Source organism: Myotis myotis, unplaced genomic scaffold, assembly GCF_014108235.1.
Source record: "Myotis myotis isolate mMyoMyo1 unplaced genomic scaffold, mMyoMyo1.p scaffold_m19_p_7, whole genome shotgun sequence".
Taxonomy (NCBI): domain Eukaryota; kingdom Metazoa; phylum Chordata; class Mammalia; order Chiroptera; family Vespertilionidae; genus Myotis; species Myotis myotis.
In genome coordinates, this window is record NW_023416379.1 from 7,106,847 (window position 1) to 7,395,204 (window position 288,358).

Consider the following 288,358-nt stretch of genomic DNA (forward strand, 5'->3'; position numbering starts at 1 on the left):
CAGAGTCCCTGCCGTTTTTCACAACCAGATATTATGTGGGCGCCTCTTCCCTGACCTGGTGCTCTGGGCTGGGGAGCCTGGCATGGGGTTGAGACCTCCCCACTACTCAGGGGGAACCTTTGCAGCTGAGATATCCCTTTAGATTCTCAGCTGCCGCATGGGGGTATGGAGCCAGCAGTCCTTTTCGTGTCTCTGCCCTTCTTGGCAGTCTTGATGTGGCTGCTTCTGTAAATCCTTTGTTCTAAGACTTCTGTTCAGCTAGTTTTCAGGTAATTATTCAGGTCGATTGTTCTATATTTTAGTTTTAATTCCAGTGTGGTTCTGGGAGGAGGTGAGTGTAACTTCCTCCTATTCCACCGCCATCTTGGATCTCTCCCCAAATTTCTTACTAATAGAAACAAGGTAAGGAAATAAATGTTTATTTATTAAATTTTAGAGGATTTGTTACATGACTGCTACTAATATACCAAGAGATGGTTATTAACTAGGAGTAAGAATTAGTCATTAAGAATGATCAGAATAGGATATGAGATGGGACTCAAGTTCAAAGAGTAAAGTGTTTCTTTACCTCATAATTTTCACTAGGATTTAGGAAATCAAGGCAATTCAAGGAGCCCGAGTTTGGGAAGGCTGATTTGTAAGCAGCTCATGAGTTACAGTAGAGTGCGAATGAATAAAGGATGAGATAAGAAATGGGGTAGGAAAAGAAAATGTTTGTTTTTAAAATTCCTACAACTTTATTAATGGCTAGGGCTCTGAACGTAGATGCAACGAATCCTTGAAGAGGAACATACCAAGGAATATACATTCATCTGAAAAAATGCAGAGGTTGGGTTTCAGGCTGTCAAGGCTAAATTCTTGGTGGGCTGTCACTCATCACATGCCCACTCATGGTAGAAATTGAGCGTGCATTCCTGAAGAATTCAGAAAAAAAGTCTCAACTCCTTCAAAACAGAATTTCAGGGAACCACTACAACTATTGGAAACTGTCATAGGGTAGAAGCACTTGAAATAGGATCTGTTGTAATCCTCCCTTAGAATATAGCAAGGAAGGGAGATGCTATTGCAAGACCAGAGGCAAGAATTAGGAAACCACAGACTTCTGCTCCCAGCAGTCTGAACTACTAGGTACAATGAAGAGCCCTCCTGCTACACTACAATGGAATCCCACATTAATCACAGTGAAGATGCTTTATAAGGCATTGCTGGATATCTTAGAATGTATGGAACTTCCGCCAGTGAGTCAAAAATGGACAGGCCCCTGGCTGGGTGGTTCAATTCATTGGAGCATCGTCCCACACACCAAACATTGTGGGGTAGATTCTCAAGTCAGGGCACATACTTAGGTTGCAGGGTTGATCCGGGAGGCAATTGATCAATGTTTCTGTCTCTCTCTCTCCTCTTTCTCTAAAATCCATAAAAACATATCCTGGGTGAGGATTTAAAAAAAAAAAAAAAAGGTAGGAAAGTGTTTCTGAGGGCAAAATTTTCCATCAGCCCTGGGATGTGGAGCCTAAGTCTTGCCCATACAAGACAAAGTCTCACTCATTAGACTCAAAGGAGGTGAAAGTGGCCTAAGTAGTCACCTAACTCTCAGCGAATGCAAACACACACCCTATTCGGAAGAGGCTTGGGGGAAAGGGAGGAGATGGGACCAGGAAGGAACTCCCAGGCAGCTTCAAGGATATTGCAGTATTCCAGTTCTTAAGTTGCAGGGTGGGTTGTGTTGATATCATTACTTACATGTAGTTCGCATCTATTTTTAGCAGTTTTATCTAAAGCACAATGGAATAATAGATAAGACAACGCAATCTGTTTTCCTTGCTGGGTGGATTCTTACTCATCCTTGAGACAGTACAAGCAATTGCCTTTTCAGGGAGAACTTTTCTTCCCATTCATTCTCCAGATGGATTAGGTGCCTCGCCCCTCTGCTATCAAAATACACCATGCATACCTCTGTCACCACACTCCCTGAATGGTGTACTAATGAGCTGTGTGTGTGTCTGTCAGCTGGTCCATGAGGCTGAGAATAGGGCCATCAACTTGTTCAGAGCATGCCCAACGGTGATAAATCCCCGTGGAATGAGGAATGATAAACAAAGAAAGCTAACTGAGGAATTAAAACTTTATTAAGGATCCAGTAGAGGTTTTTTTTTTTTTTTTCAAAAAAAGAGTAATGATTTCAACCTACTTTTGTAAGGTAACCAAGTGTTGATCAGAATAAAGATACAGAGGTACAAGCTGCCAAGGAGAGACTGTCTGGTCCATGGTCCAGCTCGGGGAGGAGTTGCTGGAGGTGAGACCGAGGATTCACTCATTTATTCAGTTATTCAAAACAGGGCCTACTGAGCACGTTCTATTTGATAGGCACTGTGGCAGGCAGAGACTAAGGGTATAGAGATAGACAGGTCTCTGAGTTAGGAATCCGATCGTGGGGGTGGGGAAGCATTCCGAGAGGGGAAGTGACCGAGTAGGCCGGGCTGTGAGAGAGCAAGGCTTTTGAGTGTGTAGCTAGTTATTCGGCATAGAAGTGGCACATGTTCAAAACGTAATATGTGATACTAGACTGAGGGAAGACATTCTGCATATTATTTATTCTGAGGCTGAAAACTGGCATGAAAAGAGCAGCTACATTCCCAGCATATTCAGCTTGTTGTGGGGAAAGGTACTTGCTGTAGGGAACACCCAGAGTTTTAGAAATTGTTTGTTTTTTTGTTAATCCTCACCTGAGGATATTTTCCCATTGGTTTTTAAATTTTAAAAAATTTTTAATTTTTTTTAGAGAGAGTGGAGGGGGATAGACAGAGAGAAACATCGATGTGAGAGAGACACATTGATTAGCTGCCTCCCACACACACCCCAACCAGGGCCGGGGATTGAGCCTGCAACCAAGGTACGGGTCCTTGACCAGAATCAAATCCAGGACCCTTCAGTCCCTGGGCCGATGCTCTATCCACAGAGCCAAACGAGCTAGGGCCAGAAATCATTTTTGAATTGCAGGTAATCCCAATGGGGTGGTTACTGAAAGTTTCCCTTATATGATCCCTGATAAAGAGGCATTCATCTGCATTTAGCAGTATGAATGTATGTGCTGCGCATGCCAAAGGGTGACGATGCTAGAACCATTCATTTTTATTCTTTTCAAGGGACACATGGCAATGGAAGGCGGGCAGGAGGTGAGGTGGTGTCACCTTGGGAATTTTCATTAAGAGCACACATATCAGGGCTTTGAGCAAAAAGTGGCCCAAACCCAGTGTAGGTGAAAAAGGGCTCTACCTCACAGGGGGATCTGATCATAAATTCCTAACTGGGCACATTGCGGTGGGTAGTCACGCCCCAGGCATATAACCTTTTTAGTAAAAGGTTTATCTTTGCCTTCGGCAAGCCCTCTCCATTGCTTCGGTGCCTCTAGGATAACACACCTTTGAACTAAGTGTAACCACCCTCATCAGAGCACAGGATCTTGTTAACTATCCTGTAATCCATCCCCGCCTTGCACATTCCCTCTTTAATTTCAAATGCAGAAAAGAAACTGCACAAAGATGAGTCGGAGAGCATTTGAGATCTTGCTTCCCAGTGACTGTCATCAGTTTCGGCTCAAATAAAATCTTATAAAAATTCTTTGCAGGTTTGGATGTGTCTCACGTCGACACCTGGAATTCATGTTCCCATTGAAAATAGAGTAGACAGTCCTCTCTTTGTTCATGTATGTGGCCATGTAAGCCGGCACTTTGTAAAGTGACCTTAATCAGTGGGGAAAGTTACCATCCTGTGAACTTAGAAAACTTTTGTCAAAACATCGAATGCTCTGTCAGATAAATGTAGAGGGAAAGAAAAACAATAGTAAAACTGATATATACGTAGCACCAGGGCTTTCTTAGGGTAAGTCAGCATCTCTGTGGGAAAAAGAACTCCGAGGCAGGGGCAGAGTGGAGCTTCTGTGCCTGCAAGGCTGGGCCTGGCCCTGGACGTGGTGGATTTACACGGGGATCCAGCATGAGCCAGTCTCTCGGCACCAAGACAAACATGCACATCCTTTCGTTCTAACGTCTACTGCATCTGTCCATGCCCATCACATATGGTTACATTGTAAAAATAAGTTTTAATCCTTAAGGACATAGGCTTGAGTTACCTTGAGAATCACCTTCCAGATTGTCATATTCCCTTTAATGTCAAGTAAACAAGGTCTCATTATGTTTTGCAAAGTTGAATATGGGAAGTAGAAGGGGGAAAAAATAGCAATTTCTATAGTGAAGCTCACAACTATTTTTCCCCTGCTTTATTAAAAATCCTGCAAAGTGCTGCTCTCCACCTTAGCTCCTCCCTGGGCCAAGGAAGGTTTGAGACCCATTTCATGGCCTTCCCTCTGCATCCGAGGCCCTAACACAGTGGTTCTCAACCTGTGGGTCGCGACCCCTTTGGGGGTCGAATGACCCTTTCACAGGGGTCGCCTAAGACCATCGGAAAACACATATATAATTACATATCGTTTTTGTGATTAATCACTATGCTTTCATTATGTTCCATTTGTAACAATGAAATTGGGGGTCACCACAACATGAGGAACTGTATTAAAGGGTCGTGCCTTAGGAAGGTTGAGAACCACTGATCTAACAGCAGGAATGAAGGAAGAGGCTGCGGTGTCATGTGCTTGCTGCTCCAATGACAGCATTCGCCACTTGGGGGCAGAGATCAGTTCAGTTGAGACTGAGAAGTCAGTGACAAACTCCTGTGATTTGCCTTCTGAATTGTGGCAATGTAATATCATGAACATGACTCGTGTGGATTACATGTGAACTAACTGACCAGAGAAATGGGCTTTCTTACAAAACTGACACATGTGGTGGAAGCAGGTGAAATCCAGTCAGCATAACGCCTGGCAAACAAGGACTGAGGTAGCAGATCCCAGATTTTAGAATGTGTTGTCTAAACATTTTTTTCTCTCCTCCAAATTCAATATCTATCATTACTGGTTCTTTTCAAAAAATATTTCAGCAAACTAGAGGCTCCCTGTGCAGGTCGCTTAGAATCTCAGAGGATCCACTCCGAGGTCAGGAGATTGGTCAGAGAGGTATCGCCACTCTGCTGAGGATGAGTTCTGAAGATGGAGGGAGCTGGCAGGGTTGGAAGGAGGACGTGGGTCTGAGGAATATTAGATGTAGGGTTAAAGCGATAAAATTCAGTGACTTACTTGTGAGGGTAGAGAAGGTTCTGGAAAATCTAATGTCCTCCCTCCCCCTACTTTGGCTCACTCAGCTGGTGTCCTTAACTGAACTAAGGATAAGGATGTGGAGGACATATCATAGCTTATCATAGCTCACATTCTGGATGAGGTCCAGCTACTCATGGGATATACAAGCAAGTGTATATTACACACACTAAGTCTCCCCCAGTAGATTGTCGGTAGGCTGAGTAATGGCCCCCCAAAGAAGTCCATGGTCGAATCCCTCGAACCTGTGACTATGTTATTTTACATGGCAGAGGGGCTTGGCAGATGTGATTAAGTTCAGGGTTTTGAAATGGGGAGATTATTTTGGATTATGCTGGTGGGCCCAATGAAATCACAAGGGTGCAACAGGAATGTAGAAAGTCAGAGTCAGGATCTTCAAAATGTCCCTTAGAGGGCGGTACAAGCTCAGGGAGAACCACTGAGCTGATCACCAACTGGCTGACCTCGTGAACCATCTCTCATTGTGTGGACTGTCATCCCCTGCCTCATCTCTCTTGTCAGGGCTGGAGCATATGCTATCTCCTCTGTGAAGCTGGTCCAGCCAGCTTCATCCCTTCCACCTCTGACCTCTCACAGCCCTGTTTGGCGTCAGTCCCACGTCATCTACCCTGTGCTGCCTCCTGTTCTCCTTGTCCCTTGAGTCTCGGAGCTCTCCTCCCATCCCAACTACACAGCCCTCAGGTTGTGGCCCAGTGTCCTGCCCATCACCACTCAGGAAATACATTCCATAAATACATGTAGAGAAGCAGGTAGGGGTTTTATATGGATTAGTGGACCAGGTGAAAAAAGTTTCAGGCATAAATTAGAGATGAGGGATGTTACATGTGTTGGAGACAATATATATTTTTCAAGAAAAAAATCTTGAGTATTGATATATTTTCATGTATAACATTAAAATGTTCCCTTTACTGATTTGCACTGGCTGGGGCTCAGGAAACGACTTGAGTTATTTGTATCCATGTTTTGCCGACATAGTCCCAAATCCGTAGCACAGCTGTGTGTTACATGTTCAGAGTATGAACGTAAAATGAATCTCTTGCTTCTGAGCGGGTTGGTTCTATCTGAGTTTAAGGGATCTGACAAATTCGCCTGAGCTAAGGTTCACTAGTGAAACTTAAAGTCTCTCTCTTAGAAGAAATGACAATACAAGAGAATAAAACACCTTAAAAACAGGAATAAAACTGTAATGATGGCATGACAGGTGTCGGAGAAAGAATCAGAGATGTCTTAGGGATGGTGTTGAGGGGCTCCTGGCATGCCCCAGATCATAGCTTTCCTGGAGATGAATTATGTTCCTGGATCTTAGAGCATAAAATTGTAGCCCTCACAAGTAACGTATATGTAAGTACCAGTTAGGCACAGGGTCGTTTCCTGAGGGCCTTGCACTAGTTCATCAGGGGACAAATTTAGAAAATGACCAGTCCCTGCTTTCCAAGAGCAGAGAGTCCAGTTAGGAGCCAAATGTACAAACAGGGCAGCTGCCTAAGATGCAGGGCCTAGTTCAAAATGCAAATGGGGCACTCCTCCACAGAGTAAACATTTCAAAAACGTAATATCAGAGTCTTAAACCAAGCAGGGATCCTTCTAAGGTCAGGACTTGAGAAGGCACAAGAGGCCTATGCTTATAATTACAACAGAAGTTGATCATGTTTGTATAGAGGTATGTACAGAAGACTGTGTGAGCACAGGGGGGAGTAGCTTAGCCTCTGCTAAGGAAGTGACTGGTGGGCTAACCCTTGAAGGATGGACAGCTGGGGGCTGGGTGATCCAGGCAGGGGAGCTAAGGGAAAGCAGCTCTCCTGGGCTACCCTCTGCACCCCAACCTGCTCACAGCTTCCCACTTAGTTCTTCTGTTTTGAATCCTTGTCATTTCCATGCACCGTGTTCACGCTCTTCTTTCTTTGTCAATTTCAGACATTATCTGTTGACGCCAGGAACAAGAGATGAGGCTGTGGCTCCCCTGAGAACTCCCTCATCTCCATCCTCCTCCCATTATCATTAAATCTTCAGTTTAGTGTGGTCAGTTACTTGGGTAACCTTGGAAACGATACGCTTACTCTTGGCTGCTTGGCCATACAGTATCTCCAGACTCCTCACCTTCAACCTCTCCTACTCCCAAATTTTCTAGTGCTCTCCAATGGAACTTTCTGGACAGTTTCCATTTATTTAGAGAATTCCCCATAAGGTTGCGTGGGGGCGAAATGGCTGTGAAGAGGCTGGACCAGGTTCTCCACCAAGGTGTCCTTCTCCCTGACGGAAGGCCGTGGCTCTCTGCTGTCCTTCATCTCTTACTCCTCTCCGTCATCCATCTTCCAGAAACCTGTCAATATCTCTCAAGCTCTAATTTTCTCTCTCCAACTTTACTCCTGTTATTGTGGGTTTATATATTTTTTATACTTTTCCTATCATTGAGATGATAGGAAAAGTATAAAAAAAACAATATGTGATCAGTTTATCTTGAACTGCAAGTTCAGACACCATGAAGATTATTCCGCTTCTATAAATCAGGTGATGATGCTTTGAGAATTTAAGTGACTCCAATCCTGGCCCCATCATTGTAAATAACATGCCCTCTGGGAATGTCTTTGAAGATGGCATCTAAAAGCCTGATGAGAAACAAGGCCCTGCGATTAATGGATTAATGTCACAGAATACCTTTGATACCATCTAGGACTTCGGGACGACTCAATGTGAAGACAAGAGGAGGCAGCCCTTCCCAGAGACAGAAGTTGATCCAATCAAGAAGCCACTGAGGGAACTTTCATCTTATTCCTCATCAAAATGCCTAGCACCTTCTTTTAACCCTTTCACTTGTCCACAGATTTATTTTAATTCTTATCTTCTCATGAAATGAATCTAAAGGAAATGAGAGGAAGTATGAGACCAGAGACTGAAATCGTTTTTAAACTATTATCTAGTCTCCAAAGGAAAGCTTTTACCAAACAGGAACTTCGTTATGTAGTCTCTTTCTCTGCTCCCCAGCAGCATTGCTTGTTTTTAGCACACTCGTCATTGACATGGGGATGGCGAGGTGTGGGGTATGCTGGGAGGCAGGCTATGTTTAATCTGTAAATTTAAAAACTTCTGGAAGAGCAGAGGCACAAAACAAGGCCTACAAAAGATGTTCCTGTTGCTTTTGAAAAATGCTGCCCTTACATCTATTGCCAGTTAAACTGCCAACCAAGTAACACTGGTTTCTGTCAGCTGTTGTCAGCACATCTTCAAATTAGGAAGATCTAAAGTCAACTGAGCTATTTCCTTCTCTACCCAGAGTGACCCTTTCTCTTTACCCCCAGTTGTTGGAGACCAGGAAACACACCTTCCATTTGCCCTGGTCCAAGCAGTTCACTTTACAAAGGAGGGATCTGCTTTTCTACCGTGTGGGGTTGGTGGGGGCTACAGGCAAGGAAGCCCTGTCTGGTCACTCTTAGGAAAGAGCGGATTCATTGAGCATCAAGAGGAAAAAGCCAGTGTTGGGAATTCTGATCCTAATGGGATAATGATGAATGTGACAAAACTCCTTGAGAAAAGTCTACCTCGGCTTGTTTTGAGATTTTCTCATGCTTTTCGTTAGGTGAAAAGTTGTTCTTTTTATTGAAATGGCTTCAGCCACCTTCCAGATTCTAGGCTTAAAAGAGGTTGATGATAAAAAGGTGGCATTTCAATGAAACACACCGAGAACAGCTTTGCAAATGACCTCACCCTCCGTGCCTGGGAGTGAACACCTTTGCCTGCAAGACAGGAAAGCAAAACCAGCAATGCTCCATACACGTGTCCTGGTAATGAACACACACTGGGTCATGTGTAGTGACCAAGGCAGTCAGACAGATAGGATGTGCCTGCTTTGCATGGATTACGTCCTGCATCTTGGAATCAAGGTCAGGTTCAGTGACAATAAGAAGGAAGAACAATACAATTGGGGAAGTGGAGATGACACTTCCCCTTCTTTCGAAAGAGCTTTACTCTCTGGTCAGCTTCTAATGGCAGTCCTGTGTACTCGGAGCCTCTAGAGGTGTGGCTGCTTCGAGTGGAACCCTCAACCTTTGCCTCAGAGGATTATGAGTTTTCTGACTTCAGGGAGAAAGAGCCAGCTCCTGGATTTACTGTCTTTCTATTGCATGTAAGTATAATCACTTCTTGGCCGATATATGAGAAGTCATTGCTTGGCATTTCCAGATGATAAGACAGTTGGTACCCTCGCACTCTGCAGAGCAGTGAGTTCTACAGTGTGACTCCTGGGATGTGATGCTTGTGCAGCTCTTTATAAACCTGCCGCTGTGGGGTCGAGGGCTAAGGGCGCGCTTACAATCTCTCAGAGGCCTGAAGGAGAGAGTTGTGTGCTCACTCTGCTTTCCTCTGGTTCTTAAATGGATGTTTTGTTGACAGCTGCTTGGACTGCAGACCCTGGGTTTGATTTAGAAAGAACAATGCAGCATCTGTTTGGGTCCCGAGGAGTTCATTTGGGGTGACACTCTGTGGCCGCCCTCCTTTGAGAAAGTGTCCTCTTTGGGGAGAATCCCCCTTTGTATGTAGGCAGCTGGAGGGGATTTTTACTTTTAGATAAAAGTCACAGGCTTGACAAAATATCTCTTTATGAAAATAAGACTTAGGTGATGTTGGTTTTTGTTTCCCTAGGGCACCTGGAGTGCTTGTTTATTTTGCTTGTGTACATGTGACAAAAATTTAACTGTGGGAGTCAGAGTTATAACCCATGAAGGCATGCATCCTTTACTATAGTAGTGGATTTTGTTAGTTTCTGAGTGCTCCTAATACTGTCCTAGGCATTGTACCATCATGCATAGTGTCTGATTCCTCTATAGCTATTTATTTTACATAGAAAACAAACGGAAAGAACACAGGTCCCCTCTTGCTCACATCATGCAAGTGACGAAGAAAAGGACTTCAGTTTGTGCATTTGTTGATGTACTCATTCTTTAACGTATTTTTAAGATCCTTTTTTTTCTTCCTTTATACATCAGTGTTTTTTCTGGAGAGGGTTCATGTACAAACTATTGCAGGCAAGCTGCATTAAGCAAATACTCATCATCTGAGTATGAAAAGAGGAAGCTCTTTCCTGTGGTGGCTCGCTGTGGCAATGAGCGATAAGAAATTACTTCATGACTATTGCCTGAGACTTTCTTTTTGACTCGCGTATCCTTCTTGAACAGCTCACTTCTGCTTTCCATCCATCGTGGAGGCTATGCAGTGGGAGCTGGCAACCCAAGCACAGACTGACAGTTTGCAAGCAGGTTAATATAGCAAGTGGTGTGTGAGAGCAAATCCTAAAAAATAAGTTTTGTGAGGTTGGAAAAGATCCTGCACATTGGGATTACTGTACTCTCAGCCCTCAGAACTGTGCCTGCCACAGAGTATGCTCTCAGTTGGTATTTGTTGAATGAGTGAATGATTGGGATTGTGCATGAAATGCGTGTGGTAGGGTAGCCTTTGCCTCATCTCTGGGGCCTAAAAACTTAAGGAAACGCAGGTTGGAGAAGATCAGAGTGAAGCAGGAGAGGAGGAGAATATGAAAGTGGGAAGAGATGAAAAAAGATGATGAGAATATGGTGGTGAAAGTGGAGGTGGAGGTTGTGGTCGAAGTGGTGATGATGGAGGTGGTGGTGCAGAGTTGGAACTGGTGGTGGAGGTGATAGTGAAGGTGATGGTGGTGGAGGTGGTGGAGATGGTGGCAGAGGTGATTGTGTTGGAAGTGGTGATGATAGAAATGGAGGTAGATATGATGGAGCTGGTGGTGAGGTGGTTGTGGTGGAGATGATGGTGGTGTGAAGGTAGTGGAGGTGGTGGAGGTGGTGGAGGTGGTGGAGATGGTGGCAGAGGCAATGGTGGAGGTGGTGTTGGAATTGTGATGACAGAAATGGTGATGGTGGTGGAAGAAGTGGTGGTGAAGTAGAGGTGATGATGAGGAGGGCAGTGTGATATAGTCAAGAGAAAACAAGCTTTGAGTTAAACACATCTACTCAAAATCTGCATTTACCATTGACTAGCTCTATGACCTTTGAACCTATAAAGTAGTGATTATAATAAGTTGACCTTTTTGTGTTGTTGAGAAGGGATTGGAAATATTAGAAATATGATTGATTGCATAGTGCCTGCCATCTCATGGATCTTCATTAAATGGCCGTTATCAATATATTTTCTTCAATTTTTAAATCACCACAGTCAGACTTAAGAATTTAACCTCCAATTTATCTTGTCTTCTTTGTGCTTTTTGGTATTTTCTAAATTTCCTGAAATGAGCATTATTTTTGAAAAGGATCATTTATTAAAAATAAATGTTATAAGAGATTGACCAAAGAACTTACATGCATATATACATAACCCATGGACACAGACAATAGTGTGGTAAAGGCCGGGGTGGGGGTGAAAGGGGGGTTGAGGGGGTCAATGGAGAGACAAAAAGGGAATATCTGTAATACTTTCATAAATAAAGATAATTTTAAAAAAATAAGAAAAAAAATTAATGTTATAAGCCTAATTGTCAGTATGGCTAAGCCCATGGTGGTATATTTATATAAAGGAATAGTATCAATAAAATTATGTTTATGGAAATATTATTAATATTAATACTAATTAAAAGAAGCAGAAACACATTTTCAACTATGTAAAAATATTGTAGAGAAGCAAGATTGAGATAAATATGTTAAAGTGTGAACATATGATCAGTGGGTTTATAGCTGATAGTTATATTGATCTTTGTATTTTCCTATTTTTTCCAGATTTTTTAAGTAATGGAGCATATCAGGACTATCTTAATAATATGAAAAAATGTTGAATTAAAATCAGGGAACCATCTTTTAATTTTCTACCAAAAATATAACAAAGGTAGCTTTTTAGTTATACGGTGCTAAAGTTTGTGGTTCATTTCAATCTAAAAGATGACACTTATGACTTATGCTATATTCTTTATGGGGGATACCCTTTGAAAGTAAGACAGGTGCAAAATCATGTGACAGCTCTAAAGTAAAGGGATGCAAACAAGGTCCCATCTGGGGCTGACTGGTCTAATTAGTTCCTAGAATCACACAAAAGTGGGTTATTTTCTCTGGACGATTTATAACTGTCTGTAAACCGGTATTGAATGACTTTATAGCAAGTTCAATAGTCAATTCAATAGTTAAGAGATCTAAATTAAATTTAGATTTGCCAGCATAAGAGTAATTAATTTTATAGGGAATTTTGACTTATCTTTATCATCTTGGTATAGATGGGGAGAGATGAGAGAAGCATTTTTCTGGAGTTGAGAAAGAATTCTTGTTGTTAGGACCTTGGCCATCCCGCCTCACCGTGCAGCTTGTCACTATGATAGAGTCCCTTATCAGACACTTAACCGATATAAAATATTTTGGCTTGTTGGTATTGAAACATATCTCCTATCTTTGTCTTAGATATGATCAAGTGGGAGATAGTTGATAGACAAAGAGGCAAAAAGATGTGAGCAAAAATCAGGACTCCTACACTGACACAGATGTTAACATAGAAGTAGTCAAAAGTGGAACATTAGCTAGTTTAAACTCACCCAAATTACTAGAGTAGATGAACTCTTTCAAAAAAATCTGAATAATAATAATAATACAATAATAATATATAATAATAAAAGCATAATATGCTAATTAGACCGGACGTCCTTCCAGACGACCTTCTGGACGAAGCCAGGGCTGCCTGGGTCTCGGGTGCCAGAGGGAAGCCAGTGCCAGCAGCCAGGGGAAGGAAGGCCTACTCTTGCATGAATTTCATGCATCAGGCCTCAAGTAATAATAATAAAAGACCAGATCTTCAGTGAAAATTAGTTAAGATTAGAAATGAAAGAATTAATTAAACAGATCCAATCTTATGCTCAGTGGTAAAAACCAAATAACCCAGTGTGGAATATGAATTAAAATAGAAATAGCAGTACAGTGGACTTTGAATAGATAATCCATAGCATTTTCTGAATATTTCATGTGTGGAGCACTGAGTAAAAACCAGTGATATTGTGAATACTTGCTATGTTCCAGGCACTGTAATCAGCACTTTTATTTTTACTTGAACAGTTCTCAAAGCCATCACGTCTCAAAACAGCCCTGGGAAATAGCACTGTTGTTATTTCCATGAAGCTAAAGCTAAGGGAGGTCAAGTACTCTGTCTGAAACCACCCTGCTAGGCAGACAGAGATGGGATTCAACCTGAGGTCTTTGTGTGTCTCCCAGCCTGGGGCCTTAACGACCATCATACACAACAGATTTTCTTATATAAACTAGGGATTTGAGGCCAAGGATTGGGAGACAAAGGGTGAGTATGAGCAGATTCGCTTTCTACTTGGAAGTCGTAAGTGACATTCCTTTCTATTGACTTATTGAGGAGGTAGTGGGAAGGAATTCTTCCTTCTTCTCAGGGAACTTTCTGTGTCCTCACATGATTGCACATATGTGGTTGTCAATGTGGCCAAGTTCTTAGGCGGCTCAGTGGCGTAATGTGGGGAGTGCTTCTCAACCAGCATGAACAAAGGGGTTGGGAGGGGCAGTGGCATTCATGTCTCTGAATCATCCCTGGAGAGTCCACAGCTCAGTCAAGATACGTAACAGCCCTGTCATCACAAGGATCCCTCCTAGTGTCCTTTTATAATAATGCCCTATTAAGTTTGAAGACGTCCAGGTTCTATGTTGAGTGTCAATGGACCCACACTGACACTATACAATAGGCTCTAGTGATTCGTGGGAGCAGCACAGATCTAGGTGTGTGGACCTGAGGGCTCCGTCCAGAACACATAACAGCTGTGTGTCACCAAGCAAGGCACTTACCTTCTCCACACTTAAGGTTTCTCATCTCTAGAAGAGGAGGTTAAATCTGCCTAACCAGTATGGTTTGTTGTTCGGACCAACTCAGATTAGGTGGGAATGCTTTGAAGAAGGTCAAAACAATACAAACCAATGGGGCCTTCTGTCTTTGCACCTGCTCCAGTTTCTTTCCAGGTAGAGACTCAATTGGCAAATAAGAGCTTTACTGGCAGAAGAGGATTAGATTAAAGGTAGTAGGGGGTGTTGTGGGTTGACTTGTCTCCCCGACACCCAAGTGCGGAAGTCCTAACCCCCAGTACTTCCGAATGTGACCTTGTTTGAAAACAGAGTACTTGTGGATGCAGTTAAATTAAGATGAGGTCACAATGGAGTGGGCCTTTAAACCAGTGACTGATGTCCCTATGAGAAGTCAGGCCTGTGCAGGCAGAAACACAGTTGGGAGAATACCAAGTGATGATGGAGACAGAGATTGGAGTTAGGCAGCTGTAGGCCAACAAATGCCAAGGAATTGGTGATGAGCACCAGACGCATAAGAAAAGGCAAGGAAGGATTCTCCCCTACAGGTTCCTGAGGGAGAACCCCACCCCCCAACACCTTGATTTCAGATCTCTAGTCTCCAGAACTGTGACAGAATAAATTTCTGTGGTTTTAAGCCACTAAGACACTAAGTTGGTGGCATTTTGTTACTACAGTCCAAGAAAACTAACACAGAGGCAAGAAAGATAAAAATAAAAAGTCATTTTAAAATGCTAGTGACAGACTCATCTCTATTGCTGGCAAGCACTTCTAGGGACCAAATCCAACATGACTCATTGCTCTCACTGTAACCTGTGACACTGCGCCGCCAACAGTAGAGTCACTTCATCATTGAATGGGGATGAATAATAACACTAAACAATGAAACACATTTACAAAATGAAAATCAGGCTATTGTGAAATCTATAAAAGGGCATCCTTTCATAAAATGAGTCTAGCTAGGGATTCCAGATTATTATACCAATGTGGTCATTTGCTAGATATGGAACATTAGTGTCTATGGGGGGGGGGGCGGTGTATAGTCTCCCTTAAATTGCATATTGAAAGAAAACTTTAAATATTCTGAATTGGAAAATGATGCACTGTGATGGCATTTGGTTCACACATAAAACCGAAAACTCCAATTGAAGCATACAGCAAATGGAAACTCCCCAGTTAATGGAAACGGGTCACTTTAGTGGTTTCAGTTATATAGTTGTTGATTCCTTTGATGCATAAAGTTAGCCTGGTACCTGCATAGCTATTTTAATGGCAGCATAAGTAGCTAGAATTTCAAGCACACTCTTAGGTTTCTCTGCAACAAAAGAGTCTCTTAAAACCCTCTTTTAGTGGAGTTTAAATTACCCTAATTCCTATCACCATAATTATCCCTCGCAGAACAACGTTCCTTTTACCAGGAGGACATCATTGTGGCAAAGACAATTCATTTACTCTGCTCAAAACTCAAAACATCTTTTTGCTCCCGCTCTTCATTTTAATTTTCTTTAAACTCGTTATTAATTTTATTTAATCTCTTTCAAAATCACAATAGAAATTTGTGACCAGATAGATTCTTTCAAATTTGAACAGGGTACAATTTCTTTTTTCCCAGACGGTCATGAAAGAAAATAATTTCTTAGGAGTCTTGTGCAATGCTCTTGAATATCAGAGAGGAGAGAGCATTTAACCATTTATAGGCAAATTTACATATTGATATCAAACTTTGGCCTAAAGTACAGACCTCTCAGAAGGAAAGAAACGGGCCTGACTCGACTTGTTCCCAGAAGTCTCTGTTTCACATTGTTCACTCCTGTAGAATACAGTTTGGTGTAAGGTGTCACGACTCACCCAGAAGCCATTGGACTGCACTTCCACTAAGTCACGTTTTAAGGAAGAAACCTTTAATTCTTTTCAAAACCAAGCCAATGGCTATGAACATGTAAACCATACTTTTTGGGCTTTTAGTTTATGATTATTCTGTTTGCAGAATTCAGAGCACAGCACAGGATGGGGGAGGTTTGCAATAGTCCTTATGGTCTGATGATCACATGGAGTGTCATTACTTTCATGAATATGTTTGAAGATTCCACTTTAGTAAATGAAAGGTTGCAACAGGAATATTTTCTGCATTCACTTACAGTGCAGCGCAGTTATAACAACCTTGTTCTTTACCACCTGCTCAAAGCCTGAAGCAAAATATGCTCAAGTTCCTTATTTTCTGGTTCCTTGTTAGACCACACATCCCTGCCTCGCTTACCATCCTAACAAAACAAGCGAAGGATTGCCCTCAGTCAGGAGGGGGAGTGAGTGTTAATCATATGACGAGTGCCCAGTTTTGAATATTTGAACATTCAACAAATGCCTACTGAATACCAAATATTTTCCAGGGATTTCGTTGCGAGAGAGCAGACGAGAGCATCCTTAAAGGTCCCTTGTAATCATGTGAACGAATAACACCTCTCCTGGGTTAGCCTCGGTTACAGCCATTCCCTCAGAGAGCAGGATCTGAACTGGAAATCTTGGTCAAATGTAGCCAAGGCTTTCCAGCTGGAGCTGGATTCCCCCTAGAACACAAGCTGCTGAGATAGCCTGCGCCTGGATTTTCAACTTGATTAATCAACTAGAGCTGCTTTTGCGTAGGCAACTGGGACTTGAGAGGGAATGGTCCAGCAAGGTTTGAGCGAGGCACTAGAGCACGGCTTAGTTTTATTTTGTGAACACTCACAGCATTCCACAGTTACGTACAAGTCAGTTAGTTGCCTTGACGGGCACGCCAGCTATTCTGAGCCCGGACGCCAGCGCAAGAAGACAGACAACCAGGGCCTTCGTCAAAGCAGGGTGAGTGAGCAGAGCACCAAGGCTCGGTGAGTCCCTCCAAGGTCACTCTGCTTTCAAGTTGCGGTGTCCCCGTCGTAGCAGAGTCCTAGACACAGGTGATAGTCATCTCCACTTTGCATGAAATATTTACTCCTGTGTGCTTTGTGTCGGGAGCAAATTAGCAAGCGATTTCTCTCTTGATCCTGGACTGAGTTCAGGCCTTGAGCACCACTGTCTACTCCCCACGGCCTCCTGTTTCTTACCATGTGGACGTGAGCCTCATGCCAATGGAGGGAGGCCCCTGGGCGGGGAGGAATCCTCAACAGTGCTTGGGACTTCCTAGGCAAGCCTTGGAGAGAAGGCAGAAAACAGGGCCCAAGAGGGCTCCTCGTTTCTGATTATAGTTTCTCAAACAGGCTGCACAGAGAAGTTTCACACGTTAGCATTTCAGTGTCTGCCTCTTAGGGATGGGCCAGAAGAAGGCTGTTTTCTCAGAAGTCTTTTTCTAGACTTTCTCTTCGTTTTGTTTTATTCTTTTGAGAAGGAGACCTCCTTCTAAATCCTGTTCACGTGGAACCTCTGAGCTATGATCGCTCTACAACCTACCAAGGGCGTTTGTGCATGTTTTCCTATATCGATGCAAAGATTCTGTGCTGTCTGTGGGGCCGGGGAAACTAAGGCTCGGAATGGGTAAGTGGCTTGTGCAAGGCCATGCTGCTAGTGAATGGCTGACTGAGGCTTGACTCTGGCTTACTGTTTCTTACAGAAGGTTTGCCCCCTTCGGAGTATTCTAGTTCCCGGCCTTTGTGAATAAATTGTCTCTACTGATTTATCACCTGGGTAAAGCGTGAATTCCAGTCTAATCATCTCAGTGTCTCACAGCCTGCTCCATCCCATCAGGCATGTGTTCTGAGCCTTACAATTGGGTGTTGGGAGGCCCCTGCTCACCTGTCATGGAGGCCTGATGCCGTAGCTTTCTCCATAGAACCCATTTTAGTGAGGAGGGCCTTTAGACTCCACTGACTCTAACCCTGCCACTTTCTGGATAGGGAAGTGAGGTCAAAGAGACTTTGTGATTGCCCAAATGTGTACGGCTTGTTAGAGGTGATGCTCGGTTCTCTGCCTAGACTTAATATCAGACTTCTAGACTCCCGCCACTGTAAAATCTGGGTTAAAAGAAATACATTCTTGGAAGGGAAAGGCCTTTTCAGTTGTTACGAACCACTAGCACCCGTGTGTGGTTTAGCCAATCAAATCTTTCCAGCAGAGAGCTAATTTGGATTCCCAAACCATCTGGCCTACTTGTCTCATCGCTTTGATTCGATTAGTACCTAATTTAGACCCTCTAAATGTTAATTGCCCAACAACAAAGCCTGCATCATATCTTTCTGAAGATTCTTTCAGCTTTTCTCCTGTAAAAGGTCCTTCTATATAATGAGATATTGTTCTCTGTGTATGAAGATGGTAGTAATTTACTTAATCTCATCCTTCTTCTCTCCTAATTAATACTCTCTTCTGTGAAGGCTGCATATACAGCATGCTGGGGTTGAGGGAGGTCTGTGACCGAGGACAAAACCTTAATGAATTGTGTTGTTTGAGGCTCCAACCCATGACTTAGTTTCCGTAACATTCTGAAGACCATCAGGAAACGAAGCTGATCTAGTTTTGGAGGCTCTGAATAAGAGAGAGGCCTGTCCTTCTACAAGACAGGAGTTCATGCTGGCTTTTCCATTAGATCAAATTTATTTCAAGTCTTTCTAACCACAGTTCCCTCCAGGGTTTCCATCAGGCCTTCTTCAAGGTCAGCTGAGCCTTGAGATGTTGTAAGACGTTTGGGGGACCTTCTGGTCACACAGAGCTTTCCTGACGACTTTTTATGACCCTATAATACACCTGTTTTACAACAGAGCCCCTACCCAGTCTCACTTTCTCCCTTGAGCCTCCCTCATTAAGTGACATCTTCTCCTGGGCTCAGAGGGCATTTGTACTGGCTTCCTGCCTGGTGGTTTCTCCAGGGATTTAAAAGTCTGTACAAGACCCAGGTAGGGAGGGCACTCCTAATTGGCATAGAAGACATGAACGTTCAAGCAGCACCTCTACAAAATGCTTGAGCCTCCAGTCCCATTGACCAGAGGAGAGAGTCTCCCCAGAGTTTTCCAAGATTTTTTAATCAAAAAGTTTTAAACGCACACTCACACAAACGACCAATTTTAGCTTCTTGATGTACTGCATTTAGACTGTCAGATAGAAAGTTGTCATTCATGGGCTTTCCCCAGATGGTGAATTTGCCTCAGAAAAAGTTATCAAGAGGATATGAAGCATGAACATGTCATGGTCCTCGAGTTTTCAATTGAATTGGACCTACATATGAATGAATGAATTTGTAGCAGGGTTGTCTTGGTGGGAACTGCATCCTTTACATATGGAAACTGTAGAAAATGTGGTGTCAAACTTCAGGACTAAACCAGGTCCTTGGTGACCCTGGGAGCCTTGGAAGTAGGGACAGTGATAAAAGCCAAGAGATCATCAGAACTTTGGAAGACCAGGCTCCATGGCAGAACATACTTAATGAGGGGCACTGGAGGAGAAAATTCTTGGGTTGCCTTTCAAGTTGCATCCAACCAAACTTCCTTGGACAGAGTGTTAGTTGAAAGAGAGGCTATCATTTTATTCTTTATATTTTTATTGTTTTGGGAGAGGGAGAAAGAGATAGAAACATCCATGATGAGAAAGAACCATTGATTGGCTGCCTTCTGCACGCCCCACATGGGGAATTGAGCCTGCAACTCAGGCATGTGCCCTGACTGGGAATCGAACTGTGGCCTCCTGGTTCATAGGTCAATGCTCAACCATTGAGCCACGCTGGCCGGGCCAGAGGCTATCATTTTAAAAGTCCTGTTGGTATTCTGTTAAAAGCAAGGTTGTTTCCTATCACATTTTGATTTGGGGGAGTGGTTTGAATTGGATCTCTTGTCCCATTCTTAAGACAACAACAGCCGGATTTTGCATTTGTTGTTATTGGGTATAGCTGAGCTCTATCACAGAGGATTATCCTTATGAGGGAGTAATTTGCTGGGTAGTATTGCATTTCAATTGTTCTAAACTCACACATACTTAGTCTTTTCACTTTCATCTTGCCAGAGGACCAAGAGTGTGCTCCTTGTGACAGAGGTATGTTGAGCTGTATGCTTGCATGTGGAAGCTTCATGTTAGCTGGTAGCTAATTAGAATTTTTACAGCACAAATTCCAGAATGGGGCCAGGAAGTCCTTTGGAGTTTAATGAGAGGAAAATAAAGATTCAAAACTGAGACATCCTGATTTGAGCTCAGATGATAATTTCCCCTGATGTCAGGAGAGTTGTTCTTTTTTGTCATTTGCTTCTTCAGTCTTTCTTAACACAAGACTGGCTATAGAACTTTCCTAACACATGTAGATACAGATGTTTGACAGTCAAATGAGGAGGGGCTCCATGAGAAAATAGTCCATTTTCTTACGTGCATGCCTGATATAGGAAGTCATGTCAGAGCCGTTAATGTGAACAATTACTTAAAAATATTACTCTTAGTTGATTTTTAAAATAGTAATTTTTAACCTTTTTCCCGTTTCCCAGAAAAATTAGAACCTAAACTTAGATGTGTGTGTGTGTGTGTGTGTGTGTGTGTCTAGTCTGGTGTCTAGGATTATTTCTTTGTGTCATCTTATGAGACTGATGCTCAGAGGCCTTGAAAAAGAATTAAAGATTTTTTCTTCCTATTCATACGGCACCAGTCAGTGTTTTAGGTTGAGTAGCACTTCATGTCACATTAATTAATCATAGAACATACACTGGAATTCAGTAATAGCTGATTATTATTTATTTGACTGTGTTTCAAAGCAATAACATTGAATGCTTCCATTGCTTAACTTTTCTAAAGTGAGACCAAGAATCTAGAATAATGAAGAAGAATGGAACTCATCTGGTCTCAACTCTTAGATTTTAGACATGAGAACGCTAAGGCTGAAGAGAAGCTAAGTCTTACGTGAAGTCACAGGCTAACCTGCATCAGAGGAACGAAAGAAACAGTTCTTCAAAAGTTAAGCAAACTTCTTCATCTAACATGCTAACGTAATGTGATATTGCAATATTGCATGCTAACATGCATTGTTCATCCCAAATGTGGGGAAGTTTTTAACTGTGGAGAAATTCAATAAGCAGCGTTTCCCAATTCACTGGCTAAGTAACCCCTTTCTGACAGAGCATTGGGCAAGCCTAGTGTTCACCAGCCATACTTGAGAAATATTGTTCTTTAGCTTACCCAATCCTTTAGCCCAACTATTGTATTTTTTATAAGCGAAACAGCTGTAATTTTACACTTTGTTGGCATAGTTCTAAAGCCACATAGAAATGAGAACTGAGGACACTGATGGAAATCATATGCATATGGATAACAGTAAAAGACTTTGGGATTGCTGTTCGTCCTGAATCTTCAGGACATAACTTAGATTTGAATCCTAAAATAATGAAATAAGTGGTAAGGGAGAGGCTTATTCAATAAGTAAACCATAAAATGAAGGCATAGAGATTACAAATATTTTGTTGCAAGGAGAAAAATATTCTTAAATTATATGGATACATATGGAGGCATGAACCACGGACCTCTTTTTGCTTCTTCTCACTCAACAAGGCACATCCAAATTATGATGAAGACAATTGTGTCAGTTCCAAAGAATGTGTTTCTATAGTTACCATTTTCTGTAAAACTAAATATATTCACTTATATATTTTTAAAAAATCACATCCAAAGAAAACATTGTTGTTACAGTCAAGACTGTGCAGACTGGTTTCATTTGAAACTTTTGTTTTTCCTCCCCCAGGGGCATGTTAGAGGACAGAGGTTTACCTTGGTCACCCAAACTGTATTCCCAGCACTCACCATTGTGATTGGCACAAAGTAGATGCTCAGTAAATATTTTTTGACTAACATAATTTAGTTTATTTTATCAAGTAGTTATGCTTTATTTTTGAAAAGGTAATGCAGACATACATTTAAAATTTTAAGCATTGTAAAAGAACATGCAATGGAAAGTCTGGTTCCCACCATAAAATAACCACTGTAACCAGCTGGTACAATGTTCTTCTAGAATGTTCTATAAATATTTAAGCATGTATACTTTTGTGTATATATAGATATACACATACATAATTATTTTTACAGAGGTAGAGATAACAATCTATAATGCAGATTATTCAACATCTTGATTTTGGCCCCACTTAAATGTCTATCTTAATGACAGATATCTTGAGAATTGCCTTCTGATAAATGAAATTTATCTCATTGACATTTTACTTTTCATCTCTTTGGGACTGAGGTTGATATGTCATATGTTCTAAACTATTAGAGTTTAATTTCTATAAACTGCCTCTAAGTTCTTTGTTGGCTTTTCTATTGGTTTCATGGTCTTTTATAACTGATTTGTAAGAGGTCTTTATATATTAAGGAAATGAGCTCATTGTCATATGTGTTGACATACTTTTCCCAGTTGATCATTTTGTCTTTTGACTTTAAATGGTATTATTTTCTGTGCAGAAAAAAACCCTTTTTTATGTAGTCACATTCACTAATCTTTTTGGAATTTGTGTTTGTATATTGCTTCTAAGAGCCCTTTTTATCCCCTCAAAGAAATAATTTTTTCTGTAATTACTGATAATAGTTTCATTATTTTATTTTATTTTACATATTACGATATTTGTTTCACCTGAAACTTATTTTAATGAAAGATAGTTTTATTAGATGTCTTCCACATGGCTAGTTAGTTGAATAAGCCACATTGCTCCTACTGATTTGAAATGCTAACTGTTGCATAGTCTAAATTTCAATGTATTTAACATTCATTTAAATTTTTTAAAAAAAATTAACATTGTTAGTGTGGAATATTTCAAACTTATAAAAGTAGATAACAAATATCAGTGAGGAAGATGACTTGATAGGCAAGATTTTTACATTTTTGGCCTTATCTAAGCCTAGAAACTTTTATTTCTTTCAATCTAGCAACTTCACCTGTATAACTTGGAAATAGCAAGGGTGTGTGCGTGGATAGCAGGTATATGGGTACTCTCTGTACTTTCTGCTAAATTTTTCTGTGAACCTAAAATTTCTCTAAAAAACCAAAAGTCTATTAAAATAATCAGTGAGATTTGTGCGGGTCTGATATTATGACCATATTATTGGCAAAATTATTTTTATGAGAAATCAGGAAGTTTGGTACCTGTCCCATAGTAGTTATTCAATAAAGATTGCTGTATGTTATATTTCATGATAGAATATATCAGAAATTTACTCAGTTCTTCATAAAATTTTATATGAAATTGGAGAACCCATTTCAGGACAGAAATTGCCACAAGGGATCCACCTATACTCAGGATTAGTAAACACTATTAAAATCACTGGACATAGCCACCTGACCAGAGGGCTGACTCAGCTGTTTTACCCTGATCAGTCAGCATTCCATGTAAATGAGATCTTGTTACTGCCCTGTTTATAATCCTCCACTTAGATATGTTGTTTCACATCCTTCGCCTGAGCCTATAAAGACACATGTGGTCTGGCCCCAGCCTACCTCTGACTTTAAATTTCCTCTCAGTCACCCTCTTCTAGCCACCCTGGTCTTCTGTTTCTCAAATTTATTGAGATTAATCCCATACTAAGATGTCCCCCCCCCCCCCCGCCCAAATAAGAGACCAGTTTTATTGTGATATAGTTGATGTTTAATAAATAAAACATTTAAAAGTATACAGTTTGATAAGTTTGACCTATCTACAATCATGAAGCTATCATCACAGTCAAGAAAATGTAATTCTTCTCTGCAGTCTTTCTTATTTTCCACATCCTCAGGCAGTCTCTGATGTGCTTTATATTACTACTAGTGCCCCGGTGCACGGATTCATGCACATTGAAAGGAAATTATTAGAAGGTGGCTGTGGGGTGGGACTGGGTGAGAAGGGCAGGACACGCCCTGGAGCCAACCTCCTGTGGCCCCTCCCGGCTGGGGCGGTGCTGAGGTTTGAAGGGCATCTACAGAGTGAGTGGGATCTCTCTGGCAGGTGGGGTCCCTCGGCCTGGACTGTGGGGATTGGACCGCAACTGGCTCTCTGACATCCCCTGAGGGGTCCCGGATTGCGAGAGGGTGGTTCTTGGGTGACACCGCCCCGAATCGGGCTCCCTCCTCTCTGGTTCCAGGATGCATCACCCGAGAACCTGCTGCCAAGTCACTGCAGCTTGGCAGCTTCTGCGTTGAGTGTCTGCCCCCTGGTGGTCAGTGTGCGTCATAGCTACCAGCCGGTGGGACAGTTGGACGGTTGCTTAGCCTTTTATATAGATAGATTGTTTTGTATTTCCTAGGATTTTAAGGAATCTTTTTTTGGTCTGGCTTATTTCACTCATTATAACTATTTTGAGACTCATCCATGTTGTTACATATGTCTACATTCTATTTAATTTATTTATACAATGGAACAATTTTCCATCATATGGGTATACCATAATTTGTTTATCCATTTTTCTGAACAATATGGTCTTTTGATCCATGGACATGGTATATCTCTCAATTATTTAGGTCTCCTTTAGATCTTCTCTCAGCAATGCTTTACAGTGCAGAGATCTTGCCTGCTTTTGTTATAATTATCCCTAAATATTGTTCAATGGTATTATAAAGGGAATTGTGTTTACATATTATTTTCAAATTAAGTTCTTGCTATTAAATAGAACTATAATTGCATTTTATGCTAATCTTTTATCTTGTGACTATGCTAGATTCAATGATTAATTCTAATGTTGGCTTTTATTTTAAGATTTGTTAGGATTTTGACATGAATTTTTAGGATTTACTAAATGACATTTGGGTTTTAAAAAATAATTAAAAAATATATATTTTTATTGATTTCAGAGAGGAAGGGAGGGGAGAGAGAGAGAGAGAGAGAGAGAGAGAGAGAGAGAGAGAGAGAGACAGGAGAGAGAATCATTGATCAGCTGCCTCCTGCACACCCCATACTAGGGATCTAGCTCACAACCCAGGCCTGTGCCTTTACTTGGAATTGAACCGTGATCTCATGATTCATGGGTCAATGCTCAACCACTGAGTCACACTGGCCAGGCTGCTGTTACACTTTTTAATCAGTGTGACAGGAATTAAGTATATTAAGGGTCATTTAAATTCTCGTATACACCAAACAGTTTCTTAGAGCAGGATTTTTAGACTTCTTAAGAATGAAGCATTTCTTCACTGCTGATGTGGCCAGTTGCACCCATTTTAGTCTCTCTCCTTTCCTTTTATCTAGTCACTTTTTCCCCCCAGAGTGTAATGAGCTATGAATGGCCAAAAAAGAATCAAGAATAGGACAGAAAAAATCAAGGTCTTGAATTAGACACAAACTGGAAAAATAAGTCTCCAAATTGTTGAAAAGAATTATTCCTTTTACTTTTGTTTCTTTGATACATATGAACTATGGTCAGTTTCTAGGATTTATAATTACTCAGGAGTTTTTGTTTTTTGTTTTCATTCTTTTAAATTTTGCTTTATTTGCCTATGATAACAACATACAAATAACATGAGAAAACAGATTTGTGGCTTGAAACCCAGAACAACAGAATGAAAGTCAGATTAGATCAATTTATTTTAACTTAGTATTTTGAAGAGAATATTCTCATGATTTAATTATGCTTTATATTTCTGGGAAAATGTCTGAATTTAAAATACGATTGACTTCATTTGGTCGGGGGAGAGTTAGAACAGATGTTTGTGTTGTGATTTGAAATGTTGGGGACCTGGAAATGACGACCCCTTGAAAGCCAGGAATGTTCTGTCTTTGCATTTGGCAAGCCCGGGCTTGAAGTTGGGAGCCTGAAACAGACTTCACACTTGTTTGTATCAGGGGGCACTTTCTTCAGATGCAATCTTGCTAACCTTGGCGTACACTCCCAAAGCCAGTTGTTGCTTTTGGAGGCTTTTTTAAAATTTAAATTGGCTATTTCCCCCTTCATCTCTCAATTTTATTTTGTGCTCACACACTGATAAGAGGAAGATATGACCCATGCTTTGGTTTGGCTTGGGAAGTAGTGATTGATAGCAGGAGAGAATCCTGAAGCCAGAGAAGGAGACAGCCTGAGAGGGGCATCTTATCTTCTGTTTTCTTTACATAGAAATGTCTCAAGACAAGAGTAAAAACAATGTTTGGGACAAATATAGTAAAAAATGTTTAGTGGGCACATTTTCCAGTCGTGTGATGATGAGAAACAGATGTAGATGCTGTTAAATCATGTCAAGTATGAACTGCCGGTGTACCCCGTGTCTATGTGCAAATATGTAACTAGAATAACAGTCACACGAGAACTATGGAGTAATCTTGGAAGCAGGAAGCCACAAATTATATGTCTGAAATTTAACATGCATAGCTTATGAGTCCAGATAAGTAAAACCAAATGAAGAGACAATGAAAGTTTTATAAATAGTTCATATTTTGGGTGGGGGGTGGGGGGCGCGGGGAAGAGGAAGAATCAGCAGGTTTAATTATAATCAGAGCACTAAGAACCACATGATAGACATTTAGTTATATATTTAAATCTAGAATGTATATCCACTTACATAGGAAAAATTACCGTGGAGTCATAGCGTATCCTTAATTAGGTTCTAAAGTCAGCGTGTAAGGCAAACATCATCTGTATTCAGACTTATCCTTGATCCTCGCCCTGGAAGGCACTGGTGGGAGCCATTCGTAGTTCTACTAACACAGCTAATGTAGGGACAGATCCCTATGTCGTCTGTAGGGTCTGGGTAATGAATGAGGTGGGCTTTAGTTTATGGGCCAAATGGGGAAAGAAAAGGTAATTATGGTCACAGGAGCATGTTGCATGGAAAATATGTATCTTTAAAACCTGAAGCACACTGGGATTGCAGTCAGGTGGAAATGAAAACAGATTTGCATTTTCCATCTCGCCCGTGTCGGGGGTTTATATTCCTTGAGGGGAGGCATAGAATGAATTTGCCCTATTGTATTGCTTTATATGTTTTCAGGTTTAATTTTCATTTCAGCAAAATAATATCGTCTCATTGCCTTTAATGCTTTAAGTTACTTCACTGAAGTGCAGTCTCCATCTAGTGAAATGCACAGGTTGTAAGCGCTATAATTCTGAGTTTCGACAAATACGTAGATTCGTGTAACCTACACGATCACCAAGATGCAAAGTGTTTCCCTTCATGCCCCATCATCCTCCCTCCCGCCACCCTCTCAGAGGCAACTGTTCTGATTCCTTTCTCCGTATGTTCACTTGTGTTCCAGAACTTTATATCGTGGCCTGTACTATTATGAAGTTGGCTTCTTTGTTCAGCATAATGTGTGAGATTAATTTATGCTGTTGCATAATTATCAGTAGTAGTAGCAGTAGTAGTTTATTTCTGTGTATTGCTGTCTATTCAATTACATGGCAGTATCACCATTTGTTTACCTCTGTTCTTGTTGATGGATATTTGGGTCGTTTCTAGTTTGAGATTGTTATAAAGACACTATGGAAATTCATGTATGAGTCGCTGTGGATATGTTTTCCCTTCTCTTCAGTAAGTACTATAGAATAGAACTGGTGGGCATAGGGTATTTATGTTTAACTTTGTAAGAAACTGCCAAACATTAAAGAAACTGATTGTAGGCTTTTACACTTCTGCCCGTAATGGTTGAGATTTCTGGTTGTTCCTGATCTTGTCAACATCTTTTAAATGTTGCCATTATCATGGTATCTCACTGTGGTTCGGTACATTTTCCTAATGATTCACTATGCCGAACACTATTTTACTTGCTTACCGGCCATTTGTACATCTTTTGTGAAGTATAGTTCAATCCTTTGCTCTCTTCAAATTGGTCTATTTGTCATTTTATTATTGAGTTGGAACAATTCTTTATATATTCTGGATAGATATATGTTTTATGAATATTTTTTCCCAGTTTGTAGATTGCTTATTTTATTAATGTCATTTTTGATAAGCAGAAATTATTTTCTTTTTTATTCAGTGCTTTCTATATCCTGGGTAAGATATCTTTGCTTACCTCAAGATTTTGAAAATATTTTTATAAATTTATATTATACTAGAGGCCCAGTGCACAAGATTTTGTGCACTGTGTGTGTGGTGGGGTTCCTTAGCCTGGCCTGTACCCTCTTGCAGTCCAGGAGCCCTCGGGGGGTGTCCGACTGACAGCTTAAGCCGTCAGTAGGACATCTTTAGTGCTGCTGCTGCGCTCACCCTGGCTCTGGCTGAGAGGCGCAATGACCACCAGGTCCTGCATTGAACATCTGCCCCCTGGTGGTCAGTGTGTGTCATAGCGACCGGTCTTTCAGCTGTTCAGTTGATTTGCATATTAGCCTTTTATTATATAGGATTCTAGAAGCTTTGTAGTTTAAAAAATTTTTTAATCCTCACCAAGGATATTTTTTTCCATTGATTTTTTTTTTAGATAGAGTGGAAGTGAGGGAAGGAGGCAGGGAGAGAGATAGATAGATAGATAGAGAGAGAGAGAGAGAGAAATCGATGTGAGACACATCAATCAGTTGCCTCTGCACACACCCTGACCGTGACCAGGGATTGAACCTGCAACCCAAGTATGTGTCCTTGACTAGGAATACATGATATATGAGTGAATTCTGTAACCACTGAGCAATACCAGCCAGGGCAATATAGCTTTAACTTTTTTTAAATTAATTTTTTAGAGAGTGGAGAAGGGAGAGAGAGAGAGAGAGAGAGAGAGAGAGAGAGAGAGAGAGGAAAATTGATATAGGAGAGACACATTGATTGGTTGCCTCCTGCAGGTAACCCCCACTGGGGCTGGGATTGAACTTGCAACCCAGGTACATACCCTTGACTGGGAATCAAACCTGTGACTCCTCAGTGTGCAGGCTGACACTCTAACTACTGAGAAACACGGGCCAGGGCTCCAAGGAATTGTCTTTATGATCAAAATAAAATCAGATTAACTGTGTATAGACTATACACATGTAAGTGATGTGATGATTAGCAAAGGGGCAGGGTTAAGTGCCTTCTCAATGTCAGAGGAGCGTCAAGGTGACCTGGCCAGGCCACCGTGTGGAGTAGCGGCAGCACCAGGAACTGAGATGAAGCGCCAGCTCCCTGGGGCTTTCTGGCTGCTGGCTTTTCCTATGTGCACACACTTAAGACACATCGTCTTGGAGCTTGTTTGCTTACATAATTATCCATAAAAACCTTACCGACTGAAACGAGGACTGGGCTTCACAGGAACTGGGTTTAACTCAAAATATCTTTCTTTAATAGAGACAATGGCATAGACAAATCATAAAGGGGAATGTTTCAGATATTGAACAGAATAGACCTTTATAACCCCTTAAAGCATTTTGGAGGCATAATTTATATAGTGTTAATTTAAAATACTATCGATCTATTCCTTAGATTCGTTGGGACATTTGTGGCACCCATTTGCTGTTATAAAATAAATAAAAATATATGCTTAAGTGTAACTTAAATTAGATTTTTACAATTTAATTGAGCAATATTTATTTTCATATTTAGAAATTGATATATCCATTTATTGCTAATATGAAAATAAAGGCAATAAGGAGAAGTTGGGTTAAGGGACAGGGTAGATGGTGGTGCCATTCATGAAGAGGAGGATGATAACACAAAGATAATGAGTCCTTTTTTTTACGTGTTTAAGAAACTGCATTACATGAAAATGGGGGATGGCCAGTGGGCAATTGGATGGATATCACTGGAGTTCAGGATGTAGTTCTGGCTTGAGATATAGTGTGGGGCTCATCGGGAGTGGTGATGGTTAAATAAAACATAGAAGGAGAAAGTAGGAGCATGGCCAGAGCCCCAGAGAACACCAATATTTAAGAGATTAAAAGGAAGAAGAGCGGGCAGGAAGTCTGAGGAGAGACGACGACGGGAAGGTGGGAAGAAGGCTGGGAGAAAGTGGAGTCCTGAGAGCCAAGTCAAGGGAATATGGAGATGGGCTCTCGTGCTGCGGGACGTTAGTCACAAGGATTGGAAGTGCCCATTGAAGTCTGCAGTGAGAAATGCCCATGAGCTTTGATGTGAGCCTGCTACAGCCGTGAGCCTGAAATCCAAGAAACAAGGACGTGGTGAGAATTGGAGCAAAAAGCAAAATTCCTTTGAAGGAAAGGCTTCACAATGAGTAGTGAGTAAGCATGGCTTTAGCAGGAGGAATTTTTTAGAGGTGGGATTTAAAAATGGTTATGCATTGAGAGGAAAGAATGGAGACACATAATATTTAATAAATGTTAGTTTTTCATTTTTGCAAATCATATTATTTGTAAAAAGAGACACGATGTTGTAGCAAACATTAACCCCGTACATCCCTTTACAAAACTTTACTCATCTGAGACGACTTGATATACTTGTAGGGCAGTTACTTTTTTTAAAAAGTGAGAACTATGAAGAATTACATAATCCGTTCCTAATGGACCATCTTCATGTTCCTGACTTGCAGATATCACAACTAACCTTAAACTGAAAATGTTTTCACTCTATAAAACACAACAAATTAGAACATTCAAAAGTATTTCCGATTTGTGGGTAATCTAGAAATTACAAATGCATATTTCTCTCCCATTGCATTCCAATAGCAGCTGATACATTTATAATTTGTTTAGTAATGCCTTTTCCCAGAACAGAGAAGGCTGCTGGCTTTTTTATATGTGCACACATATAAGACACATCGTCCTGCTGTCATTGACCTAGGCAAGTTCGCCACACTCTACTGAGATTAAGATGAAGTATGACTTATTTTTCATTGTGTATAAAAGTCACTGATTTGTAAAAATGAATGAAGTGGTAGAATTTAAAATTCTTGGACCTCATTGGAATATGTTAGAATGGAATATAAACACATTCATCAAAACGTTTGGCCCCTCCTCAATTTTTCCCCACAATTCACTACCCTTTCTTTTCAGTCCTCTCCCCTGAAAATTGCTGATGCTTCAGGAGGGCTATTAGACTTAAAAACTCGTGGTCTTCCAGGAACCCTGGTCTTTCATTTGCACTTGTAATTTCTAGATTATCCATAAATTGGTAATGCTTTTGAATGTTCTAATTTGTTGTGTTTTACAGAGTGAAAATATTTTCAGTTTAAGGTTAGTTGTGATATCTGCAACTCAGGAACATGAAGATGGTCTGAGTCCATTTCTAATGGACTACGTAGTTCTTCATAGTTCTCACTTTTTTAAACCTCAGAATGTGACTGTATTTGGAGATAGGGCCTTTAAAAAGGTCACTGAATTAAAATGGGGCTGTTGGGATGAGCCTTAAATCAAACCTGCAATGCCTGGATCTTAGACTTTAGCTTCTAGAACTGTGAGAAAATACACTTCTGTTGTTTAAGCCACCCAGTCAATGGTATTTTGTTATGGCAGCCCTAGCAAACTGTACAAGCACCCATGTGAAATAATGTACACAGAGGGACATAAATACAACTGTGAATTCTGTATAGCATCTGCAGGAAGAGAGAACAGTGAGATATATTAATAGAGATAAAGTGAGACTTGAGGGCTTAAACAAACCTAGTTCTGAAAACTGAGTCTGACATTGACTAGAGGTATGACTTTGAACAAATACATTATTTGACATTTCTGAGTGTCAGATCTGTCCTTGATAAAATGGGTCACTCTGAGGATCACATGTGAAAGCACCTAGAATAGAGCCTGGAATTAGTATTAGCATAGTCCTTAGTATATGGATATATATTAGATAGTATATCTAGTATATAGTATGGCATAGTCCTTAGTATTGGTGTAGTTCTTATTCCATAGTATTAGTCCTCCTGCCTCTTGGCCACGGAAGTGCTTTCCTGAGAGGAGTTGATAGAGTTAGGTGAGAGCTTTTCGATAGAGGATGTCACAAGTCATATCTGGGTTTTAGTTTTGTGACTGCATAAAAATGAGGAGATTGCATTGCATTCTTGGATTGAAACCCAAGGACAGGACATGTTTTTCACTCTAAAATGTTATAGTTTTAAGAAATTGAAGGAAACAATTTTGGATGAAAAGGCAAGAAAGGAGATTCTGGGTAAGAGCCATAGTGTACACTAAAGTGTTAAGAAATGATGAGAAAAGAAGCATGGATGAGGCCAGTTGGACTGTCGTGGAGAGCTTGCTAGAATTAGATGGCAGGAGCTGGTGGGAAGGGAGAACAAGGAAGGTGGGGATGGTTTCACTGGCTGAAAGGAATGCTAGGGACAGGGAACCATTGTTGATTTTTTTAAACCAGTGAGATGTCATTTTTGTGGAAGAGTGATCTGATAATTATGTGTAGTCTGGGTAGGTACAGAAAAAGGCAGAGGCAGAAATGAAGGGAGAAGCATCAAGAAATGAAGGGAAAAGGGTGATGGTCATGGAGACAAAAAATACCTGGTGAAGAAGGCACTGCAGACATTACTAAGAGATGGTATTGTAGGTGAAGGAGATGGGAGCCCAAGTAACTGACAGGCAAGTGTGGTGAACCAGGCTACTTATTCTCAGCTGTTTTTTTTTTTTTTTCCCTCTCCTAAGAAAGCCACCAGACTGGGTCAAGGTTGGGGTGTGTCAGCTGAGTGGATAACCAGGGGCCACCTACCCTCTCATTTATTTTCTGACGATTTAAAATAGACAGACTATTAGGGTTGCCGAAGGAGGAACACACGAAGCCAAAAGGGGCAAAGAATTATGAATTTATTACATCATTTGGGTACCAGATAGACTGAGCCCCCAAATGTCGCCAGCACCCAAAGATGGAGAGTCAGAGATTTTTAAAGGACTCCAGGCGGGCTTTTTCTGGGCAGAGAATTCTCTGTGCAGGTCTGGATTCTGGGAAAGTCCAGAGGGGAGAGATAATGGTCTTATCACGGTGAATGTGGTCTAAGCAAGTGGAATGTCCATTGTGAAGTGGCCTAAAGGTCAGTTCCCATGGGAGGGGGTATCGATTCAATTATTTGATCAGACCTAACACGGATTATTTTACACATAGATAGATGGACTGTCTAGAAATGCAGACGAGGATTTTTTCTTTTCCAAATTGAAGATCAGTGGGGAATTTTCCAAGTTAATGTTTATCAACCGAGTGTGGTGCTTGGCGTCAGTAGAGAGTCATCAGTAGGTCACTATTTATGGATCTGGTCATCTCTGCCTCTTGTTTTTTAGGATTTCTGGCTTCTGACCCAACTTTTTTACTATATGAGGTTAGGAATCTTCTAATATAAACAAACTTTTACTTATGATATCTAAATAGTGATTCATTCTTTTATTCATTTATAATGTCCTAAGAGTTGGGAATGCAAAGGTCAATGAGATGCCAGTCCTCCCTTCAGGAAACTCCTGGTCTAAGGGCTGGCAAACACAAACATGAACCAGTCCATGAGACACTGTGACTGTGCAGCAGCATACCGCTGCATTCAAAATCTCATGGAGACTTAGAGTTACTAAAGCTGTTGCCGCTGATCAACAATGCCTCGCTGAAGTTAACACCACACTTAAAAAAGTATATATATATGTTTTTATTGATTTCAGAGAGAGAAAGGGAGAGAGAGAGAGGGATAGAAACATCAATGATGAGAATCATTGATTGACTGTCTCCTGCACGCCCCCTACTGGGAATTGAGCCCGAAACCCAGGCATGCGCCCTGACCAGGAGTCGAACCAGTGACCTCCTGGTGCATGGGTTGACACTCAACCACTGAGCAACACTGGCCAGTTGTTAACTCCATATTTTGAAGGTGATCTGTACATTTGGGTGTTGCAGAGTCAATAAACAGTAAAATAAAGAAACTTGAGAAAATATGGGAAACAAATAATTATTAAGCATCTACTAAGTGCCTGGCTGGAAATGGTGTCAGTTAATCCTTACAAACACCATGGGACCTTTGTAGTCACTTCACAGATGAAAAAGCTGAGACTTGCGAGAACAATAGCTAGTTGGGGGCAGGAGCATATTTCAATATGTGTCCACAGTCCTTCCACCACATCGTGTGGTTACAACTAAATGAGACAAATAAAGCACGAGGGAAAGAGGAAGTGGGAACGCTTGGTTTTGCTGCCTCTATGAAAATGAGCATATGACTCAGAGGTTTCTGACGGCAGGACCTAGTGGTTTGTGTAGTCAGGTCTGTAAATATTTCAGTTACTAGATTTGGGAGATTTTAACTCAACAACAGGTCTGGCTGTTGACCAAAATCTGGGGTAAGCATTCCTTGAGTTGGTATATAGACATGCCAGTGAGCACAATGAGGCCTCTCTGGAAGATTTCCACAGAAAAACAAGTATGATTGGATCTCATTTATTTGAAAGTTTTCTATACTATAAACTCACACACTTAGTACATAGCACAGAATCAGCAAATAAGTAAAACTTGTGAACACCCAAAAAGATGTCATAAACAACAAATAAATCTCATGCATCATACCATTTATTTCATTCAAAATGTCTTCAAGTCCAATCTGTTCATTATTGTATATTTGGTTTCCAAATCAACTGGAAGATAAAAGAAACTTTCATTAGGATTATTGAAAATAATGAGAATGATGTCTGATGAAAAAGGATTGAACAAAAAAAATAGAAAAAGCAGCTGTAGGAACTCCAAGATGTCAGCATCAATTCCTATCACAGTCAACTCCTCTCAGTGGGTCCTGGCCGTTACCCTTGTAATACACCCATTCAAGTAAGCGATGTTTTCAATGTTGACCCAGAGTCATCAATATAAGATTAAACTCATTTCATGTTATGTATCCAAATATGTAGGAGGTATACAATATGGTATACAGTATATTTATAATCCATTCAGTTGTCTAAAAGAACCACATGAAAGAAGTGTCATTGCTTAAAAGGATAAGAGCTCAGTCACCCGCAAAACCTACTAGTTATTCAAAGTGGTATAGACTCCGAGGATCGTAGATAATCTGGTGTCTTATCCTTTGCTCATGAACTCCAATTTCCAGCTACAACTTTCATGGGAACAGGGCAGGTGGCCCAGGGATGCCATCCTCCTGTTGGCGTGAAGGAGAGAGGAGACACTGCATCCCCAGGGATCCACTGTGCCTCCTCACTCTCCACTTCCCACTGAGTGGCAGGTCGGGGTGGGGTGATGAGAGAGTCTCCCCAGTCTGCCTTTACTCCCTCTTCTGGAACCTGGGAAGTAGGAGCAGTGGCCTTCTTGGGGTGGTCTCACCATATGTATGCTGTTCCTCCTACACACCCACACAAACACGCACATTCCTTTGTACAAGGTCCTCTTTGCAAACATCACTGCAGTAACTAAACATAACTGTTCAGTGTGTGGAGGTAATTACACTAACAGCCTTTTGTTTCACTTCCTTATTCTTGCTCCCTTCCCATTGTGCTGCAAGTGCCAACGCGTCTGACAAAAAACCTTAAAAAGCCTAACACACAAGGGAGAAAAAATAAACAAATAAAAGGAAGGGGCTTGGATAATTTGCAAAACAGATAATAAGTATTTACACAATCAAGTGGTGAACCAAACTACTCTCAGTCTGAAGGCGGATGTAAGGGTTAAGACTCAGGGTGAAGGATTGGGGGGAGGGCTGAGATAGGATTGGAGCCAGCAGATGTCAGACACAAATACGGAAGGGTCCAGGAGATGAGAAAAAATGGCTTTGTTCTCGCTCAGTGATAGAAATGCTGACCCAAAGGTTCTTGTTTCTTAAAATTTTATTGAATTTATTGGGGTGACATTGGTTAATAAAATTATATAGGTTTCAGGTGTGCAATTCTAAAACACATCATCTGTATATTGTATTGCGTGTTCACTGCTCCAGGTCAAGTCTCCTTCCATCACCATTTATCCCTCCTTCACCCTCTTCTACTCCCCGCATCCCCCCTTTCCTCTGTATCACTATATGTTTTGCTTATATGGGACATCTAATGAACAAAATAAACTAACAAACAAAATAGAAACAGACTCATAGATACAGAGAACAGGCTGATGGCTGTCAGAGAGGAGGGGTGTTGAGGGCTGGGTGAAAAAGGTGACGAGATTAAGCAAAGTAAAAGAAGAACGCCTCATAGACCCAAAGTTTCACAAAGTTGTTAAATGCCTTTTTGGAAATGCACATGCAGACTTAAGAAATAGACTTATTGCTTGTGCGTCTACTGTGACCTTATATTGTCAAAGGCACTAGAAGATTCATGCAGCTTCTTACATTCTCTTTATTTAAAAGAGAATGCCAATCAAGAGAAACCACCGTTCCCAAGTCACATTTGCAAACACTCTGGAAAATGGTACCTAAACAGTTTATGTTTGTCAGAGTTACACCTTCTTTTATGTCCTGGACACCCCTTGGCAATCTGAGGAAGCCTATGGACCCCTTTTCAGAAGTATAAAACAAAATGTAAAGGAATGAAATATGTAAAAACATAATAAAAACATTTGTGATGTAGTCATATATGTGCTCCTTTATTAATGCATTAAATAACAGTGTAGCAGCAAGTCTAATAACATTTTAATGGTAATGATGAGCATAAATGACATTTGAAAATAGTTGCAACAACCATAATGGGAGATGAAAACACCTGTGATTTCTACAAGAAACAAAATCACAGATGCTGCTAAGTCTTAGGTGGTTTGTTGCCAATACTTATATTTGAAGGACATATTAAATTTCGGTTAGAGATGTACATTTAGTGAAAATGTACATTCAAGTGTATGGACTCCCTGATTTCTGCCCACAGGCCCCTTGGTGTGTCCATGAGCCCTAAGTTAGGACCCCCTGGAATAGGAAAGGTGTTTCTGTAGGATTATGAGCATGGTTGAGATACATTAAGTTTTTTCAAATAAATATTTGTATATACTTCCGAATGCTGTTATGAACATCTATATTTTAAATCTTAAAATGGAAACATCATTCATTCAGTCATTTATTCATCTTTCATTTACATTCTTACTGAATACCTTCCTTGTTTTTGAAAGGACTTGAGGCAATTGGCAATATATGCATACAGCAAACATAATCTTCTATATATATAAAAGGCTAATATGCAAAGTGTTCCCTCGGGAGTTTGACCGACTTGGAGAATGAGAGTTTGATCACTTGCTATGATGTGTGCTGACCACCAGGGGGTGGTGCAGAACATGGCGAGCAGCCAACTGCAGCTGCAGGGTCCTGAGGGAGCAAGGGAAGGAGGAGGCAGAGAGGTGGAGGTAGGGGGGGAACTTGATCAGCCCCGATTGCTGACCAGGCCTAGGGATCCTACCTGTGCATGAATTTCATGCACCGGGCCTCTAGTAAAATTATAAGTAAATGGATAAGTAAATGGAAAAAGGAACAAAAGAAAGAATTAGCATGAAAAGTAAGAGGTGTCTTGGAGTGAAATTAATATACAAAATGTATGTGGGAAGGTTCTAGACCTTTACTAGAATACAATGATGAATATGGTTCTAAGTTGATGACATTCAGTGAGCAGGGTAGGAGACAATGATCACATCTGTAAAATAAAAGGAGACACCCAAATCATTCTCTGCTAAACTGGAGAGAAATCTCTTCCATAGGCCTTGTATCATAATAATGGCCTTAATCAGCTCAAGCTGCTCTAGCGAAATACCGTGGACTGAGTGACTTAAACAACAGACAAGTATTTCTCACAGTTTTGGGAAGTTCCAGATGAGGGTGCCAGCATGGTTGGGTTCTAGTGAGCATTCTCTTCCTGGCTTACAGGTAGCTGTCTTTTTTCTTTTTTTTCCTAAATTTTTATTGATTTCAGAGAGGAAAGGAGAGGGAGAGAGAGAGAGAAACATCAATGATGAAAGAGAGTCACTGATCGGCTGCCTCCTACACACCCCTCACTGGGGATGGAGCCTGCAACCAGGCATGTGTTCTGACTGGGAATCAAACTGTGATCTCCTGATTCATAGGCTGACAGTCAACCATTGAGCCATACTGGCCAGGCCAGATGGCTGTCTTCTTGCTGTGTCCGCACAGGGAGGAGAGAGCATGATCTCTCTCTTGGTTAAGGGCATGAATCCCCTCATGAGGTCTTCACCCTCACAACCTAATTACCCCTGCAGGGCCCATCTCCAAATACCTCCCCATTGGGGGTTAGGGCTTCCACATATGAATTTGGGGGCTGTACAATTCAGTCCTTAGAAATGATACGCTGTGTCATGAGATTAACAGTGCTTTTAAACACGTCCTTTGTTTCGCTGGCTCTCTTTTAGGCATTCTCATTGTACAGGAAATCAATGAAATATATTTCTGCTGGCCTAGCTTAATACAAAAATGAATTGTAAAATACCTACGGTAATTTAAAAAAATCTTTTAGAGTATTACTTATTTATTTTTTAGTACTGTCTCCTTGGAGGCCTTTAATCTTGCAATGTAGATTAGTGATTATTAATTTTTACATGTCATGGACCAATTTGAGACTCTGATAAAAGCTAGCACACGTTACACTCTGCATACAATTTTAGCGAATCATAGACGCCTCTGCGTAGTAAATAACTCTGGGACCTGGAGTAATAGCCATGCCTTCAGACATGTCCTATAAATATTGTTTATTGCAACTGAGCATCTGACTTGTACTGAGAACCAGCCAGATGGACTTAAAGCTCCTGACAAGCATGGGAAGGCAGTTCTTCGATGCTGCAGATTAAACAAAAGCGGCAATAGCTTGAAGAACAGGAAACCCGCCGGCACATTTAACAAAATGCAACCCCAGCGCTTCCAGGTTGGAGGGGTGCCTGGATCAGGCAGCTTCAGCTCTTGTTCAAAATTCTTGCTCCTTAGAGGACCTGGCACATTTCAGGCTCCCACCATTGCGTGGCCCAGGAGATAAGGGCCCAAAGGTGGACACGGCTCCCCCGCAGCCCACCACATCATTTGCCATAGCCCAGCCGAGGTCAAGCTCGAACATGAGGGATCGGGGACACCCAGGTGAATCCAGATTTTGTGGGGCCCAAAGCTAATACGATTTGAAAGGTCTTTTTTTTTTTTTTTTTTTTTTTTTTTTTAAGGAAAAATAGTACAAAATTACAAGGGGATTTGTAAGACACTTAATATTTAAAAGACATGACAGAAATGACAATAAATTTCAAATTTTAGAAAGCTGACAACATACCAGAAACAGCACATTATTCAGAAAAATAAGATAATTTTAAAATTATCTGCCTGACATAGCTCTAAATTATTATTCCCCGACCTGTTTAGCTGCCTATTCCGTTGCCTCTTTGATATGATAATGATTTTGTAAAGTCATTTTCTCTAGAGAGCATAGAAAGATAACCCAGTGTGTCCTCTAGCCTAAGTTGATCAGAATTGTTCATATTTATTGATTATTTAGGAAGACTTCTTTTGACCTCATAGTGTATTACTGATAATATAAAGTTTCAGAATTTCCCCCTCATGTTTCTTTCACCTGTGAGCTTGGAAATTGGGAAGGATTCCCCCCCAAATGTAACTGTGGTTCTGTCATTAGGAACTTTGGGTCCTTCTGCTTCCCGTAGACACAGGACCTGTTCATAGTGTAGTATGACCTCTGGCCCTGAGCCAATCGTACCTCTGGGCCAGGTGGATCGGTCAGGAGGGTGTGGTGTTACTGGAAGTTATTGCTATGCTTGCATATCTAGCAGTACCTTCAGATACAAAGGAGGGACTGTGAGCAGCTAAATCCCCCATGAATTACAAAGCAAGCATGCCTGTCTCTAGGTGTGCCCGCTCTCCGAACCCAGCCGTCCTCTGTGCTTTCTCTCTCCCAGCTTCCTGCCGGGGCCGCCAACGGCATCGCATGTCACAGCCTTTCTGTGGGAAAAACTGCTGTGAAAGTAACAGCAGCATTTCTAAGGAGCTTCTGAGATGAAGCACTGAGACAAATAGTACACCTTTTTTTTAAAAAAAAATATATTTTATTGATTTTTTACAGAGAGGAAGGGAGAGAGATAGAGAGTTAGAAACATCGATGAGAGAGATACATCGATCAGCCGCCTCCTGCACATCTCCTACTGGGGATGTGCCCGCAACCCAGGTACATGCCCTTGACCGGAATCGAACCTGGGACCCTTCAGTCCGCAGGCTGACACTCTATCCACTGAGCCAAACCGGTTTCGGCAATAGTACACCTTTGACTGTACACGTGTGTGTGTGTGTGTGTGTGTGTGTGTGTGTGTGTGTGTGTGTGTGTGTTGCTGATGCAGGTAACTTCTATAGGAACCACTCATTCTCTATTAATAAAGAAGAGACCCTTAACAGTTCTTCATTCTTTAAAGCAGGGGTGGGGAACATCCCGCCCTGGGCCGTATAAGGCCTGCGAAATCATTGAGTCTGGCCCTGCCGAGGCATTAGGGGGTAGTTAATGAAATGTTTGATCAAATACAGCAGGCTAATTTTTAAGCTGATAATTTTGTATGGCCCTCGAATGATGTTATAAATATCCAAATGGCCCTTGGCAGGAAAAAGGTTCCCCACCCCTGCTTTGAAGGAAGGTTGCTCTCCATTTCGTTTGCTTTCTTTGGGTTTGCCTCATTCTTCAGTTGAATTAACTGGGCAAAGTCTATATCTTATATGAACACAAACAGTGTGCTCTTGATTTGAGATTATATCGTTGACTATAATAACTCATAAAGTGTTTGGAAGTTTAAGTGAGCTTCTGGCTTAAGTTGTTAGTAAGAAGTTGAAGTTATTAGTAAGAAGTTCTCTACAGCCAACTCTAAAAGGGCATTTTGGGAACAGTTTGAGAAAATGTTAAATCAAAGTTGTGCATATATGAAATATCATTAAAATGCGTACTTAAATTTTTTTATAGTTCTTTAAAGGTGAGTCAGATGATCCTGAAACCTGTGTTTTCCTATTAGCAGGGAATTTTGAGTTAAACAAGCTTTGCATCCTGCCAGTTATGTCACTCATTCCCCAAATGAACACAGAAATGTCAGCCGATGACATATTCGAGACAGCCCCGGCTTAGAAATATTACTGGTCTTGTCCTCAAAAGCACTTCTGTGCCGGTTTTCAAGCGCTGAGCGGCCCATGTGAACTTTCACATTGTTCCGCACCCTAGGACCTACGCTCAACAGCTGAGATAAGAAAAGAATGCTCTTCAGAGCATTACGGCTCATTAGGGTGCTGTCCAAAATCTCACGCATGCCTGATAAAGGTAGCGGACTGTCAGGGCCTCCGCTGTGATTACAGGATCTCAATGTGACTTGTCAAGTAGCTCAAATATTAGCTCTAATCCCCATCTGTGCAGAGCGCGAAGGTTAGGCCTTGTAGACACAAAGCTGCAGACGTTGAATAACCTTGTTACACTGCAAATTTTCCAAATGAATGAAGAGAATGGAGCCGGAAACACGAGTTAAGAGCGTCTCTCTCTGGATTTCAGGATTCTGGGTGGTTTTTGTTTTCTTTTGTTAACTTTTTCTCTTGCATTTTTAAGTTTATAATAACGAAAATGTGTATTTTTAATACAAAAGACAATTTTCTTTATTAAAAAGTGTCGTAGTGACAGAGGCCAACCTTGGAGTAAGAACGTGGTGGACACAGTTGCTGAATATTACTCCGCCTCCCCCATTGCTCAAGAGTAGGCACCATTGTCAGACTTTGCTTCAACTTTGGGTTTAAAAATATGCGCATGGTAGGAGTGGCCAGTCAGAGGCTGCTCTGTGCAAGAAAGATCAAACAACTAGAAATGTAGTGACTTTATGCCAATTAGGAAGAGAAGGGGAAAGCTTCGGTGCAAAATACAGATTTAGCATCTGCATCCAACTCACCCCTCCCTCCCTCCATTGGGGGTGGGTGGGAGGGGAGCTGTCAGCCTCTTTCACTTTAATGTTACTTTGCCTTTACCCCAAACCACTGATATTCAGGTAAATAGTGCTTTGGTCAAAGAGAGGTACAGAAGGACAGTCTTCCTAGGTGCAGGGAGCTGGCACAATGAATCTCTATTCTGGGCTGTTTCTAGGCTGTGGAGTGGAGTTTTAAGGTGGGCTAGTGAGGCTGAAAGTGATATTGCCTTTGGAAGCAAAAAGCAGAGAGTGGGAAGCTGAGAGGTGACTTTTGTTCTTGGTATTCTCCTTGTCATCTTCATGTCCTCTCCCGTGGCAGGGCCCTCTCCCCTCCTCCCTCCGCCTGGCCCCTGGCTGGTCATACTCTACGGTAACACACCATCAAAACTGCTAACACCAAAGGCCTCCTTTCCTTCTTTTTCCTTCTCTTCCTCCCTCTGCTTCCCTTCATCTTCATCAAATGTATATGGCATTCACAACATACCAAGAATCAAAACACAGAAAAGTTGGGGCAGCATGAATTCTGCCTCCTTCCTAGAACTAATAATTCGGAGCATGGCACTTCGAGCCATGTCATGAGAGTCTGCCAGCGTGATCTGCAGTGCTGGTTGCAGCCAACCAACTGCTAATGTGCTTGTGCCCCTCAAAGCAGGTCGCCTCCTGGCTGGCGGAGAGAGTTCAGTGAACCGCGGAGCCGCTCAGGATGGCCCGGGACACAGAGGCAAGGCCAGGTGCATTGTGTGGGGCCCAAGGGTCCCGGGGAAGAGGGGCTCAGCTTTTCTGCAGGTGTGGTTTAGGCATTACGGACTTGACTGTGGGATTGAAGACCCCCAAGGGAGCTGGACTGGAAGAAGAGCCCTGGGGAAAGCTAAGGATGAACAAGGAGTCTGGCTGGGGTGGAGGAGGCATGGCTGTGGGCACAGAGGTTGCTGACACAGAGTCCCTGTCCTGAACCCTTCCCACCCAGTCCCCCTTCTAGACTGACTGGGTTCTGGAGGGAGAGCTCTGATCATAGCATGTACCACTGTGAGTTCTCATCAAAGTCAGAAACAGATGTGTGTATGGGGGTGTCTAGAGGAGTTGGGGGCAGCACAGGCAGCCATCTAGAAGCAGTGGGGGGCAGCTGTCCACAGAGCAGAGGACTCCAGCTAGAGCAGCAGATTTCAGGGCAGTTTCTTCATCTGTTACATGGGAGTAAAGACAGGCCCTCTTCACGGGATGGTTGTGAAAAGTGAGTGACTCATGTGTGCGCAGCTTTTAGAACATGCGGGTACAAATTCAGTCCTAGTCAGAGCTTAATAAATGTCAGCTTCTGTTATTTTCATCATTGTTAGTTTTGAGAGATCTTTCTCTCTACACTTATCTTCTACTTATTTTCAAGTGGTTAGATCGATTCTATGCGATCCAATAAAATGCATTTTGGCCACGTTCTTGTGTTTAAGCCAAGAAATTGCTTCTCAGGATGTACTACAAAAGGGTTAGATTAAACCTTAAGTAGATTGAATTTGAGCAAAGTTTTAAAAATAACTGTGAAATCTCCAAGTTGAATTTTAGTGCACACACAAAAAAATGGACAGTAATGTCACATTTTGCTCTAGAAAGACTGTGAGAATGACTAATAACACCTAGTGAAGGTTAATATAATATTGAAAGTGGTAATTTTCACAGTTTTGAACTAATTTTCAAAGACATAATTGGAATAATTTTCAATAGACGTCAGTCTTCATTTCTTAGGAAATCACAGTGATTAAGGTAACTGCAGACAGCCGTTCTTATTGTTATCTGAAGATAATAGGAGTCTGTTGAGGATTGGCGAGGAAAATGAATGATACATGTTCTATTAAAAACTTCAGAGCTGAAATACTTTTTGTCCCTCTTTCTGTCTGGCTATAATTTATGTAGTCAAGGCATAATCACCAAATGTATCTTCCTTTACTGTATTAGGCCTAGAAAACCGATTCAGATGAAGAATTAGAAGAATGCTTTTCTTCTAGGATGAAAATATAGATTCTTTCTTCTAAGGAGGTGCATAATATGCCAATTCAAAAGAAAATGATGTTGCACTTACAGAACTCTAAGGAAGTTTAAAAGAGAGTTTTGTTCCTTATTTCCAGGCTTATGTCTCTGCTTCCTTATGAAATTGAACACTGGACAAGGATAATATCACACTCATTACTGAGGCAGTTGAAATTACTCTTACTGTCAAGTGAAATATTCAGATCACTGAGTGTTAGGGGAAATGGTGCATGGATGAGAGAGTAAATGGATTTTGATCTGTCATCTCAGCTTGAGGCTTTCTGGAAGTGGTAAAGAGTTTTTATCAGTGAAAAATAACACACTTTTTCTTTGAGTTCTTTCCAAACTCAAAATGGTTTAGATAGTACATCTGAGTCTGAAGAACAGATAAGTCACCCTGGCCTGGACATGGGTGGTATTCTTTTTAAATTGCAGTATTGCTAGGAAAGTTGTCTGGCATTTATCCCCATCAGTGCCCTTGACATATAGTGTGGGAAAACCTGTTTGTGCTCTTTCTGGCTGGAGTGTCTACTTAGACATTCATGCTATCGGCTATGAACCAATTACATACACTGATACGTGAACTTTTCTTGACCCTAAGCTAAACAATACTGGGATTGTGAAGTCCAAGGGTTAAAAAAAAATCTAACTAGTTTGATATGTTAAGAAAATTTTATATAAATGCTGATTACTACATCTTGAAACAATGCTGTGTTCACTGCTTTGGAAAGTAGAAGGAAGTGACATAAAATCTTACCTGAGGAGAAGGGAAGAGCTGGTGTATTACTAGGGACACCAAATGCAAAGAAATCAACATGAACAAAAGCCAATGAGTTGACATTTAATTCAGCTAACATTCATCTACTTTTGTGTTGTTTCTGGTTTAACGATTACAATTTCAAATCATTATAATTGAAAAAATGTTTAAAGTGTAACATCGAATTGCCTTGTAATTTAACATAGGAACACTAGAACAGTATGGCACAATGTGTAGACAACACGGAGTGCAGATTGTAGGAGAGAAAAATGTCTAGATTTATTTGACATGAAAATAGAGGGCTTCTTGCTCTGTAATATTTACAATATGTCTGTGCTTAAATTTTGGCCACAGAAGTAGTCTTACTGGTTTTATAAACTTGGATAAATTTCCAGCGTGGCTCAGTTGATTGGACCATCATCCCACGCACCAGAAGGCGGCGGGTTCGATTCTGGTCAGGCTGTGGGTTAGATCTCCAGCCAGGCATGTGCAGGAGGCAGTGATAGATGTTTCTCTCTCGCATTGATGTTTCTCTCCCTCCTGCTTTTGCTCTCGATCTCTCTTCCTCCCTCGAACATCAATTTTAAGCAAAGAAGAGATGAAAAATGATTAAAAATACTTACCTCACGGCGTTGTTGTACAAACTGAATAAATTAACTCATGTCGAAGCATTTTATAAATTGCAAACTGTAGCACCAAATTTGCTTTATAGGAGACAATCATTAGGTGTTATTGAAAGAAAATGTCAGTTCAACCTATTTTGTGCTTTTCCTAATATATAAAGAGAAGGGGAAGCATTCCAATTTCACAGTGTGTACCTCTGCCAAATGTTCCCCTCGCCTAATTGTGAGGGAACAGCTAGACAAGTGTCCAGTCTGAGGGACATTGCAGAGCAACTGGCCTGGACTCCACAGAAATGTCAATCATCAAAGACAAAGGGAACTACATATACATGCCAATATGCAGAGTAGGGCAAAGGTAGGTTTACAGTTGCCTGTATGTGAAACAGTTTATTTCTGTATTAGTATTTATTCATTAAGATATTATTTCCACACAAACAACTGGAAGCCTATTTCTGCCCAACCCTGTATGCAATAAATGATCTTTGATTGAGTCCTGGATTTCAAATAAAATATACAAATGGCAAATGGCTAATACAAAGATGTTCTACATTGTAGGCCACCAGGGAAATATAAATTAAAACAAAAAACGTGATACCACTACACGTCCCATGGACTTTGGGAAATTATTATGTGTCAGTGAAGATTCGTCCTGGGTAAAAATGTATCGTCCTGGAGAGCAATGTTGATAAGGAGGGAGGCTGTGCATGTGTGGGGGACGGAGGTATGTGGGACATATCTATGCCTTTCTCTCAATTGTACTGTAAGCCTAAAACTGCTTTTAAAAAGAAATTTCAAAAAAAATCTGTGTTTTTAAAATATATGGTTTAGGCAATAAGTGGAATTATTATTATTGCTAACATGAAACATTTTCCCATGGCAAAATGCCAGGAAAACAGATCCATGTGCGTGCCTTTCAAGGTCCTGGCATGCCTCAGAGATGCTGCTGGTTCCGTTCCAAACCACCAGAATAAAGTGAACATCTCAATAAAGAGAGTTCGGTGAAATTGTTGGTTTCCCAGTGAATGTAAAAGTTATGTTTGCACAATGCTGTAGTTGATTGTGTGAGCAATACTAGCATTATGTCTAAAACAACACTCTATCCACTTTAATCAAAAAATACTTTAGCTTAAAAAATGCTAATCATTATCTGACCTGTTGGAAAAAATGACACCAAAAACTTGCTTGCCCAGGGTTGCCACACACATTGAATTTGTAAAAAATACACAAACACATAAAAAACAAACAAACACCAAAAAAACCCCCCCAAAAAACCAACAAGACCTGCAAAGAGAAATAAAGTTAAGCACAATAATGCAAGGTATGCCCGTACTTAAAGCAAAATAAAAATGTATCTTGGGGAGTGTTCAAAAGGATTAGAACATTATTTTCACCTTATATTTTAGAAAACATTTAATTCCAGGGGATCTCAGCTTAATGATTCCCTGCTAGGTTACTACCCAGGTCTTTTCTATGAGAAGAACTTTCTGTCTCATTCTGCAGGAGGGACACTGGGTAGCAGTTATAATGACGACCAAGTTACTATTTTGCTGCCACTTCGTGGGGTTGATCGACATGGAAGGATTCTGACCGCCTTAGGCAGTTGAGTTCAGGTAGAAATCTCATGACCCCTTCTTGTCTTTTTCTTGTACAGATCAGAGGCAACATAACCAGATCGAAGAAGCTCATAGCTCTAGGTATGTAATTGAAAATTCTTCAAAATTCATTTTTTAGTGATATTTATGACCCGAAGGGCCTGTATTCTACTTTGTTATTCTAATCTGTGAACCAAATCATAATAGCCTAGGTATATTTATCACTAGGTTAGGATTAATGCGGACGGAAGCTGATAGTATTGATAAATAACCAATTATATTTGATCTTCTAGATTTTCCTTGAAAATGGACTTGTGGTGGTGATTACTTTTCAGTGGGAGAGTTGTTTAGTAAAGTGATTTGTTTATGGAATTAACTTTTTTTGACCCCCTCAATGATTAGGAATATACCATAATTATCAAAGTATCATAGAATTATAATTATATGAAAAATCTATTTTAAAAGCAACTATGTGTTTAGATGCCCAATAGTAAATTGAACGCTCTACACATGAAGCATGTATTGATCTAAATTTACTAATAATTAAAAATAAAATATTTATATTTGATATAATATAAAAATAAAATAATTTTAAGATGATCCTGATTTTAAAGTAAAAAAACAATGATATGGGCAAGGGTGTAATTTTTCTTGTTATTCCTTTGATTTTCTATTTGTAAAATGATTTGAAAATAATTAGGTATTTTAGCTCCTGACTGGGAAATATATTTCTTGTTTGGTTTAACTCCTTTTTAAGATGAAATACAATCCTAAATTTGCTGGGGAACACAAGGCAAGCATTCTCTTCACAGCTCTCTATCAAGGACACATTCTTTCCCGACTCTATGGATATAACTGGAATTCTGGTATATTTTCTGAAAATATTAATATATTAATTTGAGTGCTATTTTTCTCTATGAGCCAAGCAACAACAATAATAATCACTGTTTCTCCCATTATATGCTTCCTATCACTTTAAATTTTCTTGTAACTGTCTTTGAAGCATTGTCATTGATGACCTATTAGTCACCATCATTGTTTTTGGTGACTATTGCCCTTCCATAGTTGTTAAAACCCATGGCCCTGGTGGTCTAACTCACTCTCAAAATATTAGTTTTGGTGCATACCTTAGCTGTTCAGAGGTCTTCAGATATATATTCCTATTGTTTCCACACACGTGTACTAAGGTAAGCACTTATTGATGAGACAGATTGTATAACTCAGTAAATGGGACTCCCATGTGCCTAGTCTAGTAAAGAATGCTTTATTTGCCATAATAGTTGATGTTTCATTGAGGAATTTTAAGTGATACTTTTCATACTCAAATACTTCATTGATGATTTACAAAACTGGTTACCTTAAGATATTGACAAAAATGAGTGGATTTTACCATCTTCAAAAGTTGTCAAGAAGTATTTCCAGTAAAACATTTTTCTGATCCTCAGATTTAGGGCCTCCCATCATGAAAGGTATCTAGAAAGAGGCTGGTTTGTCACCAGAAAAGGTGTGTTATGAGGAAACCCTGCATTGGTTGAAAAACTGGGTTAGATAAACTCTATGGTCTCTTGTAATATAAAACTTGATACTTCTTATGGAAGATGATAACCAACTACGCCACCCATGACCACATTAGATGACTTGAGTCTTGTTAAGCATTGAAAGCTTATCTTGAACAGAAGCAGAGACATACTATCTAATAAAAGAGTAATATGCAAATTAACTGTCACTCCCTTACTCCGTCACAAAGATGGCGGCGGCCATGGAGCTGGAGTGAGCAGGAGGTTTGGGTTGTCCTGGTGATGGAGGAAGCCAAGCTTCCTGCCTGCCCTGGCCAGCACTGGGCTCCGCTCAAGGCTACAAAGTTTCAATTATAGAAGATAAATAAATCCCAGATACCTGCTTCCAGCCGGTATGGCCTCCACTAAAGGAGGGGCTGGGAACCCGGGTTGCCAGGGGCAACCCAGGCTTCAAGCCTGACAAAGGCTACAAAGTTTCAATTATAGAAGTTAAATAAATCCCAGATACCTGCTTCCAGCCCGCGGGCATGGCCAGCCTGAAAACAGCCCTCAGCCCCTCACCCAGGCTGGCCAGGCACCCCAGCAGGACCCCTCCTCATGAAGGGGCTGTGGCCAGCCTGCAAAAAGCCCTCAGCCCCTCACCCAGGCTGGCCACACCCCCATGGGGTGAGGGTCCCCACTGGGGGGCTTGGCTAGCCTGCAAACAGCCATCAGCCCCTCACCCAGGCTGGTCAGGCACCCCAGTGGGGACCCCCACCCTGAAGGGGGTGTGGCCAGCCTAAAAACGGCCCTCAGCCCCTCACCCAGGCTGGCCAGGTACCCCAGCAGGACCCCCATCCTGATCCGGGACACCCTTCAGGGCAAACCAGTTGGCTCCCGCCTGTGCATCAGGCCTCTATCCTATATAATAAAAGGGTAATGTGAAAATTGACCCTAACAGCAGAATGACTAGGAATGACTGGTCACTATGACACACACTGACCACCAGGGGGAATACGCTCAATGCAGGAGCTGCCCCCTGGTGGTCAGTGTGTTCCCACATGGGGAGCTCTGCTCAGCCACAAGCCAGGCTGATGGCTGCCAGCACAGCGGTGGTGGTGGGAGCCTCTCCTGCCTCCTCAGCAGCGCTAAGGATGTCCGACAGCAGCTTAGGCCTGCTCCCCACTGGCAAGTGGACATCCCCCGAGGGCTCCCGGGCTGCCAGAGGGATGTCTGACTGCCAGCTTAGACCTGATCCCCCAGGGACCGGGCCTAAGCCAGCAGTGGACATTCCCCGAGAGGTCCCAGACTGCGAGAGGGCACAGGCCGGGCTGAGGGATCCCCCCAAGTGCTCAAATTTTTGTGCACCAGGTCTTAGTAGCATAATAGTGAAGAGAGCAGGAACTGAACTCGGATGGCCTGGGTTTGAATCTTGTCTCCCATACTAGCTATGTGACTTTGGTCCCATTATTTAACCCTTATGTGCCTCACTTTGCTCACTTATTAAATGGACATCATAATAGTACCTCATAAAGTTGGTGGGAAGATCTAATGAGTTAATATGAATATAGCTTCTAGAACAATATTTGGTAGGTAGTAGCGAGGTGATCAATAAATGTTAGTTACGATGGTGATGAACAAACACTACTGTCAACAGCAGAGGCATCTGTGCATCTTGGAGATTTTATGCATTTGACACTAATCCCCCAAATTTATGGCCTTTAAGAATGAAGCACAGCCCTATCTGGTTTGACTCAGTGGATAGAGAGTCAGCCTCTGGACTGAAGGGTCCCAGGTTTGATTCCAATCAAGGGCTCGAACCTCGGTTGCAGGTTCACTGCCCTGGTAGGAGTGCATGTGGGAGGCAACCAATCGATATGTCTCTCTCACATCAATGTTTCTCTCTCTCTGTTTCTCCCTCTCCCTTCCACTCTCTTTAAAAATCAATGGGAAAATATCCTCAGGTGAGGATTAAAAAATAAATAAGTAAATAAATAAAATGGTAAAATTATTTTTAAAAAAAGAATGAAGCACATCTGGCAATGATTTGTACAAATTCCCAAGAACGAATTTCTTCAGGGATCCTTATGCATTGATTGTGCTGGCTCCACCGGAAGCCCACGTGAAGGCAAAGATTGACTCTTCACTGCTCTCTGCTTATACCAACACTGCGGGTGTCACCTCCATCATGCTGCTTTCCTCACTTTCAAGGCTCCATCTTCCATCTTCCTCTCATTGCCTCCTCTCATTGTGTTTTCTGGATTCCAGATATTATAACAAGGGTCTTGCTGTTGGCATTTTTTGAGTCAAGCTAGATGTTTACCTAAAAGAAAGTCTTGAACCAGCTACTAGAGCAATCAATTGTCCTCCAACTTGATGCAAAAGCATATGAATAATTTTCATCTTTTGCATTGTCATTAAGCAATAGCGAAGGAGCCTTGTTTATAGAGTCACTCTGATATATGACAAGCATAGTTCTTAGTCCAAGAGCAAGTAGTGGGAGCAAACTTTGTATTTAGTTCTCATTCATGTGTGTTTAAATTGATGGCCTCATGGTTATTTTGAGTTCTGTACAGGATTCTTTTTTTTTAATTTTCACTTTTAAAAATTGTGGTGAAATACACATAAAATTTACAGTCTGAACTTTTTAAAGTGTGTGGTTCAGTGGTATTAAACATTCGTGTTGTTGCACGACCACCATTCCCATCCATCCCCATAACTCTTTTCATCCTGGAGAACTGAATTTTTATACCCATTAAACCATAAGTCTCCATCAATCCCTGCTCACGCCCCTGAAAACACCATTATGCTTTCTGTCCTTATGATTTTGACGATTCTAAGTATTTCCTATAAGTGGAATCATGTAGTATTTATCTTTTTGTGACTAGCATCTAGCATATTTGACTTAGCATAATATGTTCAAGGTTAATCCATGTTGTAGCATATTGCAGAATTTCATCCTTTTATAAGGCTGAATAATATTTTATTATGTGTATATACCATATTTTACCTATCCATTTATCCACTGATGGATGCTTGGGTTGCTTCCATGTTTTAGCTATTGTGAATAACATTGGCATGAATATATATGTACAAATATCTGAGACCCTGCTTTCAAATGCTTTTGTGTATACTAGTATACCCAGAAGTGGAATTGATTGATCATACGGTAATTCTATTTTTAATTTTTTGTAGAACCACCATACTGTTTTCTACAGTGGCTATACCTTCTTATATTCTCACCAACAGTCTTCTCAGAATTCTTAAATATAGATTGCTTGTCTGATTATTTTGACATAGTCCTACTGGGCAGTGAATATTGTGAAGTTTTATGTGAATACATTTTGGAAACAAGGTTACAGTTTTCCTATTATTTTTTTCCCTGCTGTGCCATTGAGAGTTATGTTCTAAGATCTATTTAATGTTAATTTATGTTCCCAGGTGATTCGGAGTGTCAGTGGACTTTTTCCAGAGCAGAAACATGTTATGCCAAGTCTCATACCTCTAATGGAAAAACAACTTGAACTCCAAGAATTTCTTGGCTGATTTTAAAATAAGCTTTATGTTAAACTCCAGTGTGCTGGCAGTAAAGGAATAGATGACCACATGTGTTTTATTCTTGAAGGCTCATAATATTTTTGCACAAAATATACCAATGTGAACAGGAATGGGGACAACTACATTACAAAGAGAATTGGCTAGCTGAAGACATAAAACTATCTAGAGGTTATTCTTTGAAACAGAAATTGCAAGCTTTTCAAATTATTGAGAGGGCAGGTTGATATTTGAGCTGTTATTTTTTCTAGTTAATAATATTTGTGCTTTCTTAAAATTGGTTCAAAAATATGAAGATAGTTTTCTAAGGGATAGGATCCAGTTCCAACACCGATAGGTATTAGTGGAAAATCTCAAAATAGTTTGAGGTGATTTCCACAAATTAGTGGGGTACCTTTCCAGACAGTATTTTTTGTTCGTTTGTTTGTTTGTTTGCATTTACTGTTTATGTACAGTGGGAGGAGAGAATAGGTGGGATGAGCTTACTCTGGGAGCAAGTGGTTTCTTGGTGACAGACATTTCATTTTCCCTTAGTTTATTATCCTCTGTAGAAATAGCAATGCTTGTCCTAGTAAAATCACCTTTTAAAGTGTCCAGAAAAGGGATTAACTACCTTGTGTGTATGCCAGTTTACATAGGAAAATTTTAAATACAACTTTAAAAAATTTAGAAAGGACTTCTGTTAATGATTAGTGAGGCACAGGAAACTCTCGTTAGTCTAGGCTAGCTGGACTGTGGTAGCAAATTAACCCCGACCTCAGTGGCTTCACACAGTAAACTTTCATTTCTTATTCACACTGCATATCCCACGCTGGTTACATGAAAACATGGTCACCTCGTGGCACTACCATGGCAAAAAGTGGCTTCAGGGTTTGGCATGATGAGAAGAGGGAGTGTGGAGCATGCATACTCGTCTCCTAACGAAATGTCACAGGTCACCTCTCCCCTGACAGAGCCCATAGGTCACATGGCCTCTCCTAACCACATGGAGCTGGAGGTCTTTCCAGGGGCAGAGAAAGGAGAGACAAACAAATACAGAGAGCACTGGCAATTTCTTCTTCGATGAACTTTGCTGGAAATCCTTGTGTTAGGCACCTCTGTAAAATAACTCTCCTTCCTAAATCAGTCAGACTTACAATTCCTTATGTTTTACAATACAGTTAAGTTATTTTAATCTCTTAAAATGAATTGCACAATTTTTACTTTTTAACTTTAGGTAGGGATAAATAAAGCAAAGATTATTGAGGTTATAGATAGATGTAACCAACAATAGAAAAAAATGTCCCTTGAAAAAAGGGCCTTTATAGGTTTATATACCCACAAATCATTATTAATAGTATGTTTTTTCTTTTCAATAAGACCATAACTTGAAAGAAAATGTAGCTCCAAACACAGTGAGAATTGACTGAAAAATCAGTTCACGGGATATTGAACTAGGGATATGGAACTATACTTAGAACAGTTTTAAAGTTTATTTATTTTGTATTATTTATTTATTTTGTACTTAGTTTTTTCCCCCACCATTATATGCTCGGCCTTCTCTAAATTTTAATTTCATGTTTTTCTCCCCTTCTTGTGTCTCATATTTTTCTCCTTAAATTTCCTTTTCACTCTATTGAATTGTTTTATCAAGCAATATTCTCATTTACAGTATCTGAGGAATAAACATCTCTGAAAATGTCTTTATCTTGCCCTCATGATCAATTGCGTGCCTGACTGGAAATAGAATTTTATGTACCAATTTCTTTTCACTCAGAACTTTGAAGGCATTGCTCGAATATCCTTTCATGTCCTATGTTGCAGATAAGAAACCTGATGGCATTCTTTCCCTGGTTTCTTTGCAGATAACACCTCTTTATCCTGTTGTAAACTTCTAGATTTCTCTATATTCATTGGAAAAGCTGAACTTTCACAAGACATAGTCAAGTGTCCATCTTCCTAAATCCTTCTGGTTCACCTTGGGTGGCACAGGAAGGTTCCTTTTCTTCCCCCCTCTCTCTGAGCTCTGCCTCCCACGGTTTTGCTTCCTTCTCTATTCTCTCCACGGGAACCAAGATGGCCACTGCTGGCCCCAGAAAAAAGGCAAGTCTCCTTTTTAGTACTCCGGGCAGAATTTCCTGGTTAGCCTGACTTGATTCATGTACTCTTTTCTAAATCAGACATTGTGGCAAAGGTAATAAACACTGTGGCTCATTTGCCTCTCACTACCCCTACTGCCCCCGCCCCCTCTGGTTTAAGACATTCTTACATCGTCTCTGGGTTAGCTCAGTCTCTTCACTGGTTTCTTGGTTTATGTCTTGCTCCCTTTAGTCTCCTTTCAGTGCTGGAGCCAGAGTCATTACCATGGGTTTGTTAGATGAAACCCTGCAATGTTTGCCTATTTTACTTTAAGAAATACAAAGTTCCCAACAATAGCTTAAAAAACCATCCATGACGTCCATGAGCTGGCCTCCCATAACCCCCCTGACCTCATCTCCTACTACTCTCCTCCCATTTCTCACTCTGCCTCCGCCAGGCTGGCCTCCTTGCTATGCCTTACACATGCCAGATACATTCCCAATTCCATGTCACGGCCTTTGCATTGGCTGTTCTCTAACCTTGCATATATCCTCAGGCTGTTTCTTCACCTCTTTTAGTCAAATGTCAGCTATTTAGTGAGCCCTTTCCTATCCACTCACTTAAAACGACAGCCCTCTATAATCTTCCCTATTTTATGTTTTTCATTTACCTTCACTATAATATACCATCTATTTTACTTACCTTGTTGGTCTACCCTCATGAAATATAAACCCCATGAGGGCAGGAGGCTTTATCTATTATGTTCAATATGTGTTTTCAGGCTCTAAAACTGTACCTGACACACAGTCAGCCAATACATATGTGATAAATGAATGAATGAATGAATGAATGAATGATTGGCCGGCCAACCGAAGTCATATGCTTGCTCCTGCTTTGGGGATTTGGGGCCATATGATTGACAGTGCCATAAGGAGGGACAGAGGCAATTCCTTAAAGAAAGGGGGCTGGGCAGATAGTTAAAAATGTTCAATAAAAGATCCCTTTGGTGATCATTGATAAAATGGGGGTTTGTATTAAAAAGGGATAAGCTTAGTAGGTGGGAGAAAGCAGCAAGTTCTGAAACCTGACAGCAATTTTTAAATTTGTTTGACTTTGAATTTTGTGTGTATATAATTGTCCTTTAAAAAAAAATTAAATTCTTTGTTGTTTAAAGTATTACATAAGTCTCCTTCTTTCTCCCATTGACCTCTACCTAGATGCCCCCCGCCCCAGCATGTGCCCCCATCCCTCCCCCCCGCTCCCAATCTGTGTCCATTAGTTTTGCTCCTATGCATGCATACAAGTCCTTTGGTTGATCTCTTACCCCATCACCCCTCGCCTTCCTTCATAGGTTGGACAGTCTGTTCAATGCTTCTATGACTGTGGTTCTATTTTGGTTCCTTAGTTTATGTTGTTCATTATATTCCACACATGAGTGAGATCATGTGATATTTATCTTTCTCTGACTGGCTTATTTTGCTTAGCATAATGCTCTCCATGTCCATCTATGCCAGTGGTTCTCAACCTTCCTAATGCCTTGACCCTTTAATACAGTTCCTCATGTTGCGGTGACCCCCAACCACAAAATTATTTTCGTTGTTACTTCATAACTGTAATGTTGCTACTGTTATGAATCATAATGTAAGTATTTGATATGCAGGCTGTATTTTCATTGTTACAAATTGAACATAATTAAAGCATAGTGTTTAATCACAAAAACAATATGTAATTATATATGTGTTTTCCGATGGTCTTAGGCGACCCCTGTGAAAGGGTCGTTCGACCCCCAAAGGGGTTGTGACCCACAGGTTGAGAACCGCTGATATGCTGTTGCAAATGGTAAGAATTCCTTCTTTCTTATAGCAGCCTAGTATTCCATTGTATAGATGTACCACAGTTTTCTAATCCACTCATCTGCTGATGGACACTTAGGCTGTTTCCAAATCTTAGCTATGGTGAATTGTGCTGCTATGAACATAGGGGTGCATATATCCTTTCTGATTGGTGTTTCTGTTTTCTTGGGATAGATTCCTAGAAGTGGGATTACTGGGTCAAATGGGAGTTCCATTTTTAATTTTTTGAGGAAACTCCATACTGTTCTCCACAGTGGCTGCACCAGTCTGCATTCCTACCAGCAGTGCACGAGGGTTCCTTTTTCTCAGCATCCTCGCCAGCACTTGCCATCTGTTGATTTGTTGATGATATCCATTCTGACAGGTGTGAGATGGTACCTCATTGCTGTTTTGATTTGCTGTCCTTAGTCCTTATATGTTACATTAGTCTTTAAGGGTTAGGTAATTTCGCCTGAAAAAAATTATGAAGAAAATATTTTTCTCTGATTTCCTGAATGATTTGCTTCTAATTCAATTACATTTTTATTCCACCTGACCAATGTATGAAAATATAAGTTAGACTTGGGCAAAGAATATTTTATTTTTTCAGGACAGTAGGAAGCAAGATGGATTATCAGGTAATCTCTCTATATTAGATTTCTTCTTAACTATTTACCTGCATGCAAATAAAATTTTTGAAGTTAATTTCAGGCTGAATAATTGTCAGGTTAAGAGCTATATCTTGGGAGTCTTTATTTATATCTAATTTTTCCCCTTTAATGAGTCTTGCCAGAGCTCTATTTTATTAATTTTATTCAAAGAAGTAGCTTTGGGTTTCATTAATCTCCATATATTTCTATTTCCTTGATTTCTGCCTTTATTTTCTCTATTTCTTCCTTGGGTTTGCTATTTTGCTACTAGTTCAGTTTCATGTGGTGAACCCTTAGCTTGTTTATTTTCATTTCTTCTTATTTTTTGATAAATATATTTAAGGCATAAATTTTCCTCTAAAAATTGCTTTAGTTCTGTTCCCTAAATTTTTTGACATGCACTGTTTTCAATGGCGATAAATTCTAAATATTGGACATGTTTTATTGGATTCATTCTAATGTATTTGGAATTTAATGATGTTGTTCTACATGTATCTTCTTAAAAAAATTATTTTCATGGTATTTGTTGCTGATATGTAAAAATGTTATTGATTTTTACTTATTGGCTTTGTGTTTAGCAACACTTCTATGTCGAGTCTTTAGTTTTAATACTTCATGTGTAGATTATTTTTCACATGTAAAATCATATCATCTGAAAATACTGACAGTTTATTTTTTAATCATTATAATTCCTACTGCTGTTTTAAAACGAACACTTGTGATACAATGCTGTTGAATGATAATGAGCATGTTGGTTTATTCCTAATACCAAAGAAAAAGTTTCAACATTTCACCATCAAATAGAGGAAGTAAGGACCACCTTCCTGAAAAGAGAGGAGTGAAGACCTCTTTGTTTTGCCCATGAGAGGAATTGGGGAAGGGCGTGGCTTGGCTTGGCAGTTCATCTCTGACCCACGTGGTTTCAGTGGATGCTGTTGGGACAGGAGGATTTACTTCCAAGCTTATTATTACATCCACATGTCTGGAGCCCTTGGCTTCTCCTTCTCCCCATGATGCTTCATGTTTCTGGGAGTATCCACATAGCGGCCTCAAAACAATGGAATTTTGTAAATGTCTTCTGGCTTTCCCTAGAACAAGGATTCCTTTTTCAAATCTAAAATTCTATTCTATGAGTTTGAGCCCAGCCTGTGTGGCTCAGTGGTTGAGCATCAACCTATGAACCAGGAGGTCACGGTTTGATTCCTGGTCAGGACGCATGCCCCGTTTGTGGGCTCGATCTCCAGTGTGGGGTGTGCAGGCGGCAGCTGATCCATGATTCTCTCTCATCATTGATGTTTCTATCTCTCCCCCTCTCCCTTCCTCTCTGAAATCAATGAAAATATACTTTAAAAAATAAAATTCTATGAGTTTGGATCCATGCGCTCATATAAATTACAATCAAACATATCTATTAAACTAAAAAACAATTTCCAATAGAAAATTTTAACACAACCAAATTTCAGTAATATACAGTAAAGAAATAAAACCAGATGTTTCCTTATTTTGATGACAGACTTTTACTTTTGGGGTTAGATGATGTTATCTAGGACAGTGGGAGGGTGGCAGGCGCATGTGCAGTTTAATGGGAGGAGGTGGGCGTAACACAGCGTGTGTGTAGGTGAAGTGTGAGTGGGAAAGCGAGTATGACATGAAGAGAGTGGGTTGGCCACAGGAAGCTGCGCCGACCACAGGAAGCTGGCTGGGGGGGAAGTCTTTGGCTTTACTTAATTTAAAGGCAAGAATAAAATAATCTGAAGACAAATGGAAAGTCTCACACTCAAAGTCTATAAAGGGATGGAAACAAAAAATAAGCACACGTGTTCAGGAAAAAGTGAGCTGAAGGGGCTGGCCAGTTACAATCCACTGTAACTTCTGTGTTCTCAGACGTTGATACAGCACGAGAATCTAATTAAAATACAAATAAAAGAGAGTAAACTTCCTTTAGAAATAAACACGAAACATTCTTTTGTAAAGCTTAGATTTCTGGGTCTATAATGCCAGTTGTTTTAAAAAATGCTATATTGAAATAAAAAGAATGTGAAGGAGTCAGAATGATGTTTCAGGCTTTGGTGTCAAGCTACATAATGTACTTACAGGCTTGTCCACTAGGTGTCTCTTTGCTTACATGTTCGGAGGCCAGTGAGAGCTCATCTCTTGCTGAAGGCCATAGTTTACTACATGGATTGTGTCAACAAATGTCTCAATTTTTTGGGCTATTTAAGAATGGCTTTAATTTAATAGTTCCTCTTAAAGAATAAGGAGATGTGTCCTGGCTACATCGCTCACTCTTGCTTTAGAAATTTTGAAGACATTAACCCAGAATTGTCAGCAGATGCAAAAATGCAGGTACTTGTTGGCAGGCTGAAATGGATAGAAGCCTCAGATTCAATAACCTGCCCAGTTAGGATTCCGACCAGCAAGTCAGCCCACATTATTTATGAATGAATGGAGCCTTGGCAAGGATGCTTAATTCCAAAACAAACTGCTTTTGGCTCTCTAGTGTCCCTCTCCAGGAGCTTTATGTATGTCGTGCTGATCAGACCCTTCAAAATACCCAGTGGCCATTGATCTGTGGTCCTACACGTAGCCCTTTGGGTTAAGGCCTCTCTGAGGTGTCCCAATTTGGTAAGTAGTGTACCCACTCTAACTTGTCTTAAAGTAGAGGCAGGGTTAACGTAAGTCGACAGATATTTATTAGGTGCCTATTGTAGGCCTGGCCTGGAGTGTCTACATGAATTACTGGACTCATGCACTCTGTAAGAATGTGATAGAGTTTATTTTCTGCAGAAAAATTAAGCACTCTGCTAAGGAGAAGTTGAAAAGGCAAAGATTATTATAAGAGTGATTTTCGATATTTTTCATCTCATGGCACACCAAAATTAATTACTAAAATTCTGCGGCACACCAAAAAATATATGTTTTGCTACTCTGACAAAAAATAGGTATAATTTTGATTCATTCATACTGGATAACTATTGTTGTGTTGGCTGTTGTCATTTTTTAAATTTTTTTATTTGGCAACTTAAGGGAAATGAGGCCAGAGTCCCTGACTAAACACTCAGGTATTTCACCTTTTAAAAATTATTGTGGCACACCAGTTGAAAATCTCCGGTGTAAGAGGCAGCTCTGCTAATGTCCAAAGGGCCCTGAGCTTGGAGTTTGAAAACCTGAATTTAAATTCTGACTTTGTAACTTGCGAGCTCTGTAAAGTAGTTACTCTACCTGCTGTGTCTGTTAGCCTCTTCAGTTGTAAAAGTACAGCTAATGTTACTTTATGGAGTTGATGTGAGGGTGGAAAACAGTTTGCAATAATTCTGCCAAATATCATCATAAGAGCCTCCAAGAGAAGCCACTCCATGATTGGTAAAAGCACCCGTTTCCCATTACTAGGCACAGCACTTAAGTTCCTTGTGGTCCCTCCCTCTCCTGTCTGAATGGCCTTGGGCATTACCTTTGCAAAAGCATAAGCCCCATTAAAGTGATATTTCCCAATGAAAGAGCTCACCAGGCAAGAGAGGAATCTTAGCTCCAACTCCACAGCAGCAGGTCAGCTTTTATAATAGTTTCCTTCTCCTGGCTTCCTTCCCGCCAGCAATGGTCCTGGGCAGAGGCCACTTCTGCACAGCGTGCACCTATTCACCTTGATGTAAAAAGTGTGTTCAGTTGGAGGTTGTTTGTCAAAGCTGCATTAAAGGGACTGGCACCTCAGAGCAGTGCACACAGCAGTCCAGTTTCAGAGGCAGAAAAATATACTATCTTCCTTAGAGGAACATGTCAGCATTTTTCACGTAGAGAAATTTAGAGTTGCAAATTACAGGGAGGTAAGGGCCATCTAAATTTGCCATTCTTGTCTGGCCCAGGGTAGTCCACTGTACCTGCTCTCACCCCATGGGCTGGGCCGAAGAGAATGTAGAAATCAGGTGTTGTTATGTGGGGGCTGCCATTGGAGGCAGACAGGGTGTGCTCGCGGGACAGACTGTGCTGGACCTAACCATTGACATGTTGCCTACCAATGCTCCCCGTGACCTCATCACTGGCCTGGTGGTCCTTTCTCTACGCGCTGTAGCTTCTTGGGGCAAGCACTAACCAGGATCTGACCACAAATCCCTTAAAGGGGACCTAAGCATGAAGCTAATTTAGACCTTAGAGCAGTGATGGCGAACCTTTTGAGCTCGGCGTGTCAGCATTTTGAAAAAACCCTAACTTAACTCTGGTGCTGTGTCACATATAGAAATTTTTTGATATTTGCAACCATAGTAAAACAAAGATTTATATTTTTGATATTTATTTTATATATTTAAATGCCATTTAACAAAGAAAAATCAACCAAAAAAATGAGTTCGCGTGTCACCTCTGACACGCGTGTCATAGGTTCGCCATCACTGCCTTAGAGTGACAGGCTCCTTTCTGGAGTCCCTGGGATTTCTGTCACTGGCCTAGGTGAGGAGGCAGGCACCTTGCACTGATGCCCAAGGTTGCTGCTAAGGGGTGTGTGTGTGTGTGTGTGTGTGTGTGTGTGTGTGTTTGGGGCATGTGCAAGTATGTTTTGCTTGGCCCCTGCCTACTGGTATATAAATCATTTGAATACTCAGAAGTCAGAGTGTTAGACTGATTCTGGAGGGCTGGTGGGAGCAATCAGGGGCTTGGCATCTCATGACTGACAATCACGAGAACAGAAAGCAATATGCAGATCATGTATCTTATTAACCAATGACACCCTATAATTTAATAAAAAATAAATATTTCTTAGAAAGAGAACAGGATCAATCCCATAGAGCTGAGGCCAGTGCTCTTCAGATAGCCGGTCGACTCCACACTCTGGTGAGAAGTGCCTCAGTTGGGAGCAATGGGCACAGGGCACACATGGGTGACACCTGCTGTGGCCTCAGAGCAGATCAGCAGGGCCCCGCTTGCCCCAGTGTAAGGGCATGCTGTGGGCGCAGACCATACTCTCTGAAGTTTTGGGTTTGGGATGGCAGCAGAAGGGCAGGGGACCCCTCCAGTCCAGACAGGCAGGGAGCTTCGTGCCTCCCCGAGGTGCCTGGCCAACAGCTATTTGTTATTTGGTGCAGGTTGCCCCAGGAAAAAGAAGCAGATTGTTCGAGATCTCGTGCACTTGCCACTGACTTGTTACTACGGTAAAAAGCTCCTTTCTGAGCAGAGATTGACATTGGCTGAAAGAGGGCTTTCCCCCCTTTGACTTGCGGAGTTTTATGTCTAAGCCTTAATTGTCAGGACTGACAGCTTATGTGGGAATGCACAAAAAAAATGTAAGGAAGAAGCCTGCCAATCTCCTCAGATGGCGCATCACAGTATTTAGTGGTGCTAAAAATAATTGTAACCATCATCGTTTCTGTTGAACAAAGGCTATGGGGTGGACCCGGAGAGCAAATGCTAAGTGAAACGAGCCAGTCAGAAGAAGACAAGTACCATATTATCTCACTTATATGTGGAATCTAATGAACAAAATAAACTGACAAGCGAAATAGAAACAGACTCAGAGACAGAAAACAGACTGACGGCTGTCAGAGGGGAGGGAAGTTGGTGACTGGGTGGAAAAGGTGAAGGGATTAAGCAAAAAAAAAAAAACTAGACCCAGACAACAGTGCGGTGATTACCAGAGGGAAAGAGGGGTGGGGAGAGGTAGAAGACAGTAAAGGGCCAATAAATGGTGATGGGAGGACTTGGGGTGCTGAACACACAATATACAGAAGATGTGTTATAGAATTGTACACCTGAAACCTGTATAATTTTATTAACCAATGTCACCCCAATAAATTCAATTTTTTTTAAAAAACTGTGGCTCATAAAGCCATCTGTCAGTTTATCCTCAAAGTGGAGAGACAGCAGCAAAGCAATGCAGCAAAACAAGTGGAAAGTTAACAATCAAAGAGAGAAAATAAATTTAAAAGAATGACAGTAGTTTAAAGCATGTGGAATCAGAGTGACAATGGGGCTTACATTTTTAAATAATTTAAATAGAGCCACTTTTTTTTTACTTTCATAAACTTCCTGGATAAAGCAACAACCCCAGACTCCCCCGACCCCATACACCGCTGCCCATGCTCACTGGGAGGTCGCCTTGCATTTTGCTTTCATCTCTCCTGTTCTGCCTTGACAAGAGAAAGCGCCTGCTAATTGGCAAAGCTAATGGATTATTTCACGTCTTTGCTTATCCAGATGAGCAAAGACGAATCTTCTCTCCTGCTTCCCAGGGCATTGCTTTGATGGACTACCATGTCCCAGCCCATGCCTGCTTATCGATGGTTCTCACTGCTAGTTAGCGTGCACCTTGTTGCCACATATATGCCAAGCTTTTTGATGACTGAGACTTCAGCCTGAAGAACAAGCAATGCTTTCTGTTTCCTCTTTAGCTCTAGTTTCTGGATTAAGAATAATTCACATTGTTTGCCTGTGTTCGTGCACTTTCTATAAATCCATTTGGTGCTCTAAGAATATCTTAGCCCTGGCCAGTGGTGCTCAATGATTAGAATGTCAGCCTGCTCACGAAAGGGTCATGGATTTAATACCAGATCAAGTGCACGTATCTGGGTTGCAGGTTCCACCCCAGCCCAGTTGGGGTGCATGTGGGAGGCAACCAACTGATGTGTCTTTCTCACATCAATGTCTCTCTCTCTCTCTCTCTCTCTCTCTCTCTCTCTCTCTCTCTTCTGTCTTTCTCCCGCTCCCTACCTCCTTCCCACTCTGTCTGAAAAGCAATGGAAAAAAATATCCTTGGATGAGGATTAACAAAAACAAAACAAAACAAAGTCTTGGGAAATGCTAGCATTTTACTTTTAAAGGACAAATATGTTATGAATTACTCTGTGGTTGTGTGTTTTTTTTTTAACATTTTAGATCAGAGTTATGTTCTTTTCTATTAAAGCTCTGTAAAAAAAGAGAATAAACCTAGCCCACAATTTATTTAAATGGGAAAAATGATCTATTTTACAATAAATTATCTTCTTTTAAAAAACCGTGAAAATGTTAGCCATCATGCTCATTTTCCTGCATCACTTTCGAAATTATACTGTCTATTGGGGAACAATCAAGGCAGCTACTTTTGGATTAGTTGACCCCATAACTCCCTTTAGTGAATTTTTTTTTTTAGTTCTCAAACATTACTAATCTAGCAACCACCTTCTTTATCAATAGAGCATTTGTTGCACATCGATAGTCTTGATTTATTTTCTCGTTTTCAAATTATATAGGACCAGAGTCCATATCTCTGACTTAGCTGACAGGAATAAACTTGCATTTTGTTTGTGCCTAAAACAGAATGGAATGCTTCTTCACACAGTCAGTTTGGGATGCGATAATAAAATACCATAAACAGTGACTGCTCAACGATAGACATTTATTTCTTGCCGTCTGGAGGCTGGGAGTAGGACATCCTGGTGCCAGTGCAGTCAGTTCTGGTGAGAGCCTTCTCCTGGGTTGCAGACTGCTGTCTGCTCAGTGTGTCTTCATCTGGAGAAGAGACTGTGCTAGCCTCTGCCCTCTTCTTCTGAGGGCACTAATCCCATTTAGGAGGGCTCCACCCTCATGACCTGATTCCCTCCCTGCCGGAAGCCGGTCCATCCTTGCTGCTTGACACAGTCGCTGCAGGAAAGAAACATCTGCACAGCATATGTTTCAAGGGACCTGGCGTATATAGCATACTGTTCTTAATATGTTTGCTCCCCTTAGCGCTGTGTGTTTTAACCAAGGTCACCTCTCCAAGAAAGGTTGTTTCCCCAGGTAGGAATTTTTCCCTGAAGTCAGGGAGGGGATGCCTCTCCTAGAAAGGTTATTTCCCCAGGTAGGAATTTTTCCCTGAAGTTAGGGAGGGGATGAAACTCCTTAACTAAGTGCCAGGCGGGTAGTTAATCACTACAAACAATCATGTTTAAGCTACATAATCTTTACTCCCTGGAATGGAGATAAGAAACGCCCTAACCTTTGTAATAGAAATTGACAGGATTAAAATCAACTGGTATAAATATGGATGTAACAAGACAATAAACACCAGAACTTCGCTGGATATCCTGAGCAGAACTTTGCTGGAGATCCAGACCAGAACTTGGCTGGAGATCCTGGCTGGAGATCCTGGCTAGGCTGCTGATCAACTGGACACTGTCTCCGTGTCCTTCCTTCTTCGCCGACTCCGTCTACACCTTTGGGGACCCCTGGACCCGCTGGGGTTGGACTCCGGCATCTGGCGCCCGAACAGGGTTCCCTTAGGTAAGTCCCCCCGTATTTGGGATGGATAGGACTGCACCGTAGGGTGCTTCAGACCCCCCCCCCCCCCCATAGAGGATAAGTAGGGTAAGCGGGTAGTTAGTACAGAACTTAGATTGACAAGATGGGTCATACTGAGTCTAAAGAAAAAAGACTCTGTATTAATCTTTTAACGCATATGCTTGCTAGCAGAGGAGTTAAGGTTACTCCCAGTCAGACAGAAAGTTTTATAGAAGACGTATGTGAATGGCTTCCTGAGGATGGAACTGTTAATTTAGAAACTTGGACTAAAGTAGGAGAGCAATTAAAGAACTATTACAGCTACCATGGATCTGAGAAGGTCCCGGCAGTTACCTTTTCTCTCTAGAATTCAATTTGTGAAACCTTGGCACCAGAGGCAAAAACGGTTGAACTTTCTCAAAATTTAAATAGTCCCTCGGCTCCACCCAGAGAAGATACATCATTATTGTCTTCAGCTCAATCTAAAAGCAATTTAGCTATGCCTAGTGATCGGGAGGAGAATAAATATCATAAACATGACCATTGGTCCTTTCCAGTCAGTAGAGAGGAGAATGGCCCTCCCATTCAAAACAGGCTCCCCAAATTAGAAAGGAAGCCTAAACCAGGTCCTGTGTCTCCTATGAGCTCCATGTCTAAATTTCAAAGGGCCATAAGAGAAGCTGAAGCTAATGGAGATCTTGAATTCTCACTCTGCTTCCCAGTTACATATGAGAATGAGTCTGGTGGGAATAGAAACCCCACCTTGGAGCCTATACCTTACAAAGTACTTAAAGAATTAAAATTGGCCTGCTCTGAATATGGACCTCTAGCTCCTTACACACAAACCTTGGTAGAAACCTTAGCCAGTAAATGGATGACTCCTTATGATTGGTCACAGGTTTGTAAATCCTGTCTCTCAGGAGGCGATTACTTATTATGGAAAACTGAATATGAAGATCTTGCTAAGAAAGCTGTAGCCACTAGCGAAAAAACCAGAAAAAGAATAACCCTAGACATGATATTAGGAGAAGGTGATTTTAACACGGCTGAGGAGCAAATGAATATGCCCACAGAGGCACTTACCAAAGTAACCAGTTGTGCAGTAAGTGCCTGGAAATCCCTACCTTATACAGCAGGAAAAACCACCACCCTTACAGAGGTTAAACAGAAGGTCGAGGAACCATATCAGGATTTCCTTTCTCGCCTCATGCAGGCAGTCAAGAGAGTAATCAATAACAAAGAGGCAGCCGATATCCTAATCAAACAACTGGCTTTTGAAAATGCTAATAATACCTGTCAGGCTTTATTAAGGCCGATTCTCAGAACAGGAACTATAAATGATTTTATAAAACAGTGTGCTGATGTAAGTCCAGCATTTATACAGGGTGTAGCTATAGCTGCAGCTCTCAAAGGGGAGACATACCCTCAATATGTACAGGCTATAGGACAAGCCAGCAATACTACAGGTAATAAAAGAAATATGAACTGCTACTCTTGTGGCTTATCTGGGCACTTTAGCAGAGAATGCCCAAATAAAAATAATAATAATACTCGGGCCAGATGGCAAGCTCCTCGACAGCCTGGAAATACATTAGGGAATAATATTAATCCTCCAAAAACCGTTTGTCCCCGATGTCAGAAAGGATTCCATTGGGCAAAGGAATGTAGATCAAAATACCATAAAAATGGTCGGCCTTTAAACTCTACAAATAGCTCCCAAGGAGGTTATATCCCATCACCTCAATCGGGAAACTTGAGAAGGGGCCAGCCCCAGGCCCCTGCAATAATAGGGGCATCAACCTTCAACCCCTTTGCAAATTTCGATCAGTCAGTGACCTCTTCAGGGCAACCCCAGGCAGTGCAGGATTGGACCTCCACTCAACCACCCATGCAGTACTAACCCCAGACTCGCCAGTAGCAGCCATTCCTACAGGAGTGTCTGGGCCACTGCCTGAGGGAACCGTAGGTTTAATATTAGGACGGAGCTCCACCTCGTTACAGGGGATCTTAGTCATCCCAGGAGTTGTTGATGCAGACTACACAGAAGAAATACAGATTTTACTTTCCCCACCCACCACAACTATACAGATTCAGCCCAACCAGAGAATTGCCCAATTAATCCTGTTACCAATACATAAAATAGGGACAGCTGTTACCCAGGAAGCTAGAGGGGCCAGAGGCTTTGGATCTAGTGATGCAGCATTTTGGATACAAGAAATCCATGCTACTAGACCTACAAAAATTTTACAAATTCAGGGAAAACCAATTGAAGGTCTATTGGATACAGGAGCAGATGTTTCCTGCATAGCAGGGAAGGATTGGCCCTCTTCATGGCCCACGCACACCACCTCCACTTCCCTAGTAGGACTAGGCAAGGCATCTAATGTAAAAAAGAGTTCTCAGATTCTAACTTGGGCTGATGAAGATCAACATTCAGGAACATTCTGTCCCTATGTAATTACGACTATCCCCTTTACATTATGGGGAAGAGATATCTTGTCTCAAATGGGAGTTGTATTATATAGCCCCAGTGATAGAGTAACGTCACAGGTGCTAGACACGAGATTTAATCCAGGAAAGGGATTAGGAAAGGAAAGTAATACCTCACACTCCTCGACAGGATCTGTAATTGGGGCCATTGCCCTTAGGACTGCTGATCCCATAGTCTGGAAATCGTCACAACCAGTATGGGTTGAGCAATGGCCCTTAACATCTGAGAAAATATCAGCAGCCCGACAATTAATTGATCAGCAATTAGCAGAGGGACATATAGAGCCATCAAATAGTCCCTGGAACACACCCATATTTGTAATAAGAAAGAAATCAGGCAAGTGGAGACTTTTGCAAGATCTAAGAGCCATAAATGCCACCATGGAAGATATGGGCTCCTTACAACCTGGATTGCCCTCCCCTGTGGCAATTCCACAGGAGTATTGTGTTGTTGTTATTGACTTACAGGATTGTTTTTTCACTATACCTCTTCACCCAGCTGATTGTCAAAGATTTGCATTCAGCATACCATCAGAAAACTTTAAACAGCCTTATCAGAGATACCAATGGAAGGTTCTCCCACAAGGGATGAAAAATAGTCCTACATTATGTCAAAAGTTTGTAGATCAGGCATTGCAAGTTATTAGAAAGAAATTTTCAGATCTATATCTTATTCATTATATGGATGATATTTTACTAGCTCATAAAGATCGGGCTACTTTACAGGAAATTCTTACTCAGACCATCCTTGCTTTAGAAGAACATGGTCTAAAAATAGCCCCAGAAAAGATTCAGACTGAACCTTCTTTTTCATACTTAGGCAGAATATTACATACCTCTACTATCACCCATCAGCCTCTACAATTAAGAAAAGATCATTTAAACACATTGAATGATTATCAGAAACTATTAGGTGATATCAACTGGGTCAGGCCATATCTAAAAATAACCACTCTTGACTTAAAACCTCTATTTGACATTTTAAAGGGAGATTCTAACCCTAAGTCTCCCCGACAATTAACTGTAGAAGGAGAAAAGGCTATAGCAAAAATAGAACAGGCCATCAATAAACAGCAACTACAGTATCTAGATTATTCCAAATCTTGGGCCTTAATTATTCTAGCCACTAAATATACTCCTACAGGATGCTTGTGGCAGGAAGGACCATTAGAATGGATACATTTACCTGTCACTCCTAGGAAGATTGTACCACCCTATCCCTCCCTAGTGGCCACTCTCATTATCAAAGGTAGACGTCGCAGTATCGAACTCTTTGGAAGAGAAGTTACTGAGATAATAATACCTTATAAAAGAGAACAATTAGACACACTATTACAATTTGAAGAAGAGTGGCAAATAGCTATAGGTAACTTCCCAGGACAAATTTTACATCATTTGCCAAGATCACCTATATTGCAATTTCTCTCCCTACATCCGTTTATATTTCCTATTAAATGTTCAAAAGAACCATTATCACCTCCTGCCTCCTTAGTATTCACAGATGGTTCCTCTAATGGTAGGGCAGTGACAATCATTGACTCAATAACCCATGTTCAACAAACTCTAGAGACGTCAGCTCAGAGAACAGAGCTTTTGGCAGTCATTTATGCTTTTGAACAATTGCAACAGGTTCCCTTTAACTTGTACACTGACTCTCAATATATAGTTAAATTATTTCCTCATATTGAGACCGCCTCTCTCCCACAAGGAAGAACAGCCATTTTCTCTTTGTTAACTCAGCTACAAACTTGCATTCACAAACGAGAAAAGGCTTTCTATATTGGACATATTAGAGCTCATTCCTGCCTACCAGGACCCTTAAGCGAAGGAAATTATCAGGCGGATTTACTAACTCGCCCAGTAGTTTGTACAGCTCTAGAAGAAGCCCGGCGGTCTCATGCCATTCACCATCAAAATGCTTCTGCTCTCCGTCTATATTATCGCATATCTAGAGAAGCTGCTCGAAGTATTGTGCGTGACTGCGGCCATTGTCCTACTCATTTTCCTAGCCCTGCTACTGGAGTTAATCCAAGAGGACTTAGACCCTGTGACTTATGGCAGATGGATATTACTCATGTCCCATCTTTTGGCAAACTTTGCTATGTGCATGTTTGTATTGATACCTTTTCTCATGTTATCCTTGCTTCTGCACGTACAGGAGAAGCCTTTAAAGATGTAAGTCAACATCTATTCCAATGCTTTTCCTACCTAGGAATACCAAGGGCACTTAAAACTGACAATGGGCCTGCCTATACCTCTAGAGCTTTTAAAAACTTATGCTCTACATTCGGCATTGCACATACTACAGGAATACCCTACAATCCTCAAGGCCAAGCAATAGTAGAAAGGGCTCACCAAACTTTAAAAACACAAATTAAAAAATTACAAGAAAATGAGTTTAAATATTCCTCTCCTCATCATGTTCTACAACATGCTCAATTTGTAATTAATATACTAAATGTAGATTCTGAGGGAAATTCCCCGATGTACAGGCATTGGAACCCTGATCTAACTAAACCTAAAGCCCTCGTCAAATGGAGAGACTTGCTTACAGGAGCCTGGAAGGGACCTGATGTACTTTTAACCCAGGGGAGAGGATATGCTTGTATATTTCCACAGGACGCAGACTCACCTGTGTGGATTCCAGACCGTCTAGTCCGACCTTATGTCTCACCGCCCGCCATCTCTGCCTCATCATAGCACACCTGACCAGTGCCCGTCTGCAGCAGATGTGCAGACCTGAGCTGGAACAATCTGTCCATTGGGAGGATCACATGTGCCTCCGTTTTGTCTTTCCACATGTCCCAGCTTTGCCCCACATCTCCTTTCTTTTTCCTTTTTTAAAAATCTAACTACTTGTTTGCTGGTTCTTTGGCCTTTCTCCTTCTTTCCTGAACACAGCCTTTTCTAGAATCTCCCTACCCTACTGTTCCAGGAAGGGCATCTCCCTTTTATGCCGTGACTAGGGGTGTTTGGTATATGCCCCATACATGGAGTTGTCTTGTGCCAAGAGCCTGACATCCTGGGCTGAGAAAGCCCTGTTCCAGGACTCTCCTTTGTCCTGTATTGGCGCCTCTTACCCTTGTGCCAAGAGGGACCCTCTTCTTACAATCCAATTGCCCATAGCTGTTGCCTGAGCTCTCTGTTCATGCTGAGGTTGAAGCCGCATGGTGGCTGGTACCATGGATCTGTCTCTGGCCCAATGGCGTAAGCTGGGCCCTCTCTAGAGAAGAAACCTGAGTTCCCTATGATCAATGCCAGAGCCCCGCCAGCAGGCAAGGGGATCCCAAGGCAGTTGCTGGGCATGAAGGCCAGAGGGACATAGGCTATCAAGGAGACAAAACTGAACCTCACATCACCCTACTTGGCCCAGAGATGGCTGGTAGTCAACGACGGGTAAGACTCCACAGGGTGGGGCAACCTAAGACAGGCACAGTCGGGGGCCAGTAGGAGAAAACTTGGGGTGCAACAAAGGTGGGGCACAGACCCCCCTCCCCAATGGTGCAGGGGCTTGAACACTCGCCCCTTCTGAGGAAGGTCTCCTGTCCCCATGGCTGCTTCCTGCTTCCCATGCCCAGCTCAGATCGGGACCCAGGTAAAGACAGAGACTGGCTGACAGCAGCTGCCCTCTCACTGCAACAGGACTTGTTTCCCATTTCTACCTTGGACCACAGGGAAAGGGGCAGCTGAAGGAAAGGGCTGTGTCAGGATGCTGCATTCTTCCCTTTCTTCCCCCTCTTTTTTCTAAACACTTCCATGCTTTGTAGTTCTTTTGCTTTCTCTTCTTTTTCTACTACCCTCCATTTTCCATATCAGCTGGATCCAGAGGGCACAGCTTACTCTTCCTCGGACATCGACACCACCATCAACCACGGCCCTGATGGACCCTTTGATGCAGCCCTTCAACTTGCTGACGCTTCGGGAAGCCTGTCGCCAGTGACGCCGCCCGCTAGCCAGACCAACAAAGACAACCAAACCAACAACTTGAGGACAGCTGAAATCCCTTGACTGAAGAGGCTGGCAACCTTCTACAGGAATGGGGCTCCTTCTGCGCTCCATCCACTATGTTTATAGCTATGCTCACTATCATTGCTTGCCACTCTTCTTCCGAGACTTAAATGGCCCAATCTGAGAGGTGGCCACTGATTTGCATGCGCTATCATTTAAAAAATAAAAAAGGGGGAATTTGCCGGAAGCCGGTCCATCCTTGCTGCTTGACACAGTCGCTGCAGGAAAGAAACATCTGCACAGCATATGTTTCAAGGGACCTGGCGTATATAGCATACTGTTCTTAATATGTTTGCTCCCCTTAGCGCTGTGTGTTTTAACCAAGGTCACCTCTCCAAGAAAGGTTGTTTCCCCAGGTAGGAATTTTTCCCTGAAGTCAGGGAGGGGATGCCTCTCCTAGAAAGGTTATTTCCCCAGGTAGGAATTTTTCCCTGAAGTTAGGGAGGGGATGAAACTCCTTAACTAAGTGCCAGGCGGGTAGTTAATCACTACAAACAATCATGTTTAAGCTACATAATCTTTACTCCCTGGAATGGAGATAAGAAACGCCCTAACCTTTGTAATAGAAATTGACAGGATTAAAATCAACTGGTATAAATATGGATGTAACAAGACAATAAACACCAGAACTTCGCTGGATATCCTGAGCAGAACTTTGCTGGAGATCCAGACCAGAACTTGGCTGGAGATCCTGGCTGGAGATCCTGGCTAGGCTGCTGATCAACTGGACACTGTCTCCGTGTCCTTCCTTCTTCGCCGACTCCGTCTACACCTTTGGGGACCCCTGGACCCGCTGGGGTTGGACTCCGGCACCTCCCCAAAGCCCAACCTCCAAATACTATCACATTGGGGATTTGACTTCAACATATGAATTTTTGGGGGGTGAGGAGGAGACACATATATTTAGTCCTTAACAACCAATATATATGAAGGAAAATCTTTCTTGTTTTTTGAAATTAACTTTATAATTCATTTTTTAAACTAAAATTTTAATTTTTGTTAATTCTTACTCGAGGATATTTTTTTCCTTTGCTTTTTAACAAGAGTGGGAAGGAGGGGGGAAGAGGAGAGAGAGAGAGAGAAACATGGATGTAAAAGAGACACATCTATTGGTTGCCTCCTGCACGTGCCCGGCCTGGGGCCTGGGATTGAAACTGCAACCCAGGTGCTTGCCCTTGAGGGGAAATCAAACCTGAGACCCTTTGGTGTGCAGGCTGAAACTCTAACCACTATCCACACCAGCCAGGGCTATAATTCCTTTAATGATGAAATGGGTTTTCCATTTTTTCAGTTACAGAGTTTATCAGAATCCATTTTATTTTATAGCACGACTTTTAAAAAAATTAATGACCTCGTTGTTTGGGCGAAGTCTCATGTTGTGGTCTGTTAGGTGGTCCTTTACAGAGGTAGCTGTCTCGAATAGGACAGAGAAAGCTATTCTCTTAAATTCTTAAACAAGGCATCAGAAATGTTTCTGGGGGAGTAGTGAGGGAGTTAAATCAACCTTGAAGTGCGGGAGCTATTTTATTTGATGAAACTGGTTATCCCACTAGCTCAAACCCTTTAGTTGTGTGCTAATTCCATTAGGAAAAACAGTTTTCTATAACGAAGCTATTACTAAGTAATTGCTCCCATTGAAGGTAATTGCTACCACATACGGAGCTTGCATTGTGCCCTACATGTTTCCCATATGATATTTCATTTAATTCTCACAAAAAATCCAAGAACTTGGTTATTATTATTTCTGTTTAACAGATGAGGCAGCTGCTGTTCAGAGAAATTAAGTAATTTTCATAAGTTTCCATATTTAACAAGTGGCAGAGTGAAATCTGTTTGACAGGTCTGTGTGTACAGCAGTTTTAAAATATTATTTTTGGTTGTGTATCCATAATATAATTTGGAAACTCTATGTGCCCATTTATACTTTAAATTGTCATTTAGAGTTTTTCTCATATGTTTAAATAATTGGGAGAGATGTAATTTCTGGCATATTATAAATCTTGATAGTAATAAAGTTTAGATTTCTTTTTAAATATAACCTATGTAATAAAAACATCACAAAGATTTGGTATGTCCTATTACTTTTTTTAAAAAAGTTATACTATGGTGGGGAGTCAGAGGTTAAACAATCAATTGCAAAATTAATAATTGAATACACTTATGAGAATGTCTATGAATAAAGATAAGGTGCTAAGAGCGCATCTAAAAGGGAGCGATGCCCATAGGATCAGGGAGCACTTTCTTGACTAAATGACATTTAGCCTGAGGGCTGAAAGTGCAGATGGTATAAGCCTTCTTGGGAGAGGGCTATTGAAGGAGAGCATGCACAAAGGTTCTGAGATTAGTAAAAGGTTTAAGGAATTTTTTTAAAAAAGCCAGTAAGTCAGGGAAATGGAAAGAAAGACATGGAAATGATTCAAGATGGGGCTGGAGAGGAGACAGAAGCCAGGTAGGACAAAGCCTTCCTTGTAGGAGATTTTCCTGGTTTTGTTCTTTATCTCAAGACTCAATGGCCATTGTAGAGATTTAAAGGCCGAGATGAATAGTCATGTGCATTGAGAAAACATCATTCTGGGCAAGAGAGAAAGCTGGGACTCAGGATGTCCATGGAGTGGCCCAAGCGGGAGGTGCTGGTGCCTTGGACTAGGGTGGTAGCAATGGATATACACAGAGTGGACACACTTAAGAGATAGTTAGGAGGTAAAAAGATACAATACGTACAAGAGAAATATTACTCAAGATCCAACAGAAGCTTAATTCAGGGGTCCTCAAACTTTTTAAACAGGGGGCCAGTTCACTGTCCCTCAGACCGTTGGAGGGCCGGACTATAGTTAAAAAAAAAACTATGAACAAATTCCTATGCACACTGCACATATCTTATTTTGAAGTAAAAAAACAAAACGGGAACAAATACAATATTTGTATTTGCATGTGGCCCGCGGGCCGTAGTTTGAGGACCCCTGCTTAATATCAATGACCAAAGCTGTGTAATGTCAACAAATCCCAATGCTTAGAGGAAGAATTAAAGATAATTTATTTCTTTTTCTTTCATCTCCTCCTATGAGTTTTCTCTTTGGAATTTTATAAATAAGTGTTTTATCCAGGTTTATGTAATATGAATATGGCATTTTTGACATTAAAAAAGGGGTATTCATTTCAAAAGTTGGGAACCACTTGTATAAGAAATCAAATCACAGGGACTGTAGATCCGTATTTGTGGTGTCACTAGGAAGAAACTGAAAAGCTTTCTGCTTTGGGGGAAGTTTCAGTGGCTTGTGGATGTTTAACAGGTTTCTTGCTTGTCAAAATCTGAAAATAAGACATCTTTTTTCTTTTTGTTTTCACCTGCTTTTCTTGAAACCACAGAATGTCTTGTTTTTCAGGTAATCCACTACAAAGTGTAATAAATACATCAAAAGTGGCTCATCTCCATATGAAAGTTGGGACTTCAGAGGCAGGGGAGGAGTTGTGTTTTCGAAATTGTTTAGTTAATATCACCAGAATAACAGTAGTGGACCCAATAGTTCCGCATCTTACATTGCGTTGTTCATCATGAAGAGGAAAACATTTTTTTTACTTTCCAAAGATATGTTTATAACTAATACAATAAGTACACAAATAATACAAGACTTGAAAGAGTACTGACAAACGTGCAGATGAAATTCTGACTTATTCTATAAACTCACTTTTAAACAGTTGGTTTATTAAGTTGTGCTTAAAAGGCCATTTAATGAGTTGCTTTTATTGTGAAATTTGTCAATTGAAATAGAAATGCCTACCACCCCTGCCCCCACGTTTTTATGGGCATTTCAACCCCCATTTATCTGAAATCTCTCTTCTCTTCTAGCTTTTGTTTCTGCCAATTTGGAATCATACATGGCTTCAGATGGCAATCTTCTCGTAAGTACCCTTTGGAACGCCCTGGGTTTTAGATATTAGTCATTAGTTTGGTGAATGAATAAAAATCTAGACAAATGGATTTTAAGGATGGCTAGGTAGTTATTATCCTCCACATCATTAGCCACAATGTATTTGAATGATCCTTTGTTTGGTTTCAAGGTTTTCTTATGATCACCAAGCATTTGGTTAAAACTCCTACCTATTTCCGACACATAATCAGGATTTTAATGTACTGTACATGATTGTTTCTGGTTTAAGTTAACTATGGTACCAGGGCAACCTCTATGGGAACAAATTCTGTTAATTATTACACTGAAATTGTAGGTTTCTTTAAAAATAAGTTCAAAGCCATAAATTTACCTAAATTAGGTAAGTCAACTGAGCAAGTGTATTCTTTCTAATAGATGAAAAAATGTAGGCAGGGAAAATCGAGATGTTGGTATAAGCAGCACAGTGTTTCTCATAGAAGGGGATTCAGGGTGGTGTGGGGTTGTATGTGTGCAACTTCTAGCAAATCTATGGCCTCATGAGCGATCCGTAGGTTCGAGGTTTTGGAGCAGAGCCAAAAACAGAATCAGAAGTAGGGTGTTGAGAGAAGGCAGGATAGACTTCCTGCCAAATAGGGAACATGGACAATGGTTTCCCGCTGCAAATTGGAGAGTGGATGTCAAGGAAGGTTGTGGTAATAGTGATGGGGAAATTGAATCAGACAGCTCCTGGAAGGAACACCTTACTGAAAAGCAGGGCAGAAGATAAACGATCTGCTTACTTTAACAATTTCATATGCCAGAAATAGAGAAGGAAACTTTAATTCTGATGCTAATTTTAAATGAAGTAAAATAGCTTGCTAGTGATAAAAAATGGTGGAAACTTTGGGAGAAACAGGACTGCCAAAAACTAAAAGATGAAAACATGAATTATAGTTAGTTCTGTACCCTAGGAAATGAACCATCCAAAACTTGCAGAAAAGGAAGTATGATCCATGGGATACAAACGGGTGGGTGTTGTTTGATAATAGAAATGTGAATAATCTCAGTGAAGATAGAAAAGAACAGCTAAGAGGATAAATGTGGACGCAATGGGAGGCTTTTGCTAAAATTAGATATACAAACATATGCACAGGATGTTAAAGGAGGCTCCTACGGTCAAGGGCAAAAGCAAATAGATATCACATATCTGTAAAAATACAGCCAGGAAGACTGAAGTTCAGAGTGCCCAAAGTTTATAAAAATGTTTAAAAAGAAAAAATCTATAGCCCATGGACACAGATGATAGGTGGGGAAGGCCTGGGGTGGGGGATGGGGCAGGCTAGAAGAGGTCAATGGGGGAATAAAGGGGACATATATAATACTTTAAATAATAAAGATATTTTTAAAAAGAAAAAATCCATATGATTATAAGCCCATGTGTATGTATTATATGGGAAAATATGAAAAGGGAGAGTTAGGACTGTTGGATCCTTGAGAAAGGTAATGTAGTGTTGCATGCTTACATTGCTTCTCCTTTTCCATTGCTCCTTCTCTTTGAAGAAGAAATAGAAATTCAGACAAGAGAACACCTAAGCACTTCAAATTAATGAATTCATTCACTCAATTATCCATTGAGACATTCTTTTCATGTTCACTGATGACCTCTCCTGACTATCAGGTTTCAGCCACTGTACTAGGTAGGAGGGGAGATTGAATTGTGACTTAAAACAAGTTGAAATATCTACATCTTAAAAAAAAAAAGCATAATGCTGGGTATGGGAACAAAGACTGCAGATGTGATTACCTAAGGACTAACGTATCATCCATATTATTCTCAATCTAGAGCTGTTACCACGGTAATATGTAACCTGCTGGGCACCAGTGGATTCTGTTTTTATTGGTGGGAACTCTGGCTATTTCTGGGTCATTCTCATTTCATGAGCCAACCTCTACTCCTAGATTCAATCAGCTCGGCTCTCCCGTGTGCATATTTACCTGTTATTTTGGTCTTCCCGCCGATGTGTCTGGGCGGTACTGCTTAACGTCTCTCTTAAGCATTTCTCCCAGCTGCTTTTCAGTGATTACTCTACTTTATCTTTCCATTCAGAAAATTAGTTCCATTTTCTGCTGTCATTTGTTTCCTAAATAAAACGTAGCACAGGAGACCTATGTTTATGCTAGGCCGTTTCGGTAGGCTTGACACATTTGACCTAATCACATCTTGGATTTCACTTCATTTCCACTAAACTAACATTTATTGGGCTATATGTGTAGAGTGTTGCTTGGTGCTGGGGTATGAAGATGAGGAGCTTATCACTGGTGGGGGAAGGGCAATACTTTTAAGGCAATTTTGTTGATTTTGACCTGAGAGTTATCATGGAGGTTGGCATGGTAAATGGTGTTAATAAAATTGCTCAAGACACTAGATGTGAAGCATTTGAAATTTTATTATGAGTGTGGTAGAATACCAGTGTTCTTTCTTTGTTAAGCTGAGTTTGCTATTTGATAGTATTCTTTTCTGTCCTCTAAAGGGAACCAGCAGAATTTTCAAAGCTAAAACTTGACATAAAATCAAAGATATTAACTCACCAAGTTCTGTTGGTTTTACCTCTTAAATATTTCTCCACCTTCATAGACACAAACCTGTCCTCCCCTCTGCCTATTGGTTTCTTTGCCTCTACACCTGCCCCCCTCCAATTCCCTTGCCATACAACAGCCAGAGTGAATTTCCCTAACTGCAAACCTGATCATGCCACTCACCTGCAGACATCTGTTCCATGGCTTTTGGGTAAACTTTATACTTTCGAACGTAACTTACAAGGACCCTGCATGATGCAACTTTGCTACTCTGAACCCGGTTATTCCCCCCCCCCCCCCCCCCCCCACACACACACTCTGTGGTTGATGTCTACTGGGTCATACCTGCATGCTATCTTAGACCCACTATGCACAGGTCTTTATCTTTCAGACCTTTGTTTTTATCAACTCATGGGGTGCCTTTCCTGGCTCCCCAGTTCTGGGTAAATGCTACAATGAGCTACATCCTAGCCCTTCTGTGCAGACCTTATTATCCCTGTCTGCTTCTGTCTTCTGTGTTGATTTGGGAGCTTGCTTGGCGTTGAATCTCTAACCCTTGACACAGTAATTTGGCAGTAATTGCTAATTTTGGTAGTTGAATAAACAAAACCATAATTTACCAAATTGTGGCCTGCAAAAAGAATGAACTGAATCACCGTTAGAACCATCATAGCTTGTTGGGAAAACTTCAACATGATCAGATTTGGTGCAGTCTCTAAACATCTCTAAAAATCCATTCGTGCAGCTCCTGATATTTCTAAGGCTTCCTGTACATCACACTATGGTGATAGCAAAGGATTATACCCTAATTCAGTATTGCTAGTTTTCTTTTATGATTCATTACTCATGTAGATAAACAAAGAGACAAACAAATAAAGGGAAATAAATAACAACCAGCATATATGAACCTTCAAAGCTTCATTAAGAAAGTTCTCTGGTCTCTGGTTTTAGCAACAGTATCTCAGCTAAGAAAGGCAAACAGCCTTAGTTAAAGATGACAGGCTCCAAGGGGCTGTGGCACATTATCTCCTTTACTGTTGTACATAATTCTTTCCCCTCAAGCGCCTGCGATTTCTCACTTTCACGATGGCTCTCGTGGGGAAGAAATGTCAGAATGATCTTACATCAAAACTTTATGACAGTGTTTGCTCAAGAATTCTTTTCAATAAAATTCCTTCATTAAATATCGCCTGAAAAGAAAATGTCAAGTGAAAACGTTTTCCTGAAACAAAAGGCTCTGCGTGTCAATCGTGGTGACTTTGCTGGGTTTCCACGCTCAGTGGGGCCATCTCTCTGACTGCCAATGGACTTGTACCTCTAGCCCTGTGGTTGGGTTACCTGCTGGTGCCTGGCCTGTCACCTCTGGCATGATCAGTCTAACAGCAAACTGGTACTTGTCGTGTTTGCCTCACAAGAAAGCCCTGCATCATTGCTCACAGAACATTGCTCATTGCCCGGCCTTTATGTGTCCCGTGGGCTGTGAACAGGCCAGGTAGGATTCCAGCCACCATGGGCACCCGCTCTGCCCCTTGCTCCATCTCCATGCCTGTGGCGTGTGTCTCTGATGTGATGACATTCAGAGATGAAGTGAGGAATATATATTTTCACTTCTTTTAATCAACTAAAAGCAGCTGAAATTGTGGCAGCCTGTTTTTTTAGGCGACAGCAACAAAAGTCCGTGCGGAACCGGCTGAGCCAGTGCTGCTGTGACAAGCCGGCCACACGGCGCACAGTCAGGAGGCCAGTTAGCATGTGTGCTGTTAAATATGAAGCAGGACTTCAAGTGAGACGTGCATGGCAGCCGCCTGGGTAGGGGCTTGGTAGCTATCCCTGCAAAGGCTCCTGTCCCTCCTCCCAGTCCCCTTCTCCAGCCCATGCATTTCTATTTTTGGGTTCCAGATTCTTAGTAGTTGGAGGATATGGTTAAAACAGGATGCTGGAGAAAGCTGCTGTGGTTTTTGAGGAAATTGTATTTTAGATCGAAGTAGAGATTTGTTCAGTACCAGTCCATTTCACCTTCAAGGAAATACCAAGGTTCGACTCTCCAGGTGGGTTCAAAGTTAGTGTCAGTCAACCCCAGGAGTTTTTATCCAGAATGTGCCGCTTTGGGGGTGAGAAAGCTGTTGGACCAACTTTTATGTTGCTTAACTCCACTGACATTATCTATGAGTGAAGGCATGTCTCAGCTCTGAATAATCAAGCAGTAGATGGCTTTTCAGATATTTGTTAAATCTCCACCCATGCAGGCACCACTATTAAGGCATCACATAAAGTAAAAATGGACGTGAGACACAGTTAATCCTTTGGGAAATATTCACTGAGTGACCCCATGTGCCAGGCATTGGGTTAGGTGCTAGATTTGGAAGTAATGACAAGTTCCAGACCATCAATTCTCTCTTGAAGTCTGGATCAGTCATTGAATATAAACCGTTATCGTCATTAAACTACAGAGTTGAAAAGAGATTTGATAAACTTTAAGACGCAACAGGATTGAGTAAATGTGTGAGACAGGGGAAAGGGACTATCTGAGATCATACACAGGTTCTGGGTTGGACCATTGGGTGGATAATGTTACTACTATGTATGTGCCACACAGATATAAAAACAAATAAATTATAATATCCATTTCAGAGACATCAGCAAAGCACTGTGGGGGTACAGACATCAGAAGCAGAGTCACACAGGGTCACACAATAGGGCTAGGAGTCCAACTGGCTTGAGGCCCTTCTTGGCTCTGCTGCTAGTTATGTGTGATTGGAGGGGAAGTTACTTAACCACACCAAGATGGAGTTCCTCATCTGTGAAAAGGAAGATAAAAATGGTACCTACTATGAAAATCGTTGGGAGATAATATGCCAATTATTATAATAAACTACATTGAATGATCATAAGATTAATATGAGCTAATTGTCTTCTAAAGTCCAAGAAAGCTTCCTGGTGGAGGTGGCATCTGACCTGGGTCTAACAGGATGACTAATCATGAACCAGATGCAAAATAGGGAAATAGGGGAAAGGAATAAAATATTCGAAAGTATGAAGTTACTAAAGTGCCTGACATTTCTGCAGAATAGAAAAAGGTTTAAGGTACCAGGAAAGGAAATGAACAGATATCTTGGAGGCATAGTGAGGCTGCTATGGGCAGGGATTATGATTGCAAGATGGAACCTTATAAATGAAATGACTGGCTTCCATTCAGTAATGGTCCTGTGAGTTCACATTTTCACACTTCACTCTGTTGCGAACATAGAACACTGATAGGCAAAAGGAGACAGGAGACCAAAAAAGCACAATTAGGCTCAACAATGTGGTAATCATTGCTGTGAATAAGAAATGAATCGAGCTTGACCGAGGCTATGGGTCTGATGAATGCCTCCACTGGGGGCAGGAAGTAGTTTGCCTCCTGCCCAAGGCAAGGGGGTAAAAAATGCTCCACTCATGGGAGGAGAGCTACTTCTTGATGACAATGGTAGGCGGGGCCTCCCCCACTTGTGAAAGGGCTAAAGATGAAAACAGTTATCAAACCATGGCTTAGGGCAGTGATGCCGAACCTATGACATGTGTGTCAGAGGTGACACGCGAACTCATTTTTTTGGTTGATTTTTCTTTGTTAAATGGCATTTAAATATATAAAATAAATATCAAAAATATGTCTTTGTTTTACTATGGTTGCAAATATCAAAAAATTTCTATATGTGACACGGCACCAGAGTTAAGTTAGGGTTTTTCAAAATGCTGACACACCGAGCTCAAAAGGTTCGCCATCACTGGCTTAGAGTAACACCTCAGGGCCTAGGGAGAGAGGCGATAGAGACAGTCTCAAAATCAGGACGTGAACCTAGACTCAGCTAGATCTAGGACTGGGTATGCAAGATTCTCCATGATAGCCTCAGGACACCATTGTAGGACAGGTAACACACCAAGTGGAAGTAAATTCCAAACTGGTATAGAGGGAGCCAGGGAAAGGGAGAGAGGAATGGGGGGGTGGGGAAGGGGGGGTTGAGAGAGAGAATTCACAATTTTGCAACTGTAAATTCTAAAACTTTTACAAAATGTTAAGACAGAATAAACAATTAAAAATTTGAGCTGAAACCGGTTTGGCTCAGTGGATAGAGCGTCGGCTTGCGGACTGAAAGGTCCCAGGTTCGATTCTGGTCAAGGGCATGTACCTGGGTTGCGGGCACATCCCCAGTGGGAGATGTGCAGGAGGCAGCTGATCGATGTTTCTCTTTCATTGATGTTTCTAACTCTCTATCTCTCTCCCTTCCTCTCTGTAAAAAATATCAATAAAATATATTTTAAAAAAAATTTGAAGATAACTTTATTTAATGTGAAATCAGTTTTTTAAAGCCTGAATGTTAAGATTGTTGACAGAGAGTCTTCCAAACTATGTTTATTTCTTTAATTCCCACTCATTCCCAACCCACTGGAATTGGTCTCCTAGCCCAACTGAACAATGAAGCTATTTTTGCCAAGATCTCTAATGAACTTTTTCTTTCTCTTTTATTCTGGCAGCATTTGATGGTTTGGACTCACCTTTCTCTTGAGTCTCTCCCTGGCTCCCATGATAATCCCTCTCTGGATTTTCTTGGTTTTTTAGTGGCTGTTCTTGCTCAGTCTCCTTGAAGTCACCTCTTCTACTGCTTTTGTGCAATGTATTGATCTGCCTTTGGATTCCCACTTCTGTCCTTTGTTCTTCTACACATCGAAATTCAAGACTTCTGCTCTCTGTATACTGATGATTCCCAATATTATATCTTTCTTCCAGATTTTCTCCAAATTCCTTGACCCTTAAATACTATACATACTATTTCCACTTGTGTGCTGCATGTGTACACCAAACTCAATATGCTTACTACTAAACAAATATATATATATACTTAAAACTACGCTCTCTATAGTGCTGTCATTTATTCAAATGTTTGAGCTAGAAACTCCAAAATTTTCCCTGACACTTTTGCTCTCCCTCACTGTCCATGTTATAACTTCCTCCTCCCCCTCCCCCCCCTCCTCCTCCTCCTCACCTTCCTCTCCCTGTGCGCACTCCCTTCTTTTGCTCCTCTCCTCCAGATCTTTCTCTCTTATCTCCTTCTTCTCCCCAGTCCTCCTTTCTTTATTTCTTCTATTTCTCTTCTATGTAGAAAGTGCCATTGCACTCAGCTTCCCCTTGAACTCTGGCCTTGCTTCCCTGTCCTACTCCTTTATACCATACCAACAACACAAGCAAACATCTTATCAAACTACTACTTTTGTAAGTTTTATTCTCAAAATAAATATTTGCATTTTGCCATTGGCTTTTGTGACTTTGGGCAAAATACTAAAACTCTATTTGTTTCAATTTCCTTTCCTATAAAGTGGGAATGAGAAATAGCAACTAAGCCACAAATAGGAGAATTCAGTCCCAGCATTTATGAAAAGAGTGAGATCAGTGCCTACCATGTGGCAAAAATTATATGTGTATAAGCTTTATGTATATTTCTTAGCTGTCAGTGTTTTCTATTACTATTATGATTAGACTGTCTATTATCTCTCTCCATTTTCCACTAATAGAGATTTTATAAAATATTAATCTATTAGGTAATATTTAAAGTAGGTAGTCTTCTGAAAAAATTAAGCAAGTTTTTCATGTATTTTCACAGGAAAAATTTTAATAATTAAAAGCTTTAAACTTCCCTTTAAGAACTCAGTTTAATTTTCTAGGACGGAGTAAAGATGTTTGTGGGGAAAGTGTTGGGGAGAAATATCCCTAACAGCTGTATCAATTGGTGTTGGCCTGGCCCTAAAATATATAGGAAATTCTGTGACTTGGTTAAAGTATTGATAGTTTAAAATTGACAGCAATTGAGGCTTTACACCATGGAAATTAGGTCAATGTTACAAATCAGGGCCCATTTAGCAGCATATCACTGTATAATTTTGCTAAATACCAAGATCATTATGAAGTTTGATGTAATCATGAACTGTTTTACTGTTAATTTTAATATAGCATGAGGGTAAATTGTGCCTGCAAGATTTAACAATCTATCTATATCAGGGGTCCTCAAACTACGGCCCGCAGGCCACATGCAAATACAAATATTGTATTTGTTCCCGTTTTGTTTTTTTACTTCAAAATAAGATATGTGCAGTGTGCATAGGAATTTGTTCATAGTTTTTTTTTAAACTATAGTCCGGCCCTCCAACAGTCTGAGAGACAGTGAACTGGCCCCCTGTTTAAAAAGTTTGAGGACCCCTGATCTATATAATAGAGGAATATGCAAATTAGCGGGGATGCCATAACATCACAACCAAACAGCAGGGACCTGAGGCTGCATGGCGCCTGGCCAAGACAAGGGACCTCAGGCCACACCCCTGCCCTGTGAGGCTTGACAGGGGACCTCAGGCCACCCCCCTTGCCCCGTGGGACATGATGGGAGACCTCAGGCCGCACCCCCCACCCCGTCACCAGGCTGGGAGACCTCAGGCCATGCCCTCTGCCCCACGGGGCTTGACAGGGGACCTCAGGCTGTGCCCCCCTGCCCAGCAGGGCTTGACGGGGACCTCAGGTCGCACCCCTCGCCTGATGGGGCTTGACGAGGGACCTCAGGCTACATACACCCCCTGCCCAGAGGGGCTTGATGGGGTTGAGGCCAGCTGGGTCTGGGTCTCACCCAATGGGGGTGGGGCTGGCCGGGTCTGTGTCTCCTGTGTTTTTGAAGCATGTGTGGGTGGTGGGCAGGGACTTGACTCTAGGTCCCACAGCATGCCCCAGACTCTGACAGGAGGGAGATTTTCATATACATTTTACTAATTTTTTTTTCCATCTCTGACACTTCTATTATAGAGAAAGGACAAATAGCAATATTAAAATATTTCCTCTAATTAATTCCCTTTTAATGTGCATGAATTTCATGCACCGGGCTACTAGTTACTATATATATTCGTAGTCAATGTAATAATTATCCTGGGTGTTAACATCATTCAACATCAAAAGAGGTCCCTTTTTATATTTTGTACTGGTTTCTTTGTATGCTTGTGTTTTTGAGTGATTGGTGACCAAATGCTGTTTTTAACCATCTTAAAAAGTAAAAGTATTCTTTTATAATCAAAAGAAAAAATGTATTTAAAAGAAAAATTTAACCCCAACTTTAGAAGCAAGTGAGGGCAAATTCATAATTTAGAGTAATTTTAAAATTTTACCCATAACATTCCAATGGGAAGAAAATAATATGATAAAAATATCTTACTAGGCTCTGGATTATTGTTGTGAGAAAGAGTTATAATTCCCCTGTTGAAAAACTATCTCATAACATGCTCAACCGGTGTTCGCCTTTTTTTTTTTTTTTTTTTCACTCAGTGAAAAAACCACATGTAAGATCTTTTTGAAACTGACTAGTTCGCCAGTTCCACTTCCTGTTGTGAGGAGTAAGATGTATCTTCAACTCACTAAAGTTCTCAAGGTTGTTTTCATTCTCTGATGTCAACCAACATAGGTTTCAAATTCATATATGTCAAGTGAAACTGAAACTCCCTGTAATTGGTTATTTCTATAGTATGCAGTCTGTTTCTCGTTGGGGAAATGGTTTCAACAGTTAATGCAGATTGTGAAGTGATTTACTTTAAGAGAAGTGCTCTTAAGGAGAGTTGACCCAGTGACTGAACTCCCCTTCCCCACTTTAAAACAGTCTAAATAAAGTCCTTTCTTGATGCTGGTGATCACCCTGTTGTAGGGATTGTCCTGCTTAGAGCTCTCACTTCTCATCCAGCCTAGGCACGGGAATCTAGTGCAGACCAAGGACTAGTCTTGGGCAAGACTGAGACAAAGACTACAGTTTGCTTTGGGGTTGTCTCTAGAACCAGCCTGAAGTCGTTCATAAGGGATGGGTGGAGGAGATTCACAGGTTCCCTTCACAGATCCTACAGCAATGCAATTTCACCTTGTCAGTCTGGGGCCAGACCCTCCAGGAACGTCTCTGTACAGCTGGCTCCTTTTCCCCTATTGCCTTGGTTCTTCGTTGGCCTTGAGTACTCCCCTAGCCTCTTCTGGACCCGCTGCTTTCAAATCACTCCCACTATCCAATTTACTCCCCTGCCCTTCGTCCTGGCTTTTGGATAAGTGTTAGCTCTCCAAATAATGTACATATTTGGGCTGAAATATTTTGTGGATAGCTACTATTGGTTTTACTGATCTCAGAGAACTGCATATAAAAAAAGCCATTTGAGGGAATGGTTGGGATTTTAGAGCAGGCTGCAGGAGTGGAAGATATTTTGTGAAGTGGAGATGAGACTAGGACCTTGATATGATAACATGCCTAAAGCTTAGTCATGTGCCTTGACTACAACATGTCCATTCTTGACTAAATTTAGGACAATTATTGCCTTTGTTATGTCCTTGTTTTTCCCCACAAAGATGATTAATTTCTTTGGGGATAAAATTTTATTCTAACACTTGTAAAATAAAAAGTCAGTTTGTGATTTTCCAGAAAATATAATTTAAGCACTTTGACTTCATCATTGTTGCTGAAAGAAATACAAGTTTTACTTATCCTAAAAAGTTATTATGAAATTTCTGTTTATTAGACATGAAGTATTTGTTTATATCTATAATCATGTAATGTTATGTTATGTATAATCGTATAAAATAATGATTTTTAGTTTTCAGAATATTTTCACATACAGTCTTATTAAATATTATGAGACCTTAGGATTGGAATTATGAGTATCTTGATTTTACAAATGAGGAAGTGGGTTCTGAGTGGTAAATGAATTTTTTTCTGGGTAACAGCTGCTAATTATGACAGTCATGAATTGATTTCAGGCTAAAATAATCCCATCCTAATTCTACTATATTATATTCCCTCTTTATATATATAGTAGAACCATATACAAAAAATATTGGATCAATAGTTAGATATGTAGAATATTAGCCAGATGCATCTGGAATAATATAAGGTGGCCTAACAACTTTTAGAACTGCTTTTCAATTATGTACAATTTTTTTTTCAAATTCTTTACTTGTTAGCATAAAAATCTGTCATTTAAACCTGAGTAAATTCAGCTTAGATATTGTGGAGGAAAAAAAAGAAACTTCTTCAATCTAAAATGTCTTTCTTTCTACACACCCACACTCACCCACCCACCCACCCACACACACACACAAAGAGGGCCGTTTGTTGTTGTTGTTTTCTAGTTTTGCTGCTCGTCTGATTTTAACGAATGGTTTAAAATGTATAATGAAAAATGTGTATTTCAGATTTGTGTCTTATGCCTGATTTGAGTATTTGCAGAGCTATTATAAAGTAGGAGTCAATATTGATTTTTTAGAATGTGAGAATTACTCATGGGGACTTAAGACAAATAAGCAATTTAAATTTGCCTGTAGATAAAACTTTCCTGATAAGGAGGCTTGATGGCTACTTAGATCTCACCAAAGAGACTGGCATTCCTTTTTCTGGGATATTTAATTCCTGTGGTTTAGCTGTAACCCTACGTGGTAGCTGGACCGTGAATTTTTTGGTCCGATGCAAGCCTGTAGTATTGTGAGACTGCAATGATTATCTTCCAGGTTTATTTAAATAATTGTTATTTAGAAATTGCAGGGAAAGAAGCAGGATAGATACATACATTTTTTTTTCTCTCACAAAGAACTAAAAGGGAAATATAGACATATTTTTAAGAACTTCAGTGAGCAGTGTCCTGTCATAACTAAAGTGGTAGTGAGAAGGCTGCCTGTGGGTGGAAACAGGAAACATTAGTGATAAACGTTGTGCTACGTGTGTTTTTTTTCAGGTTCAGCTTAATGTCTATTGATTCTAATTAGCACATTTTGTGCCTCAGCTATAGCTCCCCTCAGCTCTGCTTGGAGAGGTTTTTTTTAGCTTCATCCTGCTCACAAACACTGCCACCTCCTCCCTCCTTCTCTCTTTACAAATGTTACAACACAATCTGAAATTTCCTCTTGTCTTCCCTTCCTGCATTTTCAGCAGGTTCCCTTGCGTCAGAAGCCGGGAAAGAAAACTCAAGGTAATGAGATCGCTTTTGTTTGTTCATCCCCTTTTTGCACGTGTGTGTTTCTTTTTCTCTTGGGTGCCTTCCTTGGGGTCAGCTTTTTGTCTCTTACTGTTAATGTCAGGAGGTGCCCGGCAGATTAATGTTGGGTTATTTTGGGGTCGATTTTAAGAAATGCCGGCATGCTGTTCATTTGGCTTAATCTCTTGTGGGGTGTCAGTAGGGCTTTGAAAGGCTGGCACGGGGTCAGAGAGTGGCTGTGTGTTTGGTGGGCATTAACCCTTTTCTGTCAGTTGCGTAACTACTGCTGTTCCTGCTGACAGGAGCTCTGTCTGTGCCGCGATGTGCCCGGCAGCCTCAGGATTTTAATTTTTCCACTTGTTCTTGTTGAATAATAGTCTTAGACTAACACTTGCATGCTAGTCTCACTGTTTCTTTGGTCATGTCTTGGTACCTTCTAAGCACTAAGTGAATGTTTAAAAATAAAAGACATCAAAGAGACTTTTTTTTGCACTTACTCTGCATAAATCTTGGTTAAAAAATAATCCAACTCCCAGGAGGTAAAAAATGAAGTTTCCTTTCTCTGTCGTATACACTGGGGTAATATGTGACCATCTTTTCATGTAACTGTTGCAGGGTTTTTCACAATGAGCCGGAGGAGGATATCGTGTAAAGACCTGGGGCACGCGGACTGCCAAGGGTGGCTCTACAAGAAAAAGGAGAAAGGAACTTTCCTGAGCAACAAATGGAAGAAATTCTGGGTGGTACTGAAGGCATCCTCCCTCTATTGGTACAGCAATCAGTTGGTGAGTCCACTCTCCCGCCCATCCCCAGCCTCTCTCACCAAGGGTGCACTGAAGATCCTTGTTGAGCAGATGATCCCATTGAGAAAGTTAATTTTTTATTTCTGAGACTTGGAACAGAGGAAATAAACAAGTTCTAGAAACCATTTCTGGTCTAGTACATATGTAGGTCATTCTGTGTTTTACGGAAGAGAAAGCCACGCTGCTTGACTGCCTTATCTTTGGTTGGAGAAGGCCATGCAAATGGATGTCCTAATAAAGGAGACTTTCCGTGTCTATTAATGTTACTATTCTATGCGAGATTCCAGTCATCTCAGGATTCACGTGGACAGCATTGGATATGGGAAATATACATTGTTAAAGTTTCTACAAGAAAAGGGACGCAGCTTTAAGACCTATTAGGGGTGTCAGTCCACAGACACTATTTTCGTTTCTCCTCCTTTACTATCTTTTCCTCTGACCTTCTTTATTAGATGGGCTGGTTTTGGAATCGCTAATAGTCGGTGACTATGGTGTCTTGTTCTTCAGCATGTTTAGTGAGGGTGTTAAATTATGCTTGGACAATCTTGATAAGAGAGTTGTCTAATCTATCATTTCGAGGCAGTAGGCTTTTATTAAAGGTTTTCTTCACAGGCTAGTTTTCTGTTTGGAAAGGGCTAGGAATAAAGTTATTGTTAGAAGGTGTGCTGATCTTTCCTGGCTTGAGACATTTTGAAATCGATGATGTTGTTGAAAATTGAATGAGTAGAGATTTTTTACATGGGAACTCTCTCCATTAACCTCAGAGTAGCCAATGGCTAATCTCAGCAGAGATTGAGTTTGTTTTGGGAGTAAAGTGAAGATCAGCAATGGATATCCTTTGATCAACTAAGGAAAAGTTAGGAATTACTCTTAAGCCAGGAAAATTATTTTTATACTAGAGGCCCGGTGCACGAAATTCGTGCATGGGTCCCTAGGCCTGGCTGGCAATGAGGGCCGATCTGTGGGGCAACCGGCAGGGCGATTGGGGGGCCCCCGTTGGCACCCACCTTGGCTGGCCTGGGGCCTGCGGCTGGGGGCAGCTCTTGTGTTGAGCGTCTGCCCCCTGGTGGTCAGTGTGCGTCATAGCGACCGGTCATTCTGCTGTTCCACCATTCGGTTGATTGTATATTAAGCTTTTATTACATAGGATGACAGCATTCTTTTAAAGTGACTTGTATGTGCCATGGTGCAAACAACAGAGTATTAGAGCATGCAATTTTATAAATGTAAAATAAGTTCTGTGTATAGTTTGTGGGGAAAATTTTTAGTTGATAAATTCACATTCACTGATCACTAATTCACAGACACCCATTCTGTAAAGAATAGGTTAAACTGGACCCAAATCCAATTCTAATGATGTGGAATAAGCATTCTTCCCTGTGTTTCTCTCTGTACCCTCTTCGACACTCCTGTGCAAAACATGCTGTACAATTCTTCAAGTTCTATAAAAATACTAGAGGCCCAGTGCACAAAAATGTGTGCACTGGAGGGGGGGTCCCTCAGCCCGGTCTGTGCCCTCTCGCAGTCTGGTACCCCTCAGGGGATGTCCACCTGTTGGCTTAGGCCTGCTCCCCGGGGGATTGGGCCTAAGCTGGCAGTCAGACATCCCTCTGGTAGCCCAGGAGCCCTCAGGGGATGTCCACTTGCCAGCAGGGAGCAAGCCTAAGCTGCAGTCGGACATCCTTAGCGCTGCTGAGGAGGCGGGAGAGGCTCCCACCACCACCGCTGTGCTGGCAGCCATCAGCCTGGCTTGTGGCTGAGCAGAGCTCCCCCTGTGGGAGCGCACTGACCACCAGGGGGCAGCTCCTGCATTTAGTGTCTGCCCCCTGGTGGTCAGTGTGTGTCATAGTGACCAATCATTCCCAGTTGTTCTGCTGTTAGAGTCAATTTGCATATTACCCTTTTATTATATAGGATATTTCCTCAAGCCTTTTGTGAGTTTTAACAACTTGGTCAAAGATTTGGGAGGTTCACAAAGAGTCACCTTGATAAGAATGCAATCTTCCACCATCTCCTTTTCTCTCTTCTCTTTTGCCCTCCTGGATTCATTTGTCTTTTTGTCCAGCATGGAATGGTTTTACCCAAATTAAGGCAACCTGGAGCTGGGGTCTCACCTGCTATCCTAAGGGATTTTTCCTAAACAAATACTGTTTTCTTCTTAAGAAGAGTTAATGTTAACGTAAACTTCAACCTCTTGTTTCATCTTATTTTAGGCTCTTGCTTTTAGGTAGTTGTGGCAAGTGAGAGTCTGTATCTTTTATAAAATGAGAGGACTTACTGATTTACATTTTAATAGCTCCCAAGGAATTTCCAGAGGTTGTTGGAAGGATTGGGTGCTGATGGAGAATAGCGCATCTGTGGGAAATAACAAACCTCAGATAGAAACGTGGCATTCATTTTCTCATCCGATCAAATTATTCAGCAGAGATGTCCCGGGTGCTGTCCTTGTCTTTATAGAATTTAAAGGAGCCCCTGCTGAACAGCACACAGTTACGGATTTGTGTTATTTGGCTTCATCAGCTCACTGGGATTAAGCAATGAATTACTATTTTGGGCATTAGGAATCTCCTGCCTCCACAGGGAGCAGCAATGTTGACTGAGGCCAGATTAGAAAGAGGAGGCGGAGACAGCATCAGACACACTCAAGCACCCCGGGCCTCACTTGCAGGTGCATACAGAGTGATATTCAGGTAGCAAATCCTGTACCTAAGTAGAGTTAGATCAGCAACATTGAATGGAGAATAAATGTGTTGTTACCTGGCAACAGAGTTATCCTATTAAACTAGTGGTAGGTGATGGAAGGACCCTTCCAACTCCTTAATTCTGTGACTGTGTCATGAGGAATATCCTTAGCCCAGGATGGTTGCCGTATGCAAATCTGACTGCATGTAGGTGACATGATTAGACACCTTGTTTCCTCCTTCCATAGGGTTCTGAGAGAAAAACTCTAGAAATGAAATTTAGGGTAATTCTCCTGAGAAAGTACCAGTGACCTCATGGGACCCCTTTGTTGTCTCTACTGCTCCCTGACAGTGCCTGGGGAGACTACCGCCTCCTCCCCTCTCTTAGCATTTTTTGTTACTGCCGTCACCCAGGAATTGACTCCTGGCGTACCTTCTTTTTTCACAATGCTTTGTGGCTTCGAACAGTACTAGCTAGATTTCCTTGAGAAAAATCAAGTCCAGACACTCATCTGCCATTCTTCTCACCTCATATTATGTGCTTAAATGCGATACAGCACACAAGAATTGTATGCCAAGTCTTACAAAAGCAGATTCAAGTTTAATAGCCATAAAAATTCATGCTGTTTAAAATCCTGGGTTTAAAATCCACACAATTGTTTTTCCTTACCCCTAGGATAAAGTACAAATTCATTTACTGGCTTGTGAGAGTTTCCTGACCCATATCTCTCCTACTTCTCCACCCTCCCCACCCAAGCTTCAACTGTAGAACGTTTAGCGGTGAGCCGGGGCCAGTAAATGGGGCTCAAACATTCAGTGCAGGGATGTGGATTGGATCCAGGAGGGAGTAGGGAGCCACTGCATATTCTCGAATCAGAAGATGATCTAATGAAATTGGATTGTGGAAATATGAACCTAGCACTCACTCATGGGAGGTATTGGAGAATAGAATAAAGGACCTTTCCGCAGGCCAGTGGGAGAGGGTGACAAAATGCAGGCATTGAGCCATGAACTCCTGGACAAGAGTGGAAACTGAAAATTTGGGACATACTACATGAAAGGCCAGATGTTGAGAACTGGAATATAGGGACTACACAGGGCAAAATGATGTTTCAGCAGCTGTCAGTGAGCAGTTCGCTTAAAACCTGAACACAGGAATGATGGGGGACCAGGAAGAAAAATTCTCTTACTTCCCTCATTATAATTTCAGGTATGTGGAGACAATCTTTGAAATGGACATTTGCCTTCATCTATAGGTTGTCTATGATGCTATCACTGTGTCCTGATATTTATTTTCCTTAGTAGTTCCCAGAATGTATTTCTAAAATCATGGTGTCCCATCATAGTTTTATGATCAGGCCAGTCTGTAGCTGGGGCAGGCAGTTTTTAATAACTCCTACTTGCTAAATTCATAGAATGTGGGAGCAATTGCTTATGTTGCCAATTTGTTTTCCTTTATATTTTTCCCAAACTTTTCACAATCAATTGTAAAACACCAAGACTGCGCAATCCCTCATGTCTTGGCTTGTTCTCAGGAGGCAATGATGTGCTGGCTGCTTTGGATGATGGCACTAGAGCGAATGACGTGGGCTTGGCTGTATCCCAGGCCCATCCTCCCGGTGCACGCCAGTGACTGAACTGCCCACACAGGGGATGCAGCACTGGCCTGCTGTCTCTGGTGGGCGATGTATAGTGGGCGATGCCACTGCTTCTGTCTGACTTTATCTTTCCTCGGTGGAATCCATCGTGTCTTGTTTCTTGAACATTTAAATTAATTTAAAATTGTTTAAAAATATTGTATAATAATATGTGTTCATTTAGAAAAGCTGGAATATATACCTAAGCAAAATGAAAAAGATAGGGAAGCAAACAGACAGAAATTAACAAGTGAATTAAGAGAATTTATTTGTTTAGGTTAATCACGATTCTACCACTTTGGTGTAATCACTGTAAACATTTTGTGATATTTCCAAACTTTTTTTATTTTCCAAAAATAAAATGATACTATGCATAATGTTGAAACTTGATTTTCTCCCTACGCAATACGTATGTATCCAAACATCATTTCTAACTGCTGTGTTACATATAGATTTATTATAGTTTATCAATCCACAGAATCTAAAATCAGAAATACCTTTATTCTAAAATATTTTAAAAAAATATTTTTTCTTAATTTCAGAAAGAGAGATAGAAACATCAATGATGAGAGAGAATCATTGATTGGCTGCCTCCTGCATGCCCCACACTGAGAATCGAGCCCACAACCTGGGTATGTGCCGTAACTGGGAATCGAACCTCTTTGTTCATAGGTCAACACTCAACCACTGAGCCACACCAGTTGGGCCTAACATCTTTTAAAATAGCTAACAGCAGGTAGAATACAGAAGCATACATATACTAACTTAAATATAAAGCAATACACATTTAACTTACCTATCAACATGTGTTTGTATAACTATTAATATATGTGTATAAATGTTAATATGTGTATACATATATTGAAATGTGTGTGAACACATATGTGTACATATGTGTGTATTGATAACTTAGTCACTCTTTTAAGCTAGCAGGAAGGAAGGTGGATTTTGTCAGCATGGTATAAAGGAGAAATGTCACCTGGATTCTAGTTCTGCATTTTCTTATGCGGCTGTATACCCTTTGGTCAGTGTTGTGACTCTATGCATCCATTTTTTTACAAATACACTGTGGCAAGAACATTATCTCTGCAAAATTTAGAGCGACTTTGAAAAGATCACATGCTTCTTAAAACAACATAAAAAAATCAAAGGAATTGTATACAGAGAAAGGCAATTTTGGATATGCTTTAGGTAAAATGTGCTTACAACATATTGTGATTTTAGGAGGCAAAAGAATTGTGGTAAGGGTTTTCAGACACCAGAAATGGGTTCTTTTGGTAACAGTGGCTTCTCCTGTGCTCGAAATTCTAAAATTTGCCTCCTGCTCCTGAGTAAAGGGTGATTTTAAGGCATTAAACGGGGGAGTCAGCTAGACAGCCCTGGGGGATTCTTCAGCTCAGGGTTGCTAACCTGGAAGTAGAGTTCAGGTAACTCATGACGGAGTGATGAGGGCTGTGTGTACATTTCTCAAGCAATAGCATGAGAAGTGGCCCCTGGGATGAGCTGAACTTTGGGTTGGATTTGAGGGTTTTCCTGAGAAGTCATTACATGAGGATTTATCATCCCTCTGGAGCGCGTTCCTTTAAGGGGCAAAGGCCCAGCTGCTCCCACAGACCAGCTCACTGATAAACTCATCTGTCATCGTGCTGCCGTGGCTAGCCTCCCATGGAGCATACTTTAAGAACACGTCAAAAAGGAAGCTATGCAACAGAAATTCTTAAAAGTTGAGTACTTTTTAAAGGAGTCAGAATTTAAGGGAATCTATTTGAAACAATGTCTTCCAAAAAGACAGAAGGAAGAGTCTAAGGTATCCCTGGGTTCTGAATCAGGAGGACAGGCTCTACCCGGATGCTGCAGCCCCTTACACCTCAGGCAAACCGCCCACCTGTCTGGGCCTTCCTCCTCCTCCTCATCTGTTCAACAGAACTGTGGAGAAATAGCTATTACCCGGGGGAGCGAGGGGGGTGAAAGAGACGGTGCTCATCAGTAGCACATTAACCACTATTTTCATACTCTGAAGCTTATGCAACTTACTGTGGCAAATGGGTTTTCATCCTTTACTGGAAAATAATGACTTTTCGAGTAGCATCTTTAAAAATTGTTCTAATGCCTGGTCAGTGTAGCTCAGTGGTTGAGCGTCAACCAATGCACCGAGAGGTCACCAGGTCCATTCCCAGTCAGGGCACATGCACGGGTTGTGGGCTCATTCCCTAGTATGGGGCAGGCAGAAGCAACCGATCAATGATTCTCTCTCATCGCTGATGTTTCTGTCTCTTTCTCCCTCTCCCTTCCTCTCTGAAATTAATAAAAAATATATATATATTTTAAAAAGATTATGGTATACTGACTAACCGTGGTTTTAAAAGAACTAAACTTATTCTTTGTTTCTCCTAAAGTTTTAATATTGAAAGCAAATGCACAAGATTTTTACTTTTCTTAAGTGGAGTTCCTTTATTTACTCTTCCCCACTTCTGTTCTAATCATGAATGGTAGACGAACTTTATTAGATTAAAGAGATGTAATTTATTCGGTAATAGTGAGATTTAATCAATTTTCTCCTTATTCATTTAAAACTTACCTTCCTACTTAGTGCTTTCTTTTCCATTGTGATGTTTCCATCTTAATTTCTCTTGAAAATAGTATTTCAGAAGGAAGTGACTATCTTTGTCTGCCAGATTACCAGAAAGTTCAGTAGTACCTTAATTTCATTTAAAATATGACTCCCTAGGGAGAGAATGAGGAATGTAAGTAAGAATGGAGAGCGAGGAGAACTGGTTTACAAATAGAACAGAGTGCCAGTTGCTTCTAGCTACCACGAAATACCACCTCACATGCTAGTGAGGTGGTCAACCTTGGGTGATGGTTAGGAGGAAATAATGACGAGGGCTTAGGGTGCCAGGCAGTGGGGCTTTTGTGAATAGGAACCGTGAGTAGAGTCATTTTCTTGGAAAGGAATGGCATTTTGGTTCAGGTTTCTCAGAAGCATATCCTGAGAAGAGAATTTGGATGCCAGTAGTTTATTTGGGAAGTGATACCGGAAATACTTGGAGAGGGAATGGGGAAGTGCAAAAGGGTAGACAGTTAGCTAAGAAAGCTCACCTTAGCAAACAGATGACGACTGTGGGTAACTGAAGCTAAGCTTCATTCTGCTGGGGGACTCTCAAGCGCCTGTGAAATATATGCACCTCAGACGGGACCTGGGGTCGGTGCACACCAAGTCCCGTGGTCACTGCTGGAGGACTCATCCTGGGGGCAGTGCCCCCTCAGCACCTCAGCACAGGTAGAGAAGAGGGATGTGGCAGCCCGGGCAGCCCTCCCCCGGAGAGATGCAGGTGCTGTCCGTGGGAGTCCTGGCCAGTGGCCCTGGGTGCTTAGGTCAGGGGGATATGGTGCGTCCCCCAGCAGCACCTGCTACAAGGGATCTGCTTCCCTCGGAGCCCCTTTTTCTCTTGTCCTTGTCAGAGCCTCGGCATCCTCAGCGCCATCATAGTTACCACCATCGACATTTTCAGTCCATTTTTATAATTAATGCCAGGATCTGTGGGGTCTGGAGGAAATTGGGCTTTTCTGTTTATTTGCCAAAAACATTTACTAAATGTTTTCTAGGTAGAATTTCTAGGCATTTGTCAGAATAAATTATCTTTTGGTCAAAATCCCATCATAGTCATAGGGTAATGTTAGATAAAACCAAATGCAAGAATCCATACTAATAAAAGGGTAATATGCTAATTAGGGCAGACGTCCTTCCAGACAAAGCTGCAGCAGCTGCGAGGGCTGAGGCTCAGGCAGCCGTGGGCAGCTGCTAAGGGCAAAGGCGCAGCTACAAAGGGCCCAGACTCAGGCCGGCAGTGGCAGCATCAGCGGGGTAATGGGGTGGCACCTTCCCCTGACCCACCAGCTTGCTTCCTGCAGAGGCAACTTAGGTTTTTAGGCCAAAGGCTGAGGCAGAGGCGGTTAGGGGCGATCAGGCCGGCAGGGGAGCAAGGTAGGGGCGATCAGGCCAGCAGGGGGGCAAAGTAGGAGCGATCAGGGCTGCAGACAGAGGCAGTTAGCCTAAACCGGCACTTGGACATCCCCCGAGGGGTCCCAGATTGGAGAGGGTGCAAGCTGGGCTGAGGGACCCCCTGCCCCCACGCACGAATTTTGTGCGTTGGGCCTCTAGTAGTTTAATAAAAAACATACCCTAAATAATGTATGAAGGCTATGGTGAGCTTACTAGCATGTTTGTTCTCCAAAGAAGTTAAAATATTTCTTTCAGTGGCGAGTCTGATGCAAAGAGGACAGGGAAGGCTGACACACACAAGCAGCTGTTCAGAGGACTCGGCTGACAATGGACAGAGTGAAAAACCTATGTTATTTCAACTTTGTCTTCTGGGGTGTTCCTTCTCTTTTGCTTTCTTTTTATTCCTTTGCCTAATTCTTTTCAGATAATGAAATCATGAAACCTTAGTTTTTTTATAGTTTTAACAATGTAACAGTATTATATACATCTATGTGAAATCGAGTTCACCTTGAGATGCTGGATCTACCTGCTTTCTCACTGTGTGCTCTGCCTAAGATCACACAGTAGGTGGCTTACATTGAGACACTTGATACCAAATCCAAGGTCCTTTCTTTGTGCCATCCATTCACTGCAAATTCTCTTCCATATTAGCTCCTTGTTGTGACTAAAGACGTTTTTCAATCTCACGCTTAGGATTATTTAACTGAGTTCTGGGTTCTGGTCTGAGGTGCCTGTCACTTCAATAATACCACATAACTTGCCCGTTGTATAATGCCCATTAGTTGTCTAAGTTAGAAACCGATCAATTTCGTAAATTCTAGCACTTGGATGTTGATTAATTTTCTTCTCAAGTTTAAGATCGTGTTACCTCAATGGACTATGCTGAGCTCTCAATAAATGTTATCTGTTATTAGATGTTAGTCAAGATTATTATAGTTCTTAAAGGGACTTCAGGCATTCTTACTACCAGGTCTGCTTCTGATACCTAGAAGAAAACAAAACAAAACAAAACAAAACAAAACAAAACAAAACAAAACATCCTTTTTTAAAATTTTTCAGTGCCCAGTGCTAATAGGCTCAACCCTCTGCCTGGTTGCCCAGCAATATGTGCAGAGTGGAGGTTGCTTTGGTGTGTAATCTGCCTACTTCCTTTTCAAAAGGAAGAGGGCACATCCGACAGAACAAAGCAGTGTCATCGTGGACTGTCGCCTATGGAGGGGAGGAAGGGACATTTAGATTAAATGCAATTTGGGGGGAAGGGAGAGAAGGAAAAACTGCTAAAACTATATACAAAATAATAGCAATGTCACTTTAAAAGTCTTAGATTATATCCCACTATGTATAGTCAAAATTCTGTGCTCTGTGGGCCCTTGGAGTCATTATTTGTGGGGTTACGTCACCAGGCTTGTATTCAGTTAGGTTCATTGGTTTCTATTCGTTTTTTAATTTTAGGAATTGCTTCTTTTTTTGGTTTGTTTTATTAATATATATCATTTACCCCAATTCCACAGTCAACACTATATTACAAATTACAGCCAGATATGTCTTGCTTTCCTTCCTATTCCTCTACCCTCTTCCTTCCTCCTTTTTTTGTTTTTGTTTTATTTTTCCATTCATTCTTTTTGTAGATATAAGCAAGTAAGTATACTGAGGCATACCCGATTTCTCTTTTCTTACACAAAATTAGCATACTGTATCTGTGGCATACTGTATCTTTTTCTTTTGCCATTTCCTGGAGATTGCCCTATGAGCATATGCCATTTTCTTATCATTATTTTTGGCGTGTGGATGCCACAGTTTATTTAACACCCCTCCCCCCAAAAAGATAGGCACTTGGATTCTTTACAGTCTTTTTTTTTTGCAAAAATGGTGCAATGCACATGTCATTGCACATCATTATATTAGGACAGATCCTAGGAGTGGGGTCCTGGGTCAGTGGGTCCATGCAGTCTTGCTTGTTACTGCCCAGTTTCCTTCCATTGCATTGCTTCTGCATGACCACCAGCCGTGTCTGAGACTGTTTCTCTGTAGAACTAGAACCTTCACTATTGGCTTTATGTTTTCTTCCATCTCAGTTGATTTTAGGCCTGTGTTTTAGAGGCTATAATTCAAATTTCTCTAGCAGTCACAAGTCTGTGTGTGCCATGAGAATTTAGTGACAACTGTCCTAAGGTGACATGAGAATGGGCAGCTTTGCTTAGAGTTCAGACTTTGCGTGTTTCCAAGGAGCTGGGAACACTGAGCAAACCACGCACCCATTTGGAGAACAGGAGTGTGCAGCTTCTCCGGGTTCTGAGAGTCACTGGGTCACCTCACTTACATTTTATTTCAACTAATCCCAACAATGTTAAATTCATATTTACACATACACACAAAAGCATATTACAAAAAAATCTATATTTTGTTTTCAAAATGATTTTTCCCTCAAAGTGAAGATTTTATTTAAAGACCTGTAATTTGTTTAGTGACAGGTTTTGAGGGGGGAATGCTGCAATGAAAGTCCATGTAGATTCTAAGATGCCTCTTGATTTCAGAGTTAGTACAGTGTAAAAAAATATCAGGTTTCTTTGAATCAAGGTAATATGGTTTCACTGAGAATAGAAAGATAATGATACCTTTTATTTTTAACCATGAAATACATAATATTTTTTTTCTATTAGACTTCATCTGTTGCTGGTTTGGTCTTCTCTGACTTAGCCTTTGAAAAATACACATCACTCTTATTTATCTAGGTCTGCCCTTCTACCTTTCTGACTTATGCAGGTACTTAAGTCATTTTGTCTATTTTGCCACATAATGTGAAAAAGCCAGACTTTTTGATGGCAATGAACGCTCAATTTGTATTTAAATATTAAAATTTGATGTCCTATTTAAATCAATTTTAAAAATATGTCTGAAGGGTGGTGAATTTAAAATAAAATATTTTTGTTTCTAAAATTCCTGTAGTCCAAAATTGAAGCTATAGTTAGGCTTACACCATAGACTGTAAGAAATATTAAACCAGTTATGTGTCTAATGTTTGAACCAATCATATTGAGTCATAAGCAGGATCATCAGAGACCTCCTATTTTACCTTCTTTCAAGTCTTACTGACAGCCCAATGGGAAGGATTTCATTGATAGCTTTTTATTCTCCAAACTTTTCCTGCATCTCATGTTTTGAAAAACAGCTTTATTGAAATATATTTTATATACCATAAAATTCATTCTTTTTAAATTTACAATTCAATAATTTTTGGTAAATTTACCAAGTGATGCCACCATCTTAATAAATCAATTATAAATCATTTTTATTATAGCAATAAAATTCTTCATGCCCATTTGCATTTAATCTTCATTCTCACCCCCAACTCCAAGTAATCACATTCTACCTTTGGTCTCCTTACATTTGCCTTTTTTTCTACACTTCATGTAATGGAATTATACAGATTTCTTGTATCTAACTTTCACTTAGCTTAGCATAATGTTTGCAAGGTTCATTTATGCTTTTAGCATGTGCTCATAGTTCACTAAACAATATTTCATTGTAAGAATATACCATACTATTTATTTACCAGTTGATGGATATTTAAATTGTTTTTAGTTTGTGTCTATTATGAACAATGCTGCTACAATATTTGCATGCAAATCTTTGTGTGGGTGTATGCTTTCATTTCTCTTGGGTAGATACCTACAAGTGGAATTGCTGGTTCGTATGGCAATTATATGTTTATATATTTTAGAAACCGTTAAACTGTTTTTCCAAAGTGGCTTCTGCATCTCATTTCAGCACTTTATTGTCAGAGGAAAAAAACAGTTTCTTATCATTCATTCATTTATAAAACTCATTTTTTATTTCACAGGCGTTGAACACTTGCCTTGTCCTAAGTATTAATGATATAATATAAATGACAGGAGTACTTCCTTCAAAGTACTCACAGTCTATTGGGGAAACAGGCACATAACCAGATAAGCAAACACAGTAAGAAGTATGTAAGTGAAGTCCGCCCTTGGTGCTGGGTGCTGAGGGGAGGCACCTATTCCAGGCTGAGGGAATGGGGAAGAGTTTTAAAGAAGGTCACACCTAAGTTGATTCCTGGAGATGATTCTAGGGGAGTGATGTAGGAAGGGCATTAGGAGCCTCGGAGCAGAGGCAATCTGCTCTTAAAGAACCCCTTTACCTTGACCAACTTTACTTTTTTTCCATAGCAGTTATTGCCTATAACACGCTACATAATTTATGTGCTTATATGTTGAGCTATTGTCTCTTTCGCCTTGAGAATAAAGATCTGTTTTGCTCACTGATCAACTTGAAATATCTCACACAGCGCCTAACACAAAGAAGCTACTCAGATACTACTCAGATAGATATGTCGAATAAAGGAATGTGTAACCCTAACAGTCCTGATAAAAATGGAATGTATGGTTACTTAATGGCAGGAAGCACAGGTGAGAATCCCCCAAGACAAACAAAGTCAGCGTTGCTGGGAAAAGTGGTTGGTGAGGGTGAGCACCTTTGAGACTGTAGAACATTCCACCACGAAAGAGCAAAGCCTGTCTTGCTCCTCAATAAGACGAGACTTGGTCAGACAAGATTCCTCAGTGGCAAGGGATGGTTTGATACCTCTGGCAAGAGAACAAATTTTTTATGGCATTAGGACACAGAGGGAAGTTTGCAGGTACCAATGCAGAACTTTCAAGTTACTTTTCAGAAAGTTAGGAATTCTTGAAGGGGAAAGATACCATTCGAGGACATTGTTTTGGTTAATGTAATAAGCAACAAGGAATCTGAGAGGGGTAGGAGGAGAGAAAGCAGGAGGAAGAGGAGAAAACTCATTCCCTTAGGATTTGCCCTTTGTGATTATCCTTTTTTTTTGTTCAAGTCAAATAAGAAAAGACAATTTTGACACAGTTAGCTTTGATTCTGAATATATCTTGCTTCAGAATAGTGGGAAATTGCCTTTGCTCATGAAGGAAAAATGTCCTGGGAAACACTAAGGCATCTTTTCCTCAATTTTATTTAGGTTCTTAGTTGAAGGAATTTTAGCCATTTCAGTAATGTGGAAAACAAATCCACCCAAATATAGATTTACAACTTATCTTTTATGTTGATTTTAAAAATATATATGTGTATTGATTTCAGAGAGGAAGAGAGAGGGAGAGAGAGAAACATCAGTGATGAGAGAGAATCATTGATCGGCCACCTCCTGCACGGGGCCTACTGGGGTTCGAGCCCGCAAGCCGGGCATGTGCCCTTGACTGGAATCGACCCTTCAGTCTGCAGGCCAATGCTCTATCCACTGAGCCAAACCAGCTAGGGCTATGTTGATTTATTTTAAATACATAAAAAATATTGGTAAAAAACATATATATTTCATTTTTTTTTTGTTGATTAACTTTTATATTGTTATCTTTTGAGATGGGCTTTTTGAACAGAAAATAAATTGTCTAGAGACTAATAATGCTATCAATTCAGTCTCAGTTCTAATTTAATTCAAAGGAAGTGTTTTCAGTGTTTTAGTTTTTTGCTTCTTTTGGTTTAGTAAGGAGCATGGACAACGCAGGAGATAAAATTGCGTAATTCAGCAGGACTTGTTTATGAAGGGCCTTTTATGCTCTGCTGAAGCATGTAGACTTCATCCGAGGGCAGTTGGGAACAATGTAGGATTTAATGAAAAAAGTGACATGAAGAATGTTCATGAAGGTTTGCTGTTGCTGTGATTTAGACACTGAAATGGAGGAAAGGACAGAATTAGGGAGAAGACCAGTGTAGCGAACTTTTTCAGTAATTCAAGTCAAAGTTAATGGTGATCTGAAGGAGGTGGTAGATAACAGATGGATTGAAGAGCTGAGACAGAGGCAGCAATGATACAACCTGCATGGATGCTGAGAAGGAGATGAAGAGGCAAAGATGTTTCTCATATTTCTTGTTTTGACTACAGCGCAGAAAGGGATGTCGTCCACTGAAGTAGAAAACACGGGAGGAAGAGGAACAGGCATTTTGTGGAGTAAGATGATGGGTTTGGTTTTGGATTTACCATTCTTAGGAAATGTCTAAGTCAGCTTGGCGGCTATAACAAAACACCAATTATTGGATGGCTTAACTAATAAGCATATATTTCTCATTGTTCTGGAGGCAGGGACATCCAAGACCAAAGTGCTGGCAGATTGGGTGAGGGCTTTCTTTCTGCTGTACCTTCACATGGAGGTGAGAGAGGTGCTGCGGGCTCTTCTTATCGAGGCACTAATCTCATCCTGGGGCTCCACCATCATGACCTCATCTAAACCTAATTACTTCCCAAGGGCTACAACTCCAAATCACACTAGGGATTTGGGCTTTAGTATATGTATTTTGGGGGGGACACATTCAGTCCATAACAGGGAGCCCATGGAATACCTATGTGAATATGTACACTGGGCAACTGGATCCCTGAGATGGGATCTCTGGGTTGAATCCAGTTTGAAGTATAGATTTGGGGTGTGTGTATATAATGGCAGTACATGCAGCCAGGGGAGTGTGTAGCATCTCCCACAGAGAGTATTAGAATGAAAAGAAAACAGGTCTGTGGTCAGAAATCTGAGAAACAGTGACATTTAAGAAATGGACAGGAGAAAAAGACCCATAGAAAGAGAGCAAGGAGTAGTTAGAGTGGTTCTCAACCTCCTGGCCCTTTAAATACAGTTCCTCATGTTGTGACCCAACCATAAAATTATGTTCGTTGCTACTTCATAACTGTAATGTTGCCACTGTTATGAATTGTAATGTAAATATATGCCGGATGGTCTTAGGGGACCCCTGTGAAAGGGTCATTTGACCGCCAAAAGGGTCTCGACCCACAGGTTGAGAACTGCTGATCTAGAAAGTGCCCTTTAGAATTGAATTTTGAGTCTTATAAGAAGAAAGCATTTCAAGTGAAATGTTTTGCGTAAATTGACTCATGTAGGAGAGGAACGATGGGACAGGCATAAGGTTGGATATTTCAGCTTAATTTTCCTGAAGAAAAGAGTGCAAGTTACATTCTAGTTGGCAATAAGAGAAAGAGACAGATGATGAAGTAAAGTAAGAGCACCCATGGTGCAAATTTGATAGCAAGCTGATTTAAAAAATTTAGATTGTATTTTCAAAATCAATTTTTGCTTATCTCCTAATAACCACTGACTCATTTATGTTTAATCTTGTGGTCTGTACTTTTCCATGCAACACCAGTGTAGATGGAAAAATATTTGAGTTCTATCTGTGATAAGCAATCTAGCCACTGCCTTGTGGTTCAGTTAAATTTTATCCATATAGTAAAAATTAACAAATTCTTAGAGAGGTGGAAGAATGATTACATGTCCTATAAAAATATTGATGATTTAAAATGGCATTCATATTATGTCTCAAAAGTGCCTCTTTCTTCTGCAGTCTTTCCTGTGTAGAAAGAACTCTGAGGGATCGGTTATGGAGCTGAGATTTTACCAGATATGACTCTGTGCTTTCTTCCCCAAGGAACTTCCTAAAGTCTTGGGAGAGGAAATAATGTTTTTTGGGTGTCCATTAAGTGTTTTATTTACCTGAACTCATTTAAGTCATATAACAACCAATAAGTGATAAATCTATGATATAAACCTCAATTTACTAACTCGAGTCAAGCCTCTGTCCACCATATATGAGTGCTAATTAGGTTCCATCTTATGTGCTGTGACTTCCTAGAGGAGTAGGATGGGAATGATGCTGAGGATACCTATAGGCTCAGCAGAAAGCATAGCTCTGATGGTTTAGGAAGAGAGGAAGGGGCGGGGCAGGTCCTTTGGGCGCCATACAATGGCTGTCCATCCCTAAGCTGTGTCATGTTACTACTGATGGGAAGCTTATAGATAACTTTACAGGAGACTATCAAACTTCTCTAGTAAAATGTGTATCTCGGATAAGTCCAGTGCTGATTCAGGAAGATATCTTTTGATTCTCCTTTATTTCATCTATGCTCTCTTTATTCATTGTATGTAATCTCAATAACCTAACTGCAAGACTAAGGCACTGATTCATATATGTGGTATGTATGTGTTTCAGGCCGAAAAAGCTGAAGGATTTGTCAACCTGCCTGACTTCACTGTGGAGAAAGCATCTGAATGCAGAAAAAAGCAGTAAGTTGTCTATTATTTCCCACAAAACTCTGAGCCAGGATAATACTATCCCTTCATAAAGTTCCTTGGATGATGTGGTGATTTGGAAGTTAATGAAAGTAACACTCAATGTCTGAGAACTTTGAGCTTCATGGGTTGGCACCCCAACAATAATAGAAGCTTTTAACCTCTTATTTTCAGGAATTGCATTTTGTGGAGCAGATGGGTTTTAAAACCGCATGGAGCTTTGGCATGGCATGTTGTTGACAACTGTGTCTGTGACAGAATTAAAACCAAGCTCCCTTCCAGAACTGGCAGGGAGGTCAGATGTCAAAGTTTTGTCCTTGTGAAGAGAATGACTAGTTAAATAGAATTCTCCAGAGCTGTCTATATTATAGCAAGACTACTTTTCCTTAGTTTATAATAGAATTATCAGTAGCAATCTTGAAATTCTCTTGAGATGTCTTAGACTTGGGGATGACACCTTGATGTAATCAAGTCCAAAGATTTGAGAACAAACAGGAAAAAGAGTCACCAGCCGTGGTCCTAGTTTTTTTTTTTTTTTTTTTTTTTTTTTTTAAATATATTTTATTGATTTTTTACAGGGAGGAAGGGAGAGAGATAGAGAGTTAGAAACATCGATGAGAGAGAAACATCCATCAGCTGCCTCCTGCACACCCCCTACTGGGGATGTGCCCGCAACCAAGGTACATGCCCTTGACCAGAATCAAACCTGGGACCCTTCAGCCCTCAGGCTGACGCTCTATCCACCGAGCCAAACTGGGTAGGGCCGTGGTCCTAGTTTTATTGAGAAGGAAATAGCCCAGAGAGTTTGGACTTGTCTAGAACTCATGGAAGGGCTGGCTGTAGACCAGCTATCCAGCCTCCCAGTCAGGTGTTCTTGACAGCATCCAGCTGCATTTTGCATATGTGTCCTCTTCACCTTTTTCTTAATCTTTCTTCTACCTTTGACATCTTTTCCTGTTTTGTTAGAAAAAGGCATTTCCTGCCCTAACTGGTTTTGCTCAATGGATAGAGCGTTGGCCTGCGGACTCAAGGGTCCCAGGTTCCATTCCGGTCAAGGGCATGTACCTTGGTTGCGGGCACATCCCCAGTAGGGAGTGTGCAGGAGGCAGCTGATCGATGTTTCTCTCTCATCGATGTTTCTAACTCTCTATCCCTTTCCCTTCCTCTCTGTAAAAAAAATCAATAAAATATATTAAAAAGAAAAGAAAAGCGCATTTCCTTTGATCTATGTTACTAGTATCAGCAACTGATTCGCTTATTTCTAAGAAAATGAATAAACTGGTGCTGGCTTTAAGCCCTTGCCACGATGGTGTAGCTGCACATATCCAGTGATACACAAGTTTGTGATGATTCTTGTAGTTTTGACCAAACTATTTATAAATGTCCTTGCCCCGTACTGTAGGACTTCCGGTCTAAATGGTAAAGGGGAAACACTTTATTATTTGTTATCTTTAATGTTTTATACTTTTATTTGAAACTAAGTCTACCTCATATGTTTTATGTACTAGAGAGTGGCTGGGTAAGGTTTTTGATGGGTCACCAGAAGTTTTATACTGGATTATTTTCATGTAAACAAATGCTCACACATATTTGATTGAATTAGACTGTTCTTGAAGGAGCTGATCTAAGTATTTTGAAGTGACACCTCCATCACTCTATATTTTAATGTATTATCTCAATAGCAAAGAAGTTAGTAAATGAAAATAAAAGAATATGCTCATATGTTTTAAATAGAAACCACTGACACAGTCCTGTTCTTGATGTTCATACATGATGAATTAACCCTCTGTTTTCGAAATGAAATAGAGATTTGACAATAGGTATTTAATGTGACTAAATTACTTCCTGTAAAGTTACAAAGAAAGCAGGTGTACTTACTATATTTATATTTGACTGATTTATTTTCAAACCCATTGATGATTCCAAGCACTAATTTTGTATGTGTCTGTGCTTTCCCCCTTCAAGTGCTTTCAAGATCAGCCATCCACAGATCAAGACCTTTTATTTTGCAGCTGAGAATACGCAAGAAATGAATGTGTAAGTAGAGGGAATTGCTAAATCCAATCTCTATGGGAATAGTCTTACTTTGGACAGGTGTTTGAATTTTAATCAGATGTTCATATCCGTTATTGTTTTATTAACTTGTCATGCTTTAAGGATTAATTTCTTTAGCAGCTACAAAGTCTTCTTGCTTTCTTCTCTAGTATTTGGGAGCATTTTGGAGAACTGTACATATCAAAATGGCTATTTTTGGAAGAAGTAATGAGAATCTTCTGAGGGAACCACTAAGTTGAGAAAGGAAGAGACAAATAATTGTAAGAGAATGTTAAAATGAGAATCAGACTCACAGGGAGAAGGCTGGAAAGTATTATATAACTGATCTTGCAGCTTTCAGAATTCTGGTCTTTATAGTGTCTCATATGTGCTGTGTGATACCATGATGATTCATGCATTTATTAGCTCCCCATGTGCAATCACAAATATTTTGCAGAACATTCTTGTTCAGGGTATAGCTGACATAAGTTTTATGTCCCTAAATTCCTGATTCCCATTTGTTCTGTTTAAATAAGTGGACTGTATGCATCTAGTACTACCTGCTTGAGGCTTCAGAGAGCACTCTAAGCTTTATTTTCAGGATTCTTAGTGTCTTTCTCTCTCTCTTTTTTTTTTTTTTTTGGGGGGGGGGGGGTTGTTAATCCTCACCTGAGGATACTTTTTCCATTGATTTTTTTTTTAAAAGAGACTGGAAGGGAGGGAGGGAGGAGGAGAGAGAGACACACACATAGATCAGTTGATTGGTTGCCTCCTGCACCTGCCCCCGGACAGGATGGGAGATCAGACCTGCAATCCAGGTATTTGCCCTTGACCCTGTGCACTAGGCTGACACTGGCTAGGGCAAGAATTCTTAGTGTCTCTTATTACCTTACATAATTAATTAAAATATGTCTATGGAACACCTGCTATTGTCCCATTGTAGCAGATCCAAGGCACTAGAAATAAAGGATGCAGACATAATTTATTCATGGAGTTTATGGCTTAATCTATTTTATTTATTTACATATAATGATTTTTCTGTTCTATCTGCCGTATATAACTTCTTTTTGCCTTCTTGCTCTAGAAACTTAAAGAAAAACTGCTTTTCACCAAGCATACACGAACAAGCACACACAAACCTTATAGAATATCCCGTGAGCAGCCCAGCCTAGCTAGAAGCCTTCTCATTGGTTCCCTACACTCATCTCCCCACCACAACCCTTCATGTGAGGGCAGAAGAGCTTCTTATTGAGAAACCCAGTGTTAGAAATAACAAGGCAAGGAATTGACAATTGAGTCTTTCAAACAAGTCTTTTGTTTACTTAGAGAAAGAGAGAAGTGGTTTCTTCCCTCTTTCTGATTTTAGCTTTTCCTTCCTGGCTTTCTCAAGTGTCTGAAAAAAATAAGAGCAGACACACAAAAGGAGAAGATTTTTAAAACTTCACTGTCAAAGCTCTTTTTTATTTACATGAGCAACTCTAAATCCTATTGACTAGCAAGCCCTAGGGGTGGAAGGGGTGTGTGGAAAGCTTAATGTCTTGCCTAGCAGTATTTGGAGCCCCAGTTAGCCTGGAGCTGAGCCATCCATTAACCCCAAGTGGCCCCCCTCCCCCACCTCCCCTCATAGCCTCCTGCTGTCCCTGGCTTCTCTCAAACAGCGTCTTGTATCTCCAGCTTCCTTCCTGTCTACATCCTTCCTACCCATCCTGTGGCTGGATCTTTCAAAGTGGTTCTGTTCTCTCTGACGAGGGAAGGGTGAGACCGAGTTTACCAGAGAAACAGTTAGTGCTCAGTGTTTTGTTATCTGTCAATTTCTCTTCCGGCATCGCAAAATACATTTGTGAACCAGTACAAAGTAATTAAACCTGTTACAGTTCAGGCAGATTTGCTCTATAAATCACACATCTGTTTTATTTTGCTTCTTGCTCACCTTCTTTTCCAGTTTATGTTTATGTTTCTAGTCCACTTATCTTCAGTTTTCATGTTTTCCATTTGCAGAGATCTGACAGCAAGCAGAGTTGCATGCGTATTAACTACTAGTACAGTGGGGCCTTGACTTACGAGTTTAATTTGTTCTGTGACAGAGCTCATAACTCAAATTACTCATATGTTAAATCAAAAAGTGAACGAGTGAGACACGTGATGCTGGGCTGATGTTGTGGAGTTCACTGTGACGTTCTCTGTGCCAACTAGCGGTGGGGTATCTGAAGCTGGCTCGTAACCCGAATTTTAGCTCACAACTCAAAGCAAAAAATTGGCCGAGAGACGGCTCGTATCTTGAAAAACTCGTTAGTTGGGACACTTGTAAGTCAAGGCCCCACTGTATAACTAAGACATATACACTCTGCCTGGTTGGCTAAGTCAAAACCTTTCGTAGTTACCAAAGCCAAGATCTTATTGACAGTCTATGTTGTGAAGATCTATTAATTTTACTTGAAATCATGTTAACACTTATCTTTCCAGCCTACAAGCAAGGTGTAAATTGAAATTTGAATGTAAGGTGTTCTGATCCCATAGTTTGGAATGACCTTTAGAGTTTAAAACTGTCCATGCGGCCACTCATAGACAAACGGCCCATTTTGTCTGTGCCCAAATGTATCATAATTTCTTTGATTTATGATACACTAGAGGCCCAGTGCATGAATTCGTGCATGGGTGGAGTCCCTCAGCCTGGCCGGAGATTGTGGTCGATCTGAACCATCTCGCCCAGTCCCAATTGGGGTTGATCAGGGCTGGCCAGCTGAGGGGAGGTGCCGGAAGCCGGTCCATTCTTGCTGCTTGACACAGTCGCTGCAGGATAGAAACATCTGCACAGCATATGTTTCAAGGGACCTGGCGTATATAGCATACTGTTCTTAATATGTTTGCTCCCCTTAGTGCTGTGTGTTTTAACCAAGGTCACCTTTCCGAGAAAGGTTGTTTCCCCAGGTAGGAATTTTTCCCTGAAGTCAGGGAGGGGATGCCTCTCCTAGAAAGGTTGTTTCCCCAGGTAGGGATTTTTCCCTGAAGTCAGGGAGGGGATGAAACTCCTTAACTAAGTACCAGGCGGGTAGTTAATCACTACAAACAATCATGCTTAAGCTACATAATCTTTACTCCCTGGAATGGAGATAAGAAACGCCCTAACCTTTGTAATAGAAATTGACAGGATTAAAATCAACTGGTATAAATACGGATGTAACAAGACAATAAACAGCAGAACCTCTCTGGAGATCCAGACCAGAACTTGGCTGGAGATCCTGGCTAGAGATCCTGGCTAGGCTGCTGATCAACTGAACTCCGTCTCCGTGTCATTCCTTCTTCGCCGACTCCATCCACACCTTTGGGGACCCCTGGACCTGCTGGGGTTGGACTCCGGCAGGGAGGGACTGTGGGGAGGTTAGCTGGCTGCAGGAGGTTGGCTGTGGGAGCGCACTGACCACCAGGGGGCAGCCCCTGCATTGAGCGCCTGCCCCCTGGTGGTCAGTGGGCATCATAGAGACTGATTGACTGGTTGTTCGGTGGATGGGTCATAATGGCCACGTAGGCTTTTATATATATAGATTGTTAAGTTTTATTATTCTGAAGATGGCTTTTCTAATAGCCATCAATGCAGAATCTCTTGGGGCCTCCAGGCTAACGTCTCCCACAAGGTTGTTCATGTGGTGTTGAAGGGTTTGTTCTGCATTAGCCCCTGAGGAGTTTCTTTTCCTACTGAGGTGGCCTGTTGGAGCCAGTACATCACGTGGCTGCGTGTTTCTCAGGGGGGTGCCGAGATGCTGGGGAAGGAGGGCGTGAGGGCATCTGTAGAGATGGGTTCTGCTTTAGAAACCCTCCTCTTTGGGAAATGGCACTTTGGGTGGTGACATTTCTCTCTGGGACGATGAAGGGAAAGGCAGTTAAGGTTAATAGCTATGCCGTGTGCTCTGAAGGGACCCTCGATGTATCAGGACAGGGTAAGTGGTGAAGGGGAATGAAAGAGCTGGTTTCTGAACAGAGGCCGGTGGTAGCTGCCTTTCTCCCACGGTGCTTGCGGGAAGCATGTGCTTTGTTTTCACATCAATTTCTTAGCACTTGTGTTTCTCCAACACACACATTCACGGCAAGTCAACATACAACACACTCCCGGGAACATCTGTCATCTTCTGTGTAAATACCAGTCTTATTGTGCATCCATCTATTTAGCCACAAATAGAAAATTTTCTACTGCCTCGATGTTTAACTAAAATGTTCTTAGCAAAGGAGGTGCTCTAAGCCAGTGGGTGCTGGAAAGAAAACACTCAAACAAGATTCTGATCAATTGCCAGTTTTTCACAGCAAGTAACTAACCATGGAAATTACTAGTAAAAGGACATGGCTTTGGGGTAATGGCTGGGAGGAATCCTTTTTTATTATCAATACCCTTCCATTCTGCTGTTTCTGTATTTTCGTGTCTGCTTGTTTCAGGCATTCTCAATTTAAAACCATTTTTGTCTTGATATGTCAAAATGGGTTGTCTATTTCACTTTTATATACTTTTTGGGGGGGATTAGCTTATATAATTATGAAATTATGTATAAACTAAGAATGAGTTTATTTTTGGTATTTTTAAAGTGAATCATTAAATTCATTGTGCTTTGCCCAATCAATGTTTAAAAATGTGCTTTTAAATATTTCTTTTAGTTAGGTGACACATAAAATATATTCTTGTAAAAATCATATAATACAGCCCTAGCTGGTTTGGCTCAGTGGATAGAGTGTCAGCCTGTGGACTGAAGGGTCCCAGGTTCAATTCTGGTCAAGGGCACATGCCTGGGTTACGGGCTCGATTCCCAGTTGGGGGCATGCAGGGAGCAGCCGATCAATGATTCACTCTCATCATTGATGTTTCTATTTTTCTTTCCCTCTCCTTTCCTCTCTGAAATCAATAAAAAATATAGATAAAAGAATCATATAGTACAGAAGTATGCAATGTGAAAACCTCCCCATATCCCCAACTTCTCTCCCTGGGATTAACCACTTTTAACAGTATGCTGTATAGCCTTCCTGAGGCTGTCTTTGCATATCAGTTTGTGGATGTATACAGATACATAGTTTTAAAAGTACATGGAATCAGCCTAAACATGTTTTCACTTTCTTTTTTTCACTTCACAGTATGGTAGGATTTTCCAGGTCATTACAAGGCTTCCCACCTGTCCTTTTATTAGCTCCACCATAACACGGTACCGATAGAATGCCATACTTGATCCATTTTCCTATTGATAGACAATTATATTGTATTATGTTTTATTTTCTTGTTTTTGTCATTTGTGTAATGAAGTTGTGTTTTGTAGGCTAGATATTTATAGTTAGACTCATTGGGCAAAAAGGATGGATATTTAAAGTTTAAATACTATCATTGAATTGCCTGCATTGAATTGGCCACATCGATTTTCATATTCAACTCAAAAAAGATTACAATGTTTTCTCCTAAATTCTAGAAATCAGAAATATTTAAAATGTTGCCCATCTAGTGATGAAAAATATTTTCCTGTGTTTGAATGTGCATTACCCAAAAAACAGTTGAAGCTGAGAATGTTCTCCATATGTTTATTAGCCATTTGCATTGTTTTGGTAGGATTTCCTGCTTCCTTGTTTTGTTGTTATTCTGCTGGGTCTTGATGAACATTTTTCCAGTGCCAATGGCACGAACTGGGCCCAGGTACTATTCCAGTTTTAAGTGGCCGTTAAGAGCCACTCATGGTGCTGAAGGGGTTTTCAGAGATGAGGCTGGGACTCACCTTTTCCTCGCAGGCAGTCCTATTTTATTTATTTTTAGCAATCCAGTTCATTTTATATTTTCTGTTAAAAAATGCAGCAAGGCCATGGCAGATGGAGGGCTGGGTAAAGATTCCTAACTGATTGACAGGTGGGAATGTGCAATACTTCTGTCCTTGGTGTGTGGCCTGTAAATTGTTCATGAGGCGTTACAGGTCTCAGGGAAGTGAAAGGGATACTAGTAAGTGAATCCTGAAGTGCATAGCATCGTTATTTTGTTGGTATTGGTAGACGTGGGCCACTATTAAAGGCTCTGGTTTCTCAAAAGTAATACACAATATGGAACATTTTTAAAAATACAGAAAACTGGAAAGATGTGGAAAATTAATTGCTTAATGATCACCGCCCCCAAATAGTATTTTCCCTTTAAATAGGTTATATAGTTAGGAGCATATGAAATAGACCTTTTATATCTTTTAAAAATTTGGTGTTATAAAATATGTTCCTAGCAAAACCCTTGAGAAAGAACTGCAGTCACCTGAAGTCATAAGCCAAGTTTGAGTTCCTTAAGGGTCATCTAGTTCTATTTTTGTTATTGATGTTTAGTTGGAATTCATGGCCAACAAAATGGTAAATCAATAGAAGAGATGACATGGACAGTTTTTGTTTTACATAACATTATTCAAGGAATTAAAATTTTCCCCAGTTTAGGAATACCTATCTAGCTCTAGCTAGATCTTTTACTGATTAAAATAAAAATTCTGGCTTAAAAATGTGTGATCTTTTCTTTATTTTTGTGTGAAATGAACAGACATTTTAAGAATTACAGTGCTAAAACTTCAATGGTAAAGTTACTAAACTTAATAATAAAGATTTTCATGGTTGCTAACAATTTCAAATGTATAATTGCAAAAAATATGTTTGTTCATCTATTTAGAACATGTAATATTACCCACAGTAGTCAACTGGATAATGGGCCACCTCATTTCTTTTCTTTTCTTGCAAAGAATGCCCTGAGTAGCCTGGCTGGCATGGCTCAGTGGTTGAGCATTGACCTATGAACCAGGAGGTTATGGTTCGATTCCTGGTCAGAGCACATGCCCAGGTTGAGGGCTCAGTCCCCAGTGTGGGGTGTGCAGGAGGCAGCCAATCAATGATTCTCTCTTCTCACTGATGTTTCTATCTCTCTATCCCTCTCCCTTCTTCTCTAAAATCAATAAAAAATATATATTTTATAAAGTGCCCTAAGTAATGAAAATATTGTGAAACCAGAAGTCTTAGGTTTCAATACCACAAATTTGTGCTGGAAATCTTTAGACTGACCGTAGGATTCTGACAAGTTTATTATAAAGTTTGGCCCAAAATCTTCTTTCATGGTCTAGGGAAAGGTGAATCTCTTTGGTCAAATGTTTATTTTCTATTTAAATTGTAGGTGGTTAAACAAGCTTGGATTATCTGTAACCCATCATGAATCCACTACAAAAGACGAAGGTATGTTCTATTTTAAAATTATGAAAATTTAGCAAGAAAATTAGAATAGGTTGAAAAAACCATGTCAAGTTCTATACATTGCCTTGTCCTAATGAAACATTCGTTGGCATTTAAAATTATCTGAAAGCATGCAGAGACAATCGCACAGACTCGCCAGCATGGAATCGAGCTTCCTCTGCTGGCTGGGCATACTGTTCACACTTCACCCACTCGTTAGCAACTGGAGGCTTCAGTGACATCTCACACAATTGCCAATGCAAATGTTTCATTGCCTCACTTACTGGATTCTTACTCATAGGCATCATCTCATCATGATCTAGACAGGTAACTTTCATCCCACTGTTTCCTTTCTGATATTTTAATATTTCCACCAGATGTGTGCTGAGAGTAATTACCCTAAGTTTGTATTAGGACCCTGAAGGTCAGATTGGGACACAGGCCGAATCTCAGTCTTTCAGCCCAGTCTGTAGCTTTCAGGGTTCACAGCTACAGGCTTCTGATTCTCCTTAATGATGCAAGTGCTCCTTCATATGGAAAAGAAGAGGCGTTAGGTGCCAGGGTCGCAGAGCTGATGCTATTCTGAAATGCTCAAACCACATAAAACTTGGCAATTGGAACTAGAGAATTATATCTTTGGATAACAAAATCAAACAATCTTAATTTAGACATAGAACGGTGGCAACTAGGCTTAAAACAATAGAGAGATGCATTACAATACTGTGAAATCAATGTGCTAACTATTTCCCTGGTCCTATTTCCCAAAAAATAAATGGTTCTAGTTGTAAAGTCAGAGGGAAGGTGGGGAGGGTAGGTGGGTCGGAAGAGAAAAAATAAAGAACTTGTATCCATGTATGCATAACCCATGGACATAGACAATAGGGTGGTAAAGGCCTGGGGTGGGGTTGGGGGAGGTGGTTAGAAGAGGTCAGTGAGGGGAAAGGGGGGCAGATGTTATACTTTCAACAATAAAGATTTAAAAAAATAAAGTACATTGATATGTTGAAAAAAATAACTACATAAAAGCCTCTCCTTATCCTGGTATGTAAGGCCTTCCATGATATGGCCTCAAGGAACCTTCCAGTTTATTTTTCCACCATCTCTTTTAGGGGCTTCATATAGTTGCACTGTTGGCCTGCTACTAGCATCACTCTTGGCACCACTGATGGTTTGCTTATTCTTTCAATTTCAGCTCATTATGGTTCCTGGGATCAGAATTAATCACTATTGATTTTATGCTCTCTTAATATATGAGGAATTATTTTATTTTGCCTGAGCTACCTATGGGGAGTCCTCTTCCTGTGGGTTGGACGCTCCTTGAGGGCAGAAACCCTGATGTGGCCACTGGTTTTCCCTTCTCCTGTAACCCCCTTGCACCCAATAGCTCACTAGATGAGTACTTTCTGAATTGGGTTGGAATTGCACTAGCCAGATGGACAGACCTCTGCTCGTGCATTATGGCGTAAGTGATAGCCTGTGCCATGACCATGGAAACATTAAGCATTTTCATTTCTGTTATAGAATGCTACAGTGAGAGTGAACAGGATGATCCAGAAATAGCTGTGGAGACAGCACCGCCTCCTATCTCTTCGGAGACTTTGTCCCCCTTGGTATGTACCCACGAAATTAGTCTGCTGTTCATTGATCAAGTGCATGGATGTCGTTCCCTCCAATTGGGTAGAAATGACCTTGACTGATAAATTTTTAGAAAGGCTAAATTAAGATACTTGCCAAAGAACAAGAACAATTCTCAGGGTGCTGATTTTGAGCCTTCTCCATAGCAACCCCCTCGTATGACAAACTTGGAGTACTTGTGCGTGACCCACAGATGTATCATTCTCAGAGGATTCGCGGTAATAAAGACGGCTTCTCGGTGACAGGCCAGTGCTTGCATAGACTCATTTTGTAACTTTTATTTAGACCTTACTTACTCTCAGAGAGAAATTAAAGGGCCATGCCTAGGCGCATGTGCTACAATGTGAAATTCATGTACAGGTGATAAAGATACCAGCATTAAGAGAAAACTAGAGCCAGAAAGATGGCTGGAAGCCAGGAGTGGGTTTAGTGCGTTAAATCTTCACAAGGAATGATTCTGTATATTCACTAGAGAACAGTCCAGGTTTGAGTCTAAGCTTTGAAAGTATCCAATGTAAGTTCGGGTTATTAATGGATTTTTGTTTTGCCAAGTCCTGGATTTAAGGTGTTAAATATCAATTAGATAACAACCTCTCCTGTTTTACCCTCTGCCAGTGCAGGTTTATGGTCACTTTTCTAATTTATTTGGCTAGCAGCCAAACCATAAATAAATATTTACTGAATGAATGTTTTTAAAAAAATATCTATTAAATAGGATTAGCCAAAATTAAATGAGATATAAATAAAATTAAATTTTGAATATGGTAAATTTTGGACTAGTTTTTGAACTAGTCTTGCAGCCTACCCTTTCTTCATACATTCATAGCTTTTTGTTAATGTGGTCTTCCTCTTTTGGAATCAGTCTCTGAATTGTGAAAAATCTTTTATTTTATCTATATCAAACTTAATGATATCTCCAGATCTCAGAGGGTCTCCCAGCTCTTAACAATGTTCTTATTTGATTACCCTTTATTGCTCCTAAAGAAGTCGAGGGGGCCTTTAATAGATGTTCCTTGTTGATTTAATAGAGAAGCATATGTTTCCGTTGAATTTCTCTCTCTCTTTTTACTCCCTTTCTCTTTCTCCTATTTTAACCTGTAACATAAAAGGATTGGTTGGTTCTCCCTCCTTGTCTTCCTGAAATTCCTTCTCTCTCCTACGGTCCCCCATATATGACTCTTGTATGATTTATTTTAGTTCTAAAATACTGTGATTTCCATTTTTTAATGGCAAATTAGTATCATAGATTACTAGAAGCATTGTCAGGTACCCAGGACTTTACTCGGTGAAAGTAAATGCAACCAATTATTGTCTTAGATGAAGGGTCATGACTCAGCCTCATTGTGCCATGACCGTCTCACATGCCATTACAGGGAATGCTGTTTTAAAACAAATAATTGAAGGGGTGCTTATGAGACCAGTAAGTTACGTCATTGAAGTGGAAGGATTCTTTAGAATTTGGGGGTCATCACTCATATGTTATTTCTTCAAGTTCTGTGTTGAGCATTTTCTGGAAGGCCACTAGGACTAACATTTTTTCTGAAGAAATATGTTAGAAATAGATAAATATTGAAGAGCTAGATTTTGTTTTTCTTAGAAATAGAATATGTTCCTCATTCTTGCATATTTCCCAGGCAGATTTTGTTTCTTCTTGTTTCTGAAAAACAGACATGTAAGACACTTGGTTAACATAACATTTAAGCTTTTTATTTAAACAGATGAAATTTTAAAAATCATAGTAACTTTTTCCAGGGTGTGACTCAAGTTGTTGTTTTGGCTCAACCTCATGCAGTCTAGCTTTGACTGAGCTATACAAGCCTAGGTGAAAACAGTACCCCCCCGCCCCCCCACTCAGTTCTTGTTTTTTTAAAAAAATTGGGTAATAAACTTTCATTTTGGAATGATGAACTCAGAAATATAAAATCATATTATCCTGGAAAACTTTCTCAAAAAATTTTAAAATCTTGACCTAAAAATTTAGTCTAATATCCAGTCATTCTAATGGCTGTGGAGGAAAGATGAGCGGTAGGACTTCAGCACCACACGGACGTGGACCTCTGCTTCTAGCGGCTGAATCACAGGGGACACGACAGGGTCTTCAATGAGTGAACAAGAGGTGTTTGTTTATGTTCCTTTTCCTTGAGAAGGCCTCACAGGGTGGGCAGGGGACGAGACATTCATTTATTCACAGAGAAGTTAGAAATGCGAGCTTTTTGACAGGCCTAGTAAAAAAGCTCAAAATAGATAGGAGTCTGTAGGTTTTATGGAAGATCATTTGTAGAAATCACTATTCATGATTCCCTGAAATCACAAAAGAGCAAAAAAAGAACCAACTTCGTCCACCTTTAAGACCCAATATTATAAATTACAAAGTGATTTAAGAGCTATCACAACCATTAAAAACCTATCCTGCATACCAGGTGGGGCAACAGTTGTTTGTATGGAAAATAATACAATAACTAATACATAATAATACAAGAATAAACTGTGTTTTGCATACTGAAAACTGTAAACCTACTTTTGCTCCACCCTGCATTTTCCCGCTAAACTTAATCTTTAAAAATCATTGCCTGAAAACTTGATCTGTGATTACATGCTTATTAATTCATTTAACAAATATTTGCTGAGAGCTACTGTTCTGAATACTTGGGACACATCTGTGAATAAAAAAGACACTGACTCACTTCTTTGTGGACCTAAACTTCTAGTCGAAGGAAACTGATGCTTATTATCTGCTCTGTCAGTAGAAGTAGAGCAGGGTGAGTGAGGGGGGTCAGGAGTGCTGGAGGTCGGGTTGTCACAATGAATAGGAAGCCAGGACTGGCCTGGGTGAGAACTGAGATCTGAACAAAACTCTTGAAAGGTGGTGAGAGTCAGCCTGGTGGATTTTTGGGGAAGGAGTGTCCAAGCATAGAGGACAGTTAAAGCCAAGATCTCGTTGGTGCATTGAGGATAATGCAAGGAAGCCAGTGTGGTGGGAGCAGCGTGACAAAGGTGAGAGCAGCAGGAAATGAGGATGGACGGGTGGTGGCCACACCATGTACAGCCTGTGCTGTTTGGCGTTATTTAGGGAGCCTTGGGAAAGTTTGAGCAGAGGAGGGAAGTGATCAAGTTCCATGTTGAAAGGACCATTCAGGTTGTTGTGTGGGAGCGACCGTGGGAGGTGGGGCTAAGTATAAAAGCAAAGAAATCTAGTGAGAGACACAGTGGTGATTCAGAGCAAGGCATAGATGAGACATGGAATGGTCAGATTTTGAATGTAGTTAGGTAGACCACCCAATAGGTGATCCACCTGGATCTGACACAGGAGAAAAGGAGAATATAAATGTTGATAATTCTAGCTGCAGGAAGCTCATGCAGATCACTTTTAACATGGCAGTCACATATTTGGCTGCTTTTCACAAGTACAATTCCTTTACTAGTATATCCAAATGATGAAAAAAAATCAACGAAGAAAAGGTAAGTAAAAACAAACACTGCACATGGTGGCCATTGGGCAGTGGCAGAGGAGGAAGTCTCTTAAGCACAGGAAGTGATAAAATCAATTTTAGAAATTAAAATGTAATCCTAGTAGGATAAATCTTGCACAGCTGTTTACTAAAGTTTACTTGATCTGTTGATATGTGGACTATATAAAATAATTCAAATGCTTGCAAGTGAGATAGTTGTAAAAGAATTATCAGTGATTACATAGTTAAGAAAAAGAAAATTGCATGCTTTCTCTTTAAGATGCAAAAAAGTATCATAAGCTCTATAGTTTGAACATTTAACTGATTTTCAGATTCTTCTAAAATTGGCTCTTACATTTTTGTTTCTTGCTTTAACAGTTCGGCTCCTCAGCCTGCTCTTCTGGCAGTCATTCACAAGATGTGCTGGCTATCCCTCACCCTGTCTCGTGTCTTGCATTCCCACTGCCATTCCCCTGTTTGGGACCGCATTAGCTGTTGCCTGGGTTATGGAAATAGCAGGCTATTTTTCTTTCTTGGTCTCTAATCTCTCCTCTTAAAAATCCACATCCAAATGAGTCTTTCTAAAGTGCAGTCCGATAATATGGACTCACCTAGTGAGGCCTTTCAGTAAACCCTCACTGTTTATCAAATTAATTCTGGGCTCATTGGATTGATATTTAAGGTATCAGGCTTCCTTTAAACCAGCAGTACTGTCTTGATGCTGATTCCTCCATTGTCATCACCTCAATGAACTGCCAGTTATTTTCCCAAAAACTTTCCAGACTTTTCTGCTCTCGCAGCCTGGAATTACAAAGTTTCTTCACTTGCAGGAACCTCGCACCCCCACCCTAATTCCACCTTCTAAATATCTTTCAAGACAGGTTCAACTGTGACTACCTTCATTAAAGCTTCCTTAGTCCTTTAAGTCAGGATTTTCCTTCCTTCCTTCTGAATCTCTTATACTCCTATAGTGCATTGTTTTATGACACCTTTTCGTCTGCCTTGTTATTATAGATTTTGTATATCTGATGTTTTTCTCTAATTATTAAGTTCTGAATATCATAGTCAGTGTCCAGTATCTTTTTCTTTACCCATAACACTTATGACTGCTCCTAACACATACTCAAAACCTAATACATATTTATTAATAGACTGATAAATGGGTCAGGGGGTGACTACTGTGACTTCATCCCCACTCTCCACAGATTTGTTGCTCTACAAGCATTTCCCTGTGAGAATTGGAAAGTTACTACTTCACGCTTTTCTAGTGCTTTCAGATGGCTTTGCGAAGGATGGTTTTACTTGACTCACAAAAACCCTGTATTCATTTTACAAGCAAGGAAGCCACGGTCAGAGGAGTAAATATGACTGTCCTAAGTAGCATTTGCATGTTTAAACTTACATTTTATTAAGAATATTCTTTTATATTATTTCATTTGCTCCTCTCGGTAAATCTGCGTTAATCGGTCAGGAAGCTTAGGAATGTTTTTGCGTATGGACCACGTACCAGGTACTGTTGCCTATAAGGGAGGCCGAATCGAGATAGTGTCTCTTCCGTTGAGCATCTTGAGTTCTGAGTTGAGGAAGAGGCGCAATAAATTTGTGATTCAAACAAAATAATCTCAAGTGTCGATAAATGCTCTGAAGAAGAACAAATAGGGCAATGTGCTAGGGAGTGGCCGGGGCTGGGAATAGAGGATATTGCTTTGTATGTGCTGTCAGGGAACAGCCTGCTGAGGAAGTGGTATTTGAATTGGGACCAAAATCCTGGGAAGGAGGCAGCCAATGAACAATCCACAGAAAGCCTTTCTGGCACAAGAAAGGCCAGAGATTTTCTCAAAGAGCAGGAAGAACACCAATGTGGCTTGAAAGGAGAGGGGAGGGGAGGTGGCAGCAGATGGTGCCTGAGGGGCTGGTAGGGGTTCCTGTAGGCCTTCTCAGCCATAATGGAGACTTATGGCTATTTTTCTACTGCTATGGGCAGTTATTAGAAGATTTTCAGCAGGGGAATATTGCGATTGTTCTATGTTTTAGAAATATTCTAGTTATTGTTTAGACTAGAGGGTGGACCGGGCAAGGCGAGAGGTGAGTGATGGTGGAGATAGGAAGTCAATAGAGCAGGACTTGGAGGTAAAGTGGCTTTTCGAAGGTCATGGACACTAAGGGTGGGATTGAGGAGGGAGCCTTTTGCCACTTCATTGCCCAAGATCATGCAGGTCAGTGACAGAGTAGGGAGTACACTATACCAAGGTCTTTGGGTTTTTATGGTAATGTTACTAGCATATGATAGAAATACTGTTTAGGGCCAATGAGCAATTGACTGGTTTGTTTTTATTGATATAGCTAATGGAAGGGGAAAAAGGCTGTGTACAGTCTTCTTTTTTCTCATTTGGTTTTATTATGTTTAGTCTTAAGTTATTCCTGTATCTTCCATTTTTTATATGATTTGAATAATATTGCTTAAAATTTATATGTTAACTCATTTCTTTCTAGTTACAAGATTTTGGTGGCCATTTAAAACTATTTTCCCCCATGTCAAGCTTGCGTTTTAAAACAATTCAAAGGAAAATATTTTGGAACTAATCAGCATTTGAACTATACTTTGATGAATAAAAGTATCTTATAGAGAAAATGGGGAAAAGTAATATTGAAATTTTAATTTAATCATATATATATATATAGTCTCTTTATTAACATTAAAATATTTAAAATGTCTTTAGATCTCTCATTAAAAAAATAAAATATTTAGCCCTAGCCAGTTTGGCTCAGTGGATAGAGTGTTGGCCTGAGGACTGAAGGGTCCTGGGTTCAATGCCGGTGGAGGGCACCTACCTTGGTTGCAGGCTCCTCCCCCACTCGGGCCCTGGTCAGAGCGCTTGCAGGGGGCAACTAATCGGTGTGTTTCTCTTACATCGATATCTCTCTCTGTCTTTCTCTCTTCCACTCCCTCTAAAAATCAATGGAAAAATAACCTTGAGTAAGGATTTAAAAAACAACAAAAAACACAACAAAACCCAAAATATCTAAATCCCAAATGTTCTCAAATTTGTGAAACCACATCCAATTATTAATATCTAATAAATAAGATACTAATTTTGTTTGAGACTGTGAGAATGAGCATTTGTACTGCAGTCAATACCTGTCACCCTTGACCCAAGGATTAGGATTAATCACCCATAGCAGCTCTACAGAGAATTTCAGGGTCTCTTCAATAGCAGGTTGGACATCCCAGGGCTGTTTTTCTTCCTACAGTTGGCTCTCCAGTCTGCTCTTTGTTGGCATTAGTTTGTGACCAATGTGTCAGGCACAGATGCAACAAATGGAGATGCAAAAATCATTAAAACAGCCTGTTCTCAAGTAACTCACCAACAAAGATGAACAAGTCAATCAGCAATTACAGTATCAGTTGACCAATAAAATGATATTCCACCTGGTGTGACAGAAGTAAGCCCCAAGCACCAGGCAGAGGGACCTATTTTGCCCTGACGTCCCTAGAGAAAGCTTCTGGGAGGAGCTTGCACCTGAACTGATACTAGAAGGATGGGCCCCTGTTAGCCACATAAGGGTGTGACTGTCGGTCACTCCTTTCTACCTTCATTTGATTTGCAGTGGGGAACTTATGAGCATATTACACAGATGGTTCACAGAAGGCACGGAGCGAACAGGTTTTGGTTTGACATGTAGCTACAGCTATCAGTAGCTGCAGAATGGTAGAAATAACGAGCCATGATTTGACACCACACTGTCTATATAGCACATTCCCGTGTGGAATCCTCTGTAATGTTGCTGTAGGTTCAATTTGATTTGTACTTTGTCAATCTCTCTTCTAATGAAAACTCCCTCTGACTTGATACACGGAATCTTTCCCCCTCCTCCCCCTCCTCCTCCTCCTCCTCCTCCTCCTCCTCCTCCTCCTCCCCCTCCTCCTCCTCCTCCTCCTCCTCCTCCTCCTCCTCCTCCTCCTCCTCCTCTTCTTCCTCCTTTTCCATCTTCTCCTCCTTCTTCTTTGGTTTATTCTTTTCCCATTTTAACATCACATTTATAAATGCTACATGGTGGTACAGAAAATGGAAAGCATTTGCCCTGTGTTTGAGTAGCACCACAAACAGGAATACTGTCCACAGGCATTTCTGATGCTCACTTATCATGTTTTTCCTTAGTCCTTTAAGCAGACTTTTGAGGTTCATAGAGACTCGTGGAATGTGCTGCAGCAGGTGTGTGCAGTTTTTGGCTCACATATCCATTTCGCTATAATCTAATTAGAGAAGTATCAGCAGGAGCAACAGAAACTGCTGGAGCTTCGTCTCTGCAGAAAAGGAGGCTGAACACATGGAAGCCAAGCTTTACCCAAATAGCTCACAATAGGGGAGTGTGTCAGGATTGGGCCAGAGTAGGTATTTTTGTAATATTTATTTTATAGGTCCTGCTAATGAGTAAACTATTCCAGGCTTTTATTTGGATAGTTTGGCAAGTGGGCATTATTTTCTGCAGATAGTTGGGTTTTTATTTAGTGAATTACAGGTCTTTCTTTGATCTCTTAGAATTTAAATGGTCGGAGTGATTGAAAGCAACTGGTTCCCAAGTTCACTGATGTATTCCTGAATGGAAAGTTTTCATGTCTTCACAAATATATTATTAAGAAGATGCATGCAATGAGTCAGTATCTTAACTAGATAATTTAATGTCATGCTACTAAAAAGTGGATTTATTGATTATTTGATGATCCATGTCTAATATGCAGCCAACCAGGCACATATTGGCCAAATAACAGGCTTTTCCCATCAGAACTCAGAACTTGGAACTTGCAAAATTCTTGGGACAGTTTTGGTTTGGAACAAAGTCAACCATTCTGAGTTAGTTGCAATGATTCTGAGGTCTCTGAGTAAATACCTAGTTTACTTTTTGGCTTCTTCCCTCTAACAATTTCTTCCCTTACACTTCCTTGGAGTTTTGAATGTTTAAAATTGATGGGAATTTTCCATAGGATGATATAATGAAACTAAACCATAAAATGCCTCTTCTGTCTTACCTGCCAATGGAGATATAGGGTGATCCATAGACCACTGGTGTTTGGATTTATGGATTTTACCAGTCAATAAAATAAACAATGGAAGGACAACATATAGTTATGAAATCTTTATTTTGATGATTATAAATAAGAAAAACGCTAATATCCACCATCACGATTTTCTAAATTTACAGGGCACCCCCCCCAAAATGTTTACATACTTTATAGCTGATAGCTTAGTTGATGTTTCTTCCTTTTCAGATCGAACCCATTGGAATTAATCATTATTCAAAGCTTGTATACATTTCTGGGGACACCCTGTATTTTAACATCAAAATGTAACAAGGATAGGATCTCAGAATAAGTGAAGTGTTTACCAAGAGAGGACAGTTGGTGATGCTGCATTGATATTTTTTTTCCATGGACTGGTGAAAATGTCACCAGGGATTGCCATTCAGCCTTGGACTGTATATTAGGAACTGCTTGCTGGAGACCTACATCATCAACCCACTTCACAGAGTCTGTGGGGCAGTGTTTGGTTTCTCTGTAATGAACTAGGAACCTGCAAATGTATCCTTGTCTTCTTTGGCAAAAGTCTGTTATTGAAGTTTTTACAGTATTGAAGAGCGAATGAGGTAACATTATTTCACCTAACTGTGTAGCTATGAGCTGATACTGGTCATGTGCTAAGGAATATGTAAAAGATACTTGAGGATTGGTCAATATATGTGCTTTGCCCACATTACTGGTCATCACTCAGTTAATATTATTTTGCTGCATCTCTGGCTCCAGTTTTTGCTTTCATTTCTTAATCACATTTCTCAAGATTTTTTGCTCATTTTAGTGATAGATTGCAATCTCCTTTTTGCTCAAAGAGTCCTTCAGTATTCCAAAGAATTCCCCAAAGAGGCCTGTTAAGTTTCTGGAGAACATTGAAGAATAAGGTAAATCATGATATGGAAATTTTTTCAGATCCTTGAACAGTGAATTTCAAATGATATAAACCAGTTTTTAGAAAACGGCACCATAATGCCTGCTATACGGATATAAATATCACACACATTATTTTGACTATTGGCCACTTTTTGAAACAAACAATGGATTACCTACCTTCATTGAATATTAATAGTAGAAAATGCGTATATAATCATGACTTACTATTTTTTTCAATTTTGTGTGTGCACAATAGGCAGCAGAGCAGGCATCTTCATCTTCATCCAAACTGAGTGAAACACCGGGTTCTTTCTCTTCCCTGGAAAATACCGTAAAGGCAGCCAGCACTTTGCCCACCTCCTGCTCGAAAGAAAGACAGTCCTTGACCGACATTAACAGTTCCTCTGCTGCTGAAGATGTGGGACAATCTATAGCAATTGCTGTGGAGATTCACCCACCTGGACCCTCAGAGACAGACAGTCACAAGGCCCTGGAGAAAAGCTTGGCCACGTCAGAAAGCGGAGCTTTGAACTCTTTATCTAGTGGTGACACGTCTTCATTGAGTAGCAACCTAGACCATCTTACTGTCCCAGACAAGCCTACGGGATCAAAGATGATAGACAGAGGTAAACTAATAAATTGTTTCTTTTTCCTTAGGGAATGAGTATTTGGGTGTGGATGCAGAACTCTAACGTTAATTTGTTAAAAGAGTGTTTAAAGTCATGAATGATGATGATTCAGTCATTAAGCTGCCTTGTGGGTTAAGCGAAGGGGCTATTTCTTTAGAGGAGTTTGCATGGAGAAAACCCCAGCTTCGAGGCCATTCATTATTCTCTATAAGTGTCACTAACCAAATGCTTACAGTCAACTAGAGACATGTGATCATAAAATAATATGTTTTTTGCCAATCTGAGGAAAAGCTTGACTCTTTTTTTGGTCCCATGTTCTATCTCTTAAGCTTGTAGGAAATAGATCAGGGTTTTGTAGACTGATATTTATAATATTACTTCCTTGTTTCCACACAAACTTAGAGCAACTACCTTCCGTGGACCACGACCACAGACAAAGTTTGGGCTAGCTAGTAGGTTCCTGAAGGTGCCCATGTGGTTAGCAGGAAGACAGAGAATTTGCATATATTTTGGAGGGCGGCACTAGAACTTTTAAACACTCAGGGGAGCACAGTTTATGCTTTTGAAAACAAAATTTAAGTCGTAGCAAAGGAAAGAGCTAATGGAATGTAGAAATGAATAATGTGCATCTCTTAATGCTCTGTGATAGTAGGTTCTTACGTTTTATTCAGTCTAACTTTTTATTATGTTCAATTATGGTGTGTCTTTTCTGATGGTTTCATGCCTTATTCATTCTGGGAGAGAACAAGCTTACCTGATATAACATATTGAGCAATGATGCAGTGATGACTTTGGTTTTTATTTTTAAAAAATATATTGGTATTGATTTCAGAGGGGAAGGGAGAGGGAGAGAGATAGAAACATCAGTGACGAGAGAGAATCATTGATTGGCTGCCTCCTGCACGCCTCACACTGGGGATTGAGCCCTCAACCCGGGCATGTGCCCTGACTGGGAACTGAACCATGACCTCGACACTCAACCACTGAGCCACACTGGCTGGGCTAGTTTGTATTTTTTTAATGTACTGTTGAGAGAAAATTGACTGGCTACATCCCCATGGTACTTAGAGTGGCCTGATGGCATAGGTGAGTGTTCTGCCCCCTCTCCTAGCCTAATCAGGGAAAGTTTTTTTTTTAAAGTTCACAAGTTGTTATATTCTATTAATTTAGTATTTGCTATCAGAGTAATTAAGGTCAAGGATTGCAACTGCAGACCCAGTTGTGTGTGTTTTGTGTGCATATGTGCATTGTTTTAAAGAACGTGAATTGTAATACTCGGGTTGGGACCTCATTCTTCAGTCACCACAATTGTCACCACTTCCTGTGATGTTTCACACAGTTGACTTACCTGCCTGGCCTCTAATGACATTTTCAATTGTCACCCCTAATTTAGGCCAACGGTCTACTTTACATTAAAAAAAAGTGGAGCGCATGAAGTTATTGGCAAAATAACTTACTTCTAAGGGTGAATGAGGTAGGAAAGGGAAGAGAAGAAAAGTGATGCCATTGAGGGGTGGAGAGGGGCCGAGTTTGGATGGCAGGGAAGGGAAAACGCAGACTCACACTGTCGGGTTTGCAAGGTGCTGTCATGTAGAAGAATATGGGCTTCATTTGTTTCTCCTCGGAAGGACACAACTGAGGTCAGCAGTGCAAGTAAAAGGAGGTAGTTTTAGGTTCAGCCTAAGAAACTTCTTTTTAACACTGAGAAAGTTCAAAATAGAACATGCTCTTCAGAATGTAATGCATTCCTTGCCCCTGAAAGTGTTTTCTCATTCTGAGACAACCACTTTCACTGGCTGTTAGTTGCTGTTGTTCATTGTATTTGGTTTTACAAAGATATACTGAAGAGAGAATTTAAGCATCTCCAACTCAATGGCCTCTAACTTGATACTTAGAGGATCATTCCAGATTTAGGAGTGGCGAGACTAGAGAAAATATTAAAACGTGCCACATCTATTCTTTCCTGCCAAAAACTCTTACTTTAATCATTGAACCATAGGTTCTGCATACACACACACACACACACACACACACACACACACACACACACACACATAGAACCCCAGAATGAGAATGGTTTCAAAAGCAAAATAGATAATAAAATTTCATTTGCATTCTTTCCCAATAGATAACCCTGCAGATTGAGCTGACTTTAGGGTGAATAACATGAGAGTCATGGGAAGATGCGTGAAGCTCTTACCCATGTCTAAATGTCACTCTTGGAATGCATGTGCTGCAGAGCCTGGCTGGGCACGAACAACTCTTTTATTTGAAGAAAAGGAAGAAGCCTTGTATTTTTAAATGTTGAGTTAAGTGCTGAGTGACCGACGAAGTCTGTATGCTTCCTCAAACCACTTGACATGAAAGGGCTCCTGCCAGGAGAAAGGAAGAGGAAATAAAAGTATTTTCCTCTCACTGATTTGTTGGCAGTTGCCATATGCTACAACATTTTTGCCAATGATTTTTTTTCTTGCTCCTGGGGGTTTGGTTAAATTCCCAGAAGAGCTAAACTACATAGAGTCATTGCTATGGAAACAGCAACCCTGTCTTTGCTTGTGCTTCCAATGACCTGCTACTGAGTAATCAGATTGTGTATTTTGCATGTTTTTAAACATGTGTGTGTTGTGTGGTGGAGAAGGTAGCTTTTCATTTTTTGTGACTTTTAAAAATTATGTTTTATCTGCCAGTTAAAAAAATACACAAAAGCCCTGAAATTCCTGTGTCTGAAATATTGTTCAGGATATTTTCATGACAGGGATTGAAGTTTCGATGTCCTCCAGAATAGGAGCTGGGATTTAAAATTAAGCCCCAGTCTCAAGATGCATTTGTGGGAGTAAGAGGCTTTTATCCTAGAAAATAAAAAGATTCTTAAATGTTAATAACTGAGTCCTGAAACAAGCAAACAGCATGTATTATAGCCTTCTTTTTATTTAGACAACGAGAGAAATATTTTGCAGTTGGTATGCAATTAAAATTGTGGTTGCTAGAATTCTATGCTGAACTTAAATATCCTCTTAGACATTTCTCCCCTGCTGTGCAAGCTATTAAACATGCACAATGCTAATTGCATCCTATTGCCTGTCCGCATTGGGAGTTGCAGAGCTCCAGAGGTGTCCGGATTCTTCCCCGAGTCTTTCTACAAAGCCAAGGGGCAAAGAGGTGATAGGGTTAATGGAATACTCATCTCAGCTCAGTTTTACTCTGTGCTGTATCTTTCCTTTGGGAGAGGCCATTTAGCCCCTGACTTATGCCTGTGTGATGATGACTCGCGTTGTTGTCTCTATTTACGTTGTTTTAACAACGTGGAAACAATTTCATTATACTTACTGCATGAATTGAGTGACCATACCCTGGATGCTGAAAGCTAATAACCACTAATGAGACTAACACCCAATTTATGCAAATATATTTTCAAGTACAAGTACAGCCAGAATTAATCTGGGAATCATGTTGAATAAAAAGCAGTTTTAATGAAAAGACAAGCACACTAGAGCATGCATGACATCCCAAGAAAGTGGCATAAATAAGCCAGATATTAGAATTTTGCAAGTTTTTTTTTTTTACAGTTTGAATGTGAACAGTATAGAGGACATGTTATTTTAACCAGCTACTTCAGATGTTGCTGTAGGAATTTTGTGGCATGTCTGTTTAGGAAGTAAGAAGATAATAAGAAGAAAATATTGAATACTGAACTCCATTCAAGTTAGCATTATTTTTATTACTTTTCTGAGTACCTTACATCTATTCAGGTCCTTTGTGTTAAAGGGAATACAAAGATGAGCAAGATACAATTGCTGGTATAAAACATTCTAACATCTAATAGGGAGAGTGGGAGGAATAAGACACATTTAACCAAAGAAAGCAGAGGAAAATAGGTGTCACAGAGAGATACAAAGTACTTGAGAGATTTAAAAGAGAGCAGGGACTCAAAGTATAGAATGTGACATCTAAGTGGGAGGTTCTGTGCATAGAGATAAAAGACATGGGAAAGAGAGATGGAAAAGAAACTTAGATGATGTTGAATACTGGGGTAGTTGTTAGTTTATTTCAGTAAGTAATGGATGACCATTCTAACCAGGTTAATCTAGTGATTAGATTATACTTTATAAAAAACTAGAGGCCTGGTGCACGACATTCATGCACTGGGGAAGGGGGCGTCCCTCAGCCCGGCCTGCACCCTCTTGCAGTCCAGGACCCCTTGGGGGATGTCTGCCTGCCAACTTAGGCCTGATGCCCCCAGGGACTGGGCCTAAGCTGGCAGCCAGACATCCCTCTTGCAGTCTGGGGCTCTCATAGTCCTGGACCCCTTGCTCCTTACCACCTGCCTGCAGCAGAGGCAGGAGAGGCTCCCGCCACCACTGCTGTGCTCACCAGCCCTGAGCCTTCTGGCTGAGCAGCACTCCCCCTATGGGAGTGCACTGACCATCAGGGGGCAGCTCCTGCATTGAGTGTCTGCCCTCTGATGTCAGTGCGTGTCATAGCCACCGGTCGTTCCGCTGTTCGGTTGATTTGCATATTAGGGTTTTATTATATGGGATTAGGTCAGCTTTCGAAAATGGAGTAGAAGAGAATAAGAGGAGACTTACTCTCTTAGCTTCTGTAATAGCTGAGGTGGCTGTGGAAATAGAGGAAGCAAAGGTGAGCCATGAGGGGTTCTATAGAATGCCTATCAAGGTGAAGACTGAGCTTGGTCTTGTGTCTCTATTACTTAATGTAGTCCCTAGAAAATTTCCTAGTGATCCTGTTTTTTGAACTATGCTCTGAAAATGGGAATACATATTTACTATTGGGAAAATCTTGGCTCTATAATTGTTGACCTCAGTGGCCTTGGTCTCAGGCACAGGTGACCCACCTCTTGCTCTCTCAGCTCCACGAATGCCTTTGTGAGATCCTCTCTGGGTAAGAGGAATTAGTTTCTTTTCATTGCTTTATAGTACTCAGTTGTTTTCATATACCACAAGAAATTGAACTACTGTTGCTGAACATTTTATTTTTTCAGCTTTGGGCTGTTATAATAAATGCTGATATGAACATTCTTTTTAAAAAAATTAATAGAGCCCTAGCCAGTTTGGCTCAGTGGATAGAGTGTCGGCCTGCAGACTGAAGGGTCCTGGGTTCGATTCTGGTCAAGGGCACATGCCCAGGTTGCAGGCTCCATCTCCAGTAGGGGACATGCAGGAGGCAGCAATCAATGATTTTCTCTCATCATTGGTGTTTCTATCTCTCTCTCCCTCTCCCTTTATCTCTGAAATCAATAAAATTTTAAAAAAAGAATTAAAAAAATTAATAGACATCTTTTTGAGCAGTTTTAGAGTTACAGAAAAATAGAGCAGGAAGTACAGAGAATTTACATATAATCCCTCTTCTTCTACACACAATTGCCTCTATTATTAGTATCTTGCATTAGTGTGGTTTACCTGATACAATGAACAACTAATATTGACAAATTTTTATGAACTGAAGTCCATGTTTTAATTTGGGCTCATCTTTGTTCTGTACAGTTTTATGGGTTTTGACAAGTACATAATGCCACATGTCCACCATTAATCACAACATTATAAATAATAGTTTCAGTGTCATAAAAATCTGCGCTCCACTTCACCCTGTCTTCCACCCCTTTCCCAGGTCCCAGACAACCACTGATCTTTTTACTCTTTAATTTTACCTTTTTCCAGACTGTAATATAGTTGGAATCATACAGTAGGTATGGTCTTCAGATTGCCTTCTTTCCATTATGCATTTTAATGTCCTCCATGCATTTTTGTGGGTTAAAAAGTTCATCGCTTTTTATGGCTGAATAATATTCCATTGTATGGATGTACCACAGTTTGTTATCCATTCATTTATTGAAGGATATCTTAGTTGCTTCTAAGTTTTTGAAATTACAAATAAGGCTACTAGAACACTGTGTACAGATTTCAGTGTGGGATATAAAAATTTCAGCTCCTTTGGGTAAATGCCTAGGAGTGCAATCATTGGAGTGTACGATAAGGCTACGTTGAGTTTTGTAAGAAATTCCAAATTGGCTGTACCATTTTGCGTTCCCATCTGCAAGGAATGAGAGTGTCTGTTGCTTCATATCCTCACCGGCATTTGGTGTTGTCAGTGTTTTGGAATTTTGCCATGCTAGCAGGTGGGTTATGGTACCTCTTTGTTTTATAATTTATAATTCTCTAATGATATAAAATGTTGAGCATCCTTTCCTATGCTTATTTGCTCTCTGTATATCTTATTTGGTGAGATATCTGCTGAAATCTTTTACTCACTTTTAATTTTTTTTTTCTTCTTCTCATTGTTGAATTCTTTGTATATTTTAAATACAAGACCTTTTATATGTGGTAGCAAATAACTCCTCCCAGTCTGTGGCTTGTCTTTTCATGCTCTGAGTGAGAATTCTTATTCATATATCCCAGTCTACTTATGCCTGCTATCATCTGATTCCATATGCATGTGTCATTTTTCTAGTATCATTTATGTAAAATCCATCTTTCTCCAAGATATCCACATGAGTCCCCAATGCCATCTTTGTTGTAAATCCAGTGCTGTTGCTTCTTAGACTTCTGTCATTCATCAGTCTATTTTTTCCTACCCTGACTCATACCCTTTTAGAAAAAGTGTCTTAATGGCTGATAGGGCAAGTCCTTCTAACTTGGTCTTTTTAAAGAGTGTTTGGGATATTCTTGGCCATTTAACTTTCATATACATTCCTTGCCTTGGGTTGGCCATGCAGTACAATGCTGATAGAAATGGTGGTTACAGGCATTTTTGTCATGTGCCTGATCTCCAAGGGAAAACTTTTACTCTTTCTCCACTACAACAAACTTAAAAGTAGGTACTTTTTTATATATATTTTTATTGATTTTTTTACAGAGAGGAAGGGAGAGAGATAGTTAGAAACATCGATGAGAGAGAAACATCGATCAACTGCCTCCTGCACACCCCCACCGGGGATATGCTCGCAACCAAGGCACATGCCCTTGACCAGAATCGAACCTGGGACCTTTCAGTCCACAGGCTGATGCTCCATCCACTAAGCCAAACCAGTCAGGGCTAAAAGTAGGTACTTTATTGCCACTTTATGGATGAAGAAACCAGGGCTTAAAGTGGTTAAGTAGACTGCTGAAAGTGGTCATGCACCTAGTACATGTAAAAATTGTGTTTGGAATGTAGTTTTGTTTGACTCCAGAGCTTGAGATTTTAATCACCTGATTAAGAATAATTCTGCATAAGTGATCAGCAAGACACAGGGTTGGGTTAGATGTGATATGAGCCAAACCACATTGTATAACCAGAACAATTTCCTTCCTGTTTTATAACTACCAGTGAAGCAGTATAAGCTACTTAATGATAGAAACAGAAGTAACTAAATACAGATACCACTTATCAAAGGGGATTCATTCTGAGAAATGCGTTGTTAGGCGATTTTACCGTTGTGCACACATCAGAGAGCCCACTCACACAAACCTATGTGTATTTGTATGTGCTATACTTTTATACGACTGACATCCCTGCAGGTTTCTTTACACCTGCACCCCCACAAACTCATGAGTAATTGTAGTGTCTGGAGCAGAGTGGGCTGGGGAGGCGTACAAAGGAATTGGAGAGCTCAGTGGCATTCTGGCTCATGAGGCACTATGTGGGTCCTGTAAGATGTTTGGATCTTTTTCCAAGTGCAGTGATATGTTTTTGGAGAAATTGAAGATGGCGGGTGTTATGGTGTGGTTTACATTTTTTAAAATATATTTTTATTGATTTCAAAGAGGAAGGGAAAGGGAGAGAGAGATAGAAACATCAATGATGAGAGAGAATCATTAATTGACTGCCTTCTGCACGCCCCCTACTGGGGATTGAGCCTGCAACCCCAACATGTGCCCTCACCAGGAATTGAACCGTGACCTCCTGGTTCATGGTCAATGCTCATTTTTAAGAGATGACTTCACTATATGGAAAATGGGTATTAGGAAGCTAACATAGACCATGTAGCTATTGAAATGGGCCACAGTCAAATAATATTGGTTGGATTAAGATGGTAGCAATGAGAGTGCAGGGGAGAAAAAAATACACATATTTGGGATATATTGTAAAGATAAAATATGAGAATGTGAGAATGTAAGACTCATAAGGAATTCTACTGTGTTTAAGTCCATCCCCAGCACACAGTGGACATTAACAGAGTATTTGATGGATGAGTTGAATAAATGAATGAATCAAATATGTGAAGAAAAGAGAGGAACCAAGGATGAGTCATAAATTTTCCAGCAGTTTCAGGCTCCTGTAGCATTAGATAATTTCAACTCCATAGGATTATGATTTTCTGGGGGGAAAAATTTTCCTAGTAGGGATTTAATGGCCATATTTAAATACATAACTCTAAATATGTACAGTGGGTCCTTAAATAATGTCATTTCATTCAATATTATTTCATTATAATGTTGTTGAGATGGTATAGAAACTTAACTCTTATTTATATCAATTAGCCTATGGTAACACAGGTTTCAGCATACATTTCACTGCAGCTCCATGAAACTATAGGCGAGGTTAAGTGAGGACTTACTGTACATTAAGGATTTTCTACAATAATAGAAATAAGAAAAAGAGAGCTTCATCTTGAAAAGGTAAGGGCATTTATATGTTCCAAACCTTCATTTTCTGCTTAGTGAAACTGAGATAGGGTAGCTTTTCCTTCCTCTTACCTCAGTGCTCTTGTCCTTTCCTCCTTCTGACCTTCCATTTCTATCTGTTGTTCTCACTTGTCTCTATCATGGAGCCACATGGATGATGAATCCAGTATGTTATGGGACCAACTTGGCATATTTCTCTATAGTGCATTGAATTTGTATGCTTGGTTTTAGGCTATTTTTCCAGCTATTTACCCCCATTTATTTCCCATTCAGTCTCCACCTCATAAATATATTTTACAAAGAAAATGAAAACCTGTCCATATGCCTTTTTAATATGCATGCCAATATTTTTTGTTTTCTTAGGATGTGGGCAAATACAGAAGTTTTATGACTGCATTACATATTTCACCAAATCCTGGGTGTTAATACAATTAAAAGAATACATTTTAAAGATAAATAGGATTATTTGTTTTGAGAAATAAGGTTATATATCAGATGCTCAGACAATGGACTCAATCATAGATTATTTCCAAAAATTACAACCACAAGAGATAATAATAATAATAAAACAAAAACAATATTGAAGGTTGTCTACTAGATTAGATTTTCTCTTATCAATGAAAGCAATAATACAGTAGTAGTGAGTTGCCTTACTTAATAGAAACATCAAACATCCAAGAGAAAATAGGTACACGACTCAGCAGAGATGGTAAAACAAATATGGAAAAATGAGGAAAATTAAAGTGAAACTACTCTTTTCTCAGACTTACAAGAGCACAAGTAAAAATACTAGCTTTATACTTGAATGCTTTCTCTCAATCTATTTTCTCTCTTACAGAATTTCTTTTACCTGCCATTTTTCAAAAAATCACCTCATTCCCAAATACCATTCTTCCAACTTTGCTTGTCTGTTTCTAAGCACTTATATCTTTGTTGCATCCAGGACCACAGTCTACCATGACCTTGACTCTCACCTTCTGCTCCCAATTTTACTTCCAGGTCTCTAGTTCAAATGTCCAAGCAGAGAATCCAATTATCTGGCCTATTACCAGGTTTCTGTCTAGCTAGCTCATGAATTTCCTGCCCTGGGGTCTGGTGCCTTAGTTCAGCCAGCTACCACCTCACAGACTACATATTACCTATTGTGAAATAATCACTATTAGAATTTATTCAAAAGGAAGTATATCAAATATATCCATAGTATTGCATAGTATCTAAGACAATGAACTTTGGGTCAGAACCTAGGTGTGTCTCTTTGTGATCCTGGTCAAGGTTTTTAATCTTTCTATGTATGGACATAGAAAGATTTCTATGTCCTTTATATCTTTCTTTTGTGTCAGGATTAATAATACTTTCCTCATGGGGTTGTTACAAAGATAATGAGATACTGTTGGAAGAGCAGTTAACATAATGCTTCACCCATAGTCAAAACTTCATACTGAAGCTATCGCCACCAGCATGCACAGCAGCAAAAACAGGCAGAATCCCCCTCAAAATTATGCTCTGTTAATGTTCTAGGTCAGTAGCATCCTGACTACTAGTAAAAATTAGTTACCCAGATTTATCTTAGTTATCTAATTTAAATTTCCTCATCATTATGATGTAAGTCTTTTTGCTACATTGTAGAGATGTCAGAATCACTTAGAGAAAGCCTGCAAAATGCTTTTAATCTATTGGCATCAGATGTTGTATGAAATAACATTTGTAAAGCCTTAAAGCTATACAGCATGTCCCAATGGCTCTCATGATGTCTTCTCTTTGTAACCGGTGCCTTCCATGGTCTTTCCTTTCTCCAACAGAACATTGCTGTTCTGTAGAAAAAGGGAGCGCTGTTTCTGCCTAAACCTTTCCAAGTGTTTCATGTTTGGAAACTAACATTGTCTACTTTGGAGCATTGTTTAGGCTTTTTTAATCTCCAAAGGTTCCCTTTCAAATTCTAATATGAAATATGGCATATGCATTCCCCTTGTCTTCTGAAGCCAGAATTTATGTTCTAGGAAGAAAATAAAAACCACATTCTAGAAAGCACGAGGAAACACTAAAAATAAAATAGTGGGGAGGCAAAGTTGAAAATACAGCTTTTAAAGAGAGGATCTGCTGACAGTGAATTCTTGGCCTCCAGGAGCACCCCTGGCCCATCTGAAGCAGACGATAGGCTAGAATACATGGGAGGAAGACAAGGGAGGAGCACATTCATTTGACATAATCTTGGAAAGGAGTGAACTTCTAACCATTAGTTAAAAACGTTGTTATGTCTAATTTACTAATGTCACCAAGAAAGGTTGTGTTAACAAAAAATACCATGTCTTTCCTGAGTCTAAATTATTCGATTGCTGACCTAAGTTTGGAGAAAGTTTACTAGTCTGTCCCTTCGAGGCGAGCTGAGCTGATCTAACAGATGTAAAGTGTCACCAACATTCCCCTCAAAATCATGCTAACTCAACATATGAGATACCATGCTTTAGAGGAGGGGTTCTGGACATACTCCTGTGAACAAAGCTGTAAATAGATATATGTTTTCATTGGGATGTGGCTCAGAGCAAATAGACAAGCCCCACCTTTCTCACTGTGACTCCTGTCCCTTTCTCTTCCGATGAGTTGAGGCTGGTGACACAATGCTGACATATTGATGACACAGTCTAGCCTTGTTACTCGTAAGTATGGTCCATGGGCCGGCAGTGCTGGCATTGCCTGGGAGCTTGTTAAACAGTTAGGGTCTCAGCACCATCCCGGCCTGACTTAATCAGAACATGCATTGTAACACAATCTCTAGGTGACTTTTGCCTGTGAAAGTTTGAGAAGACTGGTCTAGAAGCACCTTGTAGGATTGAACTTTTATTCTTGCTTCCATCATGGATTTACATTTGGGAAAGATTACTTAGTGTGTTTCAAGAATCTCCATTTTTTCGCATCCATAACATAAAAATAGTTTTCACATTTCTTGGCAAAGCTCTGGTGAGGCTAGATGAGAGAGACTATGAAGTGCCTTATGTGGAGAAGGGAATTAAAGTCTTGTTAATTTACGGAAGAAGACTAAAATATACTCTGGAGAGGAAGGATAGCAATTGCATTGGAAACACTTGGCTGTCCGGCGGAATTCGTTTATTTCCTATCAGAAGCCAAGGGAAGTGGAAATTATTAACCTGGCTTCTGTTTCCAATGGGAGAGAGAGAGAGCGCAGTGGTCTTTCCTGCCCATCTTTTTTCTTGCTCTTTTTACAATCTGGAAAAATAGGAGAAATAATCTTGTGCTTCCTGATATGTAATTATAATTTAGAAAAATATTGACATAAGAATGTGAAAGAGAGCTTTTTACAATATTACTTTACAGAGAAGCCCCTTAAAGGCACAGGAGCAGTCCTGTGGGCTCACGGGCCAGTGCTCATCTTCCACATAGCAACCGGGAAAAACTCACCTCTGCTGTGGGCTCAGTGCACGCCCTGCTTCATTGTGTGCTTATATCCTTTTGTTCCCCTATGACTCTATTTATCATCTGTTTCTGTTATTACTGAAAGCTCATTTAATGGCCCTGTGAAGGCCTAAGCACCAGCCACTAGCAGCAGTGAAAACAATATAAAGTCCTTGTCTAGGTGTGGGCATGGTTAGATCCTGAGTATCTAGCAGTACATTGTACGCCTCTCAGATTACGACACAAAAGAGCCAGTAAGGATATTTTTATTTGACGACTCGCATCACCATTTTTATTTTATTGTCCTCACGCTTGTGGGCTCTTCTGGAGTCAGGTTATTAGAAGTTAGACACAGAGGCTTTCAATTTAAGGTTTCTGCTAAGGAGAGATGATGGCTGAGAAGTAAGAATAATGCAATAACTTGCCTTTCATTTTCCTCCTTATTTCTCCAAGAGCTTTAACCTTATCTCACTATTATCTCCAATTTCAAAATGGACCCAAAAAGGGAATATTATTTGTTCACATTTTAGGTGGATTCTGTATTAACTTTCAGTAAGCTTAATAGGTCCACTTCAACTGTGTGTTAATTTTAAAGTTACACACACACACACACACACACACACACACACACCTACATATATTCTCATTTCTAATGTTCCAAAGTGGAAGTAAGGGAAAGAAATATGTGTGTGTAGAAGAGAGATACCGCTGATATTTTAACATAAAGATAATATATACCCATATAAGTATGTTAAACAATAATAAAATTATCCAAAAGGCAGTCCATTTCATTTATGGAATGTATTTTATGTCACATTATTCTAAGATTCTAATTATTTCTATCTTTACCAATTTAATATCTGTTGAATTAGATACATAATCTTAATATAATCACTTTACTAAAACTGACATAATTACAAACTACTGTATTAGTCAAGAGTAATTTTATTTTCTATCATACATTTTAGTAGAATAACTTCCCAGCTTAGTGAACAGAGAGAAACTTAAAGAATCCACTCTGTGTGTCTTTGCTATATGCTTGTTTCATTTGCTTCTTGAAGTTTCTTAAAGATGTATTACTTACTTTAAAAATACTGTGGTCCTGAAGGCTATGTATTTAGACTTTATTAGAAGTGGAGTCCCACCTGCCTACTAGCTATAAAAAACACAGGGTTTCACAGAAGTAGGTTTACAGTTGTGAGTATGTAAAACAGAGTTTATTTTTGTATTATTATTTATTGATTATTGTATCATTCTCTATAGGAACAACTGTAAGCCTACTTTTGCCTTGTCCTTTATATAAAATGACCATTTTCTGGTGTGTCTGAAAACTGCGAGGGTCCCAACCCTAATGTCCCCTTTGAAACTCAGATGTCATTGTATTTAATTTTCTTAAAACTTTCCATGTCTCCAGCTTACCTGCAGGACTGCTAGCATGCTTCGTATTTCTGTGAAGGTGTTACCAGTGGTCTTGATGATCTCATAAAAGTTGACTTTCTTTACAGCTTTATTGAGATATGTTTCACCTATCATAAAATTCACACAGAAAAACACACAGTTCAGTGGTTGTTCGTGTACTCACAGGGTTGTGTAACTGTGGTCATAATCTAATTTGAGAACATTTTTTGCACCACATAGAGAAATCTGTACGCTTTAGCTGTCAACCCCCATTTTTCTCCCTGGGGAAACCCCTAACCTATTTTCTGTCTCTGTGGGCTTGCCTATTTTGGACATTTTATATAAATGGACTCATATAGCATGTGGTCTTTGGGCATTGGCTTCTGTTACTTAGCAGAATGTTTTCAGAATGTTTTTCCATGTTGTAGTATGTTCATTTTTTTAAATTACTGAATAATATTCCATTGTGTGTATAGGCCACAGTCTGTTTATCCATTCATCAAGTGATGAGCATTTAGGCTGTTCCAACGTTTTGTCTCTGTGAATAGAGTTACTTTGAACATTCATGTACAAGTTTTTGTTACCACTCTTTAAAAATGTATCTTTATTGTTAAAAGTACTACAGATGTCCCCCATTTTTCCCTTTTACCCCTCCCACCCTGCACTCCCCCAGGGCACGTACCCAAGTTTCAGGCTCGAACCCCAGTGTGGGGCATGCAGGAGGCAGCTGATCAATGATTCTCTTTCACCATTGATGTTTCTCTCTCACCATGCTATTGTCTGTGTCCATGGGTTATGCATATAAGTTCTTTGGTTAATCTCTCCCTACCCACCCATCCACTCCCCACCTCCCCTTTTATGTTACCGCTATATATATAAAAATTGATCTCAGAGAGAAAGGGAGAGGGAGAGAGAAAGCTCCAGTAAGCTGAGAGCTTCAGTGGTGTCACTAAATGCATGTCTCAGCCATGTCCTATAGATTGGCTCCATTCTCATGATTCCTGGAATCTTCTAGTTCACATCATCACACCACTCAGTTTAGGAAAAAAGGGAGATTGATTCTGTGATAACCCCAAACCAAAGTTTTTTGGTAAGATTTTAACTGGGTGTATTGTTATTGAGGTCCCTGGCTCCAGCTGGCATCCTCTGAAACCCATGCTCATTCCTAAATCAATGACTGCGGCCAGCATGCTGGAGCTGCCATTGGATTAACCTAGCACAAATGGTCCCCTGCATCTCGGGTAGAGTTGCTTCACTAGAAGCATTTGGGCTGGGGCTGGAAGGTTTGGTTAGGAACGTGAGTGGAGGAAGCAGAAAGAATAACCATTATCTGCTCAAAGCCACAGACCACAAGCAGGTTTCTTCTTTCAATGGCAGTTAAATGTCATCTGGGAAAGTGATTCTGAAGCCTGAGGGTGTGTATTAATTTGCTAGGGTTTGCCTGTGCCATCACTGTATTTTTGAAGCACATAACTCTTTTGGTTTCATAGGTTCACAGATGGAGAGGAATTTTGCCACAGGATGAAACATTCCTTGGGTCTCTCCAATACCAGATATAGATGATATTTGGATTAGATTTTAAACTTAGCATTGATGTTGGAATGGGTGAAGACTTTGTGGATGTTGGGATGGTATGAATATGTTTTGCATGAGAGAAGGACATGAATTTTGACTGGCTAGATGGTGAATTATTATGGTTTTGATTGTGTTCCTCCAAAATTCCTATGGTGAAGTCCTGACCCCCTGTACCTTAGGATGTAACCTCATTAGAAATCGAATAGGTGCAGATGTAATAAGTTAAGATGGGGTCACTAGGGTGAGTCCTAGTCCAATATGACTGGTGTTCTTATAAAAGGGACACATTTGGACTCAGAGGCACGCACACAGGGAGAACACCCTGTGAAGACTGAGTTATTCTGCCGCAAGCCAAGGAACCAACAGAAGCACAGAGAGAGGCCTGGAACAGATCCTTCCTTCCCTAGCGTCTTCAAAGGGAACATGACTTTGCCAAAACAAAGTACCATAAACTGAGTGGCTTAGACAACAACAATTTATTGCTTCAGAGTTCTGGAAACTGGAAGTCTGAGATCATTGTGTCAGCAGGGCCTTGTTTTAGTACCACAGTTGTCCAGTGTTCTCACCTTGATTTTAACTGGGTTTATTGTTATTGCTTTTATTTTAATAGAAGAAACAAAAGTATCTGGAGATGATGAAATGGAGAAGCTCTACAAATCATTAGAGCAAGCCAGTCTATCTCCTCTTGGGGACCGACGACCTTCAACCAAAAAGGAGTTGAGAAAGTCCTTTGTGAGGCGGTGTAAAAATCCATCCATAAATGAGAAACTCCACAAAATCCGAACCTTGAATAGCACATTAAAGGTAAAAAATTTCAAACTCTAGATGAACTCTGTGGATGTGGGGTAAAGAATGGCTGGTTCTGCAGAGATTCATGCTAGTCACTGTGTGTGTGTGTGTGTGTGTTTTGTGTGTGTGTGTGTGTGTTTGTGTGTGTGTGTGTGTGTGTGTGTGTGTGTGTGTGTGTGTGTGTGTGTGTGTGTGAGGGAGGGAAGTAAAAGCAAGTCCAGTCTCTGTGGGATGAGGTGACCTTTGGTGTTCTTGAAGCACTACAACACTCACAGGGGTAACCCATCTACTTTTCTACATAGGCCTTGATTTTTATATTCACGCTGATATAAAATTTCAAATGTTAAGCTCCTTAGAAGTCAAGGACCATGTGTAATAATTTTTGTGTGTGTACCTTTTTACCTAGCCCAACAGATGTTGATGAGCGCTTAAGATAGTTAACTTGTGAGAATAACAGTAATATTAATAAGATCTTGGGATTCCACTGATTTATCACAAAGTGCCACTATTCTGTACTACATCCAGAAGCAATTTTCTAGACTTCAAATACAGCAAAGACTTCGTGACTCTGAGCTGTAGGCTCTGCAGCCAAGATACGCCACGAGAGCTGAGCAGTAGGAAATATATACTGCACGGTAATAGACCAGCAGATGTTTTCACAATGGGAATGAGGGAGAGTGTGCAGGATGTACTGACGCTATTTTCAGGGCCTCCTGTAACTAAAATGAGTCCTCCTAACAAAAGCATTCTGCTTTCACATTTAGATTATAGCATGAACAGGAGGAGGCCAGGATACTTGGTCAACTGGTCCTGAACTAGCAAAGGATTTATAGATTCTGAAAAGCCTTGATAGATCCTGCAATTAAATTGTTTTGTGCATGTCCTTCTGTATCAAGAATTTGAGTCTCTTTCCAGAAAGAAATATCAGCAAAGCACAAGGGTACAAAGACATGGCTGAGTGTCTCTTAGTCAGATGTCCCAGTTAGTCAATAGAAGACCTCAGCACCCTATAAGGCTTCAAAAATGAGGCTGAAAAAGAAAAGGGAAAGGGGTATTTTAATTATAAATATTTTAAATAATATTTTAAATAAAATCCAAATGCAGAAAAATTCCCTAACATTTATTGATGAAAAACATCACTAGCACACATTTTAAAGGCAAATATGGTATATTTCACTTTATGTACAGAATTGATGAATGTTTGGTTACTTGATGTACTATGCCTTCGTATGTTGGGATTTTACTAACTTAATTGTGGTAACTGCTATAAATGAATACATTTTTCATTGAACAAATATTTCCCAAATCTTACTATGGACCAAGCACTATTCTAGGGCACTGGAACTATTGAATGGACCCTACCTGACAATGGAAACAGAGGAAAACAGTTAGAATGCAATGTGCTAAGATGTAGTTGATACAAGCTTAGGGTGCTTTGGTAGTCCAGATGAAGGCAGTAGCTGCCTATCTGAGGCCGTTAGGGACAGTGCTGACAACTGACAAATGAGTAAGAGATGAAGAATATCAGGATGAGCCCAGCTGGTGTGGTTCAGTGGTTGAGCGTCAACCTATGAACCAGGAGGTCATGGTTCGATTCCCGGTCAGGGCACATGCCTGGGTTGCAGGCTCGATCCCCAGTGTGGGATGTGCAGGAGGCAGCTGATTAATGATTCTCTCTCATCATTGATGTTTCTATCTCTCTCTCCTTTTCTCTTCCTCTCTGAAAAACAAAACAAAACAAAACAAAACAAAACAAAAAAGAATATCAGGATGAGAAGGAAGGGCATTCAAGGAGGAGGAACTGGCTTGGGTAAATGTATGTCAGTGGATCATGCTTTAGCCTATGTTGGGAGACATAGGAAATGGAGGCTAAGGAAAGGATAGGCAGTGCAGGCCATTTCTAGAAGGAAAAAGACTGTGTTCTCCACCCCTCATACAACAGCAGGCTTAGGATTCCAGACCATCACAAGACCATGTCCTAGCCTGGCCACTGAGAGATTAGGTTTATACATGGAATTCAAAGGTTTTAGCGGCCTCATGTGGTTCTCTGTGATCTCCTGCTCTCTGTGCCCTGTGGCCATATAATTGATGAATCCAGCTTTTTCCTTTCTCCCTGTGCATTAGATATCTATTGCTAGGTAACAAAAAAATCTTAAAACTTAGCAACCATAATCAATAAACACTTATTTCCCAGTGTCTGTGGGTCAGGCATCTGGGCGTGGCTTGCTGAGGAGCTTCTCCCTCAAGGGCCTGTGATCCAGGCCTCCGCTGGGACTGCATTCATTCCTCCACTGGGGGAGTCCGTACTCCCAGGCTCTCTCATGAGGTTGTTGACAGAATTCAGGTCTTCACAGGTTGCTGGACTGAGGGTCTCAGTTGTTCATTGTTGGTGGGAGGCCACACAGCTCTTTGCCCTGCAGCCCTTTCTCAGGGTAGCTCCCAAAATGAAAACTGGCTTCCTTGAGAGCAAGTAAGACAAGGAGAGCGAGTGAACAAGATGGATCATATGCCCATGTCAGTCATGACATCCCATTACATTCACAGTATTTACAGTATTCTGGTCCTTAGAAGCCAGTCACCAGGCCAGCATGGATCCACAGAGGGGGATTATCCAAGGACATGAATACCTGGGAGCAAAGAGCACTGGGGGCTATGACAGGGGTTATAATGCCCACTGAAGAACCACTCTGTACATTCCTGGAAGGAACCTTCCCACAGATCCCTTAGGCCTCACGAAAGTGTGATGCTGGGGCTGTGAAACATCATCCATGCTGCCTGCTCCTGTCAGCCTCATAGGAGGGAGGAAGACATGATTGTGTGGAACTTGACTTTGGTGAAAAAAATGCACATCAAGCCATTCATTGGACAAAGATAATTTAGTGCTGTTTATTTATTCACGTTGGAAGGCTATAAGAATTATTTTAACCATCTTTAATTAATTTTTAATTGAATATATTGCAATGACATTGAATAATACATTTATACCAGTTTCTGGGGTACAGTTCTATAACACATCATCTGTATATTGTATCGTGTGTTCACCACCCCAAGTCAAGTTTCCTTCCATCACCATTTCTTCCCTTTACCCTCTCCTACCTTTCCCTATCCCCCTCCCCCCTGGTAATTACCAAACTGTTGTCTGTCTATGAGTTTTTTTGTTTGTTTTCTTAATCCCTTCATTTTTCACCCAGCCCCTCCCACCTCCCTTCTGATGACTGTTAGTCTGTTCTCTGTATTTATGAGTCTGTTTCCATTGTGTTAGTTTATTTCGTTCATTAGGTTCCACATATAAGTGAAATCATATGGTACTTGTCTTTCTCTGGCTTTAAAATGCAAAGCAGTCAGGATGGTGGTTGTCTTTGAGGAGGAGGGACGGATATGATGGGAGGGGCCACAAGTACAGCCTCTGAGATACTGGTAAGGGTCCTGTTTTGACTTTGGTGGTGGTTACAGACTGGTCCATTTTGTGATAATTCATCAAGTACAAGCTCTATTGTGTGTGTGCTGTTCTCTCTATATGTTACAATGCAATATCAAGATTTATTTAAAAAACACAACACACTTCAAAGCTCGAGTGTGGACAAGCAGAGACAACAGTTTCATGCAGGAACAAGGGAACTGTTTTAACAATGGTGTTTATATTAGTGATAGGCACATTCCATACATAAAAAAATATCCCTGTATAGGGATTGTATTGGAACAAATGTGGAAACTCTTCAAGAACACTGAGCAGACTATCATGTCATGCTCTAATATAGATCTTAGGAATTTCTGATAGCTCAGCATCCACTGACTTTTGGCTAAGTCTGCCTTTATTTCACAATGCATGATTACTAGAATAATTAAGGGGTCTGCTTAAAAGTTTATCTCAGGGTTTCCCTGGTCTATGTCAAGAGGACCTAACACTTCTTTGCCCAACTGCTCCGATAGAATACAATTTCAATGCTTAGGTTTTGGATCCAGTTATCTGCTGCATATTTGGAGTGAAAAATGAAATTATAGCATCTGTCTTTCACAGTATTTTTTGGAAGCCCTACCAAGCCCAGCCTACCTGCCAGAAAGCAAGGATGATGTTGTAAAAGTGGCTCAAAGCATTGGGAGAGCAGGACCCAGCGTGATGCTGCTGAGTCCAGGGTGCTAGGTCTAGGAAGGAGCTCCGAGGGTTTGTTGTTCCATTAATTCCCTTCCTCTAAATCCTTGTCTGCAGTGTTTTTCTTTTATCCATTAAAACCTAACACAGACTTGAGCCAAATGGTAAGACATTTGGATTGTTTAGAACTCTAAAACATGTGTGGCGTTAGCCCGAAGTTGAAGAGACCCTTTCCTAAAGCCTTTTATCGGATTTAGAGGGATGATTAGTGCATTTTTGTCTTTAAAAATTAATTTTCCAAATTTTGTTCAACTGCAAAGATCTTATTTGTTTTTCAGTAAAATATTAGGATCTCTCTCTGAACAGATGTCAAAATTTCTTTAGAGCAAAAGTAAGAATCCTTAAATAACTTCATATGAATAGCACTCTGGTGTTAGAGGATGAAAGCATGAAAGCTTTTTTTTTTTTTTTTTTTTTTTTTAAATACCGTTTTTTGATGGAAGCATAAATGTTGAGAACTCGGAGAGAAGAAAGGAAACTCTCTGGACCCTGGCTCGACTCTCTGCCAGAAATCCTCCCCAGCTACCAGCTTACTTCGCCGCCCTCTGCTTCTGGTCCTGGCCACCTGCTTGTTATCCTTCTTTGATCACTTTCCTACTGAACAATTTTTTCTCTTTTCTTAAACCTAAATATATCTCTTGATTTTCATCTATTATCACATCCTTATTCACTTGATTCAAGATGATAAATCTCATCACTCAGACTTCTGCATGGGGCGCGGGGGGACTTTTCTCTTGAAATCTATATTATTCTGGGCAATCTAGAAACTGGAAAAGAAAAATACAAAAATGTAATAAAACAATAGATTTGAGTGCCACTAACATTTGTGATCATCTATGACCAGATACTTCATTTGGGTAAAACAAGTGCTGACAATTCTAGAATCCTTAAAACTATGTGGAAATGTCTGTATAGTTAGACAGGTATAGATATGTGATATACATATATAACATATAATATATATACTAGAGACCTGGTGCATGAAATTAGTGCACTCAAGGGGGTCCCTCAGCCCAACCTGCACCCTCTTGGAGTTCGGGAGCCCTCAGGGGATGTTCGACTGCCACAGAGGCAGGAGAGGCTCCCACCACTGCCACTGCGCTCGCCAGCCGTGAGCCACTGGGCACACTGACCACGAGGGAACAGCTCCTGCATTGAGCGTCTGCCCCCTGGTGGTCAGTGTGCATCACAGTGACCAGTTGTTCCACTGTTCGGTCGATTTGCATATTACCTTTATATAGGATATATATATGTGTGTGTGTCTGTGTGTGTGTGTGTGTGTGTGTGTGTGTGTGTGTGTGTAACATGTATAAAAACATTTTTGTTTGTTTACAGAGATGATTTTTGGGGGTTCCAAATAGGGTTCATGATGCAAAAGAAATTAAAAAGCAAATGAATAAGTAGTTCATTCATTTCTTATTTCATATATTAATTTTTTCAACAAGTATTTAGTGAATGTCCACCATGTGTCAGTCATTCTTTCAGGTACTTGGGGATATAGCAGGGGGTATATCACACAAAATTACCTGCCCTCATGAAGCTATATTTAGGTAGAGGGAGAAATAAACAAAGTAAGTAAGTAATTTTATAGTATACAAAGTGATGATAGATTTATAGAGAAGAGAAGGTGGATAAAGAATGTTGAGGGATCGCTAATTAATTAGGATAGGCATGAAAATCCTCTTTGAAAGATGGAATTTGAGTAAATTAATTGTGTAGATGTACGTAGTGAGCGATAGGAACTGGGGAGAAATATTCTTCTCATTGTTTCTTTTCCTAAAAACAACTGAACAAGGTCATCCGCTGCAAGGGAGGATGGGGGCAAGGCTTGAGTAGAGACAGGAAGTTTTGAATTAGTCCTTTGGAAGAGGGAGAGAGGAAAGGGATGAGAAAACGTGATGAAAGTCCACTTACTGGCAGTGGTCATGAATTTGAACTGTAACCAGTGAGCACAGCTGTACATTTTTAGCTACACACATGCCATCCTGAAGGTAGGTAAAGAGAGTGGCTCATTAATACATATGTATTGAATGTCTTCCTGCAATTGGCATTGTGTTAGGTATAAAGAACACAGCAATGAATGCAATATGTTTATTATAGTCTTCCTTACAAAGCTGTAGAATAGGTGGTAGGAGGAATCCATGAATACCTAAGTATAACATGGTGAGCAACAAATGGTGCTCCAGCCCACGGAACCTTGGACATGAAGAGGAACCATTAAGGGGCTCAGCATTTTAGGTGGATCCCGGCGCTGCCACGCGGAAGGTGGATTTGAAGTGGAGATTAGAGGCAAGGACCCCTTTAGGAGGCTGTACAGCAGATCGAGTGTGGTCTATTGGACTTAGTATCTGAAATTAGGGTGATAGTCATAGGGATGGAGGAAGCAAGAATAGATTTGAGATAAAATTGTTAGGACTGAATAATCTTTTTTTGAGTGTGGAAGCTGTTGCATCTTATTTTGACCTCATTTCTTGACTACAGAAACCTTCCCTAACCTGGGTCCGACATTTCAGAAATGCGTGTCATTGATTACAGAGGAGGCAGGGTGAGGTGAGATGATAGGAGTAGATTCTATACTCTATTAGCACCAGCACAGTATATACTATTTTCAAGGAAGGTTAGTAGTCTTTGAATAAAAAAAATGGCCTGTATAGTTATTCTGCATTTATTAATTAAATAAATGTGTGTGATTTATTAAAAATTAAGATAAAATACAAAAATATATATTTTTTATTGTCTTATATCTTAGGGAAAGCACTGTTTTCCATTTTACTTGATGAAGTTTGGCTGGCCACTGAAATAATGATACAGTTATGAGTTTCAGGAGGAATAATGGTCACACTAAGACAGAACTATCACTGTGGTTGCAAAAATGGATTAATCAGAGAAGCGTCACATAGGAGACCTTGGCTGCATGTCTAGTTCTTCCACTGGGTAGGATACCTAACAGATGTCCTGCCATATATCTTAGGATTGTTGTAGGGATTTGAATATTAACGGGTAAACACACTTTGATAATTTTTATGAATATGTATGTGCAATTATTTGTACAAGGGATGAAGGTGGCTTATTGAAATTGAGATACTCACTACAATCCCCATCCCCCCCTCTTTTTCCTACTTGGACAGTGTAAAGAACATGACCTGGCCATGATTAACCAGTTGCTGGATGATCCGAAGCTGACAGCCAGAAAATACAGGGAGTGGAAAGTCATGAACACCATGCTGATTCAGGACATCTATCAGCAGCAGCAGGACCCTGCGTCCGCATCAGCCCCTGCAGGCTCCCCCTAGGGAACTCCAGAAACCATCTTCCTCTGCCTCTGTTGAAAGTTCTGTTTGACAACAAGCCAGCATTCTCTGCCCTTCTCCCCCCAAGCAACTCTTCAAGATGTTGCAAGAGCTTACATTTTTCCTTAAAAGGAAAACTGAGACCAGTTCCTCAAGTATCAGCTTCCAGTAGAGATGCAGTCTTGATGAGGACCAGCACCAGGAGCAGCAGGACTCCTTCCAGGTGTGGCGTTCCCATGGAGACTGGAGGGATGGAGTCAAGTTGAACAGTCTTTGTGTTCCTGCTGGGAGCTCAGTTATGCCAGACTCTAGGTGGAATGTGAAAACTCTAGCTTCTGCTCCCTGCTCTCAAGAGAATTACAACAGTCTGTGGACGAAGGATCACCTTTTTACCATAGAAATATTCAGTTCTCCAATTCTACTGCGTTGGGCAGCTGAGTTCTCCAAATCATTTGTTGGATGAAGGAATGTTTTCTGTGGCAGCAACTGGAACAGGACAGATGTTTTTGTGGAACTGAAATCCCCTGCCCCTGGTCCAGAAAGGTGGTACCTTCTCCACGAGTGGAGAAACACTTCATAGCGAGTGGGGTGTGGCAGAACCCGAGAAGGAGGCGTGTTCTGTATTCCCCTCACTCGAAGGACAGCTTGATGGCTTCATACTTCACCGGCTGGGGGTGGGGTGGCATCTCATTATCTCTCCTTTCCACAGAACAGCTAACAAAAATGTCTCCTTATTCTTGGAGGCCTCCCCTCCTTCCCAGCGTTTCTGAACCACTGTAGGAGGCAGTAACAGGTCCCGCAAGGAATGTTTGCTGCAGTTGTCCGTGGGTGTGTGCCTGTGCACAGTATAACTTTATGTCTAGGTTCCCCAGGATAAATATTGATGAGATCATTCTGTTATCTGAATTGTTTAAATACCTTTACTCCAAAAAACAACAACCAGCCAACAAAAAAGACAAGAGAGTTAAAACATGATTGTTTTATTTTTGTATGTTGATGTCACATTGTGTCCTATGTGAATAGCCATCTATAATGTTTGTTATTTAAGTATATTTATAGAAGTTCAAATTACTAGTGTCTTAAAAGATGATATACTATTCTATGTTTTGCTCAGTATATATTCTCAAAGGATATACATTTTTGCTTGAGAAAAAATAGAAATACTATTGATGATTGATTCATTGGAATTATTACATATATAATGTATGAGGAATGCTCAGGAAATCTTGTGGGATCAATGAGGGGGCATGCAATAATTATTTTTCATTTTCTGATTTATTTCTTTCTCTCTCCCACCCTCCCTCCCTCCTAGCCTCCCTTTCTCCCTGCAGAGGGCTTAAATTTCTCTGTGTTAAGCCACCCCCTTAACTGGAAATGGATTTTCATCTTACATTATCCCTTTGGATAAATAAACTTTAAACCTTATGCCATTTATGCCCTAAACCAAATGAAACACAACTAATGTAATCTTTTGCCTAAAGACCTGTAGAAATTTAGGGGTCTGTTAAAGAGAACTAATTTCATTAGAGAAGCAACATGAAAGTCTTCCCTTACTAATCATCATGAATATTTTTCACCATAAAAGTAACCACAAACCACCAAAACCCCACTTTGGCCCTACCCCTAGCAAATGGTCATCATAGCACAGTTTTCTGTATAGCATTTAACCATGGCTTGACATTCAAATGGAAATAACCCCTGAATTTTATCTGCAAACTAAATGGAAATAGTTGCTGAATATTTTCCCAAGCTTTACTAAGAAGTCTTAATACTTTGCAAAAAAAAAAAAGAAAGTAAAGAAAAACAAAACAAAAAACCGCCAACCTAAGCATTAGGAAAGAAAAAAATCAAACTAGAGAAAACACACACACAAACCCAAAAGAGGAAGCAACCTGTAGTGTTAGAAGCTTGTGTGAGATAAGAGACCAGGGCAGTAAACTCTTGAAAGCTCCTACACCAAGTGGAACGTGCTGGGCGAGGTCACAGGCCACACAGAAGAGGGTGCCAGGCCTGTGATGAGTTACTGTTGGCACCGGAGAGAAGTAACCATTCATGTCCTCAGATTGGGATCTGAAGCTTCTCGTAGGAGAGGCCGATGCTTTCATCTCTCCTCTGGAAATGATCATTTAGCAGTTATTAGAACATTGATTGTGTAGGACTCACAATGTCAGCCACCTGTGGAGGGAAGGAGACGTAATGGAGGAAATAATAATGGAGTGTGACATACTGTTTTCCCACCTTTGTTCTCTGGTTCCCAGCACCAACCTATACATGTCAAGAGTTGTTTTTTTGTTTGTTTTTTTCCCCCCTAAATTGAATTCTTCCAAAAGCTTTTGACTTTCAGTGTTCTGTTTTGGCCTTTCATGAATACACATTTAACTGACCTTTTAGTAGACTTTCCCTTAGAACCATCCAGAAGCAAAATAGGTTCATGAGATTACTTAATCAAGCCATTCATTATTTTTCAAAGTCAAGTTAGTCTAGACATGTTTGCTTTGTTAGTTAAAGCAGCCACTTTGCAGAATCTCCCCAAATGGGAGTTAAACTGAACTGTACCATTTTGCATCCTGCTCTCCTAGACCAAGGGGAGACTGCTCTACCCACACCTGTAGACATAGGGTCTGAGGGCTGTGGATTGACCCAGAATCATGGCTGTTCAGTAAGGAAGTAGAGAATCTCTAAGCGTAACCAGGTCCAAAACTTGTGGGCACCTTCTATTGATTAGGACCTGGATCAGACTCCTCCTTGGGGTTGCCGGGAGGACCATTTCTCACCACTGTTAGTCTGTAGACCCAAACTGGTGCCTGCTATGATACCCTCACCTGCTCTATTGCAGCACATGCTAAATCAGATGGCCCCATATGTGGGCTCCATCTTCTTTGCTTTTAATAATTCTTGGTTCTGCTACAATCCCAGCATAGTATCAAAGGCCTGGGAAGAATCATAAAGCACATTTTTGCAAAGACTCCAGGAAGCCTAAGAAAGAACTTATGTTTGAAATGTGATTTCAATGTGAACCAATGCCTTATATGTATGCAGCACTTTATAGTTTGCAAACAGTGTGTTTCAGGCTCCCCCTCCACCTCCCCAGTGGTCTTCATGGGATGATTGTGGTTTATTACTGCTCAGTCTGATGGAGTGAGGAAACACACTCTGAAAGGTGAAGTGCTGGGGAGGGCCCCAGGTGGTATAGCCAGGACTTGCACTTGTTCCTCCCTCTCCCCTTTCTTTGCTCAGTTGCTGTTGCGTCCAACTAGTTGGACTTGGAGTGCCATGCCTTTGTGCTGAAACGGGCACATGCTGTGGTGGCTTTTGCAAAGTCATCCATTTGAACCCCCTGGGGAAGCGGGGAGGGAGCCTTCTTTTCCTTGAACACAGTCTCTTCCCACAGGTTACTGTCCCTCCCGCAGTGACCTGCTGACTGTGAATGGGGGTTTAACCTAAGAACTCTGGGCTTCTTTGCCTTCCTTCTGAGAAGTCTACTGCTTGTGAGGTGCTGTGAGACCCTTGGATGAAAGAGATACACTTCAAGAAATGGAGTGTATTTTTTTGTTTTCCTTTCAAAGAGTGCCAGGAGATGTCAGAGACCGAGCTTAGTGGCTTGGGGCCACTAGTCACATAATTGTGTGAGGATAATTTCCCCAGAAAGCCTTTAAATCACAAACAAAATCAGAGATAAAACATTAAAAAAAACCCACTTTTATGTCTTTTAAAGAGAGATGACATTGAAAGGTAATATTTTGATACAGCCACACTGAAGATTTAGTGAGCAATTTAAGTACATGGGGTGCCTATCTGAAAGTTACTATTTATTGAAGAGCTGCCATATCCAAACGAAGTTGTAGGATGTGTTTCTTCTTCAGTCTAGTAGAAAACGGTATTTGATTGGGGTGTTCCCATGTATTTCCCTTCCAATGTTTTGTACACTTATCTCACAGGAGAAACCAAGTCCTAGAAATGTGAGCTGACTGCCCTGCCCGGGCTTGTGGAATATGGAGTTGAAACTGGACTGTAACAACCCATGTGAAATGGACTGGGAGGGGACAGTTCTGGTTTCACACTATGACGCCAATCTCAGGGAACAGGATATTGAGCGGCTACACGTTTCTCCACATGCTGAGACAGGAAGCTATTTTCTTGCATCCTCTGCACATCTTTCTTTACTCTTCCCCATGTTACCACAGGCCACAGAGAAAATATAAAAAAAAAAAAAAAAAAGGATTTTTGTTTAAAAAAATAGTTCTTGCATTTCCCTTGCTGTGAGGAGACTTAACTGCTCTGTATTGGTATTTCTTCGAGTCCAAAGGGGAAGCATGCCCCATGGAAACACAGCACCCCATAATAAAACCAAGATTATAAGTCACCATGTATGCTAATGTCCTTGCATGAGGGGGATGTGACTTGTAGCACTGCATGGTCTTTGGGGGCAAGATGTTAATGTGGAAATGACACCTTCAATTTCATTGTGCTTTCATTCTCTGTCACCTACCCTCTTGGATTATTCTGAAAAGTGTCAGGGCTCATTTCTCATTTCTCCTGCTTTATTTTTTTGAGGTTGACTTGTAAGATAAAAATAAAACAAGGTGAAATATATATACATAGTAAAATTATATGGAAAAAAATTAAAATATACTACTGGTGTTCATTTTCTGCCCGACAATGTTGTATTCTTAAAAAAAAAAAAAATTCTCCAGGAAGTGTTTGAGGGCTGGGTGTTTATCATCTGTAAAGGTTACAGCGCCCTCTAGTGCCAGTCACTAAAATAGATGACTGATATTTTTTATTTTTAAAGAAAAGATCTAATTCTGTTGGGAATTCTTTTTCAACAATAACTGATGTGGTCTCCTCCAATGGGCCTCAGCTTACAGGTTTGTTAGCACAGAGATATTTATATTTTTCAAAATTACTGGTGTACAAACTTAGACTTGCATATTATATATCCCTTATCATTACTCAGCACCCACCTCTTCCTTAGAGATTTAAACATTTATTCAGATTATAAAAAAGTTACAACTTGTGGCACATCAGTTACTTAAAATACATAAGCTATTTCCATGAAAAATAAACAAAACTAATACTGAAATAGCATAATAAATCATCTTTATTTTGGATCCACTGATCAGAGGAAGTTAGCCTGCATTTGAATTTGATTCATAATTCCTTGATTGCTGTCTACACAACGCATTGTTTTATCTCTCTCTCCCAATTATCACTTTACTTGTTGAGCTCTAGCCTCGCTTTTTTCCAACTCACAACCACCAAGTACAATGTTTAGGTGCCATATGGAAGCAGTAAAAATTATTCTAGACCAGGGGTCGGCAAACTCATTAGTCAACAGAGCCAAATATCAACAGTACAATGATTGAAATTTCTTTTGAGAGCCAAGTTTTTTAAACTTAAACTATATAGGTAGGTACATTGTTATTAACTTAATTAGGGTACTCCTAAGCTGGCCTTTGCTAAAAACGTCCTCAATCTGATGTAGGTACGTTCGCTGAAGTCGACCCCTTCCAACTCTCCCATCCACACTCGTCTTGTATACTTGTTTCATCGATCTCCTTTCGTCCATCCTCTCTATATGTCCAAACCATCTCAACATACCTTTCTCAGTCCTCGACACTACATCTTCTTTCACTTCACAACGTTCCCTAAAATTAACTTAATAAACTTTACTTAAAGTTTTAAGTCAACTTCGCACTGTATGGGCGCTCCCGCACGTGGTATTTTGTGGAAGAGCCATACTCATGGGGCCAAAGAGCCGCATGTGGCTCGCGAGCCGCGGTTTGCCGACCATTGTTCTAGACCAAAGGCAAAGGTATAGTCACTATACGATAGTGTGCTCCTGATTTCTAGAGCAATCCTGCGCCAGTTTCCTATTGCTGCTGTACCAAATTACCACAAATTCAGCAGCTTAAAATGTGTTTTCTTATAGTTCTGGAGGCCAGAAGTCTGATGCGGTTTTGGTCCCAGGATGGCGTTCCTCCAGGAGGCGCCAGGGAGAATACATTTCCTTGCGTTCTCCAGCTCACCCCCATTCTTTGCTTCATCTTCAAAGTCAGCAATGTTGTGTCTCTGCATCTTTCTTCTTAGTCCTGCCCTCCTCAGCCTCTTAAAGACCCTTGTGGTTACATTGGGCCCACCTGGAAAATCCAGAAAAACGCCTCTATTTTACGGTTAGCTGACTAGCACCTGGATTCAATTTCCAACCTTTTCATTCCCTCTTGCCCTTAATTCCCTTAGTAACATATACACAGGTCCCAGGGGGTGGGACATGTCCAAGATTTTGCCCACCATACATTTCTACTTCAAATATTCTGCTTCATCCCCCTGAATCATCATCATGCCCCCTCCCGCCCCCCTATAGTTATAGGTTTAACTATAAGCATGAAAGTCCTTTTTGTCATACCATGCGATTTGAATTGGATTTTATTAAAATGTGGATCACCATAGAAGAGGTAATTCTATCTTTATGAGTAGAAAAGCAAAAAAATTCCTAGCTTTTATTTATTTATTATGATTTTTTTGCTGCAAAAAGCTTTACTGTTTCATTTGGTCCAATGCATGGGAGAGGGCTCCAGGGCGGTTAAAAGAAGGGCCAGTGGGTTCGGGGCAGAGGCTCAGGCAAAAGCCAGACCCCAGGGGAAGGCAGAGGGGCCTCTCAACGGCCTCTGGGCTCCACAGGCTCCTGGTCGTGCTTGAGGGGGAGCCTTTCGAAGAGATACTCGCCCTGCCCAGCCTGGGGGCCGGCAGCCTGCGGAGGTGAGTCAGGTGTCACCCATCGCCTTGATGAGTTTCACCGCCTCACCCCGGAAGTGGTTCTCCAGGAAGTCACAGGGATAAGGGCCTGCAGCTCCCGAAGGGCCTGGGTCAGGTCCCTCTCCAGACCTCTGGCGGCTTCCATGGCGCCCTGAGTTTTGCCCACTCATCTTGGGGAGGCGTCAGCACGTCCTGGAAGAGAACTTGGCCACCGCGCTGGTTTTGCATCTTTAACAGACGCTGGGCGCCTTGTGCTAGAAGTAGCCCAGCCCTGGAGAGCCACATCTTCCGGTGGAAATAGAAGCCCAGAGAGAGGTGGGTGTGGGAGGCCCGCAGGGGCAGGCTGGCCAGGAATTGTGTGTAAGGCAGTGTGCTTTATATACAGGGCGAGGCAGAGGAGGTTTACAGTTGTGAGTCTGTGAAGCAGCTTATTCTTGTATTAGAACCAGTTTATTCTTGTATTGTTATTTATTAGTTATTGTGCTGATTTCCAGATGAACAACTGTAAACCTGCTTTTGTCCCACTTTGTATATTATCTTTTTTAAAAAAATTTTATGTGAGGTAGGTTTTATCCCTTTGGTAAATGAGGAACTAAACGAAAGCTCTATGTGGTAGATGCTGTGCCCCAAATTGTGCAACCAGTGAGGGCTGGAGGTGGAAAAGATTTGATTCCAGTTTGGTTTTGACTCCATTACTGAAACTCTGACCTAGCTGTAGGGCTAGTACTCAAGAGCTGAGACCATACAAGGGTCCTCGGTTCATCCTTGCTTCTACCGTGTCTAGTATTGGCCTATAATTGGAGTGTGGCAAATAATGATTGATTTGACCACATCGAAACAGCAGCAGAACGGTTAGGGCAGTGGCTCTCAACCTTCCTGATGCCGCGACCCTTTAATACAGTTCCTCATGTTGTGGTGACCCCCAATTTCATTGTTACAAATTGAACATCATTAAAGCATAGTGATTAATCACAAAAAACAATATGTAATTATATCTGTGTTTTCCGATGGTCTTAGGCGACCCCTGTGAAAGGGTCGTTCAACCTCCAAAGGGGTCGCGACCCACAGGTTGAGAATCGCTGGGTTAGGGTGTGGCAAAAGGGCAGCCCTCTGCAGGGAGTTTGCACAAAGGGTGCCCTCTCCCAGAAGGCAGTCAATAGGGTGGTGAGTGTAGAGGTGGCGCCCCCTGTAGGTTGAGCTATTAAATCTAAGTTCAGTAGTTCCAGAGCTTTCTGAGGCTGCACCTGATCCTGGGGAGGACGGTGCTTCTTAAAAATAAATGGTTGAACTTTATATTATTTTTAAGGTTGATGATGAAATAAATAATAGGTCTGGGAATAGTGTGAGCCTGAAAGTTGGAGTTCTTAAAATTTCACTTCCTCTGGGGCGGATAAAAAGCTGTGGTTCTTTTGTTGTGATAATGATGGACTGTCAGCCTGCGTTCTGCTCCCTGAATAAATGCTGGTAATTGCTAATTGTTTTGAGAAGAATACTGACTCATAGCCTCACAGCGACTTGCATATCAATGTGTCAGAAACCTCTGTGCTTTCTGATGAGAGCCTGAAGGTGTAGCTAGGGTCTGCACTCTTGCTTTTTCATCTTTCTGTGGGGCAGGTCGGTTCAAGTGCAACTTTTGCCAAGAGATATCATCCTCCGGACGCTTAAAATGTGGACAGTGGGATCATACTCTTTGTTTCCGGCCGTTTTGGTCTGCAGATCTTGTCTTTTGTTTCATATACAGTGGAGAAGATGAAAAGTATTTGATTACCTTCCTACAAGCGGGGTGTTAGTTAGGGTTGGTATACTAGTAAATGGTTACCCACACTTGTGAGGATCCTTAAGTGTGTGGACAAAAAGGGGCCACATGCTAACCTGACTAGCTCAGGCAAAGCCTGCATGGTGGCCTTGCAAACTCAGAGACATAAAGTAACCACAGAGGATGGTCTGGAATTAAAACTTTTTAAATTAAAAAGCAGTCTATGGTGGGTAGTCTTGTCTTAGGCTGGGATATTCCCTGACAAAGATCAACTTTGATCTTAACTGATTCTATTGTTCTATTGTCTTGTTGCATCTACCATAACATACCTTTGAATTTCAGGGTAACTTGTAACTTCCCTTTTTCTGGAACCTTCAGGGCACAACCATTGTGCCAGGATGCCAGGGCTGAGACCACAGATTCCCTCATTGTTATTGTTATCTTGTTAATTGATGACTGTTAACTGTACCCACCTGTGTAAGAGAAGCATGTGTCTATCATTTTACTTACTATCCCATCCCAGAGGTCCCCTCCCCCCTTTGCGTTCTCCTCCCTCACTCATCTATCACCAATGGATTTCATGTAACCCACTTATATTTCCTCCTCTGCTGGTAATTTATAAAAATAGGTAAAAAACTTCCATTCTCCAGAGCATTATCCCAATACATTGAAATTCTGCTTCCAGGCAATTGTTGACAGTTTGCCTCAAATAAAGTCACAAAAATTCTTTACAGGTTTGAATGTTTCTGACACTAACAAGTGTCTTTCACTCTGCTTCTTTGAAACTATATTTGCCTACCACATATTTATGACTATGTTAGACCCAGATGCAGCCACTGTGCCATCTTCCTTTTTGTCAGGATGTCTGGGTAGCCCCTGCATTAAGGGCTCTTTCTGAATCACCAGTGACCAGGCCAGAGTAAGTCAACATGATCAGAGTGAATGTGGACATGGGCCCACTAACAGGGTCACTGCTATCAATTGCTGCCCTTTTCTATTGTAGTCATTCAGCTCGGTGTAGTTTCTGGTTTGTAGTTTGCTCCAGGTGCAAAGAAACTTTAAAGGCAAGAAATTATAAGGGGAGAGCTCAAGGAGTTGGAGATGCAACCGTAAAGGGGGACCTTTATAAGTTCCCAAAGGGAGAAAGAGAACCCTGCTCCCGACCTCTCCAATGTCATTCAAGGTACGATCCTCTTCTCATCTTTTATGTTGGATTCTGACATCTGTTGCATGATTCAGAAACCATCCATTCCAGGACACTGACCCCTCCCTGCAAACACATAGGAGAGAGCTCCTGATCCCTTCCTGTGTTCAACCAGGAAGGCACACATGTGAGGATTGTCTGGTATTCGCTGGCACCCTGCCCCGGGGCGAAAGGACCCCCTCCCGGGTTTCGGCACCAAATCTTAGGTTTTACGCTGCCACGAGGAAAAACCATGAGTCCAAAAAGAGACCAGATTAAACAGGCTTTATTGGGAGCACACGGGCGGGTTCACCGGCTCAGAGAGGGGAGCCGGAGAAGCCGCGCCCAACCTGGGCAGGGGCAAGGTTTTATACTTTTCTGAGGCAATTGTTGCTGGCCGAAACTGGTGGCAGTCGGGGCTTTCCAGGGTCAGGTGAAACCTGCGGTCTGTCCTGGGTTTGGTCATTTTCCGGAGCCGTTTGTCCGGCAGAGATTTTTCACCGGGGTGGGGTGGTTTCCAGACGTCAGTGTGGACAGGTCAGCTTCTCACCAACCCAAGAGAGGGAAGGGGTCCTTTCGCCCCGGGGCAGGGTGCCAGCGAATACCAGACAAGGATCACCTGGGCATTGTTCAAAAGTCCCGATGACCAGGCCCCACCTCCAGACACTGAACTTATAAAATTCATCGAAAGCAGGACTCAGACATTTTAAATTTTAAAACAATCAGATGATTTAAATGAATCAATGGGGTAAGAATCACTTCTAGACAAAGGGATTCTAAAATATTAACATTATGGAAAACCACATAACTGTCTTTTTTATTATTGAAAGCTTTGTATAATATGTTTAATGTAATATTCATGACAGTTATTAGTGATTTTTCTGAGGCAGAAACAGTCTCAGAGAAGTTAATCCCTTTACTTAACCATAAAAATAAATAGAAAGTCTTGCATAAAGGCAGGTTACAGAAAATAAGCATATTTAGAGATAATAGGTATGCTTTTAAGAGTAAATATACTCTATCTCATTCTTTCTTTTTACTAGTATATGTAGCTGTAATTTGTTTTTTTTTAACCATAAATTCAACTCCAGCTTTATTTTTCTAATTATGGGCTTTTATTTATATTTCCTTGCATGCCATCTAACGCTTTGGGAGTAGTTTGTGAAAGAAAGTGTAATGTAGAAGTTAAAGCATAGTTTTAAAATAACTTACTGTGAGAACCCTGATCAGAGTATGCCAGATATTCAAGCCAGTTTGCCATTCCCATGTGCAAAGGCAGTGACACAGCAGTTTCACTGTACGCACTGCACAGGCGTACCTTTCTATAACCCAAATATTGATGCCACTATCTGGCAAGAAGCCTCTTTTGTGAGAACTGGTATAAAGATGTATTACTGACCAGCCAGTGCATGGCTACTTTGAAGAACTCTTTTGTCTGATGGCTCCTTGTTAGCAATGGCTACTTGGTCCGCAATCAAGTCTCTCCTATATGCCTATGACTACTCATATCTTCTTCCAACACCAGGCATCCACGGAAGTCCAGCTCCTGGCAGGGGAAATGAGGCCCAACACTTACTATCTGGGTTACTTTGGAGACTGTAGTCTCTCAGTTTTGATTTCCTCATCTGCAAAGTCCAGCTCCCTCCACATGACAGATGGGTCATGGAAAGCAGCTACCAGTTTTCACTGCACGTTCATGTATTTGAATTTAAAGGGCTGTGCATTTTCGTTGCACCTGCATTTCAGAATGTGGCTTGGCCACTGCCTGTGGGGATGTTGGGCAGCAGGAAAAGAGGGCTCAGGAAGGAGGCTGAGGGGCTGAATGTTTTGGTGCGACAGGAGGTCCCTTAGCCGTTCTAGAGAGGGAGTATAAGGTAGGCCTGAGAGAGTTAGATGAGCTCAGCCTGCAGAACCACTTGGCTCTATCTAACATCAGTTTCCACATGATTTAGCTGAAATTTGGTACCATTGTTTTACTATACGAGTCAAGGACAGGTGAATCTCAGAATTGGGAGGGGTGAGAGGGTGCTGACAACAGGCCAGGAAGACAGCACTAGTGACAGGTTGAACACAGGTAGGACTGTGCATGTATCCCTTTGATATGGCTTTCTACTCTTTTATGATATCCAGGACCCACAGATTCACCCAGCCATTTCCATATGACCCACCAGGACTCTCTGGGGTACGATGTCTCAGGCTTTCTGAATGGGCAGAGCTGACTTATGTCTTTATAGACCTCATCACTCGAAAGATAATGGTTCGCCTACTCTGTATAGCAAATCAAAACAGTGAAAATAGTCAACACTAAAAAATTCCAGTGAGCATTTGAGTTTTTCTATTATTATTACATGGTGCTCTTTAGGGGATACTAATATCAAAATCCTTTCCATTTTCTCTCTCTATCTTGGTGCTCTCAGTGTGCCTGCTTTGATTGCCCTCTAAGAAAGTGCATGCCCAGTTTTGATGGGAAAGCTTGAGCACTGGGCTGAGCCAGGGGAATTTGGAATATAGCCCACACGACTTCTTCATTTCCCTGAGCCTCCGTGTGTCCCTGCCAAGGCTGAGAGGATGAGGCTTGGCTATGAGGCCCAGGTCGCTCAGAGAGGTTGGGCTCCATGGCTGGCCCAAGCCTTTCATATGCTGTCCATGGAGCCCCTCACCAGGGAAAGGATAGAACTAAAGTTCCCCCTGGTCTGGGCAGAGATTAAGTCCATCAGTCTCCCCCACGAAGCGTACACAAACGTAATAAGGAACGATATCTCTTCTCATAGACTTCTAGTTATTCTGGCCTTTTTTGCTTTTTCACAAAACCCCTCTAATTAATTCCATGATACATACAGCAAACAATGCGTCCTCAGGATGTGGAGGGTAGATTTGACCTACAGGAAAGGTCAAAGGCTCAGTTGGCCATCAGGGTGCCCCTGGAAGCCCCAAGACCCCATAGGAGATGGGAGGGAAATAAAACAGGGCTCTGAGATGACATCTCAATATGAAATCTAACTTAAACAGCAGTCCTGTCACTTACCTTTGATAAGTGGGTTAACTGCTGTTCACATTTCTTCTTTCAAAGAGCGTTTCTTCTTGGACTCTTGTCCTACAAATGCTTATGAATTGTTAGCTAAGCGGCTCAGCCAGCTGGGTTCTGGGAGGGAGCTGTCTGTGCCGGGCCGCTCCTGCTGTCTGGGTCAGAAGTTGGGACGGAAGGCGTCTGAGTCATGGTTGAGTATCTTTTAACAAGCTGCTGTCTGGTGTGTAGCTTAGTGGACATAGTGTGGCTTCTGAAGTACTCGGCCTCCAGCACTTTCAGCACTTTCCATGCGGAGAAATCCCCTGACTCGGGGGTTGGGAGAAGGGGGAGGGGTGATGTGGGATATTGGGTGGGTACTTTGGGCACAACTCCAGTGCCAGAGTCATTGTATCTGCTCTCATCACCTCGACATCCCAGGCAGCCATAAACTGGTTCGGTGAGAGAGAGCACTTTTCTGCCCAAACCAAGTCTTGGACTGAATGTTGGTGCATCAGAAAGAAGTTCATATCCACAGTGATATGTAGGGCTCCTGTGTTTACTCTGTCATATGAGGAGTCCTATCCCCCAGCAGTCCCTGGCATAAAACAAACTCATCTCTGTTTTGGGGTTCCAGAAAGAATAACTCATTTCCCCACACATGGTAATCAATACAACCCTACTTTTAAAGTGGGCATCTGGGGATTTAGGTGGATAGAGTTGGGCATGGATGCTGCTTCCTGCTGATCTTTCAAAAATACAGATCCAATCATCCGACTTCCCTGCTTGAAAATCTCTGGTGGCTCCCTACTCTCCTCGAAATGAAGCATACATTCCTAAATAACATTCCAAGTCCTTTAAAATTTGGCTTCAGCCAAACTTGAAGCTTCCCCCATCGTTCAGCCCTCAAACCCTATACTGCCGTCATAGGCCATTTCCAGCAGGCGACACTTTATATTAACATCCATTTGGCCTTTTCTATAGAAATAAGTTGATTCTAAAATTTATATGAAGCCCTAGCCGGTTTGGCTCAGTAGATGGAGCCTCGGCCTGCAGACTCAAGGGTCCCGGGTTCGATTCTGTCCAAGGGCATGTACCTTGGTTGCGGGCACATACCCAGTAGGGAGTGTGCAGGAGGCAGCTGATCAATGTTTCTCTCTCATCGATGTTTCTAACTTTCAATCCCTCTCCCTTACTCTCTGTAAAAAAAAAAAATCAATAAAATATATTTAAAAAAAATAAAATAAAATTTATATGAAGATGTAAAGGACCAAGAACAACAAGGTCAATCATGAGGACAAAGAACAGCGTTGGAAACCTTACACTATGAGGTGATCAGGACTCATTGTAAAGTTATGGTATATAAAACCGTCTCAATAGACCAATGGAATAGTTTGAACCATACGTACAGGGTTGCCTGAATTATTGCATAGGTATAGCGTAATGCAGAGGAGAAAGAATCTTTTCAATAAATGGTACTGGGTCAATTGAATGTTCATATGGAAGCAATGAACATTATACCTACTTCATATCATACATATAAATAGTTTTCAGGTGGATTATAGGTTCTGAATGATAAAATCTTGAAGCAAATATAGAATATTTTCTTCAATTTGTAATGGAAAAAGATGTCTTAAATAGGACATACAAGCCACTGTTATTGATAAATTTGACTATATTAAAATCTAGAACTTTCATTCATCTAATATGCCAGTTAGTAGAAAATTAAGACATACAGTGGGAATGACTTTCCATACATATATCCATAGAACACAAAGAGCTACAAGTCAATAGAATGTGACATATAACCCAATAAAAAATAGGCAAAAGCTTATCTAGTCATTTTACAATAGAGAATTCCCAAATGCCAATAAGGTTATGAAATGCTCAGCATAATTATATCAAATAAATGCAAATTAACTCATAATAAGAGATCACTGTATACCAGTAAGATGGCTAAAATTGTTAAAAATGGAAAATATTAAAAGTTAGCAAGGATGCATAACACTGGAAATTGTTCACACACATGCTAGAGGAAGAGTAAACCTTAGAAGACCATTCAGTATTAATTATCAGATCATTCCACCCCCAGGCATGTACCCAAGATAAGTGCATATGTATGTGCACCAGAGATATGCACATACTAACATTGTTTTTGATAGCCTGAGACAGGAAACAACCCAACCGTCCATGAACAGCAGAATAAATGAATAAATTGTGATATATTCACACAATGTATGAAGGCCCTTATATGCCATGCAAAGTAACTGGACTTTAATTCTTAGTTAAAGGAACTCCTTTCAGAGGTTTAGAGCAGAACAGAGCTATAAGGCAGGAAGTTGCATGTGGGTAGGCAGAGAAGATATTTTCATGTATTGGGATTTGGATGTAGGTTTTTCTTTTCAGAGGGTTCATGTCTATAACTATTTTCAATATGTAACTGGAGCTATCAATGTTATTTTGAAATAGCCGTTTTCTTACAATAAAGTGCTTTTATGTCGAGACTACTTCCACATTCAAAAAAATCATTCCTAACAATTTATACTATGCTCTAAATGTCGCCCTAGTGAACTTCCTGTTCTTTTTGTTTGTTTGAAAAGAATGTAACTTCATCAGATATCAAATTTATTTTTTAAGAGTAGATTAGAAGTGAATGTAGCTACCTGGCAGTGTTGCTCAGTGGTTGAGCCTCGACCTATGAACCAGGAGGTCATAGTTTCATTCCTGGTCAGGACATATGCCCAGGTTGTGGACTTGATCCCCAGTATGGGGCGTGCAGAAAGCACCCAATCAATGATTCTCTCTCATCATTGATGTTTCTATCTTTCTCTCCCTTTCCCTTCCTCTCTGAAGGGAATCTATACTAATAAAAGGGTAATATGCTAATTAGACTGGAAGACCTTTTGGACGTCCTTTCGGACAAAGCCATGGTGGTGGGGCTGAGGCAGAGGCAGTTAGGGGCAATCAGGCCAGGAGGGGAGGGCAGTTGGGGTCAAGCAGGCCTGCAGGGGAGTGCAGTTGGGGGCAATCAGGCCAGCAAGGGAATGCAGTTGGGGGTGAGAAGGCTGGCGGCGGGAGTTTGGGGTGAGCAGGCCAGCAGGCAGAGTGGTTAGAAGCAATCAGGCAGGCAGATAGGTGAGTGGTTAGGAGCCAGTGGTCCCGGATTGCGAGAGGGATGCCTGACTAAACCAGCAATTGGACATCCCCCGAGGGGTCCCAGATTGGTGAGGGTGCAGGCCAGACTGAGGGACACCCCCCCCCCCCGTGCATGAATTTCATGCACTGAGCCACTAGTAAAAATATATTAAAAAAATAAAATAAATATAGCTACATATATTTGCAACTACAGATGTTACAGCAGAGGATTGATTTTTCAGTTTGTTCAGCAGTTCTAGCTGAAAGAGTCATGGTTTTCAAGTTTTAGGGACAAAAAATGGAAATAATTTACAAAGAGAAAAGCTTTCATTCATTTTGAAGAGCTAATCCAGAGCAAAGTCATCCGTTACTCTGATTCTTGTATGCCTGACCTACTTTGCATCACTTAACCTGGAGAATATACTTTTTAAACAGGTCAGCTATCATGTATGAATGAGAAAGACAAGAGAAAAATCTAAATTAGTATCACGATCAGGTTTTCTTTATTAGATATATATATGTGTGTGTGTCATCATACATTACATGCAAGAAAATTATAATACAGCCTAAAATGTTTATGTATACGGGCACAACAAGAGTAATACACTGCAAAATTTTATTTTACATATAATTACCTAAAACAATCAAGTAGGAACAATGTAAAAATAATATAGCGATACGCTCATTGATACACAAGTCACCATTTTGATCTGCTCATGAGACCACTGTGATTTGGTGGGTCATCCTTTTGAAAGCTACAGCGTATTATTCTCCCCTACCTGGAAAGGTCCATGACCTGGGAAATGATAGCTTAGTCTTTACTGCAAGAGAAAATAATTTTCAACAGTGAAAAATAATTATGACGAGAATAGCACACTAATTAAACAACAACAACAAAACCCCCCAGACAAACAGAAAACTAAAGCAAAATTAGCGGGCCATCAAAATAAAGAATATTGTATTTCTTTAAACATTTCTTTTTGTGTGCTACCACAGCCAACAATATATTCATTTGTCTCTATTTCTGTGGCATGGGCACATAGGTGAAATACTGCACAGCTACCCAGGCCAATATATTTGACTTATTGTGATAAAGGCAGATATGGGAGAAGATCTGAAAATGAACACAGGAAGCACATTGTGCTCATTGTTAAATACAAATCTTAGATACAAAATCTGTAAAACATGAACCATTCTAGATGCAGTGTATGTTATGGTTGGGCACGCCTATATGCTCTTTAGATATTTGACTGCTGCAGAGAATCCATAGGCCGAGCAGCAGGTCTGTATCTTTCCTTTCACCCTCCAACACTTCTACGAAAAATGATGGATTATGCTCTTCTCACAGACCCTTGCATGGGAGCCACTAGATTCTAGAATGATCACATTGGTAGAGAGTTGATTGCTTCTGTTAGGTTTGGCTTCAAGTTCAGAAAGGAAAGTAGCAATTCTGCTGCCATTTCTATTGCTGGGAGAAAGGCAGTTTGTGGGCTAGAACCTGTTAAAAAATATTTGAACTAACTCAACCACAAAGAGTCTTATTTAATGAAACATATTCTTTATAATATTTTTATTTTCCCACGGAAAAATAAAATGAAGTGCTTTCAGTTACCTGAACTTCTAATGTAATTAAAAATGTACAGCACATCTCTTTTCTAATGGAAATTATTGTTGGAAAGCACAAAGGTGTCATTAATGTTACCAAAATGTACTGACAAGTGACAGAGCACCTAATGGTTAGATTTACACTTTTAAAAACTTGCCTATTTTCTACATTTGCTAGAGCAGATTTTTCAATCTCTTTTTTTGTAAAACTCCAGTTGCAAAATTTCTGGTTTTTCATTTAACATAATGAAATGAAAATAATAAGATCACTTGTAATTTTAAGTTTTCAGAATTATTAAGTAGATTAAAAGGTCAGAAAATGCCTTGCCAAGGGGAGGGTGAGTTAGTGGAAATTGGTAATTCTTCTTTAATTTCCCCCCAATTAATGAAAATTTTTATACTGATATAAACATATAGTAAGTTTATTTTGGTATATGTAGATATATGTTCCCTTTATATATATATCCCATTTATATTGGTAATATAATGGGAATACATATACCAATATTTTAAATTTAATTCTCATTAAATTAATGGGAATTTATATTCTGATAGTCATAAAATAGAAATTTTTATGGTGGCACTATTACATTATAAGTTGCAGCACTGAATTTTATGGACCCAGGATTTATGATAATTCAAACTTTTCAGTGAAACTGATGTGTTGAGTGGAGATAATAGCATAATTTGAAATTCAAATTAAGATTTAAATAGAGAAGGTACAGTTGAAAGCATCTTCTAATTTTTATTTTAAGTTTTTTTCCAAAGTATAAATGTAAATAACTAGTCTGCAAGGAATTTATTGATTGTGGACTTTCAAATAAGGAGCTAAGACCTTGATAAATTTAATTTTAATGATTGCTTTCTATTTGGATTACAATCCTATATAATAAAAGGTTAATATGCAAATTGTCCGCTTGACCAGGAGTTCAACCAGGAGTTTGACCAGGGGGCAGGGTCAGCTGGCCAACAGCCTGCAGCCCCTGCCCCCGGCTGGCCTGGCCCACATTGGCCCCAATCAGGGCAGGCCAGCCGGACCCCACCTGTGCACAAATTCGTGCACCGGACCTCTAGTTACCATCTAATTTTTAAGGATCCATTTTGCTACTGTGTGTGTGTGTGTTGGTGACATTTATTTTAAAATAAACTATATAAAGCAAAACACCTGATTATGGATTTTCTCAAACAGTGGGCACTCAAACTCAAATTATACTTGTATGTGGGAGTCTCCAATATTATGAACTATTGCCAGGAGCTTCTTAGACTTAAAAACATTATAAAATTCAGATACAGATCAAAATTATTTTTTTTAGCATAATAGAGTCAAATTGACTTCTGTTTATAGATTCAACCTAATCTTAACTTCCCATTTTTACAAAGATATCTGTGTGCCATACAAAAACAGAGAGGAAACACTGTTAGTTTTTAAATTTATGTTGCAAACAGCATGGCTGTCACCAGGCAGTTAGCATTTACTGGATTTCTAACTCCTCTCCCACGGCGCCGCCTGAAACATAAGGTAGCCCTTTTCCTCAAAGTGTCTGTCTTTAATTGCTCAGTCTAAGTGAGAAACAAGCCAGTTAGTGGACAGCCAGCATGATCACTTCAATAGTCTTCAGGATCAATAAGAAACTAGCCAACTTGATTTCCCAAGTTTCTACTGGAAGCTTCAGCCTTGTTATAAGAAAATGATACTTTAAAAGAGATACTTATATTTTTTTTATGTGCATATTAATACGTATCGGTCAAGTCAGGTACAAGTAATTTCAATGGACTTCCCCAATTCTTACTTTTCATGGGAATTTTATTGTTGTGAACATTACTGAAAATGAATAAATCATCAACCAGTATTAAGAATTATATTATGCCATTTGGCTTATAAATTTGGTTTTGATAAGGTTTAGTTCATTCCTAAAGAAGGAAGGATTTCATAATAAAGGTGAAAAAGAAATCATATAATCAGATTATTTCCATCCCTATTCCTCCCCATAAATGGATGGAATTTATTAAAACAAACAAAAATCATTGGGCAGTTGTTCATGTAAACAAAAGTTTTTCTTATTGTTGTTATTTTCCTCCAATCCATGTAGAAATGATGTGATTGATTCACGGATAGCAAGGGCATCCTAACAACACTTGTCAGATTCTACTATTTACAATGTTGATTTTATAAATCCTGAAAATAACCTAATGTTATTTGAAACTCATTTATTTAGATGCAGTAACTTGCATGGAAAGTACCCAGCTGGGTAGGAGGCCTATTGGTTTTCTCCATTCCCTTGAGAAATAAGGGCCATGAGTTTCCATAAAGCAAGCAAATGAGTTTTGAGTTAATACAGCAGTGATCAGTAGCAGCTTCCCACTGAGTCAGAGCACTGGGAGAGCCTGGGGGCAGATGGGAACAAATTGTCTCACAACCAAAGAGAGTAACAGGAAGGACTTGTTATTTTTCTGTTTTCTCAAAGGACCCCTGCAGAGCCAGGAGAGGGCACTAGGAATCGAGTTTACTACCTGCGGAGAGGCAGGAGAACAAGAATAGACTGATGGGTTTCCTGTAGTAGTCAGGATATTGGAGGTTGAATTCTGACAGATTCTAAAGTCAAAATTATGCAGAGAAGGGGGCCATTGTTTGATGAAATGGTAATGTAGGTGGCCCACCATTGATACCATTGTAATTAGCTAGTTAGTAATAACAGAAAAGGAGCAAAAGGAAGGCCAGACATAGGCATGTCATTTGGGAAGCTTCACCAGGAAGCTGCAATTTCACACTCCCCAGGGAACCACCAGCCCATTCCCTACAGCTCACTGGAGGAAGGGGTCCAACAGAGGGGGGATGAATACATAGCAGTAAAGTTGGCATGACATACAGATGATTCCTGTCAAGCCTGGGGAACCGTGGATTGGCTAGAACAGGCAGGGCCATTGCAAGCCTGTGAAAGTTTGGGAATACATAGTCCACCCCCACCCCCCTCCTCTCCATTGGCTCTCTCTCTTGGCTCTCTGCTTTCTTTGGCTTTGCTCCTGCCTGGGCTTCCCTCAATGGCCACTGCAGATCTCACATGCAGTGGACTGATGGAGTGCAGCAGAAAACACACCCTAAGCTGGCCTGATGCTGTATCAGACTATGCCTTAACAGGATATGGAAATCTGGACACTGGCTTTGATTTTAGTTCTTCTGGAAGCAAAACAGGACTCCTTTCTTGGTGGGACAAAAGGAAATGGGACCTTGGAAACTCAGGGGTTTATTTCCATAGAAATAAAGCTTTCTACAATATCTCATCTTCCGGTGTGAGTCTCAGGAAATTCCTTTTCTTGGGATATCACCAGAGCCCACTCCCACTAGCAACTGGTGGAGTTGTGGAGACCTCCCCATCGGTAATACCATGATGTTAAGCTGTGAGCAAAGGTATGTCTCAATTTTCCACTTTATTCAGGTAATGCTGACTCCCTGCTCTAGACATTGCACAGGGAGATTCATTCAGTACAGAAAATAGAGGAGCATGTGTCTGTGACGACAAACATTCCAGAAGTAAAATATCTTGAGCAGCAGCAACAAAAACAACCAACCAACCTATAAACAAAAACACATCAAAGAGTAGGCAAATACCAAACAGGCATTCTGAAACTCCTGTTTTACCCAGTTCCCTTTACAAATAGAAACTCTTCTCTTTTGGAAGTCTCTGGTCATCAGATTCCTTAGACTGACTAATGTGCTCTGATTTCAAAGAAGGTCTTGACCCTGGCAAGAGATGGGTCATATGTACCACTCTGCCAGGAAAAGTACAGAACTTAATATTACATCTCATTGCTATGCTGTATGATGGAAAATTCATGCAAATTGCCTTTTATTGTCTTGGGAGTATAAGAACTCTAGTATGTCACTCAAAAAGAAAAAATCAGTGGGATTTTCACAGTTTTAATTCTGATAGAAGATCCTTTAAAGACTTCATGAAGACAACTATACGCCTATAGATGGGAATATCTCTGGAAGCCAAATCTACCCAGGCGCTTGAAGACTGGAAGAGGTACCTGCTGATCTCTTGGCCTGGTTGTTTGGGTGTCACAGCAGTTCGTGCAGTGACATTCCAGACATATCTGGATATGGAATGTAGAAAATATCTCTGCAAACCAGAAGCCCACCTCTGGTTTCCAAAGGGAACCCAAGATGGGAGAACCTGTGAGATACGTGAATTCTGAAAATATTGCATAGTGTGGAGGCACTTCTGCCCTCCTCAAAATGGGAGAAAATCATTGCTGTTCTCAGAGATTCATCAACTTCTTCCTCCACTATGGATGGTGAAATCACAGTCATCGGGTCACACAAATGTAATCATCTCTCCCTTTTCTCCAAAATTTGTTAATTCAAACAGTTTTACTCTACTTAAATTATGAAGCACACTCACACTGCTCAGTGTGTGTGATTGTGTTTGATTTTACCCAGACTCTTAGGAGGACAGTTTATTTCTTTGGATTTCAAAGAATATCTTTGTCTCCTTTCTTTCTTCCCTTTTTCTTCTTATAGTTCCCTTAGTTTGTATCAATTTTCCTCTCATTTTCATTTGGTATTTTGTAATCTAGTGTTTTCATTGAAAATTTCTAATATTAATGGGTAATACTAATCCTACTTATGTATTTGAATCAAAACAATAGACATTTCTTTTAAGAGACTTGAAAGCAAGTATGATAGCCTGTTCTGAAGATTTTTTTTTTTCCAAAATTCAAATTGCAAGGCAAGAAGAAAAAAGTTGTAGGCACTGTTTCAAGCCACCTTTTACTGGCAGATTTTTGTAGCTAAACATCGTTATTACAGTTCATGTGATAATACTAAGACACATTTTCTTCACTGCCTCCAATATGACCTCTGTGGTCCTTCCCTGGACCCATAAAACACACACACACACTTTTCTTTGTTAACGATGCACACATTGCTAAGAATGTGTTACTGTAGATGGGATTTAAGCAATAACCCTCTTTCTCAATTGCACTGGTTCAGATGGCATGCTCATGATTGTGGGGTGAGAGGCAAACTATATTTGATTTATGTGATAGCCCTGCATGACAACAAATCACTGAGATATCCAAGCTTTGGGATATGAGGACAGAGGCAAATTCAGTCACTGCAGAAATTGTGAGCCTCCCTCCTCATGAGATCCACTGAATATTACCCTTCTTTCGAAACCCAAACTGAAGACACCTGATCTCAAGAAAATAAACATATCTATGCTTCCAATGAAAAATTTGGCACTGTTGTGATTAATATCAGACAATGTTTACACCAACATAGGACTATTTTATGTTGTTTTCACAACTACAGAGTTCTCCTAAAACAGAGCTGTAAATCTATCCAGTGAAGCTGCTTGCACTCAAGCTTGGTTCTGGTGGTTGATACCTGCCCTGCAAATCATTAGGGTGCTTCTTTGAGAAAATCTCTTTGTATAAAGGGTAGTAATGCCAGCTACTTTCTCTAAGTAGTTGTGAAGTGTGCTGCCAAATAATTCGAATGGTGGAATGATAAAAATGAGTAAGCTCACCCCTTCCTTCCTTATCAAATATTGGTTCTACTTGAGCCTTAACTCAATTTTTCTAAACAAATAAACAAATGTCTGTGTTGTCTCAGAACTAGTAGTAGACTCCGGGAACATCTTAATCTAATGCCAGAGACTTTTATTTTTTTCTTCAAGCATATGAGGATCTCTTTTGGATATGAATGGATCAAAGACACCTAAGTTTCTGGAGGTTGGGAGTGAAGGAAGAGCTCACCTCTGGTACCACATAAGTTTATCAGGCTGTTCCTTTTAGGGCTGGGGTCAGGGGCATAGCCAAGCATTGGTTCCCAAGTGGGTTTGCTGTGAAATGCAAGCCTGTACCTCTCTCAAAGCCCAGAGGCACAGTAACTCTCCCAACGTCCTCTGTAATTTTGTAAAGCTTAAGTGCAATTTCAATGCAGAATTTAATGGAGTTACTATCCCTTATAGGAAATGCAAAGTGAGTTGAAAAAATATATCATTAAATTTGTATTAAATGTGTGATGAGAAGAACCCCAGAAAATTGATCTTTCTCTGAATATATGCCTAGGCTCTAGAATCATCTCTTCATATATTTGAGTCAAGAGATGCTTTAAGAGATAGATATATTCATTTAATGATTTCTGAACTCTTAAAACTCCTTTAAAATGCATATGCAGCCCAACCAGCGTGGCTCAGTGGTTGAGTGTTGACCTATGAACCAGGAAGTCACGATTTGATTCCCAGTCAGGGCATATGCCCGGGTTGCAGTCTCGATCCCTAGTGTGGGGCATGCAGGAGGCAGCTGATCAATGATTCTCTCTCATCATTGATGTTTCTATCTCTCTATCCCTGTTCCTTCTCCTCTCTCTAAAATCAATAAAACTATATTTTAAAAAATGCATATGAAGCTATTAAATGTTTATTTGAAAAGTCCCTTGTTGTTAATAGGAAGCACTTTTTTAAAAAGATGCCACCATTTAATTCCTTCAAGACCTTTACTTTTAATCTACCCTTAACCCACTTTGAGTATTCTTAAAATCTCAGTGTCAGTGGTCCTTATTGTAACCCAAGTGCCTAGGACACAATAATATTGTTGGAAGTAAGTTGAATTTGACCCATTTGCTGCTCCCTTTAAGAAATGTTACAGAATTGCATGACACTAGTTTGAATATTTGCCATACACTGCAGCCCACTAAGTATTTGGTTCTGCTTAATTCTTAAATAGTCAGTAATGTACATAACTGGAAAACAATGACTGTGAGTTGAAATTATTTCTAATTAAATTCAACTGGCTCTTGGATGGATATCCCAAAGTTCAACTCTTTGACTCATCAGGTTAGGTCCTAAAGTCCTAATAACAATGGTCTTAAATATAATCTGGATGTCATATTCTGTGACTATGAATCCTGAAGTATCTTACACAGAGAAAATACAGTGGTAAGGCCAAGGTACCCAGGTAGGTCCACATTTCTTCCTACTTCTCCTAACCTAAGCAGTATGTCTTATCAGAAAAAAAAAATGATGTGAAGAATCTTTGTTAAGGATCTTGATGTATCTTTGTTAAGGATCTTGATGTGTCTACAATGGCAGTAAGAATTGCCTTGAGACACCCAAAACTATTGGCTATTTCCTGGAAGGGGGCCGTGCTTTTGGCTGCATATAAACAGGAGCATGTGTGGCCAGTAGAGAAGTTGAGAAGCTGAGACTACCAAGTCCTACCCGCAATTTGCTTTGGAGAGAAGGCTGAAAAGCTTGGGAAACCCCAAGGGGTAAAAGCAGCTTCTGCAGTATTTACGGTTGAGGCCACCTCATCTTGGTGATTGCTGGCAGACTGAGAATGTCTGTACAAATTGTTCACCTTCATTATAGGAGAAACAACACGTTTTGAATGAAACATTTAATCCAAGCATATGGGAAGGGTTTTACTTTACTTTTGAACAAATAAACATACTTGACTTAAGGGCTTTAAATGCTTTGGGACTTTGTGACCAATGGGGTCAGAAAGGATCTTTTCTTTGTGTCTCAGTTACTTATCTTGACGAGGCTTTGTGTCTGTGCTTCTAAATTTTAATTTTTCCCTGGATCCGGAGATGAAAAGGGCACACGATGAGAACACTGAAAAGAGAATTCTGTTAGCATCTTTTTAGGTAATAATAAATGAACTAAGTGTGCCTTTTCAATGATGAAATTTGCAAGTGAATGGATGTCAGTTTTAGCAATACATGTCATATTATCTAAGGAAGTGAATACCGTGTTACCAACGCACACCTAATTTTTGGAAGAGTTTATTTTAAAGCTGCCAACTGTCTATTTCAATGTTGAGAAGTGTTTCCAACGGCCAAATTAAGAGCCCGACTTCTTTTGATAGCACTGTCGGAAGGCCATTCTGTCACAGGTGGAGTTTGTAGTGGAGGCATTTCCTGTCTTCTCCAGAGGCAGGTCACTCTCAGGTAATCGGAGTGGTGGTTCCCATGAGAATTCACCGAGTTTATCTCTATTTTTTGACATTGGTAGTTTTCATTTCTAATTTTCACTGTAAATAGAGAGCATTTTCTAGATAGCAGGCCAAGCTTGTTATATTCATTATCTCACTTGGTCCTGACCACAGCCCAATAGTTTTGCTTTTATTGGCCCTATTTTTAAGAGGATACTGGATCTAACAGAGCTTACATATGTTGCTCGAAGTCACAAAGCCAAAAAATGCCACGTGTGCTTAGACATGGATGCAGATGACTTTGAAGCTTAAACTTTTAGCTTCTTCACAAACTTTTTATTTAACATCATCAAATTGTTAATATGGATCAAGACTGTTACAACTAAAGGTTTAAAACAAAAATTAGAGTCCAGCCAGCATGGTTCAGTGGTTGAGCATTGATCTATAAGCCAGGAAGTCATGGTTTGATTCCCAGTCAGGGCACATGCCAAGGTTGCGGGCTTGATCCCCAGTGTGGGACATGCAGGAGGTGGCCAATCGATGATTCTCTCCCATCATTGATGTTTCTCTCTCTCTCTCTCTCTCTCTCTCTCTCTCTCTCTCTCTCTCTCTCTCTCCCCCTTCTTCTAAAATCAATAAAAATATATTTCAATGAAAATACCACACACACAAAAATGAGATCAAATACCCAGTGACTCACTCACATGTGCCCCAGCTGAGAGTCTCATCTCCCTCTTCTTTCCTTCCCAGTGACTGGCAGGGAGAGAAGGCTGTAGGAGCAAAGTAACTATGAAGGCTAAGGTTAAAGGAGAAAACAGGACCTACTTGAGATTAAAATCTCCACAGCAAGTAATTAGATGAAGAAGCAAAACTTCCACTTCACATCTACAATTTGCATTACTGTGCCACCGAACTAGGAAGAAATCTCATCTACAAGGACAAAGCAGAACAATGCATTTTCTTTGCTTTCACATTTCATAAGAAACTTGAGCCCATCTGACTGAGTCAAGGCTGCTACTTCCCTATTTGCCAGGGAATTGCAAGGTAGTTTTAGCAAATTTATGATAAAAGTGGTTTTGATTGAAACATACTTATTTGCTTTTAATTTGAGAGCTGGTCATTAGGCTGAGCTAGTGATCGTTGAGAAACAACCTATGAGCAGAAAGCAGTACTATAGCATCCTTTGAGAGAGCTCATGCTATTATAGATCATTAAAAATGAATTTTCCTCCCCAGTGACTTATATACAAATATTACATTTCCCCTTATTGTGTTTCATTTGAATTATTCCTTTTACTCATGGAAGCCCTAGTAGTACATATATATAAATATATATATATATACACACATACATCTATTTAACATTCTAAATTATTTTAAGGCCCTAGTTTTACTTTGATCAGAAAATGTGAAAAATTAAAAAAATAATGCATATACATCCTGGGACATAATATTTGAGAAATGGAGGTTATTAGAGGCAAATATAAGACTTCATTAGAAGGAAACATTAAAACACTTATCTTGGCTTTTGTTTTTTCTTCGTCCAGTTGATACTTGGGTTGGGTCCATATAATTACAGCCTATCCGATCTGAGACAGTAAATACAGTTATTCTGATCCATGATAGCTGTCTTCCTGAGACATCCACTTTGGATGTCTGGTGCATATTTGTGCCTTGTTAGATTGAAGGCAGATGCAATTTTAAAGCTGGTGCTACTGGCAGCTTGTAGACTCAGGAATGCTCTTATCAGGGAAGTGGACACCTAGTTTTCAACCTGTGTCTTCATGGATAACTACAATCTACTTGAGTCCTTTAGTAAACGCAGACAAAGATTCATAGTGGAGAGCTTTCTGGCATGGGCCATCTGACTTGAAGGTCTATATAGATCAAACAAAATGAGTGATTGCCAAATCTCTGCGGTGTGTCATACCAGCCAAAGAGAATTGTCTTAGAGAAACTACTCAGAAGACTGACATTTTACAAAGAAAATCTTGGCATTTAGGAAAGATCATAAAGACCAACATATCGGTGCAGACATTACATAAACACAACCTTCAGGAAAGTATTCTTGGGTCATTGTTAATATTTCATGTCCAAGTAACAATACAGGATTGAAAAATAGATGATCTATTTTTCTCTATGGTCATATGAGTCTATCTGTTTTGAGATTAAGCTTATTGAATCCATATTTTTAGAAAATTTTAAGCTGTTCTGAAAGTCAACAAAAACATCTGTCAATTTATCACTCTGATTCAAAAAGCACAAGTATTCTGAGCAGCATTAACAAAAGAAAATTATATGTAAAAGGAGCATGCTGTGTGGAGAAACTACTGAGAAATGAAGAGTACATTGTAGTGCTTGACTTCCTGCATAATAAAATGATGAGCTCATTGACCCCTATTCCCTTTTGAACACTTAGGAAGCACTTGCAATGCACAAGAATCAACCTTTCTGCAGCTGACACATTACTGGGTTTCAGATTGCCTTTCATGTTAATCTCTTCCCTGGCAATAATGGAGATGTTTTTCTTTAAAATATAGAACCAAGAAACGAAGGTAGAAATGAAGTCTTATCCAGAAGATACTTTTAAGGTTAACATTAAAGGTCAAAAACAGAGCAAAGTATTGTCTTACAGAGGACTAGAAAGTCTTGGATGTCCACACAAGGTGCTTTGATCAGAGGTAGCATTTACTTCACGTGTTACTATGGTGAATTAAGCAATCTGTGGTTTTTCTTTGATGAGGCCATAAATATTTGCTTGAAAAAAATATTACCTACAGAAAGTTCATCTTCCATGACGACCTGAATTTACAGACTGTAGCCTGTTATGGTCCCGTTGGGCATCTTCCTTGTGATTATGTACACAGGCTGAACTCATTAGTCGTTCTTTCCTTCCCAGTGCTTGCCTTAGTTGGGATGTCTCTCTAATGATGCAGAGTGAAGTGACCAGAGAGGAGTAAGTTTTGATGACTCAGAGCAGACACATTCCTAGAACACGGAAACTTCCCACACACTCGGGCAGTGACCTGCTTCCACATAAAATGGTTGCATCTAAGCTCAGTGAGGGTCTCAATGACAGGAAGACCCAGTTAGGGCAATGGAGCAGTTTCTACTTCCAGATTTTCCAGCTAGAAGAAGAGAAAAAAAACAAAGACAGTGAGCATTTCAGATTGGGTTATAGCACACAGTTATTGGGCATCTTCTGTGTGTCGGAACTGTATTGGGAGTCTTTGTGTGTACTTTTTCCTGCAACCCTCAGAGTTTCTCTTAAATGTCACAATATTATATAATCTCTTGGGTCATTATGAATATGCTATTGTATTTGTATACACTAATGAATAAGAACTATATACTAATCATCAAAGATATATTTTTGATGGCTTCTCTTAAAATATATATTTTAATGCAAACTCTTCCCCCACCCCCCCCCTGTCCTTGACCCTCTTTTTCTCTCCATATCCTCACACTATTCATGATTTGATCAAAATTTCAAAAGAAAATTGCAGCATGTTTTGTTTTTATTTCTGGACAAAGACATTTTTATTTTCCCCTCAATTCTCAAAATTAATGGATCTTTTTCTGAAGAAATTGGTTTGAAGTTCTGGGATTTCCCCACCCCCACCACTCTTGTGAAGCTAGCCTCCCTGTCCTCTGATGGGGCACAGTTTCTGTAAATTGTCACATAAGTAATGAAGTAGGTCGAGGTGACCACAGCATTGACCCGTGTGTGACTGCTTAGTCCCAGGGAGGTTTGTTTGCTGCTTGCTGCAGAAGAGCTGAGCTCTACATAACCCTCTGTGTGTGCAGCCACCATGAGGTTCCACTGCATCATCCTGTGGGAGTGTGGACAGGGAAGGTACTACCATGAGAAACCTTCTGCTGGCCCAAGGGTGCAGAGAGAGGAGTGAGGGGCCCACCTCTGTCCTAGTTGCTGATAAACACAAATTGAATTGATGGATAGAGACTGAAGGATAAACTCTAACCAGCTGGCCAAATGATGTCTGGTTGCTGCTTGCTCTCCCATGGACTAGGGGTCTAAGAGAGCACTCTGGGACTCACCAGCAAGGAAAGTACAATTGCACCCCGTCTCAAGTCAAAACTGGAAACATCTAGAGGACAATATGCCCCTCCAGTGGGTAGAGAGATGCAACCCCACAGTGAGAGGGAAAGGAAGAAAGCCCAGGGGTGTTTTGATCAATAGACTAAGGAACTGACAGACACACGGCTGATAGAGGAGTGAGGAATGTTATGCTCTTAGAGGGTAAAGGAAGCACCTAGGTTGTTTGACATTAGTCCCCATGATTTAAGCCACTGTGCATAGTATTTAATTGGGACAGCATCATTCTTCACAGTGAGGTTTGCCACTGTGGAACCCCATTTTAATGACTCCATGATGGCTAACCTAAAGAGACTTTCTTGAGGATAGTAAAATCCCATGAAATTCCATGGAAGAAGCTGTTCAGAGTCTGAGGGCGGAAGTTGCTCTAGACCGGTGATGGCGAACCTATGACATGCGTGTCAGAGGAGACACGCGAACTCATTTTTTTGGTTGATTTTTCTTTGTTAAATGGCATTTAAATATATACCATAAATATCAAAAATATAAGTCTTTGTTTTACTATGGTTGCAAATATCAAAAAATTTCTATATGTGACACGGCACCAGAGTTAAGTTAGGGTTTTTCAAAATGCTGACATGCCGAGCTCAAAAGGTTCGCCATCACTGCTCTAGACTGCATCGATCCTAGATGGAATGACAGCCTGATCATGATTCTTATCTAGAAAATGACTGATGAAGTTTTTAAGATTGCCCCCTACCCCCCAGGGCGTCCCACTTCACTATCTTTCTCGCTGTGAGGTCCTGTGCTGGAAGCTGTGTTGATTTAGGGCCATAGATGTCCAGGATAGTACTTCCTAAACTGGGACTCTGGAATCCAAGACAAAGCCCAGGACAGAAAAACACAAGGCTTTGTGGATATGCCTATTAAAATCAAGGTTCCCAAAGTAGAGACTGAAGCGATGATCATCAAAGACTTGCAGCTCAGATATGAGGCTCTGTTGGGCTCCAAGGAGGCAGTTAGTCGTTCAGGCAGATCAAGCTCTGCATACTTCTATAGATCCAGATGCCTCTGTGGAGTCACTCTCTTTCATGCAGGAACCAGAAAGCCAGGTGGCTGCCTTAGAACAAATGGCTCCCTCAGAACCTCAGTCTTGCATTGGGAAGCCTTTAACGTGCCTTCATTCTCAAGAGATCTCAGAGGGTCTTACCCCTTAAGAAGGGCAAAATGGAGAAGGGGAGAAAGATAAGAGTGGGCAAGCATAAACGTCTTTGTCTTTTTGATATCTGTGCTCAGATGACTAATGTACCAGGCTCTCTTGAAGGTTGAGGACCACTCATTTACTAGCCTTCTTTGAAACAGAGTCAATTAGGGAAGGCAGTGACTGTGACATTTGAGTGGGGCTGTTATGACCACTTCTGCTGCTCCCAAGGCTATGTAATTGGTATTGATAATTTCCATGCTTGCTCTGTGAATGCTCATAATGTCCATGGGAGTCGTGCCCAGTCTGGAAGAGCTACTTATAGAGAGGTGAGGGTGGGGCACAGACACAACAGATGACAATTCAGCTTCAGGTGCCCTTCTGGTAGAATAGCCTTGTGTGGCCAATGAGTAAAGCTCTCGGGGTCTGGAGACTGATGGAGGATCATTGCCAACAGAATTCAGTTTTTGCTTCTTCAGTTCTGGTTGTTCCAGACATGGTGACCGTAACTGAATCAGGTGCCCGCGATGGCACCTGGAATGCCATCTTGGGCTTTGGTCATGTCTTTTTTCTCTGTCCCTTTGGCACTTGAAAATCAAGATCCTTACCCTGACTCAGCTTCCTAAACATGCTTCCTGTGCAGCCACAGTAATACTTAATTTCTCCTGTGATTGGCCACCGATGAGTAGGTCAGAACCCAGAACTAGCCCCTCTCTTCTTGCAAGTGACTTGGTCCTACTACAATGATGATTTTATGTCAATAATCCCCAATGAAATTAGCAGATGCTAACTCATGCGAAGGTCCAGGATTGGTCATTAATTCTGATAAGATTCAGGGACTAAACACCCAACTCAAAATTTTGGGAGGAACATGAGTAACCACTTAAAAGTGGATCCTAATGACAGTAAGGAAAATATTTTTTGTGCGATGGCTTCCCACTACAAGAAAGGAAGCTTGGCACTTCATTGCAATATTCAGGCACTGAGGTAATATGTGCCTTATCTTTGCATGCATTTTGTTGAGGCAGCAAATAAGCTAATTAGAAAATCTGCCAAATTTGGAAGGAGACCTATTGGTGCCTCCTTGGCACCAATGACCACTTGAATTGGGGAAGGAATACTTTAGGCCTTGGAGGTACTGGAGGGGGAAATGATAGACTCTTATCTTTTTCTCTAAACTCCAGTCCTGCAGCCCGGTAAAATAATCACGTGCTCTACTGAAATGAGCAGCAGCTCTGACTGCCAACCTGACCTGCTTCAGGGCTTATCACTTCAACTGATATGCATGGGATCAGAAAAATTCATGTGGGCTTGGCTGGCCCTGAGTTACTCTACGTGCCTGATATTATCAAACGCGGCTCCTAAATGTGAAGTCCCTTGTACATGTATAAGCACAGTCAGGCTCATACCAGTTCCTATGCTTTTCCTAACACCTGAGTGCCCTGGGGTTATACCATGGATGGCTTTGAAGGCAAAAGCTATTTGGTGACAGTGCCCATATGGAATACCCAAGTTAATGTAGTAGTCATCCAAATTAAACTTATCCACAAATCCCAAATCGAACCTGTCCCCTTCAGTTACATGGTTTCACGTGGGGAAGAGTGGGCCACAGGACATCTCTCTATCGCGCAAGGCTGAGCAGTTTGACGCATCATTGCCCCCCTGCAATGATTGGCTGCAACACCACTCCTTGGGTCACGTTCCTTTTGCTAGGCCTCCAGGTAAAAGAGTGCTGTTCTACCTGAGGGATACATGGATTCTTGTCCCCATACGGCAGTGTGAGTGTTGTTCCCTGGCATCTGAGTCCACATTTGAGAGACAGGTCATGAACCTGTCTTTAACTTGAGCTACCATAGCCAATGAGACAGAACAAGCCATAGGAGATCCATCGCTCAGGCTAAACTCCCTGCTCATACGTGGATCCATCGATTGGCCTTGGACTACATTCTGGTTGGTGTGGTTGCCAACCACTCCTGTTGGGTTCTAATTAATACCAACAGTATGGTGGCACAATCCATGCATACCATAAAAGAGGAAGCTCAATGGCTATCTGAGCTCAGACCGATTGGTCCTCTCTGGGACTAACTCATTTGAGTCTAGGATCCTGAAGTGCATGGCTGAGGTCAATACTGCCGATCTGATCTGATCCTGCGGATGGGGATTCTGTGAATAATAACCCTAATCAAGTATTGTTTGAAATAAATGGAACGGATTTGTTCCTAGCCCTTGTCAGTATGTTTAACCCAAATTGCTAATGGGATGATATAAATATATGAAAATTGAATTCAGCCAAGAATATGTCCAGCCGACAGGTGAATTATTGGGAGAGGCAGTCCACCACGCATCCCTGCACAAGCTTGCCTACTGAGCTGAAATGCAAGGCGTAAATATCTTTTGACTCTGAGTCATTTCTGTAGTCACACAGCCAATTAAGAACATTTGCTGCCAGACCACATGAGGACCACAGCATGGCCACTTTGTGATTGCCCGCCCCTGCTCTCAGGGGAGAAGGATAGGTTTGTTTACTGAATGCTGCAAAGGTGCTGAGCCCTTGGCTCCAGGCTCTTCAGCTTTAGTGCGAGCCACTGTGTGCACAGCAGCCACCTGAGCCCATTGTGTTGCACGACGGGGCATGTGGGCCAGGGAGCCAGCGCCCCTGTGCTGATGTGTCTGCTGTTTGCTGAGCTGTTGGTAATAAACTGCTTTCTCTGGTCCATTGGGTCACATTGTTTACTGACATCCATACTGTTGTGGCCAGCTGACCTGCCGCTTGCTGGGATCTCGTCTTTGGAAGCTTGTAACTCCCCACCATTTTCTAAGACTGGGCTTCTTTCCTGACAGTGACCACAGCAATGTTACGCATGTCAGTAAACTTGACATTTGACATCGGTACAGTATTTTAATCTACCATCCGTTTTCCAGTTTTGCCAACAGGTTTTTAAGCTTTTATTTATTTATTTATTTTCAGGAAGTCAATGAGCAAATCCTTTTGGGCTATTTTTTTTTTTTTAGACTATTTTGAAAAATAAAGTTTTGGAGAAACTTTTAGATTGGAACTGAAGCCTATTGAAAGCACTTTTCATTTCTATCCATGCAGTGCTTGGAGATGCTCACTACCCCTGGAGGGAGTGGAAGCGATCGCCTTTTCCCACTTCATTAACCTGTGGGAGGAAGCAGCGGTCTTTAGAGGGGAAGTGACATGCCCAAGTATATTGGTCAGGGAAAGCTGGCTTAATATGTTTCTTTTTTCTTTTTCTTTTTTCTTTTTTGCAGCTACTCTCTTCCACTTCCATTGTCTCTTCCCTATTTGTGATGCCATCCAAAGTTGCAATTGAAACTAATAACAGCCTTGGGTACTGTTGAAGCGGATCAATGTTTCAGTCAATAACACGCTTCAAAATTGCATTCATTACAGAACCATCGAAGCAGAGCCACACGGAATACTTTTAGAGTTGATGACTCAGTGGCAAAGTTCTCCATTTAACTACATCATAGAGAAATTGTCTCTTCTTCCAAGCTCCATTGCAGCTTAAAAAACAAAATGCAAATATATAGATATATGTAGTACACACACACACACACACACACACACTAGGGCTTTTCAAAGCCTTAAAATGTTAATATAGAGTATAAGTTCTTGAGACCAAAAATAAGACAGGTAACACTTTCTAGCATTTGCCTAAAGAGCTATTTTTCCATGGCTCACATATTAACATTTCGCACAGTAATGTTCTGTAGGACCCTGGTAGAATTTGTAAAACTAATCGGAGCGCTATCCCCTATGATTCTTTAAGTATCAAATCTTAACACCGGAGTTCCTGTCACATCCCAGTCATGTAGACAAAATGCTGATGCTAAATGTTTGAGACTTCCAGTAACCAGGAAATCCTTATATCTCAAAGTTTAGAAGAATCTTTCTTTGGTTGTATTGAAATCCCTTTCCCTGTAACTTCCACCCTTTAGCTTTCATTAGTAGAGTTGTATTGGATAAGCCCAATTCCTTATTGCATCCCTTTAAGTATATGAAGATCACTGTTTTGTCCAGAGTTTTCTGTTTCCCAGGCGCACTTATTTCTACCATAGTGAGGAATTCTAACTCCCTTCACCTTCTTGGTTGCTCATGTCTGAACACAAGCTAGTTTATTAATTTCATTCCTGATAGTGAAGCTAACATTTCTTTGGCTCTAGACACTAGACATTTGTTGATGCAATCAAGCTGTAATTGCAACAGTTGAGATGGACTGTATCATATTGTTATTCCATGAAAGAAAACCTCGCCTGGCTGGCAGGCTCAGTAGTTGAGTGTTGACCTATGAACCAATGTCGGGTTCAATTCCCAGTCAGGGCACATGCCCTGTTGCCCAGGTTTCAGCAGGATCCCCAGTAGGGGGCGTGCAGGAGGCAGCTGATCAATGATTCTCTCTCACCATTGATGTTTCTGTCTCTCTCTCTCCTTTCCTCTCTGAAAATAATAAAAAATAATATATATGTATATTTTTAAAAATCTCTAGGGCTTTTTTGTCCATATCTGCAGTCATTCATATTTTATATTTCTACTAGAGGCCAGGTGCACGACATTCGTGCACTGAGGGGCTGGGGGAGCGGGTCCCTCAGTCCGGCCTGTGTCTTTTAGCAGTCTGGGATAGCCTTAGTGCTGCCGCAGAGGCAGGAGAGGCTCCCGCCACCGCTGCTGCACTCATCAGCCGTCAGCCCGACTTGTGGCTAAGTAATGCTCCCCCTGTGGGAGCGCACTGACCACCAGGGGGCATCTTCTGCTTTGAGCATCTGCCCCCTGGTGGTCAGTGCACATCATAGCGACCGGCTGCTCCACCGTTCGGTCAATTTGCATATTACCCTTTTATTATATAGGAGAGTTAGATTTTTGGATTGAATTTTTTCTCTGGTAACTTTTATAACTTAAGTTTGGTTCATTATCCTATTATATTCAGCATTCCTCCATTGATTGAATGGTTAAGATGGCAATCAAAGTTTATAAATCTATGTCACTGTACCATATAACCAGATCATAATTCAACATAGCATAGAATTACAGAAATTAACAAGAGCTTGCCAAATCTCTTGACTTCCCTGTCCTGTGATCCTCTAGGAAGATAAAATTAGTTTTGTCATAACTAATTCTTAGAAAGCTTAGTTGCTTTCTAGACATTACTGCTTCCTTTCTAAGTGCTCTCAAAATATATTTTAATAATGTGATCTAGGCTCTAAAAACAATAAATGCAAAGTGGTTTTCAGTTGCCACAAAGTTCCCATTAAAATTAGGACTCTCTTTCCCCTAGATTTTTAGGCTCCTCCCATTTTTTGCTTCTGAAGTTATCATTTGTGTTTCATTAATTATGTATCATTTAAAAGTTCTCTTACTGTTTTAAGATCACCAGGAGATTTGAGCTCATCCAGAGCCTCCTAGTTCTCTAACAATTATCTTCACCTTTACTAGCCTTACTTCTTTCTTCATATTTTAGGATAGAGATAATTTGCTCTAAAAGAGAAACTTGAAATAAAATGACTTGAAGAAGTATGCACAGAGAAATCAAATTGCATGAAGAGCATGGAAAATGAATGCCTAAGTGTGAGTCTACTTAACAAAAATCTAGTAGCGATGAAGATGATAAGTTGAACAGGCATGGAATGCTACAGCTGGAGCTGTGACTGAGCCTTGAAATACACAAAATAACATGAGACCATTTTTTTAATGCTTAGCCAAGGCAAGATCTCTTTGGGCACTGAATCCAGTTCTTGGCCTCCTCATCAACAGCACTTGTTAAAAAATAAAATTGACACAGCACATGTGTAAATACGCATGTGTTTGAACAGTATAACTTCTGAGCAGAGGATCAGCTAAGAGAAAATGAAGGCCCCCTCCTGTGAGTATTTTTTAGGTTCTGAAGGCTGAGCCTGAGATAATATCAGTGTGTTACATAGTCATTTAGGTTGTCAATCAGTTGAACATGAAAGAGGCCATTCCCACCACCCTTCATATCACCTGAATATCATGAGCCCTCTGATTATTCATTCAGTCCACAGATATTTTTGGACGAAATTGTAATGTGCCAGACAGTGTGCTTGGTAGATACTGGAGGCACAAGAAGGCAGATGTGGTTCATGCCCTCGAGAAGGGAGGGCGTGTCCCATGCAACATGTGCCTCCTGCAGATGGTTAGCAATAGTGACCACAGTTACTTCTCTCCCTATAGCCACACCCCTTTGCAATGTGACAGCAGCATCTACCATCCATAGGCAGAGTCTGTTTGCCACCCCTTGAATCTCAAACCTGTGCCCACCGTGCGAACAAGCCTGGGCTAAGCTGCGCGAAGACGAAGGTCCATGTGGAACTAGCCATTCTTCCTGTGGGCATCCTCGATCCGCTAGTTGACAACTGATCTAGAAGAACTGTCCAGACCACTGCAGCCCAAATTACTGATCTATCGACTCTCAAACTAAAAAAAATGGTCCCTTTAAGCTACCGAATTTTAAAAAAGACTTGTTATGCAGCCAAAGCTGACTGACAGCTCTTCAACATGTAAGTATGATTCAGAGTTTATTTTGGGTCCAGAATTTTCTCATATGGCTTATCCAATTACCTTGATAACTGCCAACTCTCCACTTCACTTTGCGCTGTATGGGCATGGTCTCAGTGTACAGTTGTCAGAATACAGACACCCTGGGAAGGTTTGATATTGGCTCTCTGATCTGCAGAATATGAAGTTGGCTAATGTGCTTGAGATGTGACATGTACCGTATATTTCTTGGAGAAAACACAAATACACAAGCAGACACAAACATCTACAACAATACAAACTTCAAACAAGCAGTTAAAAAGTTAATGCAAATCCAGTTAATCCAGTTAGCTTTGTTTCCTAGCATAATGGCTCAGGATGTTTAAAAACACACACAAAAAACCCCCACACACAACAACCTGTTTGTCACATTCTGAATTTGAACAACAAATCCACTATGTCCTACAGACACAGCCATAAAGTCTCTGATTTCTCCTTCAAATAATTTTATTATTTTGATGTATTATTGAAACTCTCACCAAAGGCTGATGTATCCTTCCAGATGTCTGTGTAACTGCCTTGATTCTAATGATCACATTAGTGGCGGTTAGCAAAAGGATCTTTGATTTATCTTAATTTTCAAATATGTCAGAGTGTCTTTTCCTCTTTTCCTGGCAGCCGCTCGCTCTTTGTCCGGCTCTCCCAGCTGGGCATTTTGGGAAAGCAGCCAATTCCAGGGCTAATGTGTTTCTGCTGTGATCTGACACTGATGCTGTTTCATGGAGGCAGCAATGGAGATAAGCGCTAATTGGATGCATTTTTAAAGCAAACCTTTTAGTTACTTAGAACAGAGCTTCCCCAATTAGCTTCCTTTCTCCTCTCTCTGGCTATGCAAGAACCACAGTGATGTGAAAACACTGGGTTTGGAAGGGAGTCAAGGGCACTGCCCAGGGCCACTGAAGGACAGTCATGCTGAAGTCAGGGGAAACGCTCCAGCAGCGGCTGGGGGCTGAATTGCCGGGAGAGCAGGGTGAGTGGAGGATACTGGGAGGATCAGATGTGACAAGAGGCCCAGGCAGTGGGGCAGAGGCCCAGGGTACACTACTGACAGACACACCCTAAAGTGCCAGAAAGCAGAGGGAAGGTGTGGGTGGGCACCCAAGGAGAGAGCACCAGAGTTTTAGCATGGCCATCTTGGCCTCCAATGGAAGTATTTTGCTTCAATGGAACATATTTCAACTTTAGAACTGAGACTTTTAAATTGCATTCTTTAACATGTTATCCCCAGGCTGAAGAAAATCTATTTAAATCCCTGCCCTCTTTAAGTTACTTGCAAGCTTTTGATAGCTGCCCAGAAGGAGAGCTGCTTAGGAAAGGAGGCAGGTTTGAAGGTCTTAATGTGGAAAAAAAATAAGAGAAAAGATGCAGGGTAGGAAACCATTTCTTTCTGGCTTTTATTTCTGAGATGGATTCAGAAGTGAGACATAAGTTAATTTTCCTTTGGTTGGAAGTGAGTCTGCCATCATTATCTCATCCTCTCTGGGGGTTCCAGTTCCTGTGTTCCTTTCAGCATTATTTAATAGCAGGGGCATGAGGATTAATGACCCCTCTGGGCCACAGGATTGCATCATCCCGTGGTCAATTAGAAAGGGTGAGTCTGGGTTTGGCTGGGTGGCCCCAGTGGGGACAGTGAGGTGGGCGTGGTGGGGAGACAGCGGAGAGGAGGCAGCTAACTCCCCCTTCCTCTCCTGCTATTCTCTTTCTAGTCCTTGTTATGGAACCATCTGTCCCCATAGGCCCACCCCTTGCCCTAAGAACTTTTTCTGACTCAAGAATTTACAGGAAGTTTGAATTTGAGTTCTGGGTTATAAAATTACACAAGCTGTAAATTTTGGGTGCTGGCACCATTATTTGAAAATTTATTTAATTAACCGCAATAATGACTTGATATGCTTGATTTACTTTAAAGGCTAGACTCCAAATTTTGCAAACCAGTGGCTTCCTAAGCCAATATTTAACTTAGAGATGGATTTTTCTCTTTCCTCCTTTTTGATTCCTCATTTAATTGTAAGATTGTGTGTAAACCTTGAATCTTTCACGCAGGCCATCATCTATACTCTTCTGCACGTAGGAATACATCTTCCAGCAAATCATCCTTCCCCATTTTGTTCTTTCTTTCCTCCTTTGCGGTGACACTGATTTGCTGGGAACATCTTGTACCTGTCACCAGAGTCAGCGAAGTGCTGACCTTTCTCTTTTACCACAGAACCAGAGCAGGCCTGGCTTTGGAGAAGTGACAGGGATGTTGGAGCAATATGCATAAAATACATGACATTGCTGGGGGGAAATGAGGAGAATTCTAGATCAGGGTCACTTCCACAATATGCTAAGAGTCGTTCATTTTGAAAAGAAGACAAGGCTGTGGAGATAATGATTTTTAGAGGCTTTACAGGTTTCTAGTTGTCAGGTCTCTAATATAAAGGAAAAATGCAAATATATAGAGTTCGGCTGATAAATGAAGGGCCCCTCCAATACAATGGTCAAAGTTTGCTCCCCTCCTCCCTCTATGTTCATGCTGAACCCCAATCTCCTTGTTACTGATCTCTTTCTAATGGATTGAATCTTGGATTGGTACAAAGCTCTATCATTTCATATCATCCCCAGTAAGTGTACCCAAGTCTAGAAGCTGCGTACCTGATGGTTAGTCCTATCCACTGTGTTGGCCGTGGAGGGGTGGTCTCTAGTGTTCTGACGAATTCGAGTGGAGTTCTGCTGCTCAATGGTGGAGGAAGTTGGGATACAGAACTCTCTGAAGCATCGTTTGAAGTTTTCGTCCAGAAATGCGTAAAGGACTGGGTTCAGGCAGCTGTTTGTGTAACCTAGAGCAATGCAGAAGTGCCAGGAAACAGTCTGAAAGGTAGTTTCTGGGATTGTGATCAAGGCTTTAATGATGACGTAAATGTGAATGGGGGTCCAGCAGACGATGAACACAGCTACGACCACCAGCACCATCCTGGTGATTCTCCGAAGATTCCTGTCCTTTTCTTTGGAGCCAGAGAGCATACGGACACTCTTGAGGCGTAAGATCATTAGTCCGTAGCACACCGTAATGATGAGGACAGGCATGATGAAGGCGAAGATGAAAACACAGATTTTGAGCAGGTTTTCCCAGTACCAGGCTGGGTGAGAGAATGTTAGTGTGCAATCTACGGAACCTAGGTGAAAAAAAAAATTACAAGGAAGAATTAGAAGCACCATTTAATTATGACATTTGGTATTAACATTGCCATCTTGCTTACTAATTTTTAAGCTTGACCTTAGCTAACTTAAGGCTATTAGTATACAAGCTAGTAAAGAAGTATTTAAAGAAATGGTGGGAGAAACTCAGCTCTCTGCTGATTTTTAGAAACAGTTTTATTTATTTATTTATTTATTTATTTATTTATTTATTTATTTCTAAAGATCTCATTTTGCTGTCCACTTTGGTCACATTAAGTTTTCATTCAGCCAAAAATTATGGACTTCCCGCCATGAGCTATATCCTCTATGGCAGGGGTCCTCAAACTTTTTAAACGGGGGGCCAGTTCACTGTCCCTCAGACCGTTGGAGGGCCGGACTATAGTTTAAAAAAAAAACTATGAACAAATTCCTGTGCACACTGCACATACCTTATTTTGAAGTAAAAAAACAAAACGGGAACAAATACAATATTTGTATTTGCATGTGGCCCGCGGGCCGTCGTGTGAGGACCCCTGCCCTACGGGGTCTGTGTTGATATACAAAACATAGTCACTGTCCACAGTCTATAGGACATCCCAGCTAATGGATGTTCTCACTCCACTTTTTAATGGGTGGGTCAGCATTCTGACATGAGGTCTGGAAAGATACATTTTCTATGGAGCAGCCGCTGGAAACTATCGAACAAGCCTCCGGTTGCTTTGGGTTTCAGTTCTAATTCTAATTCCTCTGGGAAGAACTGTATTTTTATTTCCTCATCATTTTGATGAAATGCAGAGACATCCAGAACCCATAGATTATATTCTCTTTGAAATGTTTAGTGGGCTTAAAATCGCAGGGAAAATTCCCATTTCCAAAATTATTCAAAGGCATTTTTCTAGAAAACAATTTTATCAAAATCACAGTTTGACTAAGACATTGGAACACTCCAAAAAATTCTAGTTGGCTTATGACTTCACCAACATTTGGTTCGATACACTCTCCATCCCTCAGGCCTGCAGCATCACTCACCATGCCTGTACTTTGTTGTCGCCATGAACATCACAGGCAGGCCGATGGCTGAGGAGAGGACCCAGTTGCAGACATTGATGATTTTGGCGTTGCGGGGAGTACGGAAATCCAGGGCCTTGACCGGATGGCAGACGGCGATGTAGCGATCCACGCTCATGGTACAGAGTGTGAATATGCTGGTGAACATGTTATAGTAGTCTATGGAGATCACGATCTTGCAGAGGACGGTTCCAAACGGCCATGTTCCCATGAGGTAATTGACACTCTGGAATGGCAGGGTACTGGTCGCCAAGGCGTCGGCCAGAGCAAGGTTAAAGATGTAGATGTTGGTGGCCGTCTTCATTTTGGTGTATCTAGAAAATGAAGGAAGAGCGGAGGCTGAGTCAGAAACAGGCAGCAATGTGAAATACTGGTACCCTTCCAATAATTAAAAAAAACAAACCTTCAAGGATTAGCGGAAAGCATTTGAGATTCATTATGGAAGAACTGTTTTCTTGGAGGGGGGAGAGAGAGAGAGAAACATCAGTGATGAGGGAGAATCAACCTGGGCATGTACCATGATCAGGAATTGAACCATGACCTCTTTCTTGGTTTGTAGGTCAATGCTCAACCACTGAGCCATGCTAGCCGGACTGTTTTCTAATATTAGATTGGCTATTTATAGCCATGTGCCTATAGGCTAAATATATAATTTCTCTACCTATCAGTTTTCTTACCTATAAAATGGTTATGATAATAGGTATCATACTGATTTATTTAATGGGCCAGGCACAGGTAGCTCCTCAGTCAAGTATCCAGACACTGGATAATAATTCATTTTAATTCTAAATATATATAAAATTCAGATTTTTATAGTTAAAATTGTGGAGCATGGTGTGAGAACATGTCCTTATGTCCATCCATGTGCCACTTCTCTGGAAATGAAAGGAGAGATGCTTCCATTATGGCTAAGAGACTTTGCTTAATCATCTTTAACTTATACTTTTAGGAAGTACTTATTTCCTGCTTTATTTGATTTCTGCTCATTCTACTTTAGGACATGAATAGCATTTCTTTAATCAGAAGTTTATATCAAAATCATGTTTTGCTTTCTTGATTCCTGTATTCTGATATAACTAATATTTATGTCACATAGACATATATTACTAGGCTAAATCCTTTGATGTATATAAACCATTATAGTAGGCTGGAATAGTCTTATTCGTGACTTTAGATCTTTGTTTGCAGATATGTAGATTATTCATCTCTTTAGACCAAATGACTTCAAAAACAGCATCAGAACATCGTCTCAGGAGATAGTACATTTGGGTTCATAGATAAAGATGTTCTGTATTTCTTATAAATACTTAGTTTCCAGAGCTTGGAAATTATTTGCTTTCAAATTTGAGAGTTCTAAAAGAAAATGAAATTCCTTCTATTTTAAAATCTAGTAGTTGTGTATGTAAAAAAAATCATGTGTACATAATGTTGAATAATGTTATATCCCTAGGTATTTCTTACATATTGAAAGAACAATGAAAGTGACTTCAAAATAGGATAAAATAATTTTACCAATATATTTTTTTAAAATATATTTTATTGATATTTTACAGAGAGGAAGAGAGAGAGATAGAGAGTTAGAAACATCAATGAGAGAGAAACATCGATCAGCTGCCTCCTGCACATCTCCTACTGGGCATGTGCCCGCAACCCAGGTACATGCCCTTGACCGGAATCGAACCTGGGACCTTTCAGTCCGCAAGCTGACGCTCTATCTACTGAGCCAAACCGGTTTCGGCAATTTTACCAATATTAATATTAGAAAATTGTTTTTTGAAGAAACCTGAGCGTATGTTGTAGATTACAAATATTTTAGAGGGCAAGTCAGTAAAATTATTATCTATTGTACTTAGTACAATAAATATAAAGCTTTATCTATATTTTTGGTGATGATATTGTATATATAATCATTCAATATAAGTAAAATATAAAAGACAGCATGAACATAAAAGTTAAATGAAATAAAGATAGAATTGGATTATCCATTTGGCACAGAGCCCAGCACAAGATGAATACAGTAAATGCTTGTTGAGTAGAATTAAATATAGGAGGAAGGGTTTGGGTGACTTTATGTTTTTTGTGGTATAATGAAACACACTTTAACAAGGGAAATCTTAAGCTTTTGAAGTAAAAGTGAACAGGGAATATTCCTTTTGGCCTTGTCAACTGGTTGTTAAATTAAAAAAGAACTTTGGTCATAGAAGGTCATGAATGATGAGGAGTAGGATCATGAAGGATCTTTGAAGACCACATTGGTTGACTACCTTGCATCATGGCTGGAGAACGTGAGGGACAGAAAGCTGTGCAAACATTTGAGATTTTCTCCCGTTTTTCTAGATTCCAACTAAAACTAAAAATGTGCCTCTATGCTGTATGCTGGGCCATGTGTCATTTTGGGAGTGCATTTCTGAAAATGTTGTAGTTTGTCCCAGAAATACTCGGCGCACTGTTAGCTAAAACAAGGTAAGCATGCAAAGCTTTTTCATATTCTTTTCAAAGATGCCCATGCCGGGGCCATTGGAAATCCTGAGACTTAAAAAATAAAAATCCAATGTTGTAGCAGAATTACATTTTTTTAGAGGAGCGTTGAGTTTGTTCCATTTTTTTTTTTTTTTACTCTCTAATAATCCATAGTTTAATACTATCAACTGTAGGACTCAGAGTCCATCTCTTCAGTTTTTTGACTGCCTTTCCAACTTTCTTTTGAACATCTGCACCTGCTATTGGCTTCTCAAATGCAATGCTTCCCAAAGTGTGTTTTTCCTTTCTCATACATATCACCACGATCAGTGACAGCAAAATAATCAGTAACAATTGTTGGAGCCAGGATTCAAGCCCAGGTTATTTGTGGGTCATTAGCTACAATGCTTTGCTAGTTAATAACCATCTCTTATTATGTTCTATTTGCATCTCGTTTCACGAAATAATTTCTTTCATCCCCTGAAGATGTTAAATATGTTATTTTAAAGTACTTGTATGATTGCTATTTAATTCTGTTTCTTTAAGTAAATTTTTTTTTTTGTTGTGTCCTTCCCCAATGTCTTTCATGGTATAGTCATTCATTCACAATCCGATTATATTGATTTTGAGTTGACCCTTGAAGTGAAGATGCCTTGGTAGATTGCTCGCTGTTTCTGCTGTGTGGGTTGACCGGGGCGGGAGCTGCAATTAGACTGCACCATACAGTTTCCAGAGCATTGCTGGTCTCCTAGGTACAGCCAGTATCTCTTCCCCAAGCACTGCACTGCACCAGTTTTTAAATGGACATTGTGTCGCCTTTCTGTGTCACCTGTAGACTGGAAAACACACCAGCGGCAACTGACAAGGCTGCCACTACTGTGGAAATCCACTCCGTTGTGGAAAACCCTCCTTATGAACTCGTATTTCATGAATGAAGTCATCAATGACCCTAACACTCTTGACCTGTCTCTGTTGCATCATTCACTTCTTTCAAAAGGAGAAGGAATGGCTTTTATGTTTATATGTTAAGGTTGAAGAATAGGATATACACCGTTCTGTCCCTTCCACAGTCTCTTCCTAAGGTTCAGCTGCACAAAGGAAACACATATGGTAGCCAGCTATTCCAGGTAGTAAGTTTTAAAGGGATTGGTCCCCATATTAGGAGGTTAGCTGTGGTCCAGGTCTGTGACTAGATGTGTTTGTGTATTCATTCTGGGATTAGAATTAGGAAGCTATTATAACTGCACAGCTAAGTCACAACCACCAGCAAAGTATTTGCCAACAATAAAGATGATGTATTTTTTTTTCTATCTGCTGATTCATTTCATCTTCTCTCTCAATTTGTCCGAACATTAGCAGGGGAAGAAGGAGTGACATTTCATAGGATCCTTTAAACATTCAGGCTGCCTACCAAGAATTTCCCCATCATTTTCATAAATTTGTGTATGGCTTTTCATTGATCTATTGCTTTAATTTGTTTTCTTTAAAAAATAATTTCTAAAAGTTGTTCTAGAGTTTGTTCTCAATCAGCCATCCTGAAAATGATACATTGCATAGGAATACCTTTAAACAAGGTTTTAATCTGAGTATTGTCTAAAAGCATATCTGGCACTCTTAATGAACTTGAGAATAACTTTCAACCTTTAGCATGCTGGCACATGAAATCTTAGTCTTGTGTGATAAATGTGACAATTATATGGAAATCACGTTTTGTCTTTTAGCCTGTAAGCTTCTGGAGTATAGAGACCATGATCAGTCTGTGCTCTGCTGCCTGCTTGGCTGAGCGACATGATGAGTCCTCCTGATCCTAGGCCTGCAACTAGATGTCTCTTCAAATAAGACATTCCTGTTCATCTCACAGAAATGCTTTCTGCTTTCCTGTCTCATGTCACCTTACTACTCCCCACATTGATTCCCATTATTGTCTCCCTCCATTGGCAGAGGAGAAGAGAGGAAGGCATGTACTGTAATAGTAGTGAGGTTGCGTAATGGTGAGAAAGAAAAAGCTCCTGAGAGCTTTGGGGAGCCAGCTTAGTTGCTAACAGCCAGGCTGTGGCATTCATTTATGGAACATAATTCTTTAGAGTATCAACTTCAGATGAGGACTTTCCATGACTGTGATGCAACAAGCCAAAAGACGTCTCTATAACCAGACCTGACCAGAGGTAAAACCAAATCACCTGAACCACAAAAATGCCCAGCCTCTCCCTCTCCTGGTTAACATGAGGTATCCACTGCTTCTTATTCAATGATTTAGAAGCCTGGTGCATGAAATTCGTGCCTCTGGGGGTGGGAGGGAAGCCCCTCAGCCCGGATTGTGAAAGGGCACAGGACAGGCCGAGGGACCCCATGGGTGAACGATCAGGGACAGGGAGGGACATGGGAGGTTGGCCAGCTGGAGAGAGACTGTGGGAGGGCTCCAGGACATGTCTGGCCCATCTCGCTCAGTCCCAATCAGCCTGACCCCAGCAGCAAGCTAACCTACTGGTCAGAGCATCTGCCCTGAGTCGGTCAGTGAATGTCACAGTGACTGGTCAACCGGTCGACTGTCTGCCCCCTGGTGGTCAGTGCACATCATAGCAAACAGTTGAGCAGCCTTAGCATTTCATTAGCATATTACACTTTGATTGGTTAAATGGCCAACCAGATGATTGGACACTTAGCATATTAGACTTTTGTTATATAGGATGACTCTAGCCTTACTCTGCTAATTCAGCCCCTAGATAAGAAATTATTGATGCCCATGTGTCAAATGACTCTTGGTTTGAGTAATACCCTATCCAGACAAATCTCTGCTTCCTTGAATTTCTCCTTAATCACCAAACATAAACTAAAATCCCAGTGGTGTCCCCTCTCCCCTCCTGAAGCAAGCTTAATAAGCCTAGTAGTTTGAGCTCCAAGTCTATTCCTGGTGGATTTTGGCTGGTGAGCATGGGTAGCAGAGTGTCCTTGGATCCTGAGGTTGTCCCAGCAGCAGCAGGCCAGCAGCAATTAGCAATTGGAAGGAAGCAGTGGGAATTTTCCGGTGATGTCCACAGATGGGTACAACCCACTTGGAGAGCACAGTAGCTACAACAGCTGCCTGCACCACAGGAGTCTTGGCAAACATATTCACCCATTGTCTAGCAGATAGAACCCATTCCAGATGAAAGCTCGGATTGGATATCATCTTACTTTTTAGGGGGCTGCTCTTCTTTTTCAGAGCTCATGACCATGCACTGCAGCTGCAGTTGGATCCTCACCATGTCCTAGGTCAGCGGTCGGCAAACTCATTAGTCAACAGAGCCAAATATCAACAGTACAATGATTGAAATTTCTTTTGAGAGCCAAATTTTTTAAACTTAAACTATATAGGTAGGTACATTGTTATTAACTTAATTAGGGTACTCCTAAGGCTTAGGAAGAGCCACACTCAAGGGGCCAAAGAGCCGCATGTTGCTCACGAGCCGCAGTTTGCTGACCATAGCCCTAAGTTAACTCTCTACCTATTCTGCATTCCATTCCTTCAATTAGTTATTGATTGTGGTGTTTAGATCTAGCAGTCATTAAAGCAGAAACCTACTTGCTAATTGTAATCAAGTGGTTTCTATTTACAGTGCTTATTTTCTGTATCTTCTATAAAATGTTTGCATTTAAACATTTAAGTGTTAAGAGATTAAGAAATAAAAATCCCACCTTTTAAGGTAGAAACATTCCTGGTGATTCTTGAGTCATACCAACTGTTTACTTGATCTTAAGAGCAGGACCAATCCCATCAAAGTGCTAGGAACCTACAGATCAGTGAATAACTAAGTTACCTTGATTTTGTTAATTTCCCCCTGATTTGGGTTCTTAATCAAGTTAGGAGTAAAATACTCTTGCATGGGCAAGTAGGAAACACATTGGGCTTGGAATTAAAACACATAGGTCTAAGCAAGGTTTTGTGACCATGACCAAGTGGCTGAACTTTAATTTCCACAATTGTAAAGAGGTGATTATATTACCCCTAAAAATTACCATTAGAACAAATTAAATGATGATGGTGACAGATGCTATTTTTGGAGTGTGATAACCCTAGCCAACCTCTACTGAATCTTTACTTTCCTCCAAGCATTACTGTAAACACTTCACTTGGGTTTTATGACTTAATTCTTCATTACAGATTTATGAATTGCATATTATTCTTTTGTACGTGAATAAACTGAGGTTCATGGGGGTTAAATAACTTGCTCAAAATCACAGTGGCAGAGGCATAATTTAAATCCCTATCTGTTTGTTACAGTATATGTTCTCCACTATGACATTGCACTGTAATAATATGTATCATATAATCTATATGATAAATTATATCTATGTATATAAAAGGCCAATATGCAAAGTGTCCCCTTGGGAGTTCAACCAGAAGACCGGGAGTTTGATCGCTCACTATGATGTGCGCTGACCACCAGGGGGTGGCACAGAACGAAGGGAGGCCCTGGCCAGCAGCCAGAAGGCCCTGATCGGCCCTGATCATCGGCCAGGACTAGGGACCCTACCCATGCATGAATTTCATGCACTGGGGCTCTAGTAACTTTATAAAGTACAGTAAGCATTTCTACATATATTTTTGTAAATTGATGCTTCCAAAAATCATATTAGTAGCTTCAACAATTGTGGTTATGTTTTAATATTAAAGATAACTGAGGGTTAGGACAATTGTCAAGGACAAAAACGTTTAACATCGTAAATTTAAATATCTGAGTGTTTGTTACTATGCAAGTAAAATACCTAGATAATTTAAATTTTAGGGGGGTAGTTTTGTGTGGAAGTGTGTGTGTGTGTGTGTGTGTGTGTGTGTGTGTGTGTCTTGTAGATATAACCATTAGCAATGCTTAATAATAGCACAGCATATTGGAGAGAATTATATATCAGGATACTGTGTAAGAAGCTGAAATAAAAATGTTATCATTGCTTTTTTTAAAGAAAATATTTTTATTTATTTCAGAGGGGAAGCGAGAGGGAGAGATAGAAACATCAATGATGAGAGAGAATCATTGGTTGGCTACCTCCTGCACACCCCCTGCTTGGAATTGAGACTGTAACCCAGGCATGTGCCCTTGACTAGAATTAAACCTGGGACCCTTTTAGTCTGCAGGCCAACGCTCTATCCACTGAGCCAAACTGGCTAGGGCTAGCATTGCTTTTAAATTTTGCAACAGAGGTTTTTAATTAACATCCATGAAGACTTAATTTCAAAGTCCATTTGTCAGAACTGTGGCTGAGCTATCCCTGTTCATTCCTTTTCATGTGGGATAGCACATTCTGATACCTACTAGTAAATACCGGGGTCCCCAAAATGTATTCACACGTTAACAGCTGATAGCTCAATTTTGAGAATGAAATGCATTTTAATAAACACTGCCTTTATAATTATTGAAAATATGTTTATACATTTTGGGGGGACACCCTATATTTTGGTATTCAGTGAATTCCTGCAAAAATAGCTGCTCCAAAACTTTGGGACCAATTGAAGGAAAATAAAAGTTACGCAGTTAGCGTCTATAGATTTTGGCTTATATAAAATTGTACATTATGGTGACTGTTTTCCATCTGAGGAGTAGACAAATCTTTATCATGTAACTGCCACGCTGAACAGGGATTTTTCCTAGGAAACAGAAACTATTTTCTTGAGTTTTTTTTCTAAGTAATTTTAGGCAGGGAGATTTTGGAAGGCATTTTTCTTCCCCTGTGGAGAATTCAATAGCATTTGTTAGAAGAAAATATGATTCATGAATACAGCGGTAATGTGGCAAAGCAAATAAGTCCCATTAGTTTTTAAAATCTAAAATTTCAGTCTCATGGTCCAATAAGGGTTATTAAATCAATTAGAAGTGTCCTCCAATTTGGACCAAATTCATTTGGCACTAACAACATTTCTAGTTGTAAATTAATGTCTATAACTGTATTTTTAATAGGAAAACTCCAAATATGACCTTGATTTATATTTTTATAAAAAAGCCTCTAATACAATATTTTATTGCCTTTCAGAATCATCTATTACTTTTGAAACTTTCTCCGTTTTAATTTTCATAATATTGTGTGTTTTGATTAGATCATTGCACATTCATTTTTAAAAACCTGAAGAATATAAAAAGTAAAGTACAAATCACCATAGCCTTAACATGTAGAAGCAAACTAATAAAATTTTATGTTGAATACTCTAATTTCATGGTCAAAGTTATACATTTCACAGTTCTCTTAGCTAAAGGTAAAATTTATATTGGACTTTATTTATGAAATAAAACATCTACAGCTTTATAGACATGTTCTTAATTTTCATAGAATATTATTTTGTTTTTATAATACTTTTTTTCTGGATAAAACCCTCTGAGGGTCAATATTGAGTCAAACATACATTTATGTAACATCTTTTCTAATTTTAATTTTTGCCAACTACCATGCTAGGCAACCATTCTTAACTGATTTATGTCCCCCCTGCCTTGGGGGGACCGAAGGTCTGGTGAGAGAACATAACCAACTGCTTCAAAACAGAATGTTAGATATGATGGCAAGGTAGGAGTGATATGGCAATGTTGAAAGGAACATTTAACCTGCATTTAGGTGCCAAGAAAGTTGTGATTATTACAGTTTTGTGTCATCAGATGGAGAGTGCCCGTGAAAATATTAAATTTACTTCTTGGGGTCATATGGCTAGTCCATGCTGCTGAAGCTTTTAAATCTGATGATGGCAGGAAGGCCTTAGAAGAGGGTTGGCCCCCAAATAAGCTTAACTATTATCTATGTTCCAGATAGATAGACTCATTGTTTCTCTAATGAGTCTATCATGTGTATGTTTTTCAGAGACAAATATAAACCTCTGTTATGTACATTTTCACTGGCAAATTTTACTACTCATTTAACTGATAATAATTGTCACATTTTATTGCCTGTTTATTTTTTTGTTTTGTGAAATAGGACTTCTTTTTCCTGACCTAAGCCTTGTATTTTTCTATTGAATGGTTGGACTATAGTAGAGGCCAACAAAACTCCTTTAGTCACCCAGTATGACTTCCTGTGTGTGCATCACTACGATGATTTTACTTGACCAATTACCCCCACCAAAATATTTTCAAATATATTTTTATTGATTTCAGAGAGAAAGGGAGAGGGACAGAAAGATAGACACATTAATGATGAGAGAGAATCATTGACTGGCTGCCTCCTGCACACCCCTTACTGGGGACTGAGCCCACAACCCAGGCATGTGCTCTGACTGGGAATCAACCCTGTGACCCTCTGGTTCATAGGTCGACACCCAGCCAGCCAGGCCTCACCAAATCAAATATTTTGATTTGTTAAGTTCCACGTCTTCATCTAATTTAACTAGAGTGTTGACCAATCTATTATGTTTCTAATGGATTGAACTTCCCAAACTCTTTGAACAAAATGTCTCAGCTTTACCAAAGCATAGTTTCTATTTTTTTGTACTAGAGTTAGAGTAAGTTTTTTGACAGAGTAGAGGACATATATATTTTATGTAAAATATGGTTTAGCACTAGCCAGTTTGGCTCAGTGGATAATGTCAGCCTGCAGACTGCAGGGTCCAGGATTTGATTCTGGTCAAGGGCAAGTACCTCGGTTGCAGGCTCCTCTCTGGCCTGGGCCCTGGTCCAGGCTCGTGCAGGAGGCAACCAATCAATGTGTTTCTTTCACATGGATATTTCTCTCTGTTTTTCCATCTCGCTTCCACTGTCTCTAAAAATCAATGGAAAAATATCCTCGGGTGAGGATTAAAAAAATATAAATGTTTTAAAAGGCAATTAAAGCAAGGGCACATAGAAGAGCATGTTCATTTGTATTTGAGTTTCTAAATTGGTGAGAAAATAATTATAGTCTGCTGTGGAAATTGTCATTTGTGTTTTATTGTACTTTTTATTTCTTAATTACATTTGACATTCAATATTGTTTTAGATTAGTTTCAGGTATACAGCATAATGGTTAGACCTTTATATAATTTACAAAGTCATTCCCTGATAAGTCTAGTACCCACCTGACATCATACATAAGTTATTACAATATTCCCTATCATGTACTTTACATCGCACGATTATTTTGTAACTACCAATCTGTACTTTCTAATCCCGTCATTTTTTTTTTCACTGAGCCCCTCAATCCCTCCCATTTGGCAACCATTTGTTTTCTGTGTCTATAAGTCTGTGGTTTTTTTAATTTAGTTCGTTTATATGTATTAATATATGCTTTGTGGCATTGGCTCATGTACTAGTGTCTTTTGTGGAAATGTGACATACTTATTTATAGGCAGGAAACTTTGTTCAGAGTTGCAGTCCTTTTTTAAAAGATGGCATGAATTTCTCCGCTGATACTTATGTTTTAAATTCCACACAAAGGACAGTGATTTTAAAGAACAGAAGTGTCAGGTCTCACATCTAGCGTGAGCCGTCTGCGGCCTGTCTTCCGGGACAGGGTCTTCAGAAGTAGGCTGGCCATCCTTCCAGTCGGTGACAGAGGAAGACATGCCCAGAGCAATGAGTCTTGAGATGTTTTCCCCTCTGAATCCCATTCATTTAGTACTCTACCATTTCACTCTACCATATACTTACAGCTTGTAAAATGTTTACAGTATCTACTTTGAGAAATACTTATAAATTATAGTCAACAGAATTCTTTTTCATTGTTTTGTGAAAACTAACCATGATCCTCTCCTCACTTTTCCTCTAGCTTGTCTATGAGATGAATACCTTTAGATAAATCTGTAAAATTGGATGGAGACAAATCTGAAGTTATCCCATTGTTGGGCTTGGTGATAGAGGAAGATGAATTACAGTAATTGTAATAAACCTTGGGGGGTGATGTTTGTCTAATACTGTGGTTAAAGAACACTAGGTTAGCTATTATGGCTCAGTCTTTGGCATTTATCAGCTGGTGAAGTTGTTTAATTCTCTTCCCCACTGGACTGTACTTTTGGAGAGAGGGAGGACTGTACCTATTTTGCTCACTAGTGTATCTGGAGCTTCTAGGAAAGTGCTTTGTGTACAGTTAGTGTTCAACAAACACAGCAAATAAATAAATGAGCCTGTCTATACTGTAAAACATGAAAAATCAGATTACTCAATGTAATGAAAATTAAATTTGTATAAAACTTAAAGGCATTATCTTTATTCTTGCACATACATGTTTTGTTTATTTTACAAGTAAGTAAAATTAAGCTTCCTTTTGTCATCAGAAAGACCATTTGAAGGGTCTCAAATAATGTTGTCTGCTTTTAACAGGGCCTCTTATTTCAGTGGCCTGGGATCACCAACATCACCAGAAACATGCTCACATTTAAATTTATTCAGCCCATGTGGTTTCCTTTTCGGAGGCGATGGGGGCTGAGTAAGTATGAAATTATAGTGTTGGCAGTAATTTCCCTTGTTCTCTTGGCAGGCACAGTCAGATTCTGATGTTCAGGTTATACTGCCGGCAGCACTTTTCAATTAACATTTAATACTCCCCCACAAAAATGCTTAACCTTTCACTGGCACTGAACCCCACCTTCAGTGAAAAAAATGCTCAGAAGCAAAAAAGGCCTCTATTGACCACCTTATTCTGCACAGTTTCTATACTTGGGGTGCTCTCAGTTCTCAGAAGCTCTGTAAGCCTCAGCGGTGTGATTTTCCACCTTGCAGTAGTAGAGTTTACTACTGGGGTTTAGGAAGTTGACAAACACTGCCTGGGAAGTCCTGGAAAAATCCATAATGAAAGTGTGAGGCATAGACAGGCACCCAGCCTCACAGTATCATCATTAATTCTACCTCTACCTTTTGAACCGGTTTTATTATGATTGGCATTACCGTGATAACAGAACCCAGGAGTAGGCACAGGGATGGTATTGTATTAAAATATATATATATTTTTAATTTCAGAGAGGAAGGGAGAGGGAGGGAGAGAGAGATAGAAACATCAATGATGAGAGAGAGGCATTGATTGGCTGCCTCCTGCACGCCCCACACTGGACATGTGCCCTGACCAGGAATCGAACTGTGACCTCGTGGTTCATAGGCCCCCGCTCAACCACTGAGCAACGCCGGTTGGGCAGGGATGGTATTTTAAATGCCTAAATTTCCAAAGTTAGTGTTCAGAGAACATCATCATTACAAGTTATTTCTTCTAATTCAAATAAAGGACTCTGCTCAGTAAAAAGGAGTTTCATCACATGCAGTCATTATTTAGACAGATTCTGTTCTGGAGTTTTGACTATAACACCAATTTCAATGTGAAACATTTAAGTAACAAAAATAGCTATTTTTCTCCAAAAAGTAATTGGGTTGTCTATTTTCTTCACTGAATTCATTGGACAGCATAAAAAGAACTTTTTAATAGGGGTCAAGTAAGTTGTAAGTATCTGTCCTTAGAATGCTTTCACATCATCATGGCTGCCAGGAAGATGACTGTGGCAGAATCCAGTGCATTGGGAAGGAGTGGACTGGAATGGAGAATGACAACAGTGACACCATTCAAAGCCTTGCTTTGCTTCTGCAAAACTGTGACTCAAAAGGATAAACTATATTTCAAAATATTAGAACAGATAATATAGCTGATGTATGAGAAGGCCAGCGCACTAGGTGAATGATGAGATCCAGGTGACTGATGGTGGGAGCCCAGTGAGAAGGCAGATAGAGTCTCAGTGGGAGAGAAGCAAATAACAGAACTCCTTACTTTGGTGGAGCACTTTCAGAGTTTTCTGCACACTTCTATGTATCTTATCTAAGTGGGACCTGAATTCCATGAGATTAAATATGATCTTTATTCTTTCAGTGCAAGTGAAAGATTTAGGGAGGTTATGTGACAACGATAACGAGAAAGGGGCAGAGATTCAAACTTGAGTCTGATTTCAGGTTTCTCACTCTGTTCACTCTCTTATGCGTACCATGCAGAGTCCATTGGCGAGATTTAAGGAAAAATTTAAAACATCTTGAGCTTGAGCTTTCTTGAGAGATGATTTAATTTACAACTTATTCAGTAAGTTGCTTCCTGGAGTTCAGAGGAGTAAGCATATGGACAGAACTCTTAAACCTCCTTGCCAAACGTGTCTCATTTTTCTTATTCGCAAAACGGAAAGTTTGTCTAGATCTGTGCTTCTCAATATTAGCTTCACATTGAAACCACTTTGGGAGATTTTAGACCTCCCTAAGTCCAGGGGCTACCTCCAGAGATTCTGATTCCATTAGCCTTGGTCAGAGGTGGGTTTTCATTAAAAAACAAACAAACAAACAAAAACAAAAGAAAACACTTTCCAGTGATTCTAAGATGCAGCCAAGACTGAGAGTCACTGAAATGGAAGATGTGGGAGGCCTTCTTTCACGTGTCAGTGTGTTGCCAGGATTTATGCAATAGCTCTGATGACCCATGAATTCTTCAGAAAGAAACTCACATTTTATTATTCATTTTATCCTGTATTGGTTCCTGGCTAGAATTTAGATCTAGTTCTCACTGAAGAGATTGTGGAAACTGGAGCATTCTTCAGCTGGACTATATGTCATCCAGTTAAAACTCTCTGAGGGATGTAGTAGTCTGAGAAGCGGCAGGCAGCCGCTCCTGCTCATCCGGGCCCTGCTGCGCCTGCCTGCCACCTTCGCTGCTTGGTAGCGCTGCTGGGGAGGCGGGAGAGGCTCGCATGGCCACAGCTGTGCTTGCCAGTCATGAGCCCCACATCTGGTGCCCGTAGGCCAGCTGAGAGGAGCTCCCACTGTGGGAGCGCACTGACCACCAGGGGGCAGCTCCCGCATTGAGCGTCTGCCCCCTGGTGGTCAGTGCACGTCATAGCGACTGGTCGACCAGTTGTTTGGTCGTTTGGTTGTTCGGTCACTAAGGCTTTTATGTATATAGATACTTACTGAATTTTAAATAATAGCAGAAAGTGAACATTTTACCTCAGTACTTTAAAAGATGCAGCATTATACTCATCTTTTAAAATTTTATTAAATTGATTGGTATGACACTGGTTAATAGATTATATAAGTTTCTTGTGTGTAATTCTAAAATACATTATCTTTATATTGCATTGTGTGCTTACCACACACAGTGTAATCTCCCTCCATCACTGTATGATTGGCCCCCTTTCCTTCATCTTTTTAAAGGGACAATAATATCGCTGAACTGATCATTTTGTAGATAAAACCACAGCCTGGAAACAGTACAATTACAAGTCTCAGCTAAACAGACATACTTTCTTCAATTCTCGGTTACTTTCTTCATCACTTCATTGGTCACTGAATTATCTTTTTTTCTGTTTCACAGTTATCTTCTCAGAGGGTTGCCTGACCTTGGATTAAACACTTGAGTTGCCACAGGTTGGTGTTGGGGGTGACCTTTTAGTGGAACTTTCAGTACAGAGAAGTAAAGCAGAATATCATGTTCCCAGTAAGGTAAAATGCCACCAACCTTTTCCAAGTCACTAAGAGGTCAGAGGTAATGCCTTTAAAGCAGACTCACCTAACCAGGGCCCTCTTAAACTCTGGAATAAGATCAATTTTCTTCTTTCACAGACACTTGCTTCTCTAGTGGCTGTCTCTTTATTGAAAAGCATAAACTAGAGGGGAGAAAAATGATGAGAGAAAGTACCAAGAGATGCAATAAAAGAGAATAAAATATAATGTTTCAGATGGCAGGGTTTCTAGGTGCTTTGGTAATTTCCCTTCATCCTTTATTCTCCAGGATTCCTGAGGTAAATATAGGGAAATTTATTATTTCCACATTATTCCTACTAACTAAACCTACTCTGTCATTCTTTAGTTGAATTAACCAAAATCATGATTTGCCACTCTAATAAAAAGAAATTATACTGGTTAGAGACGTTCAGTGCTATTGAAATAATAAATAATCTGTCCTTGGAAGAATCATATTTTCTGTGCCTCAGCTTACTCACCTAGCACCGATAATCTCTAGAGTCCCTGTTAAGTCCTACAAGCTTATGATTCCATGGATTTTCTAAGGAAAAGGAGAAACATATTTTCCCTTCATCAGGCAGGCCTTTATGATTTGTATTATCATAACTGCAAAGTGAGGTGCAGTGTTTATCTTTGATATGAATCTTTGCATTGGATTACATAAGTGAGTTTTTATAAAATAAGCGTTTATAAAAACAAATTCTTTAAAAAAAAGCAAATGTTTACAAAAATAAATTCTTCCATTGATTGTCTCCCTGCATTACCTTCAGTTGTTAGCTTTCTTCTCAATAGATGGTGCTGTTTTCTCAGAGACGCTACTTACTCCTCATCAGAAGATCAGGGAAATTAGTATCACTCTTTAATAATCATTAATTAAAGAAACCAGCCCTTTAAGTAGAAAGACTCGATTACAAGCAGCATGCAGTACCTAGATAATGAAAGCATAATGGGGAAAATAAACTGGTAAGTGATAAAGGAGGCCTGCTGAAACCTGTAATATTTGCTGAGTAGATGGAGCAAATATTGTAGCCAAACATGAAAATTCCATGTTCATTACATAGAACACATAGGACCCTGAGTAGGAAGAAAATCTTAAATCAAGAACCATTTTTAAGTGTAAAAACAGTGATCTACTTTCACAAAAGTGAGTCTGTAGCATTCCGTATTAACATGCATGATTTGAACACATGCATCAACACTAATACAATCGACCTCGATCTCAGTGAATCTTGAGAGCTGGCACACTCTGTGCCAGCTCAGCCGGGAGCACCTGGGAAACAGAAAATGGACCTCAAACTCTTTCGAAAAAATATCCCTGGATAAAACCACTTTTCATCTCTGAACAGAAAACCATGACAACATCCTATGTAATAGTATCTAATCCAGTTTCATGCTGCTTTTGGTCACTTCTAACTGGTTGCCCTTTGGAAGCCCTGAAACAGACATATCCTGCACTTTTCCTGAACCCAGTTCAGCTCTGACTGAATCAGCCCCCAGCAGATCCGCAGCTGCTGATTGAAACCTGGCAACACAACTGTCGTATTTGTTACAACAAAGCAACACTGTGGAGAGACACAGGAAAACTTCCTCCATGCGTGTGGCTGCAGGTGGAAGGAGTGGGGTGAGGGCTGCTATGAGGAGGGAGGCAGGGTGGGGACATGGTGCAGCCAGCTCTACAGAAGCCAGCATGAGCAGGGAAGTTGCCGAGGTTCATCTCTGGAAAGGACTGAGTAGGAGATCTGACCCCCCAATTAGAGGAAATAAACTAGAATTCTTCCTCCATTACTCACAAATTACTGTTTCCAGAGCTTCTGCCTGAAGAAACTGTGGGAGTGTGCCCAAGAGTCCTCTTGGCTCAGATTAAGGGCGCTCCAAGCTATTATTTTTTATTTTTATTTTTGGCCAGAGCTTCATAGCTTTTACCAAAGCAACTTCTCTGTTTCTGAAATTTTGGATGTTTCTTTATCAGTGGGGGGGGGGGGGGGGGAGAATAGAAAAGTAGGCTTTTGCACTCAAACAACCACCCATCTGTTGCCCCCCATTCTCCCCTGTTTACCTCCCTTTTCTCATCTTCCCACCACTCTACCTTGGGGCTCAGGTGTCCCTTTGTGCCCCCACTTAGCAGCTGAAAGCTCCGTTCGGAGCTCAGGCGCCTTTCTTACCTGACAATCACATACATGACCAGGAAGTTTCCGAAGAGACCCACCACGCACACGATGGAGTAGAGGGCCATGATGGTGACGGCCGTGATCGTGGAAGGGCTGCTGGTCGGAGGGCACAGGCTGTCGCTCCCGCTCAGCGCCGTGCGGTTCGGACCGCACGGGTCGGACAGGTTGCCATCCATGTGGGAGAAGTTGACCCAGGAACCCGGGTTCGGTGCTGCTGGGGCGCAACTTGCAGAGTGCGCGAAGGGGTCAGAGCAGTTGCCCGGGCTCCTGGGGACGGCGCCGCTGTCCATGGTGCTGACAGCCGGTGGGACCACGTTGGGAGGTTCACCGCGAGCACAGGCACTTTTCAGGAGCTGCGCGCGCCTTGGCAGCTTCCTCCAGCCGCTGCCAGGGCTCCTGTGATTTCGTGCAGAGCCCAGCCCTGGCGAATCCAGGCAGGAGCATCAGGCAGGAGGGGAGAACTGAGCGTCTGGCGTTCTCCTCTGCTTGCAGCCCTCTCCCACCTCATGAGCACAGGCACTAGTCTCCAGCCCCACACCGCTGGAGGGAGAGGAGGGAGGGCAGTGCGGGATCCAGAGGCTGGAGGAGAAAGAGGGGAGAGAAGGGGTGGATTTTGCGCACAAGCGATCCAAGGAGTTGTTCTCCCCACTCGGCACTCTGTGCAACACCTCTTAGGAGGGGCAGGACGGAGAAGGGAGTTGGAAGGAAGGCGTGGAGAGTGAGGCAGACAGAGAGTTTCTGACGGCAGAAACGCACAAGGAAGGGGGCTGACATCACTCTGTTTTCCCAGCGCCGGTTGGTTTCTCTGTAGACATTGGCCTCCGACAACTGGAGCAGCCCTTAACTCCCCAGCCGCTTCCATCCCTACTGCCTATCGCAATCATTGGGGTGCAGGAGACACAAATCCCTCTTCTCTAGTCTTCCTTCCTGTACATGCACGAACAGGTAACTGCGCTTTTCACATCAGCAAATGGGAATTTCCAACCCTGCAAACCTGCCTGACGCCAGAGTGATTCTTTCCCCGAAAAAGAAATGAGAAACATGTAATAAACTTCTGTGAAGGAAACCCATTACGTTTCCTCCTTAGTGCCTAGGTTTCTCCTAGAGTAGAAGCTCTAGTTGCATCTGATTTATGTCCGGTGGGGAAGAGGCACCAGGGCTGGTCACAGAAATCAGAGGGGTGGTTGTGGCATCCAGGAAAGTCAACCAAAAATAATGTTTACCCGCTGCGGCTTAAATCTCATCAATCCATTTGGAATTATCCATTTTACCTCCAGACCTCCTGTAGGGACACGTGCTTCTCAGGAGAACCGTGTCAAAAACCAAACGGCATTTGAGTTCCCTCGGTCTGTTTTCTTGTGTAGAGATTCCAGGAGGAACCTCACAGATATCTTAACTGGAGTGGCCCGCGCCTGGTCGAGGAATACTGATACATTTTAACATGTAATACTTCATTTCCAAGCCCATAAACACTTCTATCTTAGAAATAGATTTGTAAATCAATCAGGGGGTAAGGTGGCTGTTTTTATTTTTTGTAAAGTTCAAACTAATTCTGAGGTTATTCTCGTTTTTACACATGTGTATATTTGTGTATGTATATATATTTGAACAATAAGTATTGGCACTAAATACTACAAATTACTCCCCATTGGTTGTAGAAAGTCACACTCTTAGGAAGCAGAGAGTGGGGTGCGTTAGGAAGCTTGGAAGGAACGTTTAATTCTAATATCACTTTTATCATTCTCTTGAAAACAGATAACTCATAGGTAAACTCTGCTTATCATAGGGTATTTTACCAATGTGCAGTATTTTTTTATCCTTTTATATTAAAGGGAATGCCTTCAGCAACAAAAGTCTACAGGGAGCTCCTAGAAACTAATAAAATACCGGACCACATTTTGCTCTATGAACTAATATCAGTTCACTCGCATCGAGCTGAAATCTGTTTGCCATTATTCAGTCTTTTGAGGACACACAGAACCAGCCGAAGCTGCATCATGTGAACAACAAAGGGGTACAACATAAATAGCCCTGGCCTTGAAGTTGAATCATTTGTGAATCCACTATTTGTCACTTTTTAGTTATTTGAGTTTCGGTGTGTTTATTTACCTCACGGGGTGACAGTATTTTAATCAGTAAAAAAAAAAAAAAATTGATACCTCATATATCTGTTAGTAGGATTAACTGATATTCACACTGGAATAACAGCTGTTTAATAAATGATAACTGTTACTATTATTACATTTCATGTATTTGAAAATAACAAAATGGTTTCTTCCACAAGTTAAACATTAGCTTCCTAAGGCTGTTTCTTTTTGTTTTTGTTTTTGTTTTAAATATATTTTATTGATTTTTTACAGAGAAGAAGGGAGAGGGATAGAGAGTTAGAAACATCAATGAGAGAAATCGATCAGCTGCCTCCTGCACGCGCCTTACGGGGGATGTGCCCGCAACCAAGGTACATGCCCTTGACCGGAATCGAACCTGGGACCCTTCAGTCCGCAGGCCGATGCTCTATCCATTGAGCCAAACCGGTTCGGCAAGGCTGTTTCTTATACGCTGTAGTTTTGGGTTCTTTCAATAGCTTTGCCTCTTTTCTATTCACATAGCTTATCTATCTGCTCCTACAGTACGGCTCCAGAGCTAAGAACAGTGCCCTAAGTTCGGCCTGACCAATAAAAGCTGAGCAAGATTATAAACTTCCTCTTTCTACCAATACAGTTATTGGAAGGTCCCACTTCCCTCTCCCCCTTTTTAAAGCCACATTGCTCTCTTGACTCTCCTTAGAGTGAGTATTGGCAAAATTCCCTAAACATGATCTGGCTCAGTTTGACAATTACTTATTAAAGATGTACTCTGGACAAGGTGTTGAAGTTTAAAATGATAGATTCAATTGTTTTTGAACACAGGAGCTTGCTTTTTATACCTGATGAGTCATGTTTTTCCTCTCCTATACATTTATGGTTGTTTTGAGTTTGGGTGTGTTTATTTACCTCACTGGATGTTGTCTCAGTACAACAGTAGAGGGTTTTTTATTTTAAAAGTATATCTTGTTAGATGCAGTTCACGGTTCAAATCTAACAAGATCTTTTGGAATGGTGATTGTCATCTTTTCTGTGCATGTTTCCTACTTTATATGTTTTATTTACCTCTCCTGCTTTATATACTCTAGAAATAGGTTCCTGAGGTTAGGCCTGTTCACTACCTAAAGCACAGTAGACTCCCTCTTATGTATGTAATTACATATATAATATTTTAATTTAATTAACACATAATTAGCATATATTAACATGAGAGCTATGGACTGAATGTTTGTATCCCCCCCAAATATATAAGTTGAAATTCTAACTTCCAATGTGATGGCATTAGGAGATCCCCCCCCCCCATTAGGGGGTCTTTGGGAGGTAATTAGGTCATGAAGGTAGAGATTTCATGAGTGAGATTGTTTTCCTTAGAAAAGAAACTCCAGAAAACTCTCCAGCTCTCTTTCCACTGAGGGTTAATGATAAGAGAGCAGTCTACAACCCAGAAGAGAGCCCATACCAGAATCGGATGGTGCTAGCATCCTTGTCAGGCGTCTAGTCTCCAGACTTTGAGATAGAACTTTCTGTGGCTCTAAAGCCACTCAGTTTATGACATTTTGTTATAGAAGCCGGGACTGACTAAGATAATAACAGCATCTAAAATAATCTGGGTGATTTAAAAGACAAAACACTTTTATGAATACTTTAATAACATTTTAAAAAATTCAGTATATTCCATTAATCAGCCAGAACTTAAATGTACCCACAGATAGACTGGCCGTGTGACTTTTCCTCTAGAATTAGTCAAAGAGCAGCCAATTACCATTGCCCTTTACTGGAAACATTATTTTTCATTCTATTTTATAACAAATACTATTGTATGGATTAGGCATTTGAACTTTGTGCTTCAACTATATATTTTAACTGAAATTTGATGATTTCTTTTTCTATTACCCTTTCTTGAGTTTTATTAAGGATAACTATTTCTCAATTTTCAATGCAGGATTTTCTGGAATCGTTGCAAGTATTCGCTTAAATTGCACTAACATCTATATCTCAGTAACTCACATCTATTCAATGTACAATTTGGGAAAATACAGAACAAATTTAATTTATCTTTCAAATATCTTAAGATAGCCTTGAGAAACCCAGGGAAGAGCTGTTATAGGAATAACCAATTAATATCACTTAATATATACTATAAAAGATCTCAAATTGTAGCTTCTATTACATCTTAATTGCCCTATCGGGTGTTTTCCCTTTTCTCCATATTTGCACATTTCCTACCAGAGTGATCTCAAGTCTGCTGTGAAATCTCAGGTCTCTGGTGAAAGGAGGTGAACTGTGCATACATGAGTCAATTTACTACAAGCCTAGTTATTTTATGTAGAATAGATTCTAGCCGTATAATGTTTAATTTCCTTTATATGTTATCTAACAGAAATACATGCCTTTTTGTTGATAATTCTTGCTTAGCCTAGATTTTCTATTTGAAAAGCAAAACAAAATATTTATCTGTCAGTCAAAATTTAACATTGATATCAAACCCATATCATACATTTTTTCCCCATAAAATATTTGCTTCAAAGCAATGCAGTTAGTTATAACTAGCATGGAGCAAGGCAACTGCTAGAAGTTATTGCTCTTTCTTAAATTTCAAAACATATTGGCTTTAGTTATTCATGTAATTGCCATCATCTCACACTCATTTTGACAGCTTACTTTTTAAAAAAATCCTCACCCAAGGAGTGAGGATATTTTTTCCCCATTGATTTTTTGAGAGAGCGGAAGGGAGAAGTGAGGGGTAGAGAGAAAAACATTGATGTGAAACAGACACATCGATTGGTTGCCTCCCACATGTACCCCCACTGAGAATGGGAATCGAACCTGAAACCCAGGTATGTGCCCTTGACTGGGAATCAAACCCACGACCCTCCCGGTGTGCAGACCAATGCTCTAACCACAGAGAAACAGCTTACTATTTTTTTTATTTGTTTGTTTATTTATTTATTTTTGAGACTGGCTCTTAATGGACCACATAATTAACAGCTATTAATGTGGAATATAGACAATGACTGTATCTATTTATTTAAAAGCTACCAAAATTTTTTTTGAAAAGAAAACATTGTTCTAAGGTAGTCTACACATGGTTAGAAAGGAAAACTAAAACAATTATAAAAGTTATTGTGGTCAGAGTATGTTTTACTTTTTCTTGTATCCATATAATTGAAACATGTTACTTAAATTCAAATTGCTTGGCCTTAAGTTGTTTGTGTGTATGACCATGCATAAATGAATGCACACACACATGCACACACTTAAGCATACATCCATAAAGTAGTTTATATTCATATTGAAAAACCACACTTTTGTGAAACTTTTCATCTGTTGACACTCTTCTCTCTTCTCTTTTGCCTTTAGTTCATTTTTTAAAATTTTAATTCCTGTAGCTAGGAGGCCTACATTTCCCTGTGTTTTCCAAGCTTCCAAAAGCATCATAAAGTTAAGAAGTAACCACAGGAACGCTAAAATGATTTCTACAAAGCTATACTTTGGCATAAAAATCACTTATTCCATAGCCACTTCAAGAAAACACAAACATGCACACATACATGCCTCATCCTTTGATTCTCAAGGTTGTTCATTACTCTTTTTGTGTTTGCTGTCCCTCATCTGTCTGCTCTTCCATCAAAAGGACAAGGCCGAAATCGTAACATTCAAAAGATGAATAGAAGCAGACTCATAGATACAGGGAACAGACTAACAGCTGTCAGAGAGGAGGGGGCTCGGGGAGCTGGCTGAAAGAGGTGAAGGGATTAAGAAAAGAAAATAACAACAGCTCATAGACACAGACAGCAGTGCGATGATTACCAGAGGGAAAGGTGGGAGGTAGGAGAGGGTAAAGGGGGGATAAATGGTGATGGAAGGAGACTTGACATGGGGTGGTGAACACACAATACAATATACAGACGATGTATTATAGAATTGTACACCTGAAACCTATTAATTTTATTAACAAATGTTGTGCCCATGAAGTCAATAAAAATTACAAAAAGAAAAGAAACACACAAAAGATGAATATTAAGTAGCTCTTACTCCTGCTCCTTCAGCAAATTCAATGAAAAAAAAAGGCTTCTACAACAAAACATGTCAGCTCCGTCTCCCCTGGACCATGCTGTTTCAGTAATGTGCCTTGTACTGCTGTGTTTCTGCCACAATATGAGCGGATATCAGACTTCTATGCTCCAGGTTTCCGGGAAAGATTCTGATGGGATGCACGGCCACTTCTCATAGAATGACACTTATTGCACACAAAACCCCCAAGAACAAGGGGCTGCAATTATAGAAAAGTCAGGAGTCTCTGTCATCACAGAGCAACCCAGTTCTGCCACATCTACTTGACTGGATTTTCTTGTTCGTAGGAGGAAGGACAATTGGTGCAGGTAAAGTCATGCACTCTGGCTGACCCAGCTGCTCCTCTTTTTTGCTTTCCCTTCTCCCGGCGTGTTTTTAGAAGGCAGACTCGGTGTAGGCTTACAATAGTGCGACAGATCACACTTCCCCTCAGTTTTGTGGTTTCCAAATGAGCCTGGAAACCTTCCCAGCTTTGGTGCTGACGGGTTTAGTCATCATCCTTCTCTTTACAGGAAGGCAAAACTTACTGGAGGGTGGGTGGGAAAGGCTTAAAAAACAAACAAATAGATAAGCAGTGACGGGCCAAAGATGATTTTGTCAGGCTTTAAAAATTAAAACCCTAGAGGTCTATTTGTTCAGATATAAGACAAAAGTGGCTTAGAGTGATTTGACTGTGAAGCATCTCTGTTCACTAAAGTCACTAGGAACCCTATTAAAAGGGTGACCTCGCTACAGAGGGAAGGACCATTCTTAAGAGAAGGCAGTATAATAATGGTTGTCGTTCACTGGGGTCTATGGTCCAAGCACTTTTTAAAAAAATATGTTTTTATTGATTTTAGAGAGAGAGGAAATGAGATGGGGGCAAGAGAGAGAGGGAGAGAGAGAGAAAGAAAGAGAGAAAGAGGAACATCTGCATGCCTCCTACTGGGGATCTAGCCTGCAGCCGGTGCATATGCCCTGACCAGGAACTGAACCAGCAGCCTCTGGGTACATGGGACGAGGCTCACTCAACTGAGCCACACCGGCCAGGGCAGGTCCAATCACTTTTTAAACTTATTTAATTTTCATAACAATCCTATGAAATCAATATTATTATTATCCCCATTTTATAGGTGGGAAAACTGAGACAGTAGAAGAAGTAACTTGCTCAAGTTCACAGAGTTAACATGGAGTGGTACTAGGTATCTGACTCAGGCAGTCTGATTGCTAGCTTACATTCCTAACCACTCCCCTCTACTGCTCCATTCTGCTATATCTTTGCGAGCACTGGCTTTCGAATTGAACAACCAGGACTTTGTCCCTGGCTCTGGTACTTAACCAGCTGTGTATCTTTGGGTAAGATATTTAACTTCCACAAACCTTAGTTTCCTCATCTGTAAAAGTAAAATGATAAGGTCAACCACGTTGTGTTTAATAGGAATAAATGGAATTCACTTGGCATTTATTTAGATTGAAGCTGTTAAATGAAAACAAAAAGTCCCTTAAATTAAATGTTATGTTTTCATATTAAATAATAAGATAGTTTCTTGACTACTCCCTTTCAAATACTCGCTCTACTCATTCTTCCAACTGTACTTACTTACCTACTCTTTGCCTACCCATACCTTGCCCCTATGTGGGAGAAGAACTAAAGAACTCTTATATTTACTGAAAAAAATTCTCATGTTTGGAAAAAGGTTGGCCTTTTTTTTGCAGTAAAATTGCAGGAAAAGCACATCTTGAGGTTCAATCTGAGGTCACTCTCTCTGTCTTCGCTCTGCTAGAGCTTAGTTTTATACAGTTAGAGAAAAAAGCTTTCATATCAACACACATCACATGAATTACTGCAATTTTACAAGAATCTGCATATAAAACAATTTCTTCTTGTTAAATGAAAAGGATATTTTTGGTGGGAGAGTTGTTTTGTAAAACTGTGTTGGTACTAATGAGTTTCTGCAATAGGTTGGTTTGCACAAATATTGATAGACAGAATGGCTTTTGACATTTCTGTGAACTGCCAGAAAGCCTTCCTTCCTTGATAATGCTAGGCAACTTTGATTTCCTTCCTTAACTTATTTATATGCTTCAAATTGGTACCATGGCAAACGTTCAGGGTCTATTTCAGTGACAAGAGTGAGGCACTATGGTTTCTAACCTACATTCCTGACCACTTCCCTCTACTGCTCCATTGTGCTATATCTTTGGGAGCCTTAGCTTTGCAGTTGGACAAGCTGAACTTTGACCCTGGTGTGCGCATCACACACACACACACACACACACACACACACACTATAGAATCACCTATCTTTCAAATATCTTTCTTGACCCCATGTTTTCCTTTATCACCCCACTTTATTCATTTCCTTCAAAACCATTTTTGCTAAGACTTTTGTCACACATGCAGCTCTGTTTTCTCAATTCTTACCTCTTTTTAACCTATTCAGCCTGTCGCTTCTAGTGCTTCACAAAAAATCTTAACAAGATTGTTATTGACGTTTAGAATTGATGCATGTATTTCCTCAACCTACTTGCATTGTCCTTCTTAAAACACTTTCCTCTCTTAGCCCTTATGACCTTGCACAGTCCCCTTCCCTCCCCCTTCCTTTTTGGTGCTCCCCTTCTCTGCCTGAAGTCTAGATGTTGGAGTTTTTTGGTGATTGGTCTGAGTTCTCCGGAAAAAGGGTATGTATGTATGTATGTATGTATGTATGTATGTATCTATCTATCTATCTATCTATCTATCTATCTATCTATCTATCATATTCCTATCTTCATCATCATCATCATCTATCTGATATTGGCTCAATTGATTATGAAGGCAGAGAATTCCATGGTCTGCCATCTGTAAAATAGAGACTCAGGAAGACCAGCCGTGTAGTTTGAAAGCTTGAGAAACAGGGATGTTGAGGACAAGAGAAGCTCCATAGTTGGACAGAGTGTTAGAGGGCAAATACTTCCTTTCTCCTCCTTTGTGTTCTATCCAGGTGCCCGGTGGGTTGGATGATGCCCATTCACATTGGGAAGGCAATGCACTTACTAAGTCTACCAATTCAAATGTTAATTTCTCCCAGAAACATCCTCTCAGACACATCCAGAAATCTTTAACCAGATCTAGTCAAGTTGATTCATAATATTAACTATCACATTTGAGGATAAATCTTAGGTTCCCCTGATTACATTCTCTCCTTAGGTGAGTTTCTCCAGTCTCATGTCTTTAAACATAAACTAACATCCTAACAACTATCAAAATTATATTTCCATTTCAAGCTGAATTATTTAATCAGCTGACTACTTAATACCTGTATTTTGATAGCTCCTGGACATTCCAAACTTATACAGCCCGAAACAGAACTGACTTTACCTCCAAAACTTTTTTGACTTAGTCTTTTTCTACCTCAGTAAATGACATAATTGTTAACTTAGTTGCTTAAACCAGCAACTTGAGACTTAATGTTGGTTCCTCTTACTCCTATATCCCCACATAGGCATCCATCAACAAGCTCTCTAGTCCAGTGGGTCTCAACCTTCTGGCCCTTTAAATACAGTTCCTCATGTTGTGACCCAACCATAAAATTATTTTCGTTGCTACTTCATAACTGTAATGTTGCTACTGTTATGAATCATAATGTAAATATCTGATATGCAGGATGGTCTTAGGTGACCCCTGTGAAAGGGTCATTCGACCGCCAAAGGGGTTGCGACCCACAGGTTGAGAACCGCTGCATCAAACACATAGTCATCACCCTCTGCTTCTCCATCACTACCACCTCAATGAATCTCACTATCATTCTCATCTGGATTCCTAAATTAGCCTCCTACTTGAGATCTTTGTTTCTACTCCTTTCTTCTTCCAATTTATTATACAGAGTTAGAGTGATATTTTAAGAACTTGAGGATGCTTCTGCTATTTCCATGCTTTAAACCCTTCAAAGACTATTGCACTTAAGGCCTCTGTGTGGTTGACTTCTGCTTGTCTTTCAGCCTCATCTGGTTCCACTGTCTTCTCTTCCTTCAACCACAGGGGCTTCATTTCATATTCTTGAATGCACTTAGTTTGTGTCTCTTAACCTCTCAGAACAAACATAGCTCTCTGTCAATTCTCTTTTGTGCTATTTTTGTAATTGATTCTTTTCATTCAGAAGGTCACTTTACGTGGTACTCTCTTAGATAGGACATCCCTATATTATCAAAGTTGATTATTTTGTTATTCTCTAGCATGGCCCCTTGTTAATTTTCTTCATAGCACCATATACCAGATTTTTATTTAAATATTTACTTGTTTACTTGCTTGCTATCCATTTCTTCACTAGATTATATACTCCATTAGTACAGAGACTTTTTGTTTTTGTTTCATGTATTATAAACTTAGTGTGTCACATAGTGCTTTGACTCAATAAAAATATCCTAAGTAATGTCCTGGCTAGTGTGGCTCAGTTGGTTGAGCATTGTCCCATGCAACAAAAGTTTGCCTGTTTGATTCCTGGTCAGGCCACATACCCAGGTTTCGGTTTGGTCCCCGGTTGGGGTGTATTCAGGAGGCAGCTGATCAATGACATTTCTCTCTCTCTCTCTCTCTCTCTCTCTCTCTCTACCTCCCCCTTTCTGTCTCTCTAAAATCAACAAAAACATATTTAAAAATATCCCAAATAACTATGTAAGTTAAATGAAATGGAAAATTGCTTTGAGCTATGGGTGTGTGTCAGCATTCCTTAGAACAAAGCAAACTACAGGACAATTATAGTTCTAGAATTTGTGACATGATTTATGAGCTTCCCAAGTTTACATTTATTAAAACCTTTATGAACTTCAACCCACATACAATATGAAGTCCATAAAGCAGCAGTAAAAGGGAAGCACAACCGAGCACTGTCCATAGTCTCTGCTTCCCCAAATGAGTCCCAGAGTAAGAACATCACTCTAATATTTTTCTAACTGCAGAAAAATGTGCCCATAAGAAATGAGAGCTATCTAGACACTCCATTTTGTGAAATGTGCTTCCTTTGATGTGGCTGATCGGAGAATTAATAGGCCATAGCAGTTGAGAAAATAAAAGGAGGGGCAGACTTAGATGCCTTTTAATGGAAGAAATCTTTCTTCTTTCCCTTTTTCATATATAAAATGAAAAATAATATTAAGGAAATATCAATCTTTACTATTCTCAATAATCATCCATATTCTTGCACCAATAGTTAAATACTTGGGCAGAATCAGGGTAAACTGTGTCATACTAGGATTCTTTTCTTATTTGTGATCAGTATTTTGTAAGTTAAAAGTCTCAATTCTGGGATTTCTGCTCCCAGTGGAGATTCAATAAAAAGAACTAAAGTGAACCTCTGAAATAACTATAATATAAATGAAAGTGGTTTTCAAAATATTGAGGACAGTGATGCCTGGGAGATGGGAAACAAACAAGGTGAACTTGAACATTGCCGCAACTTCCTGCCTGGAGAAAGTTCCAAGGCTGCAATACAGAAAGAAAACCCAGACAACACCTGAGCAGGTAGAGCTGGTAGTCCATGGAGGCCAAGGTGATTTGAGTTGGCAGGGCAGAGTATAAGAGAAGAGAGAACTGCATATAGAGATAGCTGCAGAGTTCCCACTGAAGTCATTAGGTGTATACTGATAAGTACATGCATCATAGAAACTGAGACACAGGAAGAACCACCTAAAGGATTAGAGAAAACAATACTTTAACTGGGGTTAAGAATAGGTCCTATTCCCACCAGTCAGAGTGGAAAACCTCTTAATTCATGGGGCATCAAGAAAAGTCCACAAAAGACTTTAATCTCAGTAGTGGGGAAAATTCACCATAGAGTAAATATTGCTCTGGTTATGTTTAAAAATGTTTAAAAGCAAGACCCAAAATAATTATACGATTTCTAAGTGATTTATCTCTGTCCCAGAATAAAGGTAAAGAATATTTATAGAAATACAAAAATATCCAACATACAACAAGGTGAAATTCATAACATTTGTATATAGTAGAAAATTACCTGGTATTCCAAAGCACAGGAAATATGATTCATAAGGAGGAATAAAAGTAAAAATCAACTGAAACAATTTCAAAATGACACACATGACAGAGTTAGTAGATAAAAATATTAAAATAGCTATTGTCATTATAATCCATGTGTTCAAGAAACTGAGGAAAGATTGAACATATTAAGTAGAGACATAAAATAATATCTCCCCATATCAAACTTCTCAAGATGAAAATGACAATGTCCAATATGATGAACACAGAATGAGATCAACAATAGATTATACATTACAGAAGGAAGAAATGGGTGACCTGGCAGAAGTTATGAATAAAAATATTCAAAATGGAAATTGAGAAAAAGAGTGAACTAATTAAAGTTAACATCAGAGGGTTGTGGAAAAACTTCAAGCAGATATCTGCATCTACATCTATATACATATATATTATATAGTATATAGTATAGCATTACATAATGAAGCCATCAGAGGATAAGGAAATAAGAAAAAATATAAAACAACATAAAAATGATAGAAATAGATTACAAGTAAAATAATGAGAAAATATACCACGATAATACAAATCAAAAGAAATCTGTGGTGGCTATATTACTATCAGACAAAATAGGTTTTAGAATAAATATTACCAGCACTGAAGAGAATGATTGTGTGATGCTAAAGGGTCAATTATTTGAGAAGACTTAGCATTCCTAATTATTAATGCATATAATATCAGAGCCTCACTGTATGTCAAGCAAAAAATAAAGACTGCAAGCACTACAAAAAAAAGCAGACAAATCCAACTGAATATTTCAACACGTCCTCTCAATATTAATAGAAGAGTAGACAGAAAACCAGTAAGGATGCAGAGAACTTTAATAATAATATGCTCAACTGCCAGCGTGTTTCTCAGCATCTAGAAGGGTTCAGGAATCTGGAGAAGGGCTGGGAGTAAATTAATAAAGAGACTAGACATGAGATATAAATTTGGAAGGCATTGTTGGGGGTGGGGGGCAGGGAAGGCTTAGCTTTAGTAACTAAATTCTCTGAATCTCTGGACCCCTAGCTTTTTATTAACACAAATTGCCCTAAGGCAAAGCAGATATACATATCAAAGGTAAAGTTTGGTAAACAGTAAGATTATCAGGTTGGGGGAACTGCCTTTGGCTGTTCAGCTGTTTGGCAAGCTGCAGGTAATAACATGTAGATTTTCAGGTTTGGGGAAATGCCCTCAGCTGTCTGGCAGCAGGCAATAATATGTATCTTCAGTCCTGCTGAATGAAGCCTCAAGGTTCACCAACCTTTTGCCTTTATGACCTGCTGGAATTAGCCCCCAGCACTCAACCAATTTGAAATAATTTATATTTATAGAGCAAGCCCTTGAAAAAGACTAAATTGCACAGACTAAAGAAGTAGTTAGAGGAAAATTTATAACATTAAAGTTCTACACTAGAGAAAAAAAATACCCTCAATTTTCACTTCAAGATACTAGAAAGAGTAAATTAAATAAATCCAAGGCAAGCAAAAGAAAGGAAATAATACAGGTAGGGGGAAAATCAATGAAACAGAAAAATAATAGAGATTAATGAAAACAGAGGCTGACTTTTGAGAAGAATAAAATCACAGGAATGTCACTTCCCTTCCCAACCCATGTACCTTTGTGGGTTTTTAAATATTAGATAAGAGTACTTTTAGAATACTTTATCTGGTGCCTCCATAAAGTATGTTTGCCATTTGGCTGACAGAAATGAGCATTGTTCTCAGTCTTGTGTGAGTGTCAATTACTCTTCCCTCTAAGCCTTGGTATGGTTCTTTCCCCAGCCTCCGATCTTTTACTTACTCACATGCGCTGCTCAGTACGGTGTCAAATACGCAAGAGGATCTTCTGCAGAGTTCAGGATTCTTACTCTGTGCAGTCCTCTTCTTTCTGGAATTATGTTTGGTGAACTCTAGCTGCCTTGCTTTACTTGGACTCTTACCTCGTCTCCTCGCAACTCAGATTCTCTGCCTAGGCTTGTCCTTCCCCAAGTGGTGGCCTGGAAATTCTTTCAGGGTCAAAAGCTGGGCCACTTATAAGGCTCACCTCATTGCATTTGTCAGAGATCACTGTCCTTTTTGCCATTTGTCTAATGTCTTGAGACATTGTTTTATATGTTTCATTCTTTTTTGATTGCTTCAAAAGGGAGGGTTAATTAAGTCTCTAGCAGCGATTTTCAATTCTTGTGTGCCATAGGAATTTTTAAATCATGCAACGCCTGACTATTTAGTCAGGGGTACTGACTTCTTTTCCCTTAGATTGAAAAATAAAAATGACAACAGCCAACACAACAATAGCTGTCCAGTGTGAAAGAATCAAAAATCATACTTTTTTTTGTTTGTGTGTGCCATGAGATGAAAAAGGCTGAAAATTGCAGCTTTAGTACTCCAGTTGGCTAGGCAGAGAAGCTTGAATTTTTTTGCTATATTCGTATTTATGTTTGTCATATATGTGTTTTTTCTTTGTACTTATTTGTACCTGAATTTTTTTGATCTTTTCTTTTCAAATAATTTGTGATTTTAACTGTGTCATTCCATTACCTCCAAAGCAGAATTAGAATTTATACACCCTTCATTTTTTTCCTTTTTGTGGCTGCACTAACAGTGGCAGTTAAAAAGTATTTGATTGGTACAGAATACTGACAGGCCTTAGAATTAAAATAATTAAAAACTATACTTTTTTTTTCAGGAAAAGAATGAAATATAACTATTTGGGACTAAGTTAAAGCTCCAGACAGCAATTCCCCAAGTGCTTTGGGTATTCAATATTGGTTTGTAACCATAAGATAAAAACACATGGAAATCAGTCCATGTACAAATGAGAATGTGTTCAGAATAGAAAACTCTTGTAGGTTTTTAAAAATTTCACATTTCATGCTGCTATTGTTTAAATATTTCATATCATCTTGATTTGATTTTAAAATAACTTAAGGCAACTGGTGATACATATAAGTTAAAACTTTCAATGCTCTCTAGCCAAAGACCATCTGAAATATAACTGTAGTTGAATAAGTTGCATTTATTGCTTGTTTCAGCAAGGAAAGATGTATACCATCAAGAACTGTGAGTCAATTCAGTAAGAGAGTTTTAGAAATAACTTTTAAAAGTAAGGTTTGGGCATGGGTTTATTTCTATTGCAGAGGGTTGAGGAATCCCTCTTGGATTGGATGCTGTCAGAGAATAGTTCAGGGGGTAATTCTATCTTAATAAATCTTATCTCAAAGGAAGCAGATTAGATTGAGGCTAAAATTGTGACCATTCCTATTAGCCAGGATAGGGGATGTTTAGACATTGTTGTTGTTTAGACAATGTTAATATTTTTGTCTGTATTAAGACGTGATTATTGTCTTGTTTTTGTCTTGATCCATCAGAGCCCCAGATTGGCCTTGTGTGATGTTGATGTTGTCTGAAAGAAGTTACATTAGTTCATAGGAGAATGACAGGGCTTAGCTATGAGTTCCAGATTAGCTGCTGGCCATCAGGGACTGATTTTCGCTTTTCCAAGATAAATGAACTTGGTAAGATAAATTAATCACAGAGCAATTAAAAATAAGAAAAGCTCTTAAGCCCAAAGAATGCACATTATGCAAAATGTGTGCCATTGTATTAGTCAGATATTCTCCAGATAAACAGAACAAAAACTTTGTTTAAATTTCTGTTTAAATGGTTTATTTTAAGGAATTGGCTCACATGATTATGGACACCTAAATGTCCAAAATCTGTAGGGTGGGCTGGCAGACTCCATAAGGCCAATGTTTCAATCCAAGTCTGAAGCCACCTGCTAACAGAATTCCGCATCGCACAGAGGAGGTCTGTCTTTCGTTCTATTCAGGCCTTCAACTGATTGGATGAGGCTCACCCACAGAGAGCCATCTGTCTTAAAGGTTAATGTCATCCCAAAACATCTTCAGAGAAATATCCAGGCTAATGGCTGACCACATATCTGGACACCATGGCCCAGTCCAGTTGGAACAAAATTAACCATCAAAACCATGAACTATGATACACTTGCTAGAAAAGGAGCATAAACCGTTATTTGTTTCTCAGAGTCCAATAACTAGTTTCTCTGCAGAAGTACAACTCTTCCTGTTGCTGAGATCAGAGGTACCTCTCCCACTGGGTTCTCATAAAATGATAGACAATTCACATGGTGGTTAATAAAGAAGATGTCAGTCTGTTTTCGAAACATTACAGTCATGGGTGTACTGCGTTAGAAACATGCCCCACTCTGGTCCTGTAGCTTCTATTTATATTTAGATACATCACCACGTGCCTGAGACTGAGGTTCTACCGGAGAGGCTGCCCTTTTTCTCCACAAGTCAGCATGGCTTGTCAGACATCTGAAACGCATGATGAAAATACCTGGACTGCTCCCTCTAACCTTTAATACTAAGCACAGTACAAACACAGAGCATGATGTTTGTCTGAAAGATGAAGCCAATTTTGAAGTAGATTCTGTAATTAGACTTCATCCGTGTGAGTCAGATTGATCACGTTTGGCAGATAATCAGATCAATTAAGTGTGGCTTAGAAATTGTCCAAAAGAATAACTATATCTTCTAAAGTTCCTCAAATATTCATGGGAGAATAAGAGTTTGATAAAAGTTGAGAAGCACCTGTTCCTGGGTATGGTGTGAGAAGCAGTCTATGCTTGGGGCCAGTAATCATTTGAGACCTTCCAATAGGAAGCAGTGAACTCTGTTAGAACATTTCACACACCCACCCTTATTTTTGTTATTTTGCATTGAGGCTAAATCTCTTGCTTTGTTCTTACATTGCTATGGACCTCTTTCTCATCCCGTTGGGAATCTTCAAACTCCTTTTGAATAGAGAGCCCATCTTTTATTCATTTTGCAGTAGTGGCAAGCACTACAAAGGCATTTCAGAAACAGGAGACATCTAGCACTTAAAGATAGTATTGATGTAGTCCCATTTGTTTCTTTTTCTTTAGTTTCCATTGCCCTAGGAGCAGTACCAGTGAAGAAATTGCTTTGGCATATGTCTGAGATTTTGCTGCCTGTGGATTCCTCTAATATTTTTATGGTTTCCCATCTTATGTTTAAGTCCTTTATCCATTTTGAGTTTATTTTTGTGTATGGTGTAAGTTGGTGGTCTAGTTTCATTTTTTTGCATCTGTCTGACCAAGTTTCCCAGCACCATTTATTGAAGAGACTGTCTTGAGTCCATTGTATGTTCTTGCCTCCTTTGTCAAATATTAATTGAGCATAGTGGTTTGGGTCGATTTCTGGGTTCTCTATTCTATTCCATTGGTCTATATGTCTGTTCTTGTGCCAGTGCCAGACTGTTTTGAGTACAGTGGTTTTGTAGTTTACCTTGAAATCTGGTATCATGATTCCTCCAACTTTGTTTTTTCCCCTTCAAGATTTCTGTAGCTATTTGGGGTCTTCTTTTATTCCATGTAAATTTTTGGAGTATTTGTTCTAGCTCTGTGAGATATGGATGGTCATCTGAGAGATGCAAATCAAAACAACAATGAAGTACCACCTTGCACCTGTTAGAATGGCTATCATCAACAAATCAACAAATGACAAATGCTGGCAAGGATGCGGAGAAAAAGGAACCCTCATTCACTGCTGGTGGGAATGCAAACTAGTGCAGCCTCTGTGGAAAACAGTTTGGAGTTTCCTCAAAAAATTAAAAATGGAACTCCCATTTGACCCAGTGATCCCACTTCTAGGAATATATCACAAGAACTCAGAACCATCCATCAGAAAGAATATATATGCACCCCTATGTTCATAGCAGTGTAATTTACAATAGCTAAGATTTGGAAACAGCCTAAGTGCCCATCAGCAGTTGAGTGGATTAAAAACCTGTGGTACATCTACACAATGGAATACTACGCAGCTGTACAAAAGAAAGAACTCTTACCATTTGCTACAGCATGGATGGACCTAGAGAGCATTATGTTAAGCAAAATAAGCCAGTCAAAGAAAGTTAAATATCACATGATCTCACACATATGTGGAATATAATGAACAACATAAACTGATGAACAAAAATAGACCCAGAGACATAGAAATATTGAACAGACTGTCAAACCTCAGAGGAAAGGTAGCGGAGGGTAGAGATGGGGAGGTCAACCAATGAACTCATATGGATATATGTGCATAACCAATAGACACAGACAATAGAGTGGTGAAGGCTTGGAGAGAGAGGGTGGGAGAGGGCAATGGGGGATAAAAGGGACATATGTAATACTTTCAACAATAAAATATAAGAAAAACCAGAAAAATTACAGCAATAGGGATAAAAATGGTTTCGTTTCCTTTTGCTACTAAAAGGAGCAGAGAAATGTCTTCACAATTGGAGGTAGTTTTGCAGGACGACTTCTAAGAAAAGGAAGATGTCCCACGTTCTCAATGTCATGAGACTAACCCAGTGAACAGAGGAGATTGGTAGAGTAACTTCAGGCGCTGTGACAGGGGAGATGAGTAGGTAATTTCAGGAGTGTAAGATCCAGAACACAGTGGGGAGGAACTGATTTGATCTCCCAGAGCAGGGCTGTTCCCCTGATGCTGGTCACCATGGTTCAGGAAGGAGGCAGTGTGCGTAACAACAGATGTTTGCTCTTGGTAAATTTGGTATTACAGGATGGGTGAGCTTTCTGGGTGCTTCTGCTTTTGCTGCTGAATAATGTTTCAGGGAAAAGATGTTGGTGTTTGGGGGAGAAATAAAATGTTGTGAGATAGTGTGAGCAGAGCAAATGGATTACTGGAAGTGTATTTGAAGTTCTGAGTTTCCACAGAAAAGCGATCTGATCTATCCCATTGCTACATATTCTTCTGTTGTTCCCCAAAGAGTTAAATTTGGAATTGTTCTAAATGAATGTTGCCATAAAATTTATTTTTGTAAACTGAGTGACTCGCCTCAAATTCCATATTTGTTGGGGACAGATTCAGGATGGGTCACCATTGTGTGAGGTACCGGTCAGGATACCTTATTAGGGCTTATCATTGTGGAAGTTTTAACAACATAATATAGCAACGTTATTTCAAAGTATTTTATTTCATTTTGGAGGAAAAACATGTAAATGTGTTTGTTCTGCATTTGCTGAGTTGTTGAAGTCCTTTACCTGCCCTCAGGACGGTTCCTTGCTCTTTGGATGAGTGACTCATTAGCGGTGTGTTACCGTTCTGTGTTGCTGCTCCAGCCATCTTGCCAGCACATTTTCATCTATCCACAAATGTGATTTTTTTTCTGGCTCATTCCTTATTTATCAGTGAAGAACCACAGAATTACTGAAAGCTCTTAAACTCTTGACTACATGGGTGAATGGTATCCCAAAAAGCCTAGAGATACACGTACACACAGAGCAGGTTCTCAAATAAAGCCATTTCCTTCCATGATACTTCATTATAATATTGATGAGGTGCTGTGGGAACTTAATTCTTCTTTATACCAGTAGTCTATGGCAAAACTGGTTTCACTGTAGGTCATTTTGCTTAAAGTCACAGAACCTATCAAACGGTAGTTGAGCACTTACTGTGTGTGTGTGTGTGTGTGTGTGTGTGTGTGTGCATGTACATATTTATATCACTGCTTTTAAAAATATAATCACTCAATTGTTCATGCAGTGGTAAATAAACAGAATGCTGGTGGAAGTTTTAAGTTTTAAAAATAGACTAGTTACTGTATTTTTAAAATAAATAGGTCTACCCATCATTGTAGAAGAAAAAAGTAGGAATGACACACTAATGAAATCCAAGGAGAATTAAGAGGGAAAAATGAGTTGTCTTCCCCAAGGGCCAAAAAGAAAAATTATGACAATCTAATTTTGAGTCATAACTTAGATAAAACCAAAAGATTTTGTATGAAAACAAAATCTTACTGGTCAAAACAATAAATAATGATGAGTCATAAAACACATACTGATTCAGAGAATATATTTATAGAAGAATAGGGGCTCAGTGCACGAATTCGTGTACCTTGAAAGGAAGTGTGGGTCGAGAGGCTGCAGTGGGCACAGGGGCGGGTCTCAGCCCATCCTCTGTGCCCCTGCCCAGCCCCTCCAGCCGCGGCCCCCAGTCCTCTGTCTGCTGGCAGCCCCGCTCCCACCACCGCCGCTCCCATGCGCTGACAATGCTGGCCCCACTCGCACCCACTGATGGCATAGAGTGATTGGGGTGGGCGCCAGCAGCAGGTGTGAGTGGGGCCAGCACCATCAGTTGGTGCGAGTGGTAGCTGCTGCCCTGATCACCCGTCAGGATCAGGGGGAGGTGGAGAAGCTCTGAGGGGTGATCAGCCGGCAGCTGCTGCTCGCACCTCCTGACGGTGCCTAGTGATCAGGGCTGGTGCCAGGCACTGGCACTGGGTGTAAGTGGGCCGGTGCTGCAGCAGGTGTGAGCACTGGGTGGAACCACGGCATGTGGGAGTAAAGAATTTTCAGTAACCAACAGAGGCTCGCCCTGATGACAGCGACCAGCACCCCGCCTTGGTCTGGTGCCCCCACTGACCTGCTCCAACATCCCACCACAGCCGACACCCACCATGTTCCCTGCTCTGCTGCCTGCTGCCGATGCCTGTCATGTTCCATGCGTACCCCCTGGTGATCAGCGCACATCATAGCGACCAGTTGTTCGGTCTATTTGACCATTAGCCTTTTATTACATAGGATAGGATAAATTTTGGGGGACTAGTTCAGAAATGCAGTAAGCGTTTGGATGTTAAATAAAACCCTTTGGCTAATTTCAGACTGTCCTTTTCTACACTGCAGTGTAGTTATAATTTTAGACAAAATATAGAACTTTTCACTTGGGGTTAAAAACACCCGGCTTTGAGTCATTCACTTGCCTAATGGAATAAGCAGTAGCAGCATTCAGAAGTGATAATGGGCAGATGATTGAACATGCTCTTTAGCTTCCTTAGCTTCTCTAGGGAATAAAAATTTCATTCTGTGGAATGAGAACGAGCTTTCGAAGTAACAGTGATAGCATTCAGAATTTTCCCAGCTCTATGTCTCTAGAGAAACTACAGAGTGCAATCAATTGAACTTTTGGAAATGGGATGGGTAAGTGTTCACAGGCTGGGGTTCAACTCAAAGCAAAGCCTGGCAAGGAGTTATCTGAGCCTGTAATACGTTGGTGAACCAGGGCATGGCCATAAACCAATTATTGTGAGACTTGGGGCTGAGGTGGCTAAGGGAGCTTATGGAAGTTTTCCATACACTAGATAGAAAAGCCTAGAGGGTGCTGGGATGTCTGCCTTTGTAAAGGTGTAATAGAACAGGACCGGGATATTCTGTCTCTCAGTATAAATACTGAGAATGAGAACTATTACTACACCTGAATAAAGCAATACTAAAGAGTCCTAGTTTGTCTTTTCTTATCTATGACATAAAGCCACAAGATACTTTCACTTTAATTGCCTTAGAATGTTTCACCTTTCTCCTGATATATAGGATGGATGTGCTTTAGGGCATGCCTTTGATCTATTGATGTTGGATATGGATGTGGAATGCAGGTACTATATAACAGTGACAGTAAAGCTTTCATTTGCAAGGAGAGCTATTCCAGATGTTTAATGCTCAAAGGGAGACACAGGAGGAAGACTCTCAGAATGAATGACTGCTAGTTTGGTACCAAGGCCATGCTTATAACAAGGGGGAACTATTTCTCATCTTCTTATATAAGTACTTTTATTCAGAAGACATGGAGGACCTAGTCCTGACTCCATTCTGTATGCCTCAGGAAATAAAAAGAAATCTCTCAAGATTTGGGAAACTAAGAAGATTTAATTTACATGAAACTATAAAGGCCAGAGCTACTAATGGATGGTCCTGACACCTGTGATAATTCTCCTCACTTGTGGTGCTTAGAGCAGCCATATCTAGAGGACAGAAACACTAAATTAAGTCTCACCCAGAGGGCCATGAGAAATGTCTTAGAGAGAAAAACACACAGCAGCAATCACAACAAACCTACTTCTAGAAAAAATACAATTTCTTGATGGTTAAATAAGTCCAACTCTCAATGTATTGTTCTCTCTCCCATAAATAGCTGTTTGAGGAACACGTTGTTGAAAATAAAACAAAAAATGCTACAATAATGGACGCAGAGGAAATGGGGCTCAAGGGAAAACCTTGGGCTCCACTGGGGTCCATGTGGGGAGAAGCTGCAGTGCTTTGGGCACTTGGCCTGGAATTGTGGAATGAACTCAGGAAAGTAGCAGACTGGGAAGAACGTACTTCAAGGAGCATGGTGTGCTGAGTCTCCCATCACCAAGAGGGGCAGCAGGAGCTGAAGGAGGACTAAGTCATTCTCGTCCTTGAGGCCAGCGTGGTTCAAGATTCCGAGGAGAAGGGGGACTCCCTCCAGGGGAATGGGCAGGAAGTATGCCCAGTTCTGTATTGCCAGCACTTCAAGATAGAAGCCACTCCGCTGAGTTCATTCACTGACCGTGATGACTGGGTGTAGAGTAATGCATCTCACAGGAGGGGGTTCAATACCTGGAACAAATAATGACCAATTAAAGTAAATAGGACATTTGGTACAATAGAGTTGATTTTATAAGCAGATAAAAAAACAGGGAAAAAACACCCAGCTTTTAAGGAGATATAAAGCATGACACAGAATATTTTTCTGGAGTTACAAACCATACTTTCCCAAATAAATCCATCCAGGAGTCACTGCTGAGACCTGAATTAAAAGCCTTTAAGGCACAAGGTGCTGGCAGACTTCTGTCTGTTCTTGTTGGAGCCCCAACTCAAAAAAGAAAGCTTTTTTGAGATTTTCTTTGTTTTATCAGTGTTATCACCCAGCACATTGTGCCTCCCGTCTGTTGGAGTTGTCAGGCCTCAAGTCAAGAAGAAGCTTTCATCCTTCTTAACCCCGACAGTTCTTTGTACTAATGCGAGGAAACAAAAACGCTCAGGTCCAAACATTTCCAGTGCTCACTAGGCCTTCCGAGGTGTGCCACAATGGGAAATTTCTAAATAGTCTCAATCCTGTTTTCTCACAGAGTAACCTTACAATGGATGTCTATGAAAGAGAGTAACAAGAAACTTCAAATAAAAATAAAGTCTTTGAGGTTAAAGAGCATGAATTCTCTCAAGGCCTAAAGATAGGGAAATAACAATTATGAGAAAAATAATGAAAAATTTAGTTGCTAGGTCCAGGAACCTAGAATGTGAATAATCCAAACAGGAAAGGAAAGAACTGATAAAGAATATACATTACCTAACAAAGAAAAAAAAAAATCCCTGAGCCGAAGATTGAGTTTAATCTGCAAATCGAAAGGGCTTACTACATTTCTGGTAGGAATGATGAAGAATTTAACTTGCACAAACATATTCTGATAACCTTTATAAACTCTAAGGATACACTAAAAACTTAAAAGCCAATATACAGAGAATACGTTTCCTACAGATGAAAAATATAGTCTAGGGATTGGTTGTTCATTAATAACACTGGATGCTCTAGATCAGCTGTAAACCATCTCCTGACCACTGAGGGGAAAAAACGTGAATAGAAATTATTGATCTATCAGGGTAGAAGAACTCAGAAAGGCTTTCCCAGAGTACCAGTAAGTACCCTTGAAACAAACTAAAAATCCCCACATAACTACACATGAAATGTTTAAAGACACAAAGAGTGACATAAAAATAAACAAGCAAAAGGCAATGAAAAAATAAATGAGCAGATCTGAAAAGGAAGCAAATGTAACTTTGAGAAATAGAAAATACTGAAATAACTCAAAGGATGCAGATTAGACATAGCACAGAATAAATGTGCTCTCTGGTACTACTGCAGTAATTAAGGAGAAGGCACCCCATAGAGACAGGAAATGGAAATTATGAGAAAGGTTAAGATGTAGGTGCCGAAACCGGTTTGGCTCAGTGGATAGAGCGTCGGCCTGCGGACTGAGGGGTCCCGGGTTTGATTCCGGTCAGGGGCATGTACCTGGGTTGCGGGCACATCCCCAGTTGGGGATGTGCAGGAGGCAGCTGATCGATGTTTCTCTCTCATCGATGTTTCTAACTCTCTATCTCTCTCTCTTCCTCTCTGTAAAAAATCAATAAAATATATTTAAAAAAAAAAGATGTAGGGAGAAAAGAATGTGGTTTAACCTATGGAAGTAGACTTCTGGAAAAAGAGGATAGAAAAAAGTGGAGAAAAGGAACTACTTGAATATAGATAATATAGATTAAAGAAACAACCCATAGATTTTTAAAAGAAAGCCAGACATCCACCAATCTGGACAAACAGGAGAAATTAATAGAAAATTGTGGTGAAACTGCAGAAAAGAAAAGGTGAAGAGGAAAATCTTAAAAAACATCAGAGATAAATCAAGTCACATAAAGGAATAAAATTTGGACTGTTAAAAGATTTCTCAACCAAAGAAAAAAAAATCAATGCCAGAATCCAATAGCATAATATAAAAGCTCAGAGAAAAGATATTTGACAATTTAGAATTATGTGCACAACAAAACTATTTTAAACATAAAAAATGAAAACTTTTCAAATAAACAAAATACATTATATTAGAACTAGATGCATGAAAATTCATGTACTGGAGGGGGGGTCCCTCAGCCTGGCCTGCCCCCTCTCACAGTCCGGGAGACCTCAGGGTCGGGAGGCAACCCGGCGATGAGGGGAAGGCGACGCCCCCATCACACCTCCGCTGCTGCCACTGCTGGCAGTGCAAGCCTTGGCCGGCCCTGGTTACCTGAGTCTCGGGCGGCCTTGGGCCACTGGGCAGCCACTATCTGAGGTTTGACTGTGCCTCAGGCTGGCCCTGGGCGGCTGGGGGTTGAGGGCAGGTCCAGCTGCACCACACACCTGACAACCCCTCCACCCCAACGGTGGGGCTGAAAAGACTGGGGAACTCTGATGGGGCTGAGGGACTGTGCGCCGCCATCTTGTGGCTATGGGCGCCTCTATCTTTGTGACAGTGTGATGGCCAATTTGCATATTCCCTTTTTATTAAATAGGATAACTCTAAGTTATGATCCAGTACAAATCCACTTCAAATCTCAGTGGCTAAAACATTAAACATTTATTTCTTAATTGTACAAATTTTGCTATGCTTTTCTCAAAGGTAGTTATTTCCAAATGTCTTACTTAGCAATTTGTATATGTGTATCTTCTGACATCATATTGGCACAGAATTCTCATGCATCAGGAGGAGAAAGAGCTTTCACCTCCTTAACCAAAAAGTAGTGAAAGGGCTGTACTGAACTACGCAAGACTCTAGAGCAGCGGTTCTCAACCTGTGGGTCGCGACCCCTTTCACAGGGGTCGCCTAAGACCATCCTGCATATCAGATATTTACATGATGATTCATAACAGTAGCAACATTACGGTTATGAAGTACAACAAAAATAATTTTATGGTTGGGTCACAACATGAGGAACTGTATTTAAAGGGCCAGAAGTTTGGGAACCATTGTTCTAGAGTATCATGGAAGTGAGGGATTGCTGAATACTAATAACATCTACCAGAAATAGAGACAAAATTAAATTCTAAAAGAGGAATCTGAGGAAGGGAATGACTTTAGAAGGAAAGACTGAGGTAAGAAAGAATGATGTGCAAAGAAAAAATCATTGCAAATGGAACACATCTCAGAGTGGAGGAAGTAGGGGTGATGGAAAGAGATTAACCAAAGAACTTACATGCATATATGCATAGCCAATGGACACAGATATTAGTGTGGTGACGGTCTGAGGTGGGGTGGGGGTTGAGTGGAAAGGGGCCAAAGCTGGGGGGCGGGGAGGAATGGGGGACCTCTGTAACACTGTCAACATTAAAAAATTGTAATAATAATGATGCTAATTTATTAGGGCCAATATGACAGCACTAGATTGTGGAACAATAATAGCATGTCGGGGAGTGGGGAGGTTGATCTACATTTAAGTACTCAAAGTTCCTATAATGTTGGAGGGTTAAAAAATACAATATAGACATTGTGCAGTTTAGTAGGTATGGTAATAAATTGTCTACATTCCAATTAGATAAGAAAATTAAATATGAAAAACAAATAGAAAAATACCATAAAAACAAAAAAGAAGAAAAATAGTAAAAATACATAAAGGTATTCATACTAAAATTAGTGAATAGGCAATATTTATTAGAAAAAATTGAAAAAGCAACAGATAACAATCTTCCATAAAGAATTATTTGGTCAAAAAGGAATTCTGTACCAAAATAATTTATATCTGGAAAATAAAAATAACTAAAATAATCCATATCAGTACCTTTGACATATAGAGGGAATAAAATAACTGTAAGTAGCCCTAGCTGGTTTGGCTTGGTGGTAGAGTGCCGGCCTGCGGACTGAAGGGTCCCAGGTTCGAATCTGGTCAAGGGCATGTACCTTGGTTGCAGGCACATCCCCAGTAGGGGTTGTGCAGGAGGCAGCTGATTGATGTTTCTAAGTCTCTCTCCCTTCCTCTCTGTAAAAAAACAATAAAATATATTTTAAAAAACAACTGTAAGTAAATAATTAAGAAAGAGTGAAAAGAAAAAATCAAGCACCTGACATGAGAACTTAGAAAAACTCAAATAAACCTGAAGAAAACAAAGAAATGAAAAGAAATAAAAGCTGAAAATAATGAATTAGAAAATGAATGTTATTAAAAATAACGAATCCGTGCTGGTTCTTTGGGGAAAAATACAAAGCTATAAAATTGTTAAAATTGTTAGCAAAACCAATCAAGAAAAAGAAAGTATACACCAATAAAGAATAAAAAATAATAATGGGGAAATGACAGAAGATACAAAGGAAATTTAAACATGCGAAAAAGATGGTTCTGCCCAGAGACTGCAATTTAATTTGTTGAAATGCATTTTCTACAAGGTTGTAAGCTATTCAAATTGCCTCCAGAAGAGGTGACATAACAGTACTAAATGCTGCCTTATTCTGTGCCAGGCACTGTTCTGCGAGCTTTACATGCTTTAATTCTTTACGGCTTCACAACAACCTTATGAGGTAGGCATTACCATTATTTTTATCATTCCTATGCTTCACTGACAAAATGGAGGCATTGAAAGGTAAGTAATTTGCCTAAGGGCACATAGCTAGTAAGCGATGGAACCAAGAAACTAACATGGCTTCTGGCAGGAGAGTCTATGCTTTTAGCCAGGTTAGGGCATTGCCTCTAAGAAAACATTAGCAAGCAAATGCTGCAGACGAAATGGCTGTCAATGTGTTACTTTCCATAGAAGGCATCAGGCTAGAGACAGGCAAATACCTGGCTTTGAGCTTGATGTAGTCAATAAGGTCTAACTAGTTTTAGAGAAGAGAAACCATAAAAAATTTCCAATTCATTTTATGAAGCTTTGTAATAACTTTGATATTAATGCCCCCCAAATATAGTACATAAAAATAAGTCAACAAACCAAGCTCACCTATGCAAACTGATAGAAACGTTCTAAAAACATGGAATTCTAAGCAAATGGAATTGAGCAATACATTAACAGCATAAGAAACTCCATTTTATTGTAGTTATATAACAGAGTTTCAGCACTAGGAAATATAGTAATTGAATTTGTTAATGAATACATTGAAATATAATAATTTTATGTATACATAAAGGCCGAATATAAAGTTGATAGAGATTTTCTGTGACTATAATTTTTTTGTTGTTAAATGTCTTGGAACAGGAAATTGAGTCATCCACTGATAGTCTATATGCAATAACTTTAGTACTGTGCTACCCCAGGCAATGTTTTCCTTAGAAACATTGATATAGAGGCCAGAGCAATGTGGTTAAATATTGAGAGAAAAATAATAAACACAATATAATTCCGCTTCACACTCATGAGAACCACTATAATTAAACAGACCAACAATACAAAATCTTGGCAAAGAGGTGGTGCAATTAGAGTTCTCATATATTGCTCTGTAGAGTGTAAATTAGGACAGCCATTTTGGAAACCTTTTGCATTGCTTTACCTTCTAATCCTAAATATATACACAACACTTGACCCCAAAATTTTATTTTACATCTAACTACCTATGCATACACTGTATAATACACTATAGAAATTCGTGCAAGAGTAGGCTTTCCTTCCCCGGGTGCCAGCACCAGCTTCCCTCTGGCACCCAGGCTTCCCTCCGGCTGCCAGCAGGCACCTGGAAACCGGGCTTCCCTTGCAGCCCCTGCTTCATCTGGAAGGTCGTCCCATCTAATTAGCATATTGTGCTTTTATTATTATAGATGTTACATAAACAGATTCAAGAGAAATTAGTGCATATATCCATGCAAATATGTTTGTAAAATTCTTTGTACAATTTGTAACAGAATATTCATAATAACCCTAAATTGGAAACAACTCAATTGCCCATCAATGGTAGACTGGATAGATAAATTATGATGTATTTATTCAGTGGAGAACCGAGAGCTACAAAATAAAACTATGGCTACTTGCAACAACATGATAAATCTCACTGTCATAATGATGAGTGAATAAAAGTAGACCAATGAAGTACATAATGTATGATTCCATTTATATAAATTTGAGGAACAAGCATAATTAATGTGTGGTGGTAGAAGGTTACTCTGTGGGCGTGGAAGTTAGGGTGGATAGTGGGATTTGGCTGGGAAAAGGCACTAGGGAACTTTCTGGGGTGCTGGAAATATTTCATATCTTGATCTGAGCAACCATTAGAAGGGGTGACACATATATTAACATTCACCTAACTGTACACTCAAAATTTCTGCCCTTTGTCCATGCTTGACGTCAATAAAACATTAAAAAATAAAATGTGCTAAAAGTACAAAACATAAAGGCAAAATTTGAAGGGTGTGAATACAACCCAAGCAGATATTCTATTATACAAATACTAGTAACATGAACAAAGGCATAGGCTTAGAGATGATTCTGGCACAACACAACTAAAAAGGATTAAAATCTTAAATATATAAAATTATTACATTTAGAAAAAATAAGGCAAAAAAAAACTAGTAATTAGTCAAAAAAAGATGTATTAGGTCAATTGCATTCATAGGAAAAAAAACCCTGAATACCTAAAAGTTTGTAAATATTGTTCAATCTCCTTAGTAAGGAAAATGTTCAAATAAAAAAAGCAATGAAATACTAAGTTTTGCCTTTTAATTAAGGTCAGATGTCAGTGGGAAAACTTGAATCTCTGCCTGCTTCTGAAATATAAATAGGTTTAACTATTTTGTAAAGCAAGTTGTAGTGTGTACATACGTCATGACTCATCCACTCCATTCTTTGAGATGCATGCTTGAGAAAAACCTTCCATACGTACACGGAGTTATCGTCCAGTATTGCTAGCAGAACCAGAGTAGGAAAGAGTCTAAATGTCCAACAACAGGAACCACGTAGGCAAAATATATTGCAACCCGGCTGGCGTGGCTCAGTTGTTGAGCATCAACCTGTGAGCCAGGAGGTCACTCTTTGATTCCAGGTCAGTGCACATACCTGGGTTGCGGGCTCAATCCTTATTGGGGGTGTGCAGGAAAAATCCAATCAATGATTCTCTCTCATCATTGATCTCTCTCTCTCTCTCTCTCTCTCTCTCTCTCTCTCTCTCTCTCTCTCTCTCTCCTTTTTCTCTGAAAATAATAAAAATATATTTAAAAAACACAAAAATGTGTCATTGCAAATGATGGAATACTGTACTACAGTGAAAAGGAAAATATATACAGAGGACAAGTAGGATGCCTCAGAAGAGTATTTTGAATGAAATTGTGAAGTAACATAAAGAAATGAATAGCTCCCAAGCCATTTTATAAATCGGATTATCATAATTTATGATTATATGATGGATTGATGTGAATATGAGGTGATATTAGAGATGATACAAAGAAATAAATGAGAGGAAAATAAAAGCAGATTAAAATAAATTTAAAAATGGGAATATAAGAAGCAAGCATTATAGTGTGCCATAAACTGTAGCAAATTGCCCCAATTCTATGCACTTGAAAGCTAAAAGAATAAAATAACCTCCCAGAAAACACAACAGAATAACAAACTATTTCCTTTTTCCTTTAAGTTGCAATTTATGCAGCTCAATCACATCAACTATGAACAAATTGCACAAGGCCAGAACCATATCAGATATCATCCATAATAAACCTTGTTGCTGAATATTGTGGAAGTTCAGTGTATGTTCAATTTATGTAATATTATTTGAGAATGGGGGTATTTGTTTGAAATTGAAATATCATTAAATCTGATTTTGTTTAAAAGGTAATGTCATGTGGATTTTCAGATTTCTAACTATCTAGATGTCAGAAAAATTGGCCAGATTTATTTTACTAATCTAATCTGCTGGTATAGTTTCTCTAATGTAATTATATGCTTTAAGAAAATCTATAGCAATACTCCTTTACCTATAGAATTTAAGTAATCACACTAACTAGTCAAATCTTCAAGCAGTGAACTGAGAGCATGCTTGATTAATACTCCTCAGAATGGCATTAAAGTGATTTCCTTATTGTATATGTGGGGTTTTTTTATTGTTACAAGAGACTAGGGAAGGTGTGTTGCTAAAATAATGTACCTACTCAAGTCCTAGTTTAATGAATGATCAATTCTGGCAACTAAAATTCTACTTGTTTCACCCTGAGAAAAGCTATTCAGCACAATTTGATCGATTTAATTAACACCATGTTAAAACATGAAAATCTTCAAAGAACTGTACAAATCACAAGTTATAATGGTCACAATTTTCATCATATCATTCTAATATATTAAACTTGTAAGCAACTAGTTCCCCTCAGTTCATTTTGTTAAGTAAGGAAGAAGCAGAGTGATAATGAGTTGCAAAAGGCCCTTATTTTATTTTAGAGCAAATCTGCAGGTGTTTATCCTCTGTAGATCAACAGGTCACACCCTGGAGATAATATCAGCACAACATATCCATTCTTTTCAGTGGCGCCATTTTTGTTTCATTTTGAGAAAATCCATGATGGTCTCTAGAATGTGGAGGACCAACTACCAGCCCAGTTCCCTGGTTTCAAAGTCTAACTCGGCACTCAGCAGTCTGCGTCACCCTGCATAAGGCGTTTTATTTGTCTGTGTCCCAGTTTCATGTGTTAAATTGAGCAAATGTCATTATGACCTCCTATTTTGAGTCTAGTTAATCAGTGCCAAGAATATAGTGAAAAGAGTCAAAGAGTCCAGCAATATGGAGCTTACCCAGCCACCCCTGGTTGCCTTGGTTGTAGCAGGAAGGCCCCCTGAGTTCTGGGAGCAGGGCCGTGACACCCACAGTTTCTCTGCAGGCGGCGAACAAGATGAGCAGCGTCACTGCCACGCCCTGGTCAGCACCAACCACCTTGATAACATCTTTACCAGCCAGGTTTATACTGTGCTTCTGTCCGTCAGGATCAAGGGGTCTGTGTGCTGCTAGGAGCGCATTCAGGAGCCCCAGGGTTAAATCTGCAACTTTAGTTGTGTGTGCATTGAGGTGCACAGGCTCTCGATGGGTTTAACAGCCCCATTTGAATTTCTGTTTTCACATGTATCAGATACTTTTCTCCCTTGTGGCCGATGTATCCCTTTGATAATGTTTATCCTCCCTATAGATATTGCTCTAACAATGTATGCTTGTTCTGCAAATTAAACCTTCATCAGTAATTTGAAATAATTTTGTTGACAATGTTGAAATGGATTTCAAAAATCCATCCCCTTTGCATAAGCAATTTCAGCATTAATTTGTTAATGAAGCAAAAAGAAAGGCTGTTGGAATATTCACATATAATTTTCTACTGTGGTAATTTATTTTTTTCTGCAAACTTATTGTGAAGAGCTTTATTGATTGATGATCATATCAATAACTTGAAAATATCATTAAAAGCCTTGACCAGAAACTATACCACCATTTCAAGCACAGGATCTAATATTAAGAAGACATATTTACAAAACCCAGTTTCAAATTTCTCATTTAAATTTTGAAAAAGCTGCAATTTGATTATTGTATAGAAATGTATAATGAAATCTAAGGCTGAACACATTTTTATAATAATAAAATAATATAAAAATGTAAGCACTTTTTTTTTAACCAAACACCATATGGAATCCATTAATATGACCCAATCCCCCAGTATTTAGAATAAGTTTGGAAGGTGCTTTACTAAAATACGGCATAAAGCAAAATTGAAATATACTGTGAATGTTAAAATAGAAAGTATATTTATATCATTGATAAGGGAAGATGCCCAGGCAGGGTAGACATTACTAGTTCTCACCAATTCTGCATCTGCTTGTCATTCCTGGGTGTTTGGAAGACTATGCCTTCCGCCTCTTTATGGTTATACTAGTAGCCCTGTGCATGAATCTGTGTGCCAGTAGCTCATTGCCACTGTCCACTAGCTCTCTGCCTGCTGCCCCACCCTCCTATAGCTCCCTCCGCTCCCCTGCCCACCCTCCTCATAGCTTGCTGCCCTGCCCCCTCCTGTAGCTCTCCGCTGCCAACTTGTAGCTCACTGCCCCACCCTCCTGCTGATCTGTGATCCAGTCATTACCCGGTCGGTCATTACGCTTCCCGGAGTAATGACCATTTGCATATTACATCTTTATTATATAGGATATGAACAAGTGACTAGTTCTGGATAATGTCTTGTGAGCAGAAATGACACATATCACTTCTGGTGTGAGGTTTTTAGTTTCCTTTCTCTATTCCTGCCATAGCAACTGGCAACATTCTAAATGGTGGAACACTGGTCACCCTGAACTCTTGAGGGACTGTGAGCAGCAAAGTAGTTGTCCCTAAACCCAATGACCTGAAGCAAATCTTAACATTTATGTGTGAATCCACTGATCAACTGGAGGTGACTTGTCCCTTAAGTGTATGCTTAGCTCATCCAGACAAAGTTACCAAAATATTACATTAAAAATACTTTGAAAAATTGAATGGGGTTTATTCAGACTGTCTTAGGAATTATTTTTAAAAAAGATAGATGCTATAGTAAAATTATGGGCAAGTGTCTTGAACAGAAGAGAGGAATACAAATGTACAATAAGTATATAAAAAAGCTGATTAGAGAAATGTAAATTAGGACATAATGAGCCTAGCCAGTTTTGCTTAGTGGAAAGAGTACCCGCCTGCAGACTGAAGGGTCTCCGGTTCGATTCTGGTCAAGAGCTTGTACCTTGGTTGCAGGCTCGATCCCTGGCTGCGGTCAGGGTGTGCGCGAAGGCAACCAATCGTCTTCCATCCATGTTTTGATCTCTCTGTCTCTCTCCATCCCTCTCTCTCTAAAAATAAAAATGGAAAAAATATCCTCAGGTGAGGATGAACAAAACAAATAAATAAACAAACAAATAAATAACAATTAAAAAAAAGAAAATAATGACATATGCCAGAATTGCTCAATTCAACAAACTGACAATGTCAAACGTTAGCTAGGATACAAAGCAAGGGGAAACTGGCAAAAATGTAAATTAAAACAACTTTTTTGCAAAACAGTGACGATATCTGCTATGACTGTACTTAGACCCAATGACTCAGCTATGTATCGATGGGATATCAATGTAAAAGATCCAGAACCTGAAAACAAAAGTAGACTAGGTAATTAAATAGTGGTATATTCACATACTGGTATACTACTCACTAATAGAGGTAAGCAAATAACAGCAAGACATCATTATGTGCATGTAGCTCATAAACATAGTGTTGGCTAAAAAGAGCCATACCTAGAAAAAGACATACTGTATTTTTCCTTTTCATAAATTTCAAAAATTTTCAAAAGTACCTTTTACATTATAAATCAGAATCATTATGTGAGGAGGAGGGCATAGTGATGGTGAGGTGGTCCGAGGCTCCTTCTGTATTGTTATTGTTACTATCTTCCCATGAGTGGTGGTTACCAGGGTGTTCATTATGTGATAATTCATTGAGATGACTATTTGTTCTATATCTGTTTTCTGTGTGTTTGGTTTATTTAAATATAATGAATTAAAGGGAATGTTATTAAAGCAAAATGTCTTTCTGACAAATATGTGTGTAGACATATAAGTCTAGGAGTATATATTTCAAAGAAATACCATATGGTAAAATTATAGATGATTTTATATTTTTCAACGTATTTTATTTTATGTAGTTATACATTTTTGTAATTTGAAATAAAATAAACTATTAAAATAAAACAAATATTTCAACCTTATTTTAGGCAATGTAATTTTCTTAAAGTTTCATACCTCCTTTGATTTTTTCTTCTTTTCTGGGAGCATTCAATTTAGCATACTATCTTAAAAATAGATATCTGCATTTCTTTTGTATTTAACTAGTATGGTTTTAACAATAGTGCCTTTTTAGAAGTTTACTGCATCACCAGTAATTTCATTTCAACTTTATTAAAAAATTTAGTAGGCTTCCTGGGAACTTAGCCACCATTTTTATTAGTTCCTATCAAAAGTACATTATTAAGAGTAACACAAACTGTTAGGATGTGAAATCCCTTTAGTAATTTGAGGCCTTTGCTTTTAGAAAGTGTTAATGTGAATATCTACCACAATTAGTGCCACAGGAAGTCAGTTCTCTTAAATGCATGCAAGTGCACATAAATACATATTTTAAACTTTGCTTCTCTCTATGCATTAATTAGTTTGAGTGAGCCTGGCGTTTTTTATTATTTCAGAACAAATTTTCTCATAGAAAATTATAACTAGCCCAGCTGATATGGCTCAGCAGTTGAGCGTTGACCTATGAATCAGGAAGTCACAGTTCGATTCTGGTCAGGGCACATGCCTGGGTTGCAGGCTCAATCCTCACTGTGGGATGAGCAGGAGCCAGCCGATCAATGATTCTCTCTAATCATTGATATTTATATCTCTCTCTCCCTCTTCCTTCCTCTCTGAAATCAATTTAAAATATTTGAAAGTTATAACTAAATTAGGATTTTCCAAAATAGTTTGGTGGGAATAGTTTTGTGATATTCTCTCTCTCTCTCTCTCTCTCTCTCTCTCTCTCTCTCTCTCTCTCTCAACAAATCATTTGAGAATATTTAGGACTTTAAATAGTCCTGCAAAATGTGAACTTCCTTCATTAACCTTAACATATTCTTCCTCAAATTTATTAAAACTGGCCGAAACCGGTTTGGCTCAGTGGATAGAGCGTGGGCCTGCGGACTGAAAGGTCCCGGGTTCGATTCCGGTCAAGGGCATGTACTTGGGTTGCGGGCACATCCCCAGTAGGAGATGTGCAAGAGGCAGCTGATCGATGTTTCTCTCTCATCGATGTTTTTAACTCTCTATCTCTCTCCCTTCCTCTCTGTAAAAAAATCAATAAAATATATTTTTAAAAAAAATTTATTAAAACTGACTATTTTCACCACTTACTGATGTTCTCAACATTCCCACTTCATGCAGCACTGGTTTACTTCCAAGGCCATACTCACAGCTCCACAGTTTCATCAACACCTGATGCCCTAGCTGGTCCTCTGGTGGAAAGTCATCTTAGTAATTCCTTGCCAGAAACCACAAAAATTGCAAATGATTCTTGCCTTTCTTCTATCTTTCCTTCAACGCCTTGTTTTATTCAGTTTTAATCTAGATGGTAAAACCAGTATGGTCAGGGGTAAACTATTAAATACCGTTCTTTTATCTTGTTTGTTCCCACACCCTAGTGTCCGCATAACCTCCCTTGCCCTGCTTCTCACCCATCGTCACCCCTCCTCTGCTCAACACCCCTTGTGGTCCACTCAGCCTTTCCCAGTAATGCTCTATTATCTAAAAGAGGGCATTCCTCTTTTCGTCTACCCCATTACAACTTCCATTTTCGGGTACCATTGTTAGGAGAAAATCATTTCCACCATTTCACACAGGGAGAGTCAATATAGCCTAATGCATTTTCCTCTTAGAATTGCACTTTTTTTTTTTTTTTTTTTTTTTTAACAATGAGACCTTCTAAGTATAGAATTAGACATGATGCAGTGATGATCAAGTACATTTCAACAGGAAAGACCATGGGTAGATATTTGTCAGAATATATATAGCCCCTCATGTAGGAGTGATAACCTCCAATCTGTGTCAGTTCTGTACCAGACTCACCTGGCTCCCACGGGCTTGAACAGCAGAATCCAATCCCAGAAGGTGCATGTCCACTTTCACTGCTCTCCCTCGCACAGGGTTGGAAAGTATGGTCAGAAGTGTTTTGGGACAGCCCATGAGCTCAGGATGCTTTTTACATGTTTAAATCATTGAAAGAATGTGGAAAGGAGAATAATATATGTGACACATAAAAATTACATCAAACTTTGATTTTGGTGCCTACAAATGAAGTTCGCCAGAACACAGCCCCTGTCACTTGTTCACCTGTTGCGTGCGGTTGCTTTCGTATAGTAGAGTGGGCAGTTGTGGCAGAGTGCATTTTGCCTGCCAAGTCTAAGATGCATCATCTGGCCCTTGAGAGACAAAGATTGTCTAACCTAGAACACTGGAATCACCCACATGGATCGGGAGAACCAAGTCCAGTTTCTGATCTAGAATAACACTATGTGCCTCTCTGTAGAGGTTCTTCAGGGACCAGGGTTGATTATTATTTTTTACATTTTCTTTTTGAGGGCTTAAGGTTTCATACTTTACATTGCCAAAATAAGACCTGCTTTTTATAACAAATCAAAGACTTAAGGATTTAGAAAAAAATTAAAATATTTTTATCAAACCTATAAAATCCCTCTGTTAGAAATAAATATTATTAGCGGTTTGATGTTTATATTTCACAAGTTGCTCTAGCATTAATCAAACAGAAACAAGCAAGTACAGAATATGGGTATTGTGTTGTGTGTGTTTAAGAACTATACATTATACATATATCTGCAATCTAAAGGGTGGACTCTGGTAGATTTTATATAGCGCATTGTTTTTAGTACCTCCTGGTAGCTGATAGTTTGGATATACCATAATTTATGCAGCCGTTCACTTTTGGACACATGTGCACTTTGCCTTCAGTCTTCTAGCCAACTGTGGCAAGCAATCCTATATAATAAAAGGCTAATATGCAAATTGAGTTAGACATGCGCTGACCACCAGGAGGTGGTGGGGAACGAAGGAAGGCCTCGGCCGGCAGCCAGCAGCTGGGGAAGGGAGGCCCCGCTGGCAGCCAGCAGCACTAGGGTCCTTACCCATGCATGAATTTCATGCACTGGACCTCTAGTATTACATATAAATCCTTACGTGATGGAGATTTTATTCTCTGAGAATCCCCAATGAAGGATTGCTGTATCAAAAGGTTTGTGTAATTTTTTAAATGTCTAGCTTTAATTTTATTAATACAAAGAAGATAAACACTTTTCTAAGAATACCGTAAGAAATTTAAATACTATTTATGACATCCATGTCAGATAATGTAAATTTTATCACACACACAGCACTCAGGAGAAAATCAATCAAGGACTGGGCTCAAAAGAAACCTTAATATATTCTAAAGAGTTTCTGTTAGAATGCAATGCATTTAGAAATTAGTAATAATTAAGCACAAGAAATTCCAATTGTCTGAAACCTAATAACTTTAGTTTTAAATAACTTACCGATTTTTTTCTGTGATTATTGCTTTATATATAAAAATGTTATCTCCTTGGGTTATTATTTAAAGGTTGGTTACCTTTTTAATTAAATTTTTCCTTGGCTTTGGTAAAACAACATTTTTTTTTTAATTAGGAAAAATCACTTTGAGATCTGTAGAAGAAATTTTAATAATATTCATTTACTTTGACCAGTTTTCAAATGTTTTCACATGAACAGTGGGATATAAAAAGTGACTCTTCATCTGCCCTTTCAGTTAGGCTGGGGAGGAGAATCCAGCCTGGGGAATGTTTGTGATCAGAGACATACATACATGTACATTTTCTAGAGTACAAATACTTAGTATAGTTACAAAAATAATTTAAAATAAAAGCATCTATTGATTTATGTATTTATTGCAATTGATTATTACAAATATTAAAATTACTGGTCATTTTAATATGTTTTCATGTGCTATGGCAACCAGATAGTTATGTTGGAATTATTGTGTTTGCTATAAAATAATTGTCATTCAGTATATATTGACTTTGATCTTTACTATGATGGAGATTGGACAATTTCTTTTGTCAACAAGCAGTCTTTCCTAATGCATTATTAGGGCACCTCCTGATGTCTTTCAACATAGAGAAATTCCTTTATAAGACCATTTGTATTCACTTAAAGAAGAAACCAACTCAAAAAAAATTGTGTAACTTGAGCAGTGTCATACATCTAGTTAATGGAACTGCTGGGGCTCAGACCCAGGTTACCTATTCCCGAACCTAGTGCTTTTTCCATAATAGATGACAAATGAGAGACAGAAGAGATTGTACTTTCAGGAATAACTCAGTGCTCAAGAGCTTATTAAAATTATATGTTTCAGGTCTCCTATGTTATCACTGTCTACTCTCACCCACCTGAAAACTCCAACTGAAGGGGCAGCTGCAACTCATGTGGGGAATTCGTGATTGCGTCGAAACTAGACTAGCTCATGTCCATGCTGAGGTTGGTGCCTGTTATCTCGGTAACACATTCTTGGTTCCATATTGAATGCTTTTATTTAAGAAAAGAAAGGAAAGGAAAGAGTCCATTTGCACTTAGTTCTTTTCCTCTATTAATGGCTGTTTCTGTAAAGTGCATTCACAGAAAATGTTTCTGACGCTTATTAACTGGGCACCGTGTTCCCCCCAGGGTCAGAGGAATTTCTGCAGTCTAAATGGCTTGGAGAAAGAATGCAGAGCTTAAAGGAAAAATAGAAAGGTTTATATTGTACTGTACTGTACTCTCGTGTACATGGATGTTAAATGCAGGATGTTATTACTTCAAATAATTTTGTTGCAATTAGAGATTTAGCCACTGGTTTGCATATGGACAAGGGACATGGGTAGCAAAAAAGAGGAAGAATTCTAGATGCATCTGAAAAGTTCATCTATTGCTATGGAAACAGATACATCCTAGCAACAGCTGCTTGGTACATAGTTGGCATGCAGTGATTAAGGCCTTAAATAAGGAAAATGAGCCATGAAGAAATCTTTAGTATATATATAGAAATTATATTTTTCCAGGTTTGAGATAAATAATGAAATTTTAAACATAAATATAAAAAAAGAATAGAAAGTTACAGAAATCAAACTTTAGTTTCTCACCATCAGAGACCCAGAATATTACTTAATATATTGTAATAGCTACTGTTGTCCTGATTGCAAGACCAAATGCCACTTAACAGATGGCTGATATTAGTGTTTTTGCTGATTCTAGAAGATAATACTTAACCATGCTTTAATACATAGTCTGTGTTCTCAGCAATTCGTAGAGTCTTATTAGTATAAGGTATTCCAAACACCCCTAAATAGAAGGAAAAAATTTAGACAATGACTTAGGGTTTTTATTAAAGTTTAAAAGATTGCAATAATATCTTTTTAATTTTAATGAATAAAATATATTTTTTTAATTCTTTAAATTTTCTGGCTATGTGCTTTTTTTCTTTTACATGTTTAAATAAAATTTATTTATACAAAATGAAAATACCAAATATTTGTTATAATTTCACATCACTTTGTATGAGTGGTATGTGTGTGTGTCCCCAGAATATAGTTTAATTAATTAATTAAGTAGGGGTTGCCAAATGGTGGTTATGCAACTTTGTATTTTCCTCCTCATTTAACACTCAAAATACGTTTACTCTACTATTTGGCTATAGTGATAAAGCTTATTTACCATTTTTTATTTATTCGCTAGTTTTCCAAACAGTAATTGACTAACAATTTTAACATTTTACTTGAAATCTTTATAAACTAATGACTGGCCATAGGTCATGATTTTCAACCCATTTTACTTTTTTTATTTATTTTTAAATATATTTTTATTGATTTCAGAGAGGAAGGAAGAGGGAGAGAGAGATTGAAACATCAATGATGAGAGAGAATCATTGATTGGCTGCCTCCAACACGCCCCCTACTGGGTATAGAACCCTCAGCTTTTGCACATGCCCTTGACTGAAATCAAACCCTGGACCCTTCAGTCCACACTCAGGCTGATGCTCTATCCACTGAGCCAAAACGGTTAGGGCTCAACCCATTTTAGTTATTTTTCTTATTAATGTTCAAATTGTCCCACTTTTGGTCAATGGGAGCCTCCATATGTTGACTCCTGAGTTCTTTGGATGACACTCTTCAAATCTTTTCTTTAATATGTGGTTTTATCAAATGTTTCAGGCTCAGCTTTATTTGTTCCCACACTCGAAATCAGCCATTTCTCCAATGAACTCTTTTATTTCATTGAATAGAAGGTAAGGAATATCATGTTTCAAATTTATATTACCCATTAAAATTCATGGCCGTGGGGAGTTTACTTAGTCTTTTCCAAATTATTTTGCTGGGGCTGACCAGTAGCCCCTGAATGACGGATGAACAGATTACTCCCACACAGTTTCACTGTGAAAGAGAGGGCTAAGGGACAGCCTGGCTAAAGGAGCCAGGCAGCCTTGATTGACTGCCTTGTTAGGCTTTTATTGGAATTTTTATCTTTAGATAAAATCAGTAGGGTGAGTAATCTTGGGAGGATACATGTGTTTACATTGTCCTCTAGGCAAGGGCATCCAGAGATTAAGCATAAGGATTTCAGTAAACACCCGGGGGTCTGCACAAGCACAGACTTGTTTGGAAAGGTCAAGGAATAATTAGGGGTGCCACCTTCGACACTCCCCTAAGTCTCCCCTAAGTCAGAATTCTGATAAACAGGGCAGGTGGCCTTCCACATACTTCCCTTTTATCAGAATGTCCTCCTTACCAACTTTCCAACTAAGTATCATGCTTCCCAACATTATTTATGTTTCTTCTTACTCCTACACTGAGAATCTTGATTCTAAAGGATATTGACTATGGTAGACTAACACAGTTATTTATTTAATTACCATATAATATATTCAATGGTGTCAGAATTAAAATATAGGCACTACCAAAAGCAATGTGATTTATAAACATAGCTCAATTTAGTTTTCCAATTCTTCTTTCTTTTTGCCCTAAGGCTGTATGTATTGATGGTAAATCTCTATCATGTGTTCTAAAATCACTTAATACAGTTCTTCTCTGTGTGGTCATATCACTGCCAACTACATATGTGGTTAGGTTCAGTTGTTTTATTTTCTTAATATTTTTTAAATATTGAAAAAGTTTGAAATTAAATATCTTATTTTTAATTATGCAAAATATTTTCACAATTTAAAAATCAAAAGCAAGTATACTTAAAGAAGGTAATTGTCTACCTTATTTCCTTGTTACTAATTTCTCCTCTATTTATATAGGTATCTATTTTTAAAATGCTTATTTCCTTATATTTTTTAATATCAAGCATACACACCTATAAAATAATTACATAATTTTTTAAAGATAAATTGTAGCATACTATACTGACTCTTTTTCAGTGAAAAATATTTCTGTGAGATCAAGTAGCATATAGAGTAGTATATAGAGCAATTTCTCATCTGTTTTTATAGCTACACTAGAGGCCTGATGCATGAAATTCGTGCAAGAGTAGGCCTTCCTTTCCCTGGCTGCCAGCACCGGCTTCCCTCACAGCCCTGGTTTCGTCCAGAAGGTCGTTCCATCTAATTAGCACATTACACTTTTATTATTATAGATGGGAATTCATTGTGAGGTTGTGTCATGTTATTCAGCTAGTTCCCCACTGATGTACATGGTAAATTGCTCTCATAAATATTCTTGCAACACATAGTCTTATTGAGAAGACTTTCTTTTGGCCAGTATATCTGTGAAATAGTTTTAAGCAAGTGAAATAACTGGGTCAAAAGACATATTCTATATAATTTTGCTAGATATTTTAGAGTTATTTTCCATAGCATTTGCTCTATTCTCCTACTCTCTAAATATATATAAAAGTGCTTCTTTTTCTAAAATTGTACTAGCATAGTAAGTATTCTAATTTTTTGCCAAAGCAATAAGTAGAAAATGCTCTCTTGGTGTAGTTTCAATTGACATATTCTCTTTTTTTTTTGTTTGTTTTAAATATATTTTTTATTGATTAAGATATTACATATGTGTCCTTATCCCCACATTGCCCCCTACCCCCCACCACCCTCTGCTCATGCCCTCACCCCTCCGTTGTCCATGTCCATTGGTTAGGCCTATATGCTTGCATATAAGTCCTTTGGTTGATCTTTCCCCCTTACCCCCACCCTCCCCTACCTTCCCTTCAAGGCACGACTGTCCAATCAATGCCTCTCTGTCTCTGGATCAGTCCTAGTTCATCAGTTTATGTTGTTCATTATATTCCACAAATGAGTGAGATCATGTGGTATTTATCCGCTCTCCAGTTCCATCCATGCTGTGGCAAATGGTAAGAGTTCCTTTTTCTTCTTCCTCTTCTTAAAGAATACCTTTTAGCATTTCATATAATGCTGGTTTGGTGGTGATGAACTCCTTTAGCTTTTTCTTATCTGTGAAGCTCTTTATCTGACCTTCTATTCTGAATGATAGCTTTGCTGGATAAAGTAATCTTGGTTGTAGGTTCTTGCTATTCATCACTTTGAATATTTCTTGCCACTCTCTTCTGGCCTGCATGGTTTCTGTTGAGAAATCAGCTGACAGTCGTATGGGTACTCCCTTGTAGGTAACTGAGTTTCTTTCTCTTGCTGCTTTTAAGATTCTCTCTTTGTCTTTTGCTCTTGGCATTTTAATTATGATGTGTCTTGGTGTGGTCCTCTTTGGGTTCCTTTTGTTTTGGGTTCTCTGCACTTCTTGGACTTGTAAGTCTATTTCTTTGACCAGGTAGGGGAAGTTTTCTGTCATTATTTCTTCAAATAGGTTTTCAATATCTTGCCCTCTCTCTTCTTCTGGTACCCCTATAATTCTGATGTTGGTACGCTTGAAGTTGTTCCAGTGGCTCCTTATACTATCTTCATATTTTTGGAATCTTTTTTCTTTTTTCTTTTTCGGTTGGGTATTTTTTGTTTCTTCGTATTTCAAATCTTTGACTTGATTCTTGGGATCCTCTTGTCTGCTATTGGATCTCTGTATATTATTCTTTATTTCAGTCAGTGTATGCTTAATTTCTAGTTGGTCTTTTTTCATATCCTCCAGGGTCTCACTAAATTTATCGGTGGTTTCCATAAAATTATTGAAAAACCTTATAAACGTGGTTTTGAACTCTATATCCAGTCATTTGCTTTCCTCCATTTCTGTCATTTGTGACCTGTTTCTTTGTCTCCACATTTTTAATGCTTCCCTGTGTTGGTAGAGTGTTTTTGTGTGCTAGGTGTCCTGTAGGGCCCAGTGGCTCAGCCTCCCCAGTTACCTGAGGTGGACACTCTTGGTGCACCCCCTTGTGGGCTTTGTACACAGTCTTGTTGTAGTTATGCCTTGATTGTTGTAGGATCACTGGGAGGAATTGACCTCCAGGCCAATTGGCAGTGAGAATCAGCTGTGTCTGAAGTGGGAGAACTTCTGTGCTGAAGACACCCTTCTAGGGAAAGACTTGCTTCAGTGGGGCTTTGGTGCTCACTGAGTCTGCCCCCTGAGTGTGTTCCTTATGGATCTGAGGAGTTGTAATCTGGATGGTCCCACTCTGACCACTGGGTACACTGGCTCTTGTATTTAAGGAGGTGCTAATTTAGCCTCTGCCTGAGTTACCCAGCAGGAGCTACGAAGAGAACTGCAGATTCCCTTTCCTTTTTTGGAGTTTGGAGGTGCCCTGATGAGGCCCAGCTGTGAAGAAATGCAAGCTGCTGTGGGGCCTTGGACCTTCTCTTGGAAGTTCTGGGTCTGTCTGGCCCAGCTGTAATTTGTTAGGTAATTTTCAGGTTGCAAAGGGCTGGGGCATTCATATGCAAAAGCCTCTGCCACAGCCTGGGTGGGGCGGGGTCTCAAGGAATCAAAGGGCGGAGCAAGCAGCTATGGCTGGTCCTCAGCCCTGCCCTAAGGGGCCTCGCATCTCAGTGTCCCGATAATTGCTGCAAGCACCTCTGAGGGAAAGCCTCCCTCAAGTTCAGAGTTCTGCCTGCTGCCAGACAGTCCAGTTTCTCCCCGTATGAGTCCTGGGTCCCCAGAGACTTCCCGGAATTGGAGTTCAGAGCAGTCGGGAGCTTGTGACTCCCTCCTGATTCAAAAAGACAGCCGCGTCCTCAGGTACCAGCCCCTTTCTGCGCGCGCGCTCGAGCCTCCGTACCTTTGCAATTTACTTCTGCAGCTCCTCTGAGTCTCAGTGTGCTTTTCTCTTTTCTTCTAGTTGTAGAATTTCCACTCAGCCAGCCTTCCTGTAGTTCTGGATGATGTCCGTTTTGTCTTTTCGTTGTATTTTTGAAGTTGTTGTGGGAGGCAGCAATTTCCCAGTGTTTACCTATGCCGCCATCTTAGTTAGTTTCGACATAGTCTCTTATTAGGAGCAATGTTGAATACCTATTCACATGGTTAAAGCCATTTGCATTTTTTATTTCCATAAGTTGGCTATTAATTTCTTTAGTCTACATTTATAGGGCCATTGGCTGTTTTCCATTTTAGTACTTACCATATGAAAATATTAACTATTTCTCTATGTTTTAAGTTGCAAATAAGTAATTTATCTTAATATTTTGCTTATGGTGTTCTCATCCATTCAAAAGTTGTTGTTTTTTCACATGACCAGATTTTTGTATTTCTTTTACTTATTCTTTTTGTCTGGATTTTGAATCTTAAATGGGTATGTTGTTTTCATTTTAGCTTATAGAGTAATTTAGCCGATTTTCCTCAAGTACTTATATGATTTTACTTTTTGTTTAAATCTCTGATCCATTTGAAGCTTATCTTCCTGCATGGTGGGAGTAATGGCTATCCAGTTATTCCAACCACCTAATTTAAAAATAACAACCAATACTCACAAATATATAGTGGTTATTTATTATATACTAGAGGCCCAGTGCGCAAAATTTGTGCATGGGTAGGGTCCCTAGCAGCTGCTGGCTGCCAACTGGGGCCTTCCTTTATTTGTGCTGCCCCTTGGTGGTCAGCGCATGTCATAGTGATTGAACTCCTGGCTGGTCAAACTCTCGAGGGGACACTTTGTATATATATATAATTTGTGTATGTATTCAGAGTTTTTCCATGTTTATATCTGAACAAAGCACCAAATCCTATGTTGTTTTAAAAAAGAGACTTTACAATGGACATTTGAAAAAATGCTCAAGGTCACTAATCATTAGAGAGATGCCAATTAAAACTACAGTGAGGTATCACCTCACACCTGCTAAAATAGCTACCATCAATAAATCAACAAGTGCTGGCAAGGATGTGGGGAAAAAGGAACCCTAGTACACTGCTGGTGGGAAATCAGAGTGGTGCAACCATGGTGGAAAACAGTATGGATTTACAATAGCTAAAATCTGGAAACAGTCCATGTGCATGGATAAAAAAGCTGTGTTATGTTTACACAATGGAATACTATGCAGCTGTAAAAAAAGGAAGACTTCTTACCCTTTAGGACAGCATGGATGGACCCGGAGAGTATTATGTTAAGCAAAATAAGCCAGTCAGATAAAGACAAGTATCATATGACCTCACTCATATGTGGAATCTAAAGAAATATATAAACTGATGGACAAAATAGGTCCAGAGTCATGACCGTTGAAACAGAGATAATGCTTTTGCAAGGGTCTTATTTCTTGGACACTTAACCTGGTATAGAAAAACAGGTCTTCTTTGTTTTATTTTTTTAATACTATGAAAACATATCAATTATTTCCTTCTGTTCTTAAATACTTTTTTATAGTGATCTAGCATACGTTGACTTAGAATTTATGCCATTACTTAACATAAGAATAAGTTATTTTCTAGGTAAAGTTACAAATACACATTTAGGTTTCAAAACCTTGACCTCATCAAGTCAAATCTACAGTTATATCATGGAAGTAAGTAGCAAGCTTTCTAGAAGACAGTGACAGAACGTATTCCCGATAAATAATCTGTACAATCAGTATTTCTCTAGATGGACAATTTTTCTGAAAAACACTGAAAATTAGAAAAGCATACAAAATTAAATTCTTAAAATTTTCAGAATTGTTGATATAGACATTATCTTTATCACCTTGATTATTTTAATTTAAAAATTACTTAATTTCTAATAACCATGTAGAATATTTATATATAAATTCAATTTATATTACACAGATCTGACATTGCATTTCATAGGTATAGAAAAATGATATTCCATAGCTATGGCCAGTTGACTAATTTATTTTGCAGTCAAAATAATAATATAAAAAGGAACCCTGCTTCGAACTATGGGTTGAGGGATTCTCCTGTCTTTCCTAGTCCCAAAATATCTCCCTTCACTACCTGAAATGAGGGTAACATTTTGCAGAAGACATATTTCTTTACACGAGGCCCTGAAGGACTTATTTAAAATTCATTTAAAGTGGTAAAATGTAAAGATTGATTACATTGAATAATATCTTAGCTTAAAAATCAAGCCATCCTATGCAGTAGGACCCTGAAACTATAGATCCCAAGACAAGCAATTTATAATTAGGTAGTAGAAAAAAGGGCTATCATATCTTACATTTTGTAACTAACTCTGACATAAATCTCACTGTGCTTACAGAGACGAGGCTGCATAAATTTATTAGTAACTCGGGAAACCAGGGACTTACAGGAGGCAACTCTATGGTGTCAGAGTACGGTATAGCAAGATGTAATGGGTGTCTTCTTTGAATAAAATTTGCATAATACTATTCATGTACTGTCTTATTATACTGTAACTTATGTATATGTTTATACATGTATTTTACGTGCATGCATGTGTGTACAATGTAGGCATGACCATTTATATTCCTGTCTGCTGTTTTGTATGAGCTCCTTGCATGTTCTGTCACTGCAGAACAGTGCCTGCAGCAAAATAAGTGCTCACGAGTTTGTCAAATGAATGAATGAATGAATGAATAAATAAATAAATAAATAAGAAATGCCCAAACTTTGCCTGCCATTTGTGCCTAGGTCTGTTCTTGTGCAGGAGTCACCTGCGCTTGAAGACAGGCTGCAAACAGATCCTACAGTTTATTTATTTTTATTTTTTAGAGAATTCCCATATGGCAGAATTTCTCTGCATGGAATTCTGCATGGAGAAAAATATTGCTACCTTGCTTTTTGTACTTCTGAAATGGAAAATTGACCATTGCATGGAAAATTTTACTATGTAGGAAAAAAACTGCGGTGACCAGAGTTCAGCGTGGATGCTTCAGACATTGGTACTTGAAAAAAGAAGAGAGTCCTAGGGCTAATTAGCATGTCACCATCAAGAGCGCCTCTTGAATAATAACGCGCTGTGCTCTCTGCTGGGATAACAAGATGGGAAGCCGGTCTTTGTCCCTGAATGGCTTGGACTGAAGTGGAGCAGCAACATCAGTCATAAGAGGTAAGATTCAGAGTCACAAAACTTGAAAGAGAGATTTAATTTTTGCAGGTTTCCACTGTGATGCACGCATTTTAAAGGCAATTTTCTCACGCGAATAGCAGCAGAAGCCATTTGCTAGTAATCGTTTAGTATATTTTCTCATGCTCTCATTCGCATACAGAATATTCTTCTTTACTTTGGCAGGTACTCACAGCAACTTCCTTTCTGAGCAAGAAGATCAGAGATGAACACCTCACCTGATTAACACTTCACTTGTTAATGGCGTTCATTCTTTCCTCTGAGGGTATTCAGAAGCCTGAGTGAACTATAACCAAAAGAACCGGTGAGACTTAAACACAGAAAGCCACCGTTTAGCAAAAAGTATTCTGATACAACGTAAAAGGTAACATTATGTTTACAGATAAACTATTATTTACAAATACTACAAGTTCTCTCTCGGCCACTGGAGCTTACCGTTGCATCGGTGAGTGTGGCAGGGGAGCCAAACCTAGGTTTGAAATGAATGACTCTTTGCTTTTGCATCGGACTCGCTGGCTCCCTGTGGGTTCTTGGGAATCATGAAATCTGGGCACAACATTTGGGGGCTCGTCCGGGATTCCCAAGACCATTGAGGGACCCCCGATCCGAAGAGTCTGACTGACCGCGGTATGTGTGTGTCGTTGTATGTTCTGTTCAGTGTGAGCTCGTTTCTGGAATCTGTAATTGCCTGAGGGGTCTAGGCGGACGCGCCGTGAACGACCACAGGCAGGGGAGAGTTGGAAGACGCTCCGCTCCCCAGGAGGGATGGATATGCCCCTCACCCCAGGAGGGATGGATATGCCCCTCACGAGGGATGGATATGCCCCTCACGAGGGATGGATATGCCCCTCGCGGATTTGAGACGAGGCAGGTCGCTCCTGCCGGTTTGGCGTAAGGCCAACGTCTAGTTGCTTCCATGGAGTTGGAAGCCTGTATTTTCGGGCCCTGTTTAGTGTTCTGTGTTTGTACTGGACGGATGTTATGGGATGGACTCAGACTGCTCCTTTGGGTATTGTGATTGATCATTTCAAGGAGATTGGGGGAAGCTTTAGAGCTCCCTCAGGAGTTGGGAAGTTGTTAGGAATTGAATGGATTGTTTAAAGTCTGAATGAATGTCTGGTGAAAGTGTGTGAGTGTGGAGGGAGGGGGACTGCCCTCCCCACTCCTTTGTGTGGTGGTCGGGTGGCCCCCTGAGTGAGGGTCTGTGGAAACAGGTCACCCCCTCCCCAAGTAAACGCGTCTGGGATTTCTGTGCACGTGTTAGGAGAAAAGCTGGCTTAAAACTAATGTGCGCACCGTCCGTTTTCGGATAGGGTTTTGGGCTAGCGTATTTAATTTGCTACCTAAGGTTTTAAAAAGTTCTGCAATATAATGTTGGCCATCTATCTTTTAGGGGTTTTGGTTTGCTCTTCCCTTGTTTATTGTGAGAATGAGGAAATCATCTTTTCTGTCAGAGAACAGTTTAGACCGCCACAATGTTGAGCTGCCTGACTTGGCAGCCGCCATGTTGGCCGCATGGCATGCCGTGCCCCTGGGGGCCGCCATCTTGGAACAGTAAAGGACCCTCCCTCTGACTTAGTCAACCACAAAAGGAATGTTTGCTCACTGAGGCAGGATGGGATTTCAGGGGTGGAGTTTTAAGGCAGAGTTTTACTAAGGAAATGCAGATGGGGCAGAAAGTGTGCCTGCCTCCCAGATTTATTTAATACTAAATTAGCAATCACGGTCTTAATATAATTTTAGTGGTATGATAGACCAATGTTTTGAGCAGTTGGCTTTAAAGGGCCGACAATAGAGCTTGTATTTCTTAAAGGGCTTGTAGATAGAGAATTGAAAAGCTTTTACAAATTCATAAATGCATCCAGGATTTCTGTGCACATGTAAAGGAAAAGGCCAGTTTAAAAACGAGTGCGCACAGTTTTGAGCTGAACTTGACCTTTTGCTGTGTACAGAATAAAAACCCGAGACTGTTTTGGCCTTAATAGTTATGGGTTTGCTTCTTGAATTCCCCAGCAGGAAAATTGTGACCATTTTGAAATTTAGCAGCTATGCCAGGATAGCAGTAACCCAATTTCTAAAGTAAAGTACAATTATTTCAGGTAGAAACTGTGGTTTAAAAGTTCTAGCTACCTGGAAAGCATGGCCTTGGTATGATAGGAGGAAAAAGAAATATTAAATGAATGGTAAACCAGTGAACTGGGACTTGTCACTGATGGTGGATTGTGAAAAGGGCTGGACGTGGCCTAACTTCTCCTTCCTTGGTACCCCTGAAACGTCTGAGGGTACTTCTGGCCTTGGTTTTCCAATGTGTTAAATCTGTCGATTTTGTTGTTTCGCCAAAATCCTCTTGAAGGACATTGAATGGTTCTTTCCTTCCTCTTTAACTTTTGGGGGATTGTGTGAATGGATTACTGATGTAGATTATCAAGAATCTCTAAGGTACTTGTCCTGTATCTGGAGGAATGGCTTCTAGATGGTATTCACCGTCTCTGGGACTTCCGGAGGGAAGTCAAAGCTCGGACTGGCTAAGGGTTCGAATCTGGCCTATCTTTTAAAAAGGTAGAAAAGAAGCATTCCTAAGCAGTTTTCTACTGCCTCTGTTCAGGGACTTGTTCTGTATCTCAACACAACTGAAACTGATTTGTTGGTATTTTGTGGTATAAATGTGGCATGTACCTCGAAGTTCTTAATGGGGAATGTATCTAGTTATCGTGCCTATTTAGTCTTGATTTCCTTGTTCAATATGAGTACCGTTTCTATCTGGATGAGACATAGGTCAAGAATCCTGTCCTGGGATGTGGGAAAGGGAGGCCCCCACATCTGTTCCTGTCAGGCCCCCATCAGGGGACTTGGGTGGTGTTCCTGTTATCTGCTCAAGATCCCAAGACTGTAAAGGTACTTGTTCACTGAAAGGGTGTAAGTGTAAATATTTATTTGATGTTTGTATGTCTACTTGGGTATAATTATTTGTTCATGTAAGTGTGGAAGTCTGTGGGGGAAAAAAAGGCACACGCTTGCCCCAAGAGCACTTGCTCTCTGTTAGAGGTGGAATCGGCCCACCTAACTAGTAAACATCTCTGTCTGTTTGTTTGCTGGGAACTTTGATTTGCTATGTGATATTCAGTGCTGGGTTGGGATTTTGGAATTCTGGGGTAGATTTAAAAGGTATTTGTGGCTTTTCTAGTCTGATTGGGACATTTAAGGGTGGGGCTCACAGTTCCTCAGGGCAGAGATTTCATGGGCCCTTCCCCCTGCCTGTGCTGAATTAAATAATACAGGCCAGTGTCATTTGGCTTTCTGGTTAAAGGAAGACAATGGGCCTTAGAATCTGTAAAGGTGAGCAGGAATGAAGCTGGTCAAATGTACTGCAAGGGTTTGGTACCTGTTGCTGCTAGCAAAGGAGGGGCTGATACCCACTTCTAATGCACTCCCTTGAAAGAGGCCTGGTTGCTGCTCTGCCACAAAGGGAACTGATAGAAAGGCCAAAAAAAAAGCAGAGCGCTGTAGCTGATAAACAGGGTTACCTAGAAAGCCATCAGGACTTTGAAGTTCTCCAAGAGAGGAGGAATCTGAATCGGAGACTGGCGAGGACTGGGTGGCTTTTCTTTAACAATCTCTTTCCTTGAGAGGGCTCCAGAGGGTGCACGAGGACATTTGGCCGCGCCTCCGCGCCATCTACGAGACCAGCCCAACCCCAACTCCTCATCAGCACAGACCAGGAGATTGGGTCCACGTCAGAAGGCACCACCAGGAGACCCTAGAGCCACGTTGGAAGGGTCCCTACACTGTGGTGCTGATGACCCCCACCGCTCTCAAGGTAGACGGCGTCGCGACCTGGGTCCATCCGGAAAGACTTCATCACCAAATGGAGCATCGATCGAGATCAACGCAACCCGCTCAAGCTCAAGCTACGGCGTGCTCAACCTGCCTGATGCCGGTAACATGACTTGGGATCACTCCTGTCACCAGGAGCCCCCACAATACTGTGTAATAATGCCTGCATCTTCATGGACATGGCTCCAAAGAGACAAGGACAATTTATAGGATCACATGTTTGGTAGCAGAAGATTTGGCTGCCTGAAGCGGCCATGATGCCAATATTATGTTTCATTGTATTGATATGTTATATTAACCTTTGATTCTTTTGCAGGTTTGAATGTATGTTGGCTGTCCTGGAAGGGAGCTGTGTGGGGTGACCCCCAAAAGTAAAGGGTGCCTAGCTGCCAAGAGGGCAGGTGCCCAGCTGGGCAGGGAAGGGTGCCCATCAGGTTTTGGTCTCTGTTGAGAGACGAGACAGCTAACAGTTGGCAGCCTGTAATACTGTCTTGCAGACCTGAGTCACCATGCCCATGTCAGGGTTAGTAAAGCTGGAAAAAGCCTGTTTAGAATAGAAGGTCTGAGGCATGGTTATGCATAGAAAGAAGGTTTTATGCCAACAGTTACTGTTTTGTTTTAAATCCATGAAAAGGAATTAGCAAGGAAAGTCAGAAAATCTTAGAGCAGATCAGTATGTTTTTCTCCTTATGTAATTCCTCCGAAATCTGGCAATGCTAAATAAGTCATGGCAAACATCAGGCTTTGCATAGATACAATAAGACTGATTCCTAATAGTGGTTTTATTAATGGAAAACTTTGACTGGAGTATCATGTTTTAAAGAGCCCTGTCTGAACTCTAAAGACTTGAAGCCACTAAGAATGCCACGAAGAAAGCCTGGTATCCTGCTTGGGAGCCCTGAAGATGGCTGGCGCTGGAGCGTCAGGCCCATGCCCTACCATCACTGGCGGTTGGTAAGAGTAGAAGGGGAGCAGTAAAGATGCCTCTGCATCCCTGCGGAACCCCCACACACTCTGGGCCGCAACAAGTAGGAGGGCTACTGAGATGGGCCTTAAAGCCTGGAGCGTGGGCTCAGGTGGAGTTGCTACAGGTGAGGGATTCACCTAACTCAGCAGATACTGCAGGCAGGCTTGATGGCAGCTGGATGGCTTGGCTTCCTGGCCCTACGGGGCACATTAAGATTCAACCATGAAATTCCAGCAAAGGTAGTCAGTTACCATTCTTGTTGTGTGTATGCAAACATCAGGACAGTAGATAAATTAATCTTGATTTGGCTTTTTGATAGCCATGGAGGAATTTTAAGAAGAAAAATCCTGTTTCAATAGAAGTTGTTAAATCTAAAATGGTTTCTTTCCCTTCCACCGGGCCATTTGTTAAGCTTATAGGGATAGTTCAGTTGATAGTTCTGTGTGCCCAGTATGGGCCTCTAGCAATGGTGGAATAGAAATGCAGTCCGTCTCATGATTGAGCCGGAAGTTCCAAGACAAGGGGGGAATGAAAGGGCGAGGAGTACGCCCTCCACCTTGCCCCAGGGTAAGGGTTACGCCCTCCACCTTACCCCAGGGTAAGAGCTACGCCCTCCACCTTGCCCCAAGGTAAGGGCTATGCCCTTCATCTTAACTTGGCCATGTGCTCAGCAAGCTTCTTCCCGGAAGATAGTCAAGGGAAGTGCACGCCATCACTATGACCACATCCTGTGTACTCGCGCCTGGCCAATCAGCAGGGCCCACAGTCCTTTCTCCTCCCCTTACCCCAAACCCCTATAAAACCTCTCTCCACACAGAGTTCTCTCTCTCTCGGCCACTGGAGCTTACCGTTGCATCGGTGAGTGTGGCAGGGGAGCCAAACCTAGGTTTGAAATGAATGACTCTTTGCTTTTGCATCGGACTCGCTGGCTCCCTGTGGGTTCTTGGGAATCATGAAATCTGGGCACAACAAGAACATCATGCTAAGTGAAATGTCAGACAGGAAAAGTCAAGAACCATGATTTCATTCATATATGGGATATAAAACTGAAAGCAACAAATGAACAAACAAGAAAAACAAATAAAAACTCATTGTATGGTAGTTACCAGAGGGAATTGGGGGTTAGGGAGTAGTAAAGGGTAAAGGAGGTCAAATATACTGTGATGGAAGAGTTGACTGTGGGTTGTGGGTACACGATGCAATATACAGACGATGTATCATAGAATTGCACACTTTAAACCTCTATCATTTTGTTAACCTGTGTCACCCCAATAAATTTAATAAAAAAGAGGAAAAAAAAAAAAAAAAAAAAAAAAAAAAAAAAAAAAAAAAAAAAAAAACAAATACTACAAGTTGATTTACCTTTGATTGAATTATAGCAAAATGAAGTATCCATGTTTGAAATGTTTGGGCCTGACTTACCTACACAAGTTTTTATCTAAGAGAATGGGGTATAAACAGTGGAGAAAAGAGAAAAAATAGAAACATGGGGGAAAAACAGTAGGTGAAAGACCACATGATGTCTGACAAAATTGAAATGCAGAAAGTGTATCTGAGGCACACAAATTAGAATCAGAGGCAGCGATTTGCATAAATAAGTACCCATTAAAACACTTCAAAATTGATTTATCCTAAATCAGTTGAGGATATTAAAAAAACAAACGTATTTCAAGTCTTCACTTTGCACTTTATGCAAAAAACAACCTCACTTCAAGCACATTAATCAGTTCTCAGTTAAAACTTTCCACTTCCTGCGGGCTGGGGAGGGCTGTGGGAAGGTCATAAATGTATTAGTTTGGCACTGGCTACGCTAAGATTAGACAAAGTGGCAGCATGCCATTACCAGATTCTTTAACAGATTCAGAGATGAAAATACAGCCCAGACCACATCAGAGAGAGAACTGCGGGGTTTAAGAATGATGCTGGGAGTTTTTGACATGCAGTTCAAGATCATGACCAGAGATGGCGCTGAGTGTACAGGGAACCTAGGGCCAACCTGAATCAGAAATTGGAAAGCAATCTCCCTAAAGTCTGTGGGCATGAGTCCTCATTTAACCTCAGCAGCATATCTGCAATAGCGAACCTGGATGAAGGGAAAGGAGAGCGTCAAGGACGAATGAAAAAGACTTCCGTTGGAGGAATTTCACTCTGGAAAGGAGAAGGAATGGAAACCCTGGCAGGTTAATAAGGCGAGAAAGAAACAGGGAGGGCCTGTGAGGCGGCAGGAACACAGACCTTAACACAAAGAGAATAATTGGGGCATCAGTATAATTTCTCAGGTTAAATAGGGAACTTTTACTCATATCTAGCCAATCTTCATTTGGCAGAAGGTCCAAAGGAGTTTTATGTTTTTATGTTATATTCTAAGTGTAGGCTGGTTTTTTTTTTTTCTTTCTGTCTTTAACAAGTAGGAATACAAAAAAAAAATTTGATGTAGTCATAGAGTACTACCCCCAAATTCTAATTAATGCATTTTAAATTTCCTCTTGGTTAACAGATAATCATAAAAAAATATCCAACTTAAGTGAGAAGTGATGAACTACATAACCTGTAGCAGCAGGGTGAGCTGCTGTGTATATCCCTGCACTAGTAATAAGGAAACACAGAATTAAGAACTTGACATAAAAGTATAGAGAAAAACATTTCTCAAAGTCCCCTCAATAAATGTACAACCTTTTACAATTATTTTTATGCTTTTTGTATTGCATAACCCTCCATTTTTTTAAAGTAAATTAAATAAAAATCAAAACATTTCCCAGTCCTTCCAAAGGGTTTTCAGTAGGCAACAGAAGTGTGTTCCTTTGCCTTGCTTGTACACCTTCCTCTTCTGTCTCTCATTGGGTTCCATAACTAGAGCATGCACAGCTGTGGTCAAAGGGCACCCAGTGCTCTGTCCTTGCTTTTCTAAGTGTGGTCCATGAATCAGCAACATCAGTATCACTTGGGAGATTGTGAGAAATGCAGAATCTCAGGCCTCAGCCCAGATTTAATGGACCAGGATCTGTATTTTAACAGCATCCACAAGTGATACGCATGCAGCGTCTTTATCTGATTTTAAAATTAGGATAATGCTGGCCTCATAAAATGAGGTTAGGAGTCTTCTCTCCTCTTGGAATTTTTGGAATAGTTTGAGAAGGGTAGGTGCTAACGTTTCTTTGAATGTTTGGTAAAATGTGCCTATGAAGCCATCCAGTGCAGGGCTAAAATCTACACTAATAAAAGACAAAGATGCTAATTGACCATACCTTTGCTACGCCCAAGCCACGCCCACCAGCCAATCAGAGCAACTATATGCAAATTAACCAACCAAGATGGCGGCTGGCAGCCATGGAGCTGGAGCAAGCAGGAGGCTTGGTTGCCCAGGCGATGGAGGAAGCTAAGCTTCCCTCCTGCTCTGGCCAGCTGTGGCCTCTGCAAAAGGCAACAAAGTTTCAATTATAGAAGCTAAATAAATCCCAGATACCTGCTTCCAGTCAGCCTCCACTGGGAGCTTGGGTGGCTGGGGGTTGTGGCCTGCCTGCAAACAGCCATCAGCCCCTCACCCAGGATGGCCACACCCTCATGGGGTGAGGGTCCCTGCTGGGGGCTTGGCCAGCCTGAAAACAGCCATCAGCCACTCACCCAGGCTGGCCAGGCACCCCAGCAGGACTCCCCTCCCTGAAGGGGGTGTGGCCAGTCTGAAAACACCCATCAGCCCCTTACCCAGGCTGGCCAGGCGCCACAGCAGGACCCCCACCCTGATCTGGGATACCCTTCAGGGCAAACCAGCTGGCCCCCACCCATGCACCAGGCTTCTATCCTATATAATAAAAAGGTAATATGCAAATTGTCCCTAACAGCAGAGCGACTAGGAATCACTGGTCACTATGACACACACTGACCACCACAGGGCAGATGCTCAATGAAGGAGCTGGCCCCGGTGGTCAGTGTGCTCCCACAGGGGGAGCTCTGCTCAGCCACAGGCCAGGCTGATGGCTGCCAGTACAGCGGTGGTGGTGGGAGCCTCTCCTGCCTCCTCAGCAGCGCTAAGGATGTCCAACTGCAGCTAGGCCTGCTCCCCGCTGGCAAGTGGACATCCCCCGTGGGGTCCCAGACTGCGAGAGGGCACAGGCCGGGCTAAGGGACCCTCCCAAGTGCACAAATTTTTGTGCACCAGGCCTCTAGTTGCTATAATAAAAAAGGCAGACAAGAGAAAATGTTGGCAAGGATGTGTGGAAACTGGAACCCTCGTATTTTGTTGATGAAACTATAAAATGTTACAACCACTTTGAAAAGCAGTTTAGCGGTTTCTTAAAAAGTTAAGCATAAACTTACCATAAAGCCTGATAATTATACTCCTAGCTATCTACCTGAGAAATATAAACATATTCACGTAAAGGCTTGTTCACAATAGCAGCATTGTTTATAATTGTAAGAAATTGAAAAAAAAAAATCAGCTGGTGAATGGATAAACAAAATGTGGTATATCCATATAATGAAATACAATACAGCAGTAAAAAAGGAATAAGCTACTGATTCATGCTGCAATATGAGTGAATTTCAAATTACACTAAGAAGTTAAAGATTGCATATTGTATGGTTCTATTTATAAGCCATGTTCAGTCCAATCAAGTCTATAGAGAAAGAAGGCAGAAAAGGAGTTTCGTGGGGTTGGGACTAGGCAGAGAGGTTTAGAACAAGTGGGCACAGGGAATCTGTCTGGGGTGATAGAAACATTCTAAAACTGGATTTTAGTGATGGTTTCCCAGTTCTGAAAGTTTAGTAAAGATTACTGAATTGTACAGTTAAAATGGGTGAATTTCATGGTATGTAAATAATACCCCAATAAAACCGTCTAAACAGATAAATTCGAAGACAGACTAAAAACATAAGGACTTGCCTTGACTGCCTTTCTTAGATTATTCTGGTTTACATTTGTACCCAGTATACATCTTTTCAATGTTATGTGATTCTGCCTTAGTCACTGTTGGTCCCTAACCTCCACGAGGGTCATCTTATTGCATTCTGACTGAGTAAAATCCCACTTATTCCAGTTGTTATGTAGTGAAAAATTAATCTTGCCCAAGAAGAAGTCTGGCTTTTGCCCAAGTCCTTACATTTTCTTGATTGATAGGAGTGTCTTGTTTGCCTGGAAGCCTTGGCCACTGACAGCCTAATGATGTGATTTATGATGGGCGCTTTGGGTTACATGGTATTAGTTCTGCTTCTGGAAAGAACTAGGAACTAAAGGTATCAATCAACACGCTCTCTGGGAGAGCTTGGAAACTAATGATCAACTGCACAGACTATATGTGATCAAACAACAGTAAAAACCTCTGGATGCTGAAGGCTCAGGTGAACTTCCCTGGCTGGCAATGCCCCACGCGTGTTGTCACACACTGATGCTGGGAAAGCACTCGTCCACAACTCACGGAGAGGACAACAAAGCTCTGGAGTTAGTGCCTTTCCTGGACGCTGCCTCTGCACGACTTCCCTCGGATGATTTTAATTTTCATCCTTTTCTTACCATAAGCCATAAACGTGAGTGTAAGCTTTCAGTGAGTTCTGTGAATCTTTCCAGAAAAGGATCAAACACGAGGGTGATTTTGGGAAGACCTCAGACCTACAATTGGTGTGAGAAGTGAAGTCGATCTTGTGTGGGACTCTATCCTCCACTGAACTCTCATAACAAACAATCATTTCTTCTTTGTAGATCCCAGCTGACACTTGCAAATGTTGTTTTTGTACCTTTAGAACTTCTGCAGCAAATAAAATGCTGTTGTTGTTTTTTAAAGAAAGCATTCTGAACTGCATTTTTCAGCCCTTCAAAGTACCTTTAGAACTTCTGCAGCAAATAAAATGCTGTTGTTGTTTTTTAAAGAAAGCATTCTGAACTGCATTTTTCAGCCCTTCAAAATAATCACACCTTGAGGATAGGGCCTTATGTCTTCTCTTCCTGGAAGTTGACAATTGATAAGTGATTATTCAAGTCATAGAAAATATCTCCAAGATAAGATTCTGATTCTTTTGTGCAGAGGCTTTATGCAGCACACTCCTCCTACAAATACCAGGAGAGGCAGCTACCTATAGTTCAATGTATACTGAAGACAATGACAGAAGTTTCCATCTTAACTGATATAAATGAAGGAGTTCTAACTCAGACCATTGGCGTGTTTAAGAGAATCTTTAGCAAGCAGCTTAGTCTTGAGAACTTACCAGAAGTTATTCAGAGTCAATCATGACATTCACAGAACTAAATGACTTATAAATTACATGTATGCATAGTCATATCACACATATTAAGAGATTTCAAAGGGCTCTCACATAAATTACCTCACCTGATGATCGCAAAGATCTTGTGAGGTCTGCACAGACAGCTAAAGGACATTAAAGGACTGGCTCTGATTTCCCTAATCATTGAGAGAGGTCTCATTTATGTACCAGGACACAGTCCTTGTAAGAGGAAGTTCCTCATCCAAATTCCCAGTTGGGAAGACCACGTGACCTTCCCATTAGCAACAGATTGGACAAAAAGTAGGCATCTGACAAAGAGGCCAGCTCGAACTTTGTGCCGCGGACTGATGAGGGAAGATGAGAAGGATTGACCGGATCATTGCTCCTGGGGAGATAAATTCTGAAACAAAGTTGCTGGTGCGGTAGATAAAGATGAAGAAAGCCCATGAGATAGAGCAGAGCCCTGTGGTCTAGCAGCAAGTGAAAATCATGGAAAAGACAAAGTTATGAGTCAAACAGAAGTCAAGATGGAAAGAGAATGCCACTAGAAGACATTTGGTACCAGAGTAGAAAGAAGCAGAGACGTAGAGGTATTTAATACCGCTCCCCCGCGCCCCCCCCCCCCTCCCCTCTTTGGAGGACATAGTCACAAAATCCGCATCTCTGCCTGAGAGCTCTAGACAGCCAGGATTCTTCACAAAACGTGCTTTGGTTTTCGTGGTGCCCAATGTTGACTAAACCTGGGCACTCATTCTTTTGTATCTTTACAATAGCTTTGCTATATCTTCCCTGCCATCATTAACATAAGATCTAGCCTTCTTTTCTAAATTACACCTCTTTTACTCTCATATACACAGGGCTGAATTATTCATAACTTGCCTCAGAAGTGGTTTATTGCTTCAGAAAAAAAAAATAACAAGTTAAGATGTTTCCCACAAATATGCATCTAACATATTACTCACATTTGTTCTGAAATTCTTGCTTCATAAATATTTTAACATAACTGTCAGACATAGCACTTTAGCTTCATGTTGCTTTAATTTTGAAAGTGTGCTTTCCTTGTGCTAGCTCTGGGCTCTGCTACAGAATCTTCATCTCAAAAACTGGTAAATACATGGTACCTGGGCCTCCAGAAAAGCCCACTGGCAACTTAGTGTAAACGGAGACATGTTGCCCCAATAAACTCAATAAAAATAAAAAAAAGAGACATGTGAACCTATGAACACCCTGCCTTGACTTTTTATACCTGATCTTCCTTGTTGCTTAGGCTGAGGAATGTCTCAACCATGTACTTTTTTTTTTTTTTTTTTTTTCTGTTTCTTTCTGAATACGTGGTGGTAAAATATCCTGACCCATTTTGATGTCCTTAAAAAGTGTCATTGGTGTAGATAGATGTGAGCTTTTCTTTTTTATGTTGAGAAAAATTCTCATGTCTGTTTAAAACACTTGCTTATTTTTTTTAAAAAAATAGTCTGCAACATACTCCATGGACATGGACAATAGTTTGGCAAAGGCCAAGGGATGGGGAGTGGGGTGTGTGTGGAGGTGGGCAAAGAGCAGGGAAAAGGGGGACACCTACAATAATGTCAACATTAGGGAGGCAGGGGTGGGTGGATGAATGAGATTAACCAAAGAATTTATATTCATACTAGAGGCCTGGTGCACAGATTCCTGCACTGGTGGGGACCCGCAGCCTGGCCTGCACCCCCTCGCAATCCAGGACCCACCAGGGGATGTTGAAACCAGCAGTCTGACATCCCTCAAGGGATGTAGTAGTGCTCGAAGCCGCAGGCAGCTGAGAAGGAGCCCGAGCCCTGGCTGGGCACCATGCTGCTCCCACTCATCCCAGCTCGCTATGCCTGCTGCCATGGCTGCTTTCATAGCCCTGCCATGGAGGCAGGAGAGGCTTTCGCCTCCACAGCTGCGCTCACTAGCCATGAGCCTGCCGTCTGGCGCCCGTCAGCGTTCCTGCTCTGGGAGCACACTGACCACCAGGAGCAGTTACTGCATTGAACGTCTGCCCCCTGGTGGTCAGTGAACATCATAGCAACTGGTTGCTTAGGGTTTTATATATATAGATATGCATAACCCATGGACACAGACAATAGTGTGGTGAAGGCCTGGGGCTGGGGGCAGGTGTGGGCTAGAAGGGGTCAATGGGGGGTGGGGGGTGGGAAGGGACATCTGTAATACTTTAAACAATAAAGATTTAAATTTTTTTTAATAAAAAGAAGTCTGCAGCAGCCACGTTTATCCTTTTTGTATACTTTATTTCCATCCTTTAAAGTTTCTTGGTTCTGTCTGCATCTGAGGCTCTTGTTATCTGTTTTGATTTTCTCATCCCTTTTTGGGGGTGTACCAGAAGTTTGATGATGGTGTTGGTAGAGAGCATTATTCTCATTTTATGAAAGAGGAAACTGAGTTTTACAAAGAAGGTACTTGTCTAATAAAAACATGAGGTGGCAGAGCCTGTACTTGAACCTACATCTGTCTGGCTCTAACCTTGTACTAATAATTTCTCTACTATTGATTGTTAGATCTGGCAACCAAAAATACCAATATTAATACTTAGCTGTTAAGTACAGGATGTTTAATTGGACCAGAATTGCCTGACTGTAATGTCTGAGTTATGTGCACATTGGGCTGCTTCACAGAAGTAATTCCATTTCGCTTGACTCTGTCTTTACATCCTGTTTTCTCATCCATTATTTCAACGTCACCTCTGAGATGGGTAAGCCAGGTACTTACTCTCCAGGTAAGTAAGCCGGGGCTGAGAGAAATGGAAATGACAGACCAAAGGTCACAAAGGTCACAGATCTACAAAAAGCATGCTCTCCAGGGGCTTGATACCAAGATGTTGTCTTTATGTGTCATCATAGACGCATAAAATCAAATTTAAACTCCAAGCAGCATTTTCATTCATACTAACACACACACGACAAAAGTTACGCTTCAAATCCTCCGTTTACATAAGCTGTCCCCCCAACCCCCCCCCCCTCCACCCCCATCTCTCTTTCCTTGTCTTCATTGCAAACAATGGCATCAGAAGAGGATTCTGTCTGCAGGGCGGGTCTCCAAGGCCAGGGGCAGCTCTTTGGTGGTGTTGATTAGTAACACTCTGTTCTGGGGCTGGTCTTCTCCTTATTCCTGGAGCAGTGAGTGAAAGGGAGTTCTTGAAAGGAAACCACAGTACAATGTGCACAAAATCAGATAGAGGCTGGATGGTTCAATGGGCAGCATCCCCAGTGGGGTCAGGCGGGTGCTCGCTTTACCAGCGAATAAGACCATGGAGCATCTACTGAAACATTCCGGGTGACGTGGCTCAATGTGGGTCCACATTGTAAACAGTCATCAAAATTAAACAGGAATTAAATCCCCAAGAAACCATGGGGGTAAAACAAACCTGGTTTATAATAGGCAGTCATTCTTATAATCAAATTTTAGGGTTACTGAAGCACAGAGTAATAGCTACTCGAGTAATAGCTGACGACACCTCTGGGCACAGTTTCCAGGACTGTCTTTCACAGCCCCCAGATCTTTTCTCCCTGAGGTGGCAGACTAGCTCTGCATCCTGCACTTCTTGCCAGCATGACAGAGCCTTCATTCTTGAGGAGGACCCCGTCACAAGAAAGGAGAGCTACCTTCTGTGGTAGATTTTCTACCTAGTACGACTGTGATAACTTTGTTTTTAAATAAATCTCTTCCTGATTCTGTTTTGCATCTCCTATTGTACCACACTGAGGAAGACACATGTCTTTTTAACATATTACAGTTTCTCTGAGACATGCATTAAAATGTGTGTGTGTGTATATATATATTCCTAGGCTCTTTGTTTGAAGAGAGACAAAGATGTAGGGGCAGTAAAAAGAGGCAAGGGTTTCTAACAAGTCTAAACAACTAAACTGCCATTTTCAGATGAAGGCCTGCAGAAGAGCCATAATTCCTACTGTTTTGTTAGACATGACAGCAGGTAGCTTCCAATCTGAGGAAAGGCTCACATGGTGACAGTCCCTATTATCAAAGTTTTCTATAGGCTTGTGAGTTGTGTGGTTTTTGCTCTTCCAGCATGCATTTCCTTTCTCTCTGGTTGCTGTGTCCCAACTCCCTTTGGGAAAAGGATCCACTTTAAAACATTTTTTTTCTCTTTAAATATCTTTTTTAAAATTAAATTTGTTCGCCCCTGCAGACAGAATCCTCTTCTGATGCTATTGTTTGTAAGATTGGTTAATAAAATTTAGGTTTTCAAGTGTACATTTTTATGATACATGATCAGTATATTGCATTATGTGCCCGCCACCCTTTTTTCTGAGCAGCCTTGTCATATGTCAGTCAAGATGCTATGATCTTCCCTAGCCAAGTGCTGGTAAGCATGTGACCCAGGCAGGGCAATCAAGATCTCTTTCCATGTTGGGAGAAACCAGGGAAGAAATCCATTGTTACAGAATTATCCATATGGTGATGTGGGGACATTCCCTGTTTCTCTCTGTTCTCACTGTCCAAAGATATGCTTCAGTTACTGGCCGGTAAAAAGCCTAGTTTGCCAGTATCTTTCAAAAATAAATCTTGCCAGAAAAATAATATGCAAAAAATAAAATAAAATAAAAAGATTACTGTTTGTTCCTTTACTAATTAGTCATTTGTGCCTCTGATCCATTACCAGCCCTCAACAGAGCAAAATAGTTCTGGAGTATTTTGAAAGGAGCCCCATTTCTCAACTCGTCCACAGGTCTTCTTCAGTTCCCAGTGTCTAGTACTTGGCCTGTGGAACTTGATGGCGATTCCCCCCAATGGGAGAAAGCCTTTAAAAAAAATGACAAAACACACACACACACAACAGATGCTCACAGAGAACCCGAAGCTCTGATTTATATGAACAAATATATCCTGAAGATGCAAAAGAGGGAATTTCAATTTTAAACACAATAAATAGAGCAAGAGACAACTAGGAGTGGGGCCAATTCCTCAAGTTCTAGGGACAATTTTTAATATTTTAATAGGAAACTCGTCTTTTGTGATCATGTTCTAGGATTTCCTTTGTATTCACATATGTTACTTAGTGAAACAAATATAAATGTCATGAAAATGGTATTTTAAAATGTCATTTTTTTCATTCATTTATTTGCTTTTGGTTTTTGCTCAATAGATGAATTTGATACATATCAATTAAGCATATAAAAATAACAAATATGATTACTAAATAGTCATGTAATGTAATACCACATATAAAAATAATATAATGATAACAATAAAAATAATTAATAAAAAATATTTTCTTACCGGTATAAGCAATTGGGACATTAAGAAAGCAAAATTGAAATTCCAACCCTAGATTAAGTTCACAGTTTAAAGGCAGTCAGATCTAGAATCCTCATTATATATTTAGCACATAAAATGGACCTGTAATCATCTGACCAGGATTTATCCTCTTAAGTAAATTTGAATCTGCCGTTATATCTCTGCATGAGAAAAAATAATGAAGACATTTTGGAATTGGTTTCTATGGAAACCTGTACTTTGATTAATGATGGATTTCAAGTGTATCATTTTGAGTCCCACTGGTATAATGTTTGAAGAAAAAAAAAAGAAGATAGAGTGAAAGAAGAAGACTGGAAAATTATCGGTCACATTTCCTCAAAGACTAATATTTTCAAATCCTAGATATGAGAGATGCTGGAAGATGCACCAAATTAATTTTGGGCTATAATCAATAATGAGTTATTAAATCCTTATTAAGTGCCAAGCACTGTCCCAGAGGCTATAGCAGTGAATTAAAAAAAAATAGAATTTAATAAAAAGCTTTAAGCCTAGCTTTATTAAGAAACTTCAGGAATAATTTGATGTTTGAGTTTTGAATTATTTGAATTTTGTTATTTTCTTACCTATATTCTTGGGACATTTTAATAAATAAATTCTTGATGTACTTTGTTAAAAAGTATGTGTCTTTTCTTGAAGAGTCATTTTTTAAAAATATCATTAACCTTTACTTAGGTAAGTGGAGAACTTGTTTCTGCTTTCATCCTTTGTTCATTTTTTGTTGAATTGCAGACAAAGGTTTTAAGACAACAGTGAAGTTAGCGGTGTTTTCAACAGCAGTAGTAGCAATGTGACATGTGAGCCAGTGCTTTTACTAAGGGACAACACTTTTTCAAAACAATATTCTTATGGTTCATTTACCTAACCTTTAACCAGTTTAAACTGTATGAATACATAAAACAAGCCAAGATCAATATTTATACAGGAACTGGTATGAATAGCATAAACTAGCTGAAACTACAACTTACTGGTCACATATAAAATGTGTTTATCATAAATGTAAATACAAATACTATTTTTAAAGGTAGGTGATAAAATACAATAACAATTTTCACTGGTAATTTTCAATTTTGGTTCATATATGTACTTATTATACAATCTTTATTTAATTCTTATGTATTCTTTAGATTACAGTTCAATTGACACCTTTTTTTGTTGTTTTGTTAATCCTCAGATGAAGATATTTTTTCCATTGATTTTTTTTTTTTTTTTTTTTTTTTTGTGGAAGGGAAGGGAAGGGAAGGGACACACAGAGAGAAACATCTATGTAAGAGAGACATATTGATTGGTTGCCTCCTGCATGAACACTAACCAGAGTCAGGGATTGAGCTTGCAACCGAGGTATGTGCCCTTGATTGGAATTGAACCTGGGACTCTTCAGTTCACAGGCCAACACTCTATCCACTGAGCCAAACTGGCTAGAGCTACACTTCTTAAGTGTCATTTTATCTACACAATGCAACTATGATTTGCAGCAATTTTACATGCATTTGTCAGCTTTATGTATGTGTTTTCTGCATCATATTGAATGAATGAATGAATGAATGACCGACCAACCAACCTCTTAGCTAAAAGCATTACTCTCTCCCCTCATCCCTGCTTATTAAATGAGTCATGTTGGGACAACAGTAGTAGTGTTTCTACAACTTCATTCTGCTCCCTAGACATTCTATAGTTGAAAAACTTCACTCATGAGCTTTCAGAGATCAAGACAATGTCAACAAGGGTCATATTAGAAAGAGTTCTTAACTAAAAGATAGGACCTATTGCAATGAATTGTTTTAATATATCATTTTTTTCCCAGTAGTCTCTGAGCATGGGTACAAACTTAAACAATAAATGCTGTGTATGTTCTTATTGTCCACCTACCAGCTGTTCCCTAGTCTCTCTTCCTCTCCTTGGACCTCCCAATTCTCTGAGACACAATATTAAAATTAGGCCAGTTAATAACCTTGCAATGTCCTCTAAGTGTTCAAGTTAATTAGTCGCACATCTACTTCTGGTGAAGATGCTGTGAAGACTGTTGAAATGACGACAAAAGATTTAGAATATCACATAAACTTAGCTGATTAAAGCAGAGGGATGGCTTTAGAGGAATGACCCCAATTTTGAAAGAAGTCCTACTGTGGGTAAAATGCTATCAAACAGTGTCACATGCTACAGAGAACTCATCTGTGAAAGGAAGAGCCAATCAGTGCAGTAAACTTTATTGCTCTCTTAAGAAATCTCCACTGCCATCCCACCCCTCAGCACCAACCACCTGTTGGCAATAATAGCAGCCAATGACACTGAGGCAAGACCCTCCACCAGCACAGAAATTACACCTCGCTGAAAGCTAAGATGAAGGCTAGCCATTTTTAGGAATAAAGTATTTTTTTAAAAAAGGTATGCACATTGATTTTTAAACATACTGCTATTGCACACTAATCTCTACATATAAAAGCCTAAGCAGCCCTTAAGACTGGTTAACAGGTCACTATGACACGCACTGACCACCAGGGGGCAGACGCTCAATGCAGGAGCTGCCCCCTGGTGGTCAGTGTGCTCCCACTGCCAACCTCCTGTGGTCCCTCCCCCTAGACTAGGAGAGATGGCCCTGAGCAGCCCCAATCGCTGGCCAGGCCAAGCGACCCCACCCATGCACAAATTCGTGCACTGGGCCTCTAGTAATCTATATTATAGTATAAACATAATTTTTATATTCACTGGAAAAGCAAAAAAAAAATTGTTTTATTGTGAAATATGCCTTATTGTGGTGATCTGGAACCAAACCCCACAATATATCTGAATTATGCCTGTACATGTTTATCATTCTCATGGATATTTGTGGTTACTGGTAGGTTGAAGAAAAATTTCTCTTTTTACATGTTTCCTGCATAGGGTAAAAATGGATGATTATACAATCACAGGTGCTTCAGAAATTCTAGTTCCACCAACTATTATTCTATAGCTAAGTGGAAGTATATATTACTTTATCTGATTGTAGGGTATGACAAGAAACTGAATTGAAGGTAAGTATTTCTGCAAGTTCAAATATATATTTAACTAGGGGTACTTCAATAAGTTGTCATAAACTGCTCTAACAATTATATATTTAGAAAATAGTAATACCTTTCTCATTTATGTTACCTGACAGGAGGAAGGCCCATAATGATATAGTCAGAAAAAAATACAACTTTGGAGAATTCAACAAGAGATAGAGGAAACATAACATACAGGAGTAGCTATGCAGGAAGGATTTCATGGAGTCTGGAGTAGGGGAAGGCATATGAGTTTCTGGAAATGAACAGTGAGGAAGAGAAAGATTCAAAAAAGATTCAAGAAGTTAAATAAGACAAGAACACTTACATGGTCCAGCAAGTGAAAGATTGAAACAGGAAAATAATACAGACATTGAGGGAGACCTACTTATAAAAGAAACCCGAGTTGAGAATGAGTGATATGACATGGATAGAGAGCAGCATTCAAGTGAGGCCAAAACATCCATTCTGTGATGGGTGAGCCCCAAACTATTTTGTAATCTATGTCCCTGCACCTGCCAATTGTATGTATTGTGTATCCTCATTTATCCTCATCATCTTAAGTAAAGTGGTTTTGGATTCAAGAATTGTGTAACTGCTTTAAATGTGGAGATTTATATGGGGAGAAATTTTTGATTTATTTCTTTAAACAATGAAAAATTCCAGAAAATGCATCTAACACACGTTTCGCATTCTTAGTACAGAGATCCCAATTCAATTTAAGAACAATTCTAAGTCTGAACATACTCTTTCACCATTCTCCTTTTCATCTTTAAATAAGGTTGTTAGAACTGAAGAACTGACCTGAATATATATCTTAGCCAAGTCATTCTAGAAAACCCTTCATTAAAAAACAAGTTAATGTAGAGCAATCACCATAAATGTTAAGATCTTTTCATTTTAAAAGTGTTGAAACACTTAATATGTTACTGCAATAATAATTATTATTTATTAAAATTTTTACTATATTTTAGTGTCAAAGAAAAATTGCACTGGACTAGTTAAACAGAAAAGGAATACTACTTTACTCAAGACTGTTACAACCGTAGAGAGAGATCAAACCCAACACTGTTTAAATAAAAAGGGAACACTTTTAAATTTGGGGTGAGCTAGTGGGAAAGTGCCGGGTAATTTTGGGGAGGGTACACTGGTCACTGTGTCAGGTCATTTGTGCTAGCTCATTAGCTTAATGAAATTAGGCTCGTACCGTCCCATGGAGACTAGGAGATAGGGGTGCTATCTCTTTTAGTAATATTTCAAAGAGATGACTCCCAGGTCCTTGAGAAATACATGCCTGGATTGTAAAACTGGCAGGAACCAGGGAGAAGATTTGCTACATATCAAAGAGGCAGAGAAATAATTTACTAGAGAAAGTTGTCAAAAGGAAATTTTCTAAGAATAGGAAAGTCAGCGGCCTGGAGTAAGAAATAAGTCTATCTAGAGTTTTCATCAAGCTGAGGGGAACGCTAAAGCATCTTGGTCACTAAATGTTGAGTTTGTGTATATTTAATTTTTTATAAAATGTGCGTCAGGAAGACTTACTATTAATCTTTGCTTCAAGGTTAAGTTGAGGAACCATGGGGTCAAATAGATCGTCTAAGATCATTCATCTTTTAAGTGACACAATGATGCTAGAACCTGGGCTGGCTGGCACAGGGTGTGTGGCTTACCCACTGCATACCATGACGTTAGAACGGCCCATTAAAACCAACTACATTTTTCCAATTGAATCTCCACAATGACCCTATGAGATTGTCACCAGTTTACATAAAGGGAGTCTCAGACTCACAGAGGGTGATGACCAAAAGGAAACTTGACTAGCTATAGCTGGGAGGCTCCCATGACCCCCTCCTTGGTTTGATTATTTTGGCTAGAATGGCTCGTAGAATTCAGAGAAATATTTTACTTACTAGATCACTGGTTTGTTATAAAAGGCTATAACTCAAGAACAGCCAGATGGACGAGATGCCCAGGGCAGGGTACAGGGAAAGGGCATGGGGCTTCCACTCTCTCTCAGGGTGCCACTCTCAGCACCTCCACATGTTCAAGAATTCGGAGGTTCTCTGGACCCTGTCCTCTGATGTTTTTAATGGAGGGTTCATTACATACTTAGTCAAGATTGATTAAATCATGGGCATTGGGCAATTGATTCCACCTCCAGGCCTTCGCCCCTCTCCAGAGGGAGTGGAGGTCCTATAAGCTTCAATCCTCTAATCCTATGGTTGGTTCTCCTGGCAACCAGCCCCCAAATAAACTGTCTAAAGGTCATCTTATGAACATTACAAGAAACACTTATGTCACTCTCAATACTTAGGAAATTCCAAGGATTTTGGAAGCCATGAGTCAGAAACTGAGGCCAATACCAAATATATACAAAAAATATATTTTGGACATCTGAATGACCAAATATATGTTTTTCTTATAAAATCCCAAATGGTACTCTAAGAAATACAGGATCCAATGATTTCCATTATCATTTTACATGAACCCAATCGATAAATCTCACATGCATTTGAATATTTCAAAAGTAGTTTTTCACAAAATGTTTTCAAATCACAAGAACCGTTTAAAGGTTAAGATTTGACATTAATATTTTCCCAGACCTTTTAAAAAAGTATATAATGGTTACACATATTCATTACAAATAACAATAGAAATAGGTACATTTAAAAACATCATCCCAAATCACATTGTCCAGAGGTAACACACAGGCTTTGTGTGTGCACATATCCTATTCTCTACCCCATATAAATCTACGTACACAGAAATGTTAACCTTTGTAAATAAAACATTTTATGCATAGAGATGGAGATATGATAATATATAAGAAATATAAGGATATATAACGATAATGAAATATTCACTCATGGATGTACCATCTCATTTAAAAATAAAACCTTACTATCATTGTTGAGGTCCCCTGTATGTTTCTTCCCAGTCTCATTGCTGCTTCTTACCCCAGAGTTAAGAATTGTTAAGGATTTGTGGTTATTATTCCCTTGGCATGTATTTTTAAGCAGTATTCTGTCTAGAACATGCAGCTAAAGTTCATTTATTTTCCATGCCCTCGCATAGCATTTTATGACTATTCCAGAGTTTATTTATCCATTCTCCTTGTTTCCTTCTTGGCTCCCTTTGTGGGACAGTGTTTGGTTTTATTTGTCTCAGCTTGCCCTGTTAGTGGCTATGTAGCTCTGTCCAGAATCTGGTTTCATACAGATTCTCAGGCTCTGCCGCTTACATTGCACAAATCGAGGCCCAATGATCATTCCTGTACCTGGTCACAAGCAGTCAGGGCCCAAGGTCTTTGGTTTAGGTCTTACCCAGGCATGCCCTACTCTTCAGAGTTACCACCAGTGCCAAGTGAATGGCCATGCAGACTGCAGGCTCTGCACACCTCCAGGAGGTGCCACGCGCAAGCAGTTCTCACAGCTCCTATTAAACTTTAGTCTATTTCTCTTTTTTTTGGCATCCTTGTGGTTTCAACAATGCTTTTAAAATACCACTGTGTGTTTATCCAGTTAAAAAGCAGCAAGAATTTTGATAATATCTAATCTGCTTTATGGCTTGACGTAATGTTATTTTTGTACACTTGCTTTTCCAACTGAACAATTTTATGACCATCTTTCTGTTAAATAAATCCACTTCTACTATTTTATATTTAATTGTCATACATAAATACATTGTACAAATATTGATACTAGTAGCCCTGTGCACAAATCTGTGCACCAGTAGCTCTCTGCGGGGCCTGGTTGCTCCACACCTGCTGCCCAGAGGCTCTCCGCCGGGGTGATGATGCACGTGTTCTGTGCCCTGGCCTGGCCAGAGGCCCATCCGCGGCTGGGAAATGCAAACGACTTCCCTCCTGTTCTCAGGAACTCCAATAAAGGGCTTCCTTCCTCTTTCCCGGCCAGCTTTCACCCCTGTGCCTCCACCACCAGCCCCTCTTGTCACACTATCCTCCACCCCCCCTCTGGCCGACCGGACTTGACCTTGCCCAGGAGTCAGGGGCCACTTGACTCTGCTCAGCTCACCTGTTCCTTCTCTTCTTACTCAAGTGTTCCGAGCCCTGGCCTGGCCAGAGGCCCATCTGTGGCTGGGTGCAGAACTCTTGCCTCGTCGCCACGGCTATGAAGCAAGCATTCTGCCAGGCCACTCATGCTGCCCACTCTCAGCGGCCGTGCCCCCAGGACTGAGGGACTCCGGCCGGGTTGAGAGGACTGGGTGCCACCATCTTGTGGCTATGGGAGCCGCCATCTTTGTGACACAGCGATGGTTAATTTGCATATTACCATTTTATCAGATAGGATATTTTATTAATGCCATGGTATCTAACTAAATTTATGGAATTTCAAAATTTTACACGTATTCATAATTATGTACTTAAGATAAATTGCTGGATTACCTCATGAAAACTTTTCAACATTAAAACACAGTTTTAACATTAACTTGATTAAACATTAAAACAAAGTTTAAACATTTTATATTCTGGCCTACTAAGTATGAAAGGTATTTTCCTTATCTTCACTCACACTTACTATAGCCAAATCTTTTCAATCTTGATCAATGCATATGAATACCTAACGAATATTTCATTGTATATATACAATTTGTATATCTTTGATTACTAATAGTATTCAGTTTTTAAATTTAGATTTTCATCATTTATATTTTTTCTCATTGAATTCTTTATGTCCTTTGCTGATTTTTCTATTGGACTATTTTTCTTTGAAAATAGTGTTTCTTGTATGTCAAATATATTATAGTTATAACTTCTTAGCTTAATGATTTGCATCTTGCTGCATTTATGCTGATTTTGGGTCTACATGAAATTAAATATTGTCTGGTTCTATTAATGTTTGCCATTATGTGCTCCTGCTTTGATTCTTCTATTAACTGTCTGTTTACTGAGGGCATGGCATGCATCTATGAAGGTGTTAGGTACAAGATGCTGGGTTGGTTAAATGAGATACAGATTAATTTCTTCCCTGTGCCAAGATTTCCATACAATTTGCTTACATTTTATTTTTTCCTTTATATATTGTACTAGAGGCCCAGTGAACAAATTTGTGCACAGGTAGGGTCCCTAGGCCTGGCCAGTGATCAGGGCTGATCAGGTTCCCTGTCTCCCCGCCTCCCAGCCTCCCGCCTCTTCCTTCCCTTGCTCCCTCAGCACCCTGAAGCCCTCTGGTCACCTGTTCCACGCTGCCCCCTGGTGGTCAGCTCACATCACAGTGAGCGATTAAACTGGTCTCCCAGTCAAACTCCTGAGGGGACACTTTGCATATTAGCTATATATATATATATATATATTTTAAATAAATTCATATATTTATAATACATTTTGACCTTTAATTCTTTTTCCATATTTTGGTATAAAGCATAAGATAAACACTAGAGTTATTTTTCTCCATAATTGTATCTAGTTGTCTTAGTGATATTTACTTTTTGATTGTTTTTCTATTCATTTGAATGCCATTATTTTTGTATATTCTTAGATTTATCATTGGACTGTCTATTTTATCAAATAAATATATCAGTCTGTTCTTCCACTGGCATTAAATTCATTCGGTTATGTGACAACATGATAGCTTTTGTATTTTGTAGAGCAAATAACCACTGTACTCCATTCCTCATTTATTTTAAAGTTACCAAACTGCTCATATCATGTGCATAGTATTGTAGATTAACGTTGGAATCATTTTCAACTTAGAAAATCCATGGGATTTAAGTGGCTTTATGTTACACTTAGAGATCAGCTTGTGGTTAATTGATAAAATTTGGTTTATTTGTGCATTATCGTCTCCTTTTGTCTCCCCAGACTCAGTCTCCCCCCTTCTCCATCCTGTTTCATGTCCTGAGAGGCTGACTTTCATGGACTGCTTCAAATGGTAGAGCCCATTTCAGTAGGTCTAGGCTATGGACGATGCTGGCTGGACATCAGGTGTCAAGGCAAGAATGAGGTTTGGTTATCTGTCTCCTCCTGCCCTCTCCCTCAGGCCATCGCATATCAATGGCTGCTTCCGTTGGCCTTCATTGCACAGCCTTCTCCTGCTCTTCAGCCCAACTTCAGATGACTGCTTCCGTCTCTTCATCCTTCCCGCCGATGGGAAGTGATGACTCCAAGCCTTGCTAACCCAGGTGCTTCACCTCCCTCGTGTGCTCCCCGTAAGGGTCCCCTTGGTCCTTTCAATGACCCCTTTGAATGTGTTCCGATTCCTGTCAGGACCTTCGTGTTTCCTCGGAGCCTCTCAACTTTATTTCCTGTTTTGAAAGGTGGTCAGTTACACACCAACTCTGGAACACTCTCAAGAGCTGACCGTGATTTTGCAGTGAGCAGTTTACCAACGTAGAACTCATAATGGCAATTATAATAGTATAAAGTTAGGTGTTGTTTTATAGTTTAGTATTAATTGGGCAATGTGACAAGGGAAGTATATTCATCAAAACTAAGTGGCGGCTAAGAGGTTATAAAACAGCCATTGTGGATCTCTTCTACAAAAAGATAGTACTGCAAGAATTCCAAGAACATTTAACTGAGATGGAGCATATCAATTATATCTATAATATCACAGAACAGACATTAATTCTCATCTTCTTATATGTACATGAGTGAATAGAAAACAGTTTCATAATGCCATTAAGATGTCCTTATTGTGTAAGAATATCTAAAACTATATTATATTAAAATCCCATATGTCTACCACCATGCCAAGGCACAAAACCTTGGGTTTGTTCTTGTTGCTGTTATTTCTTTTTTGTTGAACCAAAGAACTTGTATGCATAGATGCATAACGCATGCATAGCCAATATGGACATAGCCAATAGGATGGTGCTGTCCTGGGGGAGGGGAGAGGCCTAGAAGGGGTCAATGGGGGGAAAATGGGGACATATGTAATACTTTCATCAATAAAGATTTAATTTTTTAAAAATGCCACTATTAGGAGTTCTTTGTCTAATTTAGAAATTCAGACATTTCAATAAAAAATGATAAAAATTAAAACTCAAGGCTATTTTTCATTTTATAAATTATGAATGTATTGATGTCCCAAATATTAACTGTGTATGCTTTTACAAACACACACACAGATACCAGCAAATATAATTTCATCTTTTCTGTGTTAGAAGAAGCCACGAGGGGAACTGCTACTTTGTTCTTAACTTGCAACAATAATGCTGAACTAGTTAGTGAAGTGATAATAATGGAACATGTAGGAGAAGTCATGTTGCCATGATACAATTTTGAAATGAAAAGTAAGATTTCACAAAGTTAGGCAGATACTGGTTTTACTAAAATCTTTCAGAAAATTCGGAGGAAATGAGTTTTGGTTAAAGACTCTAAAACTATGGCTCAAGATATAAGACTTAGGAAAACATAGATAACAAAACTGATTTCATTAGAGTGAAAAAAACGGAAGAATTATAAATATGTACGTTCGAATGGCTGTTCGAAATGCATTTGTACAAACAATGGACATATGTGAAAATAACCTAAAATGGTTTGTAGAAGCAAGGGAAATAAAATAACTGGAATATATATCTGTGCAATAAGAGTAAACCTGCTTGGAGTGGATGACGGTAATAACAGAATTAGACAATTCCATTTAATTTAAATGTTCTTTAATAAAATAATTATTTCTAAATCAGAAGACCATGATTAAAAGAGAATATAAATCCAAATTACTTTAAATAACTCTGGGTCTGCATTAAATTTACCAGAGGGAACGGGAAACAAAAGAAGTTGCTGATTGAATTTTTTTTTTCAATCACCTGGGAGAGATTTTAATTAGGTGCCCCGAGGAGGCGCAGGTGTTCTGGGAACAAGGAGGAGGAGCCCACACTGACCTTGCGGCTGACACCTGACCTTCGGCCTAGGAAGAGCAGGAGGGACCGCCCCACGGGAGTCTGGAGAGGCGCCCAAGACCGAAGGACAGCGAAGCTCAGGGGTAAGGAGCGGCAGGGATTGCGCGTGAAACCACAGCAAGTGACAGTGGCGGGCGTAGAAGGCGTGGGCAGGTATGGGAGATGAGGCTAGAGGCAAACGGGCCAGGTGATACGGCCACATACCCCTCGCTGATTTCCTGGACTTCATCCTCAGCAGTAACAAGAGAGAAGTTCATGGTAGGGTGGCTGTTTTCAGCTCAAAGCCATGTATCTCCTTCCTTGAAAGTTGAGGGCCTATTTTGCTGCCAATGTTCTTGTCACAGCAGCTCTTGCCAGGATAGACTCTGAAAAATGAAATGCGGGTGGGGTGTTCCATTGTTCAAGTTGAATGCAATGCACCTGGGGTGTCCCATTGTTCAAGTTGAATGCTGCTGGGCCTCTCGGAGGAGGGGCACAGGAGCCCTCTGAAGTTGAGTTTGTTTTTTTGGAGCTCTGTGCACCTAGTTGCTTGCTCACTGCGCCCAGGTGAGTGAGGTTATAGCCAGCTGGCCTTTGTCAGCATTTCTTTAACAATTGAAATATCCTGGTTGGTTGGTGGATATTGTGACATGGAAAGGCAGGTTGCACTTGATATTTGTCACAGAATCTTGAGCTCTGGGACAATATGCGAGCCTAAAACTCTCAGGATCTGGGTTAATTTCAGTGTTCTAGTCAGGCTGATTTGACCAAATATGATGATTATCTCAGTATCATTATTACTATCTAATTGATCTGAGGGATAAGTGCGACATCTTTGGGAAATAGATATGATAGATTCTGACATCATACTCAAGAACTTCTGATAGATCCCTGTTCTCTGTAGAGGTAGATCTATCTGAGGATTATCCCCAAATTTCCAGAGCAGGACAGCCAGGGCTACTGCTCTGCCATGGGTAACGATAATGACACCCCCAGGGCTGAGAATCCAACAACTGGCTTCATACCTGAAAATTGTGTGCAGTGGCCATTCTCATTCTCACACTTGTTACCTAAGAAAAAAACCCGCTTTGCAACACTTTGAGTTGCAGAGTAACAGAAAACACATCTATTTCCTCATTTTTAGTGCAGGCTACTTTCTTTTGAGTAAATACATCTTCCCAAGTAAAGGCCATTCTAGCCAGGGAATTCTAGCTCTGCTCAGAAAAAAGCAAAAACAAAACACAAGCTCACAAAAACGGAGACTAAAAACATCCTCTCTTAAACACACACACACACTCACACTGTGTTTTCAGGTGTTCTTATAATTTGATAGCTGTATATACTATGGCATGCTGACCAGCAAAAGTCTGATTTTCATCCGTTACCATGTATTTGACCCCTTGACCCATTTCGCCCTCCCCTAACCCCCTTTCCCTCTGGTGACCACCAATCTGTGGTCTGTATCTGTGAGCTTGTTTTAGTTTAGTTTCGATGGTTCATTTGTTTCTTTTTTGTTTTATATTCGCATATGAGTAAAATCATATGGTTTTTGTCCTGACGTTTTCACTTAGCATAGTACTCTCAAGGTACATCCATGTTGTTGCCCAGTTTTGTATGGCTGAGCAGGATTTCATTGTATAGATATAACACGTCTTCTTTATACATTCATCTGTTGATGGACACGTAGGTTGTTTGTATATCTTGGCTACCAGTAAATAATAGCAGAGTCTTGATGAAATGTTTGTGGTCCCTGATTCTTGGTTTCTGAAGCTGCTTTGGGTACCGCCATTCTTCGGGCCTCCTGTTGATTTGTTTAGCTCTTCACCTTCCTCCAATAAATTCCCTTTTTCTTAAGCCAGGACCATATTTTATTGCTTAAAACTAAGTAATCTTGAAAGGTACAACTCTACAATCGGTCATGAACTATATCAATTTATATGAACTGTTCACTACCTATATAAAGTTTTTATAAATGAAGATAAATTATAGATGTTAAATATTTATGATTATGCTGTCTGTGGATTTTATTGGATTCAAAGTAATTTTATTAACAGCTTGGTCATCTGTCAATAACTTTATATAGATATAGAAGATACCTTTAGGCAATAATATCTTAGATGAGTTTGGGTAAGAAAAAAATCAAATCCGTTTTTTTTTTTTTAGAGGTTTCAAACAGAAAAGATTGAATTTGTATGTAGAGAACAAACATTTTGAACTTTTTTAGGTTTTTGATCTCTCCTCATTATAGATAGTTAAATCAATCACACTGTTAGGTTATGGGATTTGGAACAAATAGCTGGCATAGAAATTACATATTTAAGTCTGGGAAGCTAATCATATGTATCCCCTGTGGTATTTTAGGCATGTAACACTTAATTTCCCTGCTTAATAGTCTAATATTCTTTACTCAGTGACAGCATTTGGTATATTCTGTGGAACTATCCTGAGGGCACTATTTCCTAAAATAAAATAAAAATGAAAATTCAACACTTCCTCCACATTGCACAGCTATTCAGCCTTCGGTACCTTGGGGCCTTAATGTGATATAGACAGTCCTTGTGTACGCGAATGATAGCCGAGATGAAACTATTCAAGATTCTTTCCCTTCCTGATGACTAATCTTTGGAAGAAATTGTCTGGAAAAAAAGGAAGATGTGGCTCCTTAAAATGTTTCTAAATGTCGTGTAGCGTAAACTACATTTATACATGGTTTTCTCTGGTGCCTGAACTATTGATATGTGATGGAGGATGAGAGGGTTCTGGAATCAGAAGGATTTCCTATGGGTATAGTCATGTAAGATAATTGTTCTTGTTTTAGGTAAGTTTAACTTCATTGAGTGGTGTAGCCAGGCAGTTGGTTTTGGTTAGGAAAGGGCTCTAATAATTGGTTAAATTGTTTATGTTTATTGTGAACCATTCCATTGGCAGTTTAGTTTAATTCAATTTAAATTATATTTACTGAATATAACTATATTTCTAACAATACTTTAGCCAAATATGTGTGAGTTGAAGGAAGGAAGGGTTAAAGAAAACAAAAATGTACATAGCTTCTTATTTTTTTTCTATTTTGGATTTCATAGTTTTATTTCAAATTTCTCAAATGTAAATTGAAAAAAAAAATTAAATGAAGCAATACTTACCAACTCTATAGTTCAGCCCAGGAATACTTACAATAAAATTGGACAGCCATAATATTTTCTTTCTGCCTTTATTATTTATTAGCCTTTAGAAAAGTACTGATGAAGTTCAGATGTAGAACTTTTGCACATTGCATTATAATTTTTTATTACAATTTTTTATTAAGAAGTCCTTTTGGTAGACATTGCATCACAAAGTTTCTTTCCTTATACACAATAGAATAATCTTCTAGCTAAATTATATGAAAAGGGAGTTGATGAAAAAAATATGGGGTAGTTCAACGAATCAGTGGAAAAAGGTACAGAATCAGCCTCAAAAAGGAAAAATGGTAAAGGTGTAGGTATTAATGTGTAGAAGGTAATTGACAGCCTTTTTAGGGCATTTTACCCGGGAAGAACAGATGTTCTTAGAATCTGTGTTGTTTTGCCAAAGATGCACATTCTGGGGACACAACTTCCGACCGACTTAGCTTGGTGTAAGTCTACCATCTCCTCATTGGCAGGGGGCGGGTTGGGCATTTTGCCAAGACTGATTCAAACTGGGAACAAAACAGAGCATTGAAGCAAAATAAGAGTTCTAGTACCATAAAAAGAGGGAATGGATGCTGGACGGGGAAAAACTGCAGATGCTTACAACACACATCAACCCCTTGTGGTCCTGGGCTTACTTAATTAGCGTGCATTCTCAGAACTAGAACTGTGCTTGACATATACTGTGCAAATCAACAGTCACTGCACGAGGCAGCCCTGTAGAGCCATCACTGTCATTACTGCACGCTGCCTTATTCCTCTGGCCTCCTGTTATTGCACTCCTTTGTATAATGGGTCAAAGATTGCTTTCTCGGATGATGAAGTGATATTCACCTAGACTTTATGTTTTCCACTTATCTTTAAGAAAGTGATAGAAAAATTATGTAGTAAAATAGCTCATAAAGACTAATCGTGGAAAGGGCAATCTAAATTAGACATATCTGTCTTATGGACTATTTCATTCTAAATTTCTATTATAATTAGAAGGACTACTGGTGAGAAACTTTAAATTTTAGGTTGGTAATCCCCCCCCCAAAATATTAATCTAAACCCATACAAATATTAATTAGTAAGCAATGACTATGACTAAAAAGTGGTTTAATTTTGTAAACTTTTTGGATTTTTGAGGCTTACGGTTTCGGTCGAGATATTTAGGAAGTTGAAAAAAAATGAAATGGCCTGCTTATAACTTTAAACTCTGAAAAGTCACACATTTTCAGCTCTAATTATACTATGTAATTGAAAATGCAGGCAAATCAATCAATTATCCAGTATGAGTAGACAGATTGCCGAGAGATGCAAAAATAATTTCACTATGTAGTCAAACACTGAGAGTTCCTAGGAAATGCAGATTGCTCAATTGGGAGTAGATCAGAAATATGAGATTTAAAATACTGTTAAACAATTTTTCCTTTCCTCTTTAAAAGATAATCACGTAGGTTATATATAGGACAATGCTTACCGCATTATGAGTGTCTGGAAACAGATGCAACTGTATGAACTGAATCCTGATTGATTTGAAGGTTAGCGGCTGCGCTTGGCAATTTTACAACAGTACATAATGACATGATTCAAGCCTGAGACATTTAGGATTGTCACCAACTAGGATCTCCCGCTTTGTGCACAATCAAATACAGCATAGTCCCAATGTCTTAGAGGCCTGCTATGGACAACATGGAATATTCAGAAGAGGGTGTGACACCCGCTTGCTCCTCACCCTCACTGATGAGTAGGCAGATATCTGGGGAAAGACAAGATTTCCCAGATATCCTGGTGATTTGGGATAAGAGGATAAAGTCCGGGTTTCTGAAATCCCTTAAAAACCATGAATTGTCTTTCCTATGTGGACTTAGTAGTAGGGGATTCATGTTTTTACTTAATGTTTTGACACTTGCCACTTCTAGTGACCAGCACAGTACATGCGATTAACAGCCTCATGGAGAGGGAGCCAGGGCCTCCTGGTCAGCACAGTGTACCTTCAATCTGGGTTCTTTGACCTTCTAACTGTGCGGTTGCGCCAATTACCTTCCCAAGGTTTAGTTTACTCATCTACCAGTTGCAATAAGAACATATGTGTTGGGATTACTGTGAAGGATACATACTAAAATATATGCAAAATATTTAGTATAGTGCATAGCATCTGGAACAGGGGAAATCCTTAGCCGAATGTATGCCAAGAAGGACACAATTTCAGATTATTTTCTTCCTTATTATCCTGTAAACTTGCCTAGTACCAAGTGGGCACTGATGTCAGGTTTTAATGTTTATTAGATGTAGTTTGTACTAATTGATTATATTTTAATTAACTATTCAGTAGGTTGAAAAGTGTGTCCTGAATCTTAATTATCTCATTGTTTCTATAAAACTCTGAGTTAAAAAATCCCTTTACCTATGTTTAAAGACTGATGTTTGAACTTATTGAAACCACCCTACCATTTCAATTAAAAAACAGCTGTGTTGCCCAGACAATATAGGTCATGTAGGCAATATCCCTGTTATAAAGGCACCTGGTTGAGGCTTACTGCTTTGGGGGTTACTCTATGTTCATGAAATGTCACATTTGCTTTAAAAGCCACCCTGATTTGCTGAACACGCTCACAGCTGCTCCCTAGTGAAGGTAGCATCGTGATGACCACCACGGACAGCTTAGTGACTGTGGAGCCAGAGAGACCTATCCTGCTACTTCCTGGTTGTGTGAGCCCGGAAAGTCACTTCACATCTCCTAGGTTTGGTTTCCTTAGCTAGAAAAGGGTTGTTCATTGAATGACGTAAGTTTATGCCCCAACACTTCCCAGTACAATATAGCACTCAATAAATTGTACCTCTCTTAATGTATTGAGATAGAAATGACAGGCCATAAAATTCACCTATTTGAGCCACACATTTTAGCTATTTTTAGTGTCTTAAATGAGTTATACAACCATTACCATCATGAATCTTAGGTCATTTTCATCACCTCAAAAAGAAACTTCTGTACCCACTAGCAGTCAGTCCCACTTTCTCCATTAGGGATCCACTCTCCCCCACTTCCCAAGCTCTAAGCAACCTCTGAGCTATTTCTGTCCTGTGGAGCCACGTGTAATGGACATTTCAGAGAACTGGAATCACACAATATGTGTTCCTTTGTGAATGATTTCTTAGCAAAATGTTTTCAATGTCTGTCCATGCTCTGCCATGTATCAGTACTTCATTTCTTTTTATTCCCCAATAATATTCTATTCTGTATGCCACTTTCACCCATTTATCAGCTTATGGACATTTGGGTTGTTTCCAATTGATAGCTGTATGAATATTATGAACA

At 40.2% G+C, this 288,358-nt stretch overlaps 2 protein-coding genes across 2 annotated transcripts; one reads left to right on the plus strand and one right to left on the minus strand.

Annotated features, from left to right (window-relative positions):
• Positions 1-9,175: 9,175 nt before the first annotated feature.
• On the plus strand, positions 9,176-153,396 carry IPCEF1 (interaction protein for cytohesin exchange factors 1). The gene is made up of 12 exons (XM_036316679.1): positions 9,176-9,350; positions 46,671-46,713; positions 74,768-74,820; positions 87,326-87,365; positions 87,987-88,156; positions 104,524-104,597; positions 106,569-106,640; positions 113,785-113,843; positions 115,362-115,450; positions 125,122-125,491; positions 141,107-141,300; positions 148,564-153,396. The coding sequence occupies exons 3-12, from the start codon at positions 74,797-74,799 to the stop codon at positions 148,726-148,728; spliced, it is 1,257 nt and encodes a 418-aa protein (XP_036172572.1). The 5' UTR covers positions 9,176-9,350; positions 46,671-46,713; positions 74,768-74,796; the 3' UTR covers positions 148,729-153,396.
• Positions 153,397-186,763: 33,367 nt separating this feature from the next.
• Positions 186,764-217,069, minus strand: OPRM1 (opioid receptor mu 1). The gene is given in 10 exon segments (XM_036317252.1): positions 186,764-186,994; positions 188,014-188,096; positions 188,567-189,091; positions 190,125-190,477; positions 207,193-207,504; positions 207,506-207,625; positions 207,728-207,744; positions 207,746-207,817; positions 207,819-207,855; positions 217,053-217,069. Coding segments are annotated over 10 exon segments (1,767 nt in total).
• Between the last annotated feature and the right edge of the window lie 71,289 nt (positions 217,070-288,358).

What these genes read in the sequence shown, in the direction of transcription:
- IPCEF1 (XM_036316679.1), top strand. Translation starts at nt 74,797, where the DNA reads ATGGCTTCAGATGGCAATCTTCTC. An exon ending in ATTGGTACAGCAATCAGTTG is followed by an intron (nt 88,157 to 104,523) that starts GTGAGTCCACTC and finishes TATGTGTTTCAG; the next exon opens with GCCGAAAAAGCTGAAGGATT. An exon ending in AATACGCAAGAAATGAATGT is followed by an intron (nt 106,641 to 113,784) that starts GTAAGTAGAGGG and finishes TTTAAATTGTAG; the next exon opens with GTGGTTAAACAAGCTTGGAT.